The sequence below is a fragment of the Pelophylax lessonae genome (assembly GCF_965119305.1).
Source record: "Pelophylax lessonae genome assembly, chromosome: 3".
Classification (NCBI taxonomy): Eukaryota; Metazoa; Chordata; class Amphibia; order Anura; family Ranidae; genus Pelophylax; species Pelophylax lessonae.
The window spans coordinates 138,805,849-139,094,206 of NC_138770.1; positions in this window are offsets into that span (position 1 = coordinate 138,805,849).

Below are 288,358 nucleotides of genomic sequence, written 5' to 3' on the forward strand. Positions count from 1 at the left end.
TTGGGATCATATTTTCTATTCCGCTATTTAATCAAAAACCTTTGGGGATCAGTTAAATTGGGGGATAGTCTGTGTTGGTACGTGTGAGAGAGATCCACCTTTCCAAGTTGTTGAGGTTCATCTCATACTTCTGAAGGTTTGAGGGTGCTGCCTGTTCCATACTCCCCCTACTCCTAGCCTTTTAGGGGTACAAACAATAGTAATTGGGGCCTAGTGTGGTTGTGTACGTGTGATATACATACACTTTTTTGGGATCATATTTTCTATTCCGCTATTTAATCAAAAACCTTTGGGGATCAGTTAAATTGGGGGATAGTCTGTGTTGGTACGTGTGAGAGAGATCCACCTTTCCAAGTTGTTGGGGTTCATCTCATACTTCTGAAGGTTTGAGGGTGCTGCCTGTTCCATACTCCCCCTACTCCTAGCCTTTTAGGGGTACAAACAATAGTAATTGGGGCCTAGTGTGGTTGTGTACGTGTGATATACATACACTTTTTTGGGATCATATTTTCTATTCCGCTATTTAATCAAAAACCTTTGGGGATCAGTTTAATTGGGGGATAGTCTGTGTTGGTACGTGTGAGAGAGATCCACCTTTCCAAGTTGTTGGGGTTCATCTCATACTTCTGAAGGTTTGAGGGTGCTGCCTGTTCCATACTCCCCCTACTCCTAGCCTTTTAGGGGTACAAACAATAGTAATTGGGGCCTAGTGTGGTTGTGTACGTGTGATATACATACACTTTTTTGGGATCATATTTTCTATTCCGCTATTTAATCAAAAACCTTTGGGGATCAGTTAAATTGGGGGATAGTCTGTGTTGGTACGTGTGAGAGAGATCCACCTTTCCAAGTTGTTGGGGTTCATCTCATACTTCTGAAGGTTTGAGGGTGCTGCCTGTTCCATACCCCCCCTACTCCTAGCCTTTTAGGGGTACAAACAATAGTAATTGGGGCCTAGTGTGGTTGTGTACGTGTGATATACATACACTTTTTTGGGATCATATTTTCTATTCCGCTATTTAATCAAAAACCTTTGGGGATCAGTTAAATTGGGGGATAGTCTGTGTTGGTACGTGTGAGAGAGATCCACCTTTCCAAGTTGTTGGGGTTCATCTCATACTTCTGAAGGTTTGAGGGTGCTGCCTGTTCCATACTCCCCCTACTCCTAGCCTTTTAGGGGTACAAACAATAGTAATTGGGGCCTAGTGTGGTTGTGTACGTGTGATATACATACACTTTTTTGGGATCATATTTTCTATTCCGCTATTTAATCAAAAACCTTTGGGGATCAGTTAAATTGGGGGATAGTCTGTGTTGGTACGTGTGAGAGAGATCCACCTTTCCAAGTTGTTGAGGTTCATCTCATACTTCTGAAGGTTTGAGGGTGCTGCCTGTTCCATACTCCCCCTACTCCTAGCCTTTTAGGGGTACAAACAATAGTAATTGGGGCCTAGTGTGGTTGTGTACGTGTGATATACATACACTTTTTTGGGATCATATTTTCTATTCCGCTATTTAATCAAAAACCTTTGGGGATCAGTTAAATTGGGGGATAGTCTGTGTTGGTACGTGTGAGAGAGATCCACCTTTCCAAGTTGTTGGGGTTCATCTCATACTTCTGAAGGTTTGAGGGTGCTGCCTGTTCCATACTCCCCCTACTCCTAGCCTTTTAGGGGTACAAACAATAGTAATTGGGGCCTAGTGTGGTTGTGTACGTGTGATATACATACACTTTTTTGGGATCATATTTTCTATTCCGCTATTTAATCAAAAACCTTTGGGGATCAGTTAAATTGGGGGATAGTCTGTGTTGGTACGTGTGAGAGAGATCCACCTTTCCAAGTTGTTGGGGTTCATCTCATACTTCTGAAGGTTTGAGGGTGCTGCCTGTTCCATACCCCCCCTACTCCTAGCCTTTTAGGGGTACAAACAATAGTAATTGGGGCCTAGTGTGGTTGTGTACGTGTGATATACATACACTTTTTTGGGATCATATTTTCTATTCCGCTATTTAATCAAAAACCTTTGGGGATCAGTTAAATTGGGGGATAGTCTGTGTTGGTACGTGTGAGAGAGATCCACCTTTCCAAGTTGTTGGGGTTCATCTCATACTTCTGAAGGTTTGAGGGTGCTGCCTGTTCCATACCCCCCCTACTCCTCATCTAGCCTTTTAGGGGTACAAACAATAGTAATTGGGGCCTAGTGTGGTTGTGTACGTGCGAGATACATACACTTTTTTTGATCATATTTCCTATTCCGCTATTCAATAAAAACCTTTGAGGATCAATTGAATTGCGGGATAGTCTGTGTCGGTACGTGTGAGAGAGATCCACCTTTCCAAGTTGTTGGGGTTCATCTCATACTTCTGAAGGTTTGAGGGTGCTGCCTGTTCCATACCCCCCCTACTCCTCATCTAGCCTTTTAGGGGTACAAACAATAGTAATTGGGGCCTAGTGTGGTTGTGTACGTGCGAGATACATACACTTTTTTTGATCATATTTCCTATTCCGCTATTCAATAAAAACCTTTGAGGATCAATTGAATTGCGGGATAGTCTGTGTCGGTACGTGTGAGAGAGATCCACCTTTCCAAGTTGTTGGGGTTCATCTCATACTTCTGAAGGTTTGAGGGTGCTGCCTGTTCCATACCCCCCCTACTCCTCATCTAGCCTTTTAGGGGTACAAACAATAGTAATTGGGGCCTAGTGTGGTTGTGTACGTGTGATATACATACACTTTTTTTGGATCATATTTTCTATTCCGCTATTCAATAAAAACCTTTCTAGGGCAAGATCTTAAATTACAGAAATATGAGGAGACCGTCAAATAAGGGCCGTGGCCTGGGTCGTGGTGCTGCTGGTAGAGCTCCTGTTGCAAGGAGAGGACATGGTCGATCTGTGCCAGCTACACGCACAAGTGAAACACCTTCCTCAAGTGTGAGTAGGCGACAGAACCTGCATCAGTATTTGGTAGGGCATCAAACGCCCCTAGAAGTGATGAGGCCAGAACAAGTTGAGGCGATAGTAGATTGGTTTGCTGCTGACAGTGCCTCCAGTTCCTTCACATTGTCTCCCACCCAGTCTACTGCAGAAAGGTCAGAGTTGGCACCTGCAGCCAATGTCCAACCGTCTTTCACCTCACCCCCTTGCAAATCAGGCCAGCAGTCTGAGCCCCAAGCCATACAGCAGTCTCTTATTCTTTTTGAGGACTCTGTCAGCAGGGTTTCCCAGGGCCATCCACCTAGCCCTGCCCCAGAAGTGGAAGAGATTGAGTGCAGCGATGCCCAACCACTTATTTCTCAAGATGAGTACATGCAAGGATCATCGCAGCACGTCTCCGATGATGACGAAACGCAGGTGCCAACTGCTGCGGCGTTCAGCATTGTGGAGACCGACAAGGAGGGCAGGGGTGAAGACTGGGTGGAAGATGATGTGGAGGACGATGAGGTCCTCGACCCCACATGGAATGAACGTCATGCAGGTGAACTGAGTAGTTTGGAGGAAGAGGCGGTGGTCGCACAGAGCCACCAGCACAGCAGAAGAGGGAGCAGGGTGCAGAAGCGGAGCGGCCGTGCCCTAGACACTACGCCCGCTACTGCCCAACGCAGCAAGGGAACGAGCGCACCAAAGTCAGCTCAAAGGAGTTCTCTAGCGTGGAAGTTCTTTAGAAAATGTGCTGATGACAGGACACGAGTGGTTTGCACCCTGTGCAATCAGAGCTTGAAGCGAGGCATGAACCTTCTCAACCTGAGCACAACCTGCATGATCAGGCATCTAAGTGCAAAGCACGAGCTGCAGTGGAGTACACACCTTCAAAACCAAGAAACGTCTCTGGCTCATCCTGCTTCCTCTTCTGCTGCAGTCTCGGCCGCTCCAGCCACATCTGTAGTGATACCGGCACCTGCCACCCCGCAAACAGACGATCTGTCAGCAACACCACCACCTGGGTCACCAACAACCATCTCCACAATGTCCCGTGGAAGCGTTCAGCTTTCCATCTCCCAAACACTTGAGAGGAAGAGGAAGTACCCCCCTACCCACCCGCGATCCCTGGCCCTGAATGCCAGCATTTCAAAATTATTGGCCTTTGAAATGCTGTCATTCCGTCTGGTGGAGACGCACAGTTTTAAAAACCTTATGTCGGTGGCTGTCCCACAGTACGTCGTGCCCAGCCGCCACTACTTTTCCAGGCAAGCCATCCCTTCCCTGCACAACCAAGTGGGGGAAAAAATCAGGTGTGCACTGCGCAACGCCATCTGTGCCAAGGTCCACCTAACTACGGATACGTGGACCAGTAAGCACGGTCAGGGGCGTTATATCTCCCTAACGGCACACTGGGTAAATGCAGTGGCGGATGGGCCTGAGGCGGATAGCAATTTGGCGCATGTCCTTCCACCACCGAGGATTGCAGGGCGCTTCAGTTTGCCTCCTGTTCCTAACTCCTCCTACTCCGCTTCCTCATCCTCTACCGCCTCCTCATCCGGACAGCGTAACACCTTCACCACCAACTTCAGCACGGCCAGGGGTAAACGACAGCAGGCAGTTTTACAACTTGCCTGTTTGGGGGACAAACCACACACCGCGCAGGAGTTGTGGAGGAGCATGGAACAGCAGACAAATGAGTGGTTGCTGCCAGCGAGCCTCAAGCCCGGCCTGGTGGTGTGCGATAACGGGCGAAATCTCATAGCAGCTCTGGGCCTAGCCGGTTTGACGCACATCCCTTGCCTGGCGCATGTGCTGAATTTGGTGGTGCAGAGGTTCCTTAAAAACTACCCCGATATGTCAGAGCTGCTGCAGAAAGTGCGGGCCGTTTGTGCGCACTTTCGGCGTTCTCACCCTGCTGCTGCTCGCCTGGCAGCGCTGCAGCGTAACTTCGGCCTTCCCGCTCACCGCCTCATATGTGACGTGCCCACAAGGTGGAACTCCACCTTGCACATGCTGGAAAGACTGTGCGAGCAGCAGCAGGCCATAGTGGAGTTTCAGCTGCAGCACGCACGCGTGAGTCGCTCTGCGGAACAGCACCACTTCACCACCAATAACTGGGCCTCCATGCGAGACCTGTGTGCCTTGTTGCGCTGTTTTGAGTACTCCACCAACATGGCCAGTGGCAATGACGCCGTTCTCAGCTTAACTATCCCACTTCTATGCCTCCTTGAAAAAACAATTCGGGCGATGATGGAAGAGGATGTGGCACAGGATGAGGAGGAGGAGGAGGATGAAGAGGTAACATTTCCAAGGCTTTCAGGGCAGTCATTCGCAAGGGGCTCCGAGGGTGGGTTCCTGCACACGCAAACGCCAGGGACGCAATTGTCCAGCAGGGGCACAGTTCTGGAGGATGAGGAGGATGAGGAGGAGGAGGAGCTGGAGGAGGAGATGGAACCATGTTCACAGCAGGGTGGCACCCAGGCCAGCTCATGGCCATCACTGGTGCGTGGCTGGGGGGATACAGAGGACACGGACCATACACCTCCCACAGAGGACAGCCTTTCGTTACCTCTGGGCAGCCTGGCACACATGAGCGATTACATGCTGCAGTGTCTCCACAACGACCGCCGAGTTGCCCACATTCTAACTTGTGCTGATTACTGGGTGGCCACGCTGCTGGATCCCCGTTACAAGGACAACGTACCGTCCTTAATTCACTCACTGGAGCGCGATCGCAAGATGCGCGAGTACAAGCGCACGCTGGTAGACGCCATGCTGCTGGCATTCCCATCTGACAGCGGGGCCACAGTGGAAGCACAAGGCAGAGGAGGAGGAGGAGGAGGTCGCCAACGCAACCAGGGCACCGCCAGCACCTCAGAAGGCAGGGTTAGCATGGCCGAAATGTGGAAAAGCTTTGTCAGCACGCCACAACAAACAGCAGCACCAGCAGCTCAGATGGAACGTCTTAGCAGGAGGCAGCATTTTACCAACATGGTGGAGCAGTATGTGTGCACACGCCTACATGTAGTGAATGACGGGTCTGCCCCCTTCAACTTCTGGGTCTCCAAATTGGGCACATGGCCTGAGCTTGCCCTTTACGCCTTGGAGGTGCTGGCGTGCCCTGCAGCCAGTGTATTATCTGAACGGGTATTTAGCACGGCTGGGGGCGTTATAACAGACAAGCGCAGCCGCCTGTCCAGAGACAATGTGGACAAGCTCACGTTCATTAAAATGAACCAGGCATGGATCCCACGGGACTTTTCCGTACCTTATGCAGAATAGCAATGGATACCGACCTTACCCACCCATTGTTCCATTTTTGCTCTTTCTCACTCTTTTGGGGTGTACCCTCATTTAAAATTTTTGAAAAGAAGCAGTGTTGGCTACCTCGTCCTCCTCCTCAGGGCCAGATTAATGTAGGGGCTATTGGAGCTGCAGCTCCAGGCCCCTACCTTTTATATAGGCCCCGGGTTGGCCATATTCACTGTTACCGCTCTTCTGTCACTTGTAAACACAGAAGTCTGGCTTCTATGCTCGCTTCCCCAGGCAGCACCCTCAGAACCTCCCCACACAGCGTGAAGGCCGGACAAGGAGGGACAGTTGGCGATGCATGGATGTGTTTATGGGCTTCAGAGACAGCATCCCATGTTGAATTAGGCATGCATGGCTGCACCCTTCCTCCTCTGGGTGCATGGCAAGGCACGGCCCTAAGGCCCTTCAAAATCCTCAGCACCAAGCCCATGATGCTGTTAATCCGGCCCTGGTCCTCCTCCACCGCCGCTTCCACCTACACCGCCCATAGGTGTGCGCAGCCTATTGCATTAAGGTGTGCACCCCAAAGTTGAAATACACATGCATGTGTTTGCCAGCAGGGAGAGTAATGTATCGGGGCCATGTACCTGTAGGCAAGGAGAAATAGAGCAGAGCAGGTCCCAGGGAGATCTTTCCCATCTCCTCACTGGCAATGCTATGTGCCCTAGGTGATTAGGGTGTGCCCAGGCACACCCAGCACACCCTGTGCACACGCCTATGTCACCGCCACATCCACCACCACCTCAACCTCCCTCCTACTCCATATGGGCCTCGTCCTTCAGAGATGAAGAAGAACATTGTTTTATTTTTCTGTTTTTTTTTGTTGTTTTAAGTTATTTCCCTATCCACATTTGTTTGCAGAGCACTTGCCATGCTCTTAATTACGTTTTGCTGCCATTTGCAGCACTCTAGCCCTTTCCTTTGGTGTTTTAGAGCCATTTTAGTGCCTTAAAGTTCGGGTCCCCATTGACTTCAATGGGGTTCGGTGTCCGGGAAAAGTTCGGTAAAAGTCCGGGACACGGACCCGGACTTTTTTTTAAAGTTCGGCCGAACCCGTCGAACACGGACATCTAGGTGTCCGCTCAACCCTAGTGAGAGAATATGGTGCAAAATATCTCCAAACTAAAGATAAGTGCAGTGATATAGATAGCCCAGCTCTGCCCACCTCGTGGCCGGTTGAGAGTAGATAAACTCTTATCAGATGAAATTAGGACTAAGGTATATGAATAACCTCTGGATATCTTTCAGCTCCAATAATAATGACCGTTCCCCCAAGCTTGTGGCTTCCTGTTGTCCCTTGGAAGTAAAACTTCGTCCCGGTATTCACAGGTGATATCCTGTGTAACCTAAGGGGTTAATCCTCTGCATTGTATATAAAGGCTGTTTGTTAATGTCTCTCTGATACTCCGCTTTCTAGCAACACACACCAAACTGAGCAGCCCGTCCCTTCTCTCTGTAAATATCAGGTTATATTGTGGAGATGGTGAAAGAAGAGGAGTATCAGAGAGACATTAACAAACAGCCTTTATATACAATGTAGGCAGGGAACACAGAGTGGGAGCCGAGAATAAAGACCATGGAGGCGGGAGCACAGAGTGGGAGTCGAGAAAAAAGACCATGGAGGCAAAGGCACAGAGTGGGAGCTGAGAATGAAGACCGTGGAGGTAGGGAGCACAGAGTGGGAGTCGGGGATGGAGACCATAGAGGCAGGGAGCACAGAGTGGGAGATTTATGGGGAAACTGTATATTTTATATGCCCTTATTATTAAAGTGGCTCACTAATGCATTCTGGGCCTCTAAATCCTGGTCAAGGAGCTATATAAGGACATAAGCATAGTTATATCGTATAATAAAGGATTTTAATTGCAAACTGGTCAAGTCCTTGAGAGGTCATATTGCAAAAGGAGTTGGTTTGGGGTGGTCTATTCCTTATACACAAGTCTAAAAATCCTTGCCCAAACTGCCAAGAGCTTTGTCTCTCCCATGAGGCAAGTGTCTGGTCCAAATTACCTGTGCCATGTTCTGTAAAAGGAAATGGGACGTCATGGTGGGAAACAAGCATCTTTAGTTATGTATTCTTGTTATATTTTCTACTATTATCTGTATATGTCATCATCTTTAATAAATGTTATACTTTTAAGTCTTTGTGTGATCTCTCTTTGCACATATTGAACACAACCCAAAAACGTGACAAAACAGAGACGAGAAAATAAATATGGGAGGTAGGGAGCACAGAGTGGGAGCAGAGAATGAAGACTGTGGAGGTGGGGAGCACAGAGTGGAAGCCCAGAATGAAGACCATGGAGGCAGGGAGCAAAGAATGGGAGCTGAGAATGAAGCCTGTGGAGGTGGGGAGCACAGATTGGGAGCCAGGAATGAAGACCATGGACGCGAGGAACACAGAGTGGGAGCCGAGAATGAAGACTGTGAAGGAGGGGAGCACAGAGTGGGAGCCGTGAAGGGAGCCATGAATGAGGACTATGGAGGTGGTTAACATAAAGTGGAAGCAAGTGGCTGGATCAGAAGGTGAGATCCTGTCTGAATGGTAGCAGTAATGCAGACTGTGCAGGTAAAAGGAGCACATGGCTGGATTGGAGAGAGAGATCTTGTGTACAGAAGGGGTAAATGCAGTCTGCGGAGGGTGGGGGGCAGAGAATAGGAGGTAACATCCTGAGTATAGCAGCACTGAATGCAGACTGCAGAGAGCAGGAGTCAGTTGGAGCAGGCTCAGTGTAGCAGAGGGTGAGATTTTAATAGCTTTATGTTATGCCATAATTGTACATTATGCTATTATGATCTCACTTCCAGCCTGATCCGGCTGTGTACCCCCACTTTCTACCCCCTCCCTCTTCAGTCCAGATTCAGCCGCTACAATACACATGATCTCGTCTCCTGCAACATTCTGCCATGGGTTCTCACTCTTAGCACTCTTCCTGCTAAGTTCAAAGGAGCTGGAACTATAGAGGTGGCACCAGGTATCAATGCACATTGATAGTACTCGCTGTCAGTGTGCATTGGGAAAACAACATTGGTATCATGTGCGTATTTTTTCTGCACAGAAATGTGCAACATATATGCATTTTTTCTGCAGGGAAAAATACTCAAATGACACCAACATTGTGGGGTGATCAGGGCACATAGAAATCAGTTGTTTTCTTTATGTCCTTGTAGAGACCTACATTAGAAAATGCATGTCTCTGCACATGGTGTAAGCATGACCAAAGTATTCTATGCAGATCAAATCTGCAGCAGATTTGATCAGTTGCTCGCTGATTAGATCCAATGTTACGTGAGCTGTAGATCTAAACAAACTTTTTAAAAGTTCCCCGAGATCTGAAACTTTTTTCCAAGGATTCCTCCACAGTAAAAAGGTTAAAAAACACTGCTCTATATCCTAATTTAAAGTAGAGTACACCCCTCACATTTTTTGTAAATATTTTATTATAACTTTTCATGTGACAACACTGAAGAAATTACACTTTGCTACATTTTATAGTAGTGAGTGTACTGCTTGTATAACAGTGTAAATTTGCTGTCCTTTCAAAATAACTCAACACACAGCCATTATTGGCTAAACCCCTGGCAACAAAAGTGAGTACATCCCTAAGTGAAAATTTCCAAATTGGACACAATTAGCCATTTTCCCTCCCCGGTGTCATGTGACACATTAGTGTTACAAGGTCTCAGATGTGAATGGGGAGCAGGTGTGTTAAATTTGATGTTATCGCTCTGACTCTTTCATACTGGTCACTGGAAGTTCAACATGACACCTCATGGCTGCAGCACGGTGGTCAAGACCATACAGCGGTTTAACAGGACAGGTTCCCCTCAGAACAGGCCTTGCCATGGTCAACCAAAGAAATTAAGTGCACGTGCTCAGCGTCATATCCAGAGGTTTTCTTTGGGAAATAGACATGAGTGCTGCCAGCATTGCTGCAGAGATTGAAGGGGTAGGGGTCAGCCTGTCAGTGCGCAGACCATACGCCGCACACTGAATCAAATTGGTCTGCATGGCTGTTGTCCCAGAAGGAAGCCTCTTCTAAAGATGATGCACAAGAAAGCCCGCAGACAGTTTGCTAAAGACAAGCAGACTAAGGACATGTATTACTGAAACCATGTTCTGTGGTCTGATGAGGCCAAGATAAACTTATTTGGTTCAGATGATGTCAAGCGTGTGTGGCGGCAACCAGATGAGGAGTACAAAGACAAGTGTTTCTTGCCTACAGTCAAGCATGGTGGTGAGAGTGTCATGGTCTGGGGCTGCATGAGTGCTGTCAGCACTAGGGAGCTACAGTTCATTAAGGGAACCATGAATTCCAACATGTACTGTGACATACTGAAGCAGAGCATGATCCCCTCCCTTCGGAGACTAGGCCACAGGGCAATATTCCAACATGATAACGACCCCAAACACACCTCCAAGACGACAACTGCCTTGCTAAAGAAGCTGAGGGTAAAGGTGTTGGACTGGCCAAGCATGTCTCCAGACCAAAACCCTATTGAGCATCTGTGGGGCAACCTGTGAAGCTCTGGTGAACTCCATGCCCAAGAGGGTTAAGGCAATGCTGGGAAATTATGATGGCCACACAAAATATTGACACTTTGGGCCCAATTTGGACATTTTTACTTAGGGGTGTACTCACTTTTGTTGCTAGCGGTTTAGACATTAATGGCTGTGTGTTGAGTTATTTTGAGGGGACAGCAAATTTACACTATTATACAAACTGTACACTCACTACTCTACATTGTAGCAAAGTGTCATTTCTTCAGTGTTGTCACATGAAAAGATATAATAAAATATTTACAAAAACGTGAGGGGTGTATTCACTTTTGTGAGATACTGTAGGTGTAAACAAAATCATTAAACTCTCAAATAAGCGTTAACATGTTGATGTAATTTCAAAAGTCACTTTCTTTTTTTTTTAGTACAACAAGATGGTTGTGTAAATTAAGATTAACTACAACCTAAACTACAGAAATGACCAGAAGAAGGGAAAACAAATGGGTACACATTTAAAAACTTGCCTCCACCTACATCCACAGCTGGGTATATGACGTCCAGACCGGCGCAACCCCAGCGATCCCTCAACTATGGTCCTGGAGGGTGCGCCAGGCCAGACGAAGCCGTATGACGCTCGGAGACTCTAGGTCAAAATCTTTGAAACATATGACAATTATCAAAGAGTAAAAGAGAAAGAATAAGCGATTAAACACAGAATCCTATGAGCATTTCCAAAGACAATAACCAGCGGCATATAATATTTTACAGGTAATCAACTCTCAACACAGTCAACTAAAATAGTCCATTAGCTAGTGCAAGGTGCCATTGGGACAAATTGGTATTGTACATGAAGACATTACCTTCCTTAAATGCCAAAATCTTTTCGTATTCATCTATCAATTTTATATGGGATATAACTCCTGTCATGGAAAGGGGGTCATTGGTCTTCCATTTGCGCATAATAGGTGATCTAGCTGCAAATAGGATATGCATGGCGATGGATCTGGAATTTTTCAGGTAGGAGGTGACATTCATTCCAAGTATAGCTAGTTCCACTGTGGGAGTGATATGAGTACCAGTGATCGTGTTAATCAGGTTGAAGACGGCCCCCCAGAAATCCTGCAGGCGAGGGCAGGCCCACACCATGTGTATTAGTGTGCCAACCTGACCACATTCCCACCAACACCGATTAGATTGACTGTTGGAGAATTTAGCTGTTATATAAGGGGTACAATGCCACCTGATAAGGAACTTGTGAGACAGTTCCCAGTAGTTGGAGCACTGAGAGTATTTATAAGTGGTGGATATTGCTGTTGACCATTGTCGATCTGTAAAAGATTTGCCCAGGTCAACTTCCCATTTTTTATGTGCGGTTGATTTAGAAAATATACGTTTAGAGTTTAGCATGTTGTAGATTAAAGCAATGCCTTTGGTTTTAGCTGTATTGGCATGCCAGAATTTCCAGAGATCTTCAGGTATGGAAACATGTGTACTATTTAATGTATTGCAAAAGGTGGAGATTTGATTGTACTTAAAGATATCCGTGGATAGGAGGCCGTATTTTGTTTTAAGATCCATAAAGGGGGTCAGTTTATTTTTATCGTAAAGTTGTGCTAGGGTTGTAATGCCTTTCCTTTCCCAAACTGTCAAAGATATGTCAGGAATAACCTACTGGAGTGAAGATAATGGGATTGGGACATTGATAGAATGCGATAAGTCATTTAAAGGAATTAAGAAAGTAAGAACACCCCTGCATAGTAGCTTGTATAGTTGGGTGTGGTATCTTTTTGAGTAAGGCTGGGGCATGTGGGGCAAGGAGTAAAGAGGTAAAGGAATGTATTACCCATCCACTCCGATTCCAGTAGACACCAGGGTTTCATATGGGCAGACTGAAACCAATCTCTGACTTGATCCAGGATTGCCGCAGTGTGGTAGTCTCTTAGTAAAGGCATGCCGCATCCGCCCACTAACTTATGTTTCATCTGGAGCCGCATGGCCGTACGAGACCTCTTGCCATCACAGACGAATTAGGATAATTGTTTTTGTAGAGCGGAAAAGAAGGAAGGTGGTGCTGGTATCGGGAGCGTCCTAAATATATAAAGAATTTTGAGTAAAATAAGCATCTTGTATGCTGCTAAACGCCCTGACCAAGAAATGTAAAAATGACGTATCTTAGATAGGTCTTGTGCTTTTGAGGCTATCAATTGGGCATAGTTAGTTTTGTAAAAAGCTGCGAGAGGGTGTGTACGTTTGATGCCTAGATAGGTTAAAGGGCCCGTGGTCCATAGGTAAGGCAACTCATTTTTTAGGAATTTTGTGGATACGGTGTCAACATTTATGCCAAGGATGTTGGATTTGGTAGCATTAACCTTATAATATGAAACTTCTCCAAGTTGAAGCAGGGTCTGGTGGGCAGAAGGCAGAGATTTCCTAGGGTCCAAAAGTGTTAAAATGACATTGTCTGCAAGTAATTAAATTTTTTGTTGAATAGAATGGGAGTCAATGCCTCTAATACACGCGTCAGATCTTATTTTTTCTGCCAGTGGTTCCATGACTAGGGCGAAGATCAAGGGGGATAACAGGCAACCTTGTCTGGTGCCGTTAGATATTTTAAATTTTTTTGAAAACATCCCCTCTGCATATACGAAGGCCGATGGAGAGGAGTATAAGGCCATGATCGCATTCAAAACAGGAACCACAAAACCAAATTTGTGTAATACCCGCTTCAAATAACTCCAATGGACTCTATCGAAAGCCTTCTCTGCATCCAAAGTGAGGAGCAGAGAATGCTTCCCTGACTGTTCCATCGTGTGAATAAGGTTTATCATCCATCTAGTAGCATCTGTGGCTTGTCTACCAAGTACAAAGCCTACTTGATCGCAATGGATCAGGCTCTGTAAAAATCCAGCTAGTCGGTTTGCCAGTAGTTTCGCGTACAACTTCACATCGACGTTCAGCAATGAGATTGGATGGAAATTTGGGGGAGAAGTGGGGTCCTTGCCAGATTTTGGTAAGGTAATCTCCGTTGCCGTCAACATCTCTGGGGGGAAAGCGGGGTTGGCTTTAGCTGACTCAAATACTTGTTGCAAAAAAGGAGAAAGTGTGTTAGAGAACAGCTGATAGTACTCAGGAGAGTACTCATCAGGGACAGGTGATTTATTATGCTGCAATTTTGTGATAGCTTGTTCTATTTCAGTGGTCGTAAAGGGTAAGTTTAGTTGGGACAGAGCAGATTGGGAAAGGGATGGCAATGAAATTGAAAATAAAAACTCTGAGATAGCCAAGTCAGTCGGCTGGGGTGTAGAGGGATCCTTCTCCAAATTGAATAAAGATTCATAATAATCGCTGACGGAGTCAGCAATTTCTTTTGGGTTATATACTTTTTTACCAGAGCTGGGATTGTATAAAAGGGAATTCTTTGAGTAGAAGATTTCTGCTTAATAACTTCCCTGCCTTATTGTCATATCGGTAAGATTTTGCCTTCAAGGTTCGGAATGAGTTATTATATTGTTTAATTAGCAGGGACCGTAAGAATTGTCTGGCCTTGAAAAGTTGTTCATGAGTTGCCGGGGATGTATTTTTCTTATTACCACTTTCTAAAGCCTGTATAGTGGAGATTGCGTCATCCCCCTGTTTAGATAGCTTTTTTTTGTGCCTGGAGCTCATTTGAATCAACAGACCCCGTATGTAAACTTTGTGGGCGTTCCATAGAGTGAAGGGATCGGCAACCGTATTGATGGCAAAATATTCGGTGAGGTACGAATTTAGCTTGTTGATATTCTCAGGTTGAGACATTACGTAAACATCATTACGCCATCTATTCGCCCGTGCCTCGGAAGCCCATTTCCTCAACACTGATGGAAATGGGGGCGTGATCTGACCATGTTATATAATGAATAAAAGACCTGGTAACCTTTTGAAGCAGAAATCTATCAACCAAAAAAGCATCAATACGTGAATCGGAATGGTGCACATTTGAATAAAAGGTATAGTCACATCCTGATGAATGCTGGCAGCGCCATACATCAAAAAGTTCAGAGGATAGGAAGTGTGACAAATTTACTTTACTAATGGGTTTACTAGAGACAGTGGTGAAGTCTAAGTCTTTGACTGGTGTAGTGTTGAAATCACCATAGACGAGGACATGATCCTGTTTCACTGCAGTTACCTTCCTCCAAATCTTATTCAGGTAAGAGAGCTGTTTTGTGTTAGGTAGGTACACTGAGACCAACGTGAGCCTTGTGTTGTTAATGTCACAGATTAATATAACATAGTGACCAGAAGGGTCCAAATGCGTTGCCACTTGTTGAAACGGTACAGTATTCTTAACAGCGATAGCAACCCCGCATTTTTTGGATGGGCCATTGGCTGAAAACATTCAAAGATTATATATCACTGCGCTATGGATGTGTAGACAAAACCCAAGGTGCTGCTGTTCAAAAAACTCTAATGTTTTAAATAACAAAAATAATAATATTCAGCACAAAATGGGTGTAAAGTGACAATTGTGCAATTAAATCTATTACCTCTTCACCAAAAAAGTACATATGCATCAAAGTGCCTATAATCTGTGCAAATCACATAGTAGTGCAAATGTGCATTAATCATATGTAATCACATATGAATGTGCAAATATACATAATCACATGTGCATATACCAACAATATGAAAATAAATAAATAAATAAAAAATAATGAAAAAATGAAAAAATATCAAAGTCCCAAACAGTTCAAAATTGTAAGCAAGTGGCCAGTGAAAGTGCCCAAAAGTGCTTAGGTGTTTCTTAGTATGCAGATCAGTGCAATCCATGCCACAATAAGGTGCAATCTTGTGAAGATCCATTCCCTAAGGATGTTCCACTTACCAGACTGTCAGGACCCCCTAGCAGTACTACATGTGGGTCAAACACGTTAAGTCCAATGTGGAATGAGCTCTGTGTCCTTTAGGCTAGTTGAAAAGCGATCTCCCCCAGATATGCCAGTAGGATAAAAACCATAGGGAAGGAAACAATAGCGTAATCCCGTTTGGATAATTTATTGTGTATAGCAAATGAGATAACACTCACATGTTTGTGGATAAAAACAGGCCATATATCAAATTCAATCAGACTGAGGCAGACTTCCTGCGAGCACTTCAGTGCTCGCTCGGGGCTCGCTGGTCCTGGCTTGCATTCCACCACAACCGGAAGTGACGTATCGGCAGGCGTAAGACCGGAAATTGTGTTAACGCGTTTCGCCCTCCTCTAGGGCGTTATCACAGACGTATTTCCGGCTACAACGAGGAAGGTATCTTATATACCTCCTCCCACCGATTAATCAAAATACTGCTTCCTGTTCCTGTTGGGTGTACTTGGCTTCAACTACACCCAACAGGAAACAGCACATCGCCCCACATATTCTTAAAAAAATATATATATATACAGTGTGTACAACGATTTTAAGAATTATGCCTATGGCTACAATTAAAAAAGCTTGATTCATATAAGACTGTGTATGAATATAAATTAATATGAAAAAAATGGACTGTCTGTCGATGCTAGTTCCCATCCAACAAGGACAGAAATTTGTTACCACCATGGTAATACCATTATCATTAAAATAATATTGAACCTGTTCTAGATCTTTCAACATAAGGTATTGCTTCCGCAAATATATGAGTTATAGCTACTAGGATAAGTATATAGGTGTATAATATAAGTATAAGAGTTATAGGAGTTACGGTATATATGCATTTTTTGGATGGGCCATTGGCTGAAAACACATGATGAAAATTACGGTGTGAAAAACAGGCGGTTTCTGGCACGTAAAATTAGTTTTCTGGAAACACATAACATCACATTTTAACTTGATTGTTTCCTTCCAGGCCAGCTGCCTCTTATAGGGACTATTCAGACCCTTCACATTGAGGGAGGATATGGTAAAAGGCATCGCAGTAGAAGCTAGTGGAATGCAGTGATGTTGTGCGGATAAAGTAGAGTGAGGGTGAGGAGATTGTATTTAGCACAGTCACCTGTAACAACCGGTGGCACAATGAGATATACCTGGACGTTAGTGGTTCGGGGTGTGGAGATGTCTGGTGGAAAGGTACTCCGATGATAGTAGATCACGAGGCAGTGGTCCGCGTTGAGAGTTCTCAGTGGCTGATGGATCAGTGGTAAGATCTGTAATAAGTGCTGATAATACTGCTAAGAGAACAAAAATGCACTAAAGGAACAAAAAAGAAATAAAGGAAGAAAAGTCAAGATGAACATAAAAACAACACAAGAAATCGATTTGTGAGCAAATCTGTGCAATATAATTATCCCTAAGGCACTGGGGAAATAGTGGAAAGCAACAATGAGGCCATACTCCTCGGCCTAGTGCAGCAATAATGCAGTAGTTTTAGTGAGCTCCTTGTAGTCAGTCTTCACCCGAATCTGAAGAGCGAGTAGCAGAGACAGACTTGTGGGGCACACTGGGCTGGGACTGATCTGGGCCCAATATGCCCCAGTCACGTAGCAAGCGGATACCCTCTTTGACAGAGATGACAACATGGGTAGTACCATTTTTGGCGATTAGTAGTTTTGCAGGATAGAGCCGGCGGTATGTGATGTCGTGGTTGTTCAAAGGCTTAGTGATAGTAGCCAGTTGTTGTCTTTGTTGCAATGTAAAGGCAGAAAGGTAAGCAAAGAATGATAGGTCTTGCAGTGCAGAAGACTGGGTCTCGCGGCAAGCATAAATCGCTATTTGATATGATAGAAATGAATGCGGACAATGGTGTCTCGTGGCAGATGGGATGGAATGTGTTGAGGTTTTGGCAGCCTGTGGATGCGGTCTCTAACAAAGTCCTCAAGAGGGGAATCAGGCAACACCTCTTTTAAGGATGTCAATGAAGTAAGTTTTAATGTCCTGAGGTTTGACAGATTCTGGGGTACCCCCCCCCCCGAATTTTAACGTTGTTTCTTCTGCTCCTATCTTCTAAATCAGCCAATTTACGCTGCATTTGAAGCATTTCGGAATCCCTTTCATTGTGAGCATCCACCATATCATTGAAAGTAGTAGTAATTTCCCCCATCTTACTTTCTATATGAGTAACTCTATCAGAAACAGCAGTGACATCCGATTTAAATTGGATGGCCAGGGACATGATATCAGCGTAGATAGTGCATCTTAGGGATATCATCATATCTTTAAGTAAAGTGTCCATCACCGGCTGCCCCCTGGAAGGGAATTCAGAAAGAGAGTCCTGTAATTCCCTGGTGGTGTCCAATGAATGGGAGATGGGGCTTACCTCCAAGCTGAGGTTAGGGTCATCATTAGAGTTGAGCGGACACCTGGATGTCCGTCTTCGGCAGGTTCGGCCGAACTTGAAAAAAAAGTCCGGGTCCGTGTCCCGGACTTTTTTCGAACTTTACCCAGACACCGAACCCCATTGAAGTCAATGGGGACCCGAACTTTCAGGCACTAAAATGGCTATAAAAAACAAATGGAAAAGGCTAGAGTGCTGCAAATGGCAGCAAAATATAGTTAAGAGCATGGCAAGTGCTCTTAAAAAAAATTCCCCTTTAAATTTGTAATTTTTAAATAGCAGATTAGAACAGCACTCTGTAGTAAAATATAGCTGAACGCTGCACACAACAGACTGATAAAATATATTTTTTTCTCCCTCCTCCTCCTCCTCCTCAGTGGGCTCAAGTGAGGGCAAAAAGATTGTTCACTGCACCACCCCCCCACACAGCAAAATCGATGTAGATCACTAACAGACGATTGTTCTGTCCTGTGTCTCCTCATCTCTCCCTGCCTAATCTCTCCAGCCTGTCCCTAAAATGCTCAAATATCTTTCCCTGCCTACACTCCGACCTAGCCCTGCATTCTTTTCAGCACAATGTTGTTTTACCCTGTCTGTCCCTAATCAGCAGCAGCCAGCACCGTTCTGTGTGCTCTCTCCCTACACTACAGCAGACTGACGCACCGCGCTGTGTCTCTCGAGCTTATAAAGACCTGGGTCACATGCTTCAGCTGGCCAATCACAGCTACTAATACATTAGTAGGCATGGCTGTGATGGCGCACACCAGTTAAACGCTTGTTGATTGGCTGTTGAAAGCCCGCCATTAAAAGCGCGCCATTACATACAAAGCAGGAAATAAAATTACCGAACACGGATTTTAAACCCGAACATACAGTAAAGTTTTCGGGTCCGGGTAACAAAAATCCAATTATCCGGTACGGACCAGAATAATACAGTCCGTGTTCGCTCAACACTAGTCATCATGTCTCCTTGGTTTACTCTTAACTGGGCTGGATGAGGACGAAGGTGGAGGAGCTGCAAGAGGCGTCCCCATTATGGGATCCTGCCAGGGGAGGCATGGATGGAGAACCCAGTGCCCTGCCCGCGGGTCCGCCAGTGTCGACGCGGCCAGATGTGCAGTGCTGGTGGGGGAAGAAGTCATGCATCTTGCCCGGCCTTGGTGCCCCCTTACATTTCCCTGCTGGCATTTGTGAAAGTCTAGGTGTTATACAGTTCATATAGGCAGATGAATTGGAGCTGCTTGGTGCTGGGATGCTATGCTGCAGCCGTCAGGATGGTGAGTAGTTTAGCACATAATGTTATTCAAAGCAAGCCTAGGCCTGCTGTGTGGACCTATACCTAGACATATAACACAGGCAGCACTGTAGAGGTTGTCACAGTGCAGACATCCATTCCTGGGCCTGGGGATGGGCTTTATGGGGGCAATCGCAAGAGCAGAGTGGAACAGTCAGTGTTGAAATGGGAGTCTTTACGGCCAGAGGGCACAGGAGACAGGGTGCCAGGTTCAAAGATGGCGGCCGTAACTCTTCCAGGTCTTGAAAGGCTGCTGCTGCCCCTATCTGGGTCTTCTCCCCTCCCTCCTGATGCACAAATTGGGCTTAGAAGAATATAGTCCCGGCAGAGTATTCAGGGTGGCTTACCCAGGGTCCGGAGGTGAGCATGGTTGCCTGCGGATGCCGGAAGCTAGGAGAGCGGGGTGGTGCGAGGCGTCCCAGTAGGCCGCACACCGAGCGGCAGGCTTGTGCTGCGTTCCGGTCCAAATTACAGGTACCGTCGGATTCTGGGCACTGTTCTCTGGCCGGGTAAGCTATGATGGGCACAGTAAAGGGTGACTGGGCTGCGATGTTAGCTCTGAGACATCCGATCCGGTCGACTTCCGGTCAAAAGTCACTTTCAATCATTTTAAATTTTCATCAAAATAATACCTTCTGATCCTGCTAGGGCACCCCTTGTTTGGGCACTTCCTGTTATAGAGTGCCAATGCTCTGTCCTTCTTTCCTAATTGGACACCTACATTGTCACATCACCATAAAGGAGGCTACAATTGGCTTTTTTTTTTTTTTTTTTTTATTCTGCATATATCTTTATTGAAATAGTGTTTCTTGCTACATTATCTCTTTTTAGGTCAATATTTCAGTAGATAAAATATTTATTTTCTTTTTTAATGCCATAAGAAACACTTTTTTAAATAGAGTAGTCCCATCAGTCAATAAAATATCTTTAAAAGCACCTTTTTGTTTTTAGTGACGTGACTGTAGTGGGTTTAGCATTAGGTTTACTGGTTATAGGAAGAAGATTACTGGTTGTCTAGAATACTGAAGTGTTTTTTTTTTTTTTTCACCTTCTCAAATTGCCCATGCTATGAAAAAAGCAGTGGAATTTGCCTAAATAGTGGGTCAGTAGTTCTGTTGTGGTGGCACATTCTCTTCAAGTTATGATACAGGTGTGTTTACAGTGGTCATCTTTTTCCTTTCAAATATTTTTATTGAATTTTCAAACATACAGGGAAAGAAATCAAAAACAGTCAGGGTAAAATAAAGTAACTTGCAGGTATTTCACTTAAGTAACTTTTCAGATGATCTTAATACAGGATAGTCATATCAATTACCGTAACAACCATCAACAAAATAGCAGTTCGTGACCATGAACTATAATTATTGCGATCCCACCTATGTCTATATATCACATTATAGAACTAGTAGTGCAATCTGTCTGAACTATTCTATATATAGTGTTCATTTTGTGCCCTCACTTCCGTATATGGGTATCGTACCACTGAGTCCACGGATACCATTCTTGTACCTCTCTTTGATACCTGCCCACAGTGGGTGCCATGAGCAGTTCAAAGGTTTTATGCGTTTGGACCGTAGCTATCACTTCTGATAGAACAGGTATGCACACCTCCTTCCATTTCCTAGTGATACAAATCTTGGTAGCGAGTAATACGTTAATTACAAGTTTGCGAGCCTTTGGGGGGATTAATGCTATCGGAACATGGAGCAAAGCCATGTTAGGGGATGGGGTCATTTGGTGCCCTATAACATCAGAGATCATTTTAAACACACTCTTCCACAACGTCATAACTGGTGGACACTCCCACAGAATATGCATTAGCGTACCGTGCTTGCCACAGTTCCTCCAACACATGGACGATGCTGTAGGCGCAAAGCGCGCAATCACTGTAGGGGTCATGTACCATCTCAGGGATACTTTGAGGTACAGTTCCCTTAGGGATGCACTCAGAGTTGCTTTATTGCTCATCACTATGGCTTTTGTCCATTGGGATGTGGAATAGGTAGCCCCTAGGTCTTGTTCCCATTTTAACAAGGGGGGAGTTTTAGTAAAAACCCCTTTTTCATCTAGTGCAGAGTATATCAGGGATATGCCTTTAGCGGGTTGTAAAGGTTGGGACAGGTATTGCCATATTCTGGCAGGAACCTTGGACTGAAGTTGTGGGTTATGATGTATGCAAGAGACAATTTGGTTGTATCTGATCCATTCGCCACTACCCAAGTGCCATTTGGCTGCCATCGTCCGAAATGGTTGCACGGTTTCCGCTTGGTATAGATCTTGTATACGGATAGGGGGAGATTGCCGCCAGGCCGTGAGGTCCATGTCGGGTACTATCTGGGTCAGACCCGACACTGGAAATGGGATCGTTACTACAGGTGTGTTCTTCCATTTGGTGTGTGTAAGGTGCAGCCATGCCGTCACCGACGCTCGGATCGTTGGTGACACATAACGTGGGAGGTGAACCCCTCGTCTCCTACTGCATACCCAGGTGAACAGATCATGTTCCGGGGTCACTGCCCGTTCCATCATGCCCCAGAGAGTATCTGGGACCTGCTGGAACCATGCTCGCATTTGCGATATAATTGTGGCTATGTAGTAGTCCATCAGGTTCGGCATAGATGCACCCCCCACTGCTTTAGATTTCATAAGGATACTCTTCGCACATCTAGGGCGTTTGCCCTGCCACAGGTAAGTGGATACCATGCCTTGGAGGGATTGTATAAATGATTTGGGAACCGGGATCGGTAGCGATCTAAACACGTATAAGATCTTGGGTAGAGTGCACATTTTGAAGGCTGCTAATCTCCCTGACCACGTAAGTTCAAATTTGGCTAGGGATCGAAGTTCTGTAGCTAGTTGGGATTTTAGCGGGATGTAATTAGCTTGGAATAGGCTGCTGGCGGTGTTAGTAAGTTTAATTCCCAGGTAGGTTATGCCCGAGTCTGACCACTTATATGGAAAGGATCGGGTGAGAAGATTTCTCGTAGTGCCATCGACCCCCAGATCTAGGATGCAGGATTTGGCGTCGTTGACTTTATAAAGGGATATAGACCCGAAATCGGTCAAGATTTGTCTGATACGTGGTAGCGACGTTGCGGGATTCGAGACCATGAGAATAACATCGTCCGCGAATAGGCTAATTCGATGCTCCATTGAATTCACGTCGATTCCGGTAATGTTAGGATCAGTCCTAATTTTCTGAGCTAGGGGTTCTATTGCCATATTAAAGACTAGAGGGGACAATGGGCAGCCCTGCCTCGTCCCATTCGTAATCACAAACGGAGACGAGAGAGTGCCGTCCACTAACACCTGTGCTGAAGGGCCGGCATATAAAGCCATTATTGCAGAGTGCATTCTGCCCACAATGCCAAAGCGCCTGAGGACCTCACGCAGATATCCCCAATGCACTCTATCAAACGCCTTCTCTGCGTCCAAAGAGAGGAGCAGAGAAGGCGTTCTGTCAGTGCGAGCCGCATGAATGATATTGATAAGACGTCTGGTTGCGTCCGCTGATTGCCTACCCTTGGTAAAGCCTGCCTGGTCCCTATGAATGAGTAGGGGAAGATATTTCATGAGTCTAGTGGCTACTGTCTTGGCATAGATTTTCACGTCCGTATTCAGTAACGAAATCGGCCGAAAGTTTTGTGGCGTGTCGGGTTCCTTGCCTGGTTTTGGCAGAGTGATTATGGTTGCCTTAAGCATTTCGGAGGGAAACAAGGACGAGGACGCCGCTTCGTTGAAAACCCAGCAAAGGTGTGGTGCAATTACGTCTTTTAGTTGAAGGTAATATTCATTGATCATGCCATCCGGGCCAGGAGATTTCCCCGATGGCAATGAGGAAATGGCAGACATCACCTCTTCAACTGTGAATGGTTGATTCAGTAATTCTGTCTGTTGTGGGCTCAGTGAGGGAAGCGCGATGGAGTCTAGGAAACCATTAATAAGCTCCGGGGTTGGAGAGGACTTTTGCGTCTCTTGGAGATTGTACAGTGAGTGGTAGTAGCTACTGAAGGCGTCTGCTATTTCTTTGGGGTCATGTACCTTATTACCTGTGGCAGGGTGTTTAATAGAGTGTATTTTATGTTGTACCCTCTGGCCTTTCAGCCTGGCGGCTAGCATTCTACCTGCTTTGTTACTCGTGGCGTAAAGCTTAGCTTTTGATTTTTGGAGGTTACGCTCATACGAATCAAGAAGGTGCGATCTAAGTTCTTGCCTTAGTACAGTTAATTTCTGCTTAAAGGCCGTGGAGGGAGCTGATTGGTTTTGGGCATCCACTGACGCAATTTCTCTCGTCAGCTCATCTATAGCCTTGGAACGCTGCTTGTTCGTTTTATGTTGCAATTGTATTAACACCCCTCTACTAAAAGCCTTGTGGGCATTCCAGAGGACCGCAGACCCCGATACCGACCCCGCATTGTTCTGGAAAAACTCTGTTACTTCTTGTTTGAGGATAGCAGCATTTGCCGGGTGCTTGAGCATTTCTGCTCGCGCTCGCCAGGGTTTATCCGAGCGGGCCTTAGGGGATACCGCAAATGTGACGCTTACAGGGGCATGATCAGACCAGGTTATCGGGGCTATCTCGGAGTCTACGGACCTCTGGAGGATCGCTTTATCAGACAATATAATATCAATACGAGCATATGAATTGTGGACCGCAGAATGATGCGAATACATCCTATCAGTGGGGTGGTGGCACCTCCATATGTCATACAAGTCATTTTTGTTCATAAAGCCCTGTAGTGATGGCTGGAGCCTATTAGAGGTAGTTGAAGAGTCCAAAGATCTGTCCGGGGGTAAATTGTAGTCTCCGCATAGGAGTAGGGGGCCTTTTTGGACTTTCCTGATGGTGCAGAGTGTACGCTTCAAAAATCTCAACTGATGAACGTTAGGGGCATACACTGAGGCTATGGTTATGGGCATGCCGTCTATGGTGCAATTCAGTATAAGGTAGCGACCATTGGGATCAGCTTTGGAGGAGCACAGTGTAAAGTCCAGAGTTCTGTGGACGGCTATCAGTACTCCTTTCCTTTTTCTGGGACAAGAGGCTGTGTATATCAAGGGGTAATCCCTGTGATGGCAAGTGGGTGCGTGGGAGTCCAAAAAGTGTGTTTCCTGAACACATACTATTTGCGCATGATGCTTGAGAGCAGTACGCCAAAGTGAGGCTCGCTTGGCCGGGTGATTCAGACCGTTAGCGTTCAGTGACAGGATCTTAACTGTCATTGGAAACTAAAAGGCCGCATGTGGTGTAGCTACTCACTGTTCGGATGTGACTAAGCAAGAGTAGATGGCAGCCATGTGCTCCGGATACTGTTTGGAGATGACAGCTGTAGTAGATTTCCTGGAGACTCTGCTTAACATGAGCAGTCTTGATGAGTTGGTACCTTGCGGTGTATGGTGAAAACCTTTCATCTTGGCAGACGGGTAAGAACCTGCATAGAGGGAGAGGACAAAACAAAAACGAAAACAGCAAAAAAAGAAAAATGCAGAAGATAAACATGACCAAACTGCTGGGGCAAGTAAAGAGGATGGAGATTCGCGGCAACGTAGCCATCTCCCAAGGAGGGTAAACAGTTATTAGCCAATCGGGCTAAGGGGCTCCAGGCATTCCGCCTATGAAGCCTGCATCCACAAAAAAGCATAACGTAACAGGTGATGCAGTTGGCATAGTGCTCGTTTAGAACTTCAATCGTCGTGGGCGCCGCCCTGTTGCACTGTGTGCCATTGCTGGGGAATGCGACTTGGGGATTTCTTTGCTCCAGCCGGAGGAGCAGGTTCTGGGATAATGCCCCAAGATTGCAGTAATGAGATACCTCTCTCCAGAGTTGTGATGCTGAATGAGGAGCCATTTTTCTCTACCACAATTTTTGAGGGATGCTTCCATTTCCATTTGATTTCTGTAGGAGAGCTTCTTTGATGTGATAAAAGTGTACACGCAGTAAGGTATCACGAGGAATATGTTGAGGCAGAAAGGGAGGTTTTGGAACCCTGTGAATGCGATCTATGGTTAGATCCAAAGGGGACGCTTCAGGCAGGAGGGCTGTGAAAACTGCCAGGGCAAATTTGTGTAGCTCAGTCGGTGTCACTGATTCAGGGATGCCCCGGATCTTTAAATTGTTTCTTCTGGAGCGATCCTCCAGATCAGCTATTTTAGCTTTAACCCACTGGCGTTCCGATAAGTTTTCCTCGTGAGCATCTACAAGTTCATTTACTGTGGCCACCATGTCAGACATAGATGATTCAACATTGTGCACTCTTTCTCCTAGGGAGTGGACCTCTGCTGTAAATCTATTTGCCAAAGCCATGATATCAGATTGCAGGGACGTGTGAAAAGTGAACATCATGTCCTTTAAAGCAGTGTCCAGGATCGGCTTTCCCACTGTGGGGAAGTCTGCTATAGGAGATGCCCCTAATTGCATAGAAAGCAGAGAGGGTGCAGTGCGGCCTAGCAGCGAGGCCTGGGCCTGGGAGTCAAGTCTAATCTTGGATTTGGCCGGGCTGGAGCATTGCGGGCTAGAGGGTTCAGGGGTGCAGGGGGACACAGTACCTGGTCGCTGTATGTCACCGGACTGCTGTTCGTCCGGCAGATCGGAGTAATGTACCCGCTGCCCCGCCGGAGCGGCAAGGCCCGAGCCGCCGGCGCCATCTTGTCGACCGCTCCGGGATGGCAGGGGGAAGAAGGCTGTAAGTTTCTGCGGCCCCTTCACTCCCTTTCGCTTCCCCGTCATGTCGATCGGTGCAGGAGCGTTCCCGGGATGCAGCGGTGTGAAGATCGAGGGTGGATGCCTAGCGTAGCTGGGTAGATGTCGCTGGATTGCGGATGCTGGAGCCGGAGCGAGGGATCAGACGTCCATCACGGTCCCGTGCTGGCCACGCCCCTCTACAATTGGCTTTTTAAACACACATTACTCAGCCATGCATTTCTGGACAAGATCACCCAGTGCCCAGGGTGAAGATGGGACACCCCACACCACCTTCCTTGGCACCCCCCAAGTCCTGAGATTGCTGCCCAACCCTCCTTTCCCTTACTACAAAACTCTCTTACCCCTTAGTACAGAGCTCTTCCACCCACTCATCCCCCAGCTACTTACCCAGACAAGAAAGTGGCTGCCAAGAGGCTAGGCTCATAAATAATAAAATTCAACACAGAAATAAATCAAGAGTATTTCTACAGAACTTTAGTAGCGCAAGGATGGTGGAACCCTCCTATTGTAAAATGCATACAGTGCTGAAATGTCCTTTGATTGGAAATAACATTTCAAAAAAGTCTTTAGTACACCACAATCTGAAGAGGATCTTTGTTCGTGCTGATAAAAGGACCACCCCAAAGTATCACCACCACCAGTGCTGGGAATATGGCCAAAAAACGCACTCACCAGAAAGCCATGCCTAACCACTCTCATGGAATAGGCAAAAAGAGCATGGATGAAATCACCTTCCTTCCGGTAATCTCGGCCACTGCAAACACTCCTGCTCTTTTTGCCTATTCCATGAGAGTGGTTAGGCATGGCTTTCTGGTGAGTGCGTTTTTTGGCCATATTCCCAGCATAGGTGGTGGTGATACTGTGTTTGCTTCGGATCATATTCCTCTATCTTAATACCCTGATATTAAAATCATACATAAATACACAAAACAATTAAGGTGGAAATCTCCCATGCAGTCCCAACCAGATGGGTCAAATCCTCTTCAGCTAGCTTTTCTCATACTTTTTTGGTGTATTTTGACAAATTGTGAAGAGTCTTATCCTGGAGGCTTAGAGATTAAAATGAACTCTTACGGTGAATCTAAAGAAAAGCTAACTGAAGAGGATTTGAATATTTGCCTGACAGCTTGAGGGCATACCAGTATAGATCTGAACCTGAGACTAGGAGTGCAGGCACCCAGGGGCAGCCCTTCCCACATCAGAGCACCTGCACCGCTATCGCAGGGAGACTGGAGTGTCCACTCACCCTCCGCTTCCCACAGCTGATCACGGGAGTCTTCTGGGGAGAGACCGAGGGGGCCCCCCTTCTACAGTGAGAGGTTACTGCAACATTCCAGGAATAATACAAGGTCAATTTGCCCATTGCTGATACTACTACAGTGAGGGAAAAAAGCATTTGATCCCCTGCTGATTTTGTACGTTTTCCCACTGACAAAGAAATGATCAGTCTTTCATGTTAAAAGTAGGTTTATTTTAACAGTGAAAGACAGAATAACAACAAAAATATCCAGAAAAATGTAATTGAAAAACGTTATAAACTGAGATTTGCATTTTAATGAGTGAAATAAGTATTTGATCCCCTATCATTCAGCAAGATTTCTGGTTCCCAGGTGTCTTCTATACAGATAATGAGCGGAGATGATAAACAGCGGAGACATGTCCGCTGACATCCCACCCGATCCGATCCGTCAAATCTGGACGAATGGAAACCCTATTTTCCATCCGTCCAGCGGATCGGATCGGATGGGATCGGGTGAGAACGGACTGACGGTCCGTTGACATCCGATTTCCCCCATAGAGATGCATGGGGAACTGTCAGCTGTGTCTCCGGTGATGGAGAGAGAGAGAGAGAGGTTGCTGGACGATTTGGTCTCCAAAATCGCTAAATTAGAGGCGCAACATAAGTTCTCTGCGGCCAGTTCCATCCTGGAGGAGTCCAGGAAAAATTTGAGAGACTTACTTAATAATAAAACTAAAAGATCAATCTACCTCAGCAAAGCTATCTATTACGAACATGGTGATAAAGGCAGTAAATTTCTTGCTAGAGCCCTTAAGGACCTACAATCGGCTTCACATATCCCGTTTATGAGGAATAGGAAAAACATCAAAATACACGATCCCAGATTCATCGCAGAATCGTTCCGTTCATATTACGAAACCTTGTACAATCTTCCCCAACAGACATGCCCAGCTAATCTTTTAGGCCCTAGAGAACAACTAATCTCCCAATACATTGACGATAGTGGGCTCCCGTGTCTTTCGGAAGCAGATGTTACCCTTCTAGAAAAGGACATCTCTCGAGAGGAGGTTCAGCAAGCGATTGATTCTTTGAAATCTGGTAAGAGCCCGGGACCGGATGGCCTAACTTCCCAATATTATAAAATATTGCATCCTTTATTGGTGGACCCTCTTACCAAGGCTCTGAACGTCCTCTCCAAATTGTCACGTCCCTCACCTGATTTTCTGACCGCTCACATAACGGTTATTCCCAAGAAAGACAAGGACCCGACTCTCTGCCCTAGTTACAGACCGATTTCGTTACTCAATTTGGACGTTAAACTTCTGGCGAAAATTCTCGCAAATAGACTTAGGCCCCTACTACACAACATCGTAGGTCCAGAACAGGTTGGCTTTATGCCGGGACGCGAGGCTCGCGATAATATTATCAAATCCCTTAATCTACTCCATGCGGCTAAGACCCGGGGATTGCAGGGTCTGATGTTGTCCACCGACGCCGAGAAAGCTTTCGACAGGGTGGCGTGGGATTACCTCCTTGCCACCTGTCGACATCTCGGGTTGGGGGACAACATGATGGGATGGATAGGTTCACTCTATACTAATCCAATGGCTAGGGTTAAGGTCAATAATGTTTTTTCTACGCCCTTACACTTAAAAAATGGAACGAGACAGGGCTGCCCCTTGTCACCCATTCTATTCATCTTAGCGTTGGAACCGCTAATTAGACATATCAAAGCAGATAATGCTATTCATGGTTTTAGGGTGGGGGACAGAGAATTCAAGGTTGCGGCTTATGCCGATGATCTATTGTTTTATATTACCCAACCGCATATATCTATCCCCAGCCTTAACTTACACTTTCAAAAATTCAGGTTTTTATCAAACTTTAAGGTGAATCACTCAAAGTCTGAGGCCCTGGACATCTCATTATCTGAAAATACTAAATCTTTAACCCATGCCAATTGTCCCTATAGATGGGTGCCTAGATCTTTGAAGTATTTGGGTATCCATTTAACTCCCAGAACTGACATGATTTATGACGCAAATTTCACTCCTCTGTTAGCGGACATTAGCAGAGATCTTAAGAGCTGGAACACAAAGAAATTTTCTTGGTTCGGGAGGGCGGCTATTTTGAAGATGGTAATCCTTCCACGCCTACTATATCTTTTCCATGCTCTGCCGATTAGGGTTGAGCGGACACCTAGATGTCCGTGTTCGACGGGTTCGGCCGAACTTTAAAAAAAAGTCCGGGTCCGTGTCCCGGACTTTTACCGAACTTTTCCCGGACACCGAACCCCATTGAAGTCAATGGGGACCCGAACTTTAAGGCACTAAAATGGCTCTAAAACACCAAAGGAAAGGGCTAGAGTGCTGCAAATGGCAGCAAAACGTAATTAAGAGCATGGCAAGTGCTCTGCAAACAAATGTGGATAGGGAAATAACTTAAAACAACAAAAAAAAACAGAAAAATAAAACAATGTTCTTCTTCATCTCTGAAGGACGAGGCCCATATGGAGTAGGAGGGAGGTTGAGGTGGTGGTGGATGTGGCGGTGACATAGGCGTGCGCACAGGGTGTGCTGGGTGTGCCTGGGCACACCCTAATCACCTAGGGCACATAGCATTGCCAGTGAGGAGATGGGAAAGATCTCCCTGGGACCTGCTCTGCTCTATTTCTCCTTGCCTACAGGTACATGGCCCCGATACATTACTCTCCCTGCTGGCAAACACATGCATGTGTATTTCAACTTTGGGGTGCACACCTTAATGCAATAGGCTGCGCACACCTATGGGCGGTGTAGGTGGAAGCGGCGGTGGAGGAGGACCAGGGCCGGATTAACAGCATCATGGGCTTGGTGCTGAGGATTTTGAAGGGCCTTAGGGCCGTGCCTTGCCATGCACCCAGAGGAGGAAGGGTGCAGCCATGCATGCCTAATTCAACATGGGATGCTGTCTCTGAAGCCCATAAACACATCCATGCATCGCCAACTGTCCCTCCTTGTCCGGCCTTCACGCTGTGTGGGGAGGTTCTGAGGGTGCTGCCTGGGGAAGCGAGCATAGAAGCCAGACTTCTGTGTTTACAAGTGACAGAAGAGCGGTAACAGTGAATATGGCCAACCCGGGGCCTATATAAAAGGTAGGGGCCTGGAGCTGCAGCTCCAATAGCCCCTACATTAATCTGGCCCTGAGGAGGAGGACGAGGTAGCCAACACTGCTTCTTTTCACAAATTTTAAATGAGGGTACACCCCAAAAGAGTGAGAAAGAGCAAAAATGGAACAATGGGTGGGTAAGGTCGGTATCCATTGCTATTCTGCATAAGGTACGGAAAAGTCCCGTGGGATCCATGCCTGGTTCATTTTAATGAACGTGAGCTTGTCCACATTGTCTCTGGACAGGCGGCTGCGCTTGTCTGTTATAACGCCCCCAGCCGTGCTAAATACCCGTTCAGATAATACACTGGCTGCAGGGCACGCCAGCACCTCCAAGGCGTAAAGGGCAAGCTCAGGCCATGTGCCCAATTTGGAGACCCAGAAGTTGAAGGGGGCAGACCCGTCATTCACTACATGTAGGCGTGTGCACACATACTGCTCCACCATGTTGGTAAAATGCTGCCTCCTGCTAAGACGTTCCATCTGAGCTGCTGGTGCTGCTGTTTGTTGTGGCGTGCTGACAAAGCTTTTCCACATTTCGGCCATGCTAACCCTGCCTTCTGAGGTGCTGGCGGTGCCCTGGTTGCGTTGGCGACCTCCTCCTCCTCCTCCTCCTCTGCCTTGTGCTTCCACTGTGGCCCCGCTGTCAGATGGGAATGCCAGCAGCATGGCGTCTACCAGCGTGCGCTTGTACTCGCGCATCTTGCGATCGCGCTCCAGTGAGTGAATTAAGGATGGTACGTTGTCCTTGTAACGGGGATCCAGCAGCGTGGCCACCCAGTAATCAGCACAAGTTAGAATGTGGGCAACTCGGCGGTCGTTGTGGAGACACTGCAGCATGTAATCGCTCATGTGTGCCAGGCTGCCCAGAGGCAACGAAAGGCTGTCCTCTGTGGGAGGTGTATGGTCCGTGTCCTCTGTATCCCCCCAGCCACGCACCAGTGATGGCCATGAGCTGGCCTGGGTGCCACCCTGCTGTGAACATGGTTCCATCTCCTCCTCCAGCTCCTCCTCCTCCTCATCCTCCTCATCCTCCAGAACTGTGCCCCTGCTGGACAATTGCGTCCCTGGCGTTTGCGTGTGCAGGAACCCACCCTCGGAGCCCCTTGCGAATGACTGCCCTGAAAGCCTTGGAAATGTTACCTCTTCATCCTCCTCCTCCTCCTCATCCTGTGCCACATCCTCTTCCATCATCGCCCGAATTGTTTTTTCAAGGAGGCATAGAAGTGGGATAGTTAAGCTGAGAACGGCGTCATTGCCACTGGCCATGTTGGTGGAGTACTCAAAACAGCGCAACAAGGCACACAGGTCTCGCATGGAGGCCCAGTTATTGGTGGTGAAGTGGTGCTGTTCCGCAGAGCGACTCACGCGTGCGTGCTGCAGCTGAAACTCCACTATGGCCTGCTGCTGCTCGCACAGTCTTTCCAGCATGTGCAAGGTGGAGTTCCACCTTGTGGGCACGTCACATATGAGGCGGTGAGCGGGAAGGCCGAAGTTACGCTGCAGCGCTGCCAGGCGAGCAGCAGCAGGGTGAGAACGCCGAAAGTGCGCACAAACGGCCCGCACTTTCTGCAGCAGCTCTGACATATCGGGGTAGTTTTTAAGGAACCTCTGCACCACCAAATTCAGCACATGCGCCAGGCAAGGGATGTGCGTCAAACCGGCTAGGCCCAGAGCTGCTATGAGATTTCGCCCGTTATCGCACACCACCAGGCCGGGCTTGAGGCTCGCTGGCAGCAACCACTCATTTGTCTGCTGTTCCATGCTCCTCCACAACTCCTGCGCGGTGTGTGGTTTGTCCCCCAAACAGGCAAGTTGTAAAACTGCCTGCTGTCGTTTACCCCTGGCCGTGCTGAAGTTGGTGGTGAAGGTGTTACGCTGTCCGGATGAGGAGGCGGTAGAGGATGAGGAAGCGGAGTAGGAGGAGTTAGGAACAGGAGGCAAACTGAAGCGCCCTGCAATCCTCGGTGGTGGAAGGACATGCGCCAAATTGCTATCCGCCTCAGGCCCATCCGCCACTGCATTTACCCAGTGTGCCGTTAGGGAGATATAACGCCCCTGACCGTGCTTACTGGTCCACGTATCCGTAGTTAGGTGGACCTTGGCACAGATGGCGTTGCGCAGTGCACACCTGATTTTTTCCCCCACTTGGTTGTGCAGGGAAGGGATGGCTTGCCTGGAAAAGTAGTGGCGGCTGGGCACGACGTACTGTGGGACAGCCACCGACATAAGGTTTTTAAAACTGTGCGTCTCCACCAGACGGAATGACAGCATTTCAAAGGCCAATAATTTTGAAATGCTGGCATTCAGGGCCAGGGATCGCGGGTGGGTAGGGGGGTACTTCCTCTTCCTCTCAAGTGTTTGGGAGATGGAAAGCTGAACGCTTCCACGGGACATTGTGGAGATGGTTGTTGGTGACCCAGGTGGTGGTGTTGCTGACAGATCGTCTGTTTGCGGGGTGGCAGGTGCCGGTATCACTACAGATGTGGCTGGAGCGGCCGAGACTGCAGCAGAAGAGGAAGCAGGATGAGCCAGAGACGTTTCTTGGTTTTGAAGGTGTGTACTCCACTGCAGCTCGTGCTTTGCACTTAGATGCCTGATCATGCAGGTTGTGCTCAGGTTGAGAAGGTTCATGCCTCGCTTCAAGCTCTGATTGCACAGGGTGCAAACCACTCGTGTCCTGTCATCAGCACATTTTCTAAAGAACTTCCACGCTAGAGAACTCCTTTGAGCTGACTTTGGTGCGCTCGTTCCCTTGCTGCGTTGGGCAGTAGCGGGCGTAGTGTCTAGGGCACGGCCGCTCCGCTTCTGCACCCTGCTCCCTCTTCTGCTGTGCTGGTGGCTCTGTGCGACCACCGCCTCTTCCTCCAAACTACTCAGTTCACCTGCATGACGTTCATTCCATGTGGGGTCGAGGACCTCATCGTCCTCCACATCATCTTCCACCCAGTCTTCACCCCTGCCCTCCTTGTCGGTCTCCACAATGCTGAACGCCGCAGCAGTTGGCACCTGCGTTTCGTCATCATCGGAGACGTGCTGCGATGATCCTTGCATGTACTCATCTTGAGAAATAAGTGGTTGGGCATCGCTGCACTCAATCTCTTCCACTTCTGGGGCAGGGCTAGGTGGATGGCCCTGGGAAACCCTGCTGACAGAGTCCTCAAAAAGAATAAGAGACTGCTGTATGGCTTGGGGCTCAGACTGCTGGCCTGATTTGCAAGGGGGTGAGGTGAAAGACGGTTGGACATTGGCTGCAGGTGCCAACTCTGACCTTTCTGCAGTAGACTGGGTGGGAGACAATGTGAAGGAACTGGAGGCACTGTCAGCAGCAAACCAATCTACTATCGCCTCAACTTGTTCTGGCCTCATCACTTCTAGGGGCGTTTGATGCCCTACCAAATACTGATGCAGGTTCTGTCGCCTACTCACACTTGAGGAAGGTGTTTCACTTGTGCGTGTAGCTGACACAGATCGACCATGTCCTCTCCTTGCAACAGGAGCTCTACCAGCAGCACCACGACCCAGGCCACGGCCCTTATTTGACGGTCTCCTCATATTTCTGTAATTTAAGATCTTGCCCTAGAAAGGTTTTTATTGAATAGCGGAATAGAAAATATGATCCAAAAAAAGTGTATGTATATCACACGTACACAACCACACTAGGCCCCAATTACTATTGTTTGTACCCCTAAAAGGCTAGATGAGGAGTAGGGGGAGTATGGAACAGGCAGCACCCTCAAACCTTCAGAAGTATGAGATGAACCCCAACAACTTGGAAAGGTGGATCTCTCTCACACGTACCGACACAGACTATCCCGCAATTCAATTGATCCTCAAAGGTTTTTATTGAATAGCGGAATAGGAAATATGATCAAAAAAAGTGTATGTATCTCGCACGTACACAACCACACTAGGCCCCAATTACTATTGTTTGTACCCCTAAAAGGCTAGATGAGGAGTAGGGGGGGTATGGAACAGGCAGCACCCTCAAACCTTCAGAAGTATGAGATGAACCCCAACAACTTGGAAAGGTGGATCTCTCTCACACGTACCGACACAGACTATCCCGCAATTCAATTGATCCTCAAAGGTTTTTATTGAATAGCGGAATAGGAAATATGATCAAAAAAAGTGTATGTATCTCGCACGTACACAACCACACTAGGCCCCAATTACTATTGTTTGTACCCCTAAAAGGCTAGATGAGGAGTAGGGGGGGTATGGAACAGGCAGCACCCTCAAACCTTCAGAAGTATGAGATGAACCCCAACAACTTGGAAAGGTGGATCTCTCTCACACGTACCAACACAGACTATCCCCCAATTTAACTGATCCCCAAAGGTTTTTGATTAAATAGCGGAATAGAAAATATGATCCCAAAAAAGTGTATGTATATCACACGTACACAACCACACTAGGCCCCAATTACTATTGTTTGTACCCCTAAAAGGCTAGGAGTAGGGGGAGTATGGAACAGGCAGCACCCTCAAACCTTCAGAAGTATGAGATGAACCCCAACAACTTGGAAAGGTGGATCTCTCTCACACGTACCAACACAGACTATCCCCCAATTTAACTGATCCCCAAAGGTTTTTGATTAAATAGCGGAATAGAAAATATGATCCCAAAAAAGTGTATGTATATCACACGTACACAACCACACTAGGCCCCAATTACTATTGTTTGTACCCCTAAAAGGCTAGGAGTAGGGGGAGTATGGAACAGGCAGCACCCTCAAACCTTCAGAAGTATGAGATGAACCCCAACAACTTGGAAAGGTGGATCTCTCTCACACGTACCAACACAGACTATCCCCCAATTTAACTGATCCCCAAAGGTTTTTGATTAAATAGCGGAATAGAAAATATGATCCCAAAAAAGTGTATGTATATCACACGTACACAACCACACTAGGCCCCAATTACTATTGTTTGTACCCCTAAAAGGCTAGGAGTAGGGGGAGTATGGAACAGGCAGCACCCTCAAACCTTCAGAAGTATGAGATGAACCTCAACAACTTGGAAAGGTGGATCTCTCTCACACGTACCAACACAGACTATCCCCCAATTTAACTGATCCCCAAAGGTTTTTGATTAAATAGCGGAATAGAAAATATGATCCCAAAAAAGTGTATGTATATCACACGTACACAACCACACTAGGCCCCAATTACTATTGTTTGTACCCCTAAAAGGCTAGGAGTAGGGGGAGTATGGAACAGGCAGCACCCTCAAACCTTCAGAAGTATGAGATGAACCCCAACAACTTGGAAAGGTGGATCTCTCTCACACGTACCAACACAGACTATCCCCCAATTTAACTGATCCCCAAAGGTTTTTGATTAAATAGCGGAATAGAAAATATGATCCCAAAAAAGTGTATGTATATCACACGTACACAACCACACTAGGCCCCAATTACTATTGTTTGTACCCCTAAAAGGCTAGGAGTAGGGGGAGTATGGAACAGGCAGCACCCTCAAACCTTCAGAAGTATGAGATGAACCCCAACAACTTGGAAAGGTGGATCTCTCTCACACGTACCAACACAGACTATCCCCCAATTTAACTGATCCCCAAAGGTTTTTGATTAAATAGCGGAATAGAAAATATGATCCCAAAAAAGTGTATGTATATCACACGTACACAACCACACTAGGCCCCAATTACTATTGTTTGTACCCCTAAAAGGCTAGGAGTAGGGGGAGTATGGAACAGGCAGCACCCTCAAACCTTCAGAAGTATGAGATGAACCCCAACAACTTGGAAAGGTGGATCTCTCTCACACGTACCAACACAGACTATCCCCCAATTTAACTGATCCCCAAAGGTTTTTGATTAAATAGCGGAATAGAAAATATGATCCCAAAAAAGTGTATGTATATCACACGTACACAACCACACTAGGCCCCAATTACTATTGTTTGTACCCCTAAAAGGCTAGGAGTAGGGGGAGTATGGAACAGGCAGCACCCTCAAACCTTCAGAAGTATGAGATGAACCCCAACAACTTGGAAAGGTGGATCTCTCTCACACGTACCAACACAGACTATCCCCCAATTTAACTGATCCCCAAAGGTTTTTGATTAAATAGCGGAATAGAAAATATGATCCCAAAAAAGTGTATGTATATCACACGTACACAACCACACTAGGCCCCAATTACTATTGTTTGTACCCCTAAAAGGCTAGGAGTAGGGGGAGTATGGAACAGGCAGCACCCTCAAACCTTCAGAAGTATGAGATGAACCTCAACAACTTGGAAAGGTGGATCTCTCTCACACGTACCAACACAGACTATCCCCCAATTTAACTGATCCCCAAAGGTTTTTGATTAAATAGCGGAATAGAAAATATGATCCCAAAAAAGTGTATGTATATCACACGTACACAACCACACTAGGCCCCAATTACTATTGTTTGTACCCCTAAAAGGCTAGGAGTAGGGGGAGTATGGAACAGGCAGCACCCTCAAACCTTCAGAAGTATGAGATGAACCCCAACAACTTGGAAAGGTGGATCTCTCTCACACGTACCAACACAGACTATCCCCCAATTTAACTGATCCCCAAAGGTTTTTGATTAAATAGCGGAATAGAAAATATGATCCCAAAAAAGTGTATGTATATCACACGTACACAACCACACTAGGCCCCAATTACTATTGTTTGTACCCCTAAAAGGCTAGGAGTAGGGGGAGTATGGAACAGGCAGCACCCTCAAACCTTCAGAAGTATGAGATGAACCCCAACAACTTGGAAAGGTGGATCTCTCTCACACGTACCAACACAGACTATCCCCCAATTTAACTGATCCCCAAAGGTTTTTGATTAAATAGCGGAATAGAAAATATGATCCCAAAAAAGTGTATGTATATCACACGTACACAACCACACTAGGCCCCAATTACTATTGTTTGTACCCCTAAAAGGCTAGGAGTAGGGGGAGTATGGAACAGGCAGCACCCTCAAACCTTCAGAAGTATGAGATGAACCTCAACAACTTGGAAAGGTGGATCTCTCTCACACGTACCAACACAGACTATCCCCCAATTTAACTGATCCCCAAAGGTTTTTGATTAAATAGCGGAATAGAAAATATGATCCCAAAAAAGTGTATGTATATCACACGTACACAACCACACTAGGCCCCAATTACTATTGTTTGTACCCCTAAAAGGCTAGGAGTAGGGGGAGTATGGAACAGGCAGCACCCTCAAACCTTCAGAAGTATGAGATGAACCCCAACAACTTGGAAAGGTGGATCTCTCTCACACGTACCAACACAGACTATCCCCCAATTTAACTGATCCCCAAAGGTTTTTGATTAAATAGCGGAATAGAAAATATGATCCCAAAAAAGTGTATGTATATCACACGTACACAACCACACTAGGCCCCAATTACTATTGTTTGTACCCCTAAAAGGCTAGGAGTAGGGGGAGTATGGAACAGGCAGCACCCTCAAACCTTCAGAAGTATGAGATGAACCTCAACAACTTGGAAAGGTGGATCTCTCTCACACGTACCAACACAGACTATCCCCCAATTTAACTGATCCCCAAAGGTTTTTGATTAAATAGCGGAATAGAAAATATGATCCCAAAAAAGTGTATGTATATCACACGTACACAACCACACTAGGCCCCAATTACTATTGTTTGTACCCCTAAAAGGCTAGGAGTAGGGGGAGTATGGAACAGGCAGCACCCTCAAACCTTCAGAAGTATGAGATGAACCCCAACAACTTGGAAAGGTGGATCTCTCTCACACGTACCAACACAGACTATCCCCCAATTTAACTGATCCCCAAAGGTTTTTGATTAAATAGCGGAATAGAAAATATGATCCCAAAAAAGTGTATGTATATCACACGTACACAACCACACTAGGCCCCAATTACTATTGTTTGTACCCCTAAAAGGCTAGGAGTAGGGGGAGTATGGAACAGGCAGCACCCTCAAACCTTCAGAAGTATGAGATGAACCCCAACAACTTGGAAAGGTGGATCTCTCTCACACGTACCAACACAGACTATCCCCCAATTTAACTGATCCCCAAAGGTTTTTGATTAAATAGCGGAATAGAAAATATGATCCCAAAAAAGTGTATGTATATCACACGTACACAACCACACTAGGCCCCAATTACTATTGTTTGTACCCCTAAAAGGCTAGGAGTAGGGGGAGTATGGAACAGGCAGCACCCTCAAACCTTCAGAAGTATGAGATGAACCCCAACAACTTGGAAAGGTGGATCTCTCTCACACGTACCAACACAGACTATCCCCCAATTTAACTGATCCCCAAAGGTTTTTGATTAAATAGCGGAATAGAAAATATGATCCCAAAAAAGTGTATGTATATCACACGTACACAACCACACTAGGCCCCAATTACTATTGTTTGTACCCCTAAAAGGCTAGGAGTAGGGGGAGTATGGAACAGGCAGCACCCTCAAACCTTCAGAAGTATGAGATGAACCCCAACAACTTGGAAAGGTGGATCTCTCTCACACGTACCAACACAGACTATCCCCCAATTTAACTGATCCCCAAAGGTTTTTGATTAAATAGCGGAATAGAAAATATGATCCCAAAAAAGTGTATGTATATCACACGTACACAACCACACTAGGCCCCAATTACTATTGTTTGTACCCCTAAAAGGCTAGGAGTAGGGGGAGTATGGAACAGGCAGCACCCTCAAACCTTCAGAAGTATGAGATGAACCTCAACAACTTGGAAAGGTGGATCTCTCTCACACATACCAACACAGACTATCCCCCAATTTAACTGATCCCCAAAGGTTTTTGATTAAATAGCGGAATAGAAAATATGATCCCAAAAAAGTGTATGTATATCACACGTACACAACCACACTAGGCCCCAATTACTATTGTTTGTACCCCTAAAAGGCTAGGAGTAGGGGGAGTATGGAACAGGCAGCACCCTCAAACCTTCAGAAGTATGAGATGAACCCCAACAACTTGGAAAGGTGGATCTCTCTCACACGTACCAACACAGACTATCCCCCAATTTAACTGATCCCCAAAGGTTTTTGATTAAATAGCGGAATAGAAAATATGATCCCAAAAAAGTGTATGTATATCACACGTACACAACCACACTAGGCCCCAATTACTATTGTTTGTACCCCTAAAAGGCTAGGAGTAGGGGGAGTATGGAACAGGCAGCACCCTCAAACCTTCAGAAGTATGAGATGAACCTCAACAACTTGGAAAGGTGGATCTCTCTCACACGTACCAACACAGACTATCCCCCAATTTAACTGATCCCCAAAGGTTTTTGATTAAATAGCGGAATAGAAAATATGATCCCAAAAAAGTGTATGTATATCACACGTACACAACCACACTAGGCCCCAATTACTATTGTTTGTACCCCTAAAAGGCTAGGAGTAGGGGGAGTATGGAACAGGCAGCACCCTCAAACCTTCAGAAGTATGAGATGAACCCCAACAACTTGGAAAGGTGGATCTCTCTCACACGTACCAACACAGACTATCCCCCAATTTAACTGATCCCCAAAGGTTTTTGATTAAATAGCGGAATAGAAAATATGATCCCAAAAAAGTGTATGTATATCACACGTACACAACCACACTAGGCCCCAATTACTATTGTTTGTACCCCTAAAAGGCTAGGAGTAGGGGGAGTATGGAACAGGCAGCACCCTCAAACCTTCAGAAGTATGAGATGAACCCCAACAACTTGGAAAGGTGGATCTCTCTCACACGTACCAACACAGACTATCCCCCAATTTAACTGATCCCCAAAGGTTTTTGATTAAATAGCGGAATAGAAAATATGATCCCAAAAAAGTGTATGTATATCACACGTACACAACCACACTAGGCCCCAATTACTATTGTTTGTACCCCTAAAAGGCTAGGAGTAGGGGGAGTATGGAACAGGCAGCACCCTCAAACCTTCAGAAGTATGAGATGAACCCCAACAACTTGGAAAGGTGGATCTCTCTCACACGTACCAACACAGACTATCCCCCAATTTAACTGATCCCCAAAGGTTTTTGATTAAATAGCGGAATAGAAAATATGATCCCAAAAAAGTGTATGTATATCACACGTACACAACCACACTAGGCCCCAATTACTATTGTTTGTACCCCTAAAAGGCTAGGAGTAGGGGGAGTATGGAACAGGCAGCACCCTCAAACCTTCAGAAGTATGAGATGAACCCCAACAACTTGGAAAGGTGGATCTCTCTCACACGTACCAACACAGACTATCCCCCAATTTAACTGATCCCCAAAGGTTTTTGATTAAATAGCGGAATAGAAAATATGATCCCAAAAAAGTGTATGTATATCACACGTACACAACCACACTAGGCCCCAATTACTATTGTTTGTACCCCTAAAAGGCTAGGAGTAGGGGGAGTATGGAACAGGCAGCACCCTCAAACCTTCAGAAGTATGAGATGAACCTCAACAACTTGGAAAGGTGGATCTCTCTCACACGTACCAACACAGACTATCCCCCAATTTAACTGATCCCCAAAGGTTTTTGATTAAATAGCGGAATAGAAAATATGATCCCAAAAAAGTGTATGTATATCACACGTACACAACCACACTAGGCCCCAATTACTATTGTTTGTACCCCTAAAAGGCTAGGAGTAGGGGGAGTATGGAACAGGCAGCACCCTCAAACCTTCAGAAGTATGAGATGAACCCCAACAACTTGGAAAGGTGGATCTCTCTCACACGTACCAACACAGACTATCCCCCAATTTAACTGATCCCCAAAGGTTTTTGATTAAATAGCGGAATAGAAAATATGATCCCAAAAAAGTGTATGTATATCACACGTACACAACCACACTAGGCCCCAATTACTATTGTTTGTACCCCTAAAAGGCTAGGAGTAGGGGGAGTATGGAACAGGCAGCACCCTCAAACCTTCAGAAGTATGAGATGAACCTCAACAACTTGGAAAGGTGGATCTCTCTCACACGTACCAACACAGACTATCCCCCAATTTAACTGATCCCCAAAGGTTTTTGATTAAATAGCGGAATAGAAAATATGATCCCAAAAAAGTGTATGTATATCACACGTACACAACCACACTAGGCCCCAATTACTATTGTTTGTACCCCTAAAAGGCTAGGAGTAGGGGGAGTATGGAACAGGCAGCACCCTCAAACCTTCAGAAGTATGAGATGAACCCCAACAACTTGGAAAGGTGGATCTCTCTCACACGTACCAACACAGACTATCCCCCAATTTAACTGATCCCCAAAGGTTTTTGATTAAATAGCGGAATAGAAAATATGATCCCAAAAAAGTGTATGTATATCACACGTACACAACCACACTAGGCCCCAATTACTATTGTTTGTACCCCTAAAAGGCTAGGAGTAGGGGGGAGTATGGAACAGGCAGCACCCTCAAACCTTCAGAAGTATGAGATGAACCCCAACAACTTGGAAAGGTGGATCTCTCTCACACGTACCAACACAGACTATCCCCCAATTTAACTGATCCCCAAAGGTTTTTGATTAAATAGCGGAATAGAAAATATGATCCCAAAAAAGTGTATGTATATCACACGTACACAACCACACTAGGCCCCAATTACTATTGTTTGTACCCCTAAAAGGCTAGGAGTAGGGGGAGTATGGAACAGGCAGCACCCTCAAACCTTCAGAAGTATGAGATGAACCCCAACAACTTGGAAAGGTGGATCTCTCTCACACGTACCAACACAGACTATCCCCCAATTTAACTGATCCCCAAAGGTTTTTGATTAAATAGCGGAATAGAAAATATGATCCCAAAAAAGTGTATGTATATCACACGTACACAACCACACTAGGCCCCAATTACTATTGTTTGTACCCCTAAAAGGCTAGGAGTAGGGGGAGTATGGAACAGGCAGCACCCTCAAACCTTCAGAAGTATGAGATGAACCCCAACAACTTGGAAAGGTGGATCTCTCTCACACGTACCAACACAGACTATCCCCCAATTTAACTGATCCCCAAAGGTTTTTGATTAAATAGCGGAATAGAAAATATGATCCCAAAAAAGTGTATGTATATCACACGTACACAACCACACTAGGCCCCAATTACTATTGTTTGTACCCCTAAAAGGCTAGATGAGGAGTAGGGGGAGTATGGAACAGGCAGCACCCTCAAACCTTCAGTATGAGATTGTGTTCACTGTACCCCACAAAGATTGAGTTCACTGCACCCCACAATGATTGTGTTCACTGCACCCCACAAAGATTGTGTTCACTGCACCTCACAAAGATTGTGTTCACTGTACCCCCCAAAGATTGTGTTCACTGCACCCCACAAAGATTCTGTTCACTGTACCCCACAAAGATTGTGTTCACTGCACCCCAAAAAGATTGTGTTCACTGCACCCCAAAAAGGATGTTGTTCACTGCACCCCAAAAAGGATGTTGTTCACTCCACCCCAAAAAGATTGTGTTCACTGCACCCCACAAAGATTGTGTTCACTGCACCCCAAAAAGATTGTGTTCACTGCACCCCAAAAATGATTTTGTTCACTGCACCCCAAAAAGGATGTTGTTCACTCCACCCCAAAAAGATTGTGTTCACTGCACCCCAAAAAGATTGTGTTCACTGCACCCCACAAAGGATTTTGTTCACTGCACCCCAAAAAGATTGTGTTCACTGCACCCCAAAAAGGATGTTGTTCACTGCACCCCAAAAAGGATTTTGTTCACTGCACCCCAAAAAGATTGTGTTCACTGCACCCCACAAAGGATTTTGTTCACTGCACCCCACAAAGATTGTGTTCACTGCACACCAAAAAGGATTGTGTTCACTGCACCCCAAAAAGATTTTGTTCACTGCACCCCAAAAAGATTGTGTTCACTGCAGCCCAAAAAGATTGTGTTCACTGCAGCCCAAAAAGATTGTGTTCACTGCAGCCCAAAAAGATTGTGTTCACTGCAGCCCAAAAAGATTGTGTTCACTGCAGCCCAAAAAGATTGTGTTCACTGCAGCTCACACACAGAAAAATGGATGTGGATCACTGACACCTGCCTATCTCCAATCCCACACCACACAGCAATATCGATTGTAGTTTGTAGAACACAGTTTCCCTAAAATTCAGCAGACTCTGTCCCTAACAGGATTGAGAAGAGATCGTAGATCAGGATTGAGTGCAGACCCCACCCCCCACACAGCAATATCGATTGTAGTTTGTAGAAGACACTGACCCTATATAATTCAGCAGACTCTATCCCTAAAATGCCTACAACTCGCCCTGCCTAAACACTCCGACCTGTCCCTCAATTCTATCCGGACACAAATGGTTTTTTCCTGCCTATCTTTCCCTAATCAGCAGCCAGCACGTTGATGTGTGCTCTGTCCCTGAATCTAAGCAGCATAATGACGCCGCTGCGGCTGCCTCGAACTTATAAAGACTTGGTCACATGCTTCAGACGGCCAATCACAGCTACTGAGACATTTGCAGGCATGGCTGGGATGGCTTAAGGCACACCAGTTAAACGATTGTTGATTGGCTGTTGAAAGCCCGCCATGAAAAGAGCGCCAAAGCATGCAAAACCCGGAAATAAAACGACCGAACACGGATTTTTACCCGAACATACAGTAAAGTGTCCGTGTCCGTGTTCGGGTACAAAAAATCCAATTATTCGGTACGAACACGAATAATACAGTCCGTGTTCGCTCAACACTACTGCCGATCAAGATCCCGCCATGCTTTTTCCGTAAACTTAATACCATTCAGAGACAATTTTTATGGGCACATAAGAGACCGAGAATTAACCTTCAGATTTTACAACGTTCTAAGCACAGTGGAGGTATAGGTCTGCCAAACTTTGCTAAATATCATCAAGCCACTCACATCACGAGAGTTGTGGACTGGCACTGCCATGTTTCACAAAAAGATTGGGTTGCCCTAGAAAGAGACTGTACTAATTTCCTTACACAAAATCTCCTTTGGTCAAGCCCCGAAAATTACCCTTTAGAAATTAAACAGCATCCTTTAATATCCACTACCCTGGACATCATCAACCGTGTCACAACCAAACATTATCTGATTACCAAATTCGGGTTGATGGCCTCAGTTTCAAACAACCCGGATTTTACCCCAGGCCTTGATTTTAAGTCTGAATCAGGCGAGGGAGACCGCCACAGGGAGCAGTTGCGAGTTGCTGACTGCATTTCTGGCAGCAGGTTGCTCTCTCTCGAAGAATTTAATAATAGTAAACCCAAGGATTTTCATCTTTCCTTTTGGAACTACGTGCAGCTTCATAACTTTTTTCGAAACGCAAAATCCAAATTGCAATTGAACACCCCTCTAACGGCTCTGGAGGAGATCTGCCTTGGACAGACACCGCGCACCAAAACTACCTCACAGGCATATCAATGGTTATCCCTGTCTTGTGGAGTCTTGTCTGACAAAAACAAATCGCTATGGGAGAAAGATTTAAATTGTACAATTACAGACAAGCAATGGGAAAAAGCGTGTGTCTTCACACATAAATGCTCTTTAAGCACAAAAGTGCAAGAGACTTCCTATAAAATTTTGACACATTGGTACATCACCCCAGTGCAACTTAAGGTGTGGTCTGCGCAGATCTCGGACAGATGTTGGAGGTGTCTAAAGGAGAGAGGGACCTTCTTGCATCTGTGGTGGGAGTGCTCCATCATACAGGAATTCTGGAGAGAGGTTATACACCTTATAAAGCTCATTACTAACACTAAATTATCGCTAGATGCTGCTTGCTGTCTTTTACATGTGCATAACGAATCCTATAGGAAATATAAGCGATCCCTTACTAGACACTTGCTCAATGCTGCAAAGGCAGTCATCCCTCTACATTGGAATGCCCAGTCTGGGCCTTCTATAAAGGAATGGATTGATAGAATCAAAACTTTTTATGAAATGGAGGAGATAATTGCCATAAAGAAAGAAACCGATTCTTCATTCCACAGAGTCTGGCGACCCTGGTTGGAATTTACATTCTCTGACACCTTCAAAAGATTTGTTACCCATTAAGCCTGAACCTTACTTTTACTGATAACTTAAATTGAGTGATATGATTCGTGACTCGGAGGACGATTAATGAATCCCCCCGCATATAATCATCATGATATTGCACACTCCCCTTTTTCCCTATCCTGACCCCCTTCTTGCTCCTTGCTTTGCTCCTTCTCTTTCTTCCCCCATCTTTTTCCTTTACGGCTTCCTTGCCGTGGCCGCGGATTTGCGGCCTTTATCTTATTGGATTGTCTATATATTTTTATGGTCTGGTCATTGCAGTTCTGTTATTTTCTTCTGTATTGTTATGTATTGCACCTATCTGACCTATACCGTATACATGTATATGATATCTCCATGTTCCAAGATGCTCTGACTTGCATTGTTCAATTATTATCTTTTATGATACTGAAGATATTGTTTGTTTCTTGATAACTTATGCAATAAAGCTTTTTATTGGAAAAAAAAAAAAAAAACAAGAGATGGAAAGAACAAGGAAGTCAAAACCAAAATATAAGAAAAAAATAAGTTTAAAAAATCAACAAAAGTTCGAGATCGTTTATTGGAGCTAAATTGAAGACAAGATGAATACAATTTTGTGCAAAAATATATGTTTATTAAATAAAAATCAGTGCAGAATAATGTCAAAATATAACTGGTAATAAACACAAAAAGTGGAATAAAATTCAATAATATGTATCACGCAGGTACTGTGTGAAATGTAATCAAAGGATATTATTACAGAATATTAATGTAACCAAAACCCATAACTTCTGGAATGTGATTAATAGCTTCTCATTATCTCACAAAGTATGGAAACAAAATTGTACAGATTTTAACACGTGAGCTCACTCAGCCAACAGATGTTCGCAACTCCATGTTTAAAAATGCATGGACAAAAATTGTTACACCATGCACCCAGACTAGCTATAAGCCAAGATTGTATTTGAAATGAAAATAACTTACACTAAGTTAATTTATTTTAAGAATACATCACAACTGCACCATTTACTATAAACTGATATTAGTCTCAAGGGGATTTATACATATGTGTATAATCTCCCAAAATTGGAAAATAGACCAGTCATACTGCAGTTAGAATGATCTAAATTCAAAACTTGATGCTATAAAGCTAATCTAATGGTTCAGTCAGATGTATATGGCAAGCAAATTGCCTATAGGAAATAGAAAGTTATACTTTACCCAAAACTTCTATGTCTGTTGTCTGAGATGTCACTTTTGAATAGCCTGCCTCAGCTTCAAATGTCTCCCATCAGTGTCAGAACCTCCTCAGAGTACTCTTACTTCCTTCCTCTCTCTCGATCCCCGTCTTAACTAACATTACATTTTATCCTATGGGAATGTAGGTGTGGATTTTGTTTTCCACGTGATAACATGTCAGATGGGGCATAATTTTACTAAACACCCCTATCTCACAATTAAATAAAAAAATAAAAAAGGGGGCACTGTTGTCCTGTATAAAAGTTTGGGGAAATTAGTTTAGTTCAACTATTTTCTCAAAGATACAATGATCGGCACTATAGCGTGAAGACTCTATAACCTTCACAAAGACCAAAAAATTTATACTTTTTTTGGGTTATTTTTACTAAAGATATGTAGCAGTATACATTTTGGCCAAAAGGTATGAAGAAAAATTAATAAATTTGCAAAATGTTAAAACTGAAACGAAGAAAAATGCATTTTTTTTTACTAAATTTTCGGTCTTTTGTTTATTTATAGCAAAAAAAAAAAAAAACCCAATGATGATTAAATACCACCAAAAGAAAACCCTGTTTGTGTGAGAAAAGGACAAATATTTCATATCGGTACAGTGTTGCATGACTGAGTAATTGTCATTCAAAATGTGAGAGCACTGAAAGCTGAATATTGGTCTGGTTAGGAAGGGGGTTTAACCACTTAAGCCCCGGAAGATTTTATCCCCTTCCTGACCAGGCCCTATTTTGTGATTCCTTTTTTTCCCACAAACAAAGCTTTCTTTTTTTTTCAAAACAGTGAGGTTTATTGAAATTTTTGGTACAATACAAAAATAAACCGTGCATTGAAACTGCAATCAGGTTCATAACACATTGGGGTACAAAAATACAAATATACAAAATGATCAGCACCGAGAGACAGAACAGACATAGTAAAAAACAAAACAGTAGTCAGTGGCTCTCCGTCGATCCAACCCTCGAACAGAAAATATTGATTTACCAGGGGCGGTCAACATAAAATAGTTACCCACTGCATTACCGAGCCGTATCAGGGCACTGCACCCATTTGTCCCAAATCTTGTTGAACTTCTGAGGGCACCCCCTATGTTTATATAAAAGTTTATGAAATGGGATGACACTATTAACCTCCTTAATCCACAAACCTAGAGTAGGAGGAGTAGGTCTCATCCACCTCCTGGCTATCAGTTTACGTACTATAAACAAAGTTTCCTGAAGAAATATAACAGTGGATTTGGGCATCTCTCCATCTGGGTAAACCCCCAGGAGACACTCCTTAGGGGAGAGTTGCAGAGGAGACCCCATCTTGTCATGGAGGAATGTGACTACTTGTTGCCATAGAGTCTGTAATTGGGGACAGCTCCACAAGAGATGAAAGAAGGAGGCGTCAGGGTCTCCACACATAGGACAAGAAGGGACCAAGTCAGGGTGATATTTGGACAGTCTAAGTGGGGTGAGATAAGCCTGGTGTATTATAAAGGTCTGAGTTAGGCGATTCGACAGTTTTGTCGACACTCTGCGGCACGTCTCCAGGGCATCCTCCCATTCCTCATCCTCCATGGCCCCCACACTGCGCTCCCAGCGGGTCTTAAGTGCAAAAGCCAAGGTGGTCGAGGAAGGTGTGTGAAGTTCAGAGTAGAACATGGAAATAAGGTGACTGGGTGCTGTACTTTTAACAATCTCAAGGGTGGTAACCGATTCTAGCTCAGGAGGGCCATCAGGGAATTGAGATCTATAGGCATGGGAGAGCTGTAAGTATCTGTAGTGCATGGGGCCCTGGATCGCAAACTGATCCTGCAAGGCCTCGTAAGACCGCAGACCTGTGGTCGTGGAGATATGGCTAAGGAGAAGAATACCCCTCCCGCTCCATATCGACAGGTCAGGGATGGAAAGGAACTCGCGTAATGCGCTGTTATGCCACAGAGGGGTGAACGTGTGAAATGGAGGGCACCGAAGCCTGGACGCTACCACCTCCCAGATCCGACAATAGTGGTATAGAAGAGATCTGGGGCACAAGGGCTCCGGCGAGCCCCTGACACCCCTAAGGATAACTAGGAGGGGGTCCCCGAGGGGATGAGCCCACCCAGGGCAGAGCAGGGTCAAAAAACGTTCTCTATCTGTTTTATCTATGTGAAAGAACTGGGACAACTGAGCTGCCAGATAGTACAGATTAAAATCCGGCAGGGCCAATCCCCCTAGGTTTGTAGGATTCTTGAGTTTGCGCCAGGAGATCTTGTGCCGGTTAGCACCCCAAACAAAGGTCTTGAGGAGTGATTCCATCTGCTTAAACAGCTTGAGTGGCAGGTAAATAGGAGAGTGCCATACAACATAAAGTATTTTGGGAAGGAGAATCATTTTAATTAAATTGACTCTACCCATCACTCCCAGAGGTAATTTGGACCATACTTGAATTTTAGCCTTAAGCAGAGGGAACAGGGGTTGAACGTTATCCGGGACATAATCTGCTGAGTTAGCTGTCACTTGAATCCCTAAGTATTTAATGCGGGATACACATTGTAGGGCTGGGCTTGCGGGGGTGATTGCCTGTGGGCTCTCGTCAAGCGGGAGAATTTGTGACTTATCCCAGTTTATCTGAAAACCGGAGAATCGTCCATACCGTTCAATTAAAGAAAGGGCCGTGAGTAGGGATTCCCGAGAGTCTTCCAAATATAACAAAGTGTCATCTGCATACATGCTGATCTTCTCCTCCAACGGTCCCTTACGTAGGCCTCGAATCCCGGGATGTGCTCTAATGGCCATCGCCAGAGGTTCCGCGGCCAGGGCATACAGCAGGGGGGAGAGGGGGCACCCCTGTCGAGTGCCACGGGATAAAGGGAAGGCGGTCGACTGCCAGCCATTTGCCAGGACCCTAGCTACCGGGGCGCTATATAGAAGTTTGACCCACTTAATAAAATTAGGTCCAAAGCCGTACCGGTCCAGACAGGTCCACAGAAACGGCCACTCTACCGAGTCAAATGCTTTAGCCGTGTCCAATGAGACCACCACCCTGCCACCCATTCCGTCGTGCCGTGCCTGGAGATTCATAAATAACCGGCGAAGGTTAAATGAGGTGTTCCTCCCAGGCATGAACCCGGCCTGGTCCGAGTGTACGAGTGAAAGGATCACCTTGTTAAGGCGGAGGGATAAAATTTTCGCAAGGATTTTAGTGTCTACTGGGAGCAAAGAGATGGGACGGTAAGACTCTGGGGCGTGTACATCCTTGCCCGGCTTGGGAATGAGCACAATTAGCGCCTCCCGCATAGAAGGGGGTAGGGTTGCATCTTTGAATAGAGATTGAAACAAAGCCAATAATTTAGGAGAAAGGAGTTCCGAATATTGGGAGAAAAATTCAATCGGGAGGCCGTCCAGGCCGGGGGCCTTAGACCCAGGGAACTTGGACACGGCTGCTGCAATCTCTTCCACAGAGATGGGTGCCTCGAGGGTCGCCAACTGGTCGGGTGTCAAAGTGGGAAAGTCAATAGAGTCCAAAAAGTCATGCATGTCAGTGCAGTCAGCGGGAGCCCTAGAGGTGTAAAGAGTACTAAAAAATGAGCGGAAGCACTGTGTCACCGCAGCAGGATCAGCGATCTCATTACCCAGGTCATCCTTCAAAGTAATAACTACCGGGGGCCTATCCTCACAATGAACTAAGTATGCGAGGAGTTTCCCCGCCCGCTCACCATGTGCAAACAGATTCTGCTTCTGAAAAAACATCTTAGATTTTGCCCTCTCGTAGTCAAGTTGGGAAAGGACTTTAGAGGTCAATTTATACTGAGATTCATGTGCCGGAGTGGGGTCCCCCATAAAGGCCTGTTCAGCTTCAATTAGATTTGTCGTCGCCCTGGAGATCTCCTCGGCAGCCCGCGCTCTAACAGCCTTGATTTTGGAAATCATAGTGGATCTGGCGAGCCGGGGAGGCAGTGCCCTCATTGTCAGAAAAGAATTGTGTCCAGGTCCCCTCAATGTCGTTCCCATCCGACACCAAGGGGAGCCAGGCAGGATTCAGGCGCCAGGCCGGGGGAGGTCTATTGCAGGGCAAGGACAACAGTATCCAATAAGGGCAGTGATCAGACAGAGTCCGTGGGGCGAAGCCTGCCGTCAGTAACCTGGGGAGCAGGGTTCGAGACAGCAATATCAGATCAATGCGTGACATAGAGTGGTGTGCAGCCGAAAAACAGGAGTACGCGCGCTGCGCGGGGTATTTGCTGCGCCAAGAGTCGGCCAAACCAAAGCTCTCCAACAGTCGGGAGAACCTGGTCGGGGACGACCCCGGCGGCACCTGGGAGGCGCCACCGGACCTATCCAGACCCGAATCCATCACATTGTTAAAGTCACCCAGCCAGATCACCGGGGCCCCTGGGCTCTGTGCCATAAACGCCAGTCCCTCCATAATAATCACAGCAGAGTAAGGGGGGGGGCACATAGAAAGCCATCAGTAGCATCAATTCCCCATAGACTGACGTTTTGAGAAAAACATATCTACCCATTGGGTCGACCTGAGATCCTAGGAGCTGGAAATGTACCGATTTGGCCACCAGTAGCGCCACACCCCTGGAGTGTGAGCTATAAGCAGAGTGCTGCACCCAACCAACCCAGGGACGTTTGAGGGACTGTTGCACACGGCCCTCCAAATGTGTCTCCACCAGAACTATAATATCAGCCCGTACACGGCGTAGGACATTAAAGACAGCCGTTCGTTTAATCTTATCACGCATACCCCTGACATTCCACGTCAACAATTTCAATGCGGCCATGGCAGGGGTAGTACAGAGCGCGGAGCGGAGGCTCCCAGGATCTCAGGCAGTAAGGCCACGGAACCAACTAGTCCACGGTCACACACCAGCGGCGATAAACGGCAGCAAAAGAGCAAATAATTATTACTTGAGGTCAATGTGCATAAAACAGAAACAGTATAGAGATTGTACCAAATATAAACCATAAACAATGGTAACACCCCAATCCCCCCTCCCTGCCCTGCACCAACCCCAACTTGTGCGGGCATGTTCCCAAACAAGTGCCTCAACCAGAACAGGCCCACATGCGACTGGGAAAGAGCAAGATCAGGAGGCCAGGGACCCCCAAGGTATGCAGCAAAAATACAGCAAAATACAAATAGAATAAACAAGGGGGCCCGGGGGCCCAGGTCCAGCAGAAGTCGCAGGGGGCAACAGGGGAGTTGGGCACAAACACACGCCTTAGCGGGTGTAGGGGGCGAAAACCAACAGGTGTATCGCTGGGTAGCAAAGCCTATGGGCAGGTGGAAGTCCATAGGAAGAGAACAGAGAAATCAGTTCCATCTGTGGAGCTAGGGCGCTCCGCCGGTCAAACACAGGAGCAATAGTGCAGGAAAATGAGGGGGGAGGGGGGGGGGGGAAGGGGGATGCAAAGTCTTGAGTTCCACAGGATCTATAAAACCCCTCCTCCACCCTTGCAGCAGCTTAAGGTATAGGCCATCAGGGAGAAAGTATCATGAAGTCGCCAGGGCAAGGTGGTCAGGCTCTAGCTTCCAGTCCTTCTAGCCAGGAGATGGCGGCTTCCGGATCCTCAAAGAAGTGGGCTCGGTCCTCGCCCTCCACTCTAAGACGGGCCGGATACAACATGGAGCATTTGATATTCTTGATACGCAGTCTGCGTTTGACCTCCAAAAAGCTCTTGCGGCGCCTCTGGACCTCAGCAGAGAAGTCGGGGAAAATCGCTATTTTGTGATTTCCAAATGGAATGTTCCCCTTAACCCTGGCCAGGCGCAATATGGCATCTCGGTCCCGATAGTTCAGGAATTTAGCGATGAACGTGCGGGGGGGTGCACCCTGAGGGGGGGGGCGCCCTGAGAGGCGATGTGCACGTTCCACAACAAAAGTGGGTGAAAAGGATTCTCTGCCATAAGTCTGAGTGAGCAATTGTTCCAAATATGATGAGGGGTCAGCACCTTCAGAGCCCTCCGGGAGGCCAATGAACCGCAGGTTACAGCGGCGCAGCCTATTCTCCATGTCATCTTGTTTTTGGAGGATAAGGTGTACTTGTTGCTGCAGCCTGTCTGAGGAGCTTTGCAATGGGGGGAGGGAGTCTTCCACCTCACTAATTCTGTGTTCAGCCTCACCAACTCTGTCCCTCAGCTTCTGCATATCCTGACGCATCAAAGATATATCTACCTTCACCTCCTCGATTTTAGTTGTCAGCATGGTCTGGCAAGTAGCAATCGCTTCCAAAACCTTGGATGTAGCAGGGCTCTCAGGCTCCTCCACCACGAGCGACGGGCCGGCGCCATCTTGGATCGGGGCCTCCTTCTCCAGCCTCCGGAATGCAGCCAGTTTTGCCGCAGCTTCAGAGCCTTTCTTCGGCGGAGACATGCGGAGGTCGGTGCCGCGGGTGTGCGGGAGGTGAAGGAAGGATTATCGTGCCCGAAGGGCTGCAGGATTAGCGGTGAAGGATATCGGTCCGGCGGAGCTCCTCTCACACACGTCCTCTCACATGCTGCGCCAGGCCACGCCCACAAACAAAGCTTTCTTTTGGTGGTATTTGATCACCTGTATGATTTTTTGATCATGCGCTATAAACAAAAAAAGAGCGACAATCTTGCAAAAATAACAATATTTTTCACATTTTTTTATATGAAATTCCCCCCAAAAAAATGTAAAAATCAAAATTTTTTAACATTTTTGGCCAATTTGTTTTCTGCTACATATGTTTGGTAAAAAAAATTGCAGGGGTTAATGCGTTGGACATGGCGGTGTGAGGACGCTTTCTCTTGGTGCTCCCGCTCTCCAGCCTCCCTTCTCGGCCTTTAACTACTATCTATCGCTATTATGAGCGTCCACAAGAGGAGGAAAACTAAGCCTGCTTCTTCCACATCCTCACGGACTGTATCGGCTACCCCCATCCGTGCTTTCTTCCCGGACTCTGCTAGTCCTCCGCCGAGGGCCCTACAGCTAACGCTGCGTGGCGACCTGGGACCGCAGGCCGCTTCCTCCCCGGGACAGGCCACCTCGCCTCTGCCCCCACCCAGCACTATGGCGGCCTCTACCTCAGTGCCTGCTCCCCAGTCCCCGCAGGTGGTTCAGATTGGAGATAACGCAGAGCTGTGGACTCTTCTCCGGGCCCTTCCCACCAGAACGGACATGGAGTCCATCGTGGCCCAGGTGGCGGAACAGCACCGGCGGGATTTCCAGCAACTGGGTGGTGAGGTGGCCCTGCTGGATGGTCGTCTGACGGCGGGCGAATCGGCGGTCAGTGATCTTCAGTCCAGGGTAGCGGCCCTGGAGCAGACCCAGACATCCCACGGAGAGGCCCTTGCTGCTCACCAACTTCGCATGGAGGACTTGGAGAACCGGAGCCGCCGTAATAACTTGCGGCTCCGGGGGATCCCAGAGGCGACGGGTACCAAGGACCTAGAGGAGACAGCGAGGGCTATACTTTCCCGTATCCTGCCGCCTGAACCGCCGGTGACCCTCGAGTTCGACCGGATCCACCGTGCCTTGGGTGCCTGCTCGAATGATCCTGCCAGACCTAGAGACGTGATATGCCGTTTCCACCGGTATACCACTAAGGAGTTGATCCTGCGGGAGGCTTGGTCGAAGGGTCCGGTGGAGTTTGATGGCGCCTCTATTCACATTTTCCCTGATGTGGCCCGTGGAACTTTGCAGCGCAGGGCTATGTTGAAGCCCCTTCTGGAGCGGCTCCGAGCCCCGGAGGTCACCTACCGCTGGGGGTTTCCCCTGCAGCTTACGGTGCATAGACACGGATCCTCCTTTACCCTACGAAGACACTCCGACTTGCCGGCCGCGTTCGAGTTCCTGGACCTGACCCCAATCGCCCTCCCGGATTGGATGGCGTTGCTCCCTGACCGTGATCCTCGTCAGGGACCCGGGGGCTCCGTCCGTACATTGCCTCGCAGACAGCGCCAACGCCACCGGAGCAGGAGACCACAGCAGGACTTTCGTGGCCCGGACGTAGCGGCTCCTGAGACCTGAGCCTGTGGTCCGTGAGTATAGCTCCATCCATCCCTCCTGCCTTTGCCCTCCCTCTCCCTCTCCCTCCTCCGCTGCCTCCCGCTGACTCCTTCTCATGGCTGTCGCTAACGGATCCCGAGCCCCGACTCTGCTGCCTGCCCTGCAATGCCCCCCCTGCTCTGTCCATCCTCCTGGGAACCGGTGTGTTTATCCTGCTGTTGACCGTTAGTGGACTGCCCTGCTAGACTGCCCGCTCCTGCCTCCTGCCTGCGGGTGCCCCTGCCTGCATGTGTCTCGCACCCTTCATGCCGACCCCCCCCTTGGTGACTTAGCCCCCAGCCCTTGGATCTGTATCTATATTTCCCCTGCTGATTGCTCGTCCAGGTAACGGTAGCTGCTTTCCTCATTGCATGTTGCTATGGCTTTGACCTTGTGGTTGCCCTGCGAGGATTGTCCCGATCATCATCGGTGGTCTGCATGTGCGGATCGACCTCCTCACGGACTTCCTACCATGGAGCTGTTCTGAAGGACCGCAGGCCACGAGCCTGAGGATGGAGAGACACTGCTGTGGGGGCCCGTCTTCTGTGCTCACCTGGCGGGGGTGGGGGGTTGCTCCGCTATGGGCCCTGTGCCTCTGCCCTTGCATGGTTTTTAAGCTTCCCAATGCCTGTTTCGGCCTCTCCCCGCCTCCTTCACCCAGCTCCTGTGTCTGGGATCTTGCTGGATTTCTCTCAGGACTGGCGTGTGGAGGAGGGAACGGGCCGTTCCCCACCTGGCGGGGCCCCCCTGCTTCTATAGCCGGTCCCTGGTGGGGGGGGGTGGTGCTATGACCTTATCTGGGTAATCGGGGGGCGCCCGCCCCGGGAGATACCGGTGGGGGCAGCCCGGTTGCCCGGGATGTGTTGCGTGGATTCCGTTGGGGTGACTGGTCCTGCTTCCGGTGCATGGGTGCAGTGATGTGCCTAGGCCCTCCATTCCATTTCAGTTCTCATTTTGGAGGTACCCCTCGTAGGGCCGGGGGCTCTGCTCCCCCATGCATCGCGCGGCAGCGGAACCTATAACTGTTGGGTCGCCTGCGACATTTATTGCCTGTACTACATTTTGCAGAGTCTCTGTTTCCCTTTACCCTTTCCTCCCCTCCCTCCCGTCCCCCCCTCTCCCCCCCCCTTCTCCCCCCCTCTCCCCCCCCCTCTCCCCCCCTCTCCCCTCCTCCCTCTCCCCCCCTCCCTCTCCCCCTCCTCCCTCTCCCCCCTTCCATTTTCCTATCCCCCTCCCTTCTCCTCCCCCCCTCCCTCCTCTTCCCTCCCCTCCTCCCTTATCTTCCCTCCCCTCCTTCCTTCTCTTCCCTCCCCTCCTTCCTTCTCTTCTCTTCCCCCTTCCTCTTCTTCCCCTCCCTCTCCCCCCCTCCCATTCCCCCTATCTCTCCTTCACGGGCCGAGGCTAGCTTGTTCCCTTCCCCCTCTTTGGTATTTAGTGATTATGCTTGTTTATAGACGCTCATTATATATCACATGCTTTGTTCTCTATGGGCCGTGTTGGGGTAGGTGGGGAGCGGTCACCCTCCTCTACCTGTGGTGACCTTCCCCATACCCCACGTAGGGTTTGTTTTCCGCAGGGTTCCTTTCACCCCTCCCTGATCCGGGGTGGTGGGTCTGGAACTCTGGGCGAACATTGATTAGTTCTCCTGTGCACTTCTCGCACGGTTGCTCTCCCCCCTCTCTTTCTGTTCACACGAACTTCGTGTCTTCCAGCTCTCTTTCCTCTATCTACTTTCTCTGCTCCTGTTCTTCCTCCCGGACTCCGTCCGGTCTATTCCTTGCCCTTACTCTTCCGCTCTACACGGGCGGTTTCCCCATCTAGCTGCCTTTTACTCCCTGATCTCGGTTTCTTCTTCTTGTAGTCCCCGCCACTCTTCCTTCTCCCCCCCCCCTTTTTTTTTTTTTTTTTTTGTCTGTCTGTTTGTTCGGGATCCTTGTGGGGAGATGGCCATCCCTCGGGCTGACCCCATCCGCCTGGTCACGCTGAACGCCAAGGGGCTAAATACCCCCGAAAAATGCTCCATCATATTGACCGAGCTCTACCGCCTTCGGGCCCACGTTGGCTTCCTTCAGGAAACCCATTTCAAATCTACCAATATTCCTAAACTGGGCAACAGACGATTTCCCACGGTCTACCATGGCTGCTTCTCTGAATCGAAATCTAGAGGCGTTAGTATCCTGATCGCTGGCCGGACTCCGTGGTCTTTTTTGGATTCATGGACCGATGACTCGGGTCGAGCTCTCTTTGTCAAAGGCCGTCTTGGCTCGGTGCTCGTCACCCTGGCAAACTTATACTTACCCAACTCTGACCAGGTGTCGTTCCTTGAACAGATATCCTCTAAATTGCATGATTTCATGGAAGGACAGGTCCTGCTGGGCGGCGATTTTAATCTGGCCTTAGATCCAGAACTAGATGCCTCCCGAGGTACCTCCCACAACTCCTATGCGGCGTTACGGCGCGTTAAGAAGACCTTTCAAGCTTTTCAGCTTGTGGATGTATGGCGAGCTATGCATCCGACGGACAGAGATTACACTTTCTACTCGCCTCCACATGACTCCTACTCGCGCATCGATTATTTTATGTTGCCCCAGGCCCTGCTGAGCAGGACGATGTCGGCTTCAATAGGCAACATCACGGTCTCGGACCACGCTCCGGTGGTCCTTGAGCTAGATTTGAGGACCCCAGAGCGACGCCAATGGCAATGGCGGCTCAATGACAGTCTCTTGCAGGACCCTTCCATCCTATCTGAGCTACGCTTAGAACTGGGTGGGTTCTTTGCTTCTAATGCCCTCCCGGACAGTCCCCCCTTGATGGTGTGGGAGGCCCACAAAAGCTACATGCGGGGAATTCTGATTAAAATCGGATCGCGTCGCAAGAGAGAAAGGATCCGCCAAATGCAGGATCTTATCTCGCGCATCAGTAGGCTGGAAGCTGCTCATAAGAGGTCTTTAGCACTGGCTACCTTGCAGGAGCTGACGGTCCTCCGTGAGCAACTGCGATCTCTGACCCTCTTTAAAGCGAAGGCCTCTCTATCCAAATGCAAACGTATCTTCTACGAGCATGGGGACAAATGTGGTAAGATCTTGGCACATGCTCTTCGCCAACAGAGGGCGCAGGCATTTATCCCTGCTGTGCTTTCCCCCTCCCAACAAAAGGTCCAGGCTACGGAGCGTATAGCAGAGGTGTTTCGCCGCTATTATGCCTCCTTGTACAATCTATCCTCGGACTCTACGGCTTCTGCCCAGGATGCTCTTCGGACACGTATTCAGGAATATATTCGCGCATCGGGCCTCCCTTGTCTCCCGACGACAGCCTTGGAGCAGTTGGACGAACCGCTTCGGCCGACCGAACTTTCCTGCGCGATGGCGGGGTCTCAAAGGGGCAAGGCCCCGGGGCCTGACGGCTATTCGCTCTCATACTATAAGTGCTTTGCGGATGTACTCTCCCCTCACTTCCTGGCTGCTTATAATGCGGCGGGTCTGGGTGCAGATTTTCCATTGGACTCCCTCCGAGCTCACATCACGGTAATAGCAAAGGAGGGCAAGGACCCCCTTCTCTGCCAGAATTATCGTCCTATCTCGCTCCTCAATATCGATCTGAAGCTTTTTACGAAAATCTTAGCATCACGTCTAGCCCCCTTCCTCCCACAGTTGATACATGACGATCAGGTAGGCTTCATACCCTCTCGGGAGGCTCGTGATAATACCACGAAAGCGATTGATATCCTTCACCTGGCCTGTTCCCGGGGGACCCCAATGCTGCTTCTCTCGACGGACGCCGAAAAGGCGTTCGATCGAGTGAATTGGCTCTTCCTCCTGGAAACCTTGGAGCATGTGGGGTTGGGACAGCGTATGATGGCCTGGATCGGGGCGATATATTCGCGCCCGTCTGCTTGTGTTAAGGTTAATGGCTTCCTCTCTGATCCGTTAGAGATCAGGAACGGTACGAGACAGGGGTGCCCTCTTTCCCCCCTGATTTTTGTGTTGACTCTCGAGCCCTTCCTGCGCTCCATCAGAGCGAGCTCCGATGTCACGGGCCTGCCACTCTCGGCGTCGTTCGCCCCTAAGGTGGCGGCCTATGCGGATGATCTCCTCTTCTTCCTTACTAGGCCGCTGATCTCTTTACCGAATCTTATGCGGGAGTTTAAGGCGTTTGAAACTCTGTCCTCGTACAAAATCAATTTCCAGAAATCGGAGGCCCTCCCGGTTGCGATGCCACCCGCTATGTCGCAGCTTCTCAAAGGCGATTTTCCATTCAAGTGGAGCTCCTCCCACATCACATACCTGGGCATATCCCTCCCTAACTGCCCCAAACGCATCTTCGAATGCAACTTTCCTCCTCTTCTTGCCCGCATCCGGAAAGATCTGGACGGCTGGCAGAAAGGCATGTTTTCGTGGTTTGGGCGCTGTAACATTATTAAAATGACTGTCATGCCCCGTTTGCTTTATGTGCTTCAGGCCCTTCCGATACTTGTTCCATTGCCCTTCCTCCGTGCGGTGAATGGGGCATTTCGTAAATTCCTGTGGACTCGAGGCCCCCCCCGGTTGGCATTGAAACTTCTTCGCATGCCCAAGCTCAGCGGCGGTATGGCTTTCCCGGACGCCATCATGTACTCTGCTGCATGCCATCTGGCCAGGACTCTGGACTGGCATCTGCATGGCCCCTTGAAACAGTGGGTGAGGATTGAACAGCTTTGCGGGGGACCTCCCCCGGAGTCTCTACTGTGGGGAACATCCCCCCTATCAAGGGAGGTATTGGATCACCCAACTGTTGGAGCCACGTTGCAACTGGGCCGTAAGCTCTGTAAGGAGGGCCTCGTTGCGTCTTTGCCGTCCCCCTTGCTCCCGATCGTGGGAAACCCGGATTTCTCCCCGGGCCTCCATGACCCGGCATTCCGCAGGATGCAGGCCAACGGGGTCTACCAGGCCAGACATTTTCTTAGCGGGGACTGTTGGATGTCTCGCCAGACGCTACTATCGAGGGACGTGTTTGCCGCCCTGTCGTTCTGGCAGAAGGTACAACTTGCCCATTTTCTCCGATCGCTGCCGCCGGCGATCTCTTTTGCCAGACGCCTCACACCGTTTGAAGAACTATGTGCGTCGGATGCTCCGGTGCGCCATGCTATTTCCCTGCTGTATCGTATCGTGACATCCCCTGGACAGTCTTCCAGGCCCCCCTATATTTCTCGATGGGAGCGTGATTTGGACATTTCCCTTTCGGATTATCAGGTGGAACGTATCCTTTTCTTCACCTTCAAAACCTCCACATGCTCTAAATACCAGGAGATGGGTTATAAGCTCTTGACCAGGTGGTACTATACCCCGGTTAAACTTCGCAAGATGTTCCCCTCCTGTTCGGATCTTTGTTGGCGATGTGGTATGGAGGTAGGCTCTCTCCTCCACATCTTTTGGTCTTGCAAAAAATTGCAATCTTTTTGGTCAGAGGTCCTCCGTATTATCCAAAAATTCACAGATCATACCCTTACTCTGCAACCAGCCCTATTCCTTCTTCACCATCACAGCTTCCCAAGGGCGTCTTATCGGAAGTCGATCTTGCCGATACTGCTGACAGCAGCAAAGAGCTGTATTCCTCTCCTGTGGAAGAAAACAAGCCCTCCTACCGTGGCGATGTGGTTGCGTAAAGTTGCGTTTATTAATGAGATGGAAGACCTGGTGGCGGCCGAACGGGGCACTAGGGAGGGGTTCCTCAAGCGTTGGTTTTATTGGCATGAGTTCAGCTCGTCCACAGAATACCGGGACCTTGTCGCTTAGCTGATCCGCTCACACTGGATGGCCTTCTCCCCTAATCGCCCCCCTGCCCCCCCTTTTTTTTTTGTCCTCTCTTCATGTGTTTGTCCTGTCTTCCCTCTCCCCCTCCCCTCCTCCCGTCTTCCCCCCCTTCTGCAGTAGCTCTTCCTGCTCTTTGCTCTGTACTTCCTTCACCTGTTCTCTTTTTTCTTTCATGTTTTTCTCTCTTTTTTCTTTTTGGAAAATTCCCCCGTTCTTGTAAGGCATGCATGACACTACGACCTCTTGTGGTTTCTCGGATTGGTGACCCCGTCGGATGCTCCCCGCACTCCGGTGTGCCGGCCATGTGACAGATGCCGGAGGGAGTGTGGGTTGGTCTGGGAACCTACCGTCCTGAGACATACCTTAATGCATTGTATGTTATCGTTTCTCATATACGGCTATGTTTATATGCTTTACGCCTCATGTTACGCTGTTCTCTTGTTACTTGGCTGTATCTCACTTCACTGCCATAGATGACTTGTATGCCTTTATCTCCTCAATAAACATTGAATTTGAAAAAAAATTGCAATAAGCGTATTTTGATTGGTTTGCGCAAAAGTTATTGCGTTTACTAACTAAGGGAAAGCGTTTTGTCATTTTGTTGTTTTTTTTTTAACGAGTAATGGCGGCGATTTGCAATTTTTTTTTGCGGAACTGCGACATTATGGCGGACAGATCGGACCCTTGACTGACATTTTTGACACTTTTGGGGGTACCAGTGACATTACTACAGTAATCAGTGCTATACATATGCACTGTTACTGTAAAAATGACACTGGCAGGGAAGGGGTTAACTTTATTGGAGAAGGAGGGGTTAAGTGTGTCCCTTAGGGGTGTGTTTCTAACTGTTTAGGGATGTGGCTTTTCATGTAACAGCAGAGATCTACGATCCTACATAGCAGGACCATATGATCTCTGCTGTTACACAAGGTTAATCACTTTGTATGTTAAATTGTGTCATTACCATTGTTAATCCATTTTATGCTTGCCTAGTTACCAACCAAATTGAGTGAGAATATATATTACGTTTGCATTTACTACCTAGGTTGGTGCCTGTTTTCTTTTGTTTTGATAAAGCACTGCTATTGGGTATTAAGTATTACTTTCAGTGATTTCCTGTGATATTGTATGTTTGTACACTCAAGCTGGTTTGTCAGAGGTGGTGAGGTTCTTGAGAAGGTTGAGGCAAAGAGCAGATGACCTATCCTATCTGGTGGCTCCTACTAGGTTAGCGCTACAATTATACTAATAAAGCTTTTTGCTATATCTGATTGGTAATTTAAAAAAAAAAAATACCAGTTGATTTTGCTAGAAATCTTGGGAGCTGATAACTTTGTGTGCTCAGGAAATAATTGTTTACTACACTCACACTGGAACACAGCCTAGGGCTGCGCTGCAACATGCTGCAATAAAATGCAGACATGCTGCACTTTATCGCAGCAAACTGTGCCAAATTGCAAGGCAATGTACAGCAATGCATCACATGCCACTGTTGTACATTGCCATCAATAAAGTGGATGTTTTGTACACTTCAAAAAGAGTTTGTACAAAACAAGAAAACAAAAAAAAAGGGAATTTTGTGATGTGCTGAATCGCGCACCACACTGCCGCCTAATGCAACCGGCAATGGAGATCTGCTAGAGCGGTGAATTTCTCCATCAGCAGTTCATTGATGTGTCAATGCAGCCTTACATTGTTCTCAATTATCTCTGGGACAGACAGTTCTATCTTGTTCCTGTTATCCTGGCATATAAGGGTGAGAGCATGTTGTCATCCTAGGATTGAAAGTGTGTTACTGGCAAAATCACAAGGTAAAAAAAAAAAAAAAACGAATGCAGCCACCAGATTTCAGGACTGGTAAAATGCAATATATAAAATTTTTGTTTTGGGTTTAGAAATTCCTCAAGTATACCAAAAATGCCAATAGTAGTGAGACAGGACACCTGGGTTGGCAATCAGTGAAAGATATTGTTATAATGGTTAGCAAACGCTGGAAGGAAATTCAAGTTGTCAGTTTTACCATTTTGAATGACGTAGAAGCAAGGTCACACTACAATTCCAGTAAAAGAGCAGACTTTCTGAACTTTGTCATCTCTTCATTTCACCTATATATAAAGAAAATTGTATCCTGTGCTCTCCGTCACACTGTATTTGCTCTCAAATGGTTTAATATCACCCAAGCTGGCAATTCACTGAAAATGTGATTTTTTTTTTTTTTCAGACACAGTTTTGTTTTTGGCTGCCATTGAAGGTAATATTACAATCTATATTAATAAAGAACACTCATCCTTACCAATAAATTGATGAAGACAGTGATGTTTGGAATTTCCTTTTTTTGTACATATTAGCAAAGTAGATTAAAAAAAAAAAACTAAAATCTATATGTAACTTTAAAATAGACAAAAACTGGATTTATTAAATGATTGCATTCTTCCTGCTATAAGGTTAGGTTTTTAAATTTAATTAAAAAATAAATAATTGCTGTCTTTAACCACTTTACCACCGGAGGATTTTGCTGTCTTCCGTCCAGGCCACTTTTTGCGATTCGGCGCTGTGCGACTTCAACTGACAATTGCGCGGTCGTGCGACGCCGTACCCAAACGAAATTTACGTCCTTTTTTTCCCACAAACAGAGCTTTCTTTTGGTGGTATTTGATCACCTGTGCGATTTTTACTTTTTGCGCTATAAACAAAAAAAGAGCGTTTATTTTGAAAAAATAACAATATTTTTAACATTTTTTTTTATATGAAATTCCCCCCAAAAAAAGATGTAAAAACCAATTTTTTTAAAAATTTTTGGCCAATTTGTTTTATGCTACATATGTTTGGTAAAAAAAATCACAATAAGCATATTTTGATTGGTTTGCGCAAAAGTTATTGCGTTTACTATCAAAGGGAAAGATTTCTGTCATTTTTGGTGTTTTTTTTTTTAACGCGTAATGGCGGCGATCTGCGATTTTTTTTGCGGGACTGCGACATTGCGGCGGACAGATCGGACCCTTGACTGACATTTTAGACACTTTTGGGGGTACCAGTGACATTACTGCAGTAATCAGTGCTATATATATGCACTGTTACTGTAAAAATGACACTGGCAGGGAAGGGGTTAATTTTATTGGAGAGGGAGGGGTTAATGTATGCCTGGTGCTTACTGACGTGTGGGGGGGGGGATGTGACTGTGTGAGTCATGGACAGATCGGATGTCCAGCTATGCTGAACAGTCCGATCTGTCACTCCCTGTCACTATGGAGATCCGCCCGCTGTGTTTACATCCCCGACGATCGGGTAAGAGCAGCGGCGATCGCCGCTGCTCCTCCCCTGGCCCGACTCCCGCTGTGAATGAAAACAGCGGGAGCGAGCCTCCGGCGGCGCGCAAGCGCCGCCCAGAAGGGGGAGTGTCTGACGACGTTAATACTACGTCGTCAGACGATAACGAGCCACTCTGCCGCAGTAGTATTACTGTGAGCGGTTCTAAAGTGGTTAAACAAGCCAAAAAAAAAAAATTAAACCTCTCTCAAAAAAGTAGTTCAACAATAAAAAATTTAGAAAACCTCAAATAACAATCGCGTAGGCATTTCCTTGTATTAAAATGCATATAGGCATTTAGTTACTGTATATTAAAATGCATTTATTCAACAATTACTGACAGAGAACTAGCCAACTTGGCAACACTCCCATCTTGTTATAGTATATTCATGCTTTTGAGTTTTCAAAGATATTGCCTAATAAGCACATTTTTAGCTTAGCTGAATTACTGTACAACAATTTATTTGTAAGCAAATTGGTTACTCTATAACCCCAATTATTTAATAAAAAAAATTGACAATCTGTGTAACCCAAAATTTTCATAATTCGTACCTTGTATGCCATGCACATGCTGTTTTAGGTTTGGTTCACACTAGCATGTGGGTTTCCCTGCATGACAGGAGATTGTGACCGACTCTCAATGGAGCTGGTTCACACATCTCCATGGCTGCTGCAGAGCAGATTGCACCAGGTTCCTATGCGTCTTTGGCTGAAACAGGTATTAAAATGATTTTAAAAGATGATCCCAAACTAACCTTCTCAATATTCAAAAGAACCCTTCATTACCTTTGCTTACTTTCCCTCCTCTTCTCTGTCAACCCTGGAAAGATCCTATACAAACATCAACTATACCTTGTGGTTGGTGTTTGCTCTCTGTTAATCTGACCATATATGGAGGGATTTTCTTTTCTGCAACCATGGGTTCACCCCATCAACACCCTCCCGCGGAGACATTGGCTTCTCCTAGCGGGGAGGCGGGGGAGGCATCCCCGCCCAGAGAACTCAATGATTACTGCTAGCAACTATAATAGCTGCTGACAATAATCGCATGTATAATCCGACAGGCTGATTGTACTCAAGTTGATTGACTAATCAACTTGGGTACATTCAGCCTGCCAATACATGGTTCGAATCACGGCCGGTCTCTGCTGAACCGACCAAAATTTGAACCGTCTATGGCCACCTTAAGGCATGTCCGCTCTCATTTGAAAGTACTCAGGTCTGGTAATTGGTCACTCAGGAACCAAGCATTGCATTATGGGATTGCAGAGAGACGTACCTTTTACAGAAACTCATGCATACAAGTGGACCCAGTAATTTTAAATGCACTGTGTGCTTTGTTAACATATACAGGTAGATGCCATACCAGTATGCTGTTTCTGTCCACCATGCCGCCTGGTCCAAATACTTCCTTTTTGACATCCTTTCATTCAATTTCATGTTAATTGGAGGATACACCAGCCTTTGCCACTTGCTTGTAGCACCTCAGGGTCATGAGCATTTCCTTTTTCAAAAACCCCATTGAGTTTAGCCACGGCTGGGATAGGCAGCGAGAGAGAGAGCTCACTGAGCATACGCTCAAAGTCACATTTAAATTTCAGTGCATTTAAAACTACGGGGGCCCCTTGTCTCTTTAGACCTGTTTCTGTAACAGGTGAAATTTAAAGCTGGGGTCTGGACAGATAATAAGGAAACATCATTTAATGCAGTTATGAATTCATTAAAATAATAATTTAATGGATTTCAAAAGCAGCTACTTGGTTCACAATACTGCATTGCTTTGATATGCTTTATATTTGGGACTTTTTTTTTTCCTTCCTTTGAATCAGCTGTGAGTATAGTATTATGTATATGGTGCAGTGGCGGAACTACCAGGGTCACACTTGCAACCAGGCCCTGGAGTTCCGCCACTGTGGGGGGGAGAAACTCATGAAATTTAGCTCCAGGGTTGCTGGCTGCAGTTGAGCAGAGAGTGTCTATTACACTCTCTCTTACTGCTCAGACCCAACACTGACAGACCACCCCCCCTCCTCACACTGATGGGAGAGAAGAGAGAGAAAGCACAAGATCTGCTCCTCCCCCTATCGCCCCTCTCCTCCTGTGTGCGCCTGTGGCCCCACCCACATTCCAATCCCATTCCAAGTGCTGTGCCTAACAAAGGGGATGTGTGGGCAAGAAAACCCAAAAGCCAACTACTAGATAGTGGCGGAAATGAGCAGCCAGCCCGAGCCTCTATCTATGATGAATGAAGTGCCCCCCTCCCTACCTTCTCCTGCCAGCCTCTGTAAGTGGAGGCTTTGGTGAGCAGAGACCCCCTTACATCAGAGCTCCCCCTCAGGGGGCTTTTACATGAGTGCACTCTGCCAAGTGGAACCGTCTGCTCAACTGGGGTTCTGTCTGCTGATCTCCACTGAGCAGGCAGATGACAGGTCCATGTCCGCTCGGCTTGTGCAGAGCAGACACAGACACAGCCTGCTGTTCTCTATGGGCCAGTCAGATGTAAACAGACTGCTTGTCTGTTTACATTGGACTGTCATCCTATCCACTAGATAAATGGTGAAGGGATCCCCATCTGTCTGTTTTCATAGGATTGGATACGGACACGTCTGTTTATATCTGCCTCCTCATAGAGAACAATGGGTGGTCCAATTGGTCCACCCCTGTAAAAGAGCCCTTACAGTGCATGTGGAAATTCTGAAGATTTTGAGGTAACAGGGGCTCTGGGAACCCTAAATAAAGGGGAATGCTGGGAAGGTTGATGTAAGTGGAGGCTCCGGGTACCAGAGACCCCCTTATATCAGAGTTACCCTTTACACTAGAGTCTACAATGTTTCCCCTACATCAGAGTTCTCACTCTTCTTCTTTAAATCAAAGTCCCCAGAGTTCTCCCTTATATCAGAGTCTGCAGAGTCCTCCTTTAAAGTGTAAGGGAAAACTCTGCAAGTTCAGATGTAAAGGGAAACTCTGTGGATTTAGATGTAAAGGGAACCTCTGCAAGTTCAGATGTAAAGGGAAGCTTTTGAGATGTAAAAAGAAAAACTGTGCACCACTAAAGTCTTCGGGTTTGGCTTGAAAAAAGGGTGGCGACCCTACCAAAGAGGGCAGGAAAGGGTCCCACTGCAGGACCATAAAAAAGGGCCCTGTGGTGGGAGAAAATGACCCCAGGATTAGTGGGAAATGCCCCCTGGGACCAGAGGTCTGGGGAGCCTTCATGGTTTCTTGCACCGGGGCCCTGAAGGTTCTAGTTACACCTGTGATATGGAGGTTTTTTTATTTATTTTTTCTGTGTATTTATTTTTTTTTTTTTCTATTGGTTGAACTAGATGGACTTGTATCTTTTTTCAACCTAACAATGTAACTGTGTGAAAACTATTATTTTTCTTGAGAATGACAGTTCTAAGATCTGCCCCAGTGAGTGATATTTGTTGAAAAGAAAATGTATGCTTTTGAGACACAAGTATGCAACAGACAAAAAAAGTGGTACAACTGAATGACAATAAATCATATACTGTGATTTGCATAAAATTAAAAACCATGCAAATGCAAAAGCTTGCAAGACAGCATTATCTACAGGTTTTAAAAATTAAAGTAACCAAAACTTTCTTTTTTAGCTATGAATAGAGTTTAGAAGGGTAAAACCTCTGCCAGTTTTTTTTTTAATAGAAAAAAAAGGTATGGGGTGTTTAATCTCGTAATGCAAATGTTCTCGGTCAAGTCTGACTTCACCCAGCTATGAAAGCCTAAGTATAGTAAGTAAGTTGGCAGCTGAAAGTACTGTAGCTGCTGACTTTTAAGAAGCAAATATTTGACATGCCATGCAATCCAGCATTGTCTTTTAGGAACCTGATTCTTCCCAGGGCTTGTGATTTTTCTGTGTCACCATATTGCCTTTGGTTGCTAGCTGTCACTTCCTGACCAATTACGGGTAACCCTATTTCTGGGGTTCAAAGGGTTTTGGTGATAACCTTTAGTCGCTTATTTGCAGTATGTACACAATTTTTAAGTAATATTTTAATCTAATTACGGTTACTTCTTTAAATTTGATCTACATGATACTTGTCTATTTAATGTTATTTTTTACTTTATTTATTTTATTTTTTATCTATATCTTTATAGCATCATACCATGTTTCCTATCCGTACTTGACCTCCTAATTTTGTATATCCTTACGTATGCAGGCTCAATCTCCTATACCACTTACTGTATACCCCAGTTAATACTGTAAATGGTTTTAAATCTTCAATGTGTTATTTGTAGTCCTGGTGAAGGAGGACCCTTTGAACCTCCAAAACATATTGTCTTTTTATTATATAAGAGTCTGAATAAAAGGAAATCTGAATTGTATAAGTTCTGCTTTTGGAACTTTCCTCCTTGTACACCCAGGTTTTTATTACTTTCTGTGATTCACCCTATCAATTTATTCTAATGACCATTGTCACCTTGGCAGAAAGTAATGAAAATTCTAAATTTACAGGTGTCCCTGGAACAGGAACAGAGAGAAAACCCTTTTCTATGACAGCTGTCTAAAATTGGATTGTCCCTCACTTTGAAAAGGTTTTGCTTTAAATACATGTTAAAGGTATATCCAGAGAAGATAATTCTGATAAACAACTATGATAAACAATTCAGTTTTGGATGCTGTTTTATACAAAAATGCAAATTATATAACATATATCATAGGGGACCTCGGTTCTAAAGAAGTATTTACTGAACACAATGACACTAGAATAGAAGTTTAAGTAAGTACATTTAATATTACTATTAGAGTTGAAAAAATGTCCTCCATGAAAGCTACTCTCAATAGGTTCTCTGCAACATAAAAAGAGACATTACAAAAATCCTGCCCAACTTTAAAAGGTTTTATAACAAGGCACAAGGGGAAACTTGAAGAAGAAGCTCAGATATAATTATAAGCAGTGATAATAATGATAATAACAACAACAATAACAACAAATCTGAATGTACCATTCAGTAAATATTAATTGTAAAATTACTGAAATGCATTGGCATTTTAGTAGTTGTCAAAGTTGGACCCATGTTGTTGTTTATTTCTTTTAGTTGCTTATTTTATGTAGGTATTGTGCTTAGGACAACTACGATTTTGGAACCTATTAAAAAGAGAGAAAACCAATTCCAAGAGCCAACATGCTCCTCCTTATGTTTTTTAATCCTATGCGCAGTAAATATTCAAAATGGGCATCCAGAAGATCCCACAAGTGTGAAAATGTTTTTTCTGTGTTGCACCTGTACCTTGATACAAGAGTTTTCCTTGGTAAGTACAAATATGACAACCTTTGCATTGCCTCATAATAGTACCATAATGACTGTTGCCTGCAAGCAAGGGTAGAGAGTCACCTATAAAAGTAGCAGTGCTGTGCAGTAGAATCTGTAGAATTCATAGAATCCATAGTGGATCTTGGTGGACCTTGGTGAGGAGGAGAACATAGGGCCAACACCCTAATCACTCTGTGTGTTGCAGATTCCCCCTGTTTAGAGCTCTAATATTTTATCAAAGGTCCCTAATGGGGCTCCGAAAAACATTGTAAAAAATAAATAAATAAAATTGTAAAAAAATAATAAAAAATAAAAACTACTGACACCAATCTCTGCTTTACTGACACTGTCAGTATATGTACACACACACGCATAAGTATTCAAGTTTTGGGGTGCACACCCTAATGCAATAGGCTGTGCACACCTATGATTCCTAGTTATACACCTCCACAGTTTGGGGGGCCCTTTTGTACAGTGCAGGGATCTCCAGTTTATTGCATGGCCGCTACTATAAACTAACTGGTTGTTGCAGAACATACACCTGGATTGATTGATGTCAAAGGTGCTCTATGCAGTTCCGGATTTGTTTAAACTTGTGTTTGAGACTCTGCTGCAGATTTGGTATTAAATATTTCATTTTTTTAATAACTGTAGCAAGTTCTGTACATTTTAAAGCTCATTTAATTATTTTTGTCAATTGTCAGCCAATAAATTCGCAGAACTAGGAAAATACATTTTTTAATTTTACTTTACAGAATGAGTGATAGATTTATAAATGCTGGGTTGAATGGTGTCAGGCATATTGCCACTAAGGTGAAAAAGACAACTGATATGATTTTGATGTGAAAAATATAATGCTTTACTTTAGTTAGCATTTAGGGAAAACATTTAGCTATATTACTGTATGAAAATCCATCGATCTAACATCAATTATGATGACTTGCTTACCAAGACAACCCCTGCCTCATCACACTACCTATGCTAACTGACATATCTCCATCTGCCTTGGGATTTAAACAAACCAGTGGGAATCCTGGGTGACATATATGACCAAATATGGTCATAGCCATGTTTGGTCAATGACGTCCCCCAGGATCCATAACCAGATTGTATACAAACACCAGCTAGCTAGGGATCCATCATTTTGTGGCAGTTGCACTTTTTTATACCACTTTTCAATGGTTAAATCGTACTTTACTGTAACTTCACTTGCAGTTTTAGGGCATCCATTAATCATGTTGTTTAAAGGATTGTTCTATTTTTAAAGTTACCTTTTATGCCACATTAAAAGACCCTCTCCCTGCTGAACAGTATTTTTGGAAAATTGTTTTTGCACTGGTACATGTCCACCATGCCAGTTCCCAAAAAAGCATGCCTCTTGCAAATTAGCTTTGAAAAAGGTCGAAAAAATCAGCTACCATAAACTAAGTAAGTATAAGTAATAAATATATAGAATTTATATAGCGACAACAGTTTCCACATTGTTATAGAGAGTAAAGTTAGTAAAGGGAGGCAGCAGAATTACAATGCAATTCAATACTACAGCATTAGGAGATCCTACAATCCACAGTAGAGGGACAAATGATTCAAAAGGTAATACATGTGAGGGAGAAAGTAGCAGTTCCGTTTTTAGGTGGATAGGCTTCCCTGAAGAGATGACCACTAGTGATGTCGCGAACCTAAAATTCGCGGTTCGCGAACGGCGAACGCGAACATCGGCAAATGTTCGCGAACCGGCGAACCGGGCGAACCGCCATAGACTTCAATAGGCAGGCGAATTTTAAAACACACAGGGACTCTTTCTGGCCACAATAGTGATGGAAAAGTTGTTTCAAGGGGACTAACACCTGGACTGTGGCATGCCGGAGAGGGATCACGCAAAAAAAAGTTCTTAAAAATTATAATTTTTTGATAGAGAGCCAATTATTGGAAAAATTAAAAAAAAATAAAAATAAAAAATTTCTTTGGATTTAGCATCTGGGGGGTCTAAAAAGTGTACCTGTGAAGTTTCAGCTCTGTAGCATGTCCAGAACCCCTAAAAAACAGCATTTTTCTTATATTTTCAGGAATATGGCTTCTCTGCGGCTGGCTTTTTCTCTTGCAGGCATTTATCGGGCATTTTTTTAGGCAGGCATGTCATTTTTTGTATTTAGTGTCTGGGGGGTCACAAAAGTGTACCTGTCAAGTTTCAGCTCTGTAGCATGTCCAGAACCCCTAAAAAACAGCATTTTTCTTATATTTTCAGGAATACGGCTTCTCTGCGGCTGGCTTTTTCTCTTGCAGGCATTTATCGGGCATTTTTTTAGGCAGGCATGTCATTTTTTGTATTTAGTGTCTGGGGGGTCACAAAAGTGTACCTGTCAAGTTTCAGCTCTGTAGCATGTCCAGAACCCCTAAAAAACAGCATTTTTCTTATATTTTCAGGAATACGGCTTCTCTGCGGCTGGCTTTTTCTCTTGCAGGCATTTATCGGGCATTTTTTTAGGCAGGCATGTCATTTTTTGTATTTAGTGTCTGGGGGGTCACAAAAGTGTACCTGTCAAGTTTCAGCTCTGTAGCATGTCCAGAACCCCTAAAAAACAGCATTTTTCTTATATTTTCAGGAATACGGCTTCTCTGCGGCTGGCTTTTTCTCTTGCAGGCATTTATCGGGCATTTTTTTAGGCAGGCATGTCATTTTTTGTATTTAGTGTCTGGGGGGTCTAAAAAGTGTACCTGTCAAGTTTCAGCTCTGTAGCATGTCCAGAACCCCTAAAAAACAGCATTTTTCTTATATTTTCAGGAATACGGCTTCTCTGCGGCTGGCTTTTTCTCTTGCAGGCATTTATCGGGCATTTTTTTAGGCAGGCATGTCATTTTTTGTATTTAGTGTCTGGGGGGTCACAAAAGTGTACCTGTCAAGTTTCAGCTCTGTAGCATGTCCAGAACCCCTAAAAAACAGCATTTTTCTTATATTTTCAGGAATACGGCTTCTCTGCGGCTGGCTTTTTCTCTTGCAGGCATTTATCGGGCATTTTTTTAGGCAGGCATGTCATTTTTTGTATTTAGTGTCTGGGGGGTCACAAAAGTGTACCTGTCAAGTTTCAGCTCTGTAGCATGTCCAGAACCCCTAAAAAACAGCATTTTTCTTATATTTTCAGGAATACGGCTTCTCTGCGGCTGTCTTTTTCTCTTGCAGGCATTTATCGGGCATTTTTTTAGGCAGGCATGTCATTTTTTGTATTTAGTGTCTGGGGGGTCACAAAAGTGTACCTGTCAAGTTTCAGATCTGTAGCATGTCCAGAACCCCTAAAAAACAGCATTTTTCTTATATTTTCAGGAATACGGCTTCTCTGCGGCTGTCTTTTTCTCTTGCAGGCATTTATCGGGCATTTTTTTAGGCAGGCATGTCATTTTTTGTATTTAGTGTCTGGGGGGTCACAAAAGTGTACCTGTCAAGTTTCAGATCTGTAGCATGTCCAGAACCCCTAAAAAACAGCATTTTTCTTATATTTTCAGGAATACGGCTTCTCTGCGGCTGTCTTTTTCTCTTGCAGGCATTTATCGGGCATTTTTTTAGGCAGGCATGTCATTTTTTGTATTTAGTGTCTGGGGGGTCACAAAAGTGTACCTGTCAAGTTTCAGCTCTGTAGCATGTCCAGAACCCCTAAAAAACAGCATTTTTCTTATATTTTCAGGAATACGGCTTCTCTGCGGCTGTCTTTTTCTCTTGCAGGCATTTATCGGGCATTTTTTTAGGCAGGCATGTCATTTTTTGTATTTAGTGTCTGGGGGGTCACAAAAGTGTACCTGTCAAGTTTCAGATCTGTAGCATGTCCAGAACCCCTAAAAAACAGCATTTTTCTTATATTTTCAGGAATACGGCTTCTCTGCGGCTGTCTTTTTCTCTTGCAGGCATTTATCGGGCATTTTTTTAGGCAGGCATGTCATTTTTTGTATTTAGTGTCTGGGGGGTCACAAAAGTGTACCTGTCAAGTTTCAGATCTGTAGCATGTCCAGAACCCCTAAAAAACAGCATTTTTCTTATATTTTCAGGAATACGGCTTCTCTGCGGCTGTCTTTTTCTCTTGCAGGCATTTATCGGGCATTTTTTTAGGCAGGCATGTCATTTTTTGTATTTAGTGTCTGGGGGGTCTAAAAAGTGTACCTGTCAAGTTTCAGCTCTGTAGTATGTCCACAACCCAAAAAAAAACAGCATTTTTCTTATGATTTTTAGTAGAAAACTAATGCAGTGTCTTTCCAGCTGTCTTTTTTTCTTTCTGGCAAGCTGAAATATGATATGCCAAGGCAAACATGCCTATCAGTTGAGCTATGACACAGACAACACTGCACACATGGGGAAATATGTAAAACAAAAAACAGGAAAAGGAAATTAGGTGACGGTAACAAAACATGATATTGTGATTGGCCAAATAAAAAGTCACCTCGCGATGAGGTCGCGCCAAAGTCGCGCTAAGTCGCGCCAAAGTCGCACTGGAAGCGACGCTACTTTAGTGGTAGCGGCAGTGTAAACCAGCACTAAAACATCCAGTGTGTGAATACGATCAGGTATGATGTTTTATCGGTCAAGTAGTGTAAGGGTTACGCCCGTTGCCCGCTTCACAGTGACAGACCAAACTCTGACAGACCAAACTCCCCGTTTAACAGTCAGTCAGTCCATTTGCACAACCGCAAACTCCCAATTTGCACAAGGTTGGATACCAAGCTAGCCATGTCCCGTTCCTTGTCCTCACTGACATCATTGAAGGTCTCTTCCTCCACCCAGCCACATACAACACCAAGGGTCCCCGAAAGGTGAGAACAAGCCCCCTGGGACGCCTGCTGTGGCTGGTATTCCACCTCCTCAAAGCCACCTTCCTCCTCTGACTTCTCTTCTTCAGACTCCTCTCTCTGCGTTGCCACAGGTCCAGCAATTGACAACGACAAGGCTGCTTCTGGTGGTGATGAGGACCACAACTCTTCCTCTTCATGCTCATCTACAGCCTGATCCAGTACTCTTCGCAGGGCACGCTCCAGAAAAAACGCATATGGGATGAGGTCGATGATGTTGCCTTGGGTTCGACTGACCACCAGGGTTGTCATCTCCGCAAAAGGACGCATGAGCCTACAGCCATTGTTCATGAGCATTCAGTAACGCGGCCAAAAAATACCCAGCTCCGCAGAAAGAATGAAAGAAAATGAATGTTTTTTTTTATGAAAAATTATCCTGCGGATCGCTTTTGGTCTGTACACAATGAAGCAACGACCTTATCATCTGGGGTGTGCCAACACAATCCTAGAGGTGATCGCTTCATTGTGATACGCAAGCCCCTTCACCACGACAAGGTAACGATCACGAAGGGGAATTGACACATGTATGTGCCTTTTTTTTTGTTTTTTGTTTTTTTGCAGCCACAGTGTAGCACCAGAGGCCAGAAAAATTAGGCATGTACACATGCATGAAAAAGTAGGTATTGTTGCAGCCGCTGCTGTAGCAGCGGCCTGAAAAATTGAGGTTTTAAGGCAGAAAGTGCACTAAAACATTGCTGCTTGAACCGTAGTTGGTGGCGGAGACGTCACGTAAGTCATCCGGCATGCAGAGAATGATTATATACAGCAGCGTGTGGACCATTTTTAGGCCAAGGCATCTCAGTCATCACCAGGCCTTTTTTAGTCAAATGCATCCCCCACTGTCAGTCCCTTCGGGATCCATGCCTCATTCATCTTAATAAACGTGAGGTAATCAAGACTTTTTTGACCTAGGCGACTTCTCTTCTCAGTGACAATACCTCCTGCTGCGCTGAAGGTCCTTTCTGACAGCACACTTGAAGCGGGGCAGGCCAGAAGTTCAATGGCAAACTGGGATAGCTCAGGCCACAGGTCAAGCCTGCACACCCAGTAGTCAAGGGGTTCATCGCTCCTCAGAGTGTCGATATCTGCAGTTAAGGCAAGGTAGTCTGCTACCTGTCGGTCGAGTCGTTCTCTGAGGGTGGACCCCGAAGGGCTGTGGCGATGCATAGGACTAAAAAAGCTCCGCATGTCCTCCATCAACAAGACGTCTGTAAAGCGTCCTGTCCTTGCCGGCGTGGTTGTGGTGGTAGGAGGAGGATTACTTTCACCTCTTCCCCTGTTGGATTCCCGTTGTGCTGTGACATCACCCTTATACGCTGTGTAGAGCATAGTTTTTAACTTATTTTGTAGCTGCTGCATCCTTTGCGACTGCCGGTAATTGGGTAACATGTCACAGACTTTCTGCTTATACCGGGGGTCTAGTAGCGTGGCCACCCAGTACAGGTCGTTCTCCTTCAGCCTTTTTATACGAGGGTCTCTCAACAGGCATGACAGCATGAAAGACCCCATTTGGACAAGGTTGGATGCCGAGCTACTCATGTCCAATTCCTCGTCCTCACTGATGTCATTGAAGGTGTGTTCTTCCCCCCAGCCACGTACAACACCACGGGTACCAGATAGGTGACAACGAGCACCCTGGGATGCCTGCTGTGGTTGGTGTTCCTCCTCCTCAAAGCCACATTCCTCCTCTGACTCCTCTTCCTCACACTCCTCTTCCAGTGTTGCCGCAGGTCCAGCAATCGATGGTAAGGCTGTTTCTGGTGGTGGTGATGGTGACCACAACTCTTCCTCTTCCTCTTCACGCTCATCTACGGCCTGATCCAGCACTCTTCGCAGGGCACGCTCCAGGAAAAAAACATATGGGATGATGTCGCTGATGGTGCCTTCAGTGCGACTCACTAGGTTTGTCACCTCCTCAAAAGGACGCATGAGCCTACAGGCATTGCGCATGAGCGTCCAGTAGCGTGGCAAAAAAATACCCAGCTCCGCAGAGGCTGTCCTAGCACCCCGGTCATACAAATACTCGTTGACCGCTTTTTCTTGTTGGAGCAGGCGGTCGAACATTAGCAGTGTTGAATTCCAACGTGTCGGGCTGTCGCAAATCAAGCGCCTCACTGGCATGTTGTTTCGCCGCTGAATATCTGCAAAGTGCGCCATGGCCGTGTAGGAACGCCTGAAATGGCCACACACCTTCCTGGCCTGCTTGAGGACGTCCTGTAAGCCTGGGTACTTCTGCACAAAACGTTGCACAATCAGATTCAACACATGTGCCATGCACGGCACATGTGTCAACTTGCCCAAATTCAATGCCGCCAACAAATTGCTCCCGTTGTCACACACCACTTTGCCGATCTCCAGTTGGTGCGGGGTCAGCCACTGATCCACCTGTGCATTCAGGGCGGACAGTAGTGCTGGTCTGGTGTGACTCTCTGCTTTCAGGCAAGTCAACCCCAAGACAGCGTGACACTGTCGTATCCGGCATGTGGAATAGCCCCTGGGGAGCTGGGGGGGTGCAGTTGGTGTGGAGCAAGACGCAACAGCAGAAGAGGACTCAGCCGAGGAGGTTAGCATAGAGGATGGAGTAGGAGGAGTAGAGGAGGTGGCAGCAGGCCTGCCTGCAAGTCGTGGCGGTGTCACCAACTCCTCTGCAGCAGAGCCACGCATTCCATGCTTGGCAGCCGCCAGCAGGTTTACCCAATGCGCAGTGTACGTTATATACCTGCCCTGACCGTGCTTTGCAGACCAGCTATCAGTGGTCAGATGGACCCTTGCCCCAACACTGTGTGCCAGACGTGACATGATTTCTTTTTCCACAATAGAGTACAGGTTGGGGATTGCCTTTTGTGAAAAATAATTTCGGCCGGGTACCTTCCACTGCGGTGTCCCAATAGCGACAAATTTTTTGAAGGCCTCAGACTCCACCAGCTTGTATGGTAAAAGCTGGCGGGCTAAGAGTTCCGACAAGCCAGCTGTCAGACGCCGGGCAAGGGGGTGACTCTGCGAGATTGGCTTTTTGCGCTCAAACATTTCCTTCACAGACACCTGACTGTGGGCAGGTGACGAGCAGGAACTGCTGAAGGTGAGAGGCGGAGGGGCGGGTTGTTGATAGGGGGCATGGAGGACAGCAGTGGTTGACGTGGCTGAAGATGCTGGACCAGGAGGAGGATGGTGGCTTTCAGTTTGTGTGCTGCTTTTACTCATGTGTTGATCCCATAGGCGTTTGTGATGTGAGATCATGTGCCTTCGCAAAGCAGTTGTACCTAGGTGGGTGTTGGACTTCCCACGACTCAGTTTCTTTTGGCACAGGTTACAAATGGCATCGCTGATATCAGAGGCAGACACACAAAAAAAATGCCACACTGCTGAGCTTTGCAAGGACGGCATTCTGGTGGTGGCAACACCTTGCGTTGATTGGCGTGCTGTCTGGCTGACCCCGGGTGCCGAATCTACATGCTGTCTGACTGCGCCACTAGCTCCTTGCGATGACCTCCTCCCCCTGCTTCCAACTCGTCTCCTCCTCCTCTCTGTCTCCCCATCTGAACTTTCCCCCTCTTCTTCTGCTCTTCGAGCAGGCACCCAGGTGACATCCACAGACACATCGTCATCATCAGCCGCTTCACTTGACAACTCAGCAAAGGCAGCAGCAGCAGGTACAACATCATCATCATCACAATGTACGTCCATGTGTATAATGCTGCCTGACTGAGACATATCCCCGTTATCTACATCCTCTGGCACTAATAGTTGCGCATCACTTATTTCTTCAAACTGATGTGAAAATAACTCCTCTGACGGATCAAGTGAAGCGGCTGTGGTGCTAGTGTTGGTGGTGGTGCCGGCGGGCTGGCGAGTGGTAAATTGAGAGGTGCCCAAAGCTGAGCTGGAGGAGGATGGTGCATTAAGGTTCCGAGCGGAAGCTGTAGACGATTGGGTGTCCTGTGTAAGCCAGTCAACTATGGCCTCAGAATTTTTTGAGTTCAGGGGCTGTGGTGGCCTCTGAACACTGGGCATTATTCTAGAGCCTAAGGAAATCACAGCACCACGACCACGACGGCCCTTGCGGGGTGGCCTGCCTCTGCCTGTCATTTTTTTTTTAATGTGTTGTTACTGTTGTACTATGAGTGCAAGCTGCTGTGCCACCTTATATATCAGTGGTGGGTGGGCAGTGGCACAGTACACTCTCTGTGGACCTGACAGCAGTCACTGGCACCCAGACAACTGCAATTTAAAAAATATATATATATTTTTTTACTTTGCAAGCTGCTGTGCCACCTTATATATCAGTGGTGGGTGGGCAGTGGCACAGTACACTCTCTGTGGACCTGACAGCAGTCACTGGCACCCAGGCAACTGCAATTTAAAAAAATATATATATATTTTTTACTTTGCAAGCTGCTGTGCCACCTTATATATCAGTGGTGGGTGGGTGGGCAGTGGCACAGTACACTCTCTGTGGACCTGACAGCAGTCACTGGCACCCAGGCAACTGCAATTTAAAAAAATATATATTTTTTTTTTACTTTGCAAGCTGCTGTGCCACCTTATATATCAGTGGTGGGTGGGCAGTGGCACAGTACACTCTCTGTGGACCTGACAGCAGTCACTGGCACCCAGGCAACTGCAATTTAAAAAAATATATATTTTTTTTTTACTTTGCAAGCTGCTGTGCCACCTTATATATCAGTGGTGGGTGGGCACACAGTGGCACTGCAGTGGGCACAGTACACTCTGTGGACCTGACAGTCACTGGCAGCCCAGGCAACTGCAATAATAAAAAATATTTTTTTTTTCAATTTATTGCAACAAGATGCTGTGCCAACGTATATATATCAGTGGTGGGCAGTGCACTGCAGTGGGTACAGTGCACTCTGTGGACCTGACACAGCACTCACTGCAATTATGACAGAGAAAAAAAAAATATTTTTTAAAATGCCAGGTACTGTGCCTGTGCCACCCGAAATGAGTGTGGTGTGCACACAGTACAGTCTGTGGTAGGTCTGTGGCCTCTCACACACAGCGGGCAGGCAACTGCAGTGTACAATAGATATATATATATATATATATATAAAGAAAAAAATCTATTACCTTACCAGCCCTTGAAAGGGCTTTTGGGGACACTATATATATATATATATGTATATATATAAAAATAAAAAAATCCTCAATTACCAGCCCTTAAAAGGGCTTTTGGGGACACTAGATAGATATAGATATATATATATATGAAGAAACAACTCAATTACCAGCCCTTAAAAGGGCTTTTGGGGACGCTAGGTATATATATATATATATATATAAAAAAAAAAAAAACACAAATACCAGCCCTTAGAAGGGCTTTTTGGGGTGCTGATATTACAGCAGTAGTGGACCAAGAACACTGCAAGACCAGGAACACTGACTAACTGTCCCTAGCTTAACAGCAGCAGCAGCAGCAGCAGCTCTCTCCCTATTCTCACTACACACACTGCTTCAGAATGATCTAAGATGGATGCTGCCCTTGCTTATTTATAGGAGGTGGGAGGGTGTGGGAGGGAGGTACGCTGATTGGCTGGAAATGTGTCTGCTGACTGTAAAGTTCAGGGTCAAAGTTTGCCTCAATGATGTCTTATGGGGGGCGGACCGAACATCGCATATGTTCGCCGGCAGCGGCGAACGCGAACATGCTAAGTTCGCCGGGAACTGTTCGCCGGCGAACAGTTCTATACATCTCTAATGACCACTTGGTACACTGGAGTCTGGCTGAGGCAATCATGATAGAATAAAGGGCAAATAGCCTGTCCAAAAGTAGGCCAAGGAGAAAGGAGTGGCAATAGTCATGATGGGAGATAACAAGAGAATAAAATTAGTAGCTTTGTGGTGCCATTTGTTAAGGAATGAACTTTGATAAAGTACACAGTTTAAAGAGACAAGATTTGGACAGTGATTGGATGTGGGGTCTATAGGAGAGGTCAGAGTCAGGATTATACCTAGTACCCTGGAATGTGTAGAGGCAATGATAGTTGTGCTATCTCAATGGAAAAGTTGAGGGAGGGGACATAGGGAGTAGGGCTGAGGAGTAGAGATATAGTTTGGGTGGTGAGATGGTATTGGAAGCAATGGGAGGTTATCAACTGACCCAGGGAGGAGTTGTAGATGGAGAATAATAAGGGTTCAAGAACATCTTGGAGAATCCTACAGAAAGTGGAGAGGAGAAGATAGAGTTGTAGGTGACACTAAGAGTTGCCAACCATCAGTAAATTTACGGACAGTTTGTAAAAACCAATGGTTATAATGTTTACAACTGTCTGTAAATATCAGGGTCTGATAATTTGTCCTGCTGTGTTGGCTTTTTAAGTGTAAACCAGGCAAAATAATTGTTATGGGTATTGTTAGTGTTTCTATATTTTGTTTATACTGTTTAAATATCAGTTGTCTTAGTTTTTAAAAGTAGGAGATCTGTCATTTTTCAGGTTGTCAGTAAAAACTGACAGTAAATCTTCCTTGTTTTGCCAGTAAAAAATGCTGCGGGAAGCTGGCAACACTGTCACTGAAGGTGAACTGAGCTAGGTAGGAGGAGAACCAGGAAAGAGCAGAGTCTTGAAGCTGTATACCGTCTTATGTCTCAGTCTAAATAATCTATCCTGCTTATTTATTTTTTTAACATTTCATTCTTATTTTGAACGTATGAGCATGTCGTGTAGATGAAAATTACAGTAAAGGTAAGTTGCTATGTCAAACTGTGTATGCTGTTTTATGGTATTATAAAGCACCAAACCTATTCCACATGTAAAGTATTTAATAATTTAACACTAAATACAACTACATTTTATGAAAGCACAGTAGTTGTGTATTAATAAGCTGATAACAAATGTAAAATTCATTGTTAGTTCTGGGATCTCCTAAAGGCAGACAGGGTTGAAGATAGCATATTGGTTGGGGTAAGGAGTCCCAGGTGATGGGAGAGGCTATGTAGAAGTCCTGAAGGTGAGTATAGAACCAGGGGACCAGGGAGCTAGAGAGTAGGAGGTCTTGGGAGGAGTGGACAGTTTGGTTGATATTTTGAGATGAGGTTGGCGATGTAGTTAGGGGTTGGGGGGTTGTGAACGGCCTTGAATTTTTTTCTGTTTCTTTGTTTACCTTTTTATTTTGCTAGTGTAGCTCGTGTTAACAATAAAAATACTGCATGCAGCATTTCCTAGGGTATTTTACAACACAATTCTGTTGATTTGTGAATAGAGATCAGTGAAGTTTATATTTTACCAAAACTTCAGCCAAAATCAGATTTTACCATTTTTGCAACATGCTTTGAGTCACTGGAGAAGGTGAAATTAACCACTTAAGGACCGCCCTATATACAGGTGCATGTCATAAAAATAGATAGCCTGGGGTGACAATTCTGCCCAGTCCCGACCAAGTATTAAGTGCATTCTCTACTGTACATGGACATACTTTTCAGTAAGTCAACATTTCTGTATTAAAAATCTTTTTTTTTTTTTTTTATGTAATATTGTAATTTTCTGAGATACTGAATTTTGGGTTTTCACTAGCTGTAAGACATAATCATCAGAATTTAAAAAAAATGCCTGAAATATATCACCCAGTGTGTAATGCATCTACAGTGCCTTGCGAAAGTATTCGGCCCCCTTGAACTTTGCGACCTTTTGCCAAATTTCAGGCTTCAAACATAAAGATATAAAACTGTAATTTTTTGTGAAGAATCAACAACAAGTGGGACACAATCACGAAGTGGAACGAAATTTATTGGATATTTCAAACTTTTTTAACAAATAAAAAACTGAAAAATTGGGCGTGCAAAATTATTCAGCCCCTTTACTTTCAGTGCAGCAAACTCTCTCCAGAAGTTCAGTGAGGATCTCTGAATGATTCAATGTTGACCTAAATGACTAATGATGATAAATAGAATCCACCTGTGTGTAATCAAGTCTCCGTATAAATGCACCTGCACTGTGATAGTCTCAGAGGTCCGTTTAAAGCGCAGAGAGCATCATGAAGAACAAGGAACACACCAGGCAGGTCCGAGATACTGTTGTGGAGAAGTTTAAAGCCGGATTTGGATACAAAAAGATTTTCCAAGCTTTCAAAATCCCAAGGAGCACTGTGCATGCGATAATATTGAAATGGAAGGAGTATCAGACCACTGCAAATCTACGAAGACCTGGCCGTCCCTCTAAACTTTCAGCTCATGCAAGGAGAAGACTGATCAGAGATGCAGCCAAGAGGCCCATGATCACTCTGGATGAACTGCAGAGATCTACAGCTGAGGTGGGAGACTCTGTCCATAGGACAACAATCAGTCGTATACTGCACAAATCTGGCCTTTATGGAAGAGTGGCAAGAAGAAAGCCATTTCTTAAAGATATCCGTAAAAAGTGTAGTTTAAAGTTTGCCACAAGCCACCTGGGAGACACACTAAACATGTGGAAGAAGGTGCTCTGGTTAGATGAAACCAAAATCGAACTTTTTGGCAACAATGCAAAACGTTATGTTTGGCGTAAAAGCAACACAGCTCATCACCCTGAACACACCATCCCCACTTTTAAACATGGTGGTGGCAGCATCATGGTTTGGGCCTGCTTTTCTTCAGCAGGGACAGGGAAGATGGTTAAAATTGATGGGAAGATGGATGGAGCCAAATACAGGACCATTCTGGAAGAAAACCTGATGGAGTCTGCAAAAGACCTGAGACTGGGACAGAGATTTGTCTTCCAACAAGACAATGATCCAAAACATAAAGCAAAATCTACAATGGAATGGTTCACAAATAAACATATCCAGGTGTTAGAATGGCCAAGTCAAAGCCCAGACCTGAATCCAATCGAGAATCCGTGGAAAGAACTGAAAACTGCTGTTCACAAACGCTGTCCATCCAACCTCACTGAGCTTGAGCTGTTTTGCAAGGAGGAATGGGCAAAAATTTCAGTCTCTCAATGTGCAAAACTGATAGAGACATACCCCAAGCGACTTACAGCTGTAATCGCAGCAAAAGGTGGCGCTACAACGTATTAACTTAAGGGGGCTGAATAATTTTGCACGCCCAATTTTTCAGTTTTTTATTTGTTAAAAAAGTTTGAAATATCCAATACACTTCATGATTGTGTCCCACTTGTTGTTGATTCTTCACAAAAAATTACAGTTTTATATCTTGATGTTTGAAGCCTTAAATGTGGCAAAAGTTCGAAAAGTTCAAGGGGGCCGAATACTTTCGCAAGGCACTGTATATAAAATATATTAGTTTCACTTTTTGAATTGAATTACTGAAATAAATTAACTTTATGATGATATTCTAATTTTATGAGATGAACCTGTATGTGATCTGGCTCATTTGGGTAGCGGGCACTAAGGCGTGCCGCCACCGGCTCGCTCCCCCTGTGATTTTACACAGCCAGAGCTGAGTGGCTGGTACCGGGACAGAACAGCGATCTGCCTATGTAAACAAGGCAGATAGCCATTCTGTCAGTAGGCAAATTGCAAAGCAGGGACAAGGATCCATGTCTTCCCCAAGTGAAATCACCTCCCCCGCTACACAGAAACACAGGCTAAGCACACAGTTAATCCTTTGATCGCCCCCTAGATGTTTAATCCATATTCAGCCAGTGCTATTAGTACAGTGACAGTGCATATTTTTAGTACTGATCACTGTATTAGTATCACTGATCCCCAAAAAAGTGTCAGCTAGTGTCAGAATGTCCCCCGTAATATCACAGTCTTGCTATAAGTTGCTGGTCGCCGCCATTAATAGTAAAAAAAGAAATAAATACAAATAATTAAAAATATCCCCTAGTTTGTCGATGCTATCACTTTTGTGCAAACCTATCAATATACACTTATAATTTTACCAAAAATATGTAGCAGAATTCATATTGGCCTACATTTATGAAATTAGGATTTTTTTTATATTTTTTTAATTGGATATGCTTTATAGCAGAAAGTAAAAAATTGTGTAGTTATAAAAAAAAAAAAAAAAAAAAAATTATCCGTTTTTTTTTGTATATAGCTCAAAAAATTAAAAATTCAAAAGTGATCACATATCACTAAAGTGTACATTTAGTAAACTGAGATAAGTCGAGATCTGGATGATCACGGCTTGTCTCGGAGCATTGCCGGTTTAAATTACTGAGAAGAGTAGTGGAGAACATATTCTTCTCTTCTCATCTCAGTACACAAACGGCTTGCATTCACTTCAACAGAAACGGCCAGTTTAGTAACACATGATGTCACCTTATCACTGTGCTTCTCTTTGAAGATCTCCTCTTCCTGCTTCTCCAGCTCAGAGGTGGAGAATCAGGGGGAGAAGCTGTGGGATTATAGGAAGAAGACTTCTTTCTTCCTATATATCAGCACCAGTGGGTTCAAAATGAATGTATATATTGTATGTATGTATGTATGTGTATGTATATATATATATATATATATATATATATATATATATATATATATATATATATATATATATAGTTTGTATGTATATATATATATATATATATAAATATATATATATATATATATATATATATATATATAGTGTGTACTGGTGTGTGTATATATATAAATATATATATATATATATACGTACTGTATGTACTGGTGTGTGTGTGTGTATATATATATATATATATATATATATATATATATATATATATATATATATATATATATATACTGTATGTACTGGTGTATATATACAGTATATATATATATATATATATATATATATATATATATATATATATATATATATATATATATATATATATATATATATATATTTATACTGTATGTATATATGTATATATCCTGTACATGTGTGTGTGTATAGATATGTTTTCATGTGTCAGAACATGTCATTACGAGTTATTTTAAACTTAAAGAAAGATCTATTTGTTGAAAAAAAAAATGACATCAATTTTATTTTTGTACAGTGTTGCATGACCGTGCAATTGTCAGTTAAATTAATGCAGTGCTGTATTGGAAAAAATGGCCTGGTCATGAAGGGGGTCAATCTGCCAGAGGTGAAGTGGTTAATGTGAATCTATGCCTAAAAACCACAGATTTATATATTGCAGCTTATCCATCCCTAGAAGTGGTGACTGCATTAGATCATTTTTCAGAATAATCATTATTTTTTTTTTTCTTTTACCAGGTATACTGACAGGAATATATACTTCCTGCCTTTGGGTGAAAACATGTATTCATTGTGCTTTGTCTATGAATAAGCAGAACTGTCACCCTAGGCTGTTATTCCTGCTAATTTAGACTATGGAACAACCCCCCTCTTCTTGCCTTCATAACATAAGGAGAGATGTTCTGTAGTCCACAAGGAGAACTCAAGCAGTGTTTTTTTTTTTTTTTTTTTACTGTTTCAAAGATTTTATTGGAGTTAACAAATGTAGTACAACGTTTAACATGCACTGGAGAATTACAGAGAAACAACTAATAACCCATAGGGTACAGAGAGCAAACAGTAAAGTAACAAACAGTCGTAACCTCAGGAAAACCTCAGTAAGTGACAACAAAGGCTATGAACCAATGGGGGATCTCGGGATGGAGAAGGGTAAAAGGAACCCATCCCCTAGGCACCCCGTAAAGGGAACAAGCTGTGCCCAGGAGGAGAGGCGCGGCCAACAAGCACTCACCAAGTTATGAGGCAACTGCAAGAGGGTAATCAGATCCCGGAGGAGGGAAGCGTGGGACAAATAGGGCTGTCCTGGGCAGGGACCAAGACAGCTGGAGCATGAGGTTACGAGTAGCAAACAGGGGGAAACATAGCTCTCCGTTACCACATGACCAGTGGTTGAACAATAGTAGTTGAACCAGACAAATACGTTGTCAAAAAAGAAAACGAAAAAGAGAAAAGAAAAAGAAGAGGGGTCAATAGATAGCAGTAATGGAAAAAAGAGAGGGGGGGAGGAGGGGAACAGAACAGGGAAGTAAAGAGGAGGGTGAGAGAGGGGTGGGAGAGAGAGAGAGGGAGGGGTGGGGGGGGGTAAGACAGGTCGCCGGGGGGGACACCAGAAATAAGCGGTGTGAGCTATGCAAAGCTTGAAAGCCGATTAAGGAAGCAGCAAGGCTTCGTCAAAGTTGGGGGGCAGATAATGGGTCACCCAGGGGTGCCAAAGTTTATCAAACTTCTCCACCTTGTCAGTTATGATCGCTTCTATTTTTGCATGGATCATCGCGTTGGTGACTCTATGTTTGAGTTCTGGCAAAGGCAAATGGGACGTCTTCCAAGCTTTCGCTATAGTTTGTTTGGCCGCTGTGGTGACCTGCAGGAATAACTTATGTCGAAATTTAGAAACATTGTCTGGTTTCAGGTTCAACAGGGCCAGCGAAGGATCCGGGGAGATGGGTACTTCCATGAGGGTGGAGAGGATTCGAAAGACCGCTTGCCAAAACTTTTGAACTGTAGGGCAAGTCCACCAGATGTGCATGTGCGTGCCTACAGCTGAGCAACCCCGGAAACATACGGAGGGGTACGTGGGTAAGAACTTAGCAATGCGCGCTGGCACAAGGTACCAGCGCATTAGAACCTTGTAATTCGTCTCGGATGCCACTACATTTTGCGAGGCAGCCTTCGTCGTCTGCCAAATTTGTGACCAGTCTGCGGGGTCAAGCGTAAGCCCCAAATCATGTTCCCATTTAGCAGTGTACGGGGGGGAGGTTCGACTCGGGGGGTCTGAGAGCCTGGAATAGAGCATGGAAATCAGGCCACGGGTATGTGGGTCGTGAAGGCAAACGTGTTCGAAGGAGGTCAGGGTGGGCAAGGAAGTGTCGGTTTGAATGCATGGAGTTAGGAAGTGTTTAATCTGTAGATAGTGGAAGATTTCAGAGCTTGGGAGCCTATGTGCGTCTTTTAGTGTTTGGAAAGTCTTGAAGGCATTAAACAAGATTAAGGAGTGTGCCCTAACGAGGCCAGCAGAAGCCCATCTGTGGAACGAAGACGGAGAGTCCCAAGCTGGGGGAAAAGAAGGGTTATGTAAAAATGACAATAGAGGGTTGTGAGGTGACTGGAGTTTGTATTTGAATTTCAGTGTGTTCCAGAGACGAAGGGAATGGCACAAGATCGGGTTAGTTAGTGAACGACGGTCTGAGGGTGCCAGCCACAACAGATTAGCTACAGAAAGGGGATCACATTCCACTGCTTCAAGGGACACCCAAAGGGGGATTTCTTGGGTGGCGTGCCACTTGGGCAGCTGTGCCAACTGAGCCGCCTGGTAATATTTGGCAAATTGGGGAACACCCAAACCTCCCTGTAGCTTGTGAAGGTAGAGGACCCTACGGGGGATCCTGGGCCTGGATTTGCCCCAGATGAAAGAGAAGGTTCGGCACTGGAGTTGCCGAAGGTAATAAGAGGGGACAGGTACAGGCAAAACCCGGAACATGTACAGTATTTTAGGCAACAAGGCCATTTTAGCTACGGTGATCCGGCCTAACCAGGCTACAGGTAAAGGAGCCCAAGTTTTCATGAGTTTAGTGAGGTGACGCAACATGGGAGGGTAGTTGGCCGTGAAAAGTTCCGATGGATCCGCCGTGAGCTTAATTCCCAGGTAGGGAATGTGATGAGTAGCCCAGGTAAAGGGGAGTACAGACTGCAGTTGCTGAAGGAGTGGGGGGGGCAAGGAGATGTTAAGAGCCTTCGACTTTCGGGGGTTGACGACTAGTCCAGAAAATGCAGCAAATCGTTGTAGGAGAACAAGGAGATTGGGGGTGGAGGTTAGCGGGGATGTGAGAAACAGGAGGATATCATCTGCAAATAAGCACAATTTGTGGTGATGTCCTCCTATTTCCAAGCCTTTAATATCAGGACTAGCACGAATTTTCTGGGCCAGAGGTTCGATAGCGAGGGCGAAGAGGAGAGGGGAAAGAGGACACCCTTGTCTGGTGCCGCAGCCTATAGGGAATGTGGGAGATCTAAATCCCGCATATCGAACAAAGGCTGATGGCGAAGAATAAAGTGAGGAGATCCAGGCTAAGAAGTGGGGCCCGAAACCCCACGTGCGGAGCACAGTGTGCAGGTACGACCAAGATAGGGTGTCGAAAGCTTTTCTAATGTCAAGGGAGACAAAGCACGTAGGGACTTTACGTTGGCGGGCCAGGTAAGCTAGGTGTATCGCTCTACGCACATTGTCACCAGCCTGACGGCAGGGGATAAAACCTGTTTGGTCCCTGTGCACTAAAGATCCCACTATCGGGTTTAGGTGGGCCGCTAGGATTTTGGCCATGATCTTAATGTCAATATTAAGGAGGGATATCGGGCGGTAATTAGCCCAGGAAGTGTCATCAGTCTGTGGTTTAGGGATCATCGAGATGGCAGCGGTGAGGGAATCAGGACCAAAGGAATGGCCCCTGAGTACGGAATTGTAAGCCTTGGTCAGCATAGGAGTCAGGAGGTCAGAGAAATGTTTGTAGTAAGAGGCTGTAAACCCATCTGGACCCGGTCGCTTATTGAGTTTAAGAGTTTTGATTGCATTACGAATTTCGAGGTCCGAGATGGGTGAGTCTAGAGCTTCACGTTGCGAAACTGATAAGGCGGGCAAGTCGAGGTCTGAGAGGAAGTCAGAAGTCTGCGCGTCGGGGGAGGGTTGAGGAGGAGAGTAGAGCTTGGACAGGTGGTGACGAAATGTCTCTAAGATCTTGACCGGATTGCTAGTGTGGGTTGTGGGGGAGGTTTTAAGGCGTATAGGTTTTCGGACGACATTGGCATTACGAAGGGACAGAGCTAAAAATGTATCAGGTTTATTGGCTTTAATGTAAAACCTGTGATGAGACCGTCGCAGTTGCTTTTCGGCCGAATCAGTGAGGAAGAGATCCAGCTCCAACGCGGCCTTGTCCAGGGCAAGTTTGCTGTCCGGGGTGGGTTGTGTTTGGTACTGGAGGTGGGCACTGGTGTAGGCTGAGTCTAGGGTGTGGTAGAGGTGTCGGCGTTCCTTTTTGCGACGAGAGGCCAGACTAATGAGGGCACCGCGGATGACTGACTTGTGCGCTTCCCAGAGCGTAAATGGCGTGACCTCAGTTGTGTCATTGTGGGCAATATAGTCTTTAAGCGCTCCGGCTATCTCCAGTCTGTGGGAAGGGTGGGTTAGGAGGGTGTCGTTCAACGACCAGGTGAAAGAACGCTGCTTGGGTATCAGGGAGTCGAAGGTGGAAACTACTGCGTCATGATCCGACCATGGGATTGGAAGGATCGAGGAAGCCAAGAGTGAGGGTGAAGTAGCTATGGAGGTGAGAATATGATCAATACGTGAGGATGTCTTGTGCGGGTTGGAATAAAAAGTATACTGCCGTTTCGACGGGTTATGTTCGCGCCACGTGTCGATTAGAGAGTGAGCGTGGAGTAGCTGCTGGAAGGTGAGTCTACTTGTGGACTGCAAAGGAGCGGCTGGGGATTTGTCCAGAAAAGGATATAAGACCTGATTGGAATCTCCACAGAGGATAACTGTGCCTTTTTTGTGTTCTTCAGTGATTCGGAGAAAGTGGGAGAGAAAGGCCTGGGGGTTTGCGTTAGGTGCATAGTAGGAAGCCAAGGTTACCTTCGTGTCTAATAAGGTGCCAATGAGTATAAGGTACCTACCTTCAGGGTCTGCAATGGATGAATGAAGTGTGAACGGTGCCGTTCTGTGGAAAGCTATCAAAACCCCCCTCTTCTTAACTGAGGCCGACGCTGTAAAAAATTGAGGGTAAGAGGAAGTTAAATATTTGGGCGTATGTGAGGCCGAAAAGTGCGTCTCCTGGAGGCAAGCTACATGCACATCAAGGGAGGCCAATGAGCGAAAGGCCTTGCGCCGCTTTTGTGGAGAATTGAGACCCTGCACATTGAGGGTCAACACATTTAAAGAGGCCATCGCGCAGGTGTGGGCTGGGAGCCTAGATTAAGGAACCAAGTTATAACAACCGGAGCCCCCCGGCGAGGAGGAGGGGAAAGGGGAGGGAGAGAAGGAGAGGCAGAGAGAAGGCTCAGACTAGGAAGATAAGAGGAGGAAAGGAGAGACACTGGGAGCAGCAGACATATCAGCTCAGGCAAAAGTATGAAAAACAAAAAACAAAAAACCAAGAACATCCTCCGTCAACGCAGTGGGAGAACACCTACGCTGAGGGAGGAGAGCCACCACCGGAAGTCTCCCGAGGGAGGGTTTCAGAGGTGGGTGGAGGCAGCAGTGTCAGCCGACGGGTGACAGACCCGCCCGTGGGCGAGATATGGTGATAAAGTCCATGTTGGTGACCAGGAGAGACAATAGGTTACAAAAGGAGGAGTAACCGTGTCAGGGTGTAGCATAACCAGTAGGTACAAGCACAATGTTAAAGAACATTAAAAAAAAAAAAAAAAAAAAAAAAAAATGGGGGGAAGGGAGATAGGGTCCATCAATGTCCCCAGCGGGGGGGGGATTCTTTGGGTAGAAGAGGAAAAGAAGTTCCCGGCAGGATTAGAGTTACCGTGAGTACAGTCCAGACTGTGCAGTCGTTGCTAGGATGGTCAAGCGTGGAGATGAGATGGTGATTCGTGATGCATAGCTACCTGACGAGAGATCCAGGGTCCGCCGAAGGAAGCCCGTGGGGTTGGCCTAGTGAACAAACTCAGTCTAGGGGACAACAAAAAACAAAAAAAAAACAAAAAAAAGGGGTGGGGGAGAGAAAAAAAAACAAAAACAACAAAAAACTTCAAAGTTAGCATATGAAGAACATTGTGGCGGGAGTCGCTCAAAAGCAGGTGGTACGAAATAAGCAAGGACTTGTGTAGATGGGGCTCTCAGTCCATCGAGTCCATAAATGCAGGCAAGGGGGAGATGTGCCGGCTCCGCTTAGGGGTAGTGGGTGTAGTGGCTGCAGGTTTCAGGGGGGAGCGTGAGGCAGAGCGCCTGCGCTGTTGTTGAGCTGTGGGTGTCACAGGGGCTGTAGTCAGGTGCAAGTCCTGGAGGAGCTGCTGGAGGTCATCAGTGGTTTTGCAAGTGTGCTTGCGGCCCTGGTAGGTGAAGCGCAGAGAAAAGGGGAAGCCCCAGGAGTAAATGATATGGTGTTGTTGGAGAACTTGTAAAAGAGGTTTGAATGCCCTACGCTTGGTAATGGTAGCCTTGCAGAGATCAGTAAAGAGCTGGTACGTGTAGCCCTGGAAATGTAGGGTATCTTTTTGCCTTGCAGCTTGAAGGAGTTGTTCCTTAGTTTTGTAAAAATGGAGCTTGGCTATGATATCCCTGGGAGGTCCCTCAGATTTACGGGGAGCTAAAGCCCTGTGTATGCGGTCCATTTCCAGGCGCTCAATAGGGATGGATGGGGAGAGTTCCTGGAAGAGAGCTGTTACCGTGGATTGCAAGTCCACCACAGTTTCAGGGATCCCCCTTATCCTGATATTAGAGCGTCTAGCTCTGTTCTCCTGGTCCTCTAAGTGGTCCTGTAAGAGCTGGTTTTCCTCCCTGAGGGCCTCTAGCTCGACTGAATGGTGAGAGACACTGATTTCAAGCTCGTCAGCCCTGAGTTCTAGGTCAGCAGTACGTTGGCCCAGTTCTCTAATTTCCTTAGTAAGCTTGTCAGTAATTTGGTCTGAGGTGGTTTTTAGGGCCTTATGGAGGATACGCTCAAAATTCTGCAGCATCTCAGTAGGTGAGGAGCCGTAAGCTGCAGTAGCCCTCTGGGTGAGTGGATAGTCGGAGTCAGACTCACCTTCATCGGGGTGAGGTAAAATGTTCCTGGGGGTCCTGGGTGTGCTGGGGCCGGCGCGGGAGACAAGCGGCGGCGCCATCTTGGAAGATGCCCTGACCAGGACATCGCGGATATTGCGGCTCTTGATCTTCGCTTTGGCGCCTCCCGAGACCATGGCGGGGCGGAGGAGGGTTGCAGGAGTCAGCGGGGTATGATCGGTATGCTCGGAATGCGGCTGGTCACCGTGGAGAGTGGCGGGCTGTCACCAATCGGAGCGGAGCTCAGTCAGACATGTCTGACTCGGCGAGTTCCGCGCATGCGCCTCGGCACAGATTGTTCTATTGGGAAGGGGGTCAGATGGCCGTGCAGGGGTGCCACACCTTCATGTGCGCCGCTGAGTAAGGCAGTATGGGAGATGAAGAGAAAGGTGTAGTCTTACTGGTGTCCGGATGCCGCTATTCAGGCAAGACCGCGGCTTTTGGGCCTACCTAGGCCTCGATGTGTACGTTTCTCCCGGAGCTCTATTTCAGCAAATGACGGGTAGAAATGGTCCCCCACGGCTTCAGGAAGCCGATCCTGGTGTGGATTGTCCGTTAAATTGTAGGATGGAGGAGGATTGAGACGGATTTAGTTTCCGTTCGACGGAGCTTCTCACTCGTCCGTCCGCTGTCTTATTCTCAAAATAAGGCACTGGGAGGGTACTCCATGGTCCAAGAAGGCTGATTAGTGGACGGATGGTATGTTAGGAGTTGTAATTTGGGCGGATTGCTGTGGATTAATCTTGTAAATGGCAGAGCTCTTCACACAGCAATCCACCTCGGTCCGCCTGAGAAATCCTCTTTTCTTTCAGCTTCGCCCTGCAAAATATAGGCATCCACCGAAGCCCAAGCTTCTGCAGGGTAGCTGGGGAGAATGATGTGGTTCCGGATGGTACCCTGCACTCAGATTGTGCCGGATTGAGGTTAGGCCGCAATGGCGCCGGGCTCTGTAGTAGGCCGCGATCCCGCCGCTCCGGTCCGCGGAGCTCTGGGGATAAACTGCGGGTAGCGGCCGATACCTCGTCCTCCGCTGAGGTGGGGGAGATAGTTTTTGGGGTGATCAGCGGTGTTAATAGGCTAGATGGGGGATCTTTTAGTTCACTGAATGCGGAGCTCTGTATCCCTGCGTCCTGCTCCGTCCGCTTCCGGCCTCAAGCAGTGGTTTTTAATCCACTAAATAATTGCTGCACTCCTATGCTGCCAATATTTTGTGCATTGTTGAGAGCTAGTTGCCTCTTCTTGTTTCTTGCATCTGGCCCCCTAATGACATGATGCAAGGAGTTGTGCATGTGCAGATGGAGACCTGGAGCCATGATATACAGGTTACATGTAGTGAGATCTTGTATTATTTGCATGGTGCCAGATCTTGTGTGATTTCCCTGCCTAATGGAATTTCAGCTTCCTGGCAAGTGCTGCATTACTATCCCAGGAGGCTATAGGACTGGGCTTTTACTAAATGTACTTATTGAAAAAGGAGGAGGGTCAACAAAAAAAAAACAACTACTTTTTAGGCATTGTGGAGGGGGAAGGAAGTAAATAGGATTTTATATTATGTTTGGTAGATGGTCTGCTTAAAGGTTTTTTTTTTGTTTGTTTTAAATGGCTCTTGAGGGTTACAGAAGCTGCTTTCAACTATCCTAAACCCATTCTTGTTCCACAAAAAGCCCTATTATTTGACTTTTTGTTTCAAAGAAAGAAAGAAATTGGCAGTGAAAAAACCCAAAAATGATAAAATAGCTTGCACATAATTAGATGTTACAGCCACGCTGCAAGTTTGACACTGAACCTGGCTATACGGGAATTAAAATGTGTCTGGTTCAGCAGGAATCAGCTGAATTGTGATCCATGTATGGGCAGGGAGGTTGTACAGAAGTCGATCTACTTCCATACAACTACCCTGGTGGATATCCCCCACTCACCCTGCTGGCTTTAGCCTGCAACTCTAATCAGTGCATTCTGATGTAAGTCCTTGCTGAACTGACCAAATTTTAATCCATGTATGGGCAGGGAGGTTGTACAGAAATCAATCCATCTATAGACTTATGCCTCGTACACACGCATCGATAGTTGGCAGTGGATTTTCGGCCAACGTCCGATCGGCCAATATTCGGCTTGTTAGTATGATGCTTTCGACAACCGACTCCGACTTTTCGGCCGAAAAAAATCTGGTGTGCAGGCTATATAATTTTTGTTGGCCGTCAACATAATGGGCGATTTTCCGTCAGTCAGTACAGATTTCGGCAGACAAAAATCTGATGAGCAAGACTGGGCATGCTCAGAGAAGAAAAAACACACGGAAAGTAAACCAGCACATGACATCACTTCTGAAGTTGGTTTTTGTTGGCCGAGAAAATTTGTGCGCTGTCTAGGCACATTTCAACCAACACAACAACACTGGACAAAAGACGGCTGATCAGTCGGCGGATAATCGTTGCGTGTGTGCGAGGCATTATGTACAACTGCCCTGTCAGATTTTCCCTGCTTAATCAGTCTTGCTGGCTATAGCTTGCATCTGTGATTATTGTATTTGGATGGTGGGAAAGTATCCCTGCTGTCAGAATACAATAGTTCAGTGGGCAGTATTATCCCATCCACCTCAAGTATGTGGATGGAGGAATCAAGTCAGTTTTGTTTTTTTCCACCCCTTGGTTGAACTGAAAAAAAAATGGTGGAGGTATTGGTAGCGCTGCCTAAGGCTGGCCATACACTATACAATTTTCTTGTTCAACTTTCCTTTAGATTTACCAAAACCATGTAATATAGGGTCAAACCTAAACACTTTCAATTTGTATGCAGTCAGGCAGGCCCTTGCACTACATAGTTTAAGGTAAATCTAAATGAAATGGAATAAGAAAATTGTATAGTGTATGGCCAGCCTAAGCAAGAACTACAGATATATCAAAGCAAATTAGTGAGGCCCTCAAATATGTGCTAAACAAATGTTGGTGTAGCAAATAATATTCTAATAAATACCTATATGTGTCTAGGGTATAGACTCAGTAATGAAGGAAAATGAAATACACAGTAATTCATGGTTCAAAATCCAAACATAATATACTATAAAATGCTCCAGGTGCAAAAAATGTGCAAACTAGGTATACCAATGATGGTGAACAGAAAATCAATGCACACTAATTCATAAATCAAAAACATAATACTAAAGAGTGCTAAAAGTGCAATAAGTGTGCAAAATATGCAAAGCAAATGTAATGAACCCAAAAATCCAAATAAAGTGACTAAGTGCAATAAATAATAAAAATATAAATATATAAAATATAAACTATAATGTTAATAAATCCGTAGTGTAGTCTACAACTCAAAAACAGTTTGCAAATCCATAAAAAGTGACAACGTGTCAAGATCTGTGCAAGTGAATTACTGATGATTAACTGTGTAGGTGAGTTCAATCAAGCTCTCCCTCTCTCTGATGTCTGCACTCACCAGAATGTAGAACCCCTACAGGGGTCACTGGCATCAATCAAATGCAGTGTTTATATCCTTTCACCTTTATATACCGGATCATGGGGAGGACAGAAGATAAGCACCTCTTCACAGGGGTCACTAAAGCCACCTACACAGTGATCTCACGGTGTACTCGATCCCAGGGAAATAAACAAAAGGGATGAAGTAGCTGGTACACTATGTAATCTTCTAAGAGCCCTAGTTCCCGGAACGCGATGCGTACCACGGACCGGAAGTGACGCAATGACGCTACATATTGGCCTAAATTGATGACGAAATTGGAAAGTGGAAAAGAAAGAAATTGGGACTTTATTGGCACCGGTATTAAAAAAAAGTATATATTTTATTGAGAGAATCACAGAGAAGTATATTTGAAAAAAGACATAACAGAAATATACAAAAATTCACATATATTTTACATACAATAAAATTAGGCGGCAAAACCTCAAAAACATGTGCAAATGAGATCACACAGCCTACTAGGTAGATAGGGTTGTAACAACAATTGCATATATCACAGAGTAACCTGTATTCATAAGACGGCCATAGAGAGGGATGGTTGCCATCTCCAAAGGTCGTCTATACAGTATGAGTGATCAGATGTTGAGTTAAATCCCAGTTGCCCTACATGTTTCGCTTAACATAGTAAGCTTCTTCTGGAGCACGTGGTATAAGCAAACATCTGAAAGAAAATTCAGGTTGTGGAATTTTGTAGTAAACTGAGCCAGGTAGGCTATAGAAAGTAACGAGGGGGTCAGTACGCTGTGGTTGGAGCAATTACATAAGTCCTAATAGGATTCAGGCCACCTTGTAATGGACACCAGTAACACCTTCCATTTGAGGATGCCCCACAGGTGCTTAACCTCCCTGGCGGTATGATTCTTTTGGATTTTAGGTGCTGAAAGCGGTACCATTATTTTGCATGTAATTCTTGTGAATGAGCAGTCCAAACCAACTGTATACATTTATTATATATATATTATATATATATATATATATATATATATATATATATATATATATATATGTGTATACATATATTATATATATATATATATATATATATATATATAATGTATACAGTTGGTTTGGGCTGCTCATTCACAAGAATTACGTGTATATATATATATGTGTGTGTGTGTGTGTGTGTGTGTGTGTGTGTATATATATATATATATATATATGTATATATATATATACATATATTTACATAAAAAGTACAGTAAAACTGCAGGAAAGGGCACTGGGGGGCAATGTAATGTGATTTTATTTTATTTTGAACGGTATCAGTGTGTTTGGTGCATTTTACATTTGAATTTGCCGCCGGTTCCACCCCCCGGCGGACGTCACGTCGCCGGAGACGGAAGCCGGGGCTCGCAGACGATCGGGAGAGAGCTCCACCGCTGCATACCGCTCGCAGTCTTTGCTGGATCCCAGAGAAAAGGTAAGTAAAACCTCCTCCAGCATCCAGCGATCTTCTTAGCGCTACCCCGAGTGTGACTCGGGGTTACCGCTTTTGGCACTAAAATCTTACCCCGAGTCACACTCGGGAATACCGCTAGGAAGGTTAATAGGGTTTAGGTCTGGAGACATGCTTGGCCAGTCCATCACCTTTACCCTAAGCTTCTTTAGCAAGGCAGTGGTCATCGTGGAGGTTTGTTTGGGGTCATTCTCATGTTGAAATACTGCCCTGCTGCCCAGTCTCCAAAGGGAGGGGATCATGCTCTGCTTCAGTATGTCACAGTACATGTTGGCATTCATGGTTCCCTCAATGAAATGTAGCTCCCCAGTTCCAGCAGCACTTATGCAGCCCCAGACCAGGACACTCCCACCATCATGCTTGACTATAGGCAAGACACACTTGTGTTTGTACTCCTCACCTGGTTGCCGCCACACACGCTTGACACCATCTGAACCAAATAAGCTTATCTTGGTCTTATCAGACCACAGGACATGGTTCCAGTAATCCATGTCTTTAGTCTTCTTGCCTTCAGCAAACTGTTTGCAGGCTTTCTTGTGCATCATATTTAGAAGAGGCTTCCTTCTGGGGCAAAAGCCATGCAGACCAATTTGATGCAGTGTGCAGCGTATGGTCTGAGCACTGACAGGCTGACCCCCACCCCTTCAACCTCTGCAGCAATGCTGGCAGCACTCATACATCTATTTCCCAAAGACTACCTCTGCATATGATGCTGTGCACGTGCACTCAACGTCTTTGGTCGGCCTGTTCTGAGTGGAGCCTGTCTTGTTAAACCACTGTATGGCCTTGGCCACAGTGCTGCAGCTCAGTTTCAGGGTATTGGCAATCTTCTTATTTATAAACACTTTATTGAAAACTTTTATAAACATACAAGTAAGGTTACAAAGAGTGTATAAAAACCAAGATAATGTGTAAAAAACATAGGTAGTTGGAACAATAACAAGTACCAAATGACATGTAACTCATAGCGAGTAAACCAGTGATGTTCAATTGGGGAAAGGTAGGTGCATGTGGTTAACTGGTTTCTCCTAATACCCTGGTACTACAGTACTACAGGAGGTGGGGGAAAGGTAGAAGGGTAGGACATAGGGGTTGGGGCGACGAGACAGGGACACAATGATGGGAGACAAGGAAAAAGAAAAGAGAGAAAGAGAAGAGGTAAAAAAAAAAAAAGGGGGGGGTGAAGAGTCGGGAGAGCCCGTCACTTCTGTGACTAAAAGGAAAGGACGCAGCCGGTTAGCCTGATGCTCCCATTAATTCACTGTATTCGGAGGTGAGGGAAAAGTGGAGCCAAGTGGCCCAAGTGGTGTAACATTTGTCAGGGGAATCGTGGGCTTGGTGGGTCAGGTCTTCCATCTCCGCCACCCTCCCCACTCTATGGAGCCAGTCCGCAACGGTGGGAGGGGAGGGAGAGAGACAACAACAGGGAATGCACATTCTCGCTGCATTAATGAGGTGGAGGGTCAACGATTGTTTGTAAGCTTTTTGTGGTATGGACGTGTGGTGGAGAAAGTATTGAGCCGGGGAGAAGACTGGGGAGTAGGTAGTGATGTGCCTGATAAGAGAATGGACCTCCTGCCAGAAGAGTTTTATAAGAGGGCAGTCCCACCAAATGTGGAGCAGGGTACCGGTGTGACTGTTACACCTCCAACACATGGGGGAGGCATCTGACGAAAACTTGTGTAGAGTATCTGGGGTCCTATACCATTTAGAAAAGATTTTAAAACCACTTTCTTGCACATACACGTTCCTGGAGCCCTTGTGCATGTGGGTGAAAATCCTATCCCAGTCCTCACCACTAAGTGAGATGGCGAGGTCCTCTTCCCAATGATCACAGAGACGTGCGATCCTAGGGGGAAGTCTCGGCAAGAGGAGGGAGTAAAAGCCGGAGATTAAGTGGCATTGGGGTGTCGTACGAGCGCAGAGGTCCTCAAAGGGGGTATTGTCCCTATGCCAGGCATTGAGGTCATCGGTATGTAGTAGGAAGTTTCTAATTTGCAGGTAATTGAAGAATGGAATTTTGCACTTGGGGAATCTCCGTGATAGGTCTGAGTATGTGAGAAGGGAACCACCCTGGAAGAAATGAGCCGCCCTATGCGGGATGTCCGACAAGGGTACAAGCGGGTCAAGGCGAACCACGCCTGGAGTGAAGTCCGGGTTGTGGCATAGGGGGACCATAGGGATTGGCAATCTTCTTATAACCTAGGCAATCTTCATGTAGAGCAATAATTCTTTTTTTCAGATCCTCAGAGATTTCTTTGCCTTGAGGTGCCATGTTGAACTTCCAGTGACCAGTATGAGAGAATGAGAGCAATAACACCAAAATATAACACACCTGCTCCCCATTCACACCTGAGACCTTGTAACACTGAAGAATCACATGGCACCAGGGAGGGAAAATGGCTAATTGGACCCAATTTGGACATTTTCACTTAGGGGTATACTCACTTTTATTGCCAGTGGTTTAGACATTAATGGCTGTGTGTTGAGTTCTTCTGAGGGGGCAGTAAATTTACACTGTTATACAAGCTGGACACTCACTACTTTGTAGCAAAGTGTCATTTCTTCAGTGTTGTCACATGAAAAGATATAATAAAATATATATAAAAAACTTATGGGGGTGTACTCATTTTTGTGAGATACTGTATATATATTTTAACTAGATCTTTAGTTCTTTCCTAGAGTTCATCATTACAATATTCTGAGTAGCTTTTTCCATTCCTGCCAATGCACCCGTCATCACCATATTTCAGAAGGTGCTCTGACCCCGGTATAATTCTCCAAAACCCAATAAAACTTTGTGAGCACAACTATGTATGTGATAAAATCGGATATGTTTTTTAGTAGGCAGATACAATACTATGAAGAAGGCTATAGTAGGACTATCCTATCATAAAGCTGTAGAGGGAGAAATATGGAATGTTAAGGTTTATTGACTTGTGATGTGATTTTGTCTTTAAAATGCATTTTAACTGCAAGGGAACATTCCAAAGCATTCAAGGTCAAATGAATCATATTTCCAGAATGAGCAAAGTACCAAAATGAATATGAGAGAGATGTAGCAATAGCATTTCCTGTCTTTTGCTGGATCATCAATAAAGTCACACAAATTGCCACACTGGGATCCGTGCATTTATATGGAAAACAGCTTCTAAAGGAAGATTACAAGAAAAGCCAAAATAGAGGTTTTCTATTCAAATATGTGACACAAAGCAATAATGGTCCACAGTGATATCATTTATTGTTCCAACCAGAGTTTTATGTGGAAATTACTTTATATGTGTCTTAAAGTATGGGCTTACGGCTACACTGATTGCACATTTTACAAGCACAGAACAAGCATTACCATTCACAGTCTACGCTGTGTCAGTAGAAAAGTTTTACGCTGAAAACTTTTTTCATTTTATGTTGTATATCAGTAAAATTCATAATTAAAATGACAATATCTACAAAAATACAGCAGCAGACTGGTAGCTGATGTCACCGAGTAATTTATAGGTGGGACCATAGCAGTCATCAGAAACTGTAATTATTCTAAGCACACTAAACAGAGGAGGTGCCGTGAGAAAAAGTGTTCCCTTCCCCATAAGAAGATCCAGTACTCAACTATACAGGTAACTATATGATAGGAGTGATGGGTCATGTTGTCTGGGTTACTGGGAGTCTTGTGACCCCGCTGATGCCTTCACCCTTACCCCCTTCACCCTACAGTTTTGCAAGACTTATCCACAAATGTCCAGAGGTGACTATATCAGAGAAAAAAATAATAAAGGGAATTAAATCACGATCCCTGTTTTCTTTTAATGTGTTTATTGAATTTTTTCAAGGTTTACCCACTTCCGGACTGCCCATTGTATATATAAGCCATTAGTTTGATGTTAAATACCGCAGATATTGCAGCAGCTAACTGCCGTAACTCTATTTTCTTTTTTGTATACAGTGGGCGAGTCTCTGTAAGATAAAAGTGATCCTGGCAGTGGATTTGTCACGGGATCTCTTTTAGAGCGTGAGAGGTGCACCCCCCTCCTGCCGCTTGCCGGTCGTCTCTGGGCTTACCCGACCGTTTGGATAACCCGGGGCTGATCAGAACCCCTCTGTGGCTGAGCAGAAAGCCGAGTGAAAGCAAGATAGCCCCTACTTGGATCTATGGCCTTAGAGACGTCTCATGTCACTTTCCTATTCCGGCCTTAAAGGGTTAAAGGGATGATTTTTTTTTTCAACTCTTAAGGGCGAATTGACTTTAGTGAATTTGTTTTTTTTTTTTTTTGCTTTTAAGTGTAATTGTGAGATGTGTACGTTCCTTGTAATAGAAAAAAAAAAGTGAAAATTATTTTTATTTAAAAGGAAAGTGTAAAATAAAAAATAAAGTAAAATAAATAAGAAAAAAATAAATTTAAAGCTCCCCGTCCCTCCGAGCTCACACACAGAAGAGAATGCATACCTGAGTTGTGCCCACATATGTAAACGGTGAGGTATGGCTGTGTTCGTTAGAGCAAGAGCAACATTTTTAGCACTAAACCATCTCTGTAACTCTAAACAGGCAACCTGTAAAAAATTTTAAAGCATCGCCTATGAAAAATTTTTAAGTGCAGCAGTTTGTTGTTACCATTCCACAAGCGTGAGCAATTTTAAAGCATGACATGTTAGGTATCTCTTCACTTTATGTAACATCATCTTTCCTATCATACAAAAAAATTGAGCTAACTTTACTGCTTTGTTTTTTTTTATTAAAAAAATGTTATTTTTTCCAAAATAATTGAGCTTGTAAGACCGCTGCGGAAATACGGTGTGACAATAAATATTGCAACAATCTCCATTTTATTTTCTAGGGCAGTATTTCTCAACCTTTTTTCAGTCAAGGCACCCTTTAAAATTATATATAATCTCAAGGCACCCTTTAAAATTATAGATAATCTCGAGGCACCCTATACTAAAATGTAAAAACTATTCTAATAGCTTTACACAATGCAGCAACATCCACACGTAGGACACCCAATGTTAGAGGTGATTTATTCTTCCAAAGCACATACACTTTTGCACACTGGTACTGACTAGTATTCCAATGTTTCTATTCTCCCTCATTTTCACTCCAACAGTCAGCTAATGTCACCTCGGTGCTAAGAAAGAGGGGTACAGGAGGGTCAAACAAGGATGCTGTGGAGGCAACAGGCATCCTCCTTATTACTGATGAGGTCATTGGTTGTTAGGAGGTCAGTGTCTATAAATTCATAATGGTGCACAATGAAAATCGGTTGCTTTGTGTAACTAAAAAAGAAGGCTTGATCTACCCACTGGCTTGTATACAGGGAGGGAGGACCAGTCAAAGTTAAGGCATATATGCGACCAGTAGACGGAGCCAGAAATGGTTAGGAGAAATTATTAAAAAAGGAGAAATTCATTAAGAAAAATATTTTTTTTCTTTGCACAGGCAGCACTAGTGTCATCAGCTTAACCACTTTAGCCCCGGAGGATTTGGCTGCTCAATGACCAGGCCCTATTCTGTAATTTGGCACTGTGTGAATTTAACGGACAATTGCGCAGTCGCGCGACACTGTACCCAAATGAAATTGACGTCCTTTTTTTCCTACAAACAGAGCTTTCTTTTGGTGGTATTTTATCACCTCTGCAATTTTTATTTTTTGCGCTATAAACAAAAAAAAAGAGCGACAATTTTGAAAAACAATATTTTTCAAATTTTTTTATATGAAATTCTCAAAAAAAATGTAAAAATCAAAATTTTTAACATTTTAGGCCAATTTGTTTTCTGCTACATATTTTTGGTAAATAAAATCTCAATAAGCGTATTTTGAGTGGTTTGCGCAAAAGTTATTGCGTTTACTAACTACGGGAAAGATTTATGTCATTTTTATTGTTTTTTTTTAACTAGTAATGGCGGCGATCTGCGATTGTTTTTTTGCGGGACTGCGACACTGTGGCAGACAGATCGGACCCCTAACTGATATTTTTTAAACTTTTGGGGGTACCAGTGACATTACTACAGTAATCAGTGCTATAAATATGCACTGTTACTGTAAAAATGACACTGGCAGGGAAGGGGTTAACTTTATTGGTGATCAAGGGGTTAAGTGTGTCCCTAGGGGCGTGATTCTGTCAGGGGGCATGGCTAGTGAAGTAGCCACAGAGACATGTGATCCTATACAGCAGGATCACATAGCCTCTGTGCTCACTTCTGTGCTTATTTCAGGAAGAATGACAGACGTGTTTACATTAGCCGTCTGTCTTTCTCCCTCTCCTGCGGGAGATCGCAAGTGGCCGGCGGCCATCGTGGGCGAGCCATGTACCCCTACGTCGCTTTGCCTGTAATTGGCAGAGTGCCACAGTAAATCTACGTTAGGCGGGGCTAAAGTGGTTAAATCCCAATCACACCACTACCTGCATGGAGTTTGCATGTTCTTCCTGTGCCTGCGTGGGTTTCCTCCCACACTCCAAAGACATGCTGGTAGGTTAATTTACTCTTGTCTAAATTGGCTCTAGTATGTGTACAGTATTTATGAATGTGGGATAGGGACCTTAGATTGTAAGCTCCGTGAGTGCAGGGACTGATATAAATGTACAATATGGAAATTGTAGGTGCTATCTAAAATATTAAACACAATTTTGATTCAGCTTAGTGAATGAGCTGTTGGTGTGCTGACTTAAATCATTAATTCAAATGCAAGCAAAAATCAGGGTTTTTTATACATTTTCCTTGCATGTAATTGGGTATCATTTGCAAAGTAAATGTTCAATTTGTTTAATAAATTAAAAAAATTAATAAAAATTAATTTTAAAAGTGACATGCTCTACTCCTTCAGTAAATCAGGATCAATGCTTAAGTTCTAAGTACTTGGTTATCCCATTCATGGCCAAAAATCTTTGAAGCCTAGATGCTCAGGCCAGATTTTGCAGCATCAGTATTCGTTGGTTTACTTGTATGTCTAAAATGTTTTTAATACTTTATTTAGCACATATATGAATTTTACCTTTTTTAAAAGCTAAATTTTATTATTCTCATTTGACAATTTGACAATTACAGTATTAAACAGAGGTATCTCGTGGTATCTACAGACTTGCTCCCAGGTACTGGAGGCAGAGCACCTATCCTACTTTTGAGGATTGGCAGAGGGAGGTGGGGGAGAATAATGGAGGCAGAGAGATGGGTTTATAGAAGCCAGAATAAGGAACAACAATTTTTAGAGAAATGGTCTGGGTGGATGTATTACTCCTTGGAAACAGCTGGGTCTACTGGATTCCAATCATCCTAAATGCATGAGATTACCATACTCACACATGCAGAGTATACAATCTGAGGGGGGTGCCACAGGACTTAACCGGTGGTCACGCTATGCGCTATCCTGAGATTCTTAGTAGAGGTTGCATGCCTCCACTTCCAATTTATGGTTGGGAGGTTACCTCCCAGGTGCTATTGAGACCAGTTGTAGTTTTGGTTAAACTTTGCCCATTCTTTCTCTTATCTCTGGGTCTGGTTGGTCAGAGGACTGGCCTCCTAACTCATATCAGGGGATCTTCATTCCAGTCTGCTAGGATGCTGTAGTGTCAGTGACCAGTGTCCTGCAATGTATTACTCATGTAATTGCAGCCTTTATTGGGAAGGTTCTGCCAGAACCATCTTCTGATGGTGGCTGCATATGGGTAAAAACTCTGTTATCTCCTCATATAACTATACTACCTGCGTAAAGTTTAGAGTTGTATAAACTGTTTGTCCTTTGCGGACAGGTCCTGTTCTTTCCTCCTAATGTTTCTTCTCTTAAAGAGGAAGTAAACCCTCCCCAAAAAAATGAAAAAATAAAAAAAAAACCCTGTAAGACAAAGGCATAATGAGCTAGTATGCATTGCACACTAGCTCCTTATGAAGTACTTACCTTAGAACGAAGCCCCTCAGTGCCACCCGCTCAGCGACAGGATGGCTGACATGTTCGGCCATCCTGCTTCCTGGTTCTCGTCCTCCGGCCATCTGATTGGCCGGAGGCGCGATTACACCACTCCAGTGCATGTGCGTGGGAGCCGCCGTTCATGGCACAAGGCTCTGAAGGAATGGAACAGGTGGCCGTTCCTTCAGAGCACATGTGCCGATGACGTAATCGGCTGCATTAAAAGTAAATATCTCCTAAACGGTGCAAGTTTAGGAGATATTTGCAGTACCTATAGGCAAGCCTTATTAAAGGCTTATCTATAGGTATATGTTCCAAGAGAGGGGTTACAACCTCTTTAATGTCTTAATTTTTCCTTCTCATGCTACTGTATGATTATTTGTTTTCTTTTTCTGTATTATATTTGGTTGTCTGAAAACTCAATACATTTTGATGACACAAAAAGAAAATGGACTGTAGTGTGTTCCTGCAAAACTGAAAACGCACTAAAAAAATGCATAGGTGTGAACCAGGTCTTATATCGCACCATACTTTGTATTTTTGTTTGTGTGAAACATGCAATGGGCACTACTATAGTGCCTGTCGCAGATTATCCACTGCATAGAAAAATCATTCCAGGTATGCCCCCTATCTCTGCCACCTTATCTGCGATTCTGTCGCTGTGTTAAGTGCCTTGAACGTATTCCTAAACAAAACACACACCACTGACTATAATAAACCCATTAATCTTGAATCTTGTTCTTAATAACCAACACATCGGATAAGGTTGAATAAACAGGTTTGGGGGTTTAGAGTGACAATTTTAAGCTTCCTTTCATCTTTCCATTCTAACTTTTCAGAGGTCAGAGAAAGAAAAGCTCAGCACTAAAGAACAGGTTTACTGTTGTGCTGGCAGCAGAAAGAATATGAGAAAGTGCAGTGACATTTATAAATCCTTTGATTGCTTGTGAAGATTACTTGCCCTGTTTTGTCAAAGGCATTTCTCTTTGGCCTCGATGTGCCTATCTAGCGATCTGACTGTCTCAGGTTTAGTATTAAGTGAAATATCTTTATTTTTTTTCAAACACAAAAGGCCCGCCATGAAACATGCAGTGCTTTGATTTTAAAGTGAAGCTGGCGTGCTGAAACTGGTTTAAAGGGGAAGTTCACGAAGATTCTCTGTATTCATGGGGAGAAGGTGAGAGTAGAGCTGTAAGCCATATTCCCTGAGTTCTTCTTTAACCTCCCTGGCGGTATGATTATTTCAGATTTTAGGTGCTGAAAGCGGTACAATTATTTTGCATGTAATTCTTAAGGACGAGCAGCCCAAACCAGCTATTTACATATGATTTTTTTTTAATGTGCGTTCTTCTTTAATCTACATGTACACTGGACGTTTGCAAACCTGGGACGTATCAGCTATGTAAACGACATTTAAAACGTCCGTTGTGTCGTGTTTGCATGCCGCGTTTAGCGGCATTTGCGCTCAGATCCGTTTTTAGAGGTAAAAAAATCCTTCCCCCTTTAAACAGTAAGAACGCAAGCGTTAAACATGGGTAGCCGAGTTTTGCCGCGTTTAGCTGCGTTTAGCCGCATTTGGCATTTGAAACGACAGTTAACACACGTTCTGAACATCCTAAACGCAAATAATTGCTTTCCAAAAAACGACACTGAACTCAACTGCCTCTAAATGACTGTAAACGACTCAGTGTACATGGACAGATAAGATAACATAGAGGAGAGTTCAGGGGCTTCTGAAAAAAACGTCAAACTGCTCCTAAACGTATGTTTACAAGTAGCAGTGTACATGAGGAAGTTATAACATCTCAGGTATGATAAAGTTTGAAACACAAAATCAAAAATTATAATATAATAAATAACTGTAAATAATAACAAATAATAATATAATAATAATAATACTTTTTATTCAATAACTTGTAGTAAATAACATAATCAAAAACACTGACATTTCTTTTGGCAAAACAAGAATATTAGTGGTCATATTGCTTCAGTAAACGTCCCGGGTATGGAAAATTTTAAAACATGGTACAGCACAAAGTCCAACGTCACAATCAGGACAATAGTACCGCGTTTCTTTATGGATTTTCGTCCGGTGTCGTCACGTTTAGAGCAGCAAACCACACACATCCTTGTGGGTGCAGGCTTCTTTTCCGTTGGTGGAACGTGGAAAGTGATGACCAGTCAGGCGTTCGGGGTTCACAACACCAGCAGCACGACGTCCGGATCTATTTACAGCCGTTGGTGTTTGGTGCCTGAGAAATATACGTTCGGCAATTTTCCATCAAAGTCCGCATGAACCACAGGCCTGTCACTCTTTTTTTTTTAGCAGAATGAATGCGTTCCACAAACATTGTTCAAGAAGATGCCTGAAGATTTTTTGTAATATTTTTTTTTGTTGTTTTCTCATTGCCGGATAAAATGTCATGACCTGGTCAGCTCTGTCCACACCTCCCATGGTGTTATTATAATCCATCACCAGTTGTGGTTTCATTACGTCTTTTCCACCTTTTGTGTGTACAATGAGAGTAGAGGTGTTGTGAATGGTGCTCATTAGGCACACATCTTTTTTGTCGCGCCATTTCAGGGCCATCCTTTTGCCTTTCTGCAAGGCAACTATTTCTCCTGCCTTGAGCTTTTTATTAGCAAAGGTTGGCGGCATGTCACACCGGTTAGCTCTAACGGTCCCATACGCATCGGCCTTGTTGTGTAGAAGGAACTCATAGAGTTCTAGAGAAGCGTAAAAATTGTCTGTGGTTACACAGTACCCCTGATTCAGCAATGGCTCAATCAAAGTAAGAACCAAAGCGGTTGCCATTCCATAACTGCTGAATCGTACGTTGAATTTTGTTCCTTTCCTGGTGTATAGGACTGAATTCCATATGTATCCAGAGCTGGATTCACATAGCATGAATGACTTTATGCCACTTTCGTCTATACAAATGTCTCTATCTGGTACATAGGTCTGCTGGAAATTTTTGAGAATGATTTCATAAACCTCCCAAATCTTTTTGAGTTTTGGAGCTGGATGAGAATTCTCATCAAATGTTTCATTATTTGCAAAGTGCAAATATTTCATAATGAGCGAAAAATTGTATTCTGACATGACCGTGCCAAAAAAAGGAGTGGCTAATAATTTGTTGGTGGTCCAATACCACTTCTGCAGGGGTTTTCCCACCACTCCCTGCAGAATAATTAGGCACAGAAACTTCCAGATGTCCTCTTTGGTCACAGGTTCCCACATCCTGCTCCTTGAAAACCTCTGATGTGCAGCAGCTTGTTGCTCCTGGTACCGATTTGTTTCCATAACAATCTTTTCAGTAACATCATCGGTCAAAAAGAGTTGGAGGTATGCCAAGGGGTTGTCATCCTCAACATCCACTTTGATACCAGGTGCTCCAGTAAACGGGAATCTTGGGGGCGCTATGTGCTCCGTACCGCAATGAATCGAGCACCAAGTCCGCACATCGCTGGGCACAGTCGCGGGATCATCGCTGAAATTGCTTTCCGTGTCCGATGACAAACTTCCCCACAAATCACTATCACTCAATTCTGCAAGCTATTCTGTATCGCTATTGCTGTTTTCCAGCAGGTCATATACCACTTTTGAGGTGGCGGCACGCTTTTTTGATGCCATGGTCGTTTTGTAGTTTCCAGACACAAAGTACAGGAAAAATGCATGAAGGGCAATGGAGAAAGCACTGGGGGGACACTAAGGTCAATTTATTTTATTTTAGTAATGTAATTCAATAGGATTACAATATTTCAGTGTGTTTGTGTTTTTCATTTTTTGAATTTGCCGCCGGTTCCACCCCCCTGCGATGCAATGCTCGCATGAGACTGAAGCCGTGGCTCACAGCATCAGGCAGAAGATCTGGCCACCGTATGCTGCTGGAATACATTGTGGGATCCCGGGGGCAAGGTGAGTAACCTCTCTTCCAGGATCCAGCGATGCTCCCTGGCGGTACCCCGAGTGTGGCTTGGGGTTACCGCTAATGGAACTGAAATCCCACCCTGAGCCACACTCGGGAATACTGCCAGGGAGGTTAAAGGGTAACTCCACTTTCGTGGGGGGGGGGGGAAATTAGCAAATAAAGAAAAAATAATATAGCGTATACAATTGCGGCACAATTCATATTGTAATTGAATGTTATTAAAAATGACCTTTCCTTTTCAATCTGCAGCTCTGTAATTTTCTGAAAATGCAATACAATATGGCTACCTGGAGGTTTTATGTACACATAATGTGTACTGACCACACCCCAGAAACATAATTTCCTGCTTGTGTGATTGGCTCACTCATATTCCCAGAAGTCTACTCTAAGATACAAGTTAGATTTCTGGCATCCGTTGCAACAAAAATGTAATTTTTGGTCAGAGACTCCCTATAGGAACAGGTCTAAAGGGATGCAAGCCCAGCAATATTCCTCATTAGTGTTCTGCAGGTGCACAGCTGATTGATAATTATGAAACCACTCCCATTAGATTCATCTTGCCACATGGGCACAGACAAACACCCAGGGATTTCCTCAGAATAACAAAAGGTAGAAATCTGCAACAAAGGTTGTTATAATCCTTGCAATGTACAGAGATCACCCAGAAGGGCAATGTTTTTTTCTCAAAAAAAGTGGAGTTATGCTTTGAAAGAGATGTATGTTTTTGTTTTTTTAAACATCTGTTTGCTCTGCCCCCCTGTGCTTGCTGGAGTGCTGGGCTGTGGAGGGGGTGGGAGAAGCAGCCTAAGACTCTCGGGGGCTCGCTGATAGACTGAGGTGAGTGCTGGGTCCAGGCATGTGGGCGGATCCCGACTCCAGTGTCACGATTATGCCCGAGCCTGGACTGGCATCAGCTGACAGCAGCCTTCAGCCTGTAGTCTCCTGAAAATGGAACTACACTCCTGTGATCCACAGGAGAAGTACAGTCAAGTTCCTTTACCACTTAGTGACTGCACAATGTACATTTACTGCGGCAGGGTGGCCACTCTGCTCAGAATTCAGTACCTGTATGTCTTTCTGCATTTCTGGGTCTGGGGCATGCCTGCATGCCACCAGGCAGCCCTCTCCCACTGTGATTGGACACACCAATCGTTCAGGGCACAGGCAGAACAAGGCAGATTGCCGTTCTGTGAGAAGGGAAGGCTGTGATCTTGTGTTCCTACAAAGCAGGAACACAGATCTCTCCCTTCCCATAGTACAAGTAACCCCCGCACAGTTAGCAAGCGCTCCCTAGGAACACATTTAACCCTTTAAACACTCCTGATGTTAACCCCTTTCCTGCCAGTGTCATTAGTACAGTGACAGTGCATATTTTTAGCACTGATCACTGTATTAGTGTCACTGGTCCTCAAAAAATTTCACTATAGGGTTAATTTACTAAAGACAAATAGACTGTGCACTTTGCAAAGTGCAGTTGCACTCTGGAAGAGCAGTTGCTCCAGAGCTTAATAAATGAGCAGAACTCTGCTGACTTCCATCATCCAATCACGTGCAAGCAAAAATTCTATTTATTTTTATTTCCCTTGCATGTGATTGTGTATTCTTTGCAAAGGGAAGCTTTACCTCATATACTTAGCTCTGGAGCAACTGCACTTGCAGAGGGCAACTGCAAAGTGCACAGTCTATTTGCCTTTAGTAAATCAACACCTTAGTGTCCGATTTGTCCATTGCAATGTCGAAGTCCCGCTATAAGTCACTGATTGCCACTATTACTGGTAAAAAAATAAAAATAAAAAAAAAATTCCATAAATCTATCCCATATTTTGTAGATGCAAACCAATCAATACATACGCTTACTGGGAATACTTTTACCACAAATATGTAGCAGAATACATATTGGCCTAAATTAATGAAGACATTTGATTTTTTTTTTTACATTTTATTTTATTAGATATGTTTTTTAGCAGAAAGTAAGAAATATTATTATCATTATTATTTTTTTTTTAAACGTTGGTCTTTTTTTGTTTATAGCGCAAACAATAAAACAAATGCAGAGGTGATCAAATACCACCAAAAGAAAGCTCTATTTGTGGGGAAAAAAGGACACACATTTTATTTGGGTACAGTGTCGCACAACTGCGCAATTGTCATTTAAATAAACTTAGTGCAGTATCACAAAAAATGGCCTGGTCATGAAGGGGGGTAAACCTTCCGGAGCTGAAGTGGCCAAAGCGGTAGTAAACACCGCTGGTACACTTGTACCTACAGGTAAGCTTATAATAAAGCTGACCTGTACAGTAGGTACAAGGAATATCTTGAAAAATGCAGCCTTTAGGTGATATTCTCTGTTTCTCTGAAGGGATGGCATACTCACGTTATCATGGCTCGCCCATTCAAGCTACCACAGCCCGAAAGGAAGACCGGGTAAAGATGGAAGCCCTGTCAGCAGTGACCATTGGAGGGGCTTCGTTCTAAGGTAAGTTTTTCAAAATGTGTGCGATGCATACTAGCACATTATTAAATTTCCTTGCAGGGGAAACTTTTTTTTTTTTTAATGTTATGCAGGGTTGAATTCTAAATTACCACATATACTCGAGTCTAAGCCAACCCAAATATAAGCCAAAGCACCTAATTTTACCACAAAAAAAGTGGTAAAACATATTGACTCAAGTATAAGCCTAGGGTGGGAAATGCAGCAGCTACTGGACCCAACTGGACCACCACGAGACACAAAACAGGGGCTGCGGGCATGGTGCAGGGGCTGCGGGCATGGTAATGGAGATGGTACAGGAGATGGCACAAGCATGGCACAGGAGATGGTACAGGCACGGCACAGGAGATGGTTCGGGCATGGCACAGGTGATGGTATGGGCATGGCACAGGTGATGGTACAGGCATGTTACAGGAGAGGGTACAGGCATGGCACAGGTAATGGTACAGGCATGGCACAGGAGATATCACAGGCATGGCACAAGAGATAGTACAGGCATGGCACAGGTGATGGTAGAGGAGATAGTACAGGCATGGCACAGGAGATGGTAGAGGCATGGCACAGGTGATGGTACAGGCATGGCACAGATGGTTCAGGCATGGTACAGGAGATGCAGTGCTGCGGGCATGGTACAGGAGAATGTCCTGTACCATGCCCGCAGGGCTGCGGGCATGGTGCAGGGGCTGCGGGCATGGTACAGGAGATGCAGGGCTGTGGGCATGGTACAGGAGATGGTACAGGCATGGTAATGGAGATGGTACAGGAGATGGCACAAGCATGGCACAGGAGATGGTACAGGCATGGCACAGGAGATGGTTCGGGCATGGCACAGGTGATGGTATGGGCATGGCACAGGTGATGGTACAGGCATGTTACAGGAGAGGGTACAGGCATGGCACAGGTAATGGTACAGGCATGGCACAGGAGATATCACAGGCATGGCACAAGAGATAGTACAGGCATGGCACAGGTGATGGTAGAGGAGATAGTACAGGCATGGCACAGGAGATGGTAGAGGCATGGCACAGGTGATGTACAGGCATGGCACAGATGGTTCAGGCATGGTACAGGAGATGCAGTGCTGCGGGCATGGTACAGGAGAATGTCCTGTACCATGCCCGCAGTACTGCATGAGGAAATGCAGGGGCTGCGGAGGAGTCTCACTTACCTGTCGGTGAGGCGCCTTACATTTAAAAATGGTGCCGCCCGGTGCCAACACGTCACTGCGCTTGCGCCGCCGATGCTCGGGAAAGCCCGTACACGTTCGGCTATTCCTGGGCAGATGGCGCATCCGCGGTGATGTGTTGGCGCTGGGCGGCGCCATTTTTAAAAGGTAAGTGAGACCGTGACTCGAGTATAAGCTGAGAGGGGCATAAAAAAAACATGCTGAAAAAGTCAGCTTATGCTCGAGTATATACGGTAATATTCTTTAGAAAATCAGAAATTTCTTGCCCTTTGTAGTCAGATGGTGCCACCATTGATTTTGTAATTCAACCAACCAAGCCTTCAATTTCACCTCCTTTTGCTACAGAAAAGAATTTTCTTGGCCGGGAATCTTCTTCTCTTTCCAGGAATTTTCTCTTCTTGCGCTTATGAGCATTTCTTTTTTATTTTATTTCTCACATGAATCTCCCATCATTGATTGGAAAATTATTAATTTTTCAAAACATTTCCAACATGCCCGATCACTCAAATTCGATGGCCACATGAAAATCGTCCGTTCCTGCGGCCCACTAATGGTGCAAAATTAAAATGGAAATTCTTAGATAAGATTTTTGAAAGAAAATTTGAAATTTTTCCCATGTAAGGCCAGCCTTAGCAGTTTACTACAGCTAAAGCGATATGCTCCTGTGATGCTGGGGGTGAACATCAAACAGCTGGATCACCCCAAAAACTAGATGGATGGGAATGTCAACAAACATTGGAGTTGTTGAGCTACCTTTTATTACTGCTTAAAAGGTATGGCACTTCAAGAAATCAGTACTATTTATAGTGGTATTAAACCCGCAACCAAAAATGTAATATAATGCAGCTTACCAAGCATTAGGTGTGATAGCTGCATTTTTTTGTTTATTTTAGGCTTTTTCTTTTTTGTTGATCTGGCCGGTAACACACCTCCTGTATTAAAGTGCCCCCACTCTGGATGAATTAACACAGGGGGCAGATTTAGTTAGCAGCATTGTCAGTCTGGGGGAAGGGAGTGTTAGATGGACTAGCAGATTTAAATACACTAAAAAACTGAAGCCGTACTTCATAGGCAGTTACAGCAAAATATGTTTTTTTTTTCTTTTGGGATACAAGTTTTACATACATAAATACTTAGTGAATCATTGTAAACACCTCTACCAGTGGTAAATGGTTTTTCCCATCCCTCTGACTGCTACTTCTGCAAGAGAGCATGTTCTTTTGAATAACAACAGACTTCCTGGCCTTTCACCAGGTGAAAAGGGAAAGAAAGCCTAAAAAAGAAAATTATAACAGCCATCACATTTAAGAACTGGTAAGCTGTAATTAATACATGTTTGCTTTTGGGTTTAATACTGCTTTAAGGCTCCTTTCACAAGTGGTCAGTCTGTGGTGGTGCATTACGGTGCACGCACGTTTGTGCAGCTTTCAAGTGCCTCTTGAAAACATCAGGACGAGGAAACGCCATTTGGGGCGGGGCAGGAAGTGACATCATCCCACACAGCACACCCAGAAGTGATGTATTGTATACCCAGTGGGGAAGTAGGAAGGGACTGCTCGAGGTAACAACATATGGAGCAGGTATCCCTGTACTCCTCATCTAATCAAAACAAGTGAATGGTAGTGCAAGGCATAGCACTTTTTATTTATTTATTTTTTTCCATAATTATTTTTTATTTAGGTTAAAGAGTAACATACAAATAACTTAAACAGAAGTAGTACTTTGAAAATCAATGAAATAAAGTAACGGTACAGATGAAGACCGATTGACCGTGCATAGGTTTTAGTCCCATTTTATGTGGTAGGGTAAATGAACCGTAGGTATAGAGCAACATGCAAGCTGAACAAGAGAATTAGTTTAGGATTTGGAAGAGAGATTCAGTTCTGAAGACTTCTATTGGTTTTTTGTTGACAAAGAAAGAGAAAAAAAAATTGGTCTAGCGTTGTTATGATGTTAAGATTAGGAACCATTGAAGATTTTACGCTTCTAGCTGTATGAGTAAAGGCTGTAGTTTATGGTTCTCAGGAAGTGTATCAGTGTATGGGGTTGATATAAGGAACGGGAGGAATCCAGCAATGGGAACTGACTTGCAATAGATTTGGTGAGTGTGAGATATAGTATGATGGTCAGATGTGGTATAGGCACAGTGGGCTCTTGAAGATGGCAAGGGGGGGAGAATGGGAAAGAAGAGAAAGGGTGATGATTTGGGAGAGAAGAGAGGAAAAAAAAAAGGGGGTGGGAAAAGGGTGACCATCTCTTACTTCCCTCCCTAGTGACAGACTAGATATGTGCAACTCTGTCAAGGGTTCAGTTGAGTAGTGGGAGGGGAAGGCCCTCAGGGGATTGGGGTCTACAGGTTAAGAGCTATGTGTTAAGAAGGTATTCCAGATTTTGGGAATTAAGCTGTAGAATGGGGTGTTCCTGTCATTATGTGTGTAGGCAATGTGGAAGTGTTTTGATGGTAAACTAAATGTTTTTAAGGTTAAACATTTTGGCGGTCTTCCTCTAGTTTGTCTCTTATTCTGCATGAGTTTTTATGACATAAAGAAGATAGAGAAGTGGCTGGTCCTGATGGAAATTGGATGGTGTTAACCCCTGTATACCAAGTGCTTTGTGACTTACCTGTAGTGGGTGATCATATAAATTTGGTGAGTTCTCTGTGTTGGTGGTGGAGGATCACTGGAGTACTGCATGAAAGGCATAGTCACTGTATTTATTTGAGGATGATACATGAAAACACTTTTATGGAACTTATTGCATGCATGGACACTGTATTAAGAGCATAGAGCCTGAATCTGTTGGAAACACTTGCAAGTACACTTTTGTGGAATTTTGACATATAAACACTTTAGTTATGCACTTTATTGTATAATATATTGATTTTAGTTTAATGCATGTTATATGCATGTAATATATAGAGCAATAGCGCTTTACAGACTTTATTTGCATATGCATGTTAACATGCTTTGCTCGGTTCCTATCTTGGTGACCACACAGGAAGTGAGGAAAGTGACATTTTAAAACTTCCAAGGCCAATCATCCAAAAATATGCCTACAGTTTCAGATAAAGGATGGTGTGATCAGAGGAAAGCTCATAGGCATCGCATCCCTTTAGTAATTAACAGGACACAAAAAAAATGGTTCCAATTAGGAGCTGGGATTTTTAGGGTTAACGTTAAAATTCATATATTTTATTTGAGTTAATATTAAAAACGATTAATCAGGAACAAATAATATATACAGTAAATGGACAAAAAAAAAAATCAAAACTTTAAAATTCCTGATCAATTCATTTGGATTTTACAAACATGGTCAGTAGTTAATAATAAATCCGGGGTGATAATCCAAACATGTTTCGCCAAATGTTAGGCTTCTTCAGGGTAAACAAATTATCACACCTAAATGAATTGAAATGTAATCATGAGTAGATAAAATAGTAAATCCATATCATCGACATAACATTGTCAAAACAATAATATTGTGACATCAAATTACTCCGTAAGGAGCGAATATTAGTAAACCACATAAAATATACATAAACATACAATCAAATAGGACGTTTAAGATATGGTGGAGGGCATCTTACCAATAGGATATGTTTGCATGTTTGGTCATCCAAAAATTAGTTTTGATACCAGTTTCAACAATGCAGGGAAAACCTACAGTTTCATGAAAATGCAGACAAGTTAAACCGAATTAATGTATCAGCCAGGTATGATGTTTATTTATATCACCTCTGTATTTGATTCACAACACAAGTGAAAATGTATAGGCTGCCTGATAAATAGAGGGAAGTGATTTCTATATCACACAGCTCTCTTCAGTTTCATTCCAGCCTACTTGAGTGTTGTCACACAGAACAGTTACATGCTACAATATCAGCAGTAAACTGTCATTTATAAAAAGCTGCATGCTCAAATTAGATTGCATTGTCCTTGTGGAGCACTTTGGAAATGTTATGGCAAAGAGTACAAAACACGGGTAAGCCATTTATGACTTTATCTGTAAAACCCTTCTTTACTCTATCCAAAACACAAAATGTAACCACTTGACCTCTGAAAGGTTTTTCGCCCCCTTCATGACCAGACTATATTTTGCGATTCGGCACTGCGTTACTTTAACTGACAATTGCGCGGTTGTGGAACACTGTACCCAAATTAAATGTGTGTCCTTTTTTTCTGCACAAATAGAGCTTTCTTTTGGTGGTATTTCATCACCTCTGCATTTTTTTTCCTTGCACTATGAACAAAAAAAGGCAGATAATTTAAAAAAAAAAAAAATATATACATATTTTTTTACTTTCTGCTATAAAACACATCCAATAAATTAAAAAAAAAAAATGTAAAAAAAAAATAAAAAATTCTAATTTCTTCATTAATTTAGGATAAAATGTATTCTGCTACATATTTTTGGTAAAAAAAAATACCAATAAAAGTACATTGATTACTTTGCGCAAACGTTATAGCGTCCAAAAAGCTATGGGATATATTTATGGAATTTTTATTTATTCATTTTTAATTTATAACGGGACTGCGATATTGTGGCGGACTAATTTGACACCTGACACTTTTTTGGGAACCAGTGAGACACCAATACAGTGATCAGCGTGAAACATATGCACTGTCACTGTACTAATGCCACTGGGAAGGGGTTAACATTGAGGGCATTCAAGGGGTTAAATGTGTGGCCAACATGTTTAACTGTGTGTGCTGTGTTTACTAAGCAATGTGCTGCTGTCAGAGAGGAGCCCTGTGTTTGTTTATCTAGACAGGGCGCTCTTTGGTAATGTCTGGAGTAGATGGTCGGATGCCGTGACCAATCAGTGGGTTCGTGCTGCACCCAATTGCAGCACAGCCAGGGCAGTACTGCCCTACCCAGGCACATGGATCATGCACTAGGTATGTGATCCTTCAAAGGAGAGCCACCTTGCCACTGCATATGTACTGTATATGGTTGGCAAGCGGTTAAATGTATAGTATTAGGAAAATTATTCAGAATCAAATTTATCATAGATTTTATTTGAAACTATGATGATTATTTTGTGACTACTGGTAGTAATGGATGGGGTATCTTTTACAGGCCTATCATATAAAAAGTGGCATTACCTAGAAATCATTCCACTCTTAGACAACTGCCACTGGAACAGGTGTCTCAACTCCTCAGTGGTTTCCCTTACCTCTTGTTCTGGGGATATCTCTAAAATGTTGGATTTTCCACCATTTTCTTTTTCAGTGACAATGGTCATCAGTACAAAAAGAGGGGTGAATCTCCCCTATACACAACTAAAATATACATAAATGAGTTGTTTTATCTGCCAAAGGTTTTATAATTGTGGTTAGCCAGGCTCATCCAAACATCTCTGCCATACAACATTACAAGGACAAGGAACTTTCCAGGATAAACTGAAATCTACTGCTTCCAACAGTTCCTGGGTGAAAAATGGAATGTGCTGCAGCATGTGTAACGGAACACTAAATATAGTATTTTGGCTCCTGCTGGGAAAAAAACACACATTAATGCATGTGTTTTATGGCATGTCAACCCACACTGGCTCAAAAACATTAACCTTGCATCAATGTGTGCTAAACATAGTGCAAGTGGTGTTATCCAGGCTTAGGGTTCCACTTGAAGACCAGGCCTCTTTCTGACACGTTTTTGTTTTTTGCTAGAAAATTACTGCGCACGTTTGCAGAGTAGAAAAAATGATGTCACCATAGGCGACACTTTAAAAGCTTTTACAGGTTTCTAGTTTACAGTTACAGAGGAGGTCTGGTTCTATAATTATTGCTTTCTTAATTATGTGTGTTGCAATCGCCATTTGCATATGCGTGGAGGACCAACGTGTGCGTTCTCCTTTGCGTACGAGCACAGGGACACTTTAAAGCGGAGTTCCGGCCACAAAAACCACTTTGGGCTATCCACTTGCTCTAGGTCACCTGAAAAAGAAATGGATAGTCCCGATTTTTTTTTTTGTTTACTTACCTTGTTATTGAAGAAAATATACTTACCTTTCTTCCACTTCCTCCCCCTGCGGCCACGGCACGTGCCGTCTCTTCCTGCTTGCATTGACTCCTTGGAGCGGAACGTCATCGCTCCCAGGAGTCAATGCACCTGCACAGGCCCCGCTTGTCAGTTCCAGTGCAGGCACGTTATTCCCTGTGCAGGGATGATGCGCCTGCCCCGGAAGTGACGAGCGGGGCCGGCGCAGGGCATTCTGAGACCGAAGAGGACACCGAAGAGGTTGCTCCGGGTTCAGTTGCCCACACCTGAGATGGCAGCACTGGACAAGAAATTTTCAAGGTAAGTATTTCTTCTAAAAGGTAAGTACGACCTGGGACAGTTCAGAGGCTATCCATTATGAAATGCACTAGCCCTGACTGTCCCGGGGGTATTTTTATCTAAAAAACGTTTCCAAGGCCGGAACTCCGCTTTAACATTTTTTTCTTAGCTTGTTTTATTTTAGCACTGTTTCTTTATTTATTTACTTCTGTCACAAGGAATGTAAAAATCCCTTGTGAAGGCAATAGGCAGTGACAGGTAATCTTACTGGAGAGATCTGGAGTATTTTAGACCCCAGATGTCTCCTCTGCCCATAAAAGCATCTGATAACACCAAGATGAGTGAGTACAGAAGCTTTCCAACTTTAAAAAAAGCGCTGTTTACGTCCAGGAAACCGAAAATGACGAAAATGCTCATCGCTTCCTGTTTCCTATACCTAAAAGAGCCGCGGAAGGTGGCAGGATGGATGTCCCTTTTGGCTGCTTGTAAAGTCGCTGCTAATTAGTCGCTAGGATTGCTTTTACAAAAAAGCTGACCGCTGGCTAAAAAAACAATATCTGGATGATGCCTGTAGCTGCACATGAAATCACGGCAATGGTGTAAACTAGGCTCATTGGAACACATTTTTTTTTTTTTTACATATGCTTTTGAAAAAGTATTTATGGTGCATTTAGAAAGGCACCTGACTGCATCTGTTGTAAACCAGCCCTTAAAATGTTAGTTCCCTTTTTCAGAAAATGTAAAAAGGGGAACTAACACCCAACCCCCTCTCCACCATCGCAGTCTCTGCTGTACTTACCTCCACTGGTGATGAGCTTCCAGTGCCCACACAGACAGTGTAACAGTCCAGGGATTTGTAATCCCCATTTTTCTTCCCCTATCTGACTTTAGGGCATGTGGGACAGATCAGAGGGATTCTGATTGGTCAGCATCGGCACAGAGAATCACTCTGATCCATCCCGGAAGCCCTGCAGAAAAAAAAGGTAGAAGAGCAGGAATTTCAAATCTGATAACAGTACATATTGCGGTGTTAACTCCTATTCTATGTAAAAATGCATTGCATGATTTTTCTTATGAAGGTATTCTTGGAATAAATAGTGTTGCTAGATCTGCAGAGTCATTAATCTAAGTCACCATTATCCTTTTGAGCATTTGAGGCTAGACCTCTGGGTGTAGGCTAAACATGTAGTAATTGTTATAGTCCTGAAATGAAATGAATGATCCTACTCTTTCTAAAATCACAATAAAATCCTTGAAAAAGAAATTAATAATCCTCCTAGTACTGCACAGGTTTGACACCATGTTGTTTAAGTAACCTGAAGCACAGTTCATCATGGCAGCATATTGGAAATGAAATATGCCTATTATTATATTTCTTCCAATTAATCACAAATAATAAGTCTAACTCATTCATTGATTTTAGATTTGTAGCATCTAGTACATAAGAATTTGTTTATTAATGCATTCTATATAAATACCAGAATCTTTCTTATTTGACAATGCCATGTTTTCTTAAAGGGAACATAGTGACTTGATGGAAAGCATCCTGCCGGGTGCCACCAGGCCCCGTACCTTCATCTTATGTCTCTGTCCTCCTCATGCTTGTTTGCACTTTTTCTGTTGCTCTGGTTCCTCAAAAACTTTCTGATGGGTAATTGACTTCCACCAAGCTGTTTGCCAGTGTACAACAGCGATAACAGACTGTAAGGTAGTTATTTACTAAAGCTGGAGAGTGAAAAATCTGGTGCAACTTTACATAGAAACCAATCAGCTTTCAGGTTTTATTGCCAAAGCCTATTTGAACAAGCTGAAGTTAGAAACAAATTGCTTACCGTGCACAGTTGCACCAGATTCTGAGTGGAGCTTTAGTAAATCTCCCCCTAAGTCTCATCATGGCTAGGAAAAGCCTAACTCTACCTAAACGTTTTTTTAATTTAGCACAAAGTGGGGAAGGGTTAGAACATTTGGATAAATAAACACCCTAACTCAAAATCGAATTTCATTGTGAAACCGCTGTGGTGTTTATTTAAGGGTGGTTACTTGAAACACGAGGTAACATACGAAAACCATGCATAAAAAAAGCCGAATATCCTAGACATTAAAGCTCAGAACAATGAAAAAATAATGTATATAAAAACAAAGTTAAGATAGTACATTTTCCTCCATCACTACACTGGATGACCACCCACACTATCAAACACCCCAACATAAAATTCTCTGGAAAGGTTGGGACATTTATTGCTGGTCTTCTTATGAATACCTCAGAATCTGGTGCGTGCATAAAGTGACCTTATCATCGCAGTGTCACTTTACCAAAATGGTAATGAGTAATAGAAGCATTTACACAGTATATTAACCTTTATTTAGGCCAGTGTTTTGAAATGTTGTTGCAATCATTTAATCGTCAGATGGGTTAAATACTTGCTTTATTTGCTGTGGTCAATGGTCATCCCATCAACTCGAATTCCCTATAGTCCTGTAGCAGCCAGAGGTGTTACAAGTATACTACACGCTCAAAAGTTTAGAAAACATGCAGTGGCTGGGGAGTGGAGATGCAGCGGCCTTTCAAAACATGGCCCGCTGGAAAAGTAAGTATAAAAATGCATCTTTTATAGGTGATCTAATTTGTAAAAGTGACCTTGTGAAAAAAGGGACACATTAAAGCCCAAGTTTAGTCAAAACATTTAAAAAAATCAACACAAGCAGCACAATAGGAAAACAGGTCAAGTCAGAGCATGTACAAAGAGTGAGTGACTGGATACAAAGAGAAGGCAAATGTATTAAATACCTTCTTCAGCTCTGTGTATACAAAGGAGCATGGGGGAGCTCAGGACCATAATGAGGACAGTATTGACACAGCCCCAAATGTTCCACAATGGCTCAAAATTGATATGGTTCAGAAATATTTAGACAGAATAAAGGTGGATAAAGAACCTGGACCAGATGGCATCCACCCACAGATTATAAAAGAATTGAGCTCTGTCATTTCAAAGCCATTGCTTCTGGACTCTTTAATGACTGGCATAGTTTAACTGGATTGGCATTAGGCCAATGTGGTGCCTATATTAAAAAAGGAATCAAAATATTTTCCAAGTAACTATATTCCTGTTAGTTTAACATCTATAGTTTGGAAGATACTGAAGAGTTTAATAAAAGACCACATAGATGAGGTCTTAGTTTAAGCAACAGACAGCATGGATTCATGAAAGACAAATCTGATTTCTTTTTATGAGGAGGTAAGTAAAACCTTGGACAGAGGGGTGGCTGTGGCTGTGGACGTAGTATACTTGGATTTTGCCAAAGCATTTGACACAGTTCCCCACACACGGCTAATGTGTAAGGTCTACAGGCTTGGGAAGATTAGTTTGTAATGTGATAGCAAACTTGCTAAAGGACCGTTTTCAGAGAGTGGTGTTAATGATTCTTACTCTGAATGGTTTAAGGTTATCAGTGGTTTACCCTAGGGCTTAGTGTTAGCCTTACTTTTTAATATATGTATAAATTGTATAGGGTTTGGGATTAAAAGTACAATTTCCGTCTTTGCAGATGACACCAAGCTATGCAGTGGAATAATGTCCTTACAGGATGTCTCCAACTTACAAGCCAACATCAATGCTCTGTTTAATTGGGCAACTATGTGGCAAATGAGGTTTCTTGTATCAAGAGAGGTGTGGACTCCAAAGAGAGAGATATCATTTTACCCCTGTACAAATCATTAGTAAGACCTCATCTGGAATTTGCAATTCAGTTTTGGGCACCTGTTCATAAAAAGGATATCAAAGAACTGGAGAAAGTGCAGAGAAATGCAACCAAACTGATAAGAGGCATGGAGGAGCTCAGCTATAATGAAAGGTTAGGGGATTAGAAGATAATTTATTTTCTCTTGAGAAGAGGAGAGGATATGATCAACATGTATAATTACATAAGTGGTTCATTTAGTGAACTCATTTAGTGAACTTGGTTTCAAACTATTTGCTTTAAGGTCATAACAGAGGACAAGGAGGCACTCTTTATGTCTGAAGGAAAGGAGATTTAATCTCCAAATATGAAAAGGCTTTTTTTCTTTTTCTTCTTCTGTGACAATGTGGAATAGACTCCCTGAAGAGCTGGTTCTGTCCAGCTCAGTAGATTGTTTAAAAAAAGGCTTGGATTATTTGCTAGATACACATAATATAACTGGATACTAATATTTATTGGTAACATTGATCAAGGGAATATCCAATTAACTCTTGGGGGATCAGGAAGGAGTTTTTTTTCCCCTGCTGGAGCAGATTGGATCATGCTTAATTGGGTTTATTTTATCTTCCCCTGGATCAACAGGGACATTGGGACATAGGAGATTGGGCAAGCACCCCCATTATGTACCTCTCAGCGCCACGCCTCACGCCAGATGCATAGCATCAAATTTTGCACCATCACGCTTGTGCATCTTTATAACATCAGCTGCTGTTCTATGAGGGAAGCTTTTTGGCACAAATTGTTGGGAGGCTACTGTCGCTCAGGCGATGATGCTTCCCCTCATCAGCCACGCCAGCGTGATGCTGGGAGAGACCCAGGGAGGGGCATTTGGTATATACAGGGCTTTGTTTCAGATGGAACTTGGTGGAACTCAGTTCCGCCACCTCTGGCCCTGGCCCTCTGCTCCCTGGTCACCACTATCACTTGTAAACACAGAAGTCCAGCTTCTGGCGGTATGATTATTTCGGATTTTAGGTGCTGAAAGCTTAAGGATGAGCAGCCCAAACCAACTATTTATATATGATTTTTTTTTTTACTGTGCGTTCTTCTTTATAACATCCCGGGTATGATTAAGTTTGAAACACAAAATCCTAACTTATAATATAATAAATAACTATAAAATAATAACAAATAATAATATAATAATAAAAACACTTTTTATTCAATAAGAAGCATTGGGGAAGGGGGGAAAAATGTAAAGGGGGGTATACTAGGCAATAGATATAAATTGTAACATATGGTCAACTAAATGAAGTGTGGACATTCCACAACATAATCATAATAAGGTAACATAATACAAAGAGCTAGTTGCCTAACATCCCAGAAGGCTGGGAAACATGGGATAAATGAAGGGGGGAGCAGGTGGGACTTTAAATGAAGTGCATACAAGGGGTTGGGATGCAAAGGACTGATATAGGTATAAAGGTGGGTCCACAATAAAATAATGATATAAGCAATTTAATGTGTGTCATCAATCATACAGATATACAATATTGGCATAGGTACATACATGTGATGGTATACAATAATACAGTTAAAACAACATGATTAGAAAATCACATATGGCTGGCAAGGCCTAAAATGGTTGAGGCATTGGCTGTAAAACGGGCATATGCGAAACCCTGAAATAGATACATAAGTAACCGTATAAGTATACAAAAGGGATTGCATCATAATAAGCTCAACGCGTTTCGTGGAGTAGATTCCACTTCTTCAGGAGCGGATGCATCCCATGTCACTGCAAAGAGTAAAAAATTCCCCTTATAATATAAAATTATTAGAGATAACAGGGATGGATATGTAATCCCAGTCCAAGCCAACTCCACCCAATGTACTCACAGCCATGAAAATCATGTAAGTATAGAATGTTGTAGGCAGCGGTCCAACGGGGAATAACGTCTAACCGGGAGCTGAGGAAGACCAATAAGCGGCCCGGCGGGAAACCATGAAAGGGCATTCCGGAAGAAGCAGGTGTGTCTCAATAAGAGGAATAATTGTGATGAATATCAATAGAGGTCTCCTGAGGGGATGCCATATGCAAATAATCTATGTAAAAATAATATAATTGTGGGTTATAATGGTGAGATAGCAAAATTAATATACCATATAGAAAACCGCATACCCAGACAAAGGATCTCCGTTATATAAGATGTAAGTAGGTGGTGATAATAGGGACAACACGTGTGCAAGAATTGTAAAATATTGACCAGTGTAATACGGGTGAAGGACAAAAGCACCAGTGGTTGGGGAGGGATAGAACCAGGAACCCCATAGTATTGTATAGGCCTAGAGTGGTAGAAAACACCAAGTGAAAGAAGGATGCCAAGAAGAAAGTGAAAGAGAGGCTGGAGGAATGTCCTGAGATGGTGCCCACCTGTGGCCACGAATGGCTCCCAACGTCACGGAGCACTACTGAGAGGGGGAAGAGGACGCCGCACCACCTGTGGCTGAAGCCGAACAGGACTGCGGCGCCGAGGAATCCCCTAGTTATAGTGCGCTGACGGAACACACACCTGACGTCGTAATGGCGCATTGACGTCACACGTACGGCAGGGGATCCGTGACGTCGATGCACAATGGGTATGACCCGCCCATATCCCCGCGTCAGAGCCGAGGGGAAGAGGGGAGGGCCCCCGGAGTGCATCGCAGCTCCCGGTAACTGACGGAACCCAGCGGGTCCGTAGGTCCACGGAAACGGGGTATGTAAACCCCATATGTAACCCGTTTGCCAGAGTAACAGATAGATAATGATACTATTGTCAACCATTCAAATTGGATGTGGAGCCACCTATAATAAATGCAATAGTCAGACTAATTTGGTAGTCATATCACCAACCCTGTACGCACTTCCATCCCTAGATCAATAATAAAAATAGAAAAACGTTTTGGGACTTTATATGAGGCATAGCCACCTTCGGGCTATATGCCTCCATCCCTGGATCATAAAGAAGCATTGAGGAAGGGGGGAAAAATGTAAAGGGGGGTATACTAGGCAATAGATATAAATTGTAACATATGGTCAACTAAATGAAGTGTGGACATTCCACAACATAATCATAATAAGGTAACATAATACAAAGAGCTAGTTGCCTAACATCCCAGAAGGCTGGGAAACATGGGATAAATGAAGGGGGGAGCAGGTGGGACTTTAAATGAAGTGCATACAAGGGGTTGGGATGCAAAGGACTGATATAGGTATAAAGGTGGGTCCACAATAAAATAATGATATAAGCAATTTAATGTGTGTCATCAATCATACAGATATACAATATTGGCATAGGTACATACATGTGATGGTATACAATAATACAGTTAAAACAACATGATTAGAAAATCACATATGGCTGGCAAGGCCTAAAATGGTTGAGGCATTGGCTGTAAAACGGGCATATGCGAAACCCTGAAATAGATACATAAGTAACCGTATAAGTATACAAAAGGGATTGCATCATAATAAGCTCAACGCGTTTCGTGGAGTAGATTCCACTTCTTCAGGAGCGGATGCATCCCATGTCACTGCAAAGAGTAAAAAATTCCCCTTATAATATAAAATTATTAGAGATAACAGGGATGGATATGTAATCCCAGTCCAAGCCAACTCCACCCAATGTACTCACAGCCATGAAAATCATGTAAGTATAGAATGTTGTAGGCAGCGGTCCAACGGGGAATAACGTCTAACCGGGAGCTGAGGAAGACCAATAAGCGGCCCGGCGGGAAACCATGAAAGGGCATTCCGGAAGAAGCAGGTGTGTCTCAATAAGAGGAATAATTGTGATGAATATCAATAGAGGTCTCCTGAGGGGATGCCATATGCAAATAATCTATGTAAAAATAATATAATTGTGGGTTATAATGGTGAGATAGCAAAATTAATATACCATATAGAAAACCGCATACCCAGACAAAGGATCTCCGTTATATAAGATGTAAGTAGGTGGTGATAATAGGGACAACACGTGTGCAAGAATTGTAAAATATTGACCAGTGTAATACGGGTGAAGGACAAAAGCACCAGTGGTTGGGGAGGGATAGAACCAGGAACCCCATAGTATTGTATAGGCCTAGAGTGGTAGAAAACACCAAGTGAAAGAAGGATGCCAAGAAGAAAGTGAAAGAGAGGCTGGAGGAATGTCCTGAGATGGTGCCCACCTGTGGCCACGAATGGCTCCCAACGTCACGGAGCACTACTGAGAGGGGGAAGAGGACGCCGCACCACCTGTGGCTGAAGCCGAACAGGACTGCGGCGCCGAGGAATCCCCTAGTTATAGTGCGCTGACGGAACACACACCTGACGTCGTAATGGCGCATTGACGTCACACGTACGGCAGGGGATCCGTGACGTCGATGCACAATGGGTATGACCCGCCCATATCCCCGCGTCAGAGCCGAGGGGAAGAGGGGAGGGCCCCCGGAGTGCATCGCAGCTCCCGGTAACTGACGGAACCCAGCGGGTCCGTAGGTCCACGGAAACGGGGTATGTAAACCCCATATGTAACCCGTTTGCCAGAGTAACAGATAGATAATGATACTATTGTCAACCATTCAAATTGGATGTGGAGCCACCTATAATAAATGCAATAGTCAGACTAATTTGGTAGTCATATCACCAACCCTGTACGCACTTCCATCCCTAGATCAATAATAAAAATAGAAAAACGTTTTGGGACTTTATATGAGGCATAGCCACCTTCGGGCTATATGCCTCCATCCCTGGATCATAAAGAAGCATTGAGGAAGGGGGGAAAAATGTAAAGGGGGGTATACTAGGCAATAGATATAAATTGTAACATATGGTCAACTAAATGAAGTGTGGACATTCCACAACATAATCATAATAAGGTAACATAATACAAAGAGCTAGTTGCCTAACATCCCAGAAGGCTGGGAAACATGGGATAAATGAAGGGGGGAGCAGGTGGGACTTTAAATGAAGTGCATACAAGGGGTTGGGATGCAAAGGACTGATATAGGTATAAAGGTGGGTCCACAATAAAATAATGATATAAGCAATTTAATGTGTGTCATCAATCATACAGATATACAATATTGGCATAGGTACATACATGTGATGGTATACAATAATACAGTTAAAACAACATGATTAGAAAATCACATATGGCTGGCAAGGCCTAAAATGGTTGAGGCATTGGCTGTAAAACGGGCATATGCGAAACCCTGAAATAGATACATAAGTAACCGTATAAGTATACAAAAGGGATTGCATCATAATAAGCTCAACGCGTTTCGTGGAGTAGATTCCACTTCTTCAGGAGCGGATGCATCCCATGTCACTGCAAAGAGTAAAAAATTCCCCTTATAATATAAAATTATTAGAGATAACAGGGATGGATATGTAATCCCAGTCCAAGCCAACTCCACCCAATGTACTCACAGCCATGAAAATCATGTAAGTATAGAATGTTGTAGGCAGCGGTCCAACGGGGAATAACGTCTAACCGGGAGCTGAGGAAGACCAATAAGCGGCCCGGCGGGAAACCATGAAAGGGCATTCCGGAAGAAGCAGGTGTGTCTCAATAAGAGGAATAATTGTGATGAATATCAATAGAGGTCTCCTGAGGGGATGCCATATGCAAATAATCTATGTAAAAATAATATAATTGTGGGTTATAATGGTGAGATAGCAAAATTAATATACCATATAGAAAACCGCATACCCAGACAAAGGATCTCCGTTATATAAGATGTAAGTAGGTGGTGATAATAGGGACAACACGTGTGCAAGAATTGTAAAATATTGACCAGTGTAATACGGGTGAAGGACAAAAGCACCAGTGGTTGGGGAGGGATAGAACCAGGAACCCCATAGTATTGTATAGGCCTAGAGTGGTAGAAAACACCAAGTGAAAGAAGGATGCCAAGAAGAAAGTGAAAGAGAGGCTGGAGGAATGTCCTGAGATGGTGCCCACCTGTGGCCACGAATGGCTCCCAACGTCACGGAGCACTACTGAGAGGGGGAAGAGGACGCCGCACCACCTGTGGCTGAAGCCGAACAGGACTGCGGCGCCGAGGAATCCCCTAGTTATAGTGCGCTGACGGAACACACACCTGACGTCGTAATGGCGCATTGACGTCACACGTACGGCAGGGGATCCGTGACGTCGATGCACAATGGGTATGACCCGCCCATATCCCCGCGTCAGAGGCGAGGGGAAGAGGGGAGGGCCCCCGGAGTGCATCGCAGCTCCCGGTAACTGACGGAACCCAGCGGGTCCGTAGGTCCACGGAAACGGGGTATGTAAACCCCATATGTAACCCGTTTGCCAGAGTAACAGATAGATAATGATACTATTGTCAACCATTCAAATTGGATGTGGAGCCACCTATAATAAATGCAATAGTCAGACTAATTTGGTAGTCATATCACCAACCCTGTACGCACTTCCATCCCTAGATCAATAATAAAAATAGAAAAACGTTTTGGGACTTTATATGAGGCATAGCCACCTTCGGGCTATATGCCTCCATCCCTGGATCATAAAGAAGCATTGAGGAAGGGGGGAAAAATGTAAAGGGGGGTATACTAGGCAATAGATATAAATTGTAACATATGGTCAACTAAATGAAGTGTGGACATTCCACAACATAATCATAATAAGGTAACATAATACAAAGAGCTAGTTGCCTAACATCCCAGAAGGCTGGGAAACATGGGATAAATGAAGGGGGGAGCAGGTGGGACTTTAAATGAAGTGCATACAAGGGGTTGGGATGCAAAGGACTGATATAGGTATAAAGGTGGGTCCACAATAAAATAATGATATAAGTAGTGTTGAGCGAACACGGACTGTATTATTCGTGTTCGTACCGAATAATTGGATTTTTTTTACCCGAACACGGACACGGACACTTTACTGTATGTTCGGGTAAAAATCCGTGTTCGGTCGTTTTATTTCCGGGTTTTGCATGCTTTGGCGCTCTTTTCATGGCGGGCTTTCAACAGCCAATCAACAATCGTTTAACTGGTGTGCCTTAAGCCATCCCAGCCATGCCTGCAAATGTCTTAGTAGCTGTGATTGGCCGTCTGAAGCATGTGACCAAGTCTTTATAAGTTCGAGGCAGCCGCCGCAGCAGCGTCATTCTGCTGCTTAGCTAAGGGACAGAGCACACATCAATGTGCTGGCTGCTGATTAGGGAAAGATAGGCAGGAAAAAAACATTTGTGTCCGGATAGAATTGAGGGACAGGTCGGAGTGTTTAGGCAGGGCGAGTTGTAGGCATTTTAGGGATAGAGTCTGCTGAATTATAGGGTCAGTGTCTTCTACAAACTACAATCGATATTGCTGTGTGGGGGGTGGGGTAAATCTGCACTCAATCCTGATCTACGATCTCTTCTCAATCCTGTTAGGGACAGAGTCTGCTGAATTTTAGGGAAACTGTGTTCTACAAACTACAATCGATATTGCTGTGTGGTGTGGGATTGGAGATAGGCAGGTGTCAGTGATCCACATCCATTTTTCTGTGTGTGAGCTGCAGTGAACACAATCTTTTTGGGCTGCAGTGAACACAATCTTTTTGGGCTGCAGTGAACACAATCTTTTTGGGCTGCAGTGAACACAATCTTTTTGGGGTGCAGTGAACAAAATCTTTTTGGGGTGCAGTGAACACAATCCTTTTTGGTGTGCAGTGAACACAATCTTTGTGGGGTGCAGTGAACAAAATCCTTTGTGGGGTGCAGTGAACACAATCTTTTTGGGGTGCAGTGAACAAAATCCTTTTTGGGGTGCAGTGAACAACATCCTTTTTGGGGTGCAGTGAACACAATCTTTTTGGGGTGCAGTGAACAAAATCCTTTGTGGGGTGCAGTGAACACAATCTTTTTGGGGTGCAGTGAACACAATCTTTTTGGGGTGGAGTGAACAACATCCTTTTTGGGGTGCAGTGAACAAAATCCTTTTTGGGGTGCAGTGAACACAATCTTTTTGGGGTGCAGTGAACACAATCTTTGTGGGGTGCAGTGAACACAATCTTTTTGGGGTGGAGTGAACAACATCCTTTTTGGGGTGCAGTGAACAACATCCTTTTTGGGGTGCAGTGAACACAATCTTTTTGGGGTGCAGTGAACACAATCTTTGTGGGGTACAGTGAACAGAATCTTTGTGGGGTGCAGTGAACACAATCTTTGGGGGGTACAGTGAACACAATCTTTTTGGGGTGCAGTGAACACAATCTTTGTGGGGTGCAGTGAACACAATCTTTTTGGGGTGGAGTGAACAAAATCATTTTTGGGGTGCAGTGAACAACATCCTTTTTGGGGTGCAGTGATCAAAATCCTTTTTGGGGTGCAGTGAACACAATCTTTTTGGGGTGCAGTGAACAAAATCCTTTGTGGGGTGCAGTGAACAGAATCTTTGTGGGGTGCAGTGAACACAATCTTTGGGGGGGTACAGTGAACACAATCTTTTTGGGGTGCAGTGAACACAATCTTTGTGGGGTACAGTGAACAGAATCTTTGTGGGGTGCAGTGAACACAATCTTTGGGGGGTACAGTGAACACAATCTTTTTGGGGTGCAGTGAACACAATCTTTGGGGGGTACAGTGAACACAATCTTTTTGGGGTGCAGTGAACACAATCTTTGTGGGGTGCAGTGAACACAATCTTTGGGGGGTACAGTGAACACAATCTTTTTGGGGTGCAGTGAACAACATCCTTTTAGGGTGCAGTGAACACAATCTTTGTGGGGTGCAGTGAACAACATCCTTTTAGGGTGCAGTGAACACAATCTTTGTGGGGTACAGTGAACAGAATCTTTGTGGGGTGCAGTGAACACAATCTTTGGGGGGTACAGTGAACACAATCTTTGTGAGGTGCAGTGAACACAATCTTTGTGGGGTGCAGTGAACACAATCATTGTGGGGTGCAGTGAACTCAATCTTTGTGGGGTACAGTGAACACAATCTCATACTTCTGAAGATTTGAGGGTGCTGCCTGTTCCATACTCCCCCTATTCCTCATCTAGCCTTTTAGGGGTACAAACAATAGTAATTGGGGCCTAGTGTGGTTGTGTACGTGTGATATACATACACTTTTTTTGGATCATATTTTCTATTCCGCTATTTAATCAAAAACCTTTGGGGATCAGTTAAATTGGGGGATAGTCTGTGTTGGTACGTGTGAGAGAGATCCACCTTTCCAAGTTGTTGGGGTTCATCTCATACTTCTGAAGGTTTGAGGGTGCTGCCTGTTCCATACTCCCCCTACTCCTAGCCTTTTAGGGGTACAAACAATAGTAATTGGGGCCTAGTGTGGTTGTGTACGTGTGATATACATACACTTTTTTTGGATCATATTTTCTATTCCGCTATTTAATCAAAAACCTTTGGGGATCAGTTAAATTGGGGGATAGTCTGTGTTGGTACGTGTGAGAGAGATCCACCTTTCCAAGTTGTTGGGGTTCATCTCATACTTCTGAAGGTTTGAGGGTGCTGCCTGTTCCATACCCCCCCTACTCCTCATCTAGCCTTTTAGGGGTACAAACAATAGTAATTGGGGCCTAGTGTGGTTGTGTACGTGTGATATACATACACTTTTTTTGGATCATATTTTCTATTCCGCTATTTAATCAAAAACCTTTGGGGATCAGTTAAATTGGGGGATAGTCTGTGTTGGTACGTGTGAGAGAGATCCACCTTTCCAAGTTGTTGGGGTTCATCTCATACTTCTGAAGGTTTGAGGGTGCTGCCTGTTCCATACTCCCCCTACTCCTCATCTAGCCTTTTAGGGGTACAAACAATAGTAATTGGGGCCCAGTGTGGTTGTGTACGTGTGATATACATACACTTTTTTTGGATCATATTTTCTATTCCGCTATTTAATCAAAAACCTTTGGGGATCAGTTAAATTGGGGGATAGTCTGTGTTGGTACGTGTGAGAGAGATCCACCTTTCCAAGTTGTTGGGGTTCATCTCATACTTCTGAAGGTTTGAGGGTGCTGCCTGTTCCATACCCCCCCTACTCCTCATCTAGCCTTTTAGGGGTACAAACAATAGTAATTGGGGCCTAGTGTGGTTGTGTACGTGTGATATACATACACTTTTTTTGGATCATATTTTCTATTCCGCTATTTAATCAAAAACCTTTGGGGATCAGTTAAATTGGGGGATAGTCTGTGTTGGTACGTGTGAGAGAGATCCACCTTTCCAAGTTGTTGGGGTTCATCTCATACTTCTGAAGGTTTGAGGGTGCTGCCTGTTCCATACTCCCCCTACTCCTCATCTAGCCTTTTAGGGGTACAAACAATAGTAATTGGGGCCCAGTGTGGTTGTGTACGTGTGATATACATACACTTTTTTTGGATCATATTTTCTATTCCGCTATTTAATCAAAAACCTTTGGGGATCAGTTAAATTGGGGGATAGTCTATGTTGGTACGTGTGAGAGAGATCCACCTTTCCAAGTTGTTGGGGTTCATCTCATACTTCTGAAGGTTTGAGGGTGCTGCCTGTTCCATACTCCCCCTACTCCTCATCTAGCCTTTTAGGGGTACAAACAATAGTAATTGGGGCCCAGTGTGGTTGTGTACGTGTGATATACATACACTTTTTTTGGATCATATTTTCTATTCCGCTATTTAATCAAAAACCTTTGGGGATCAGTTAAATTGGGGGATAGTCTGTGTTGGTACGTGTGAGAGAGATCCACCTTTCCAAGTTGTTGGGGTTCATCTCATACTTCTGAAGGTTTGAGGGTGCTGCCTGTTCCATACTCCCCCTACTCCTAGCCTTTTAGGGGTACAAACAATAGTAATTGGGGCCTAGTGTGGTTGTGTACGTGTGATATACATACACTTTTTTTGGATCATATTTTCTATTCCGCTATTTAATCAAAAACCTTTGGGGATCAGTTAAATTGGGGGATAGTCTGTGTTGGTACGTGTGAGAGAGATCCACCTTTCCAAGTTGTTGGGGTTCATCTCATACTTCTGAAGGTTTGAGGGTGCTGCCTGTTCCATACCCCCCCTACTCCTCATCTAGCCTTTTAGGGGTACAAACAATAGTAATTGGGGCCTAGTGTGGTTGTGTACGTGTGATATACATACACTTTTTTTGGATCATATTTTCTATTCCGCTATTTAATCAAAAACCTTTGGGGATCAGTTAAATTGGGGGATAGTCTGTGTTGGTACGTGTGAGAGAGATCCACCTTTCCAAGTTGTTGGGGTTCATCTCATACTTCTGAAGGTTTGAGGGTGCTGCCTGTTCCATACTCCCCCTACTCCTCATCTAGCCTTTTAGGGGTACAAATAATAGTAATTGGGGCCCAGTGTGGTTGTGTACGTGTGATATACATACACTTTTTTTGGATCATATTTTCTATTCCGCTATTTAATCAAAAACCTTTGGGGATCAGTTAAATTGGGGGATAGTCTGTGTTGGTACGTGTGAGAGAGATCCACCTTTCCAAGTTGTTGGGGTTCATCTCATACTTCTGAAGGTTTGAGGGTGCTGCCTGTTCCATACCCCCCCTACTCCTCATCTAGCCTTTTAGGGGTACAAACAATAGTAATTGGGGCCTAGTGTGGTTGTGTACGTGTGATATACATACACTTTTTTTGGATCATATTTTCTATTCCGCTATTTAATCAAAAACCTTTGGGGATCAGTTAAATTGGGGGATAGTCTGTGTTGGTACGTGTGAGAGAGATCCACCTTTCCAAGTTGTTGGGGTTCATCTCATACTTCTGAAGGTTTGAGGGTGCTGCCTGTTCCATACTCCCCCTACTCCTCATCTAGCCTTTTAGGGGTACAAACAATAGTAATTGGGGCCCAGTGTGGTTGTGTACGTGTGATATACATACACTTTTTTTGGATCATATTTTCTATTCCGCTATTTAATCAAAAACCTTTGGGGATCAGTTAAATTGGGGGATAGTCTGTGTTGGTACGTGTGAGAGAGATCCACCTTTCCAAGTTGTTGGGGTTCATCTCATACTTCTGAAGGTTTGAGGGTGCTGCCTGTTCCATACCCCCCCTACTCCTCATCTAGCCTTTTAGGGGTACAAACAATAGTAATTGGGGCCTAGTGTGGTTGTGTACGTGTGATATACATACACTTTTTTTGGATCATATTTTCTATTCCGCTATTTAATCAAAAACCTTTGGGGATCAGTTAAATTGGGGGATAGTCTGTGTTGGTACGTGTGAGAGAGATCCACCTTTCCAAGTTGTTGGGGTTCATCTCATACTTCTGAAGGTTTGAGGGTGCTGCCTGTTCCATACCCCCCCTACTCCTCATCTAGCCTTTTAGGGGTACAAACAATAGTAATTGGGGCCTAGTGTGGTTGTGTACGTGTGATATACATACACTTTTTTTGGATCATATTTTCTATTCCGCTATTTAATCAAAAACCTTTGGGGATCAGTTAAATTGGGGGATAGTCTGTGTTGGTACGTGTGAGAGAGATCCACCTTTCCAAGTTTTTGGGGTTCATCTCATACTTCTGAAGATTTGAGGGTGCTGCATGTTCCATACTCCTCTTCCTCATCCTCCCTTTAGGGTAGGAAAAAATTTAATCGGGCCTAGTCTGTGTTTGTACGTGTGAGATACACAGTTTTTTATCCTATTCCGCTATTCAATACACACCCTTTTGGTGTAAAAAACATTAAATTGCGGCATAGTTTGCATATTTGACATTTGCATATATTGTGCCTTGTTGCGCTGTTTTGGGTACTCCACCAACATGGCCAGTGGCAATGACGCCATTCTCAGCTTAACTATCCCACTTCTATGCCTCCTTGAAAAAACAATTTGGGCGATGATGGAAGAGGATGTGGCACAGGATGAGGAGGAGGAGGAGGAGGATGAAGAGGTAACATTTCAAAGGCTTTCAGGGCAGTCATTCGCAAGGGGCTCCGAGGGTGGGTTCCTGCACACACAAACGCCAGGGACACAATTGTCCAGCAGGGGCACAGTTCTGGAGGATGAGGAGGATGAGGAGGAGGAGGAGCTGGAGGAGGAGATGGAACCATGTTCACAGCAGGGTGGCACCCAGGCCAGCTCATGGCCATCACTGGTGCGTGGCTGGGGGGATACAGAGGACACGGACGATACACCTCCCACAGAGGACAGCCTTTCGTCGCCTCTGGGCAGCCTGGCACACATGAGCGATTACATGCTGCAGTGTCTCCACAACGACCGCCGAGTTGCCCACATTCTAACTTGTGCTGATTACTGGGTGGCCACGCTGCTGGATCCCCGTTACAAGGACAACGTACCGTCCTTAATTCACTCACTGGAGCGCGATCGCAAGATGCGCGAGTACAAGCGCACGCTGGTAGACGCCATGCTGCTGGCATTCCCATCTGACAGCGGGGCCACAGTGGAAGCACAAGGCAGAGGAGGAGGAGGAGGAGGTCGCCAACGCAACCAGGGCACCGCCAGCACCTCAGAAGGCAGGGTTAGCATGGCCGAAATGTGGAAAAGCTTTGTCAGCACGCCACAACAAACAGCAGCACCAGCAGCTCAGATGGAACGTCTTAGCAGGAGGCAGCATTTTACCAACATGGTGGAGCAGTATGTGTGCACACGCCTACATGTAGTGAATGACGGGTCTGCCCCCTTCAACTTCTGGGTCTCCAAATTGGGCACATGGCCTGAGCTTGCCCTTTACGCCTTGGAGGTGCTGGCGTGCCCTGCAGCCAGTGTATTATCTGAACGGGTATTTAGCACGGCTGGGGGCGTTATAACAGACAAGCGCAGCCGCCTGTCCAGAGACAATGTGGACAAGCTCACGTTCATTAAAATGAACCAGGCATGGATCCCACGGGACTTTTCCGTACCTTATGCAGAATAGCAATGGATACCGACCTTACCCACCCATTGTTCCATTTTTGCTCTTTCTCACTCTTTTGGGGTGTACCCTCATTTAAAATTTTTGAAAAGAAGCAGTGTTGGCTACCTCGTCCTCCTCCTCAGGGCCAGATTAATGTAGGGGCTATTGGAGCTGCAGCTCCAGGCCCCTACCTTTTATATAGGCCCCGGGTTGGCCATATTCACTGTTACCGCTCTTCTGTCACTTGTAAACACAGAAGTCTGGCTTCTATGCTCGCTTCCCCAGGCAGCACCCTCAGAACCTCCCCACACAGCGTGAAGGCCGGACAAGGAGGGACAGTTGGCGATGCATGGATGTGTTTATGGGCTTCAGAGACAGCATCCCATGTTGAATTAGGCATGCATGGCTGCACCCTTCCTCCTCTGGGTGCATGGCAAGGCACGGCCCTTAAGGCCCTTCAAAATCCTCAGCACCAAGCCCATGATGCTGTTAATCCGGCCCTGGTCCTCCTCCACCGCCGCTTCCACCTACACCGCCCATAGGTGTGCGCAGCCTATTGCATTAAGGTGTGCACCCCAAAGTTGAAATACACATGCATGTGTTTGCCAGCAGGGAGAGTAATGTATCGGGGCCATGTACCTGTAGGCAAGGAGAAATAGAGCAGAGCAGGTCCCAGGGAGATCTTTCCCATCTCCTCACTGGCAATGCTATGTGCCCTAGGTGATTAGGGTGTGCCCAGGCACACCCAGCACACCCTGTGCGCACGCCTATGTCACCGCCACATCCACCACCACCTCAACCTCCCTCCTACTCCATATGGGCCTCGTCCTTCAGAGATGAAGAAGAACATTGTTTTATTTTTCTGTTTTTTTTTGTTGTTTTAAGTTATTTCCCTATCCACATTTGTTTGCAGAGCACTTGCCATGCTCTTAATTACGTTTTGCTGCCATTTGCAGCACTCTAGCCCTTTCGTTTGGTGTTTTAGAGCCATTTTAGTGCCTTAAAGTTCGGGTCCCCATTGACTTCAATGGGGTTCGGTGTCCGGGAAAAGTTCGGTAAAAGTCCGGGACACGGACCCGGACTTTTTTTTAAAGTTCGGCCGAACCCGTCGAACACGGACATCTAGGTGTCCGCTCAACCCTAGATATAAGCAATTTAATGTGTGTCATCAATCATACAGATATACAATATTGGCATAGGTACATACATGTGATGGTATACAATAATACAGTTAAAACAACATGATTAGAAAATCACATATGGCTGGCAAGGCCTAAAATGGTTGAGGCATTGGCTGTAAAACGGGCATATGCGAAACCCTGAAATAGATACATAAGTAACCGTATAAGTATACAAAAGGGATTGCATCATAATAAGCTCAACGCGTTTCGTGGAGTAGATTCCACTTCTTCAGGAGCGGATGCATCCCATGTCACTGCAAAGAGTAAAAAATTCCCCTTATAATATAAAATTATTAGAGATAACAGGGATGGATATGTAATCCCAGTCCAAGCCAACTCCACCCAATGTACTCACAGCCATGAAAATCATGTAAGTATAGAATGTTGTGGGCAGCGGTCCAACGGGGAATAACGTCTAACCGGGAGCTGAGGAAGACCAATAAGCGGCCCGGCGGGAAACCATGAAAGGGCATTCCGGAAGAAGCAGGTGTGTCTCAATAAGAGGAATAATTGTGATGAATATCAATAGAGGTCTCCTGAGGGGATGCCATATGCAAATAATCTATGTAAAAATAATATAATTGTGGGTTATAATGGTGAGATAGCAAAATTAATATACCATATAGAAAACCGCATACCCAGACAAAGGATCTCCGTTATATAAGATGTAAGTAGGTGGTGATAATAGGGACAACACGTGTGCAAGAATTGTAAAATATTGACCAGTGTAATACAGGTGAAGGACAAAAGCACCAGTGGTTGGGGAGGGATAGAACCAGGAACCCCATAGTATTGTATAGGCCTAGAGTGGTAGAAAACACCAAGTGAAAGAAGGATGCCAAGAAGAAAGTGAAAGAGAGGCTGGAGGAATGTCCTGAGATGGTGCCCACCTGTGGCCACGAATGGCTCCCAACGTCACGGAGCACTACTGAGAGGGGGAAGAGGACGCCGCACCACCTGTGGCTGAAGCCGAACAGGACTGCGGCGCCGAGGAATCCCCTAGTTATAGTGCGCTGACGGAACACACACCTGCCGTCGTAATGGTGCATTGACGTCACACGTACGGCAGGGGATCCGTGATGTCGATGCACAATGGGTATGACCCGCCCATATCCCCGCGTCAGAGGCGAGGGGAAGAGGGGAGGGCCCCCGGAGTGCATCGCAGCTCCCGGTAACTGACGGAACCCAGTGGGTCCGTAGGTCCACGGAAACGGGGTATGTAAACCCCATATGTAACCCGTTTGCCAGAGTAACAGATAGATAATGATACTATTGTCAACCATTCAAATTGGATGTGGAGCCACCTATAATAAATGCAATAGTCAGACTAATTTGGTAGTCATATCACCAGCCCTGTACGCACTTCCATCCCTAGATCAATAATAAAAATAGAAAAACGTTTTGGGACTTTATATGAGGCATAGCCACCTTCGGGCTATATGCCTCCATCCCTGGATCATAAAGAAGCATTGGGGAAGGGGGGAAAAATGTAAAGGGGGGTATACTAGGCAATAGATATAAATTGTAACATATGGTCAACTAAATGAAGTGTGGACATTCCACAACATAATCATAATAAGGTAACATAATACAAAGAGCTAGTTGCCTAACATCCCAGAAGGCTGGGAAACATGGGATAAATGAAGGGGGGAGCAGGTGGGACTTTAAATGAAGTGCATACAAGGGGTTGGGATGCAAAGGACTGATATAGGTATAAAGGTGGGTCCACAATAAAATAATGATATAAGCAATTTAATGTGTGTCATCAATCATACAGATATACAATATTGGCATAGGTACATACATGTGATGGTATACAATAATACAGTTAAAACAACATGATTAGAAAATCACATATGGCTGGCAAGGCCTAAAATGGTTGAGGCATTGGCTGTAAAACGGGCATATGCGAAACCCTGAAATAGATACATAAGTAACCGTATAAGTATACAAAAGGGATTGCATCATAATAAGCTCAACGCGTTTCGTGGAGTAGATTCCACTTCTTCAGGAGCGGATGCATCCCATGTCACTGCAAAGAGTAAAAAATTCCCCTTATAATATAAAATTATTAGAGATAACAGGGATGGATATGTAATCCCAGTCCAAGCCAACTCCACCCAATGTACTCACAGCCATGAAAATCATGTAAGTATAGAATGTTGTGGGCAGCGGTCCAACGGGGAATAACGTCTAACCGGGAGCTGAGGAAGACCAATAAGCGGCCCGGCGGGAAACCATGAAAGGGCATTCCGGAAGAAGCAGGTGTGTCTCAATAAGAGGAATAATTGTGATGAATATCAATAGAGGTCTCCTGAGGGGATGCCATATGCAAATAATCTATGTAAAAATAATATAATTGTGGGTTATAATGGTGAGATAGCAAAATTAATATACCATATAGAAAACCGCATACCCAGACAAAGGATCTCCGTTATATAAGATGTAAGTAGGTGGTGATAATAGGGACAACACGTGTGCAAGAATTGTAAAATATTGACCAGTGTAATACAGGTGAAGGACAAAAGCACCAGTGGTTGGGGAGGGATAGAACCATGAACCCCATAGTATTGTATAGGCCTAGAGTGGTAGAAAACACCAAGTGAAAGAAGGATGCCAAGAAGAAAGTGAAAGAGAGGCTGGAGGAATGTCCTGAGATGGTGCCCACCTGTGGCCACGAATGGCTCCCAACGTCACGGAGCACTACTGAGAGGGGGAAGAGGACGCCGCACCACCTGTGGCTGAAGCCGAACAGGACTGCGGCGCCGAGGAATCCCCTAGTTATAGTGCGCTGACGGAACACACACCTGCCGTCGTAATGGCGCATTGACGTCACACGTACGGCAGGGGATCCGTGACGTCGATGCACAATGGGTATGACCCGCCCATATCCCCGCGTCAGAGGCGAGGGGAAGAGGGGAGGGCCCCCGGAGTGCATCGCAGCTCCCGGTAACTGATGGAACCCAGCGGGTCCTTAGGTCCACGGAAACGGGGTATGTAAACCCCATATGTAACCCGTTTGCCAGAGTAACAGATAGATAATGATACTATTGTCAACCATTCAAATTGGATGTGGAGCCACCTATAATAAATGCAATAGTCAGACTAATTTGGTAGTCATATCACCAGCCCTGTACGCACTTCCATCCCTAGATCAATAATAAAAATAGAAAAACGTTTTGGGACTTTATATGAGGCATAGCCACCTTCGGGCTATATGCCTCCATCCCTGGATCATAAAGAAGCATTGGGGAAGGGGGGAAAAATGTAAAGGGGGGTATACTAGGCAATAGATATAAATTGTAACATATGGTCAACTAAATGAAGTGTGGACATTCCACAACATAATCATAATAAGGTAACATAATACAAAGAGCTAGTTGCCTAACATCCCAGAAGGCTGGGAAACATGGGATAAATGAAGGGGGGAGCAGGTGGGACTTTAAATGAAGTGCATACAAGGGGTTGGGATGCAAAGGACTGATATAGGTATAAAGGTGGGTCCACAATAAAATAATGATATAAGCAATTTAATGTGTGTCATCAATCATACAGATATACAATATTGGCATAGGTACATACATGTGATGGTATACAATAATACAGTTAAAACAACATGATTAGAAAATCACATATGGCTGGCAAGGCCTAAAATGGTTGAGGCATTGGCTGTAAAACGGGCATATGCGAAACCCTGAAATAGATACATAAGTAACCGTATAAGTATACAAAAGGGATTGCATCATAATAAGCTCAACGCATTTCGTGGAGTATATTCCACTTCTTCAGGAGCGGATGCATCCCATGTCACTGCAAAGAGTAAAAAATTCCCCTTATAATATAAAATTATTAGAGATAACAGGGATGGATATGTAATCCCAGTCCAAGCCAACTCCACCCAATGTACTCACAGCCATGAAAATCATGTAAGTATAGAATGTTGTGGGCAGCGGTCCAACGGGGAATAACGTCTAACCGGGAGCTGAGGAAGACCAATAAGCGGCCCGGCCGGAAACCATGAAAGGGCATTCCGGAAGAAGCAGGTGTGTCTCAATAAGAGGAATAATTGTGATGAATATCAATAGAGGTCTCCTGAGGGGATGCCATATGCAAATAATCTATGTAAAAATAATATAATTGTGGGTTATAATGGTGAGATAGCAAAATTAATATACCATATAGAAAACCGCATACCCAGACAAAGGATCTCCGTTATATAAGATGTAAGTAGGTGGTGATAATAGGGACAACACGTGTGCAAGAATTGTAAAATATTGACCAGTGTAATACAGGTGAAGGACAAAAGCACCAGTGGTTGGGGAGGGATAGAACCAGGAACCCCATAGTATTGTATAGGCCTAGAGTGGTAGAAAACACCAAGTGAAAGAAGGATGCCAAGAAGAAAGTGAAAGAGAGGCTGGAGGAATGTCCTGAGATGGTGCCCACCTGTGGCCACGAATGGCTCCCAATGTCACGGAGCACTACTGAGAGGGGGAAGAGGACGCCGCACCACCTGTGGCTGAAGCCGAACAGGACTGCGGCGCCGAGGAATCCCCTAGTTATAGTGCGCTGACGGAACACACACCTGCCGTCGTAATGGCGCATTGACGTCACACGTACGGCAGGGGATCCGTGACGTCGATGCACAATGGGTATGACCCGCCCATATCCCCGCGTCAGAGGCGAGGGGAAGAGGGGAGGGCCCCCGGAGTGCATCGCAGCTCCCGGTAACTGACGGAACCCAGCGGGTCCGTAGGTCCACGGAAACGGGGTATGTAAACCCCATATGTAACCCGTTTGCCAGAGTAACAGATAGATAATGATACTATTGTCAACCATTCAAATTGGATGTGGAGCCACCTATAATAAATGCAATAGTCAGACTAATTTGGTAGTCATATCACCAGCCCTGTACGCACTTCCATCCCTAGATCAATAATAAAAATAGAAAAACGTTTTGGGACTTTATATGAGGCATAGCCACCTTCGGGCTATATGCCTCCATCCCTGGATCATAAAGAAGCATTGGGGAAGGGGGGAAAAATGTAAAGGGGGGTATACTAGGCAATAGATATAAATTGTAACATATGGTCAACTAAATGAAGTGTGGACATTCCACAACATAATCATAATAAGGTAACATAATACAAAGAGCTAGTTGCCTAACATCCCAGAAGGCTGGGAAACATGGGATAAATGAAGGGGGGAGCAGGTGGGACTTAAAATGAAGTGCATACAAGGGGTTGGGATGCAAAGGACTGATATAGGTATAAAGGTGGGTCCACAATAAAATAATGATATAAGCAATTTAATGTGTGTCATCAATCATACAGATATACAATATTGGCATAGGTACATACATGTGATGGTATACAATAATACAGTTAAAACAACATGATTAGAAAATCACATATGGCTGGCAAGGCCTAAAATGGTTGAGGCATTGGCTGTAAAACGGGCATATGCGAAACCCTGAAATAGATACATAAGTAACCGTATAAGTATACAAAAGGGATTGCATCATAATAAGCTCAACGCGTTTCGTGGAGTAGATTCCACTTCTTCAGGAGCGGATGCATCCCATGTCACTGCAAAGAGTAAAAAATTCCCCTTATAATATAAAATTATTAGAGATAACAGGGATGGATATGTAATCCCAGTCCAAGCCAACTCCACCCAATGTACTCACAGCCATGAAAATCATGTAAGTATAGAATGTTGTGGGCAGCGGTCCAATGGGGAATAACGTCTAACCGGGAGCTGAGGAAGACCAATAAGCGGCCCGGCGGGAAACCATGAAAGGGCATTCCGGAAGAAGCAGGTGTGTCTCAATAAGAGGAATAATTGTGATGAATATCAATAGAGGTCTCCTGAGGGGATGCCATATGCAAATAATCTATGTAAAAATAATATAATTGTGGGTTATAATGGTGAGATAGCAAAATTAATATACCATATAGAAAACCACATACCCAGACAAAGGATCTCCGTTATATAAGATCTCCGTCTTCCCCTCACCTCTGACGCGGGGATATGGGCGGGTCATACCCATTGTGCATCGACGTCACGGATCCCCTGCCGTACGTGTGACGTCAATGCGCCATTACGACGGCAGGTTTGTGTTCCGTCAGCGCACTATAACTAGGGGATTCCTCGGCGCCGCAGTCCTGTTCGGCTTCAGCCACAGGTGGTGCGGCGTCCTCTTCCCCCTCTCAGTAGTGCTCCGTGACGTTGGGAGCCATTCGTGGCCACAGGTGGGCACCATCTCAGGACATTCCTCCAGCCTCTCTTTCACTTTCTTCTTGGCATCCTTCTTTCACTTGGTGTTTTCTACCACTCTAGGCCTATACAATACTATGGGGTTCCTGGTTCTATCCCTCCCCAACCACTGGTGCTTTTGTCCTTCACCTGTATTACACTGGTCAATATTTTACAATTCTTGCACACGTGTTGTCCCTATTATCACCACCTACTTACATCTTATATAACGGAGATCCTTTGTCTGGGTATGCGGTTTTCTATATGGTATATTAATTTTGCTATCTCACCATTATAACCCACAATTATATTATTTTTACATAGATTATTTGCATATGGCATCCCCTCAGGAGACCTCTATTGATATTCATCACAATTATTCCTCTTATTGAGACACACCTGCTTCTTCCGGAATGCCCTTTCATGGTTTCCCGCCGGGCCGCTTATTGGTCTTCCTCAGCTCCCGGTTAGACGTTATTCCCCGTTGGACCGCTGCCCACAACATTCTATACTTACATGATTTTCATGGCTGTGAGTACATTGGGTGGAGTTGGCTTGGACTGGGATTACATATCCATCCCTGTTATCTCTAATAATTTTATATTATAAGGGGAATTTTTTACTCTTTGCAGTGACATGGGATGCATCCGCTCCTGAAGAAGTGGAATCTACTCCACGAAACGCGTTGAGCTTATTATGATGCAATCCCTTTTGTATACTTATACGGTTACTTATGTATCTATTTCAGGGTTTCGCATAGGCCCGTTTTACAGCCAATGCCTCAACCATTTTAGGCCTTGCCAGCCATATGTGATTTTCTAATCATGTTGTTTTAACTGTATTATTGTATACCATCACATGTATGTACCTATGCCAATATTGTATATCTGTATGATTGATGACACACATTAAATTGCTTATATCATTATTTTATTGTGGACCCACCTTTATACCTATATCAGTACTTTGCATCCCAACCCCTTGTATGCACTTCATTTAAAGTCCCACCTGCTCCCCCCTTCATTTATCCCATGTTTCCCAGCCTTCTGGGATGTTAGGCAACTAGCTCTTTGTATTATGTTACCTTATTATGATTATGTTGTGGAATGTCCACACTTCATTTAGTTGACCATATGTTACAATTTATATCTATTGCCTAGTATACCCCCCTTTACATTTTTCCCCCCTTCCCCAATGCTTCTTTATGATCCAGGGATGGAGGCATATAGCCCGAAGGTGGCTATGCCTCATATAAAGTCCCAAAACGTTTTTCTACTTTTTATTCAATAAATTATAGTAAATAATGTAATCAAAAACACTGACATTTTTTTTGGTCAAACAAGGATGCAATATTAGTGGTCATATTGCTTCAGTAAACGTCCCGGTGTGGAACATTTTAAAACAGGGTACAGCGCAAAGTCCAACGTCACAGTCAGGATAGTAGTACCGCGTTTCTTTTCGGATTTTCCGTCCAGTGTCGTCACGTTTGGAACAGCAAACCGCACACATCCTGTGGGTGCAGATTTCTTTTCCGTTGGTGGAATGTGGTCCATAAAGTGACGACCGGTCAGGCGTTCGGGGTTCACAACACCAGCAGCACGGTGTCCGGATCTACTTACAGCCGTTGGTGTTTGGTGCCTGAGAAATATCAGTTCGGCAATTTTCCACACAAAGTCCGCATGAACCACAGGCCTGTCACTCTTCTTTTTTAGGAGAATAAATGCGTTCCACAAACATTGTTCCAGAAGATGCCTGAATATTTTTTTATAATATTTTTGTTGTTGTTTCCGCATTGCTGGATAAAAAGTCATGGCCAAGTCAAGTTGTTGTAATCCATCACCAGTTGGGGTTTCATCACATCTTTTCCACCTTTTGTGTGTACCATGACAGTAGGGGTGTTGTGAATGGTACTCATCAGGCACACATCTTTTTTATCGCGCCATCTCAGTGCCATCATTTTTCCTTTCTGCCAGGCAACTATTCCTCCGGGCTTGAGCTTTCTGTTGGCAAAGGTTGGGGGCATGTCACGCCGGTTAGCTTTAACGGTCCCATACGCATCCATCTTGTTGTGTAGAAGGAACTCTTACAGTTCTGGGGATGTATAAAAATTGTCTGTGGTGACACAGTACCCCTGATTCCGCAATGGCTCAATCAGCGTCAGAACTGAAGTGGTTGCCATTCCATAGCTGCTGAACCTTTCGTTGAACTTGGTTCCTTTCCCGGTGTATAGGACCGAATTCCAAATATATCCAGAGCTGGATTCACATAGCATAAATTACTTTATGCCAAAGCGTGCTCTCTTGGACGCAATATACTGTATCCAGCTGAGTCTTCCTTTATAGGCCATTAGACTTTCGTCTATACAAATGTCTCTTTCTGGCACATAGGACAGCTGGAAATTTTTCAAAATGATTTGATAAATGTCCCAAATCTATGTGAGCTTTGGAGTTGGATGAGAAGTCTCGTCAAATTCGTCATTATTTGTAGAGTGCAAATACTTCATAATGAGTGAAAAATTGTATTCGGACATAAAAAGGAGTGGCCAGTAATTTGTTGGTGGTCCAATACCACTTCTGCAGGGGTTTCCCCACCACTCCCTGCAGAATAATTAGGCCCAGAAATTTCCAGATGTCCGCTTTGGTCTCGGGTTCCCACATCCTGCTACTTGAAAACCACCGATGCGCTGCAGCTTGTTGCTCCTGGTACCGATTGGTTTCCACAACAATCTTTTCAATAACCTCATCGGTCAAAAAGAGTTGCAGGTATGCCAAGGGGTTGTCATCCTCAACATCCACTTTGATACAGGTGCTCCGGTAAATGGGGAACCTTGGGGGCGCTACGTGCACCGTACCGCAGTCGATCGAGCACAAAGTCCGCACATCGCTGGGCACAGTCGCAGGCTCATCGCTGAAATCGCTTTCTGCGTCCGATGACGAACTTCCCCACGAATCGCTATCACTCCATTCTGCAATCGATTCTGTGTCGCTGTCGCTGTTCTCCAGCAGGTCATTTACCGCTTTTGAGGTTGCGGCGCGTTTTTTTGATGCCATGGTTGCTCTGCAGTATCCAGACACAAGGTACAGGAAAAATGCAGGAAGGGCAATGGAGAAAGCACTGGGGGGCAATCAAAGGTCAATTTATTTTATTTTAGTAATGTAATCCAAAAGGATTACAGTATATCAGTGTGTTTGTGCTTTTTACTTTTTGAATTTGCCGCCGCTTCCACCCCCCTGCGAACGTCACGTTGCAGCAGATGAAAGCCGGGGCTCAAAGAGCATCTGGAGGAAGATCCACTGCCGCACACTGCCCGCATACATTGCTGGATCCCGGGGAAAAGGTAAGTAACCCCTCTACCAGGATCCAGCGATCTTCCTAGCGGTACCCTGAGTGTGGCTCGGGGTTACCGCTTTTGGCACTGAAATTTAACCCCGAGCCACACTCGGGAATACCGCTAGGAAGCTTAAAGCATGTTATACAGCACAGTGCTTTGCTGTGTAATTTGGCCCCTTCTATCACCTAAAATACATTTCTGATCCTGCCTGGCTATGTCCTCTCCTCTGTAAACTGACCATGGTATACCATGGCTGCTGAACCCTGACACTGTGGTCAGCTTTTGTGCCTCTGTCATCCGCAGCTCTCCTGTCCTCCTCTGTCCTCTCTCCCCCCTCTCTCCCTTCCTGTCTACTCCTGGATCAGTGCCCCCCTCCCCTCCTGCTGCTGTAGCTTCATTAAAAGCATATCCTGTCTACAGTCTGTTTAAGAATCCTGTATGCCCCTGTGTATGTGTGTTATAAAAATAAGCCATTCTTTACAATTTTTTAGAGCGCCACTTGCTGCTCACGTTACCAGCTGCCTCTCTCCTCCTCCTCTCCCTACTGATGTCAGTGAGGAATCCTGGGCCCTGCCTTCTGCAGGCAGCTGTCAGGTGGGGAGAAGAGAGAGCCGACGGGTCACGTGAGTGGTGCTCGGCCCACTGAAAACTGGTAAAGAACAGTTTATTTTCTTAAAACACATACACAGACACACAGGCAGGATTATTAAACAGACCAGACAAGATGGTATAAAGTGGCTTAACAACCACTTGAAAGGAGAAGTAGAGATTCCAAGGGGGGACATTCCCCCCCCCCCCCTGCCCCTACCTGCGGACGCCCATGATGTCACCCCCAGTTGGATTAAACAGTCTCTTTTTTTTCTTTCTCCTGAGGACATTGCAAACCACACTCAGATTATGTTGCTAACATGTGGGATCACCAGGTAATAAGTGTGGGAGATTCTCTTCTTTTATATGGGTTCCTTTAGTGTTGTGTCTTTCTTTACACTATCATTCCCCTGCTGGAGACATTTTATGGTGGGTTAAATGCAATGCTCATATAATTAATATACACTTTGGTTGCGGTTCACTTCCACTTATTTTCCCCACATGCTCCCACTTTTTTTTCTTTTCATTCTAATAATAGTCATAGGTTTTGTTATTTAAGCACACAGCACCACCCACTATATTCATTCACAATTCAATATTCTTCACACATATTTACTGGAGCTGTCACCTGCGTTTATAACTACTATGACACGGAAACCCATATCCCTCTGAGGGTTTGCACATACGTGCCTTTGGTTCCCACGGGTCAATGACACAGCTCCCGGGACAGACACATCCCTGGTAGCTCTCAATTTGCAACACAGCATGCTGAATTTGGAGCTAACTTGTAAGTAACTCAGGGATGGGTACTTTTTCTTCTCCCTTTTTCTCTTTTGAGTTAACCATCAAACTACATTGGTATCTATATATTTTATATAGATACACACCTTGAACCCGCTCCTGAAGAAGTGGGGTGAATTCCACGAAACCCTCGTGTCAAGCTTTTTTAAATGCATTATAATCATGCGTTTACAGCTTAGACTATTATGAACTTTCTGCAATCATTAATGATTTTAATATATATTCTATAATATGGATTACAAGCCAGCTCACAATAGTTTTACTTTATACTGCAATGTGTTATTCATGACATTGTGTATCTGTATGAATTATAATGTTAATATGCCATCATGACATCTGTATATATACACCACTTTACCAGCTGTGTCAGGTGCTTCATTTTAAGTCGCAAACCTTTTCCTTTTGAATTTCAGATTCAGGGATGGAGGCGTATGATTATAGTATGTCATGGGCCTCATTTAGAGTCCCAAAACCCCCCATATACCCACTCGGAATCAACTGTGGCTAAAGGATTGTGTATCTAGGATTGTACAATTTTTTTTCCTTTTGATGGTTAAACTGGAAGGACTTGTGTCTTTTTTCAACCAGACTAACAAAGTAACTATGTAACTGCGTAAATATGTACTTACAGTCAGTGTGATGTAATCCTTGTGCTGCTGGCTGGTGCTTTAGTTAAAATATTTTGTCCTCCAAATCCCCTCTACCCTTGTCTTCCAGTGCATCATGGGTTAAAAGAGCTGAAAGACCTGTCATATGCACACATCAATAGGGATGATCGAACTTTTGAAAAGTTCGGTTCAACCAGAACACCCGAACCTCCCAAAAGTTCGGCCCGGATTTCAGAACCCCATTGAAATCAATGGGACCCGAACTTCGGTAATCAAAAACACCATTTTGAAGCCCTAAAACCCAATAAATGCCCCTAAAAAGTGCCTAGAGTTCTGGGTCATACCCCAGGGACTATTAATCACACAAAAAAAAAAAGTTCTTAAAAATTGTCATTTTTGATAGAGAGCCAATTATTGAAAAAAAAAAATTAAAAAAAAAAAAAAATTCTTTGGATTTAGTATCTGGGGGGGGGTCTAAAATGTGTACCTGTAAAGTTTCAGCTCTGTAGCATGTCCAGAACCATAAAAAAAAGATTGTTTGCATTTTGTCACTTATAGAACAGGTTAGTGGGTTCTCTCTTTTCACACCTTGCCGGTTTAGTAGCAAGCTTTTTTTGGGCATTTTTTGGGGTCTTTTCAGGCAGGCAAAACATCTGAACTTGTGTATATGGGTATATATACACACATACTTATATGTATATATACACCTAGACATATATAGGTGTGATAGTAGCAGAAATATATGCTTGCGCTAATAAAATCATTTACACCAATATAGTTACGCTCCTATCACACCTATATATGTCTAAGTGTAAAATACACATAAGTATGTGTGTATATATACCACTATACACAAGTTCAGATGTTTTGCCTGCCTCCAAAGAACCCAAAAAAAATGCCCAAAAAAATGCTAGCGCCAAAAAAAAAAAAACGCCCAGGTGTGTTGTTGCAGGCATTTTTTGGGGGTTTTTGGAGGCAGGCAAAACATCTGAACTTGTGTATAGTGGTATATATACACACATACTTATATGTATTTTACACTTAGACATATATAGGTGTGATAGGAGCGTAACTATATTGGTGTTAATTATTTCATTAGCGCAAGCATATATTTCTGCTACTATCACACCTATATATGTCTAGGTGTATATATACATATAAGTATGTGTGTATATATACCCGTATACACAAGTTCAGATGTTTTGCCTGCCTCCAAAAACCCCAAAAAAATGCCTGCAACAACACACCTGGTCGTTTTTGTTTGGCGCTAGCGTTTTTTTGGGGTTTTTTTTGGGTCCTGTCCCATTGCATTTTGGTCGGTTCTGGTTGCCGAATTCCGAACTTTTTGGGCAAAAAGTTCTAAATTCGGCCGAACCTCGAACAGCCAATGTTCGGGTCAAACCGATGGTCGACCCGAACCGTTCGATCATCCCTACTCATCAACAGTGTTGACTATGCCTGCCCTTTCCACCCAGATAATTTCCTTATTGTAATGCTATCTATAAATGGGGGTGGGCAGATGAATGAAAGATCTGCCTCCTTCATTCATAAATTGTTTTTCGTTCATTGAGTGAGGATTGGCTAAAATACACTACAGAAAGAATATAATTAGGTGCTTTACTGCAAGAATTAAGAGCCCACAGATGACAGAAAGTAAAATTGGCTAGCAGCAAGATGATTTTAATTGTAAGGCTAAACCCAAATCAACTAGAGACAAAGAGCACAGTTTTGTTCTTTATTACAATAGTCAGGATACTGTAGAGCAGGGGTTGCATTGCTGACCGAATTAGCATTATGGTTACCTTCAAAGGGCCAGTTGTATCTGTAAAACAGTATAATTTATCTAGGACTTTTTTCTCAGAGAATAGGTCCAGGAACTCAACCCCCCCCCCGACCAAACCGCATAAAACAGAAGGTGTGGCCAAATTGCACACCCAATAGTGGGAAGATATTAAAGGGGCAATGAATACCAGGAGGGCGTTATATGTGGGGTTCAGGGGTATGCTATGTACAGAGTGCAGAGTTCAATAGTGTGCTATATACAGAGTGCAGGGATCAGGGGTGCCATAGGCACAGAGTTCAGAGTTCATGGGTACACTGTGTACAGAGTGCAGAGTTGAGGAGTGTGTTACATATGGAGTGCAGAAGGGAGTACACCCCTCACATTTTATGTAAATATTTTATTGTATCTTTTCATGTGACAACACTGAAAAAATTACACTTTCACACTACAATGTAAAGTAGTAAGTGTACAGCTTGTATAACAGTGTAAATTTGCTGTCCCCTCAAAATAACCTAGCAAACAGTCCCTAGTGTCTAAACCGCTGGCAACAAAAGAGAGTATACCCCTAAGTTAAAATGTCCAAATTGGGCCCAATTAGCCATTTTCCCTTCCTGGTGTCATGTGACCTGTTAGTGTTACAAGGTCTAAAGTGTGAATGGGGAGCAGGTGTGTTACATTTGGTGTTATCACTCTCACTCTCTCATACTGGTCACTGGAAGTTCAACATGACACATCATGACAAATAACTCTCTGAGGATCTGAAAAAAAGAATTTTTGCTCTACATAAAGATGGTCTAGGCTATAGAAAGATTGCCAACGCCAAGACCCTGAAACTGAGTTGCAGCACGATGACCAAGAACATACAGCGGTTTAACAGGACAGATTCCACTCAGAGCAAGCCTTGCCATGGTTGACCAAAGAAGTTGAGTGCACGTGCTCAGCATCATATCCATAGGTTTTCTTTGGGAAATAGATGTGTGAGTGCTGCCAGCAATGTTGCAAAGGTTGAAGGGGTGAGGGGTCAGCCTGTCAGTGCTCAGACCATATGCTGCACACTGCATCCAATTGGTCTGCATGGCTGTCGTCCCAGAAGGAATCCTCTTCTAAAGATGATGCCCAAGAAAGCCAGCAAACAGTTTGCTGAAGAAAAGCAGACTAAAGCCATGGATTACTGGAACCATGTCCTGTGGTCTAATGAGACCAAGATAAACTTATTTGGTTCAGATGGTATCAAGCGTGTGTGGCGCCAACCAGGTGAGGAGTACAAAGTGTGTCTTGACTACAGTCAAGCATGATGGTGGGAGTGTCACTAAAGCAGAGCATAATCCCTTCCCTTTGGAGACTGGGCAACAGGGCAGTATTCCAACATGATAACGACCCCAAACACACCTCCAAGAGGACCACTGCCTTGCTAAAGAAGCTGTGGGTGAAGGTGATGGACTGGCCAAGCATGTCTCCAGACCTAAACCCTATTGAGCATCTGTGGGGCATCCTCAAATGGAAGTTGGAGGAGCACAAGTTCTCTAACATCCACCAGCTCCGTGATGTCGCCATGGAGAAGTGGAAGAGGACTCCAGTGGCAACCTGTGAAGTTCTGGTGAACTCCATGCCCAAGAGGGTTTAGGCAGTGCCGGAAAATAATGGTGGCCACACAAAATATTGACACTTTGGGCCCAATTTGGACATTTCCACTTAGGGGTGTACTCACTTTTGTTGCCAGAGGTTTAGACATTAATGAGTGGGTGTTGAGTTATTTTGAGGGGGACAGAAAATGTACACTGTTATACAAACTGTACACTCACTACTTTACACTGTAGCAAAGTGTCATTTCTTTAGTGTTGTCACATGAAAAGATATAATAAAATATTTACATAAATGTGAGGGGTGTACTCACTTTTGTAAAAAAACTATAGCAGTATAAAATTGACCACCAGCAGGATAGTTGTAATTAGAAATAATAGACTCATTTGTTGCATGAATAACTTTTATTTTATCTTATCATTTATTTTGTTTTTAAATGTGAAGTGGTTTATGTTCTCACTGTTTTTGTACTTAGTTTTTTTTTTCCTTTCAAACAATGCAGTCAGTATGCTGTAAGCAGAAGGAAGATTGAAAACCAAATAGACAGTAACAAGTGAATGCTTGGAAACACCCCAAACTTAAAAAAAGGAAAATCAAGATAAAATAAATAGCAAAAACAAAACAAAAAAACAGCAAAAGTGGCAATAACCCAAAATGCCACCTTTAAAAAAAAAAAAACAATGGTAGACTTGCAGGGCAAAAAAAATGTTGGTCGACCTAAAAGAAAGCCAATATACCCCAAAAGTAAGAGTAAACCCCAAAAAATGACCCTTTGAAAGAAAAGATCATTTTTTTAAAAGGGAAGTCCTGCAGCACTTAAAGGAACGTTTACTATGGATGGGACAGCATCTAATGTTGACTGCTGACCTCACATTAATCACAAAATAAAATGAAAGACAAAAAAAAGCCCCCAATAATATGAACAAATAAAGGCAACACATGGCTTGTTTGCCTAAAGAGCTAGGAATCAGAATTCAAGTTCAGTGTCCTAACTGATCCCAATCTCTCCTATGCAGTTTATCAGTTTTCACTATGTATTTATTACAACAGCTTCCAATTCAAACAATGGCTGCTCTGTGCCCCTCCCGCTTTGTAGTGAGAGGGCTGGCTCATTCAAAAGCTCCCTCATTGACTCTTTTAAGCCTGTTGGCCTTAGTTTAAAGACTATGCAGTACATTAAGGTTTTAAAAAAGTTCTCTAGGCAATGTAAAAATACTTTTGTGTTCATTTCAAATGGATTCAAATACAATAAATATATATTTGACTTGGAGCTATGCTACACTTTCCTTTAAAGCTAGGCCCTGCCCCTGCCATTTAAGAGTTCCACATGGCTGTCGATGATCCCTAAGGCTTCAGAATCAAAATATTGAACGGTTGGAGGGATTTAGGTCTGAAAAGACTATAAATGGCGTGCCGTTGGCTTCAAGGTATTTTATTTGTACATTAATATAAGGGGATGTACAAGACCTCAAAGTGGCTTCACTTTAGGAGTATATTTTGGAAATAACCTTACCTTCTGTCTGCCTATCCCTGACCTTGAGATATTTGTGGAAATCAAAATGTTTTCAGCTTTTATTTTATCAAAAGAGATCCTGCAGTGCAGTCTAAGACAGCATCACAGCCATGGTAGGGGAGGAGGACCAGGGCATACCTGTTACATCCAATTACTTCATTGAAGTGTTTTGGGTCTGGTACGTCCAAGGCCTAGAATTGGTTGATATGTCATTGCAGGGGAATATATATCTGTTTACCGAATGCCCGCTGCAGATGTACTGCGGCAGGCAGCCGTTCCCAGGCAAATCGCCGTACATGTACGGCGCTCGCTCTGGGAAGTCTAGGGGGCGAGCGCGCGCCCGCTCGTCAGCAGGGAAGCCGATGCCTGTGTCAGGCGGCTCCGATTGCCGCCTGACACCCACGATCGTTCCCCGCTGAGAGAGTAGGACGGTCGGCTGTTGTAAACACAGCCGTCCGTTCTTCTCCCTGGGATGATCATAGAGATCATGTGATCTTGCTGTATAGGATCACATGTCTCTATGGTCATCTCAGAAGCCACATCCCCCACAGTTAGAATCACTCCCCTAGGTTCACATTTAACCCCTTGATCACCAACAGGGTTAAACCCCTTTCCTGCCAATGGCATTATTACAGTAAAAGTGCATATTTTTTGCACTGATTACTGTAGTAATGTCACTGGTACCCCCAAAAGTGTCAAAAATGTCAGTTAGGGGTCCGATCTGTCCGCCACAATGTTGCAGTCCTGCAAAAAATCGCAGATCGCCGCCATTACTATTTTTAAAACAAACAATAAAGATGACATAAATCCTGGGCGGGTGCATGGCAGCGGAGCATTCACAGGGGATCGCCGTACGGGAGCTGCGGAGGGAGGCAGATGGAGAGCTGGTAGGCAGAGGGAGGGAGGAGGAGCGGAGTAATCAGAGGGGAGTGCCGATCCAATCCCACACCAAGACAGGAAGACCGGACAATCGTCCTGTCATGAGCAGTGTTGCCAACCGCGCCACCCACTGATGATGTTCATGCTGTACGGGTGCCGACCTAAAAAATGCCAGGAGGCGCCAAGCCGCGGCGGGCGGATGGGAGGAGACTTGACTTGTTGTGGTGTAACAGTGCAGGGGGGAGCCGAATGACTGTGGCAGCACCAGCAAGAAAGACAGACAGCGCGGACCTGACCACCCCGAATGGATTGGACACACAAAGCCCTGACCAGTGCCACTAGCCGACACTGAGCACAGTCTGCCCTGGCTGCAGCCCCCTGGTAAGTGAGTGAGTGGAGTCAGGACTCGGAGTGTAAGCATGCATGCCAGTTTTAACTTAGAATGAGTCCCACCACCTGGCCTGCAACATGCATCCATTGCTTGGCTGGCTGCTATCGATGTGATGTCCATTGGCAGGCACAGGCAGCAGTTATCATACAAGAATGGCAGTGGTGAGATTGTAGAGAATCACAGATATTCACAATCTTTGTCTTGCTATCTCCTGTATCCTGCCCCCATCCTCTGATCGCCACCTATATCCTGTCCGCATGCTCGGTCTGCCACCTGTATCCTGTCCGCATGCTCTGTCTGCCACCTGTATCATGTCTGCATGCTCTGACTGCCACCTGTATCCTGTCCGCATGCTCTGTCTGCCACCTGTATCCTGTCCGCATGCTCTGTCTGCCACCTGTATCCTGTCCGCATGCTCTGTCTGCCACCTGTATCCTGTTTGCATGCTCTGTCTGCCACCTGTATCCTGTCTGCATGCTCTGACCGCCACCTGTATCCTGTCCGCATGCTCTGTCTGCCACCTGTATCCTGTCCGCATGCACTGACTGCCACCTGTATCCTGTCCGCATGCTCTGTCTGCCACCTGTATCCTGTCCGCATGCTCTGTCTGCCACCTGTATCCTGTTCGCATGCTCTGTCTGCCACCTGTATCCTGTCTGCATGCTCTGTCTGCCACATGTATCCTTTCCACATGCTCTGTCTGCCACCTGTATCCTGTCCGCATGCTCTGTCTGCCACCTGTATTCTGTCTGCATGCTCTGACTGCCACCTGTATCCTGTCCGCATGCTCTGTCTGCCACCTGTATCCTGTCCGCATGCTCTGTCTGCCACCTGTATCCTGTCTGCATGCTCTGACCGCCACCTGTACCCTGTCTGCATGCTATGACCGCCACCTGTATCCTGTCCGCATGCTCTGACCGCCACCTGTATCCTGTCTGCATGCTCTGACCGCCACCTGTATCCTGTCCGCATGCTCTGAGCGTCACCTGTACCCTGTCTGCATGCTCTGACCGCCACCTGTAAGGCTAATATGTATTCTGCCACATATTTTTTGTAAAAAATCCTAAGTGTATTTTGATTTGTTTGCAAAAAAGTTATTACATCTACAAACTATGGAACTTTTTATTTTTTAATTGTTTTTACTAGTAATGGCAGCGATCAGCGATTATTAGAGGGACTGCGACATTGCGGTGGACAAATCTGACACTAAATGACACTTTGTATATTGACCCCCCAAAATAATACCTTGCCACCCCTTTGTCACCCCTGTTTTAAAAGTCTAGCTCGGCCACTGGCTGAAGTGGATATATATTTATATATATATATATATATATATATATATATATATATATATATTTATTTATTTATTTACATACAGTGTATATACACACACAAACTATTTTAAGCTGAATGGGTTGCTTTACAAGATAAAAGTTCACATATACTTTAAGTAATTTTCTGACCTAAAATGTTTTTAATATGTGTGTGAGAAATTCAAAAGCAACACTGTCAGCAAGAGGGATTAAAGCTATTTTAAATATGATTTTTTTTTTCCCAACCTATTTCAAATCATAGATGTGCTTGTGTATTTGTGTGTTTATATTAAACTGTCAAGGATATCTGTAGTACCATTAAATTAAAGTGTTGCATGCATAATTATTGTGATGCCGCTCATGGGAAGAGGCAGTGACTAATGTACTGTTAAGCACACTCATTGCTAATGGCAGCTCGATAGCTTAGCTACTGTCAAGAACAGGACAGGATTTTCAAAGCACAAGACGCAAGAACTTTTTAAGACTGCAAAGCAGCTAAAACTTTACAGTGCATAGAATATGTACAGAACCTTTAGTGACCTTGCACTTATTTCTAATTTGCTTTTGTTCACACTGCGTGGACGTATTTTACAGGCAAACTGGAAATTACTAATATAGAGGGTGTAATTATCATTTCAGGTGGCTAAATCATCTCTGTGGAAACCTTTAAAATCATTTTATCATATGAATAAATAGAAAGATGATATATACAGTATATCACTGAAGCAAAAACAAATGCTTGCTAAAAGAACAGTGTACCTAAAATGAATATTTAAATTCTAATAGATGCTGCTGGATTGACCTGCTGGTTTGTCTCTTGGCAACTCCAGCGGCAAAACTGACTCATGTGATTTTACAGCTCTGACATGGCCCTATAGAGTTTCACTCCTTTTGTCATAAAAATTGCTGCTGCAAAAAAAAGAAAAAAAAGAATCCATGTACGTACATGTGCTTGCTAAATAGAACCTTTAGAAGTTTATACATTTATATGACAATATTCTGGCAGTTTTACCATAATAACGAGTTCATTTTGAGACTTGTGTTGCTTTATGCTCAGTGAACATGACACTGGCTAAAATATAATTAGTATATGTCACGGCAAAAAAAAAATCAGCATGTCTCTGCAGTACATGCAGATTTCCTTATGTTTTTTCCCTTTTAAGATTCCAAAATGCCCTTGCCTGCAGACCCCCTCTGGGCCAGGGTTGTGTGAAAGAGGCCCTTGACCTTATCAACACGTGGACAAGATGCTTTGTCTTTTAATGATCCTTTTTAAGCATTTAAAACTCACTGCTCCTGGATGAATTTACTAGATTTTTTTTTTTTTGCATTGGTATTCCTTATGTCAGTGCTTAACACCCCCCCCCCCACACACACACACACACACACACTCACACTATATTAATTTATTTATTTTTGACACCCTCTCTCCTATTAGCCAAGAAGATTGGCGTATTTTTATGTTTTGGCTCCTAATGAATTCAGTGGGGTTCGGGTGGTTCGGCATGTGAACCTCACTGAACCTTACTTGAACCAAAACCAAGGCAGTTTGGCTCCTCCCTACTTGGTGACCATTTTACATTTTAAAAGTGATTGTCCTGTCTTAAAAGACCATGTGCTATCCAGAAAGTATTTTCCTTGCACCCCTTGAAAACTAGTCCTGTGTATTTTGCTAATCACAGTCCACAAGGTCAATCCCTTGCTCGGCCTCTCCTGCCACCTCTACCTAACTACTGGTTAGTAAGACCACCTTTAACTTTTAACAGTGAAGCAAGCAGAAGGGGGTATATTAGACCTCACCATTCATTATTGTGGTTGTTGATTGCATACTTGTCCCAAGCTTTTGGGCTGCTCTAGCAGCGTTGGTGCTACATGTAGGCTACATGTATGGCAGCTTACTACCTAAAAGTGGTATTTTTGATATGTTTGAGTGGGCTCGGTCAGCCCCTGACTACTTAGTGGTCTTAGGTACCCCAATGGTGTCAAAACTTTTGAATCTGTGCCTGTCCAACTTGGAGCTTTGGATGTTCCCCCAACTTACCAACTTAGACTGAAACAGCTCTTACTGTTGCATTTTTAATTATATAGAATTAATAAAATAATATTAATACCCCCCCCCCACCATAATGGCTACGGCACAATTATATAGAATTAATAAAATAATATTAATAATCCCCCCCCCACCATAATGGCTACGGAACATATGCAGACCCAGGAACTTAAGTGCAGAGATCTCACCAAGAAACAGTAGAAATTGGTTGAGTGGTTTAAATCTCTATCATCTACCAAAAACTGAAATCCCAGTTTTGGGTGCACTGATCCCTTAAGTTTTCCTTTTAACTGAAAACAACAGCACTAATAAAAAGATATTTAAGAAGATATTTATATAAAGGAATAAAATATTTTCATTAACTTTAAACTGTATTGTAAATTTCCCTTTGGTAAGGATGTTTGGAGGGCAATAAAAGCGGATATTTGTGTAATCCAAACACAGATTGCTCCTTAGTTAGATCGTTTAGTAAAAAAAAAACAAAAGAAAGGCCTTACAGTTTGCTGAAAAGCAGGAGAGATAAGTTCCTGTTTTGTTTACTCATAGTCTGTAAATTGCTATTTTTATGTTCTTAATTATTGGAAATGTAATAAAGAATGATGTTTCTTCATCAACATTTACACCCTGCTTTGCCATTTATTTATGTTTATGGGTTGATAAGAATTTTTTTTATGTATCTTCTTGTCAGGTTTACTACGATGCGCTTGTATGCTGACATAATGCCTATTAACCAGTATATGATGCAGGGGCATATATTATTCTGAAGAGTGCAATCATTATTGGAGAATTAGAGCTTATACCATGTTGTTTTAAAATTACCATCTATTGTTCAGCAAATTAAAGCGCTATTAAATCCAAAACCAAAACTGTAATATATTGTAAGCTACCAATCATTAGGTGTGTTGGCTTCATTCGTCTTCTTTTTTAAAGCTTTTCCCCCTCTATTATTACCTGGTAATCTGGCCAGTAACACACCTCCTGTATCAGAGTGCCCCCACTCTGAAGGAATGAGTGCAGGGGGCAACTGTGGACCATAGCATTATTAATCTGGGGGGAGGGGAGTGTTAGATGGACTAGCAGATTTTGATACACTAACAAATTCAAGCCAAACTTCATCTAACACATGGGTGTCCAACCTTTTGTCCTCTCTGGGCCACATTGAGTGTAGAGAAATTTTCTCGGGCCGCATATAAAATATATACTATAGTTAAGGCATGTAATAAAATGCCACCTCGCCCCCTGCACTAATTTAACACAACTAGAGGATGATCAAATTAAATAGAATCAGTATACAGAGGTTTACTTCTTCTGAGAGACAATAAAGGAACACTCTAACCACCATGACCACTTTAGTGATTTGAAGTGGTCATGGTGGTAGGAGTCAGAAACACTGCACATGCTCGCCCCCCCCTCCCTCCCCTCAGCTTCTGCCTACCGTTAGTTGGAAGCTGCTGTGGCTGTGCCCCCGACCCGACTTCCTTCCTCCCCAGCAAAAAAAAAATTGTCAGGGGGCAGTGGGCCGCATTGCCTGCAGTTCTGGGCCGCATGTGGCCCTCGGGCCGCAGGTTGGACATGCCTGATCTAACACTTTCTCCAAACATTTTTTTCTTCCCTTTTGAGACAAAGTATTTACATAAATAAATAAAATGTCATTGTAAGCACTAAACACTGCTAGCTAAATTGCTACACTTGCAGAAGAGCTGGTGCTGTTAAAAAAACAGACTTACTGGCTGGTTCACCAGATGAAAATATAATAACGAAAGCCTTTAAAAAATAAAACTAATGCAGCAATCACATCTAAAAATTAGTAAGCTGCAAAAAATTTTTGCTTTTGGGTTTAATACCGCTTTGAATATTATGTAAAGGCAAAACATTTTTTTGCTCTGGTCTTTCAAGTTTTTAGTGCTCTCCGTGTCCCTGCTACATACATAGACATATAGGGGGAGATTTACTAAAACTGGAGCACTCAGAATCTGGTGCAGCTGTGCATGGCAGCCAATCAGCTTCTAACTTCCGCTATCCAGTTTTAGTAAATACCCCCCCTCATAGTTACGTAGTTTGTCTGGTTGAAAAAATACACAAGTCCATCTAGTTCAAGTCTAGATTAAGTCCTTCCTCTTTTCATTCAACTGTCAATTCAATAAGGTAAGTAGGGCTTAGTGCTGGGAGGGGACAAGAATTAAAGTTATGTTATCTATACTCTCCCCCTTCACATACCCCTATGCCCTCCTTGAGGTTCTTCCCTTTTTTTTTTTTTTGTTAATGCCTTCTGGTCTGTCTATTGGGTCATCTTTCTTCTTCTCTTGTGACCAGTGGCCCTAGAGGATGCAGAGACTTGAGCTGACTGATATGATGACACCAGTTCTGCACTCTTTATTAAAAACCTGCCAGTGCAGGATGCAGTGCTGAGTGGGTACTGTGGGGACAGCTTAGGATTGACAAAGAGTATTGTAGTCTAAGGTGTTGTTTTTTTTTTTTAACGCCTAGGATAAAAAAGGGGGAAAAAAACCATTAGCTCAGATTGAGGCATTATGCTCAATTTTGAGAGAAGTTAAAACAGAGGTATCAAATTGAAGAGTGGCAGAGATATCTCCAGACACATTGAGAGGTTAATTTGCTAAAGGCAAATCGACTGTGCACCTTTCAAATGCCATTGCTCCATGAGTAAATGAGGGGAAACTCTGCTGACTTCCATCATCCAATAATATGTAAGCAAAAATTACTTTTTTTTTCTTTTCCTTGAATGTGATTGGGTATTCTTTGTAAAGTGGAGCTTCATCTCATTTACTAAGCTCTGGAGCAACTGCACTTGCAGAGAGTGACTGCACTTGGAAAGTGTACAGTCTATTTGCCTTTAAGGAATCAATCCCCATGTATCTTACTTTTATGCTTGTTAACCACTTACCGCAAAGTGACGTATATATGTGGGTAAATTTGCGGGGGTATACCGGGATGATGCCTCTAGCTAGAGGCATCATCCCGGTACCATGGTTTAGTGCCAACGGTCGGCTTTCCGTTGGTGACGACCGATGCGGCTCGGGAGCCGCTCGATTGTTACCTGGGTGAGCGGGAGGGGACGTCCCCCCACTCCCGCCGCCTTCCGTGACTTTTACCGGGGCTCCCATCCCACCGGGAGCCCCGAGCACCTAGCCGGAACGTCCGCCGGCTGTATGGAGTTCTGATCAAAGCCGGAAACGGCTTCGATTGGGTCTCCAATGACGTAACCCGGAGGCGGCGTCCATGATGTCACTTCCGGGTTAGTGTGCTGCAAAAGGCGGCAAATTTAAAAAACGGCTGTATGCAAAAACGCCGTTTTCGGCGTTTTGCATACATGGAAGTGTAGTGGAGGCCGGTCTAGTGTCTTTTAGACCCTCAATCCCTCCATAAAGAGTACCTGCCACTGCATATTGGTGTCACAAGGGATGTTTACATTGCTTGTGACAGCAATAAAAGTGATCAGATTTTTTTTTTTTTAAACTGTAATAAAGTTAAAAAATAAAATAAATAGGAAAAAAAATAAAAATTTTAGCCACCGCCGTCACCGTTAGCTCGCGCACAAAAAAAAAACGTATACGGAAGTCGAGCCGCAAATGAAATCGCTGTTCAAACCACACATGTGAGGTATCGCCGTGATCGCCAGAGCGTGAGCAATAATTAAAGAAAAAGAGCTACACTCTAACTCTAAACTGGTAACCGTTAAAAAAAATTAAATTGTCGCCTATTGAGATTTCTATTGACCGTAGTTTGTCGCCATCCCACGGGGGGGCACAATTTTAAACCGTAACATGTTGTGTATCTATTTACTTGGCGTGACATCATCTTTCACGATCTACAAAAAAAATGGGTTAACTTTACTGTTTAGTATTTTTTAAATGCAGTGAAATGTGATTTTTCAAAAATTTTCCAAAGAAATGGCGTTTTAAAGACCGCTGCGCAAATACCGCGTGACAAAAAATATTGCAATGACCGCCATTTGATTCTCCAGAGTCTTTGCTAAAATAATATATATATATATATATATATATATATATATATATATATATATATATATAATGTCTGGGGGTTCTAAGTAGTTTTCTAGGAAAAACGACTGATTTTAACTTGTAAACAAAAAGTGTCCGAAATAGGGCTGGGGCTTAAGTGGTTAAAACGGGTAAAGCCTTTTTTTGATGTCCTTTAATATTTGAACCTATTATCTTTATTATTTCATATACTTAAGTATAAGTAATGTAATATTAACAATATTATTTCTAAGTTAATCCTTTTACCATGTATATTCTTCATATACATTGTACATTGGGAGAATCCATATGTCTGTTACCTATCCAAATTATGTCCTGGATCAATTAATTGATGTTTCTTCCTTCTGACCCCTTCTGACTCATTTTTCCCAATTTCCTTTTTTCTTACAAGGCTGTATAGGGATTCCAGTAAAACCTTGATTCAGGCTACGGCAGATATACAGTCAATAGGAAATTGATCAATGATTTGTGTTCTGGCTTTACAGACAGGTAACGCTATTGTTATAGCTATAACTTTTTTGCCAGTACAGCAAAGACATTTTACAGTTTTGTGATTGGAAATTTTTGTGACAATGTAATAATACAGTAATTTTATACAATAGTTCTTTTATTTTCATGGCCCTGTACTTTTTTAAATATATGCTGTACTTTAACTATTTTATTTTGGATTTAGCTAAACACTCATAATATTCATCATTAATCAAATGATTAATTGTTCTATCATTGCATATGGGACAGATGGACAGAACTCTAGGGTCTAACAGACTATTTAAAAACAACAGATGGTGGCAAGGTTGTACTTAAGTTTTATAGATGTTTTCCAGGCCTATAATTAATTATAATAAAGTTAATAAAATATTGTAATGAGCTAAAACAAACAGTTCTATTAACAGAGGGATTTTCTGTCTCTGTAATTCATAGAGGTACATTTTATATATCAGATATTCAGAAATTATGATTTACAGTTCTACATATCTAGAAGTTAACCCAATCATCATGTAACAGAGGCAGAGCATGACATTTTAGTTCAGGGTCTTTTGCATTCAAAAACAACTGAGTGTAACAGACAACCTGACACTTAACCTTCCCCTTATCTGAGCTCCAAAGGGCTCGTTTACATATGCGGTAACCCCCTGAAGCCCCCAGTGGAAAAACTGCACCTCCCTCGAATGGGACATGTTTGGCAGGTGGTACTGCTCTAAGAACTGACGTTTCCTATGTAGAAGTTTCATATTCCACAATCTGTAGGTCTCACAGTCTAGTCGGTGCAGGTGAGGGCAAAACAGTAAGTAGATCTGACACTGACACAAGCAGGTAGAATATTCATAGGCACATAGGGTGCTTATTAAGGCAACTTTTTTTATTATTATTACATTAGCACTCCCACATTTGTGATGTGGCACAGAGGGGATGGTGAGACATATGGTGGATGCTATGTGACCCAGAACAGGAAGTTGTCCTGTCCCCTTGAAGCAATAACTGGACATAGGGGAATGGATCATCCATGACACTACGAACTGCAGCCACAATATGAGAGCCCATAATTACAAGGTTAGGCAGAGAAACAACAAAAGGACTATTGCTATACTAATACATTTTTAAAAAAATTAACACATTTGAAAGTGTACATTACCTTTATCAAGTCCTAACCATTAAAACAAGCCTCATTTAGCTGTGTATAGCAAGTTAGTTCTGGAGAAAGCAGCACTTGAATGAGGGATATCATTACTGTGGTGATTAACTGGGTCTAGCAAACAGTTAACGAGTCTAGTGGGAGTGGTTAACCTTGCAGAAGGGGATGTTGGACAAGGTATGGCTTTTTCCAGAGAGTTCTGAAGACCTGAAAAGTTGTTCTGCCTGCCCCTTTTTGTTTTGGGTCATTCCGGCCTGTTCAATTAGTAAAGAGGGGACAACTGATTATATGATGCCCTCTGGTGTTGGTCTTTGTCAAGACCCCTTGGAGCTTGGCTTCCAAAGAACTAAAGTGCTGTAGTAAGAAGCCCTCAAGCCAGTGTGGTGCTGGGACAGGGTTTGGGTACAATTCAAAACATACTGTATTAGGATCACAAACCCCTCCATGTGAATTTGGTATGTAAGTTAAATTTTTATTATTGTATAATATTTAAAGTTCAAAGCCCTACTACAGCCTACTGCCTGCTTTACACATTTCCATACCCCCACTCTCCCCAACTAATTACTTCCATTAAAAAAACAAAACAAAAAAAAAACACCCAAATGCTCTTTTACTTATCTAAATCTGTGGTCATGTGACATTCCAGTGCTGTGTCCTTTTGTGGGTGTCCCTTATTCCTGGCTGTGTAATGTGGACAATTCTGATTAGCTTTCCAAAGGCGGGGTTCTCTCAGGATCCAGTAGAGGAATCTCAACAGTGACGTCAGCACAAATTGACCACTGGCAAATCAGCCAATGTTTAACCTACTGAATGCAATTCAATGTTTATTGTGTAGAGCAGCAGTTCTCAACCTGTGGGTCGTGACCCCTTTGGGGGTCTAACGACCCTTTCACAGGGGTCGCCTATGACCATCGGAAAACACATATTTATGATGGTCTTAGGCAGGGAACTCACTGCGGCACCGGCACCTGAAAAAAAAAGTGGCCGCAGCTGCCCGAGAGGTACACTGCGCATGCACCGCCGCTGCTCAGGAAAGCCTGTACACACTCGGCTATTCTCGTGCAGATGGCGCATGTGCGTTGACATGTTGGCACAGGGGGGCGCCATTTTTAAATGCAAGGCGTCTCACCAAATGGTAAGTGAGACCCCTCCACAGCCCCTGCATCTCCTTTGGGCATGGTACAGAAGATTCTCTAGGAGAATCTCCTGTACTATGCCCGCAGCACTGCTTCTCCTGTACTATGCCCGCAGCACTGCCTCTCCTGTACCATGCCCACAGCTCTGCATGTACCATGCCAACAGCCCTGCATCCCCTACACCATGCCCGCAACCCCTGCATCTCCTGCACCATGCCCGTGGCCCCTGCTTCTCCTGCACCATGCCCGCAGCCTCTGCATCTCCTGCACCATGCTCGCAGCCCGGCATCTCATGTACCATGCCCGCAGCCCCTGCATCAATTTGTAACAATAAAAATACATTCTGCATATCAGATATTTACATTACAATTCATAACAGTAGCAAAATTACCGTTGTGAAGTAGCAACGAAAATAATTTTATGGATGGGGCTCACCACAACATGAGGAACTGTATTAAAGGGTCGTGACTTTAGGAAGGTTGAGAACCACTGTTGTGGAGGTTTATGACCCATTTCTAGAGTTGAGCGGACACCTGGATGTCCGTGTTCGGCGGGTTCGGCCGAACTTGAAAAAAAAGTCCGGGTCCGTGTCCCGGACTTTTTCCAAACTTTACCCGGACACCGAACCCCATTGAAGTCAATGGGGACCCGAACTTTCAGGCACTAAAATGTCTCTAAAACACCAATGGAAAGGGCTAGAGTGCTGCAAATAGCAGCAAAATGTAGTTAAGAGCATGGCAAGTGCTCTGCAAACAAATGTGGATAGGGAAATAACTTAAAACAACAAAAAAAAACAGAAAAATAAAAAATTTTCTTAATCTGTGAAGGACGAGGCCCATATGGAGTAGGAGGGAGGTTGAGGTGGCGGTGGATGTGACGGTGTAGGTGGAAGCGGCGGTGGAGGGGGACGAGGTAGCCAACACTGCTTTTTTTCAGTCATTTTAAATTAGGGTACACCCCAAAAGAGTGAGAAAGATCAAAAATATAACAATGGCTGGGTAAGGTCGGTATCCATCTCTATTCTGCACAAGGTACGGAAAAGTCCTGTGGGATCCATGCCTGGTTCATTTTAATGAACGTGAGCTTGTCCACATTGTCTCTGGACAGGCGGCTGCGCTTGTATGTGATAACGCCCCCAGCCGTGCTAAATACACGTTCAGATAATACACTGGCTGCTGGGCACGCCAGCACCTACAAGGCGTAAAGGGCAAGCTCAGGCCATGTGCCCAATTTGGAGACCCAGAAGTTGAAGGGGCAGACCCGTCATTCACTACATGTAGGCGTGTGCACACATACTGCTCCACCATGTTGGTGAAATGCTGCCTCCTGCTAAGACGTTCCATATGAGCTGCTGGTGCTGCTGTTTGTTGTGGCGTGCTGACAAAGCTTTTCCACATTTCGGCCATGCTAACCCTGCCTTCTGAGGTGCTGGCGATGCCCTGGTTGCGTTGGCGACCTCTTCCTCCTCCTCCTCTGCCTTGGCCTTGTGCTTCCACTGTGGCCCCGCTGTCAGGTGGGAATGCCAGCAGCATCGCGTCTACCAGCGTGCGCTTGTACTCGCGCATCTTGCGATCGCGCTCCAGTGAGTGAATTAAGGACGGTACGTTGTCCTTGTAACGGGGATCCAGCAGCGTGGCCACCCAGTAATCAGCACAAGTTAGAATGTGGTCAACTTGGCGGTCGTTGTGGAGACACTGCAGCATGTAATCGCTCATGTGTGCCAGGCAGCCAAGAGGCAACGAAAGGCTGTCCTCTGTGGGTGGTGTATCGTCTGTGTCCTCTGTATCCCCCAGCCACGCACCAGTGATGGCCATGAGCTGGCCTGGGTGCCACCCTGCTGTGAACATGGTTCCATCTCCTCCTCCATCTCCTCCTCCTCATCCTCCTCATCCTCCAGAACTGTGCCCCTGCTGGACAATTGTGTACCTGGCGTTTGTGTGTGACGGAAACCCACCCTCGGAGCCACTTGCGAATGACTGCCCTGAAAGCCTTGGAAATGTTACCTCTTCATCCTCCTCCTCCTCCTCCTCATACTGTGCCACATCCTCTTCCATCATCGCCCAAATCGTTTTTTGAAGGAGGCATAGAAGTGGGATAGTTAAGCTGACAACAGCGTCATCTGCACTGGCCATGTTGGCGGAGTACTCAGGTCTCGCATGGAGGCTCAGTTATTGGTGGTGAAGTGGTGCTGTTCCGCAGAGCGACTCACGCGTGCGTGCTGCAGCTGATACTCCACTATGGCCTGCTGCTGCTCGCACAGTCTTTGCAGCATGTGCAAGGTGGAGTTCCACCTTGTGGGCACGTCATATATGAGGCGGTGAGCGGGAAGGCCGAAGTTACGCTGCAGCGCTGACAGGCGAGCAGCAGCAGGGTAAGAACACCGAAAGTGCGCACAGACGGCTCGCACTTTCTGCAGCAGCTCTGACATATCGGGGTAATTTTTAAGGAACCTCTGCACCACCAAATTCAGCACATGCGCCAGGCAAGGGATGTGCGTCAAACCGGCTAGGCCCAGAGCTGCTATGAGATTTCGCCCTTTATCGCACACCACCAGACCGGGCTTGAGGCTCGCTGGCAGCAACCACTCATTTGTCTGCTATTCCATGCTCCTCCACAACTCCTGCGTGGTGTGTGGTTTTTCCCCCAAACAGGCAAGTTTTAAAACTGCCTACTGTTGTTTACCCCTGGCTGTGCTGAAGTTGGTGGTGAAGGTGTTACGCTGACCGGATAAGGAGGCGGTAGAGGATGAGGAAGCGGAGTAGGAGGAGTTAGGAACAGGAGGAAAACTGAAGCGCCCTGCAATCCTCGGTGGTGGAAGGACATGCGCCAAATTGCTATCCGCCTCAGGCCCATCCGCCACTGCATTTACCCAGTGTGCCGTTAGGGAGATATAACGCCCCTGACCGTGCTTACTGGTCCACGTATCGGTAGTTAGGTGGACCTTGGCACAGATGACGTTGCGCAGTGCACACCTGATTTTTTCCCCCACTTGGTTGTGCAGGGAAGGGATGGCTTGCCTGGAAAAGTAGTGGCGGCTGGGCACGACGTACTGTGGGACAGCCACCGACATAAGGCTTTTAAAACTGTGCGTCTCCACCAGACGGAATGACAGCATTTCAAAGGCCAAGAATTTTGAAATGCTGTCATTCAGGGCCAGGGATCGCGGGTGGGTAGGGGGGTACTTCCTCTTCCTCTCAAGTGTTTGGGAGATGGAAAGCTGAACACTTCCACGGGACATTGTGGAGATGGTTGGTGACCCAGGTGGTGGTGTTGCTGACAGATCGTCTGTTTGCGGGGTGGCAGGTGCCGGTATCACTACAGAGGTGGATGAAGAGGCCGAGACTGCAGCAGAAGAGGAAGCAGGAGGAGCCAGAGACCTTTCTTGGTTTTGAAGGTGTCTACTCCACTGCAGCTCGTGCTTTGCACTTAGATGCCTGATAATGCAGGTTGTGCTCAGGTTGAGAAGGTTTATGCCTCGCTTCAGGCTCTGATTGCACAGGGTGCAAACCACTCGTGTTCTGTCATCAGCACATTTTCTGAAGAACTTCCACGCTAGAGAACTCCTTTGAGCTGGCTTTGGTGCGCTCGGTCCCTTGCTGCGTTGGGCAGTAGCAGGCGTAGTGTCTAGGGCACGGCTGCTCCGCTTCTGCACCCTGCTCCCTCTTCTGCTGTGCTGGTGGCTCTGTGCGACCACCGCCTCTTCCTCCAAACTACTCAGGTCACCTGCATGACCTTCATTCCATGTGGGGTTGAGGACCTCATCGTCCTCCACATCATCTTCCACCCAGTCTTCACCCCTGCCCTCCTTGTCGGTCTCCACAATTCTGAGTGCCGCAGCAGTTGGCACCTGCGTTTCGTCATCATCGGATACGTGCTGCGATGGTCCTTCCATGTACTCATCTTGAGAAATAAGTGGTTGGGCATCGCTGCACTCAATATCTTCCACTTCTGGGGCAGAGCTAGGTGGATGGCCCTGGGAAACCCTGCTGACAGAGTCATCAAAAAGAAGAAGAGACTGCTGCATGACTTGGGGCTCAGACTGCTTGCCTGATTTGCAAGGGGGTGAGGTGAAAGACGGTTGGACATCGGCTGCAGGTGCCAACTCTGACCTTTCTTCGGTAGACTGGGTGGGAGACAATGTGAAGGAACTGGAGGCACTGTCAGCAGCAAACCAATCTACTATCGCCTCTACTTGTTCTGGCCTCAACACTTGTAGAGGCGCATGATGCCCTACCAAATACTGCTGCAGGTTCTCTCGCCTACTCACACTTGAGGAAGGTGTTTCACTTGTGCGTGTAGCTGGCACAGATCGACCACGTCCTCTCCTTGCAACAGGAGCTCTACCAGCAGCACCACGACCCAGGCCACGGCCCCTATTTGACGGTCTCCTCATATTTCTGTAATTTATGATCTTGCCCTAGAAAGGTGTTTATTGAATAGCGGAACAAAACAACAACAGTATCGCACGGGTGTATCTCACAGTCAAATATGCGAACTATGCCGCAATTACATTTTTTTTACCCCAAAAGGGTGTTTATTTAATAGTGGAATAGAAAAACAGTATACAAATACAACGGGTGTATCTCACAGTCAAATATGCAAAGTATGCCACAATTTAATTTTTTTCACCCCAAAAGGATGTATATTAATTAGCGGAATAGAAAAAAGGTTATAAAACTGTGTATCTCACACGTACAAACACAGACTAGGCCCCGATTACAATTTTTTGTACCCTAAAGGGAGGATGAGGAAGAGGAGTAGGAGGAGTTCGGAACAGGAGGCAAACGGAAGCGCCCTGCAATCCTTGGCAGTGGAAGGAGATGCGCCAAACAAATTTAAAAGGTGCATCTCACACGTACCGATACAGACTATGGCGTAATTAAATTTTTTTCACCCCAAAAGGGTGTATATTGAATAGCGGAATAGAAAAAAATTTATAAAACGGAGTATCTCACACGTACAAACACAGACTAGGCCCCGATTACAATTTTTTGTACCCTAAAGGGAGGATGAGGATGAGGAAGAGGAGTAGGAGGAGTTCGGAACAGGAGGCAAACTGAAGCGCCCTGCAATCCTCGGCGGTGGAAGGAGATGCGCCAAACAAATTTAAAAAGGTGTATCTCACATGTACCGATACAGACTATGCCGTAATTTAATTTTTTTACACTCCAAAAGGGTGTATATTGAATAGCGGAATAGAACATTTTTTATAAAACAGTGTATCTCACACGTACAAACACAGACTAGGCCCCGATTACAATTTTTTGTACCCTAAAGGCAGGATGAGGATGAGGAGTAGGAGGAGTTCGGAACAGGAGGCAAACTGAAGCACCCTGCAATCCTCAGCGGTGGAAGATGCGCCCCAAAAATTTGGAAGGTGTATCTCACACGTACCGATACAGATTATGCCACAATTTAATTCTTTTTACCCCAAAGGGTGTAGATTGAGTAGCGGAATAGAAAATATGATATAAAAAGGTGTATCTCACACGTACAAACCCAGACTAGGCCCCGATTACAATTTTTTGTACCCTAAAGGCAGGATGAGGATGAGGAGTAGGAGGAGTTCGGAACAGGAGGCAAACTGAAGCACCCTGCAATCCTCAGCGGTGGAAGATGCGCCCCAAAAATTTGGAAGGTGTATCTCACACGTACCGATACAGATTATGCCGCAATTTAATTCTTTTTACCCCAAAGGGTGTAGATTGAGTAGCGGAATAGAAAATATGATATAAAAAGGTGTATCTCACACGTACAGACCCAGACTAGGCCCCGATTACAAGTTTTTGTACCCTAAAGGCAAGGATGAGTAGTAGGAGGAGTACGGAACAGGAGGCAAACTGAAGCACCCAGCAATCCTCGGTGGTGGAATATGCGCCCCAAAAATTTGGAAGGTGTATCTCACAAGTTGTAAGATTCTGTTACCTTCAGTACCCTTATAGGTAATTTCCTTCTTCATATTGCGTCCCACCTTTTCAGCTAGGTGGAACGCATATACCTTTAAGCCGCATGACGTCATCACTAAGCGCCGCTCTGAGCGGCTATTTCAATCGCCGGCTTCTCTCTCACAAATTTTTCGTTCAAACCGCATGGTATACAGCCTTGTCTTACGCTGCCGGAGCCTCCAGCTATTGCCATACCTGGATAGACCGGAACCTCGCTATTGATCCCGTATCTCGCTACCCGATCATTCACTCATTACCGGACCCTTCAGCTTACTAATCTAACTAGTGATAAGTACCCCACAGGGGATTCCTTCCTATCAAACTTACACTATCTACTTCTGCATACTAAGGACTGTTACTATCTATGCATTACTATTTCTATCATCTGCACTGTTACATAGATTGCTAGCTCTTGAGTCTACTACCATCTATATCCTTGCACTAAGTTAGCCTCTCTTGTACACTCCATCTGCTGTCCCCTACCACCTGTTATTGCACATGATTGCTAACCTATCTACCATCATCTACTACTCTCCTGAACATTACTATTGAGTACTCATCATTGCTATCACAACTCACGCCTGTCCTTTCAGCACATCACCTCTATACTATCATATACAACCTATCACTCCAGGAACATCTTATTGAGTGTTTGTATATTGTATGCTGAAGCAGGCTGGCCACAATGATGAGTCTGGAGAGTTGGACATGGTGATTCAACACATCTCTGCATGACTACTGAGTGGAGATTCTGCAGCTGCAAATCCAACTCTCTAAACAAACGCTAGAGCGTTACACACGTACCAATACAGACTATGCCGCAATTTAATTATTTTTACCCCAAAGGGTGTAGATTGAATAGCGGAATAGAAAATATATCAAAAGGTGTATCTCACACGTACAGACCCAGACTAGGCCCTGATTACAATTTTTTGTACCCTAAAGGCAGGATGAGAAGTAGGAGGAGTTTGGAACAGGAGGCAAACTGAAGCACCCTGCAATCCTCGGCGGTAGAAGATGCGCCCCAAAAATTTGGAAGGTGTATCTCACACGTACCGATACAGACTATGCCGCAATTTAATTCTTTTTACCCCAAAGGGTGTAGATTGAATAGCGGAATAGAAAATATGATATAAAAAGGTGTATCTCACACGTACAAACCCAGACTAGGCCCCGATTACAATTTTGTGTACCCTAAAGGCAGGATGAGGATGAGGAGTAGGAGGAGTTCGGAACAGGCAGGAGGCAAACTGAAGCACCCTGCAATCCTTAGCGGTGTAAGATGCACCCAAAAAATTGGAAAGGTGTATCTCACACGTACCGATACAGACTATGCCGCAATTTAATTCTTTTTACCCCAAAGGGTGTAGATTGAATAGCGGAATAGAAAATATGATATAAAAAGGTGTATCTCACACGTACAGACCCAGACTAGGCCCCGATTACAAGTTTTTGTACCCTAAAGGCAAGGATGAGTAGTAGGAGGAGTACGGAACAGGAGGCAAACTGAAGCTCCCAGCAATCCTCGGCGGTGGAAGATGCGCCCCAAAATTTGGAAGGTGTATCTCACACGTACCGATACAGACTATGCCGCAATTTAATTATTTTTACCCCAAAGGGTGTAGATTGAATAGCGGAATAGAAAATATGATATAAAATTGATGATTTTTCAATAGCACATGTGAACACAGCATTGTCTTATGTTTTATGTCACGGTCAGCTCTGCAGCAGGCTATGAAGGGAAAAAAAAATTTCCCCTTTAACTTTGTAATTTTTAAATAGCAGATTAGTACAGACTATGCCACAATTTAATTTTTTTTTAACCCAAAAGGGTGTATATTGAATAGTGGAATAGAAAAAAGTATATAAAATTGAAAATCACTCAATAGCACATGTGAACACAGCAGTGTCTTATGTCACGGTCAGCTCAGCAGCAAGCAGGCTATGAAGGGGGAAAAAAAAAAAAATTCCCCTTTAACTTAATTTTTAAATAGCAGATTAGAACAGCAATCTGTAGTAAAATATAGCTGAACGCTGCACACAACAGACTGATAAAAATATATTTTTTTCTCCCTCCTCCTCCTCCTCAGTGGGCTCAAGTGAGGGCAAAAAGATCGTTCACTGCACCACCCCCCACACAGCAAAATCGATGTAGACTGTCCCTGCCTAATCTCTCCAGCCTGTCCCTAAAATGCTAAAAAAAATCGTTCACTGCACCACCCCCCACACAGCAAAATCGATGTAGACTGTCCCTGCCTAATCTCTCCAGCCTGTCACTAAAATGCTCAAAAAGATCGTTCACTGCACCACCCCCCACACAGCAAAATCGATGTAGACTGTCCCTGCCTAATCTCTCCAGCCTGTCCCTAAAATGCTCAAAAAGATCGTTCACTGCACCACCCCCCACACAGCAAAATCGATGTAGACTGTCCCTGCCTAATCTCTCCAGCCTGTCCCTAAAATGCTCAAATAACTTTTCCTGCCTACACTCCGACCTGTCCCTGCATTCTTATCAGGCACAATTTTTCACTGTCTGTCCCTAATCAGCAGCCAGCTCGTATGATGTGTGCTCTCTCCCTAAACTACAGCAGAATGACGCACCGCGCTGGGTCTCTCGAACTTATAAACACATGAGTCACATACTTCAGATGGCCAATCACAGCTACTAATACATTAGTAGGCATGGCTGGGATGGCTTAAGGCACACCAGTTAAACGCTTGTTGATTGGCTGTTGAAAGCCCGCCATTAAAAGCGCGCCATTACATACAAAACAGGAAATAAAATTACCGAACACGGATTTTAAACCCAAACATACAGTAAAGTTTTCGGGTCCATGTCCGGGTAGCAAAAATCCAATTATTCGGTACGAACCCGAATAATACAGTCCGTGTTCGCTCAACACTACCCATTTCCCCTTTACCTGAGAGGACATGCAAATAGTTTAAAAAGCACAACATTTTACAATGTAATTAAATGTCAAATGATGTCCAGGGGTGGAAAGGGTGCAAAGGTGCATAAAGCAATCTTTTGTCGCCTTCTATACAAGTTGTCAAACTTCATGACTTGGTTGGACAGATATGGGTTAGAGAGATCATTGGACAGATCATTAAGTACATTCTCTAATTGTATTTCCAAAGGGGAACCCTTTTTACAACCACACCCTGTTATCCATCCTTTAGCCAACTGCATATCCACTGAACCACCCAAGGGTTAAGTACTAGCTTGTAAAAATTTTGTAATAGATCATTATGTGGAATTGCATCAAATGCCTTGCTGAAATCAAGATATGCTATGTCCACAGCACCTCCTTGGTCCAAAATATTGGTAATATAGTCAAAAAGTGCAGTACAATTAGCCTGACATGATCTGCCCTTAGTAAAACCATGCTGCTTTTGGTCCAGCAAGTTGAGCATTTTTAAGTGTTCAATGATCCTTCTTTTCAGGAGTGATTCCATTAACTTGACTACAACTGATGGTAAACTCAAATTAAGCTTGAGCCGAGCGAGTTCCTCTGCTACCTCTGTCTTCAGAAATCCTAAAAATGAACCGTCATTAGCAGAATCAATATCGTTCCCCAACTTGCTATTGTTAGTGCAATTTATTTCTGAGAAGGCTAAACAGAAGTAATTGTTTAAGTGGTTTGCTACATCCAGGTCTCCCTCAAAATATGGATATGGGTATATTACCATTATTATCATTTTTGCTTTTGATATGTATGTGCATGTATGTATATATATATATATATGTATGTATATGGATTTTTTAATAATATTTTTAATATTTTTTATATTTACAATAAGTATTGCTTTGACCCAAAAATGTCTCTAGATGTTTACAATGCATATGATTTCTACATGGCCCATTGACGAGGTGGGCGGGCGTTTTTTGTACACGCCCCACAGGAGGAGGGTCTGACCCCAATATGTGTCTTTGTTTCAAATGTCATTGTATAGTATTTAAGCAAGGGCTTAGACATGCTTTTCTAGGCTCTGAGGAAGAGGCTAAGCCTCGAAACGCGTTAGCCAATACGAATTCAAGGGACAACATACCCTCGGATCACACAACTGAGGACTGCGCTCCTTATGTGATATGCTTTTAACCAAGAACTCGTTTGTGAGTATTTTTAATCTTTTTTCTTTTAATAAACCAACCAAAGGATAATGCACTAGGCCCGTGCGCCCCTGTGTTTGTTTGTTGTTTGCAGTATTTCCAGACTTCCCTGGTCGTATAAAGGGCAGCAAGGTCGCAGCATTCATCCTGGGTTGTCGAGTCCACAGCTCTAGAAACAGTGGAAAGACCCTAATAAGGAGGACTAGCAACTACACCTCTCTGAGCGCAGGGAACTGGTGCCTTGCGCCAAAAAACTTTTAGCCTCAAAATATGTGTTGTGACCAGTTTTCATTTTAGTGATCCCTTTGTATTTTTTACTTTTATCACTAATGTATAGAGTTAGGCAAACGGTTCTGCCCGAGCATGAGTTCGGCCTATACATTGGCAGTTCGCCCATTTGACGAACACTCAAATTATCGGGGCATTCGACTGTTTGTTCAGCCCACCGAACAACTACAATGCACTGCACCGCTGCACAGCGCATTGGAAGCCCTGATTGGCAGAAGCAATGGAAGCTTTGCCCAGTCAGGGCACAGAGCACTATCAGAGCCATGATTGGAGAAAGTAAGAGTGACTCTATCCAATCATGGCTCATTGCTTTTAGTCCAGCCCACGCTATAAAAAATATTCTCCCAATAGTGGAGAATATCAGTTTAGTGTGAATCTAGTGATAGTGCAGTGTGAGTATAGTTTGACCATTCATTTTTACTTTATTGTCACTTTAGTGTGAATCTAGTAATAGTGCAGTGTGAGTGTAGTGTGACTATTCATTTTTACTTTAGTGTCAGTTTATTTTGTTAGGGCAGGTTTCCTGCAGTATATTTCAGTGCATTACTGCATGTTTAATGCAGCATACTTCACTGTGTTAGTGCACGTTTAACGCAGTATATTTCAGTGAGTTAGTGTGCGTTTACCACAGTATGTTTCAGTGTGTTACTGCATGTTTAAGTTTAAGTCAGTGCAGGATTACCGCAGTATATTGCAGTGCGTTAGTGCATGTTTACCGTAGTATATTTTAGTGAGGTGGTGCACATTTACCGCAGTATATTGCAGTGTGTTAGTGCCCGTTTAACGCAGTTTATTTCAGTGCAGTATATTTCAGTGCGTTAGTGCACATTTACCACAATATATTGCAGTGCGTCAGTGCGGTTTTGCTGCAGTATATTGTAGTGTGTCAATGGAGTTTTCTCTCAAGTTAAAGTGCACCAAAACCACTTTCCAGTGCATCCACGTACACATTTACACATCTTTCTTACATTTTGTTAATAAGCACCCCCCCACATCATGTCTGAGAGGCCAACAAGGAGAGACGACAGACATTCCCATGGCACTGTAAAGGGGGCCAGAAGTGTATGTGTCCACAAGCAAAGGTGGGCATGGGCAAGCAAAGAGAGAAGATCTGCCACAAAACTATATCCAGTAAGATGTCTAGCAGTCTCCATCCCTGGTTATGTATGGTAAAAAGGGGGAGGGAAATGTGGGACTTTGAGTGAGTACGGCTAGACATGTATGCATGATGCATTGTGTAATAAACATGTCCTGTTAGGACTGCCTAAAGGACTCATATTATATACAGTGGGTACGGAAAGTATTCAGACCCCCTTAAATTTTTCACTCTTTGTTATATTGCAGCCATTTGCTAAAATCATTTAAGTTCATTCTTCTTCCTCATGAATGTACACATAGCACCCCATACTGACAGAAAAACACAGAATTGTTGACATTGTTGCAGATTTATTAAAAAAGAAAAACTGAAATATCACATGGTCCTAAGTATTCAGACCCTTTACTGTGACACTCATATATTTAACTCAGGTGCTTTCCATTTCTTCTGATCATCCTTGAGATAGTTCTACACCTTCATTTGAGTCCAGCTGTGTTTGATTATACTGATTGGACTTGATTAGGAAAGCCACACACCTGTCTATATAAGACCTTCCAGATCACAATGCATGTCAGAGCAAATGAGAATCATGAGGTCAAAGGAACTGCCTGAAGAGCTCAGAGACAGAATTGTGGCAAGGCACAGATCTGGCCAAGGTTACAAAAAGATTTCTGCTGCACTTAAAGCGGAGTTCCGGGCACAGATGTCATTTTTTAATAAACATACCCCCGGGACAGTCAGGGCTAGCACATTCCACAATGGCTAGCCTCTGATCTGTCCCGGTTCGCACTTACCTTTTAGAAGAAATACTTACTTATAAAATTTCTTCCACAGCGTTTCCATCTCTCTTGTGGGCAGCTGAAGCCGGCGCGGTCCTCTTCTTTGTCTTCTTCCGCGTCTTCTTGTCCCAGAATGCGCCTGCACCGGCCCCTCTCGTCACTTCCGGTGCGGCGCCGCATTCCTAAACAGCTTCTGGGCATGCCCAGAAGCTGTTTAGCAGGGGAATGCGGCGTCGCCTGGAAGTGACGAGCGGGGCCGGTGCCGTTGCATTGATTCCTGGGAGCGATGACGTTCAGCTCCCAGGAATCATAGCGAGACAGGAAGTGACGGGGTGAGCCGCGGCTCCGGGGGAGGAAGTACTCTGAGGTGAGTATTTACGATCTTCAATTAAAAGGTGAGTAAACAAAAAAAAAAAAATAACTATCCAATTCCTTTTCAGGTGATCTCGAACTAGCGGACGGGCACAAAAAAAATATCGTTTTTGTGCCCGGAACTCCGCTTTAAGGTTCCTAAGAGCACAGTGGCCTCCATAATCCTCAAATGGAAGACGTTTGGGACGACCAGAACCCTTCCTAGAGCTGGCCGTCTGGCCAAACTGAGCTATCGGGGGAGAAGAGCCTTGGTGAGAGAGGTAAAGAAGAACCCAAAGATCACTGTGGCTGAGCTCCAGAGATGCAGTCAGGAGATGGGAGAAAGTTGTAGAAAGTCAACCATCACTGCAGCCCTCCACCAGTCGGGGCTTTATGGCAGAGTGGCCCGACGGAAGCCTCTCCTCAGTGTAAGATGCATGAAAGCCCACATGGAGTTTGCTAAAAAACACCTGAAGGACTTCAAGATGGTGAGAAATAAGATTCTCTGGTCTGATGAGACCAAAATAGAACTTTTTGGCCTTAATTCTAAGCGGTATGTGTGGAGAAAACCAGGCACTGCTCATCACCTGTCCAATACAGTCCCAACAGTGAAGCATGGTGGTGGCAGCATCATGCTGTGGGGGTGTTTTTCAGCTGCAGGGACAGGACGACTGGTTGAAATCGAGGGAAAGATGAATGCGGCCAAGTACAGGGATATCCTGGACAAAAACCTTCTCCAGAGTGCTCTGGACCTCAGACTGGGCCGAAGGTTTACCTTCCAACATGACAATGACCCTAAGCACACAGCTAAAATAACGAAGGAGTGGCTTCACAACAACTCCGTGACTGTTCTTGAATGGCCCAGCCAGAGCCCTGACTTAAACCCAATTGAGGATCTCTGGAGAGACCTAAAAATGGCTGTCCACCAACGTTTACCATCCAACCTGACAGAACTGGAGAGGATCTGCAAGGAGGAATGGCAGAGGATCCCCAAATCCAGGTGTGAAAGACTTGTTGCATCTTTCCCAAAAAGACTCCTGGCTGTATTAGATCAAAAGGGGGCTTCTACTAAATACTGAGCAAAGGGTCTGAATACTTAGGACCATGTGATATTTCAGTTTTTCTTTTTTAATAAATCTGCAACAATGTCAACTATTCTGTGTTTTTCTGTCAGTATGGGGTGCTATGTGTACATTCATGAGGAAGAAGAATGAACTTAAATGATTTTAGCAAATGGCTGCAATATAACAAAGAGTGAAAAATTTAAGGGGGTCTGAATACTTTCCGTACCCACTGTATATGATTAATGCTTGATAATCTGGCATATATAAATATAGATCATAGATCATCTATCCAGTAAAAATGAATATAAATGCAAAAAATATATCATATTCAAAATCATTAATAATAAATAACAGATTTATTGTGAGAGCCAATTCTCTATAGGTACACAACTTTAAAATATAGAAAACTTTAATATAACCCAGAAAATGGGGACCTATAGAGGGCTGACACATAATCAAATACCTGATTTATCCTTTCTGACATAATATATCTGGATAATTGTAAAAAATATATACATATACAGGTCATATACATGAGAGTACATACATTAGGCTGCATTCACATGTCAGCTTATAATCGCGGGCAGAACCGCCGCGGTTCCGCCCGCGATTCGGAGATTTATTGCAAATCGCGGGACGCCTAGCGTTGCCCGTTGATTTGCAATAGCCCCCCAAACGCCCGGCGATGTTGCCGCGATTTACGCCCGCCGAATCGCGGCAACATCGCGCAAACAAAATCGCGGGACGCAATACGCTCCAAAGAAGCTCTTGTACTTTTTTGGAGCGTATTGCGTCCCGCGATTTTGTTTGCGCGATGTTGCCGCGATTCGGCGGGCGTAAATCGCGGCAACATCGCTCGGCGTTTGGGGGGCTATTGCAAATCAACGGGCAATGCTAGGCGTCCAGCGATTTGCAATAAATCTCCGAATCTCGGGCGGAACCGCGGCGGTTCTGCCCGCGATTATAAGCTGACATGTGAATGCAGCCTTAATAACATAGACAAAGTCATTCATTATGGAACAAATACCAACTTGAATATGAGACTGTTATTCTCTAGAAGTACATCATCTTTAAATTAAAAGGGGCTTGGATAAAATTGTCTGAGTGATTGTCGGTTCATTATAAGAGGTGTGGATAAAATTGTCTGAGTGATTGTCGGCTCGACGCGTTTCATGGATACTCCATCCACTCATCAGGAGCATTAAAATAATTATCCTAAACGGAGGGTATGGGTTAAATAATTGTAATAGTGTAAAATATGGGCTAAAATGAGGAATGTGATGGAATGGACACTACCTTAAGCAGTGTCATCCATCCAAAAGCGGTCCAGTCATGATGTAGAAAAACACAAGCTGATCCAGGAGATGCCTGACCCGGGGCTGAGGCATGGATCATAGCCTATATATATAGGGGCAATGGGGAGGAGAGGGCCCAAGAATGAAATCATAATGAATGAGCGAATAAGAAGGTTCTAGAGATATTGCTCCAAGAGGTATTGGTCAAGGTACATTGAAACCAAAGGCAGCCTGAAAGTATAAATATAGTTTGAATAAATATCTGGAATAAATATACTGAAGAGAAAATAATCTCAAAAATATCTATAATTTATAAAGCATATAGGGTCAGAATAGTAGAGCCCAGAAGATCTGCCTGCGATTAACCGACCACAAAACGAAATATACCAAGGAAGACAGTATAGAATGTAAATAGTCAGAGCAGTGACTAAAGAAGGAGTGTTGAATGAGTAAAACGTCCAAAATAATATGTATAGATATTATAATTATAATTGAGTGTATGTTGGAGATGAATGTCAAAACAAGCATATCCTGCAGGGATGCATGCAATAAGAACCAATAGAACAGAGATGGTGTGTTAGATAGTGAGTCACCAAAATGAATAGTGCATAAAATGAGAGAGTGATTGGGTGACAAATAGAGAATACATATGAGACCCAGTGAGGGTCAAAAAAGAATGTGGACCGGGGGAAAAGAAATAATAAAAATAGGGAGACATAATTACTAGAAGGAGAAGGTGCCGAAAAAGAAGTAATGTGGGCATATTAAAGATCAATGCACAAAAGGGTGACAAAAGTGGGAAAAAATACTAAATTATATTAAGTATAACATATACTCAAGAATCGAGTAAAGTCATATAGTAAAATGAAGTCTTAGCCAATATACCAGAGAATGAGAAAACCAGTTGAGATGAAGGGTCCAATCACACCATATGTCCAAAGTAAATGGGAATAGAAACCATGCTAATGCCATGCTGAGCATCAGTATATGTAGGCGGCTTATGTGGGCATGGACCTTCCCCAGGCAGGGCATCATTTCCTCTGTTTAGTGATGTTACCCATGCTATCCAGCCACAGCATGCAGAGGAAGTGGTGGACTTGCTTACTAAACCACACTGATCCTCCTCATCATCCCCCTCCCAAGCAGAGACTAGTGAGCAGTCCATCACAGCTGCCAGAGAGGTTTAGTGCGCAGTCCACCACAGCTGCCAGAGAGGTTTATTCTTCCTCCTTGTCCACAACTTCTCCGGCCATAGCCCCAGCATCAAGCATGGAGGAGTCAGCTGAGTTATTTGAACACAGCATCAGCCACTTGCTCCTTGATGATGTCCAGGCATTACCTGATTCAGATGATGGTTCTGAGGTCAAGGAAACTAGGAACATGAGCCCACAGAGAGGGGAGAACACTGGTAAACAACAAATTGGAAGTCATGTTCCCCCAGCCGCAATGCTTTGCCAAGTTGTCTCCAGTGATAATAAGGATGGAGGAGATGATGATAATGAGGTCAATGATGCAATTTGGGTGCCAGATAGAGCAAAGGAGGAAAGTGAGGCACAACCCCAAAGAGGCAGCCATCAGGGAAGAGTAGAGAGCACCCTATTCCACAAGACTGTGGAGCAGTTATCTTCCGGCCCACTTTCCACAGTTCAGCTGTTTGGGCCTTTTTTAGCACATGTGCAGCTGATTGCACTGTTGCAATTTGCAAACTTTGCCTCAAGCACATCAAGCATGGCAAAAACGCCAGCCATTTAGGTACCACATGCTTGACAAGGCATTTATCTCCCATCACTCATTGGCAAGAGCACCTGAAAGCCATACAAGAAGGATGCAATTATTATCTTCCTCAGTCATCAGCATTAATGTCTCCCCCCCCCGCTATACCTCATGAGTGTTCAGCAGCCTCCACTGACGGGGATGATGGTATAGCGCAGGGTGTCCTAGGTCCTTGCAGCATGTCTGCCAGTAGCACACTACCAGCTGTAAACTATAGCAGGCAAATTTCTCTGACCCATCTGCTGCATGAAAAAAATAAATAAAAATACAGTTACTGACAGCCACATTCCCAGCACCCAAATTCAAGCTTGTCAAAGCTGCTGGCTTTACAACTTCTGCCTTTCTAACTGGTGGATTCTGCCCCCTTCTGTGAATTTGCAGATGTTCTGTACCACAATGGCATGTTCCCAGTGGCTATTTCTTTACACATAAGGCCATACCAGATCTGTGCCATCATGTGGAAAGCAATGTTGTGGCATTGTTGGGCAAGGCAGTAAGCAGCAAGGTCCACGTTACTGCTGACACATGGTCCAGCAAGCTTGGTCAGGAAAGATATATTTAGTTCACAGCACACTGGGTAACTCTGCTTGCAACTCAGAAAGGACAGGACAGAGATTAGTGCTGCAGCTTGTTGTGCCACCATGTCTCCATACAGCTAGTGGTGATGGCGCAAGATTTTTCAGCTTCACCCCCTCCTCCTTCTCTGCTGACTCGTCCTATGGACCACAAATACTCCCCAAGCCTACAAGGGGCTATTCAGTAAGTCAGGCTAATAGGTGCCATGCAGTGCTTCAGCTGGTTTGTCTAGGGGACAGGAGCCACACTAGAGCAGAGATTCTTGCAGCTCTGCAGGGTCAGGCCCAGAAGTGGTTCACACCATGCCAGCAAGGGCCAGGAATAGTGGTGTGTGATAATGGCACTGACCTGTTCAACTGACATGTCCTCAATTTGGGGGTACAGGGTTGGAAGATCTGCTAAAGCAGGCCAGAAGAGTCTGTAGCCATTTCAGGTGGTCATACACAGCCAGTGCTCGGTTGGCTGAAATTCAGAGGGAATTCTACCTGCCTGTAAACCGCCTAATTTGTGACATGCCCACCAGGTGGAACTCAACTTTGGCAATGTTGCAGTGGCTGCACATGCAGCAGGGGGCTGTCAACGAGTACCTGGGTGAGTATGGCACAATGACAGGCTGAGGCTGGCTCGGCTTTTTTTCCCCACGCCAATGACTGTTGATAAAGGATGCATGCACTGTACTGTCACCATTTGAGGAGGCCACAAGGATGGTTAAGTTGACAATGCATGTATCAGTGACACAATCCCTGTTGTATTCCTGCTGAAGCAGACTTCCTTTCCTCTCAAGGCCCGCTTTATACAGACATCATTCTTGCCACGCCACAAAACACACAAGAGGAGAGAGAGGAGGAGGATTCTGGCAGTTTTGGAGGCATTGAAGCAGAGCAAGACATACATCAACCCTTAACAGATGGTTTTCTATCACCAGAACCCTTGGGAGTAGTATGTGGCTGGGAGGAGGCAGTTCCAGATACTGTAATCCTCGATGACCCAAGGAGTCTGCTTCTCATGCCTCCACAAACTTCAAAGCCTGTGAAAAGATCCGAGAATATGTGGCATCAAGGAGAAGGATCACAAATGGTTGGCAACCCTCCTTGACCAATGTTACATGGGGAAAGTCTCTGAACTCCTTCCGTCCCCACAGAGGGAGCAGAAGATGAAATCTCTTGAGGACACCTTAAAGAAGAGTTTATGTAAGGCCTTTACCGACTCTGGCAGGTTACATTCTGGTGGAAAACGTTTGAGGCTTCTGTTCATCAAGAGAGGAGCAGTGGAGAAGAGGGCCATCCCAGAGATGCATTTCAAATTTGTTTTAGTCCTCAGCGCCCAGGACTCTTAGCTTCCATATCCCATTGGCAGCATCTGCATCATATGGTGGGAGATTTTCTAGGGACGAAAACACACATGGAGAGCTTTCCAGTTGACGATCCACTGGAATCCTGGGTCATGAGAATAGACCACTGGCCAGAACTTGCCCAGTATGCAATTGAGCTGCTGGGCTGCCCTGCATCCAGCATGCTTTCTGAATAGGCATTCAGAGCTCCAGGAGGTTTTGTGATAGATAAGAGAGTGCGTCTGTCTACAGACTCTGTGGACCGGCTGACATTTATCAATATTAATTAGTCCTGAATTAGCAGCAGCTATCAAGCCCCTGATGCCGATTTTGCTGATTAAGTGCTTTCTTGTTCTTGAATCTCTGAAAGTCTGTCTTGGCTGTGGGTGTTGATTTCATCTGGAAGAAGTTTTTTGGTGTAGGTTTCATGGGTACAATTAACACCCAAGGACCAATTTTCTGCACCTGTTCCACAGGCGCATATCATTTAAATTTTTGACAGTAAGGCCAATTCTTGCTTTTATCAAGAGTACCTCTATAGGGTTACTATGTGAAGGCACCACTGACACCCAAAGACCAATTTTTTCTGCACCTGTTTGACAGGTGCATAATATTTCAATTTTTGACAGCAAGGCCAGTTCTTGCTTTAATCAAGTGTACCTGTATAGGGTTACAGTGTGAAGGCACCACCGACACCCAAAGACCAATTTTTTGCACCTGTTTGACAGATGCATATCATTTACATTTTTAACAGCAAGGCCAATTCTTGCTTTCATCAAGACTTATATAGGGTTATAGTGTGAAGGCACCAACACCCAAAGCCTAATTTTCCCACACCTGTTACTTCTATCCAAAGTTTGCGAAAGAGACACCAGAATTTATCCAAAAACGTCTAATCTTGTTCCGAGTGCACAAAACTGTGGCCTCATCATACAGACTGGCTCCCCCAAACCGTTGTTTATAAAGTAAAGAAAGCTTGAATAGAAAATATCATTTTTTGGGCTTTATAAATATCATTATTGCTGCAGCAGGTTCTATGCACAGTACAGATGTGCCACATTACAACCAAACAAAGGGGACCCCCAGGCACTATATTTAAAGGACTTCATTTTTATTGTTAGTTCTCATTTTTATGGTTTCACTTTAAGCATCAGAAAATCACTGCTCATTTAAAAATTATGTTTTTTTACAAACTATTTTTTTATTGATACATGTTCCCCCGGGCAGTACCCGGACCTCCATAACCATTGTTTGCCCAATTACTTGCATATAAGCCTTCAAAATGGGCAATTTTTATTATTTCCAGTTTGGGTCCCATAGACTTTAATGGGGTTCGATATTCAGGTCAGAATGTTTGCGATGTTCGAAAGTTCTGCAGTGAACCGAACAGGGGGTCTTTCGGCCCATCTCTACTAATGTACCTAAAAAAAGGTTTTATCTCCTTTCTTATTTGATTTAGCAATTTCTTCATCTTTCTGTGCTTTGGCCTCCTGTCTATTTTTAGACTCTTCTCTGTCAGCTACAACTCCTGTTTCCTTCTGTATGCTGATTTTTTTTTCCTTTTACTATCCTGCTTACCTCTTTAGTGAACCATATTGTTTTTTTCTTCCATTTATTCTTGCTTTTAATGGTAGATTTTAATAGTGTCCACTGATTGCTTACTCTTTTTTAGAAATTTTTCAATTTTAGAAAAACGTGTCCTTTTGCAATCTAAAACTTTTGTTTTTGTATATGATTTTTTAGTTCTTGTTTTAAAATCAAACCAAAGAAATTGGTGATTACTAGAACCCAAATTCTCTCCTGCCTCAACATCAGACAGTCGATCCCCATTTGTCAGTGCTAGGCCTAGAATATGGTCACCTCAGGTTGGGTTTTTTACTAATTGTTTTAGAGAAACCCCATTCGGTGCTTCCATTACATCCCTGCTCCTGCTTGTAATAGCAATTTGAGAATTCCAGTTAATGTCAGGCATGTTGAAGTCACCCATAATCAAAACCTCTCCCTTTATTGATATTTGAGTTATCTTGTCAACCAACAAGTTATCATAATCTGTCCTGGGGTCTGTATATTACACCAATTCTAAGAGAGGATCCCTCTCTGGTTGGAAGGCAGACCCTAAGGGTTTTGGGTATTTCCTTTTTTTTTTTTTTAAATAATGTTAGCGTTATGCTATTTTTGACATATAGGGCAACCCCACCTCCCCTCTTCCCTACTCTGTCATTTCTGTATAGTGTATACCCTGGTATAATTATTTTTAAGTCATTTGAATCCTTGAATCACGTCTCTGTAATTGCAACTAGGTCCAAGTTGCCTCTAGACATAAAAGCTGTTAGCTCACAAATCCTGCTGCCTAAACTACAAGCATTAGTGCACATGACAAGACAAACACTGTTATACACTGCTTTTTTCTTACCACCAGAAACTTCAGCTGAAGTGCCAGATATTACTGGATGGACTGGAACTGCTCTTAAAGAGACCTAGAAATACTGGTCATTCCTTATTACCTGCAGTCAAGGCTGTTAGAAGAGGATTTTGCAATACGTTTGTCTTTCAGTTGAATTCGGCTATCATTTTGGAGTATCCTGAACCCTCCCGAGGGCATACTCACTCCTGTTCTACCATGACAGGAGTGAGTATGCCCTATTGTTTTGAGAAGTGGGATTATCTTTTCTATGAATAGTGTAGGACCCACTGAAAATGGGGTACTTTGACGTAGTGGTGGGCTTAAGCACAGTATGGCCATATGGTGTGACCAAATCCCCATATTTACTTTATAAGAGCAGGTGTTTTTAAATAGCCTTGCAAGGTATGAAAACAAGCTTTTTCTGTGTATGTGTGTGCGCTATTATATTGTTCAAGATGAGTGCAGTGGGCAGTAATGCATTTCAGAGCATGCGCTGCTCCTTCATCAGACCTACGCCCATATTCACTAGGTGAGCTTATATGGGGTGAGTGGGAGGAGAAAGGGGAGGAGTAAATGCCCATTAAATAATTGACTGTGGAGTGGAGATTGTGTTGCCAGGGACACGCTAGGAGTGCAGTCTGTTGTAGTCACACACACGTAGATCATGTTGTGCAGATTTAATGGTGAGAAAAAAAATATTAAGAAAAAAAATTAAGAGAAAAAAATATTGATTATAATAAAATAAAGTGGAATAAAAATAATAGTAACAAGGGAACGTGCATTATACAATGACCTGAGGTTGGAAATAAGGGAATTTTAGAATGATAGACAGTTATTGGAGAGAATAATTTTCTTAAAGGGCCATCTCAAGAGTTATAGGTTAGAGCCAGTAATGGCCGAGTATGGTTGGTGCTATGCTCTTGAGGTCCGTGTGAACGTCATAATGGAAAAAGGGGTCCATAAATTGAGATAATAGTGATGGCATGTCCCAGAAGCATGTTTTATGCTCTATAGGGTAATGGATAGAAGGAAGTTGAAAATATTAATACTGTGCATACAAAAAAGACTTGTTCTGTTAGGACTACTGTAGGAACATTTGAGAGTCCAGTTCTGTTTACTGGTAGACATGATTGGGTGTATGCAATGCCACTGGCAACTGTGTGCATTCTATCTTATAGGTAAGTCGTTTTGCGGCACAGAGCTGACCTGCCGCAGTAAAACTACAGCGGCAGGTTGGCAAGCGGCTAAGAAGCTATCATCTATATTTAAAGAGAAAAAAGCCATTTAATGTTTTTGAATATGATACGAGGGGACCACATTTAGGTTTTGCACCAGGGTCTTATGGCTTTTAGTTATGGGCTTCCTTTAAATCTGCAATGCATGCTTCACTATGCAAACCATATGCCCAGACAAAAGTTGAATTTCTGTCCGCAATAGGTTTTTTTTTTTTATAAGCTCAGATATTAGAAAGGAAATAAAATGGTTTAACGGCTGAACTACTTTGCAAAATAGAATTAAATTAATGACTAGCAGAAAAGTTTATTTAAAGCCCCTGTGGTGTTTTTCATCCAATTGTAGTATCTCTCTAAGTTTCATTTGCCAGACCAGCATTGCCAGGTAATGTGTTTTATTGATCATTCATTGCTCCAGAGATTTCTAGTACTCTGGTTTAACAGAAAATACTTTCAACTTTAAAGCCCCTAGAAGATTATATCCTGGAAGGCTGTATATTTCCTCCTGAAGAGGTATTCTGTAACAAGATAGATCTATGTTTTCACAGAAACTTACATTACTTGCTGCTTAACCAACAATGAAGCTGTTTGCTGAATAGATAGCATTCTGTCACACTGATGTTAAAAGAATGGTCTCTTTAAAATAGAAGACTTAACCACTTAAGCCCCGGAAGATTTTACCCCCATTCCGACCAGGGGGTATTTTGCGATTCGGCACTGCGTGAATTTAACGCACAATTGCGCGGTCGTGCGACGCTGTACCTAAACGAATTTGACGTCCTTTTTTTCCCACAAACAGAGCTTTCTTTTGGTGGTATTTGATCACCTGTGCGATTTTTTGATCACGCGCTATAAACAAAAAAAAAGCGTCAATTTTGCAAAAATAGCAATATTTTTCACATTTTTTTATATGAAATTCCCCCAAAAAAAAATGTAAAAATCAAAATTTTTAAAAATTTTCGGCCAATTTGTTTTATGCTACCTATGTTTGGTAAAAAAAATCGCAAAAAGCGTATTTTGATTGGTTTGCGCAAAAGTTATCGCGTTTACTAACAAAGGGAAAGATTTTTGTCATTTTTGTTGTTTTTTTTTTTAACGCGTAATGGCGGCGATCTGCGATTTTTTTTGCGGTACTGCGACATTGCGGCGGACAGATCGGACCCTTGACTGACATTTTTGACACTTTTGGGGTTACCAGTGACATTTCTACAGTAATCAGTGCTATACATATGCACTGTTACTGTAAAAATACACTGGTAGTGAAGGGGTTAACTTTATTTGGAAGGGAGGGGCTGTGTGTATCCCTAGGGGCGTGCTTTCTACTGTGATTGGCTGTGGCTTCAGCTGTAAGGACACTGATCAACGGATCTACATACCAGATCCGTTTTATCAGTGTCTTTGCAGCGAGGAGAATGACAGGCAGTTTGTTTACACAAGCTGCCTGACATTCTCCCTCTCCCCCGCCGATCGCCGAGTGGCCGGCGGACATCGGGTCCGCTGGTCACACGCGCGGGGGGGTCCGTGACCACGCGGGAGCGGGAGCGCGCCTCCGGGGGCGCGCGCTCGCTCCCTAGACCCCCACAAGCAAGCAACGTAGCCCTACGTTAGTTTGCCTGTGAGGGGCTGACCGCCGACGTAGATAGTCGTGCGGCGGTCGGCAAGTGGTTAAAGTACATTTAAATCCAATCACTAAATCTCATGTAAGCTTTAACATGTTAAAGTACTTTTTAAAGTTTTTTTCAATCTCTTTAAACTTGTAGCTTTCAAAAAAAGAATTCCTGGTGATCTGGCCAAAAAAGGTCCTTGCTAGAGCACCTCCTGTTATGGGGTGAGAACTGTCCTCTAGTTGTGCTTCTGCATTGCCACCCTGTCACATGCATGCCTGGTGAAAACTGCAAGCGGTGTGCCAACACAAATGGCACAGACACATGTTCAACCAATGCTAATATCAGTAACTTGGTCCAGAGTTATGCTAATATAATCATTGCTTTAGCAAACCAAACACCATCCAGTTAGTGTTTAGTAGGGATGATCGAACTTTTCAAAAGTTCGGTTCGACCAGAACACCCGAACTTCCCAAAAGTTTTGCCCGGATTTCAGAACCCCATTGAAATCAATGGGACCCGAACTTCGGTAATCAAAAAACACAATTTTGAAGCCCCTAAAAAAGTGCCTAGAGTTCTGGGTCATACCCCAGGGACTATTAATCGCACAAAAAAAAGTTCTTAAAAATTGTCGTTTTTGATAGAGAGCCAATTATTGAAAAAAAAAATGAGATTTTTTGGATTTAGTGTCTGGGGGGTCTAAAAAGTGTACCTGTGAAGTTTCAGCTCTGTAGCATGTCCAGAACCAGAAAAAAAAGATTGTTTGTATTAGAATCAATATAGAACAGGGATATGGCTCCGCTATTTTCACACCTTCCTGGTTTTGTAGCAAGCGTTTTTTTGGGCATTTTTTGGGGGACTTTGGAGGCAGGCATAACATCAGAACTTCTGTTTAGGGGTATATATACATACACCCATGTCTGTATATATATACACATACACATATAGAGGTGTGAAAGTAGCAGGACACTATGCTTGCACTAATGAAATAATTAACACCAATATGTCTCCGCTCCTATCACACCTATATGTGTGTATGTGTATAAATACATATAAGTGTGTGTGTATATTTAAAATAAAATCAAACAAGTCGCGCTAAGTGACAGTGAACTAATGGTAAAAAAGTCCAAGGAGAGACTAATATTGTAAACACTGTGTAAATTGAGTAAATCAATGTCCCAACATCAGTCCCAATAATGAAATGAACAGTCCAAAATGTGATATAAGACTGTTGGCACACAAGGAATCCCATCCCTTTGGTAATGCGCTTACCAGATGTGGACTAAATACGTGCAGAGTGATAATATCCAAGGCCAACTTGATTGGTGAACCCAAAATCAGCTCGCAGGATATGGTGATATATATCAGAAAAAAAGAAAAAACGCAATAGCATAATATCCTCAATACAGGTATGCTAAGCACCCAAGTGCATAAAATTAAGAAAAAAAGTGTATATCCGCCACCAGTTGTGAGGCTGCTTATCAGATATCAACATGCATAGAGCCAAACAACACTTAAATTAGGCAACAGGGCAAAGAGTGCCCTTCGTGGATAGATTGAACCACCACCGATATAAGAGCCCCTTACCGGACAGATGTGGGATAAATATGTGCAGGATAAATGTCCAAGAGACAACTGGATTGCAGAAAAACTCCAGATTGGACTCCCGGGATGAATTGAGTCATAAAAAGAAAAAACGCAATATCATATTATCCTTGCGACAATAGGTGTATTGCACACCCTATGAATGCACCAAATGATTAGTATATCCGTGGATAAGCCGCCACCAATATAAAAGCCCCTTACCAGACTACAGCAAATATATGCAAATACAGGGATATGAAACGCCACTCTGGTGCTTGAGCCCCTTACCAGATCCGGATAAATAAACGCCCAAGATGTTGGTAATCAAAGCAGAGACGTTCCATCAAATGCAGCAAAGGCAACCAGCATTCAGTATTCTTATATTCCAGGAAGCTAGATGTTAATCTCAGCAGATAAGAGCCAAACAGCCAACCCAGATATAGGGAAAAAAAGGGGGCGCCAATAGTGTAAAACTGTATAATGATTTATTAATAAAAAGAAGAACTGCACTCACATAAAACAGCTTGAAAACCACATGTAAAGCCGCCGGCCGGACAGCAATACCATCCGCTCACTTCAACGTTTCCAGGGATGACGTCAGCACGCCGTGACCTACCGACGTTTCGTTCTAGAAGACGTTTTTTAAAAAAAAAATATATAACCCTATACAGAAGTTCAGATGTTTTGCCTGCCTCCAAAGACCCCCAAAAAATGCCCAAAAAAACGCCAGCTGCAAAAACACACCTGGGCGTTTTTGTAGCTGGCGTTTTTTTGGGCATTTTTTGGGCATCTTTGGAGGCAGGCATAACATCTGAACTTCTGTGTAGGGGTATATACACATACACCCATGTCTGTATATATACACATACACATATATAGGTGTTAAAGTAGCAGAACACTATGCTTGCGCTAATGAAATAATTAACACCAATATGTCTCCGCTCCTATCACACCTATATGTGTGTATGTGTATAAATACATATAAGTGTGTGTGTATATATACCCCTATACAGAATTTCAGATGTTTTGCCTGCCTCCAAAGCCCCACAAAAAATGCCCAAAAAATGCATGTGCCAAAAAAAAATGCCCAGGTGTGTTGTTGCAGGCGTTTTTTTGGGCATTTTTTGTGGGTCTTTGGAGGCAAGCAAAACATCTGAACTTCTGTATAGGGTATATATACACACACACATATGTATTTATACACATACACACATATAGGTGTGATAGGAGCGGAGACATATTGGTGTTAATTATTTTATTAGCGCAAGCATAGTGTTCTGCTACTTTCACACCTATATATGTGTATGTGTATATATACAGACATGTGTTGGCTGCTTTTCGCATATTGAATTTTACTACTATATATTTTAGCGCAGCAATATCATGTTTTTTAGTCTTGAATAAGGAATTTTATTTGGTGCTGCAGCTTTTATATTTTCACTTAACTGTGAAGCTTTTTATTATACCAACATTATGGATATCTTCGAGTTTCGGTCTAAACATGTTATTAATGCTGAAGGGGTGTTTACCCCTATAGATGATACCCTAGATGATATTGGGGGATTATTTTTGCGACTGAAAAACCTCATGACTGCTGAGCTCCATGCAAATTGGGACATTGCCTTCTTTGAGAGGTATGTTGCTGACGGCATGGTGCCCAGGAGCCTGAGGTGGGAGGTATTTCCACAAAGTGATTGTACAGACACTAATGATTGGCTTTTATTTTTTAACAATGCTGGGATCAGTTTGTTAAATTTTATGTTGTCTAACAAAAGACAAAAGTTGAAAAAATTGGATGAGGATATCAATCTAATTAAAGAAAAATTGGTGGCCTTTAAGGAGAAGGACGAATATAAAAATAAATCTGAAGCCCTTAAAAAACACCTAGAAAAAGAGGAAAGTGAACAGAGAAATAAAAAGAGGAAAAAATTTGCTAGGGACCTTGGTGACTATAAATCAGGGAATGTGTTTAAATGGCAGGCGACTAAGTTAAGGGAATCAGCCAAAGAGGACTCCTCGGCACCTATGGAGGTTACTCCGGTGGAAACCGCAGATACTCCAATACCTGGAGCATCTAATATCACACGAACCTTCTCGCCCTACCCCCAGCCTGCCCAATGGAATGGGCGGGGTCGGGGAAGAGGACGTGGAAGAGGGAGAGGTAGAGGACGTCCATCCCAGGCGATTGTCCGAGGGAATGCATTACCTGTTTCTAACAGATTTGCTCCTTTGACTTACAATCCTCCTGAACCAGAAAGGTATATAACTAATCACCCTTATGAGAGGGAGATGGTTCAGTCACGGCCAAATAACCAAATGACCAATTTCCGCCAAAATGGTCAACAGGCACCCCTCCCCCATTCAGGGAATAATGCCCATGGGAATGGGTATCCCTCAGATCAATATAATCAGGGACCCCAGCAACGTTTTTTTCAGGGGGCCACACCAAAAAACAAAAGACAAAAAAATGTAAAAGGGGGTCAAGAGGGGGGAGGAGGCTTCAATTAAAAAAAAAGGCGGCTTTGAAAGATGATGGGCTCTTTAATTTGAGTTCTGCTGTCATCTCCTCTGATGAAAGACATGTGCTCAACCGGGGGTTGAAGTTTGCTCCTCCCAAACCAATTAGCAGATATGATACTTTTATCGATCTTCAAAAATATGTAAGAAAGTTGAGCATTAAGAGGCATTTCACGAACAATCCTATTCCGCCCAAACAGGAGTATGTCATGGGAGTAAGGAATACCCAATTTTCCAATGCTTCTACCTTTAACCCCCCAGGACCCCTGGCACCATCGCTGACGGTGTTTAGAGACCTTGTGGCGAGAGATCTAGACCAGCTGCAGATTAAAAAGTGCGGGACTGATCTGGCTTTCAATAGAGGCCTCAAGACACTCAAGGAGCGTAAAGATATTGTGGTCAGACCCGCTGACAAAGGTGGGGGGATCGTGATCCTTGATACTGAAGCCTATGATCAGGAAATGATGAGGCTCTTATCGGATCGTGAGACCTATATCCCTCTGAGGGGAGACCCTACTAGGAATTATAAAATGTCATTGGAAGATTTGGTGATAGAAGGGTTCGATAGAAAACTTCTCACCAAAAAAGAAAAGGACTTTTTAGTACCCAAGACTCCTAGGATTCCAGTCATCTATTTTTTACCCAAGGTGCACAAGGATCCTGTTTGCCCACCCGGGAGGCCTATTATTAGCGGTATTGACTCCTCCCGGGTAGGTAAATATATTGAACATTTCTTGCAGCCCTTGGTTTCAAAAATGCCATCCTATTTACGTGACTCAATGCACGTCATGAATGAACTCAAAGGGATCCAATGGAAAGAGGAATACATCTTAGCGACAGCGGACGTGTCGTCCCTGTATACTATTATTTCGCATAATCACGGCCTTGAAGCTGTTTCCTATTATTTAGGACAAGATATCCCTCTAAGTTTCCAAAAGGATTATTTGATTTCTTTGTTGAGTTTCGCTATGAGCCATAATTACTTCTGGTTCAAGGGGGATTTTTATCTCCAAAACAGGGGTGTGGCCATCGGAGCAAAGTTTGCTCCCAGTATGGCCAACCTGTTTATGGCTAAATGGGAGGAGGATGTCGTCATGGGTGTGCCTAGGCCAGAGCTTGTGCTCTGGCGTAGGTACATTGATGACATCCTCCTCCTGTGGGATGGCTCCCCTGATTCCCTTAAAGAATTTATGGTTACCCTCAATCAGAATGACAGAGGTATTCAATTACAGTACGAATCTAGCACCTCTGAGATTCACTTCTTAGACTTGAAGATAATGGTGCGGGAGGGTCAAATTTTGACATCTACATTTTTTAAGGCCACTGACAGGAACGGATTCATTGATACTACCAGCTGTCATCATGCTGCTTTGTTAGAATCCGTTCCTGTCAGTCAGTTCCTGCGCCTTAAGCGGAATTGTTCACTGAGAAGTGATTTTCTCAGAGAGGCCTCCATTCTGAAAGAGAGGTTTCTTGAAAAGGGTTACAAGGAACAACTTTTGGACGAAGCCATAGCGAAGGCCGATGTGCGAAATAGGGACGATGTGTTACAACCAAGAACCAGGAATAAAAACGAGTCTTTTGGGTTTGCCTTTTTGTCATCTTATTCCACACAGCATTTTTCTGTCAAGAAAATTCTCCGCCGACATTGGCACGTCCTAAAAAGTGATGGGGTACTAGACCCTCTCCTTCCTGATCAACCCCAGGTGGTTTTCAGAGGGGTTCCACCATTGAGACTCCAAGTGGCCCCCAATGTGAGAGATCCTCCTAAGATCATTTCCTTTTTCCAGACCATGGGTGGCTTCTTCCCTTGTAGGAAATGTGCCATTTGTCAGTTGAACCACAATAGAAACAGGCAAATCTGTTCATTCACCTCCGGCTCTACAGGCCAAGATTTTAACATCAAGCCCTTTATATCTTGCACTACCAGATACGTAGTATATTTTCTGAGGTGTCCCTGTGGTCTTGACTATGTTGGCCGCACTATAAGGGAGCTCCATGTAAGACTTAAGGAGCATGTGGCCAACATAGTCAAGGGGTTTCCGAAACATAGTGTTTCGAGACACTATGACCAGTGCCATCAGAGGGACCCAAAGGGAACTATTTTTCTTGGGATTGATAGATTCACAAAAAACTGGAGAGGTAGCAACATGACCAGGGGGGTCTCCAAGTTGGAGACCAGTTGGATTTATAGGCTTAAATCCTATACCCTATTGGGTCTAAACATTGAATGGGATATTAATGCATTCATTAATAACTCTTGAGGCTATCCCATTAACATATATCTCCGGTTCTATCTATTGTGATTTGATCTGTTTTGGATGCGTATCTTAAGGCTTTACAAGATTTTGATCTAGAGTGCCAACAATAAGTATTGAATCCATTGTCCAATTTCTTTTTTACCTGGTTATTTTTAAATTTGATTCATGTATTATAATGTTTTATATTTGTTTTGTACCGCTATGTGAAGAGAGTGTGGCATTTTCCTTCCTTCTATGGTTCACAGTGTGACCACCAGGGGGCGCTGTGATCTCTGAATAGTGGCGTGTTAACTTTCATTGACAGTAATGTTATGAATTGTTCAATACCCAAAAGGTTTTTTTTTTTTTTTCTCTTCTTTTTGCCTTATTCGGTCCCATGTTGTGTGGTGATCGTTTCGATGGGGCTGCTATGCCCCTGTGTTTACCTTTTTATTCCCAATATCCGGGCGGTGGAGCGCAAGCAGGCCATTTCCGGTTAGCGGTGAATTAGATTACTTCCGCCTGTCTCAACACTATATATATGGCGTTGATGCCGTAGGACCACACCCTTTGACGACGTCAACTCTGACGAAACGCGTCGGGTGGAGCCTACGGTGACGCACGCCACACGAGGAAGAAACACTGTGGCCATTTTTCTGGTGGGATGCGCGAGCACCCGACCATACGAAGGTGGAAATAAGAAACGCTCTCTATTAGCGGCATTCGAGTAAGTTTAATTTTATCCTTTGGGGCTAATAAAACTTTAAAGCAGTGTACACTATGTGTTGGTATTCTGTTTCCTCCTATGGGGACCCCGCAAGGATTTATTGACTGCCTGCTTTGTGGATATGACTTAATGAGGAGGAGTGAAGGATCCCGGCTTTCCAGGGCTTGTGTAACTAGCGCTTTTGACCTTTGTGATGAGGGTCATGGAGATCTGGTAAGGATCAGTGTGTGCTGGTGCCTGGTGGTGGTTTTCCCTTGCTGAGGATCTTCACATCTCTCTTTTTAGAAGATTTTTACTCATATCCATGTGGAAGAAATTTGAACTGTTGCATGTTGTCCACTACTGACAAAGACGTTCTTTGCAAACATAACAAGATTAGCGCCACATTTTTACATCTATTGCCATTGATCTTTCCGTTTCCAAAGATTTGTGTTGGCTGCTTTTCGCATATTGAATTTTACTACTATATATTTTAGCGCAGCAATATCATGTTTTTTATAGGTGTATGTATATATACCCCTACACAGAAGTTCAGATGTCATGCCTGACTCCAAACATGTCCTCAAAAAAGCCTTATAAACGCCTGCGGCAAAAAGCTGGGAGACAGGCGAGAAGCCATATCGCTGTTCTGTAAATGACCTAAGAGAAACGATCTTTTCTCTATAGCGGTCACCCTGACATGGAAGGGTTTTGTCACCCTGCCATAGCAGTCAGAGTCAGTTAACCCTACACTACACTACGGTCCCCTTACACTTAACACTTTCCCTACAGAAACTAGATTATTAAAACTAACTATAGTGGAAAATAGCACCCTAACTACACTAGATATCCCTTTCCTCACACTAAAAATTGCTAAATGACACTTTGTAGCAGAAGTAACAGAACTGCTTCCACTCTCTTCCATGTCCCTGTATTACAATGCTAGGAATTTGGCGGGGGCTATCTTATATATTGGGGGACGTATTCGCTAATGATTGGCCTATGGACCTCCTAGTCACTTCAATCACATTCCTAGCATTCTCCTGCCCCCTCAATTGGCTTTTACTGATGGTTCTGGTCCAATCACGGGCTTTTAAAGCCCATTTCCTGTACCATTGCATTTTGGTCGGTTCTGGTTGCCGAATTCCGAAATTTTTCCGCAACAAGTTCGGAATTCGGCCGAACCTCGAACAGCCAATGTTCGGGTCGAACCGATGGTCGACCCGAACCGTTCGATCATTCCTAGTGTTTAGATCTACTTTAAAGTGTGAGACCAACAACTTGAATTGGAATATATCACTAAATTCTAAACTTTTATGGGGGGTTTTTGTGACAATCTTTGTTATCTGAATACTAAACTGAAAATCCAATCACTAAAGTTTCATGTAAGCTTTAACAAGTTTACCTCTTGGGCTTTATTGCTTACACATCCATGGACAGCAGAGGTTTCTGTTCTGAGAACGCCCTCATGCACACTCTCAGCACAGTGACCAAGTTGTCAAAGACAGTCCTCAGTCTCTTCTAATGATTGGGAGCTGGTGAGACTCTTGAACATGTGGCCACTGTGACAGCCAATCACAATGGTCATGTGATTGGCTAGTTTTTTCCACCTCCTGGGGAGTTAAAATCCTGTTAAACGGATGTTGGGGCTAGGCGAGAAGGGGTTCATGTGTTTTTAAAAGCCATTCTCAATATTTTAAATTTGCAGGCTTCACTAAAACAATACCTGGTGATCCTGCCATGAAGGTCCTTTGAACTTCCTGTTAAATTGTGCAAAGCCTTGTCCCTAACTTCTAACTGTGCCCCTGTGTTGTCACTCTATCAATCCAGCGTCTGATGGAGACCAGAAGTGGCTGTTTACGGAAGCTTAGTCTTTTGTTTTCACCAACCACTGACCCCAAAAAAAAACACAATGCAGTCATTGCTTGAGTGTGTGCTGCAGGATAAAAGCATTGTTGGATGCAGGAATGAGAAAATGTGAACACAGGATTTTATTTTAAAAAAAACTGTTTATGATGCACAGTGTTCAGTAAAATAAATGTCATTTAGTTAGGGTTATATTTATTCATAAAATTATATTTGCATCTATCTGTCTGTCCTTTGTTAGACAGAGGAATCATCATAGGGGAAAAGGTAGGTGGGTGGTAAGCTCCTTAATGGAGGTTGTAAGAACAGAATCAGCTTATACAAGGCTGCTGTTAGAAATCATGGGTCCCCGTAGTCTACCTGACTCCCCCCCCATACAAAAAATAATAAAATAATATTTTCGCTAAAAATATCCTAAAATCACTATTAGGGGATACAAATACAACATAACAAAATTCCTGCTAAATTAAAAAAAAATAAAACTATATTGGGTTAATAAAAAGATGTGTGTTTGAATTGGGGCTCATTCACATGGGTGCTGTGGCCTTTACATTGGGAATTACCTTTTTTTTATGTGGCTGGAGATGTGTGCAGGCAGCCTTTATTATGCTTTGAGGACGCAGAGGCTGTATGAACACAGTTGCAGTTCCTAATTTGACAGGTGTGGGGGTGCAGGTGTATGACCCCGAACACAGACAGTGTGTATTCAGCGCCCCTCACCCACATTTGCACGCTTGTCAAATTAGAACCTGCGGCTGTGTTTGTACAGTTGCTGCGTCCCCATAGAGTTACACTAAAAATACTAGATAAACCCTTTGCACACTGCTATTCCCTTTCAAGCTAACTTTGCAATAAAAAAATAGAGATATTTAGTTCACACATATTGCAATACATGATTAGCTGGACAACTGGGTCAAAATAATCCCTCTGTAGCCAGTTCTACTCTGCTTTTCCACTGCAAATGCTCCTGAGGACACAATGCCAAACTGGGGCAATAAGACCCAAAATGGGGGAGAGCTACATGGTTTAGGTCTGGCCACTGACCTGCAATGCAATAGAAACAAGATATACTTGTGCTGTTGGAAACTGAGCACAGGTATATCTTGTTTCCATAGAGTTACAGGCGATTCCAGCCACACAAAAAAACTGCTTATTCACACTATATCGGCCAGAGAACCGTGTGAATTAGGCCTTAAGTGTTTGAATTAATATTTTTTTTCATAATACTGTTGTGGGGGGGGGGGGGGTAAGGGGGCTTTGGTGAAATTATAAAAGTGTAAACAGACTCCTGATGTTTCCCTTTTGAGACAGAAAAGAGGACTGAGGACGCAGCCCTCAATCTCTTTCTCTGCAGCCTCAGCTGCCCTACAGATTAATTAATAGGAAGAGCTCTGCTCAGAGTCTCTCTGATCATTCATAAATTGAAGTATAGTAAAAACAGTATATTGGGTTCCATTCACAAAGCAGTATCTATTGCTGTAAGAAATGTGGTAAAATACAGCAAAACATTTTTTAATACGTTTTTGGCCATTCACAAAAAAAAAAAAACGCTTCTAAAATACCGCATGCAGTACTTTTCTGAAATATATGGTATGTACTCTCATAAAACCATCTGGTATTTTATCTCATGCGATATCCATTGGAATGGATACAGTGGAGAAGGATTCAAACCCCTGTCAGTTTTTATTGCTAATAAAGAGGGAAAATGGTTTAAACAGTAAAAAAAAAAAATACGCCAACTCACTAAGTCAGTGTGGTCACAGCAGCATATTTTTTAATACAAAAGAAAAAAGGTGACTGGAATACCAATCAAATTAAAATAAAATAGTCATTTAGTAAGGTGGAAATCCCAACTCCTCCCAAAAGGCCATGTGGACTTTCAAGGATGTGGAGCTACCAATTGAGATGAGGACAAGACAACGTCATAAACAAATTGTTAATTATACAAAATAAGTTCTAAAAGTAAAAACATATACAGACTCAATAGTATGATGGCTCATTGCATATACAGCATATATCTTCCAATTGTTAGTTGATGAGGAGAATTAACTGGAATACCAGTCAAATGGAAATTGCTTTCACAGGACACAACTCAAAACTCAGAACTCAAAACTCAACTCAAAAACAACTAAGTTAAATTAAATAAATACAAAATATCTTTATAAATGTAAAATATTGAATGAAAATAGTCTCAAAATTCACACACATATATAAATACCGTTTTTCTACAATGTTGCCTTTTTTATTGGTGGAAGAAGGGTATTTATACATGTGTGTGATTTTTAATACTATTTTCATTCAATATGTGACATAAAGGCCTCATGCACGCTGGATGTTTTTACAGCTGCTGTTTTTGGCATCAGACAATCCTTTCTACAGCCCGTAAACACCCCAGCATGTTATCCTATGTGTCCATGCACACATAGGCTTTTATCAGCCGTTTTTGGCAGGGGTGTTTTCTTGCTGAAAAAAACCCAGAACTAGTGGGTTTTGAGAGGAGATTTTTAGCTGTAAAAATGCTCTAACTGATAAAAGCTGAAAAACGCTTAAAAACTACAAAAACCCTAAAAAATGTGGCTATTTGGCATTTATCAACGTTTTTAAACCATTAGCTTTTGTAGGAGTATAGTTTTGCTAAAAAAAAAGCTAAAAAATGCTACAGCTTAAAAAAGCTAAAAAACGCTACTGCAAAAAAGCTGAAAAACTTCTTCTACAGCTACAGCTTTCTACTGCTGTTTTGATAATGTTCAGTGTGCATGAGGTAAATATATTGGTGTTACTTAAAGTGATTGCAATGTCTCTTTTTTTAGTTAAAAACAAACATGTTATACTTACCTCCTCTGTGCAGTGGGTTTGCACAGAGGAGCCCGAATCCTCCTCTTCTCGGGTCATTCTTCCCTCTCCTAGCCCCTCCCTCCTGTTGAGTGACCCCACAGCAAGAAGCATACTATAGGGGCACCTGAGCTGAGCCCTAGCTCCCTGTGTCCATTCAGACACAGATCGGCGGCCTGGCCCATCCCTTTCTCTCCTCGTTGGCTGACTGACTTTAATTGACAGCCGTGAGAGCCAATGGCGCCATGCTGCTGTCTCAGCCAATAAGGAGGAGAGTCTCAGGCTGCCGAGACACTCCTACAACAACCCTGGATCTAAAATGGGCTCAGGTAAGTATTAGGGGGGCTGAGGGGGCTGCTGCACACAGAAGGTTTTTTTTTTTTATCTTAATGCATAGAATGCATTTAGATAAAAAAAAAAAAACCTTCTGCCTTTAAAACCCCTTTAAAGTATAACTAAAGGAAAAACTTTTTTTTTTAACTGTGGATAGGGTGGAGAGGGATTGAGACACTTATAGGGTTTTTATTGCTGTCTCTGTCCCCATTAAGGAGATTCACCCTCTCAATTTGGGCTGTTTACTATTATCATTGAAAGTGAAATTAAAAGAAAATCACACATTTTTGTTTGTCCCTAGAAATGTATGAGAGGGGAAATCTTCCATTAGTGACAGTGAAAGGGTTGATTTAGCTCAATACATTTCAGGTGCATCAAAACAGAAAGTTGTTCAAAGTATTTTAAAGTGTCTTCTTTAACCACTTAAGCCCCGGAAGATTTTACCCCCTTCCTGACCAGGGGTTTTTTTTTTGCTATTTTTTACTGCGTGACTTTAACGGACAATTGCGTGGTCGTGCGATGCTGTACCTAAACAAATTTGACGTCCTTTTTTTCCCACAAACAGAGCTTTCTTTTGGTGGTATTTGATTACCCGTGCGATTTTTTGATCATGCTCTATAAACAAAAAAAGAGCATAAATTTTGCAAAAATAACAATATTTTTCACATTTTTTTATATGAAATTCTCAAAAAAAAATGTAAAAATCAAAATTTGTTAACATTTTCGGCCAATTTGTTTTATGCTACATATGTTTGGTAAAAAAAATCGCAAAAAGCGCAAAAGTTATCGCGTTTACTAACAAAGGGAATGATTTTTGTCATTTTTGGTGTTTTTTTTTTAACGAGTAATGGCAGCGATCTGCAATTTTTTTTGTGGGACTGTGACATTGCGGCGGACAGATCGGGCGTGCTTCTAACTGTGATTGGCTGTGGCTACTACTGTAAAAACAGAGATCAACGATCCTACATAGTAGAACCGTCTGATCTCCATTTTTAGGGGAGAATGACAGGCGGCTTGTTTACATTAGCCGCCTGCCTTTCTCCCTCTCTACCGACGATCGCAGTGTGACCGGCGGACATCGGGTCCGCCGGTCACATGCACGGACTCCTTAGTGAACAAGCCGGGGCGGGCGCGCGACTCATCGGGCGTGCGCTCGCCCGCTATTGGCTCACAAGCCAGTGACAGGCTAGTGACGTATATATAGAAAAAGAAATTCCCCTGTTGGTGGGACTTTTTAGGCACTCACGTGTACACAAAAATTGTAAAAATATTATAATTTTATTAAAGAAAATTATTACATGTAGTGTAATAATTTTCTTTAATAAAATTATAATATTTTTACAATTTTTGTGTACACGTGAGTGCCTAAAAAGTCCCACCAACAGGGGAATTTCTTTTTCTAGATTCAAATTGGGATGTGGCACCATTATTAGTACCCAACACAGGCAACCTTCTTTGAGTGACGTATATATACGTCACTTTGCCTGGCCGGGGCTGACCGCCGCAGTATATGTACTTGCGGCGGTCAGCAATCGGTTAAAATGTAACTATAGCTTGAGTAGAAAAAGCCATGCTCTCCAATCAACAGAGGACATGAGCTTTGCTGATTGGAAAGCTCTAACTAACAAGGGGTGTGTTATATCTCTACAGAGAGGCCACTGCTTCCACACAGTAAGCAAGGATCCTTCTCTACAGCATGGCTGCTTTCTAAAGAAAAGAATTGTAAGGCTGGCTTAACACCTGTCCTGGTTTCTTCCAGACATGATGCTTGCCATTTAGGGCAATAAATACAATCTTTGTTTCATAAGACCAGAGAATTTTGTTTCTCATGGTTGGAGAGTCCTTCAGGTGCCTTTTGGCACACTCCAGGCAGGCTGTCTTGTGCTTTTTACTGAGGAGTGGCTTCAGTCTGGCCACTCTACCATACAGGCCTGATTGGTGGAGCTCTGCAGAGATGGTTGTTCTTCTGAAAGGTTCTTCTCTCTCCACATAGAGATGCTGTAGCTCTGTCAGCTCCCCAACTAAGGCCCTTCTGCCCAATCGCTCAGTTTGACAGCCTGCTCTAGGAAGAGTCCTGGTGGTACAAACGTCTTCCACTTACGGATGATAGAGGCCACTGTGTTCATTGGGACCTTTAATGCTGCAGAATTTTTTCTGTACCCATCCCCAGATCTGTGCCTTGATACAATCCTGTCTCAGAGGTCTAAAGACAATTCCTTGGACTTCGTGGCTTGGTTTGTGCTCTGACATGAACATGCAACTGTGGAACCTTATATAGACAGGTGTATGCCTTTCAGGTGGACTCCAATGAAGTTGTGGAAACATCTCAAGGATGATCAGTGGAAATAGGATACCCTGATCCAAATTTTGAGTGTCATGGCAAAGGCTGTGAATACCTATGTGCATGTGATTTTTTTTTGTTTTTATTTTTTTGTTATAAATACATTTACATTGACATACATTTACAAAATACATAAATTACATTGATTATGGGTTATTGTTTGTAGAATTTTGAGGAACATAATGAATTTAATCCATTTTGGAAAAAGGCTGTAACATAACAAAACGTGGAAAAAGTGAAGCTCTATGACTACTTTCTGGATGCACTCTACAGGCATCATCCCAGTATGAAAATTTGCAGCCAATGATTCCCTTAGTAGCCGAAGTGATTTGAGTGGCTAAATAGCTACTCTATCACTTCTGTGGGTGGCGGAAGGGAGTCCCACCCTTCTCCTGCTATAAGTGTAGGTAGACAGATTCGAGGTATTGTGTTACCGTAACCCCGTTAAGGTTGTAAAGGAAAAACCCCCGTAGGTGGGTGGGACTTTAAAGGTAACTATAAAGATCTCTCAGGAAGAAAGAATTGAATTTAAATAAAACGTGAAATTTATTAGAAGGAAATGAGTGTTTAGGCAAAAGTATCACAACAAGAGTCGCATGTATTCAAACATAGCATATCAATTGTCATCGTAATACAATACATTCACAGGTAATTGGCAGAGTCCAACGCGTTTCAAATGCTGTTTAATACAGAAATCTTCTTCAGGGAATCTGCATATATTCCTGAAAAGCATAACCACATGCAAAATATAAGTCCCTAAAAGAAGGAACACACAAATACATATTCCTACATTTGTCATTTACATAAATCACTTTGCAGCTGCGACCTAATATTGCCCCAGATTTCCATGGAAATCTCTGCTGGTTGGTCCAGATTGTTGCCGGAACAGCCTGGAAAGTGCCACCCCATGGGAAAAATACAGCCCCCCCAGAAATGGGAACCAAAGCTAGAGAAGAAAAAATGAAAGAAAATGAAGGAAAGAAGGGAAGAAGAAAAGAAAAGAAAAAAGGGAAGACTAAGAACTTGGGAAGACTAAGCAAGAAATGGGCAAACGCATCAGCAAGCATATGCAGAGCCTAAATATCGGAGATCTATATTTGCCACTTGGCCGACATATGGCTATCACTCACAAGTACAGGACCCCTAAGGTTACTTTTTGTGCCCTGGAGAGGGTACATATTCCGGCCAGGGGGGGTGATTGGAACAAGCAGCTACTCCAGCGCGAAATGCGCTGGATTGCTAGGCTTGGGTCAACCACCCCCCCTGGCCTGAAGGAAATGGAGAGTTATAGATCATTTTTGGAGGGATTCTCTTCGGGGAAAACGGACTGAGAGGTCCCCCAAGGTCTCTCCATTATGGAGCTAGTGCTGTCCTTTTCTTTTTTTTTCTCCCTTTTTTTTCTCTTTTTTTGTATGCTTTTGATACCTCCGGTATATCATCTAGGGCTCCACTTTTAGACAATTCCCTTCTTTTATCCCCCTCCTCTCCTCCCTGATCATGAGGGAATATGGCATTACATACTTTACTTTTTAGGAGATATACTGTCTCTGAGTGGGTTTAATAAGAATAATTTTGGAATATTGTACTGTTATATTTGTATAATTGCTGATAAACCATGTGATTGCACTTTGCGACTAATATCCCCCACTGATACAGGGAAATCATGAGTAGATTTTCTATCCACTCCATGGTCAGATCCTTCCATCCGCTTCTGCTGGAATTGAGTGGCTCCTCATCACTTTTCTGTTTTTGGTTCTTTTTCTTTTTCTTCCACTGTGTAGGCCTGCCAGCAGAATGGTAACTCCAACCATGTAACAAGCTTTACATGGTTTTATATTTTGTTCCCCATGGGGGGGTCCCCCGCAAGCCGAGAGCCCGGCACGGGTAAGACTTCTCCAATGGGGACCACTAATTCCATTATGGCCCCCTCACATCCGGAGAATTAAGCGTTCTTCGTTTTGGCAATACCTGGGTAGCATTCCCCATGTATGCCATTTCTGTACCCCTGGGCACTCCCAAGGGGCATACGCTCTACCCGTGCCTGGGGCGTCATCTGATAATGATTTCTCCTATTTCCAAATTGGCCCCCTCGGATATAATGGATGGACATTTCATATTTATTGGCATGAAATCATGTTTCACTTTAATGTATTACACAGCTCTATTTTGTACATTTATTGCCAAGTCCAACCTAAAGACAAGTTTTGCTAACCACCTTTTCCTGACTAAGATCAATATCGCATGTTTTTGCTGTATTATGTACCGCCGCATCAAGGGCGGACATACAGCTATGCCCGCCTGCAAGTAAGGGCGGAAGTAACGCTCTACGGCTACTCCCCGTAGCATACGTAGTAGCGGATATGACGTCACCGCGAAAACCCGCGGGATTTCCCGCAGGATGAATAGACGGAAATGACGTCATGAGAAGGCGACCTAAACATACCACATGATCTCGCAATATTTTCCGCGAGATCACGGGCCAACTAGCGGAATATAAGAGAACGCCGAGAGCCAGTACGGTGAGTTACCTCTCCGAGTCACTATAGGACCGTGTCCTTCCATGCCTCACCTGTACGAATAGTAAGTACCCCGCAGGCGACCTTAATTGATACACTTATGTTTGACTGACATCTAAGGAGGCTTCTTTCTCCTCCTTTATCATTAGGACCGGTATTGTGGACTCTACGGAGGCCACACTATATAACCTTAGGACTATATGCAGCCACCTTTGGTGAATACCGGGACCCTACAAATGTCGGCTGCTGTACCTTGAACGGTACCTTTTTACTTATCTTGGTGACCTTTTCACTTTAGATATATATATATATCCATGCATCCAACTGTTTAGATATATATATGGTCTTTATATTTATTCTAGGCAAGTAGTGATATCTACATCAGAAATTTTGAACACTATCATATTTGTCTGTGGACACTTTACCCACTGAGGTCGATAGGACACTATGGACTGCCCACTAGAACAGTGAGGTAAGACACGTTTTCAAAATCCATCACTCTCCATCTTTTATAAGGGGTAGAAAATACATTTATGGTTCCTATTCCCTTCTCCTAATAGGACCAACATCTCAGCAAATCTTGGAGACAAATATACTGGAGGATAACTATCTGGAATTCTTAAGGAATTTCTGTCCCCCTTTTTTTACCATATGGAAATTGTCCGTTCATAGAATTTTATATATGGCAAATCATCACAACAGGTGAATTGATCTGAACATCCTTTCTTTTTATTGCATGCCAAATCATATATACACCCTTTCAGGTTCCCTGACGGACATTAATTGCTACTTTCAGGTGAAGACTGATACTATATACACCTGACTCTAGCTCTCGTCCTGTGGGAGAATCACTATATCCCCTGGAGGACAATTTTATGGGGCTCCATCTCTGTACAGGTAGGCGACTTCCACACAGTGGTACCTCTTTTCTCTTCTTTTCTCCCCTTTTCCTTCTTCCTTCCCTTTTTTCTTTTCTTTTCTTCTTCCCTTCTTTCCTTCATTTTCTTTCATTTTTTCTTCTCTAGCTTTGGTTCCCATTTCTGGGGGGGGGCTGTATTTTTCCCATGGGGTGGCACTTTCCAGGCTATTCCGGCAACAATCTGGACCAACCAGCAGAGATTTCCATGGAAATCTGGGGCAATATTAGGTCGCAGCTGCAAAGTGATTTATGTAAATGACAAATGTATGAATATGTATTTGTGTGTTCCTTCTTTTAGGGACTTATATTTTGCATGTGGTTATGCTTTTTAGGAATATATGCAGATTCCCTGAGGAAGATTTCTGTATTAAACAGCATTTGAAACGCATTGGACTCTGCCAATTACCTGTGAATGTATTGTATTACGATGACAATTGATATGCTATGTTTGAATACATGCGACTCTTGTTGTGATACTTTTGCCTAAACACTCATTTCCTTCAAATAAATTTCACGTTTTATTTAAATTCAATTCTTTCTCCTGAGAGATCTTTATAGTTACCTTTAAAGTCCCACCCACCTACGGGGGTTTTTCCTTTACCACCCTTCTCCTGCAGCTACCGCTACTGAGCTCTACCATCTGATTGCAGAGTCCAAGAGCGATGGACCGCTCTCTATCTGTGACCCCAGTTCCGCCTCCTTGTTTACCTGGACATTAGCGGCCATGAAAGCAGCTGATTAGACCAATCAGTGTTTGATCGGCTGCATTGGAGGCCAGTGGAGAGATTTGGGGTCCAACAGACTAGATATCTCTCCATAAAGAGGACCTGTCACAGCCAATGTTGTCACAAGGGATGTTGTTCATCCCCTGTGATAGCAATAAAGTTAATCCACAAAAAGAGTGTAAAAAATAAAGTTTGTTAGAATATAAATAATAGTAAAAAAAAAATGTAAGCACCCCTGTCCTACTGTGCTTACACGGAAATGTTAATGCATACTTTACTCCCACACGTATATGTAAACTGTGATTGCACAACACATGACAGGTATTGTTGCGAACGTCAGAGCGAAAGCAAAAATTCTACCACCACCAGACCTCCTGTGTAAATCTAAACTGGTAACCTGTAAAGTGACGCCTATGGAGAATTTTAAGCACCGTAGTTTGCTGCCTTTCCATGAGCAGACGCAATTTTAAAGTGTGACATGTTAGGTGTCTATTTACTTGACATCATCTTTCACATTTTACAAAAAAAGTGGGGTACATATTGTGTTTTGTTTTAATTTATTTATTTATTTTCCCCAAAAAATTGTGTTTAAAAAACCACTGCACAAATATCGTGTGACATAAAAAATTGCAACACCCATCATTGTATTCTATAGGGCCCCTGCTAAAAACATATGTATAACGTTTGGGGGTTCTAAATAATTTTTTAGCAAAAAAAGTTTTTACATGTACGTAGGAGCGAAGTGTCAGAATTAGCCCGGATACAAAGTGATTAAGCCCTGGTTCATACCAATGGGGCTTCAGCACTACTTCAGCACATTTTCAAAGCTGCAGATCAGTGCGACTTGCCCTCTTATTTCATTGCGGCTTGTGACTCCATTTAACAGAAGTCTATGTGAGTCGCAATGAAATCCCAAAAAAGTAGTATACAGGAACCTTTTTCAAAGTCGCTGTGACTTGAGTCGCAACAATTTGAAGTATTACGTTGCCAGCAATGAGTTGTGACTTGTCATGCAATATTGAACTGTCAAATCACTTGACAAATGCACCGGTGTGAACTAGGGCTAAGACTTATATATGTACAATTAATGTAGCGCTGCAATCACCATAATTTGACTAAACGCAATTCAGGTAATTGAAACAAAAATACCAGTGCTATAAATAATAAAAAAAAAAAAACACATACAATAAAAATATAATAGTGAAAATCATATACATATAAAATACATAAAAAATACATAATCTATGACCTTTATTGCGTTTAGTCTAATTTTGGTGTTTGCTGCGCTACACTATTTGTACATATATAATTCTAATGCATTGACTTTGTGTTTTAGGATCCATTATCTCAAGCACTGAAATTCCTTTTCAGCCTTTCTCCCTATTTGTTTTACAACAAATTATACAGGACATTCTGCTTTAACTTGTGATTGTATCTGACAATAGGGAACAATGAAAGAGTATTAGAAGTAAACAGAAGTCCATGTAAAATCTACTCATTTAGTAAATCAGTCATATGTATAGGTATAATATCAGATGTACTGTATATAGGCAGTACCAAAGAGACTCCATAGAAGAAGAAAGGCATTTTTACCCATTGATATACAGTATATGGCATTATTTTTGACTGCACTGTAGGAAAGCCAAAGAAAAATAAAAAAATGTCATGTGATTGCGTGATATCATTACTGTAAACCATATTTAAAAATGTTCTTACACAACATGGTACACTGAATGCAAGTGCAAAAGCAATGTCTATTTTCCTTCAGAGTTTCTCAACAGTGTGCAAAGTACATTCAGAGCATTGCTCCTACCTGGATGGTATCAGTGGTTTTCACAGGTATTTGCTGTGCTGCCATGAGTGCTTCCTATTAGCAATGGAATTAGGTGGAAGAGGAGAGGGTACTGTGCTGCCATATGTCACCTTGGCACCTTGGCTTCTAGTCCATCCCCAGATTTTACATTTAGGGGTAAAAACACTATTTACAATTTAAATAATTAAGGTAGTAGATTGATGGCACTATAAAGTTAGGTAGATTTTACATGAGGTTAGTTTTATCAGACTACACTGATAATGTCCGAGTGAGGCATCTGGGTGAAATTTGGGCTGCTTCCGTGCATAGAGGAACCCCCTAAAGAAACCTCAGGATGTGAATGTAATAATTGGATCAGAAGTGATCTAAATGAAACTTCTAGTGCCGCTCTAAGCTGAGACAGAGATCGCCCCACCAGCATCAGTGAAGGGAGCTGGCATCAGTGCATCATTAAGAGGTGTAAGAGCATTATCATACTTGGTGAGCAACGCCTTTTCTTCTCTATGATAATTGAATCAAAAGATTGAGGTGCCACACTGATATAGTGGAGTCCAAAATATAGTTTTATTCCAAACATGTAAGCCACAAGCTTTTGTGTTCATTACAGGTTTGAAATAAAACCTTATTTTGGACTACAATATTTTGGTGTGGTGCCTCAATCTTCTGATCTAATCATTGAAGAGAAGAAAAGGTGCCACTCACCAACCCAGTGCATTAAAAAATGTTGTGACCAAGCTTTGGTGAGCAGGACGAAACATGTCAGGGGGGCGTGGCTGGAGCAACACTGGCTGAGGCCACATTCATCTATGTACTAATGCACTGGGTTGGTGAGCAGCACCTTTTCTTCTCTTTGATTACTGGATCTGAAGATTGATTTGCCACACCGATATAGTGGAGTCCAAAATATAGTTTTATTCCAAACATGTAAGCCACAGTCTATTGTGTTCATTACATGTTTGGAACAAAACCTTATTTTAGACTCCAATATTTTGGTGTGGTCTTTCAATATTTTTCAATATTCTTCAATGCAGCAGCTTCAGTGTTGTCAGCCCATGAAAAGAAGTTAGGGGCTGCCTTTATTTTTGGTAGGATCACCAGGTATCTTTTACTACTAGAAACAACAAAGAAATAATAGCAGACCATGTGTGTATGTGGGCAAGCTTTATGGCAAGGTTTCTCAACCAGTGTTCTGTGGAACCCTTGGGTTCCTCCAGAGGTTACTATGGGTTCCTTCAGCAATGAGCAATTTCATTGATCTCTTTAGATATCTGCAAGGTGATAATTCTTCCCAATGACCACAAGTGTAAGCAATCTTCCTACTGACCATCACACAGTTCTAGATATGGTAATTTTTAGCAGGGGTTTTCTTGAGAACTGGAATGTAGAAAAGGTTGAGAAAGGCTGCTCTATGGTATCCAGTGTTTTTATTTTTGAATTTCATTTTTTAGTCTCTAATAAAGCAAATTTATAGAAAAATACTACAAATACTCATTAAACTTGCTTTATGTTTTCGAGCTCTCAAAGTGATATTAAGGCAAAGTTCCCCTCTTCCGCTGTTTAAAATTCCCACTGGGAAGCAATGTAATTCAGTCCGCCAAGCATTAAACAACAGTGTGACAATGTATGTTCCCCATTTAGTTAGTGGATTTCCACTTTTTGAATATTCCCTTTAAATTGAAAAAAAAAAAACACGGCTGGACAAATCAGCCTACTACTACATGACAAGCAGTCTTTACAAGCAGCTGGTTTATACACATATTATTTAGCTACAGTGACAGAAGCAATGATTGCTTCATCAGTGTAGCAGTTTGGAATTTGCTTATATCTAAAAGTGTTAGTGATCCATGAAGAGTGGGGCTATGAATGCACAGGCAATAACAACTTAAAATTGCCAATCGTAGAATAATGTGCACTGACCTTCCCGCAAGCCTGCGTTTGCCTGTTTGCAAGCTGACAAGTACATTATCTAGTTGTCATTTCTGGGACTGCTGTTTCAAAGTGCAGACGTGATTCACAAAAGGAAATGTACTTTTAATCCTTTCTTTTGTATTTTACTGTTTTTCCATTATCTTATCCAAACACACTAATACTTTCTTAGATTATTTGATCGATTTGAATTTTCCTTGTACATTTTAACCAATATGTGATTTAAAGAAGCGTATGGTGGCTTATTATTTATGTTCTTACCTTGTTACTGTTGGGGCTCTGAATTCAATGCAGGATGAGCAAAGAGCATGTACAGGAAGCATTTAAAAAACAGCTTTAACAAAGCCATTAGAGCTAGTTTACCCACTTACCCTCTGAAGTTGCATCTGCAATGTCACATCCTCACCACCTGTTTTAACCCTAAAAATTGCACACAAGCGCAACTCAACCCCATGCATTGTATGCAGTTGTGGGGCGGTTGTGACGTGCGCCTATTCGCTTGAGTAGGTTCTGTTGGGTGGGAAGTGTTGCCTACTGAACACAACAGGGGGTTTCATTCTTGCTGTGACCCCAAAGGAAAGCATTGCAGCATGTGTAAAATTGCCCTTAGAGGGAACCTATGGCCAGTCTCTGGATGTTCAAGTGTTGATATATTTGAAACAGGCAGGAAACAGGCTTTAAAGCAAAGCTCCATCCTGTGCCGTAACAAAAGATGCAGCTTCAAGCTATACTGCAAACGTGCTATTTAAAGCATTTATGTATTTTCTGTTGCAGATACAACAGCTTTCAGCTTATCCGAAAAACTGCAGATCACAAATAGGACAGTAGATGTGGCTAATGCTAAGTGATATGCTATGCATTTTCTATGATGTGTATTTCCTGTACACTGCACTGTACTTGTTGGTTACCTCTTCCTGTCTGTTGTTCTTATTACAATGAGGTGACATATTTGCTTTCTGTGTTATGTTCCAATAAAGAAGCCAGTTCCTGTTACTCCACAATGTCTGATCTGAATAGACTCCGCTGCACCCAGTGATCACACTCTGCAACATTTTCACAGGTTGCCCCTTCAGCTACATAAAAAGGTGCTTTCTCTTTAGAGTTTATTTTTTTTTTTAGGTTTATTTTTTTAATATAATTTTATATAATAAATATAATATATATATATATATATATATATATATATATATATATATATATATATATATATATATACAGTGGGTACGGAAAGTATTCAGACCCCCTTAAATTTTTTACTCTTTGTTATATTGCAGCCATTTGCTAAAATCATTTAAGTTCATTCTTCTCCCTCATGAATGTACACATAGCACCCCATACTGACAGAAAAACACAGAATTGTTGACATTGTTGCAGATTTATTAAAAAAGAAAAACTGAAATATCACATGGTCCTAAGTATTCAGACCCTTTGCTCAGTATTTAGTAGAAGCCCCTTTTTGATCTAATACAGCCAGGAGTCTTTTTGGGAAAGATGCAACAAGTCTTTCACACCTGGATTTGGGGATCCTCTGCCATTCCTCCTTGCAGATCCTCTCCAGTTCTGTCAGGTTGGATAGTAAACGTTGGTGGACAGCCATTTTTAGGTCTCTCCAGAGATGCTCAATTGGGTTTAAGTCAGGGCTCTGGCTGGGCCATTCAAGAACAGTCACGGAGTTGTTGTGAAGCCACTCCTTCGTTATTTTAGCTGTGTGCTTAGGGTCATTGTCTTGTTGGAAGGTAAACCTTCAGCCCAGTCTGAGGTCCAGAGCACTCTGGAGAAGGTTTTTGTCCAGGATATCCCTGTACTTGGCCGCATTCATCTTTCCCTCGATTGCAACCAGTCGTCCTGTCCCTGCAGCTGAAAAACACCCCCACAGCATGATGCTGCCACCACCATGCTTCACTGTTGGGACTGTATTGGACAGGTGATGAGCAGTGCCTGGTTTTCTCCACACATACCGCTTAGAATTAAGGCCAAAAAGTTCTATTTTGGTCTCATCAGACCAGAGAATCTTATTTCTCACCATCTTGGAGTCCTTCAGGTGTTTTTTTAGCAAACTCCATGCGGGCTTTCATGTGTCTTACACTGAGGAGAGGCTTTCGTCGGGCCACTCTGCCATAAAGCCCCGACTGGTGGAGGGCTGCAGTGATGGTTGACTTTCTACAACTTTCTCCCATCTCCTGACTGCATCTCTGGAGCTCAGCCACAGTGATCTTTGGGTTCTTCTTTACCTCTCTCACCAAGGCTCTTCTCCCCCGATAGCTCAGTTTGGCCGGACGGCCAGCTCTAGGAAGGGTTCTGGTCATCCCAAACGTCTTCCATTTGAGGATTATGGAGGCCACTGTGCTCTTAGGAACCTTAAGTGCAGAAGAAATCTTTTTGTAACCTTGGCCAGATCTGTGCCTTGCCACAATTCTGTCTCTGAGCTCTTCAGGCAGTTGCTTTGACCTCATGATTCTCATTTGCTCTGACATGCATTGTGATCTGGAAGGTCTTATATAGGCAGGCGTGTGGCTTTCCTAATCAAGTCCAATCAGTATAATCAAACACAGCTGGACTCAAATGAAGGTGTAGAACCATCTCAAGGATGATCAGAAGAAATGGAAAGCACCTGAGTTAAATATATGAGTGTCACAGCAAAGGGTCTGAATACTTAGGACCATGTGATATTTCAGTTTTTCTTTTTTAATAAATCTGCAACAATGTCAACAATTCTGTGTTTTTCTGTCAGTATGGGGTGCTATATGTACATTCATGAGGAAGAAGAATGAACTTAAATGATTTTAGCAAATGGCTGCAATATAACAAAGAGTGAAAAATTTAAGGGGGTCTGAATACTTTCCGTACCCACTGTATATATATATACATATACACACAAATACATATATATATATATATATATATATATATATATATATATATATATACATATATTTAAACTGTATACAACATATATATATATATATATATATATATATATATATATATATATATATATATAGTCAAAAGTATTGGGACGCCTGCCTTTACACACTCATAAACTTTAGTGGTATCCCAGTAAGGTTCAATATTAAGTTGGCCCACCCTTTGCGGCTGCGACAGCCTCAACTCTTCTGGGAAGGCTGTCCACAAGGTTTAGGAGCGTGTGTATGGGAATGTGGCCCTCGAACCTCTCCTGCAGCTGCATTACCCCCCTTAGGCAGCCAAGGAGAAGCTCGTCTCTGCCCTCCTGTTTCAACAGTCTGCAACAGAGAGGAGCACAGAACTCCTCCTACAGATCCTGTGCCTCTCTGTGCAGCTGCAGCCGGGGCTGCTTATGGGGGAGGGGGCAGTCCTCTTGTAGGGGTTTGAGCACACAGGGGGACCCACACAGGGAGGGAGATTAGTGATGAATGACATTCAAAGAAATCTTCCTCCAGCAGCTGAAAGCTGATCTCTCCCCCTTTCCCTGCTGCCAGCTTTTATCTGCTGAGAAAGAGACAGTTGTCCCTCACTAATCCCCCTCCCTGTGTCGGCCCCCCTTCCGGCTTTGCGCTAATGTTGGCTCTGCTCCTGAGTTTATCTCTGTAACTTTGTTTCTCTCCCTGCAGTTCTTCCTATACTCCTTGTCCCAGCCTGTATATTTTTTCATCTCTTTTCCTCTTTGCTCTGTCTTCCTAACACAGTCACAGCTGATCAGCTGCATTCCCACGGGGTGAAGAATTGACTGGTACACCGGTTCTATAGCTGCCTGCTATCTTGTCCCAGTGCAGTTTATTGTGCTTTATGTAGCTGGGCTTCCCACTCCTCTCCTCCAAACTGCTTCCTGACCTATGCAACTTTGCTTCTTCTCACCTACACTGTCAGTTCCCTCTGCAAATCTATGTATCAACTCCTCCTATTTACCCATTTACTAACTGACCTGGCAGTAGTAAACTCTATTTTTTATCTTGTATCTTCAGGTAAGCCTATACAGTAATAGGGATTACACATATGTACAGTCAGTATCTCTTAAACTTAGCAGCCAGTGAAAGCACCAGTGCATGTGCACTACGCTGTCAATGGATGGTATGTGGTCAGAGCTGTGCTGTGACCATGACTCTCGTGCGCATGCTTGTGAGTTACATCATCACAGTTTGGCCAAACGACTAGAGCCCAAGAACCCAGAGAGAAGATCAGAGGAAGATGTAATCCCTCTTAGTATTGACAGCCCACCGCTGGAGAGATCTGTTTTTTAGGTTAGAAAAATATAATTAAAGTCTCATTCCCACAGGTGAAGGAGGGGTTTGGGCTGGAGTGGCCTGTCATTCTATGGGGAGGCAGCACCTGTGCGAACACAGCCGCAGGCCCTAATTTGACAGGAGTGCAAGTGAGCAGTCCCCAAATGCACACTGTCTATGTGCGGGCTGTACATCTGCATCCCCACGCCTGTCAACTTAGGACCTCTCAGTTGTGTTTGTACAGCTCCAGGTGGCTCAAGCCACATAAATGAACCACTAAATTCACACTGTACAGACCACAGCACCCATGTCAATGTGCCCCAAGACCTCCACCGCACACACAGATTTATTTATCAACTCAGTTTCTATATTTTAGATTTTGCAGGAATTCTGTGAGTTATGTTGTATTTGTGTCTGCTAATAATGATTTTATTGTATTTTTTATTGAAATATAGCTTTAATATTTTCTTGGAGGGGGGGGCAGTCAGGTAGTCTGTACAGGGCCCCGCAACTTCTATCAGCAGCCCTGGCCGCAGCACCCCCTTGTCTCTGCCTCCCCTAGTCTCAGCATTTAGCAGACTCTAGCTGTCCTCTTGTCCTCCGCCAGACCCTGGACTTTCTGCTTCCCAGCTCTGTCCCCAGCTTCTACCCAGCAGCAGCACAAGGTAAGAGGGGTGCACTATGATGTATGGGAGGGTCGGGACTCTTGACTTCTGATGGTGGAGGGCTCCTGTCATCTTATGTAAGAAGGGTGGGGTGCTCTGGACATCTAGTCTTACAGATGCAACCATAATGCTGATGTGGCCCACAATGAAATTGAGTTTGACACCCCTGTTCTAAGCAGTTGCCTAGAAAACTGAAACTGAAAATAGTTGACACTCACAAAGCTGGAGAAGGCTATAAGAAGATAGCAAAGCGTTTTCAGATGTCAATATCCTCTGTTTGGAATGTAATTAAGAAATGGCAGTCATCAGGAACAGTGGAAGTTAAAGCAAGATCTGGAAGACCAAGAAAAATATCAGACAGCTCGCAGGATTGTGAGAAAAACAATTCAAAACCCACGTTTGACTGCACGATCCCTCCAGAAAGATCTGGCATGGCAGACATTGGAGTTGTGGTACACTAGTCCACTATAAAAAGATACTTGTACAAATATGGTCTTCATGGAAGAGTCACCAGAAGAAAACCTCTTCTACGTACTCACCATAAAAATCAGCGTTTGAACTTTGCAAATGAACATATAGACAAGCCTGATGCATTTTGGAAACACGTTCTGTGGACCGATGAGGTTACAGTTGAACTTTTTGGCCGGAATGAGCAAAGGTACGTTAGGAGAAGAAGGGGCACAGAATTTAATGAAAAGAACCTCTGTCCAACTGTTAAGCATGGGGGTGGATCAATCATGCTTTGGGGTTGTATTGCAGCCAGTGGCACAGGGAACATCTCACGAGTAGAAGGAAAATGGATTCAATAACATTTCATCAAATTTTGGATGGTAACTTGATGCCATCTGTGAAAAAGCTGAAGTTAAAGAGAGGATGGCTTCTACAAATGGATAATGATCCTAAACACACCTCGAAATCCAGGGGAGGATTACATTAAGAGGCGTAAACTGAAGGTTTTGCCATGGCCTTCACAATCTCCTGACCTCAACATGATTGAAAATCTATGGATAGACCTTAAAAGAGCAGTGCGTGACAGACAGCCCAGAAATCTCAAAGAACTGGAAGACTTTTGTAAGGAAGAATGGGCAAAGATACCTCAAACAAGAATTGAAAGTCTCTTGGCTGGCTACCAAAAGCGTTTACAAGCTGTGATACTTGCCAAAGGGGGCAGTACAAGATATTAACTCTGCAGGGTGCCCAAACTTTTGCAGACACCATTTTTTTGTTTTCTGTTATTTTGAAAGTGTAAATGATGAAAATAAAATCTCACTTTTGTTGACATATTATAAGAATGTCTAATCTGTAATCTGATGCCTTTTGGAGATTTTTCCATCTTTCCTTTGCTTCTTTATGCACATTAATACAAATTTTTACCTGGGGTGCCCAAACTTTCAATCACCACTGTACTTGTTTAGATCCCTCCCCATCATGGTCCCAATGACCTTTTTTAAAACAGCCCAATCTTTACTCAACAAATATCTCCGAAAGGGCAAAAGGGCTAGATGTGCTTTCAGCAAACTTACGACAACAAGAAGAGAGATAAGAGTGGGACATGTAGTAATTAGAGACTACTATCTTGCATATATACACATATATCACGCAAGCCAAAACGTGGTTCTTCCAGCCCTACCAGATCCCTTGGCCACAACTAGAAAGCGCTCAAATCAGAGATGGCAACCTACCCCACTTTTTGCTCGCCAGTCCCTTTTTTAAGAATAACGATGCTGGGATGTCTCCCACTATCAAAGCGACACTGTACGCTTGGCGAACACTAATGCACTCACCTTTGGATGACACACCTAGAACCACCATACGTACGCCGACAATGAGTACACACCACATCATACCTAACATAGTGGTAACACACTGGGACTCCAAGGGGATCAAACACTTAGACAACCTCATGGTAGGCCAAGCTGTTAAAACCTTTAGAGCCCTACAAATAGAATATGGACTATCCCCAAATAATTATTTCACATTTCTACAAAAAGCTAATTTCCTACGTTCAGTCCATGTACTCAACTTTACACTGCCCTGGAAAATAGCACAATTTCTTACTACACCTGCATCTACTTTCAAGGGCATTCCCCTGCTATATATTACCTTTAATAATAAAAATAGTCTTACCAAAACATCACCCATCTTGGCTTGGGAACGAGAAATGGGATCCGCTTACTCTCCTGAGCAGTGGCAAGTCACATTTAGAACTTCCTGCTCGGCTTCTAGAAAGATAAACATGTGGAAATTGACCCAAAAACTGCTGTTGAGATGATATCTAACCCTGTTTAGAATATCTAAATTCTCACCTCAAGTATCACCCTTGTGCTGGTGAAACTGTGGCTGTGTTGGTACCCTTTATCATATCATGTGGTCATGCCCCAAAATAACAAACTTTTGGCGGGCAGTGTTTAAACTAATTACTAAAATTTATGCGCTTAGAACTCCTGCCTCCCCGGACACAGCCCTATAACTCAATATTAGGAATCAAATTATACATGTTCTATTAGCAACCAAACTGTTGTTGGTGAAACATTGGAATAACCCTCACATTCCTTCACAGAGATTATCCAAGTAACTCATACTCATGCAAGTTACGAAATATAATTCACTTATGCCATAGGAAACCCCCAAAAGACCAAATTAGCTTGGGATAAATGGCTCAATTGGTATGATCAAACTCAGAACAGTTAAAAATCTCTTTTCTTTTGGTCCACTTAAGACAGGGGTGTCAAACTCAATTTCATCGTGGGCCACATCAGCATTATGGTTGCCCTCAAAGGGCCGGTTATATCTGTAGGATTAGATGTCCAGAGTACCCCACGCCCCCTTACACCCTTACATGGGATTTCAGGAACCCCCCCCCACCATCAGAAGTCAAAAGTCACCCAACCTTCCTTACATCACAAGGCACCCCCTTACCTTGTGCTGATGCCAGGAAGAAGATGTGAGTGGATTTAGGGAAAAGTGCAGGGCTGGAGTCAACTTCCAATGTCTGCTGAATGCTGAGACCAGGAGAGGAAAAGGTAAGGTGTTGTTGCGGCTGCACAGAGAGGTGCGAGATCTGCAGGAGGAGTTCTGCCCCCCTCTCTGCTGCAGACTGCTGAAAAGGGGGGGGGGGTGGGCATTTCTGCAGCTGCACAGGAGAGTGCAGGATCTGGCAAAGGAGTTCTGTCCTCTCTGCTGCCCCAGGAGAGACAAAGTGGGGGCAGAGACAAGGGGGGTGTCGTAGCTGCAGGAGAGGTGCGAGGGCCACATGAAATGGCCTGGGGGCCACATTTGGCCCGCGGGCCTTGTGTTTGACACCTGTGGCTTAGAAGATCCCATGGTGCTGATTGTTGGGGCAAGGTCAGATGAGTCTGGGCATTTAAAACCTTTGAGATTGACATCACCTGGTCTTCCCAGACGATGATTGAAAACAATCCATGACACTGGCAGGTCTCAGCCTTTCAAAGGGGGCAGTGCATGCTATAAATTCTGCAGGGTGACCAAACTTTTGAAGACGTAATTTTTTTGTTTTCTGTGATTTTGAAAGTGTCAGTGATGAAAATAAAATCTAACTTTTGTTGACATATTATAAGAATGTCTAATCTGTAATTTGATGCCTTTTGGAGATTTTTCCATCTTTTCTTGGCTTCTTTATGCACATTAATACAAATTTTTACCTGGGGTGCCCAAATTTTCGATCACCACTGTATATTATCTGAGGTAGTAACATCATCTTAAAGGCTGTCAACCTTCCGGACCATGATCATTTAGGTTTCGCAAAATGTTGAAGGTTTGTTGAAGGGTGTTTAAAAATGGAGTATAATTTGCCACTATTAGTGTGTCTACTTCTGGAGTTAATGTGATCTCTAGATAATTGATACCTTTTTGTTGCCATAGGTAGGGGAAATGTCGTTGTAATTTTTGTTGGGTTTCTGTGGGTATGTAAATCCCCAACACATGTGATTTAGTAGCATTCACCTTGTAGTAGCATATTTGATTAAATAACATCAAGGACAAGTGTACCGAAGCCAGGGAAGTTTCCACGTTTGTTAACATTGGAATAATATTGTCTGTAAACAGACTGATGACATGATCATAATTGTGGGATCTGAATCCAGTGATCCGTGGATAGGAGCGTATAAACTTAGCTAGTGGTTCCTTTAGGAGAATAAAAATTAATGGCGAAAGGGGGCAACCCTGGCAAGTTCCATTAGATATTGTAAACAGGGTAGAGAGCATCCCTGCCAAGTAAACCTGGGCAGATGGATACTTGTATATTGCCATAATGGCTGTGTGTATCGGGCCCTTGAATCCGAAAGCCTTCAACGTCTGAGCCAGGTACTCCCAATGGATACTGTTGACCGCCTTCTCCGCATGAAAGGCAAGGAGCAGAGAAGGCGCTCGCTGTTTGTTGACCAGGTGAATTATGTTTATCAGTCTACAGGTAGCGTTGGTGGTTTGACGTCCTTTAGTGAACTCAGATTGAACAGGATGTATAAGAGAGGGTAAAATATGTATTAAGCGGTGAGCAATTAATTTAGCGTAAATTTCTAAATCGATATTTAACCTCCCTGGCATTGTTTTGCATGGAAATCTGTTTTATATTTTAGGCCTGTAATTCCTAGGAATAACACACTTAAATCTGTCCAAACAAGAGTCTAGTAGACATCCCGTGTATGATAAAGTTTGAAACACGAAATCATAAAGTTATAATATAATATTAATAAATTGTATTCAATAATATAATCAAACCAAAAACACTGAAATATGTACAAACAAGGGGTGCGATATTACGTCACACGCCACGTCCCACCCGTCTAGCGAACTTAGCCTCAGTCTGTTCCATGACGGCGGAGCACTATATTGGCTGTCGGGACTGAACTTCTGAGTTGTGAATGGGAAGAGGCGGCACAGTGGGAAGTTGTTTGTATCGCTGGAGCGATGTGCACCGGGTCATAGCGGCCTGACCTCGGGACCTTGCCGTGAGCTCTACATGTCTGCTTGAGTGAATACAGGAGATAGAGGGTCGTCAAAAGGTATTGACGGACTATGTACAGCATGAAGAGAGACTGGTAAGACGGTTCCCTTTTTACCTTAGGGGGACGCCACTGCAAATATTGTCTGCAATTTATTATAGAGACATTCACTAAGCTCTCACAAATGAACTGCTGTCATTCTGATACCTGTCTCTCTCCTCTCTTACGATCCCGATTGGTCCCAACGCCATCTCAGTCTATGACCTCCCCAAGCTGCTCCCCTATCCACCCGAGAAACTAGCATACTATGACTGCTAATGCTGGATTATTTCTAATTACCAGTGTTGAACTTGGATCTCCATCTCTTGTCAATAGCCCTTTATATTGCATTACAGAGCCCGTTCCATCTTTTCTACAATTGAATCATGCCCCCGAAACGGTGGCCGAGAGGACCATCCCTCACCTCCTGTTAACTTGCTGTTTGCATTTCTAGGAAGCTAAGGAGAATGGTCCCTACATCTGTCAATGGGTTCTGTAGTGAATGAGCCTAATAGGCCATTAGGATACTATTGCATTTCCGTTTCCCTTCTTGTACAGTACCTTACACCAGGTAGACTGCAGATGTTGATAGATTATTGGCATGCCTGCACACGCCCAATGTGCTGGTAGTAGTGACAACAGTCGATTTTCTGACAAGTCACTCCCGTCCATTGGATGCTGTGCAATTCTGGTTCTGCTGTATGGGTGGGCAATTGGCGTGTGTGTTTGTTTCGAGCGTCTGTTCGTGTTATTTGGACGCTTGCCCGGGTCTTCAAGGGCTGTATCGTATGCCAATGTTGGCCTATGATTTTTGAATGTGTTTACATTTTAAGCTGCTAATAAAATTTGTTCAACTTTCTATAATAACCATAGTGGAGCCTCCATTGTGTGCAACTTTTCTGAGGTGATATTCACCTATCCCCTCCCCCTCCTCCCCTTTATTGCAAATTGTTTTGGTTGCGGGGGCTCCCCGGCAATAATTGGCCGTTTGGTATTATTGGATGTATGGATGATACATCCCACAGTTTACTTATCTGTGAGTGGTCTATCCCCATTACCTTTTATCTTCCCCTTCTTTCCGTGCGATATTACTAGTCACTTTAATAAAGGTTAAGTAAACATCTTGGGTATGAAATATTTTGAAACATGGGACTGCACAAAGTCCGACGTCACAATCAGGACAATAGTATCTGGTTTCTTTTCTTATTTTCCTTCCACTGTCATCTCTTTTTGAGCAACAAACCACGCACATCCTTGTAGGTGCCCACTTTTTCTCAGTTGGTGGGATGTAGTCCATAAAGTGATGACCAGTCAGGCATTCCGGGTTGACAACTCCAACAGCACGAGGTCCAGATATGTTCACAGCCATTGATGGTGTTTAATGGCTGTTTTTATCTTTTTATAGTATTTTTTTTTTTTTGCTGCTTCCTCATAGCTGGGTAGAATGTCATTGCTTGGTCAGCTCTGTCGACACCCCCATGGTGTTATTGTAGTTTTTCACTACTTGTGGCTTCATGACTTCTTTCCCACCTTTCGTGCGTACCATAACAGTGGAGGTGTTAATACTGTACTCATTAGGCACACATCTTTCTTGTCCTGCCATCGCAGTGCCATAATTTTACCCATCTCCTACAACTCCTTGAAACTAGTACAGGGAGCCAGATGTCAACCCACCTTAAATCACCTCTACCCCTCTCCATTCCAACATAGAAGAGACCCCCAAGTCCTCCATATACCTATAGCAATGAGGATACCATTCAACTACATCATGCAATTTGGTAGACTCGCCCCTTTTTATATGGCACTACAGTTCCAGCCCTTGGATCCGTTTGTATCCCAATCTGGGACAATCCTCTCTACCCCTGTCCACAACCTCCCATGACACATGTGTCCTTTTGTTACCCCTGATTATATATAACACTGACTGCTGAAAAATCTAAGTCATATATATAGTCTCATATGTTTGTACTTCAAGTATTATATTACAGTGTAATGCTATATGATCATATATTTGTTTGTAAGCCATCCAATGTATGAAGACACTGTTTTTCCTCCCACATGTCCATCGTGCTCGCACCCGGCACACCCAGCCTCAGTACGTGACAGTCTGAGGCACGTGGAGCACAGGAGTGTCTTTCACACCTTTCCCCCTTAGATTCCTTCAGGGAATCAAGCTCCCCAGTTTGTGTCGGCAGTCTATTGTATGCAGTGCAGTGGTAGCGGCCTCCCTGGATGTGTGCGCAGCTCTCTGTGGCACATGCGCACTAGGGACGCGACCATGTGACGGCCGCTGCACGTAGGATCCCGCGGCGCTGTACTGCGCATGCGCGGACCTCTACAAATAGCCGGGGGAATGAAGCAGAGTGCCAGTTCCCTTCTGGAGAGGGAAGGACGAGCACACTGTGGAAGCGCTGCCTGAGTGACTAAACCTAAAAGTGAGTTTTTCGGATACAAGCCTGTTCACCTCTCTTGACAAGCCTTACCAAAGCTGCTTGACATTGAAATAAATATATTTTCACTCTGCTTAAAATTGTCACCACTCTTATATTTTACAAATATGATAGCCTGAAACACACAGCTTTGACCAGAGCATAGCAAGCTGCAGGAATTATCAAGTATGGCTGCAATACTCTGCAATACCTTATGTGACGGCTCTGACCAGAGCACAGCAAGCTGCAGGAATTATCCAGCACGGCTGCAATGCTCTGCAATACCTTATGTGAGTAACAGACAATACTACACAGCACATACCAGTCTTCTTATCACCATCTAACCACCACCATATTACCTCTAGAAGCAACCCTTTTTGGTTTTTGTTGTGATTTGAGGACCAGAGGAGAAAATCTTCATGCATGGATAAGGCAAAAAAATACTATGTAAGTTATTTTTACAGACACACCCCAATGGGAATTTACCCTTGGTCGAGCAGGTGCATTGAAATAATCGTATGCTGTAATTTCAGATATGGTGATATCCTTGAAAAAGGCACTTTAGCCAAAACGCGTTGGATATTACGGATGCTTTCTCTGTTCAATCCAAGTCTGGTGACCAAGCAAGGAACACAGAGAAAGATATTCTATAGTCACCATATCACTTATGTCACAAAACCTCTAATCTTCAATCACCTCTTCACAACAGAGCCTCTAGCCCTGCACACATACTGTATATATACGCACTGTTTAAAGGATTCTTTTAAAATAAATTGTTTTATATATTTCAAAATTCTAGACTATCCCTACTTTCTTGCATTAAAAGTCCCACCCTTTCTTGGTCTAAGGTTCCAAAAAACCTGTATTCAGTTTACAAGGGATGTTGGCAAAACATATACAAGTCTGGCCATTTAGAAAATCACAAACTTATGCAACAACTTTGTATCAAGTAATTTATTTTATTTACACTTTTGAATTTGGCGCCTGTCCCACCCCCCTGCCTCGCAACGCTCGCAGGGAAGGGAACCGGAAGGCAAGTGCCTGCATCTGCCGAGCACCGAGCCACACTCGGGAATACCGCTAGGGAGGTTAAGAGAGATATGGGTCTGTAATTCTGGGGCAAAGTAGGATCCTTCCCCGAGTTAGACAAAGTGATAATTAGGGCCCTAAGCCTTTCCTGTGGAAAGGGCGAAGAGGCAGCTGCTGCATTGAACATCTGAAGCATGTGCAGTATTAGTACTTATATGTTTTTTAGTATTCCCCAGTAAAACCCTCAGGGCCAGGGGATTTGTTATTTGGTAGGGATTCTATGATTTGTTGAATTTCCAGTGGTGTAAATGGGGAGTTCAGTAAAGATAGCTGATCAGGGGAAAGGTGTGGGAAGAAAAAACTAAAAACCTTACGTAAGAATTCTGCAATCATGTCTGAGTTTGGTACCTGGGTCCTTGTTTACATTATATAGTGAACTATACTACACACTGAAGGCATCGGCTATATTTTGGCGGTGGGTTAATTTGGTATTGGTCGAAGGGTGATTCAAGTACTGAATTTGTGTTTTCTGTCTCCTCCCCTTCAGCTTATATGCCATTAATTTCCCTGCTCTATTCCCATATGCATAATAGGACATTTTCAAGTGCTTATTTGCTTTTTCGAAGTCAGCTAATAAAAGAGAACGTAATGTATTTCGTAGAGTAGATCACTTTTGGGTGACGGCCTGAGTTTGTTTTGGGCAACTACATTTTCAATCTCTTTGGTCAGACTATCAATGTGTTTCTGTCACAGCCTCCTAGCCCTTGCCCCTATTTAATAAATAAGCCCCTTTTGAATGCCTTGTGGGCATTCCAAAGCATAAACTGGTCATTTACAGATAATTAATTTAGTTCATAAAATTCTATAAGGTGTCATTCCAATTCAGCTTTGGTGTCCTCCCATAGTAGGAGTCGAGAATTGAGTCTCCATATAAGAGTAGTGTGGGGCAATAGAGAGTCTTAAATGGTTAACAGGATCGATGCATGGTCTGACCACGTAATGGTATTTTTAAATGTGGTAATAGTTTTCTCCAACAGCCATCGATCGAGTAAGAATACATCAATCCTTGTATAGGAGTGATGAGGATTTGAAAAAAATTAAAATCCCTCTCATCAGCATGGAGGCGTCGCAAAGCATCGTATAGCTCATGTAGGTAGATATGATGTTGGAGTTCTAGAACTTTTCTCCTACATGCGGAAGTAGTGTCCACTGTCAGATCTGGATTGACGTTAAAGTCTCTACATAGGAGTATGTTACCTTGCAGATGTTTGTGTGCTATTCCCAAAACTTTGTTAAAGAAACAAATTTGATTGGTGCTGGGAACATTTACCAACGTGATGGTGGTGGAGTTAATAGTGCATATTAGGATTAGGTATCTGCCTTGAGAGTCCTTAAACTCTTTATGGAGAGTGAAGTTTACCATATCCTTAATAGCTATTAGAACTCCCTTCCTTTTGGTATCACTAGCTGAGAACATGTGAGGAATGTTTCTGTATGTGCATTGGGGTGGGGCTGTGTTGCAGAAGTGTGTTTCCTGCACACACAGAACATTGAATTTGTAACGTAATGCTTCTTGCCACAGAGATTTCCATTTAACTGGGTGGGTAAGGCCACTTGAGTTAATGGAAAGGAAGGTTAATACCATTAGTTATTGTAAGAGGGTTGAGAGTGTGGTTGAGGTATGCATGTACTCACTGTGGCTGTTTGCTGACCTCTTGTGGCCGGATCTCGAAACATTCCACTTCAGTGTTGTCCTGAGGAGCTGATTTAGGAATATAGTTGGTGAAGTCTTGAATCTTCAAAGTAACTTGACCGCACTCAAAGGGAAAAAAAAAACATGAAACAAATAAACAGTCAAATAAACATTTCGAGAATTTTTGTGGTAGAGAATAACTAAGTGCACTTAGCAACAATGGGTGAGGTACCCGTATGCAGCAAGTGATAAGGTGCAAAATTGTTGTTGTCGGCGCTACCACAATACTAAAATGTGAAGATAAAATATGTGTGTGCTGAGCGTTTTTAGTGAGCATAAAACTGTAAAAACGTTAAATGTTTCATTCATAAAATCATAAAAGGTGCATATAGTGCGTTTGATAAAACCATAAAACCATATAGTATCACCACTTGAAATATGCAAAGTGCTTTTGTGCTGTTTGTACAAACATGTGCCAGTGCACCAGGTGCTCAGTTGTATGCTGTTATATAGGAGAACTGCACCATGTATCCCCACTAGGTGCAAATTTTTACCGCACACTTTCTAACAGGTAGCTCGGTTCCCATCAGATACTGCAATACAAAATAGCCTCCATTGCGTAGTATGTAAGTTTAAGCAGGTGCTATATCCACTCACAGTTTGGGAGTTCACTTTCAGCGTGCAGGGTTCGCCAGGCTGTGCCGTTTCCGTGTTCCACCGGTCTGAACCACCGCTACCGGAAGTGACGTACTGACGTATAAGCCACGCCCTACGCGTTTTGTCACTACGACGTCATCTGGAGCGTGCCATCTAGCGCTACTCCCAAGGTTTTTATAGGCTGGGCTGGCGCCATATTAGTACACCATTGGGGGCCAAGTCGGGGGCCATGTTTGTACTCCTTACGGACTGATTTGCCAATGATGTGCAGCCTTAAAAAACTAGTCATCATGTGAACTCCCATAATTGTGTTTGCCGTATAGCTAGGTACATTTATATTTATTAGTAACAACATTAAAACAACATTAAAATTACGGCCAAACATAAGTTATATAAAAGAAGAAGATACCATTGTGAGTGTTTAATAACTTTAATAAAAGTACAGTGCGAAATACAGTGCGCGATAGTTGTGTGCAATGTGCCCACTTTGGGGCCGTGGAATGAAGATATTAGTGCTATTAAGAAAGTGGTATCCAGATGGACACTGAATCTCATTCCTTAGTGAACAGCGATAAGCATTAGTTTGAACTGTCCGAGATCCGTGCAAAAATCGCATGTTGAATTGTTTTGGCTGAAACTGGACTCCAAATATTATATAAGAGAGTTAGGGGGCCTGAGAGGAGGAGCTTGGAAGAAGAAGCTGTTTTGTGGGATTTGTTCCAAAAAACCTTTAGAGGTGAGGATGTTTATACCTCGGGGAGTAAGATAAAAAGCCGTTAGGCCTCAAATAAAGTGCTAGAGTGTGTGTAAGAAGTGTATAAAAAGTGTATAAAAATTTATAATAAATAGGGAAACCCTGGTAAAAGGACTTGATATAAAAAGGACTTGATATAAAAAGGACTTGATATAAAAAGGACTTTGTATATAAAAAAGGACTTTGTATATAAAAAAGGACTTGGTATAAAAATTACTTGATATGAAGAACTAAGATTAAAGATAAAAAATTGAAGATTAAAAATCTGTGATAAAGCAATTCAAGTCAATATCTATATTTAAGCCTTTCGGTTGGAGGGTCTGCATCAGATATATCCACTTGGTTTTATATCTGGAGACGCTTATTCTTTTATTACTGCCCCTCCAATCATTCTTTATCTTATCTGTGACGTAAAAAAACATACCTCTAGGATCCTGGGAGTGGTGTTGTTTAAAATGTCGTGAAAGACTATGTTTGTCAAAACCCTTCCGGATATTTTTCACATGCTCTCTGATAAAGGTCTGGTGGTGCGGCCCACATATCATAACTTACATGGGCATTCGACCACGTAAGTTACGTGGGTGCTTGTGCATGTTATAGTATCTTTGATGTTGAAAGTTTTTCCTGTACTTTGGGCTATGAAGGATGTGGTCTTTCTCTTTTTGTCCCTTGTTGTCCTGCAAGGTAGGCATTTGCCACATCTGAAGAATCCTTTTATACTTGTGGGGAGACGTTTTTTGGAGGATCAATGACATTGTGTACCAACCGATTCCTCAAGTTTGGTGCTTTTCTGTAAATAAAGGTGGGTTTTGCAGGGAGGACATCTTTTAGTGTGGTGTCTGCCTTAAGAATAGGCCAATGTCTCTTTATGATTTTCTCCAATGCTTTATGCTGTGTGTTGTATCCTGTCAAGAAGGCAAATTCTGTGTTTTTATTTTTGTTTGTTCTGTTTGATGAGTCCTCAATCAGGTCTTCTGTCCTCGTTCTTTCTACAGTATTTTTGACATTGTTGAGCTCGCTTCGCTTGTATCCTTTTTCCACAAATCTGTCGATGAGTATCTGGGCTTGTATTTCAAAATCCGCTGGATCACTGCAGTTCCTTTTAATCCTCATCAATTGTCCTTTGGGGATATTCTTTTTTAAACAGTTCTAGATCTAAGAAGGAAATATGTTCAAAGTGGAAGTTACCGGAGAAAGTGATTCCATATATATTTGTATTTATCTCATCGAAGAACTCCTGTAGTGAGTCCGTGCTGCCTTTCCAGATGATAATAATGTCGTCTATGTACCTACGGTAGTATTTTAGGTTATCTCTAGGTACACTGAAGACCTGCTCCTCCTCCCACTTCTGCATGAACACATTAGCCACGCTGGGGGCATACTTAGCCCCCATGGCTACTCCTTTGGTTTGTGCATAGTGGTTGCCTTTGTACCAGAAGTAATTTGATTGCATTGCCATTTTGAGTCCTTCCAATATATAGCGAATTTGTGCCTCTTTCATGTCTGTATGGGTATGTAGAGCCCAGTCTATAGCTTGTAGTCCATCCTGCTGCTGTATGTTCGTATAGAGGGAGTTGACATCAATAGTTTCTAAGATGTCTTCTTCCTCTATATTAAGATCCTTAATTTCTGCTAGCAGCTGCTTGCTGTCCCTCAAATAGGATTTCCCTACAGGGACCAAAGGTGCAAGAACTGGTCGAGATACTCGCCCAGTCTTGAATGTACAGAGTTTATCCTACTTATGATGGGTCGACCGGGTGTTTTTTTCTCGTCCTTATGCATTTTGGGAACATAGTAAATCACTGGAGTTTTGGGTTTTTCCAAACATAAATACTTGGCTTCTTTTCTATTTAGGATGCCCATCTCCTTCCCTTTTTCCACATATGTGTGTAGAGCCTTTTCATACGCCTTCTTTGGGTCTCCCTTAAGCTTAATGTAAGCATCCTGTGCGTTAAGTAGATTCTCCATCTCATGTTCATAGTCTTCCTTATTCAGAATTACCAGACCTCCCCCCCTTGTCGGCTGGTCTGATAACCACTCCTTTTCTTTTTTCCAGTTTTTTGATGGTTTCCCATGTGTCCTTTTCTTTTCTGTTCTGGATTTTCAGGTCCCTTATGTCTGCTTCTACCATGTGTTTAAAGACCTCCAAATTCTCATTTTGAGGATTCTTGGGGTTGAATGTAGACCGGTTCTTCAGGTTTGTTTGTCTATATTCATTTTGTGTGGGTCTCTGTTCCTGTTTTTTTTTTAATGTGAAGAATTTTTTAATGTTCGGTTTCCTGATATATTTGCGGAGGTCTATATATGCTTCAAATTTGTTGAGATTTTTTCCCAGGGCATATTTGAGCCCCAAATCCAGTATTTTTAATTCCTCCTCCTCAAAATTTACTTCACTTAGGTTAAAGATGCCTTTACCTATTGCTCTCTTCTCCTTTTTCTTCCGTATCTTCCCTCCTCGGGTCCCTCGCGATTTGCGTTTCTGTTTGTTTCCTAGTATCTTGTTGTGTCTTCCCTGTTGCCATGTTGTCCTCCTTGCTGCCAGTGGCCTGCCCAGTTGTCTCCTCGAGTGGGGGTTTGGTGCCAATTTTGTTGCCAGTGTCCCCATGGTCTGCGGGGGCCTCCTCTCCCCTGTGGGGGTCGCCCTCTGTTCCCTTGGGGAAAAAAAACCCTCCTTGGTGGGGGTGTTTCTCTGTTATCGTTGTATGGTTCCTCGTAATTTTCCAACGGTGCATATCTGTTGTATGTGTCTACATATCCATGGTTGTTTCTTGGGGTCCTATTGTGTGTGTCTCCATATCCATATCCATATCCATTTCTTGGGGTTCTATTATTGTGATTGTATGTATTAGACCTTGGCGTTCCCCTTGTTGGTCTGGTCTCTGCATGTCTTTGAGTGTTGTCCATTGTTGTATCGTTTTGTGTTCCAACTTCCATCCAGGTGTCATCCTCATCCCGATCTTCAGATGTTTCCCTTGAGGGGGTGCTTATCGGGTCCACCTGTGTTGCTTGTACTCCATATACTTCATCCGCCTGCCATCTATATACTTCTTTGTTCTTATAGTCCAAGACATCCCTTTTGTATTTCTTCTGTTTTTTTCCCTGGATCATTTTATCATACTTTTGTATGCCTTCCTGTAATGTCTTTTCTTTGTCCTTGTATTCTCTTGAGTCCGCAAATGGTGCTAATTGCTCTTTTAGTGAGACAATGACCCCTTCCACTTTTTTAAGTTTGTGCTATCTTCTCTTGATAATCATCAAGAGTAGATCCTTTTCACATTTGTTAAAAAACTTAAACCAATCCTCCATGTAAAGTGGGTCATTTATGTTTTCATTGGGTGCAATGTCCCATCTCAGTCTCCTGGGTGTTATATTCTCTCGTGCATATTTGTCTAAACTGGCTATGTCCCACCAGACCCTTAGCTGCTTTTCCATATTGTGTCTCAACTGTTTAAATGAGCTATCCATGTCCTGTCTATTTATGACCACTTCTTGGTCGAAGATGGCCTCTAGATTCACTGTTCTTGTATTCATGTACTTTAAAATCTCCATTGCTGCCGGAATATGTGGTATGGTGACCACTGGTTCATGTAGGGAGTGAGGTTTATGCCATCGCTAAGGAGTCTTATATAATATTTGGAGTCCAGTTTCAGCCACCTAATATAATCCCCAAGCAAGGCTAACAATAGGGTGGCGTACTAACGATTTTAAAAATTAAATTTTAAAATTAAATTTTATCTTCATTTATTTTCTCACCTTTTTTGAATTCAATGTTGTCCTTACCACTATCCTTGAAACTGACAACACCCTTAGTGACTTTCAGTGATTTTTAAATTTTTGAAAAAAAAAAAAAAGAATTTCCATCGACTTTTATTGCTCTATGTATGGGGCACACAATTCAACATGCGATTTTTGCACGGATCACGGACGGTTCAAACTAATGCTTATCACTGTTCACTAAGGAATGAGATTCAGTGTCCATCTGGATACCACTTTCTTAATAGCACTAATATATTCAATCCACGGCCCCAAAGTGGTTACATTGCACACAACTATCGCGCACTGTATTTTGCACTGTACCTTTATTAAAGTTATTAAACACTCACAACGGTATCTTCTTCTTTTATATAACTTATGTTTGGCCGTAATTTTAATGTTGTTTTAATGTTGTTACTAATAAATATAAATGTACCTAGCTATACGGCAAACACAATTATGGGATTTCACATGATGACTAGTTTTTCAAGGCTGCACATCATTGGCAAATCAGTCCGTAAGGAGTACAAACATGGCCGCCGACTCGGCCCCCAATGGTGTACTAATATGGCGCCAGCCCAGCCTATAAAAACACCGGGAGTAGCGCTATATGGGACACTCCAGATGACGTCGTAATGACGAAAGGCGCAGGGCGTGGCTTATTGCGTCAGTACGTCACTTCCGGTAGAGGTGGTTCAGACCGGTGGAACATGGAAACGGCACAGCCTGGCGGACCCTGCACGCTGAAAGTGAACTCCCAAACTGTGAGTGGATATATATCACCTGCTTTAAACTTACATACTACATACTACGCAATGGAGGCTATTTTGTATTGCAGTATCTGATGGGAACCAAGCTACCTGTTACAAGTGTGCAGTAAATATTTGCACCTAGTGGGGATCCACGGTGCAGTTCTCCTATATAACAGCATACAACTGAGCACCTCGTGCACTGGCACATGTTTGTACAAACAGCACAAAAGCACTTTGCATATTTCAAGTGGTGATACTATATGGTTTTATGAGACACACTATATGGTTTTATCAAACGCACTATATGCACCTTTTATGATTTTATGAATGAAACATTTACCGTTTTTACAGTTTTATGCTCACTAAAAATGCTCAGCACACATCTTTTATCTTCACATTTTAGTATTGTGGTAGCGCCGACACCAACAATTTTGCACCTTATCACTTACACACTGCCTCAGAGGCAGGTTGGCGGCAGCTTACACCACCAATTTATACAGTCCAATAAATGTACTGAAACTCCTTAGCGCTGGCATAAACCTCACCCCCTACCCATATGCAGCAACCGCTGCTCAAGTTGTGTGGGGGGTAAATAGAGCCAAAGTCCCTCCTCCTATGCACAGGGAGAACTTAGAGGAATAGTTGAGTCCTGTGCCCGAGCTATGTGTGCTTTCGGGAATTTTTTTTAGTCACCACCCTCCACCCAAGGTCGACATGAGTGGTATGTTTGACCGAGGGGGGGGGATTCTTCTTGGACACCTTCCAGGATTTCAATAGAGATATTCCTCTCTCTAAGGAATCTATGACATATGACAATCCCTCATTGGTTATCATAATTTTCGTGGGGTACCCCCATTTGTAGCTGATGTCATGAGTTCTTAGAACCTTCGTTATGGTGGTGAGATCTTTCCTCTTCATCAGAGTATATTGGGAGAGATCAGCGTAAAATTGCACCCCTGAATATTGGGAGGGTATGCGATCTCTTTTCCTCATTGCAAACATAAAGTTGTCCTTGATATGGAAAAAATGCATACGTAAGATTACATCTCTGGAGATTTGGTCTGGTAGGTGAGATGGTTTTGGGAAACGGCATATTCTGTCCACTGTAACATCCATGTCCGAAGCCTCAGGGAGTATAGCTTTGAACATTGCAGTGACATAAGGGCCTAGTTCAGCTTGAGTTACTGATTCAGGCATTCCTCTTATTTTCAAGTTATTTCTTCTGGATCTATCTTTAATATCCACTATTTTAGTTTTAACCCACTCCGTCTCTTCATCCTTCCCCTCCAGGGAAATCCACTAGATCGTTGATTGTGGTAGCAAACTCCCCCATTTTATTCTACCCTTTTCAGTTCCCTGCTAAATTTGTGTATGCAAGACATTAGATCAGCTTGAAGTGAGCTTCTTAACATGTCTTTCATTACTGTATCTAAAACAGGTTGGTTACTCAATGGAGTCTGGTAGTTCCCTTGTGTCATTTCCAGAGTCAGCACTATTGCTTACATCAGTATCTTTATACTGTTTATCCGTTTTGAATCTGGATTTCTCTGGACTTCCAGATAAAGGAGTAGAGTTACTTGAGTTAGGTGTGTGCGGTGGTTTGCAGGCTGGAGGATGCCACTGTAAGGGTTGAAATACCCCTCTGGAAGCAGAAGAAGCAGGCCCTGCATCGCCAACTTGTCCTTCGCCATGTTGCTGCTGGTGGAAGAAGGCATTAAGTCTCTGGGGTTTTCGGACCTCCTTTTGTTTCCTAGACATGATGTACAGTATCCCTAGGGATGGATCTCCGTCGGGGAAGAGAGATAAGAGAGTCCTGGCTCGTCGGTCGCTGTGTGCCGCTTTGTGCCGCTTTGTCCCCCTGTGCAGCTGGAGCTTTCTCTTAGATGTCCATTCTGCTCTGTGGCTAGCTCCGCCCCCAATCTTGGCCTATTTAAAATATTAGTGCCACATTGGCTTTTCTCCAATCGGCTGGTACCATTTCAGTCACAAAGATGTCCATAAAAATTAGGAATAACGATCTCGACTATTACCTGGCTAAGTTCTCAAGTGTTAAGCCATCTGTTCCCCGTGATCTATTTACATTTTTTTTTTTTTACACTGGCTTCTGTAAGCTACTAAGGTTCATTCTGTATTATAATACTAATAATACAGTCTTCATTATTATACCCCTCATTTTCCTTTGTAAAAACTGAGCTAAAGTATGCATTTAATACGGTTGCCTTCTCTTTGTCATTTGTAACTAGGGATGACCTTGCGGTTCGCCCGGCGGTTGGTTTGCGGCGAACTTTGCCCGTTTGCAGTCCGCCAATATTGCGAACATGTGGCGATGTTCACGGCGGCCATATTAGTTTACATTGGGGAGAACTTTGACCCGTGACACATCCATCAGGTGGAACAGGACAGCCAATTGAGACATTTCAGAACATGGACATACCCCTACCTTTTTTCAGCGTAGGGAGAGGTTTGCTATGGGGAGCAGGGACAGATTGCCAGTGACACAAATCGCTCTTTTAAAGGTCCACAAAAGTCCTTTTAAGGACTGGTATTTGGTATAGGGTGTACTCTATCTATATTGTCTCTTTTGTCAGTGCAGGGAGAGGTTTTCTGTGGGGAGCAGGGAGAGATTGTCAGTGAGACAGATCGCTCTGTTATAGGACCACAAAAGTCCTTTCAAGGACTGGTATTTGGTATAGGTGTACTATTCTTTGGTGTGCAGTGCACTATATAGGGGTGTAATACACTTATAATATACTTTCTAATATAGAAAGCATATTATAGTGGATTTGTATTGTGCACTGTGCAGCATTGTGACTGGTGTGGTGAGCGTTTCTGCAGCAATGCTACAACTACAAACAGTGACAAAAGCACTTTAAAAAAGTATTATAACTGGTGTGATAGACCAGTGCCCCCCCCCCCCCAATATCACAGATTGAAGTGGTGTGTTATCAAACAGTATACTTTTATAAGAGTGTATTTTTGTCCTGCAAAAATGTTGCCTCTTTTGCTGTGTTAACAGTGCTACATGCAGTGACAACAGTTACTGGCCAATTTTTTGTAGAACTGGTGTGATAGACCAGTGGCCCCCCAATACCACAGATTGAAGCGGGGTGTTATCTAACAGTATACTTTTATAACAGCGTATTTTTGTCCTGCAAAAATGTTGCCTCTTTTGCTGCGTTAACTCTGCTACAGACAGTGCCAAACTTACTGGCCAATTTTTGTATAACTGGTGTGATAAACCAGTGGCCCCCCAATACCACAGATTGAAGCGGGGTGTTATCTAAGAGTATATTTTTATAACAGCGTATTTGTGTCCTGCAAAAATATGGCCTCTTTTGCGCCAAACTTACTGGCCAATTTTTTGTATAACTGGTGTGATAAACCAGTGGCCCCCCAATACCACAGATTGAAATGGGGTGTTATCTAAGAGTATATTTTTATAACAACGTCTTTGTGTCCTGCAAAAATTTTGCCTCTTTTGCTGCGTTAACTCGGCTACACACAGTGCCAAACTTACTGGCCAATTTTTTGTATAACTGGTGTGATAAACCAGTGGCCCCCCAATACCACAGATTGAAGCGGGGTGTTATCTAAGAGTATACTTTTATAAGTGTATTTGTGTCCTGCAAAAATATGGCCTCTTTTGCTGCGTTAACTGTGCTACACACAGTGACAACAGTTACTGGCCAATTGTTTGTAGAACTTGTGTGATAGACCAGTGGCCCCCCAATACCACAGATTGAAGTGGGGTGTTATCTAACAGTATACTTTTATAAGAGTGTATTTTTGTCCTGCAAAAATTTTGCCTCTTTTGCTGCGTTAACTGTGCTACACACAGTGACAACAGTTACTGGCCAATTTTTTGTAGATCTGGTGTGATAGACCAGTGGCCCCCCCAATACCACAGATTGAAGTGGGGTGTTATATACCTTGTTCCACATATACTGCGCTTCTTTAGAGACTTTTGTTACAGGGTCATTTAAAAAATGACAGGCAGAGGAAGAGGCAGGCCCTTACACAGGGGTGGTAGGGGTAGGGATGGAGCAGTAGGCTGGAGCCAAAGTGTGAAGTTTCAGAAGGTGCATTCAAATATGTCAAAGGACGCACCAGACTTGGTTGAGTGGCTCACTCAGCCTTCCTCTTCTGCACCCTCCTCCTCCTCTCTATTTGCACCCTCTTCACTCTCTGCTGTGTGCACCCCCAAAGACACCACCACCAACACCACCATATACCCTCTGCTTGAGTCACTGGAATTATTTTCCGATCCATCACAAGACATTTGCGATGCGCAGCCATTGTTAGAATCTGATCAGGAAGAGGAGGTAGCAACAGCCACCACTTAGCAGTCTGACGACAGTACCCAGATCAGCCCAAGGAGGTTGGTCCCCGCTGTTGCTGCCTACTCCGAGATCTCGAATGTTAGTGGTGGGGAAGATGACGTGGATGATGACGAGTCTATGGACGTCACGTGGGAGTCCACAAGAGAGGAAGAGGAAGGGAGTTCAGAGGGAGAGACGGACAGGCAGATAGAGAGGAGAGGCAGGCAGAACTTGCATTGCACAAGAGGTAGAAAGCAGACTGCAAATGTATCAGGAGCGAGCCATCAACCATGTACAGTCACATCTGGCGCTCCCAGGATGCCGGCACATGGCTCCGCAGTGTGGGCTTTTTTTAATGTGTCCGTTGCTGACAACAGTGTTGCCATCGGCAGCCTTTGCAGTCAACACATAAGTCGCGGTAAGCCCAACACTCACCTAGGGACAACCACCTTAAGAAGGCACCTAAACTCCCATCAACGAGCCCAGTGGGAGCAACGCCGTCAGAACCCACAAAGCCACACACCAGACTCTCACCATCCAGCCTCTTTTCCTTCTACTCTCCTCACAATTGTCCTCCACTCCACCTTCCATCATGCCGTCCTTCTGGAAAAAGGCAGGCTTCCGTGGCCCAAATGTTGGAGCATAAAAAAAATGATGACGCCGGATAACCCTATTTCCCAACAGTTGACTGCTGGCTTGTCGGAACTGATAGCCTACCAACTACTGCCATATCAACTGGTGGACTCGGAGGCCTTTCGGAAATTTGTGGCCATTGGAACACCACAATGGAAGGTCCCAGGAAGGAAATATTTCTCACAGAAGGGCATTCAAGATCTGTATGGCCATGTTCAGCGGCAAATGAATGTATCTCTGGCAAACAGTGTCGGTGCCAAGATACATCTGACCACAGACACATGGTCTAGCAAACACGGGCAGGGAAGGTATATAACTTTTACTGCCCACTCTGTGAACCTTCTGAAGGCTGTCAAGCATGTAACCCATGGCACCCGTGAAGATTTGGTTTTACAGCCACGGATTGCATGCAGGCCTGACTCTTCTTCTCCTCCTTCTACTCCATCCTCCCTCTCCTCCTAGGCTTACTCCTCCTTTTCCGCTGCTACCGTCTCTTCCACTGCGCTGCCCAAGATCCCCAGAACCTATTCCACATGCCAGGTAAGATGTTGTCATGCTGTGCTGCATCTGTTGTGCCTGGAAGCCAAGAGCCACACTGGTCCTGCACTCTTTTCAGCTTTGCGTTCACAGGCAGATCAGTGGCTGACACTGTTCAATTTGACAGTTGGTAAAGTGGTGTGCAACAACGGTGCCAATCTGCTGAGCGCGCTGAAACAGAGCAAAATTACACACGTGCCATGCATGGCACACATCCTGAACTTGGTCGTGCAGCGATTCGTTGCCAAATACCCTGGGGTCCAGGACGTCTTGCGGCAGACCAGGAAAATCTTGGGCCATTTAAGAAGATCTTACACAGCCATGGCTCGCCTTGCTGACATTCAGCGGCGACACAACCTGCCCATCAGGCGTCTTATTTGTGACTGCCCGACGCAATGTAACTCAACGTTGCACATGCTGATAGGCTGCTCCAGCAGAAACATGCAGTTAACGACTACCTGTACGAACTCTGCAGCAGGACAGGTCCCGGGGAGCTTGGGGTTTTTTCACTGCGCCAGTGGCTGCTCATGCGCGACGCTTGCAGACTTCTGCGGCCATTTGATGAGATCACCAAACTGGTCAGTCACGGCCAGGGCGCCATCAGTGACATTATACCTTATGCCTTCTTTCTGGAGCGTGCATTGCATTGTGTCATTGATCAAGCCGTCAAGGAGCAGGAGCAGGAAGATGAGGAAGTTGCAATGTTGGATAAATTCCCAGGGGGTGCTACTTCACCTGAGACAAGTCAACAACAGGAGTCGGAACAGGAGTCAGAGGAGGATGGTGCCGGGGCGGATGAGTAGGAGCAAGAAGAGCATGCTTTAAACCTTTCTGGGATCCCTGGTGTTGTCGGTGGATGGGGGGAGGAGAACGAGGACGACATTATCCTGGATGATGAGCTGGAGCCAGGCCACTACACCTCATCCAGTTTAGTGCGAATGGGGGCAATCGTGCTCCAGTGTTTTAAGGGGGACCCCCGTATAAAAAGCATAAAGGGCAAGGACCAGTACTGGGTGGCAACGTACTTAGACCCCTGGTACAAACAAAAAATGGCAGAAATGGTACCACCATCACAGAGGGCGGTAAGAATGCAGCACTTCCAGGCCTTGCTTCGAGAAATGCTGTATTCTGCTTTTGCGTGCGCTGGCAGAGGAATTTCCACTCACAGAGAAACAGTTGTGGGTAGCAATCCAACAGCGCCTGCAAGAAGAGGGCGTTTTGAAGATGTGTTGGTCACTTCAGATATGAGATCATTCTTTCAGCCTTCCCATTGACAGCTGTACTCCAGATCCGGCATCAGGGAATGCCTAGACCAACAGGTGTCCGACTACATTGGGTCAACGGCCGATGTGGACGCTCTGAGGAGTGATTAACCCCTGGACTTAAAAGGGTGAAATGGGTTTGCTGATAAATAAACGTAAAGCTGCTAGCAAAGGTCCAAATACCTGATTTGGAAAATAATTATAGAATAGTAGTGGTCTGGTGTGCTAAACAAATAATGTGCCAAATAACATATGAGTGATTACAATATTGTAACACTAATGTTATAACAATCGTAAAAAAATATGTGAATAATCAACATGATCAAATACAAAGGTGAAATACCCTTAAAAAGGGTGTGGATTCAACAAATGAAATTCACAGTGTGATGTCCATGCTTTTAAATACAAATAAAAGTCAGTGTAATAACTCCAGTGATAAATCAGTCCAAAAAATGAAGGTCCAATAGGTTGTAAGGTGACACACATAAGGTTCCCACCACCTGCAGGATTGGCTTCTTACCAGCAGATAGGGATTAATTGGCGGAATATATTTTACACCTCACACTGTGAATTTCATTTGTTGATCCCCTGGACTACTGGGTGGGCAGGCTTGACCTCTGGCCAGAGCTTGCACAATTTGCAATGGAAATGTTGGCTTGCCCCCCATCCAGTGTCCTGTCCGAAAGGACATTCAGTGCAGCAGGGGGGATCGTGACTAATAAGTGCACTCTCCTAGCTCATGACAGTGTTGACCACCTCACATTTATAAAAATGAATGAGGCAGGGATCTCAGAGGAATTCAACACATGTGACGAGTAGACCATGTTTGATTAATTCCTCATGAATACCTCATGACAGGCCACAAATATCCGCCAGACTGCCATCCACCCACTACAATTCATGGTCCTTGTCTGCGGTAAATAAAGCGGCATACAAGGCATTTCATGTCCATTGAATGCCTAATTTTTGGGGCCTTTCATGATCGACAATTATTTTTCCTGGGAATGCCTAATGTACCTTCAGCCACAGAATACAACGTTCTTAGCTGTCAGGTGAACACTTGTGGGCTAATTTTTGGGGTCTGTAATGGGCTACACTTACATCTGTATCCTGTGAATGCCTGATGTACCTTCAGCCACAGAATACAACGTTCTTAGCTGTCAGGTAAATGCATGTGGGCTAATTTATAGGGGCCTGGAATGGCCGACACTTACTCATTTATCCTGTGAATGCCTAATGTACCTTCAGCCACAGAATACAATGTTCTTAGCTGTCAGGAAAATGCATGTGGGCTAATTTTTGGGGCCTGTAATGGGCGACACTTCTGTACCTGTAAATTCCTAATGTACCTTCAGCCACAGAATACAACGTTCTTAGCTGTCAGGTAAATGCATTGGGGCTAATTTTTGGGGCCTGTAATGGGCGACACTTACTTCTGTATCCTGTGAATGCCTAATGTACCTTCAGCCACAGAATACAATGTTCTTAGCTGTCAGGTAAACGCATGTGGGCTAATTTTTGGGTCCTGTAATGGGCGACACTTCTGCATCCTGTGAATGCCTAATGAACCTTCAGCCACAGAATACAACATTCTCAGCTGTCAGGAAAACGCATGTGGGCTAATTTTTGGGGCCTGTAATGGGGGACACTTACTTCTGTATCCTGTGAATGCCTAATGTACCTTCAGCCACAAAATACAACGTTCTTAGCTGTCAGGTAAATGCATGTGGGCTAATTTTTTGGGCCTGTAATGGCCGACACTTACTCATTTATCCTGTGAATGCCTAATGTACCTTCAGCCACAGAAAACAACGTTCTTAGCTGTCAAGAAAACGCATGTGGGCTAGTTTTTGGGACCTGTAATGGGCGACCCTTACTTCTGTATCCTGTGAATGCCTAATGTACCTTCAGCCACAGAATACAATGTTCTTAGCTGACAGGTAAACACACATGGGCTAATTTTTGGGGCCTGGAATGGGCCACACTTACTCATTTATCCTGTGAATGCCTAATGTACCTATAGCCACAAAATACAACTTTCTTAGCTGTCAGGGGAACACATGTGGGCTAATTTTTGGGGCCTGTAATGGGCGACACTTACTTCTGTATCCTGTGAATGCCTAATTTACCTTTCAGCCACAGAATACAACATTCTTAGCTGTCAGGAAAACGCAGGTGGGCTAATTTTTGGGGCCTGGAATAGGCAACACTTACTTCTGTATCCTGTGCATGCCTAATATACCTTCAGCCACAGAATACTACATTCTTAGCTGTCAGGTAAACGCATGTGGGCTAATTTTTGGGGCCTGGAATGGCCGACACTTACTTCTTTATCCTGTGAATGCCTAATTTTTCTGAGTGGAATTGAAAATCAATGGGTCTGTAAACGTTCCGCCAAATTGTGGAATGGATGCGGACCCATTTTACAGACGTGTAAATTGACCCTATATGTATTTGACATGTATTTACTGGCTGCTGTCAGTTCTGGTTGATTTAGAAAAAAAAAAATATTTCTGAAAAAAAAAAAAAATTTTTAGGGCAACTTTTCCAATAGCAATACTTCTGTGATGACAGTGTCCATATTCTGGGACTATTTGTGCACAGCTAGTAAGTATTTTGTGGCTGCAAATATGACCTAAAGGTTTTTAAAGTTTGCCTGCCATTAAAGTCAATAGGGCCCGCCCCGAACTTGCGGTTCGTGAACGTTTGGGAAAGTTTGCGGATAACGTTCGCGAACCGCCCCGGCCGATGTTCGTCCATCACTATTTGTAACCAACTTCCCCTGATCATCCTTTATGGGCCCAATGTACTCTGACCTCCCTTTCTTACTATTAATATACTTTTAGAAATGTCATGTTTTTTTACTCTCTTCCATTATGTGTCTCTTGTGGTCTATTTTAGCTGCCCTGATGGTGCACTTATATTTTTTATGGCATTCCTTGTATTGTTGGAATGCCAACAATGACCCCTCGGCCTTATCTTTTTTAAAGACCTTGTACACTAAAGTTTAGCCACCCAGGTTTAATCTTGGCTCTTTTATTTTTGTTGTCCATTGGAATACACTGGCTAATGCCATTATTTAATATGTTCTTAAAGCACTGCCAGTTTTCCTTTGTTTCTAGAATTTGATCCCATTTACTATATTGTGATATGGAGCACAGTTTAGAAAAGTTGGCTCTTTTGAAATTTAGTGCACTACCTCATTATTATTATTATTATACAGGATTTATATAGTGCCAACAGTTTGAACCGCACTTTACAATATGAGGGAAGACAATACAGTTACAATACAATTCAATACAGGAGGAATTAGAGGGCCCTGCACATTAGAGGTTACAATTTAGAAGAGAGGGTCAAGTGAAACAAAAGGCAATAACTGCAGGGGATGAGCTGATTAAGAAAATGGAAGTACAGTTGTTAGTTGTGGGTAGGGTAAGGCTTCCCTGAAGAGAAGGGTTTTCAGGGATTGTCTAAAAGCTAATAGAGTAGGAGATAATCTGACAGATTGTGGTAAGGAGTTCCATAGAATTGGAGAGGCTCTGGAAAAGTCCTGGAGGCGAGTATGGGAGGAGGTGATGAGGGAGCTAGAGAGCAGGAGGTTTTGAGAGGAATGAAGAGAGCGATTAGGTTGGTATTTTGAGACTTGGCTAGTGATGTAGCTGGGGGCTAAACTGTGGATGGCTTTGATGTTTTTAGTATTTTGAATTTAATTTGTTGGGTGAGCAGAAGCCAGGGGAGGGATTGACAGAGAGGAGTAGCGGACACTGAGCGATTGCTAAGGTGGATGAATCTCGCAGCAGCAATCATGACGGATTGAAGGGGAGATAGCCCATGTAGAGGTAAGCCAATCAGAAGGGAATTGCAGTAGTTAAGGCGCGAGATGACCAGGGAGTGAACTAGGAATTTTGTTGTGCCATTGGTTAGAAAGGGGAGTATTTTGGAGATGTTGCGGAGGTTGAGGCGGCAAGATTTGGACAGCGATTGGATGTGGGGCTTGAAAGAGAGTTAAGAGTCCAGGATAACACCTAGTACCTTGGTATGCGGGGATGGGCTGATAGTTGTGCCATCGATTTTGGCAGAGAGATCGGGGGAAGGGGCACGTGGTGGAGGAAAAAGTATAAGTTTGGTTTTGGGTAGATTGAGTTTGAGGAAGTGGTACGAAATCCAGACTGATATATCGGCTAGGAAATTAGTGATATGCGAGGAGACTGAGGAGTGAGCTGAGGGGTGGATAAATAGATTTGGGTATCGGCAGCGTAGATATGGTATTGGAAGCCATGGGAGGCTATCAGCTGACCCAGAGAGGAGGTGTAGATGGAAAATAGGAGAGGTCCAAGAACAGAACCTTGAGGGACCCCAACAGAGAAAGGAAGAGAGGAGGAGGAAGTAGAATTGTAAGTAACACTAAAGGTGTGGTTGGATAAGTAGGAAGAGAACCAGTGAAGGGTACAGTCATGGAGACCAAAGGCGTTGAGTTTTTTCTATGATTTTTTTCTATGATTTACATTGAATCTAATTACTCTGTGATCACTATTTCTAAGTTATCCATTATTTCCACATCTGCAATCAGATCTGTGTTATTTGTATTTAGTAGATCTAGTATTGCGTTATTTCTTGTCGGGGCATCCACCAATTGACACATGACACTGTCCTGCAAGACATTTAAGAAATGATGAGCCTTAAATGATTAAGCAGTTCTGTCTGTTCAGTCGATATCTGGATAATTGAAGTTACCCATTATAACATTGCCCTACCTTGCTGCTTTTCCTAATTGTAACAGGAGATCAGATTCCTCCTCATATTTCAGGTTAGTGAGCCTGTAGCATACGCCCACTATTAATTTCCCATTTGTTTCTTCCCTTTGAAGCTCCAGTCACAGTAATTTCACTTTCTCCCTTGCCCCATCAGCAGTATCATTCCTTGTGTTCAACTGACATCTCGATACACCCCTCCCTCGCTTCTATCTTCCCTGTCCCTCCGATACAAGAAGTACCCCGGGACAGTCACAAGTCAGTCATGTGAGCTGTGAAACCAAGTTTCTGATATTCCCACAATGTCAAAATCTTCCTCATGTATCAGCAGCTTCAGTTCTTCAATTTTTTTCAACTAGATTTCTAGTATTTGTGCACATGCCTTTTAATTTTATAAGGGTGCATATTATTTCCTCCTTGGTTGTTCTGAGGCTGCAATTGGATTCTACCAAACTACTCACCTTGGATTTAGGTATTCTAGTTACACTACCAATATTGCCCCAATAGCACCCTCTGACTTTTGCTCACTGCCGGCTATAGCTTCCTCTTATCCCTCCCAATCACCACCATGCTTTTTGGATGGAGTGATCATTTAAAAAGATGGAATTGTATATATGCAAAAGCTATGGTGTTATGTCCATACATTTTAGTTTCTCTACCTGGCTTCTGGTTTCCTTTCTATTCATTTAGATCTGTAAGAAATATTGAGTATGTTGACAATTAGGGATGATCGAACTTTTGAAAAGTTCGGTTCGACCAGAACACCCGAACTTCACGAAAGTTCGGTTCGGATTTCAGAACCCCATTGAAATCAATGGGACCCGAACTTCTGTAATCAAAAAACACCATTTTTAAGCCCAAAAACCCAATAAATGCCCCTAAAAAGTGCCTAGGGTTCTGGGTCATGCCCCAGGGACTATTAATCACACAAAAAAAAGTTCTTAAAAATTGTCATTTTTGATAAAAAAGCCAATTATTGAAAAATTAAAAAAAAAAAAAAAAGAGATTTTTTTGATTTTTACTTTGGATTTAGTATCTGGGGGGTCTAAAAGGTGTGCATGTGAAGTTTCAGCTCTGTAGCATGTCCAGAACCATGAAAAAAAAAAAGATAATTTTTCAGTAGAACAGGGATGTGGTTCGGGAGCCTCCTTTAACTTTAACACCTATATGATCTTTTTTTCTGGTTCTGGACATGCTACAGAGCTGAAACTTCACAGGTACACCTTTTAGACCCCCCAGACACAAAATCACACAAAAAAAAGTTCTTAAAAATTGTCATTTTTGATAAAAAAGCCAATTATTGAAAAATTAAAAAAAAAAAAAGAGATTTTTTGATTTTTACTTTGGATTTAGTATCTGGGGGGTCTAAAAAGTGTACATGTGAAGTTTCAGGTCTGTAGCATGTCCAGAACCAGAAAAAAAAAAGATCGTTTGTATTAGAAAACTTTAAGCACAGGAATATGGCTTCTCTGCTGTAACACCTTGCCGGTTTAATAGCAGGCATTTTTTTGGGTTCTTTGCAGTCAGGAAAAACATCTGAACTTGTGTATAGTGGTACTGTGCACAAGTTCTGATGTTTTGCCTGCCTCCAAAACCCCCCAAAAAATGCCAGCAAAAACACACCTGGGCATTTTTTTTTTGACGCTAGCGTTTTTTTTGGCATTTTTTGGGGTTCTTTTGAGGCAGGCAAAACATCTGAACTTGTGTATAGTGGTACTGTGCACAAGTTCTGATGTTTTGCCTGCCTCCAAAACCCCCCAAAAAATGCCAGCAAAAACACACCTGGGCATTTTTTTTTTTGACACTAGCGTTTTTTTGGCATTTTTTGGGGTTCTTTTGAGGCAGGCAAAACATCTGAACATGTGTATAGGGGGTATATATAGGCATATATGTCTGAATATATACCCCTAGACATATATAGGTGTGATAGTAGCAGAAATATATTACTGTAAATGATTTCATTAGCGCAAGCATTTATTTCTGCTACTATCACACCTATATATGTCTAGGGGTATATATTCAGACATATATGTCTATATATACCCCCTATACACATATTCAGATGTCATGTCTGACATCAAACATGTCCTCAAAAAAGCACTGGCAGTGGCAGCCCCTGCAGCATTAAAAAATGCTTGCTGGTGAGAAGCCACATTCCTGTCCCGAAGCAGAGAAATGATCATTTCTCTATAGCGGTCACCCTGCTATGGAAGGGTTTTGTCACCCTGCCATAGCAGTCACTGTCAGTTAACCCTACACTACACTACGGTCCCCTGACACTTAACACTTTCCCTACAGAAACTAAATTTTTGAAGCTAACTTAAGTGTAAAGGAGCACTCTAACTACACTAGATATCCCTTTCCTCACACTAAAAATAGCTACATGACACTTTTAAAGTAAAATTAACAGAACTGCTTCCACTCTCTTCCATGTCCAGTATAACAATGCTGGGAATATGGCGGGGCGATCTTATATACTGGGGGGCGTATTCACTAATGATTGGTCTAGGGACCCCCTAGTCACTCCAATCACATTCCTAGCATTCTTCTGCCCCCTCAATTGGCTTTTGCTAATGGTTCTGGTCCAATCACGGGCTTTTAAAGCCCATTTCCTGAAGCATTGCATTTTGGGCGGTTCTGGTTGCCGAATTCCGAACTTTTTGGGCAAAAAGTTCTAAATTCGGCCGAACCTCGAACACCCAATGTTCGGGCCGAACCGATGGTGGACCCGAACCGTTCGATCATCCCTATTGACAATAACCTTTTTAACCTTTTTTCATAGCTCCTTCATCTACAGTAAGGCTTCATGTACATTGGCCTAAATGTACCGCAGCTGTGGGAAAACGCAAAATGCAGCAAACTTGCAGTAAGATTTTGTTGCGGTTTTGCCGCATTTTTGCTGCGTTTCACATTTTCCCACGGCTAGCGGTCAAAACGTTCCTATTCTGAACGCGGTATTTCTGCGTTCAGAGGAGGGAGGTTGAAGCTCACCTAAACGCGGCAGCTGCAGTGTATAGAGAGAAATAGCCGCACTCCAACTTGAAGGTGAAAAATATAAAATCTGTTTTATTTGTATCCAAAAAATAAAATAAATTCAAGGTGTATCCATAATACAGTCAGAGACAAGAGATGGGCGCATAGTAGTTGACGCGTTTCATGGATAAACGCCTGCTTAGTCGTAACGTAATGGTTACGACTAAGCGGACGTTTATCTGTGAAACGCGTCAACTACTATGCGCCCATCTCTTGTCTCTGACTGTATTATGGATACACCTTGAATTGATTTTATTTTTTGGATACAAATAAAACAGATTTTATATTTTTCACCTTCAAGTTGGAGTGCGGCTATTTCTCTCCATACACTACAATTGTCTGGACTGTGGATCCTTGCTGCACCTTATTTTGATGGTTTGGGATTACCTTATCACTGGAGCGGTTCTCTTTGCCCTTTCTGCTAAACGCGGCAGCTCCCAAACTCTGCAAAAGCCAATGTGTACATTGACACATGGAGTTTATGGAGTTGAGTTTAGGAGCTTTGGCAAAAACATCAAAAGCTCCTAAACTCAATTTTAGGAGCTGCCAGTGTAGCCTAGTGAACATGAAGCCTAAGGCTTCATGTACACAGCCTACTTTGACTGGTGGCTGCGGGAAAACCCAAAACTGGGCAAAATCGCTCCAATTGTCTAAGGCCATACAACAGCTAATAAGCTACACTCCAAAACAAACAAATGACTACTCAGTGGAGGACTGTGGGGTACTTTTCATGACATTTGTGTTAGAATAACTGCTCTAGTAGCCCCTAATAGACTAAGATGAACATAAAAACTGATCTTCCACTGACAATTCGAGTTCAGTGTATTATTTTAAATTTGCTGAAATTCTGAAGCTTATCAAAAAATCTCTGACAATCCAAAACATTTATAGAAGATTGGACTACTGTAGAAAAAAACACCAGTATGAAACAATCTTGTACGAGAGTTTCACACAATCATGTTTACAGTACATACCGGGGTAAGTACTGTACCAGGGTAAGTAAAAGCAACTGCAGAAATCTTGAATTCTTGAACTAAGTTTCTGAAGTTTGCTACCGTTTCTAAAGCCCAGTACAATTAGGCACCATATGGTTCAACATTACTCTGTAATTCTTACATTAACGTTTTTCATTTAGCTGCAGTTTTAACATATGCTGCTAAGCTGGAGCACATAGCAATTCATTTCTCTCTCTAGGAGCTAGAATTACAGGTGCATTTTCATTATGGAATTATCAGATGGCTGAAAGACTGAATTGAGAAAGAAAGCAAGGTAGATGACATGTAGTTAATAATGATAAAACAACAACAGAAATACAACAGTATAAAAAACAAACATTTTAATGAGTCCCTGTTATAAATGAAAGAGGAGTTGAGAAGTTGGCTCAGTGTATTTGTAAGAGTTATAGTATATATGAACCCTCATCTTGTAAAACAACTCATTCAGTTTAACCGCTTGCCGACCATATACTGTATATATACGGTGGCAAGACGGCTTTCCTACGTAATCCTGCACTTCTGGTTCTGGGAAATGCGCCGCCGGCGAACCGCTTCCACTGTGATTTGGCGTAGCAGGAGCCAATCATTGGGTCTGGTGGACACAATAACCTCTGAGACCCGTCAATCTTTCGGGACACAGGCAGAACGGTGGTCTGCCTATGTAAACAAGGCAGATCGCCATTCTGTGAGAAGGCAAGTTTGTGATCCTGTGTTCCTACAAAGCAGTGCCTTCCCATAGTACAAGAACCTCACACAGTGTGCACAAGCACTGGCTCGGCACACAGGTAACCCTTTGATCGCCCTGGTTAACCCCTTCCCCTGCCAGTGTCAATAGTACAGTGGCAGTGCATATGTGTAGCACTGATCACTGTATTAGTGTCACTGGTCCCCAAAAAGTGTCAATTCGTGTCAGATTTGTCTGTCACCATGTTGCAGTCCCACTATAGGTCACTGTTTGCCGCCATTACTAGTAAAAAAATAAATAAACAAAAATTCCATAAATCTATCCCATAGTTTGTAGATGCTATAACCTTTGTGCAAACCAATCAATATACAATTATTGGGATTTTTTTTTACCAAAAAGACGTAGCAGAGTACATATTGGCCTAAATTTATGAAGAAATTTGATTTTTTTTCCATTTTAATTGGATATGTTTTATAGCAAAAAGAAATAAATATTGTTTTTTTTTTTTTTAAATTGTCGGTTTTCTTTGTTTATAGTGCATACAATCAAATTCCACCAAAAGAAAGCTCTATTTGTGGGGGGAAAAAAGGACATAAATTATTTGGGTATGGCGTCACAAGACGGCGCAATTGTCAGTTAAATTACCGCAGTGCCGTATTGCAAAAAAAAAGCCCGATCTTGAAGGTGGTAAACCTTCACGAATTAAAGTGGTAAAAATAGAAATGAAAGGCAAATTTTTGTATAAAAAAAAAAAAACATTATAAATGCTCCTGAGGCGCCTTAGATTTAAAAATGGCGCCGCCCGGCGCCAACATGTCACCATGCATGCGCCGCCATCACTCGAGAAAGGCCGTACAGGTTTGGCTATTCCCGGGAATGATTGAACGTATACGAGCCTTCCCGAACGGCGGTGGCGCATGCGCGGTGATGTGTTGCATTTTTAAATCTAATGTGCCTTAGGAACAGGTAAGTTAGACTTCTCCACAGCCACACTACCTGCTATTATGCGGGGCTGCAGGCATACTACAAGAGATGCAGCGCTGCGGGCATGGTACACCTGCACCATGCCCGCAGCACTGCATCTCCTGTAGTATACCCGCAGCCTTGCATTCTCCTGTACCATACCCGCAGTCCTGCATTTTCCTGTACCATGCCCACAGCCCTGCATTCTCCTGTACAATGCCCACAGCCCTGCATTCTCCTGTACCATGTCCGCAACCCTGCATTCTCCTGTACCATGCCCGCAGCACTGCATTCTCCTGTACCATGCCCACAGCCCTGCATTCTCCTGTACCATGCCCACAGCCCTGCATTCTCCTATACCATGCCCACAGCCCTGCATTCTCCTGTACCATGCCCGCAGCCCCTGTTTTGGGTCTCGTGGTGGTCCAGTTGGGTCCAGTAGCTGCTGCATTTCCCACCCTAGGCTAATACTCGAGTCAATCATTTTTCCCATTTTTTTGTGGTAAAATTAGGGGCCTTGGCTTATATTCAAGTCGACTCTTACTCGAGTATATACAGTAAATGCCTGGAATGAAAGTCTGGCTAAATGCAAGTGGCCCTACTGAGAGAGGACAGCATGCTTTCCTGGTCTGTAAGCTGTCAGAATGGAGGTAAACAGGAATAGGAATAAACAGTAAGACCGCTAGGTTAAAGCTAGTCTGTATTTGCAGAGGATGGGTTGATCCTTTGACTCCTCTACTCAGACAGCTCACTGAGTGCTGCAAGATGTATCCTGGCTGGGGCACTAGCTAATTATTTGTGCAGCCATTAGGCTCCTGGTGGTGTCTCTAAGAATGTAAGTATGTGTAAGTGAGTGTATAATGTTGCCTGTTTATATAATGTATAGCCCTACAGGTTAGACATGGAAGTCTGTCGGTATAGAGTTGGGCTTTGCAAAGAGCGGGCAGTCATTCAAGTGCTCTGCTATGTGAAAGTGAGCCCTCTGATCAGTGAGGTTGGGTAGAAAACCTACAACTTGGAATAAGCACAGCTGGCTGAAGCATTCCCTTGCAGATCTTTTATAGCTTGTGGTCTGCAGCAAAAAAATCCGCCCTTGAAAACAGTTCGCTGGGCCAGATTTCCAATTAAAGACAGGAAAAAAACGGTCTTATTTACTTTCTCAATTTAAATGTTGTTTAATTTATTTTAACAGCATCGTATTGCTATTATTTTCAGCTGTCCCAGAGTTAATTTTGTAGAACCTATTTATGTGTAATACTGGGCTAATGTTTAATGTAGCTGAACTGCAAACATTAGTCTCCTAGGGTCACACCATGGTCTGTTCATGAATCTGTGATATTGGACAGTTTGTAGATTAATGTTCCTGGTTGGAGAACACAGCTACATCTCCCCAGTGAAGAGTTTACTGCAAAGCACTTTTCTACTGGAATGGTATAGCTTTGTTTGAACTGAATTATAGAAATTCTTTTCCTGTTAGGACAGAAAAATGTAATCATGAAATACAGAGATACTAAGGAAAAAACAGTCCATAAAAATGCTGATGAGAAGATCCAGCCAGAAACTATTAGAAAACAGAGAACAATTAGATGCTTGGTTAAAACAAAGCTGAAAAGTGTCCAAAAACCAAAACAATAATAATTACAGGGTAACACCGCAGGCAGCTAACAAGCTAATAAAATGGGGACTATCAGGCTGATTCATTGAAGCTAAAGTTCAAGCTTTAGCGTGTGGAAAAAAACATTGATTAACTTTAAATGTATAATTGTGCTGGATTCACAATGGTTTTGCACACATACTAATAAGATGCAAAATGCTGCACTTTCCTCTGCTGATACATTTTTCAGGAGACTATTTTTCAATGCAAATTAAAGTGCAGTAAAGTGATATGAGAGAGGAAGGTATTCTGGAGGGTGATTGCTAGCCTATCATTGCAGCTAAACAAGTGTGAGTAATAGTGATGAGCAAAACAACCAGGGTTTGGATTTGGGGTTATTTTTATTTTCCTTACCTAACAAAAGTTTAGATGCTGATACCGAACCCCAGTTAATGGAACCCGAATGTTAAAAAACAATAATGGCCATGGCCAATAATGCATCTGTACAATGTATATAACCCACTGTAACAAAGATGACATTTAAAAACAAAGTTAAAAATTGTTGGTAAATGACAGCTTCCAGCAATTTCCTTCTGTTTTAAAGAAAGTTTGGTTCAGAAAGAAGGGCACACTTGGAGAAATTCTTTTTTTTACTACTCCCACTCATATGTTGACAATCACCTGTCATCTGGGAATGCCCACTGTCAGGTGATGGGAAAAAAATGTAACAGAAAAAAAAAAAATACTCTATATAATTAACATTTTTCAATTTGACATACAAAAAAGGCAAGGTGTATGTGCTGTATAGTTCACTTTGTTCAGTTTGCCCTACATCAAATATAATGCCCTCGCCAAAAATGTCAGTAAGTTATTAGTTTTATATTTATAAATTCACATATGAAATACATATGGGAGCTGTTTTTCCTGCCAAAGGATTTGTATTTTTGTCCACATAGTCCTGAGTTTTTCACTGCTCTGTCCCATCCCTCCCGCGCAGTCCTGTCTTGCAGGACAGTGGACCTGATTTTTCTGTCTTGCAGTTTCACATACAGGTTACACTGACTCCTTCAGTACTGTGCTATAGCCAAAAGACAGCTACAGCATGGTACTATAGTTCTGGGAAGGTGTCCATGAATGTCCTCCCAGAACCCTGTCCCCTGCCCTCTTTTGGACACAGCTGATCACAGATCGGGGTAAAAGGTCAATCAAAGGGGCCCTTTACCATATGTCCAATCACAGCTGATTGAATCTAAACCGTCTTGCCAGTTATCGGCAGTCCTTTCGTCAAGCACTGTTTCTGTGTGAGGAAAGGAGTACTGATAACTGGCAAGCCTGTCAGCATACTGTAATAATCAGATGACTATTCATCAGTACAGCCCCATCAGTGTCAATCAGTGCCCATCGGTGCTGGCTATCAATGCCTATCAGTGTGGCCTATTAGTGTCCTTCAGTACTGCCTATCAGTGTCCATCAGTACCACCTATCAGTGCCCATCAGTGCCACCTATTAGTGCCACCTCATTGGTGCATCCTCACTAGTACCAAACAGTGTAGCTTATCAGTGCCCATCAGTACTGCCTCTTCAGTGCCCCTCAGTGCGACCTCATTAGTGTGGCCTCATCAGTGCAGTCTCATCAGTACCAATCAGTGCAGCCTCATCAGTGCACATCCATGAAGCCTCATCAGTGCCTATTAGTGCCAGCTCATCAGTGCCCATCAGTGCAGCCTCACCAGTTCCGCCTCATCAGTGCCCATTAGTGCAGCCTATCAGTGCTCATCAGTGCAGCCCCATCAGTGCACATCAGTGAAGAAGAAAATTACTAATTTGAAAAATGTTATAACAAATACTAAGAAAAGCGTTGGTCTTTTTTTGTGTTTGCTTAGCAAAAAATAAAAAACCCAGTAGTGATTAAATATCACCAAAAGAAAAAAAAATGAAAGCTAAACATTGGAAATATTTATAGTTATTCCTTGCTGGGGGGTTTTTCCCAAACTGCAAGGGTTAACTGCTTGTTTTTGTCTAGGGGGAACAGGTAAAGCACTTTTACTTACCTGATCCTTCATTACCACAGGCTCTTCTATGCTGCAAGGCCAGTTTCCGCAGCCTCCAAATCTCTAAGGACCTCTGACATCATCAAGGCATCATTAGGATGTATGGACTCCAAGGGACAGTCCACTGCCAGAGCCAATGCACAGGGGTGCATCATCTGATGGGGAAGTGGAGGATCATATAAGTAAAAGTGCATTTCCCCATTCCCTAGACATTTACTAGCAGTAAACTCTAGAAGTGTAGAAAAGAAAAATGCTGTGCTATCCCCAATAATTTATCTGTGAATAATAGCCAATATCTATAATAAAGTGTTCAATTTGCTTTTAGCAATCATAAAAAAATTATCAACCAATCATAAACAATTAAACAGAAAAAGTCCATACAATGGTGAATATATTAGTCCCATACAGCTTGTGATGTATATAATCCTTATATGTGCCGCGCTCAAAATTTATAAAGTCAGATTCCTCCCACTTATATAACAATTAAAGTGTAACCACTTGAAAAAGTGATGGGTGCATATAGTGTAAACATCAAACGAATTTGATATGTCTCATCGCATAATAGGAAACATAGATCTCCCAATGTATAAAAACATATACTATTCCTGAATCAGAACTCACCCTTTTACATTTAAAGATGACAGGTCAGTAAACAGAATAGAAAAGTGCTTAGTGCATACTGTGCAAAATTAATTAATGTGCAAAGTCATCAAGGAGCTGAGTATCAATGTCCTATCCAATGTGGAGGTCACTGTACCTCTCAATGAGTATTAACCACCTCCACCTCCTGGAGATAGCTCAAACAAAAAAAGTATGAATGTGATATTCCACCAAAACAAAATAAAAACTTACATTAAGGTGCAATTATAAAGTCCACTTAGTGAAACAAAAGTGTTCAAAGAGTGGGAATGTTGATCTCCTAGTGTATGTCCACCAAGTCCACCAAATACACCAAGTGTAATTCCAAGTGAAAGAGCAGGTAAATCTCCTCCACCACAATAGACTCAGGGGCACTTACCCGAACATGTGAACGCTTTATGCCTATGGCACAGAGTCATGCAAGCAAAGGTTAAAGGTTTCGTAGAAAAACGACCTTCACCAATAACCTTCTCCTCTGGTAGACCAATTCACTCAAATATGTGTCCTTTCCCAAGGACCCAGGTACTCAGAAAACCAAAGAAAGCCTCCACATAGTGTAATAACACATGGATAAATATATTTATTAAAAGTAGAAAATTTACAGTGTGAAAGATGAATAACGGCAATGCATAGTGATCACAATCAGTTGGTACAAGCGCAATAGGGTGATAGGTTCACTGTAACCCTTAACCCAATGTACGTTTCATCTCCAAAGACTTCTTCTACCCCAGAAGTGTTCAACAAGTCAGGCTAAATAGGGATTTGTTGATGGGGATAATGGCCTCTTCTCGACAACCCTGAACTGTGGTTGTCAGGGTCTGCGGTTGGGGGGCTTATTGGAATCTGGAAGCCCCCTACAACAAGGGGGCCCCCAGATTCCACCCCCCATGTGAATGAGTATCGGGTACATAGTACCCACACCCATTCACCAAAAAAAGGGTAAAGAAAAAAATGTAAAAACACTGAAACAGTTTTTGACAAATTCTATAATAAAAAATAAAAAATAAAAACTCGATGTAGATCCGTAGTCAGTCATACTGCCTGCCAACCCAAAAAAAAATGCTGAGTCCATGATGTCAGAAGGGGCGGTGCAGAGGACTTCTCATGCCTTCGCAAACTTGCAGTGCATGGGTTCCCTTATTCTTCAAACCTGCGGAAGGACCCGAAAATTTGTGGCACCAAAACGAAGGATCATTATTGATTGGCAACCTTCTTCGATCACCGTTACAAGGGGAAAGTCTCAGGAACTCATCCTGCCCTTGCAGAGGAAGCAGAGGACACCTTAAAGAGGAGATTACATTATGCCATTTTAGCATCTGGTAGGTTACAGTCTCATGGAAAAGCTAGCTTTGAGGCTTCTGTTGGTCAAGAGTGGAGCGGTGGAGATGGGCGCCATCTCAGGGATGCATTACAAATTTTTTTTAATCGGCGGCGCCCAGGGCTGAAAGCTTCGATATCCCATTGGCACCATCTGCATCATATGGTGGATGATTATCTAGTGGCAAAACCAGAGATGGAGAGTAGAAATGGACGAACATCGGCCGAGGCGGTTCGCGAATGTCAGCTGCAAAATTTCTCAAAAGTCCGTGAACCGCAAGTTTGCGGCGGGCCCCATTGACTTTAATGGGAGGCGAACTTTAAAAACCTTTAGGTCATATTTGCAGCCACAAAAGACGTACTAGCTGTGCACAAATAGTCCCAGCACATGGACAATGTCATAACAGAAGTATTGCAATTGGAAAAGTTGCCCTATATTATTATTTTTTTTACAGCAAAAAATTATTATTTTTTTTTTTTTCATAAATCAGCCAGAACTGACAGCAGCCGGTAAATAAATGTCTAATACATATAGGGTCCATTTACACATCTGTAAAATGGGTCCGCATCCATTCCACAATTTGGCAGAGCCTTTACAGACCCATTAATTTTCAATTCCAGTCTGAAAAATTAGGCATTCGCAGGATTAAGAAGTAAGTGTCGGCCATTCCAGGCCCCAAAAATTAGCCCACGTGCGTTTACCTGACAGCTAAGAACGTAGTATTCTGTGGCTGAAGGTACATTAGGCAGTCACAGGATACAGAAGTAAGTGTCGGCCAGTATTGGCCCCAAAAATTAGCCCACATGGGTTTTCCTCACAGCAAAGAACGTAGTATTCTGTGGCTGAAGGTACATTAGGCATTCACAGGATACAGAAGTAAGTGTCGGCCATAAAAGGCCCCAAAAATTAGCCCACATGACTTTACCTGACAGCTAAGAACGTAGTATTTGATGGCTGGAGGTACATTAGGCATTCACAGGATAAAGAAGTAAGTGTCGGCCTGTATAGGCCCCAAAAATTAGCCCACATGGGTTTACCTGACAGCTAAGAACGTGGTATTTGGTGGCTGGAGGTACATTAGGCATTCACAGAAAAAATAATTGTCGGACCTGAAAGGCCCCAAAAATGTGAAATTCAATGGACATGAAATGCCTTTTATGCCGCTGTATGTAGCGAAGCCAAGGACCAGGAATTGCTGTGGGTGGATGGCGGTCTGGCGGATATTTGTGGCCTGGCATGAGGAATTTCAATGAAACATGGTCTACTGGTCACATGTGTTGGATTCCTCAGAGATCCATGCCTCATTCATTTGTATAAATGTGAGGTAGTCTACACTGTCATGAGCTAGGCGAGCACGCTTATCGGTCACGATCCCCCTGCTGCATTGAACGTCCTTTCGGACAGGACACTGGACGGGGGGCAAGCCAACATTTCCATTGCAAATTGTGCAAGCTCTGGCCAGAGGTCAAGCCTGCCCACGCAGTAGTCCAGGGGTTCATCACTCCTCAGAGCGTCCACATCGGCCTTTAACCCGATGTAGTCGGACACATGTCGGTTTAGGCGTTCCTTGTTGCTGGACCCGGAGTACAGCTGTCGATGGTTCGGCTAAAAGAAGGATCTCATATCTGAAGTGACCAAGACATCTTCAAAACGCCCTCTTCTTGGAGGCGCTGTTGGATTGCTACCTGCAACTGTCTCTCTGTGACTGGAAATTCCTCTGCCAGCGCACGCCGCAGCAAGGCCTGGACGCGCTGCATTCTGACCGCCCTCTGTGATTGTGGTAACATTTCCGCCATTTTTTGTTTGTACCGTTGCCACCCAGTACTGGTCCTTGGCCTTTATGCATTTTATACGGGGGTCCCCCTTAAAACACCGGAGCATGAAGGCCCCCATTCACACTAAACTGTAAGCGGTGTAGTGGCCTGCTTCCAGCTCATCATCCGGTCGTCCTCATTTTCCTCCCCCCATCCATGGATAACACCAGGGATCCCAGAAAGTTTCTTGCCCCTTTCTCATCCCCCCAGGTTCATCCTCCTCTGACTCCTCTTTAGACTCCTGCTGTTGATTTGTCTCAGATGGAGTAGCACCCACTGGGAATTCATCCAACATTGCGACTTCCTCATCTTCATGCTCCTGCTCCTCGGCAGCTTGATCAATGACACGACGCAATGCACGCTCCAGAAAGAAGGCGTAAGGTATGATGTCACTTATGGCACCCTGGCCGAGACTGACCAGTTTGGTGATCTCATCGAATGGCCGCAGAAGTCTGCATGCGTCCTGCATGAGCAGCCACTGGCGAGGTGAAAAAAACCCAAGCTCACCGGAAGCTTTCCTGCCGCAGAGTTTGTACGGGTAGTCGTTAACTGCACGTTTCTGCTGGAGCAGCCTATCAAGCATATGCAACGTTGAGTTACATTGCGTCGGGCAGTCACAAATAAGACGCCTGATGGGCAGGTTGTGTTGCCGCTGAATGTCAGCAAGGCGAGCCATGGCTGTGTAAGATCTTCTGAAATGGCCTGAGATTTTCCTGGCCTGCCGCAAGACGTCCTGGACCCCAGGGTATTTTGCAATGAATCGTTGCACCACCAAGTTCAGGACATGTGCCATGCATGGAACTTGTGTTATTTTGCCCTGTTTCAGCGTGCTCAGCAGATTGGCACCGTTGTCGCACACCACTTTACCAACTGTCAAATTGAGCGGTGTCAGACACTGATCTGCCTGTGAACGCAAAACTGAAAGGAGTGCAGGACCAGTGTGGCTCTTGGCTTCCAGGCACAACAGACGCAGCACAGCATGGCAACGTCTCACCTGGCATTGGGAATAGGTTCTGGGGATCTTGGGCGGCGCAGCGGAAGAGACGGTAGCAGCGGAAAAGGAGGAGTCAGCCGAGGAGGAGAGGGAGGATGGAGGAGGAGGAGGAGAAGAAGAGGTAGGCCTGCATGCAATCCGTGGTAGTACAACTAAATCTACACAGGTGCCACGGGTTGCATGCTTAACGGCCGTCAGAAGGTTCACCCAGTGTGCAGTAAAAGTGATATACCTTCCCTGCCCGTGTTTGCTAGACCATGTGTCTGTGGTCAGATGTATCTTGGCACCAACACTGTGTGCCAGAGATATATTCACTTGCCGCTGAACATGGCCATAAAGCTCTGGAATGCCCTTCTGCGATAAAAATTTTTCCTGCCTGGGACCTTCCATTGTGGTGTTCCAATGGCCACAAATTTACGAAAGGCCTCCGAGTCCACCAGTTGATATGGCAGTAGTTGGTGGGCTATCAGTTTCCAACAAGCCAGCAGTCAAACGTTGGGCAGGAGGGTTATATGGCGTCATCATTTTTTTACGCTTCAACATTTGGGCCACAGAAGCCTGCCTTTTTCCAGAACAACGTAACAACGGCATCATGGAAGGTGGAGTGGACAAATGTGAGGAGAGAGGAGAAGGAGAAGGAGAAGAGGCTGGATGGTAAGAGCCTGGAGTGTGTTGCTCCCACTGGGCTCGGTAATGGGAGTTCAGGTGCCTTCTTAAGGCGGTTGTCCCTAGGTGAGTGTTGGGCGTACCGCGACTTATGCGTTGACTGCAAAGGCTGCAGATGGCAACACTGTTGTCAGCAACGGACTCATTAAAAAAAGCCCGCTTTGCAGAGGGATGTTCCCGGTGTCCTGGGAGCGCCAGATGTGACTGTACACGGTTGATGGCTCGCTCCTGATACATTTGCAGTCTGCTTTGTACCTCTTGTGCAATGCAAGTTCTGCCAGCCTCTCCTCCTATCTGCCGGTCCGTCTCTCCCTCTGAACTCCCCTCCTCTTACTCTCTTGTGGGCAACCCCGTGACGTCCATAGACACGTCATCATCCACGTCACCTTCCCCACCACTAACAATCGAGATCTCGGAGTAGGCAGCAACAGCGGGGACCAACCACCTTGGGCTGATCTGGGTACTGTCGTCAGACTGCTGAGTGGCGGCTGTTGCTACCTCCTCTTCCTGATCCGATGCCAACAATGGCTGTGCATCGCAAATGTCTTGTGATGGATCGGAAAATAATTCCAGTGACTCAAGCGGAGGGTATGTGGTGGTGGTGTTTGTGGTGGTGTCTTTGGGGGTGCACACAGCAGAGAGTGAAGAGGGTGCAGATAGAGAGGATGAGGAGGGTGCAGAAGAGGAAGGCTGAGTGAGCCACTCAACCAAGTCTGGTGCGTCCTTTGACATAATTGCACGCAGCTTTTGAAACTTCCCACTTTGGCTCCGGCCAACTGCTCCTGCCCTACCCCTACCACCCCTGCGTAAGTGTCTGCCTCTTCCTCTGCCTGTCATGTTTTTTAATTAGCCTGTGACAAAAGTCTCTAGAGAATTGCAGTATATCTGGAAAAAGGTATATAACACCCCGCTTCAATCTGTGATATTGGGGGGCCACAGGTTTATCACACCAGTTCTACAAATAATTGGCCAGTAACTGTTGTCACTGTGTGTAGCGCAGTTAACACAGCAAAAGAGGCCAAATCTTTGCAGGACTAAAATACAATCTTAGAAAAGTATACTGTTAAATAACACCTCACTTCAATCTGTGGTATTGGGGGGCCACAGTTTTATCACACCAGTTTTACAAATAATTGGCCAGTAACTGTTGTCACTGTGTGTAGCGCAGTTAACACAGCAAAAGAGGCCAAATCTTTGCAGGACTAAAATACAATCTTAGAAAAGTATACTATTAAATAACACCTCACTTCAATCTGTGGTATTGGGGGGCCACAGTTTTATCACACCAGTTCTACAAATAATTGGCCAGTAACTGTTGTCACTGTGTGTAGCACAGTTAACACAGCAAAAGAGGCCACATTTTTGCAGGACTAAAATACAATCTTAGAAAAGTATACTGTTAAATAACACCTCACTTCAATCTGTGGTACTGGGGGGGCACAGGTTTATTACACCAGTTCTACAAATAATTGGCCAGTAACTGTTGTCACTGCGTGTAGCACAGTTAACACAGCAAGAGAGGCCACATTTTTGCAGGACTAAAATACACTCTTAGAAAAGTATATTGTTAACTAACACCCCACTTCAATATTTGGTATTGGGGGGCCACTGGTCTATCACACCAGTTGTTCAAAAAATTGGCCAGGGAGTTTGGCAATGTGTGTATCTGACTTAACTCAGCAAAAGAGGCAATATTTTTTCAGAACACAAATACACTTGTAAAAGTATACTCAGATAACACCCCACTTCAATATGTGGTATTGGGGGGCCACTGGTCTATCACACCAGTTGTTCAAAAAATTGGCCAGGGAGTTTGGCACTGTTTGTAGTATTGCTGCAGCAACGCTCACTCACCACACCTGTCACAATGCTGCACAGTGCACAATAATACTACTAATCCACTATAATATGCTTTCTACAAAGTATATTATACCATGGATTACCCCCCCCCCCCCCATATAGTGCACTGCACAGCAATACCAAAAAAATTGCAGCCCGTTAAAAGACTTTTGTGGACATTAACAGAGCGATTTGTGTCACTGCTGCCGATCTCTAACTGCCCCTAAAGCACAGACTGGATACCTGTCCCTGACCTGAAAAGAGACTGGACCTATACCGAAATACCAGCCCTGAAAAGGACTTTTGTGGACATTAACAGAGCGATTTGTGTCACTGCTGCCGATCTCTAACTGCCCCTAAAGCACCAACTGGATACCTGTCCCTAACCTGAAAAGATACTATAGTAGACCTATACTGAAATACCAGCCCTGAAAATGACTTTTAATAGAGCTATTTGTGTCTGGCAATCTCTCCCTCATGAGCACAGCCAACCTCTCCCTACGCTGACAAAAAGCAGAATGTGAAATGGCCAACAGCTCAGGTCTATTTATAGGGTAGGGGGCATGTCCATGTGCTGAAATGTTTCAATTGGCTGTCCCGTTCCACCTGACGGCTGTGTCATGGGTCAAAGTTCTCCCCAATGTAAACTAATATGGCTGCCGCGAACAACGCCATGTGTTCACAAAATTGGCGGGTAGCGAACAAGCAAAATTCGCCGCAAACCAACCGCCGGGCGAACCTCAAGGCCATCTCTAATGGAGAGCTTTCCAGTAGACGATCCACTTGGTTTTTGGGTCATGAGAATAGACCACTGACCAGAACATTTGGAGGATCTATAAATACCAGGAGTGCGGTATGTGTGGAGCTCAGGGATGCACTACATACAGACTGCAGTATTGAGGAGTGTGCTACAAACAGAGTGCAGGGTTTAGGGGTGTGCTATGCACAGTGTGCGGGAATCAGCTATCTTTCACAGGCTGTTCACATCTCTCTTCCTTCCCCTTCCCCTGGGTGCGAGGGCCACATGAAATGGCCTAGAGGACTGGATTTGGCCCACAGGCCTTGTGTTTGACACATGTGCTCTATAAGGGTATGGGGTAAGGGCACCACCAACACCCAAAGACCAATTTTTTCACAACTGTGTGACGGGGCATCAAATTTAAATTTTTCACAGCAAGGTGAATTTTCCCTTTAATCAAAATTACCTCCAGAAGGTTATAAGCACCACCAACAACCTAAGATCAAATTTTCCACAACTATTTGACAAGGGCATCAAATTAATTTTTTTTACTGCAAGCAATTCTTGCTTTCATCAACAGTACCTCTATAGGGTTATGGTTTGAAGGCACCACCAATACTCAAAGCCCATTTTTTCTGCAACTGTTGGAAAGGGTCATCAAATTTCAAATTTTTGCAGCAAGGCCAATTCTTGCTTTCATCAAGAGTACCTCTATATGCTTACGGTGTCAATGCACCACCAACACCTAAAGTCCAATTTTTCCACATCTGTTACTTCTATTCAAAGTCTGCTAAAAAGACACCAGACTTTATTTATCAAAAAAAAGTGTTAATCTTGGCCTGAGTGTACCATAATTTGGCTTCTTCACATAAGGCTTGCTCACTGTGGTGCAAAACTTTGTTATTTCCATCTAAAGTCAGTCAAAGAGACACCAGAATTTATCCAAAAAATCTTGTTCCGAGTGCACTAAATTGTGGCCTCATCATACTGACTGGCTCCCTAAGCTGTTGTTTACTAAATAAAGAAAGCTTGCACTGAAAATACATTTAAATGTCATTTTTTTTCTTTATAAATGTCAGTTTTGCTACAGCAGGTTCTAAACACGATATGCGCCACTTTGCAGGCAGACTAAGGGGACCCCCAAAGGCACTATAATTAATTTTTAATATTTATTGTTTCACTTTAAGCATCATTAAAATCACTGCTCCTTTAAAAACTCTTTATATATGTCCCTCAGGGTAGTACCCGGGCCCCCATATCCTTTTTATGGCCAATAACTTCCATATAAGCCTTCAAAATCGGGACTTTTGATTTTTCAGATTCAAGTTCCATAGACTTCAATGGGGTTTGCGGTTCAGGTCCGAACCTTTGTGATGTTCAAAAGTTCTGGCGTGAACTGAACTGGCAGTCTAGGGGGACACCCTAGGCACTATATTTAAAGGAATTGTTATTGTTTCACTTTAAGCATTATTAAAACCACTGATCCATTAAAAATTATCCTTTTTAAAAGTTTTGTTTGCGTTGATACCTGTCCCCCAGGCCCCCATACCCATTTTATGACCATTAAATTTCATATAAGTCTTCAAAATTGAGACTTTTGATTATTCAAATTCGGGTCCCATAAACTTTAATGGGGTTCACGGTTTGGGTTTGAACTTTTACAATGTTTGAAAGTTCTGGCGTGAACTGAACCGGGAAGTGTTCGGCCCCTCTCTAAAAATTAACGTTGAAATAGATATAAATATGATAAGTCTTGGATGCCCAGTTTGCCTAGGAGAGGAATTGGACTGATTCTGCTCTCGGTACTCCTAGGGTAATGACGTTTGGGCTCAAAACCCTACAAATTACCTGAGAGAGGTAAATATGTCTTTGTGTCTGGCTGTGTTGGTATTATTTCATGAGTTATGAAATATAATGAAGTTATAGAGTCTTGGCTGTTAACCAGTCTATCAGGAATTTGTATTGAAACAGTATTTGCAATGAGGGGGGAGCTGACAGGTATCTGTTAAACCTCCAGTCATTCAAGCAAGCAAGTCAGACAACTTTATTAGGGTTTCCAGAGTGAAGTGTGCATTTGGTTAATAGGTGTCTGGTTAATAGGCCCAACATTAGATGGTCTGCGTCTGTCCTGATCTGATAAGGAGGTTCTGATAACAGTTGTGTGTTGCACCTGATGCTTCCTTGGGGGGATTAAGAAAAGGGGACTGCTGCTGCTATTCATCAGCTTGTGTTACAAACTGTCATGGCTAAATTCTGAACATGACACCCTTGCCCTTTTCACGCAGCTTTGTGAGGGGTCCAGTACATGTTACCATTACAAGTATAACTTCACTTGCATCCTACATTGTCCTGTCAACAAACTAACTTGACTTACTGTATCTATATCATTTAAATGTTTTTCTTTTTAGTACCTGCTTATAATTTGTCAGTAAACAGAAGTTTAAAAAACTGCTAATAGATACCAAAAATAAAGGGAAACTCCTAAAAAGATTATTGGTTTGTCATGGCTGACGTAAACTCAGACTTTTACTATAATAGTGAGCCCTGTTTCCTATCTCTCTAGCAACAGAGAATAAAAGACACAAATTATGAGTAGTGTTGAGCGAACACGGACTGTATTATTCGTGTTCGTACCGAATAATTGGATTTTTTTTACCCGAACACGGACACGGACACTTTACTGTATGTTCGGGTAAAAATCCGTGTTCGGTCGTTTTATTTCCGGGTTTTGCATGCTTTGGCGCTCTTTTCATGGCGGGCTTTCAACAGCCAATCAACAATCGTTTAACGGGTGTGCCTTAAGCCATCCCAGCCATGCCTGCAAATGTCTTAGTAGCTGTGATTGGCCGTCTGAAGCATGTGACCAAGTCTTTATAAGTTCGAGGCAGCCGCCGCAGCAGCGTCATTCTGCTGCTTAGCTAAGGGACAGAGCACACATCAATGTGCTGGCTGCTGATTAGGGAAAGATAGGCAGGAAAAAACCATTTGTGTCCGGATAGAATTGAGGGACAGGTCGGAGTGTTTAGGCAGGGCGAGTTGTAGGCATTTTAGGGATAGAGTCTGCTGAATTATAGGGTCAGTGTCTTCTACAAACTACAATCGATATTGCTGTGTGGGGGGTGGGGTGAATCTGCACTCAATCCTGATCTACGATCTCTTCTCAATCCTGTTAGGGACAGAGTCTGCTGAATTTTAGGGAAACTGTGTTCTACAAACTACAATCGATATTGCTGTGTGGTGTGGGATTGGAGATAGGCAGGTGTCAGTGATCCACATCCATTTTTCTGTGTGTGAGCTGCAGTGAACACAATCTTTTTGGGCTGCAGTGAACACAATCTTTTTGGGCTGCAGTGAACACAATCTTTTTGGGCTGCAGTGAACACAATCTTTTTGGGCTGCAGTGAACACAATCTTTTTGGGGTGCAGTGAACAAAATCTTTTTGGGGTGCAGTGAACACAATCCTTTTTGGTGTGCAGTGAACACAATCTTTGTGGGGTGCAGTGAACAAAATCCTTTGTGGGGTGCAGTGAACACAATCTTTTTGGGGTGCAGTGAACAAAATCCTTTTTGGGGTGCAGTGAACAACATCCTTTTTGGGGTGCAGTGAACACAATCTTTGTGGGGTGCAGTGAACAAAATCCTTTGTGGGGTGCAGTGAACACAATCTTTTTGGGGTGCAGTGAACACAATCTTTTTGGGGTGGAGTGAACAACATCCTTTTTGGGGTGCAGTGAACAAAATCCTTTTTGGGGTGCAGTGAACAAAATCATTTTTGGGGTGCAGTGAACACAATCTTTTTGGGGTGCAGTGAACACAATCTTTGTGGGGTGCAGTGAACACAATCTTTTTGGGGTGGAGTGAACAACATCCTTTTTGGGGTGCAGTGAACAACATCCTTTTTGGGGTGCAGTGAACACAATCTTTTTGGGGTGCAGTGAACACAATCTTTGTGGGGTACAGTGAACAGAATCTTTGTGGGGTGCAGTGAACACAATCTTTGGGGGGTACAGTGAACACAATCTTTTTGGGGTGCAGTGAACACAATCTTTGTGGGGTGCAGTGAACACAATCTTTTTGGGGTGGAGTGAACAAAATCATTTTTGGGGTGCAGTGAACAACATCCTTTTTGGGGTGCAGTGATCAAAATCCTTTTTGGGGTGCAGTGAACACAATCTTTTTGGGGTGCAGTGAACAAAATCCTTTGTGGGGTGCAGTGAACAGAATCTTTGTGGGGTGCAGTGAACACAATCTTTGGGGGGGTACAGTGAACACAATCTTTTTGGGGTGCAGTGAACACAATCTTTGTGGGGTACAGTGAACAGAATCTTTGTGGGGTGCAGTGAACACAATCTTTGGGGGGTACAGTGAACACAATCTTTTTGGGGTGCAGTGAACACAATCTTTGGGGGGTACAGTGAACACAATCTTTTTGGGGTGCAGTGAACACAATCTTTGTGGGGTGCAGTGAACACAATCTTTGGGGGGGGTACAGTGAACACAATCTTTTTGGGGTGCAGTGAACAACATCCTTTTAGGGTGCAGTGAACACAATCTTTGTGGGGTGCAGTGAACAACATCCTTTTAGGGTGCAGTGAACACAATCTTTGTGGGGTACAGTGAACAGAATCTTTGTGGGGTGCAGTGAACACAATCTTTGGGGGGTACAGTGAACACAATCTTTGTGAGGTGCAGTGAACACAATCTTTGTGGGGTGCAGTGAACACAATCATTGTGGGGTGCAGTGAACTCAATCTTTGTGGGGTACAGTGAACACAATCTCATACTTCTGAAGATTTGAGGGTGCTGCCTGTTCCATACTCCCCCTACTCCTCATCTAGCCTTTTAGGGGTACAAACAATAGTAATTGGGGCCTAGTGTGGTTGTGTACGTGTGATATACATACACTTTTTTTGGATCATATTTTCTATTCCGCTATTTAATCAAAAACCTTTGGGGATCAGTTAAATTGGGGGATAGTCTGTGTTGGTACGTGTGAGAGAGATCCACCTTTCCAAGTTGTTGGGGTTCATCTCATACTTCTGAAGGTTTGAGGGTGCTGCCTGTTCCATACCCCCCCTACTCCTCATCTAGCCTTTTAGGGGTACAAACAATAGTAATTGGGGCCTAGTGTGGTTGTGTACGTGTGATATACATACACTTTTTTTGGATCATATTTTCTATTCCGCTATTTAATCAAAAACCTTTGGGGATCAGTTAAATTGGGGGATAGTCTGTGTTGGTACGTGTGAGAGAGATCCACCTTTCCAAGTTTTTGGGGTTCATCTCATACTTCTGAAGATTTGAGGGTGCTGCCTGTTCCATACCCCCCCTACTCCTCATCTAGCCTTTTAGGGGTACAAACAATAGTAATTGGGGCCTAGTGTGGTTGTGTACGTGTGATATACATACACTTTTTTTGGATCATATTTTCTATTCCGCTATTTAATCAAAAACCTTTGGGGATCAGTTAAATTGGGGGATAGTCTGTGTTGGTACGTGTGAGAGAGATCCACCTTTCCAAGTTGTTGGGGTTCATCTCATACTTCTGAAGGTTTGAGGGTGCTGCCTGTTCCATACCCCCCCTACTCCTCATCTAGCCTTTTAGGGGTACAAACAATAGTAATTGGGGCCTAGTGGGGTTGTGTACGTGTGATATACATACACTTTTTTTGGATCATATTTTCTATTCCGCTATTTAATCAAAAACCTTTGGGGATCAGTTAAATTGGGGGATAGTCTGTGTTGGTACGTGTGAGAGAGATCCACCTTTCCAAGTTTTTGGGGTTCATCTCATACTTCTGAAGATTTGAGGGTGCTGCCTGTTCCATACCCCCCCTACTCCTCATCTAGCCTTTTAGGGGTACAAACAATAGTAATTGGGGCCTAGTGTGGTTGTGTACGTGTGATATACATACACTTTTTTTGGATCATATTTTCTATTCCGCTATTTAATCAAAAACCTTTGGGGATCAGTTAAATTGGGGGATAGTCTGTGTTGGTACGTGTGAGAGAGATCCACCTTTCCAAGTTGTTGGGGTTCATCTCATACTTCTGAAGGTTTGAGGGTGCTGCCTGTTCCATACTCCCCCTACTCCTAGCCTTTTAGGGGTACAAACAATAGTAATTGGGGCCTAGTGTGGTTGTGTACGTGTGATATACATACACTTTTTTTGGATCATATTTTCTATTCCGCTATTTAATCAAAAACCTTTGGGGATCAGTTAAATTGGGGGATAGTCTGTGTTGGTACGTGTGAGAGAGATCCACCTTTCCAAGTTGTTGGGGTTCATCTCATACTTCTGAAGGTTTGAGGGTGCTGCCTGTTCCATACCCCCCCTACTCCTCATCTAGCCTTTTAGGGGTACAAACAATAGTAATTGGGGCCTAGTGTGGTTGTGTACGTGTGATATACATACACTTTTTTTGGATCATATTTTCTATTCCGCTATTTAATCAAAAACCTTTGGGGATCAGTTAAATTGGGGGATAGTCTGTGTTGGTACGTGTGAGAGAGATCCACCTTTCCAAGTTGTTGGGGTTCATCTCATACTTCTGAAGGTTTGAGGGTGCTGCCTGTTCCATACTCCCCCTACTCCTCATCTAGCCTTTTAGGGGTACAAACAATAGTAATTGGGGCCCAGTGTGGTTGTGTACGTGTGATATACATACACTTTTTTTGGATCATATTTTCTATTCCGCTATTTAATTTAACTGGGCCTCCATGCGAGACCTGTGTGCCTTGTTGCGCTGTTTTGAGTACTCCACCAACATGGCCAGTGGCAATGACGCCGTTCTCAGCTTAACTATCCCACTTCTATGCCTCCTTGAAAAAACAATTCGGGCGATGATGGAAGAGGATGTGGCACAGGATGAGGAGGAGGAGGAGGATGAAGAGGTAACATTTCCAAGGCTTTCAGGGCAGTCATTCGCAAGGGGCTCCGAGGGTGGGTTCCTGCACACGCAAACGCCAGGGACGCAATTGTCCAGCAGGGGCACAGTTCTGGAGGATGAGGAGGATGAGGAGGAGGAGGAGCTGGAGGAGGAGATGGAACCATGTTCACAGCAGGGTGGCACCCAGGCCAGCTCATGGCCATCACTGGTGCGTGGCTGGGGGGATACAGAGGACACGGACGATACACCTCCCACAGAGGACAGCCTTTCGTTGCCTCTGGGCAGCCTGGCACACATGAGCGATTACATGCTGCAGTGTCTCCACAACGACCGCCGAGTTGCCCACATTCTAACTTGTGCTGATTACTGGGTGGCCACGCTGCTGGATCCCCGTTACAAGGACAACGTACCGTCCTTAATTCACTCACTGGAGCGCGATCGCAAGATGCGCGAGTACAAGCGCACGCTGGTAGACGCCATGCTGCTGGCATTCCCATCTGACAGCGGGGCCACAGTGGAAGCACAAGGCAGAGGAGGAGGAGGAGGAGGTCGCCAACGCAACCAGGGCACCGCCAGCACCTCAGAAGGCAGGGTTAGCATGGCCGAAATGTGGAAAAGCTTTGTCAGCACGCCACAACAAACAGCAGCACCAGCAGCTCAGATGGAACGTCTTAGCAGGAGGCAGCATTTTACCAACATGGTGGAGCAGTATGTGTGCACACGCCTACATGTAGTGAATGACGGGTCTGCCCCCTTCAACTTCTGGGTCTCCAAATTGGGCACATGGCCTGAGCTTGCCCTTTACGCCTTGGAGGTGCTGGCGTGCCCTGCAGCCAGTGTATTATCTGAACGGGTATTTAGCACGGCTGGGGGCGTTATAACAGACAAGCGCAGCCGCCTGTCCAGAGACAATGTGGACAAGCTCACGTTCATTAAAATGAACCAGGCATGGATCCCACGGGACTTTTCCGTACCTTATGCAGAATAGCAATGGATACCGACCTTACCCACCCATTGTTCCATTTTTGCTCTTTCTCACTCTTTTGGGGTGTACCCTCAATTAAAATTTTTGAAAAGAAGCAGTGTTGGCTACCTCGTCCTCCTCCTCAGGGCCAGATTAATGTAGGGGCTATTGGAGCTGCAGCTCCAGGCCCCTACCTTTTATATAGGCCCCGGGTTGGCCATATTCACTGTTACCGCTCTTCTGTCACTTGTAAACACAGAAGTCTGGCTTCTATGCTCGCTTCCCCAGGCAGCACCCTCAGAACCTCCCCACACAGCGTGAAGGCCGGACAAGGAGGGACAGTTGGCGATGCATGGATGTGTTTATGGGCTTCAGAGACAGCATCCCATGTTGAATTAGGCATGCATGGCTGCACCCTTCCTCCTCTGGGTGCATGGCAAGGCACGGCCCTTAAGGCCCTTCAAAATCCTCAGCACCAAGCCCATGATGCTGTTAATCCGGCCCTGGTCCTCCTCCACCGCCGCTTCCACCTACACCGCCCATAGGTGTGCGCAGCCTATTGCATTAAGGTGTGCACCCCAAAGTTGAAATACACATGCATGTGTTTGCCAGCAGGGAGAGTAATGTATCGGGGCCATGTACCTGTAGGCAAGGAGAAATAGAGCAGAGCAGGTCCCAGGGAGATCTTTCCCATCTCCTCACTGGCAATGCTATGTGCCCTAGGTGATTAGGGTGTGCCCAGGCACACCCAGCACACCCTGTGCGCACGCCTATGTCACCGCCACATCCACCACCACCTCAACCTCCCTCCTACTCCATATGGGCCTCGTCCTTCAGAGATGAAGAAGAACATTGTTTTATTTTTCTGTTTTTTTTTGTTGTTTTAAGTTATTTCCCTATCCACATTTGTTTGCAGAGCACTTGCCATGCTCTTAATTACGTTTTGCTGCCATTTGCAGCACTCTAGCCCTTTCCTTTGGTGTTTTAGAGCCATTTTAGTGCCTTAAAGTTCGGGTCCCCATTGACTTCAATGGGGTTCGGTGTCCGGGAAAAGTTCGGTAAAAGTCCGGGACACGGACCCGGACTTTTTTTTAAAGTTCGGCCGAACCCGTCGAACACGGACATCTAGGTGTCCGCTCAACCCTAATTATGAGCGTAAAAAGATTTAATTTTTTATATATAATGAGCACAGTATTGTAATCAGATTTTCACATCAAGATGACTCAGAATTAATTTCACTGTTGTTAATCTTGTCCAATACGTGTCCATTGAAGACAGTTTGGAATTTATTTGCCACCAGTTTATGTGGTAAATGCTGCATTGATTATCTTACTTTAGCAACTAGAGTTTCAAACTTCTGTGATGATTATAGCAGAGCTGTGGATGATTAATGGGTCTCTTTATAAGTGAACTGTGAAAGGCCAAACATAATGATGGTTTACTTAATCTTTGTCTTTCTGTCTAGATAAGATGTTGAAATTTGTAATTAATTCTCTTGACATTTATAAGACAAATTCACAGCTTGCATGCTGTGAGTTTGTGTACCCTTTAAAATCTGTTTATCGATGTGGAATACAATTCTTGACAAATTTTCATAGATTTTGTCTTGCAATGTCTCAGGAATCCATGCTTAATGAAAAATTATGTTTGCAAAATAAACAGTTATTTTATTTCTTAGATTGTGTTACTACTGATAATTTCTTAGAATGAAAGGTTCAGGAAATAAGAGGTTCGTATTAATGTATGAGAAAAGCCATATACCTGTTTTTCACTATGAAGACTCTATAGAATTGGGTAAACAGTGCATTCTAAACCCTGACTGGGCAAAGCTTTGCCTATTTAGGGCACAGTTAATAGCTGACTGTTAAAGGGTAACTCCACGTTCTTGGGGAAAAAAATAGCAAATAAAGAAAAAAACAATATAGCGTATACAATTGGGACACAAGTCACAAGTCATATATTGTATTCCTTTTCAATCTAGAGCCACTGTAATTTTCTGAAAATGCAATGCAATATGGTTACCTGGAGGTGTTCTGTACACAGAATGTATACTGACCACACACCAGAAACATCATTTGCTGCTGGTGTGATTGGCTCGCCATATTTCCCAGAAGCTTGCCTAAGACACAAGTCAGATTTTAGGCATTCCTTGCAAAAAATGTCATTTTTGGTGAGATACTCCCAGTAGAAACACGTCTAAAGGGATACAGGCCCAGCAGATTTTCTAATTAGAGTTCTGCAGCTGCCACAGCTGATAGATAATTATGAAACCACTCCCATTAGACCCACTTAGCACAGATGATTAAACAGGGATTTCTTCAGAATAACAAAAAGGTAGGAAACTGCAAAAACGGATGTTATCATCCTTGAAATGTACATAGATCACCCAGAGTGAAATTTTTTTTCCCAACAAAACTGGAGTTACGCTTTAAGGAGTGGGCCTGGGAAGTTGGCTGCTGCATCCTTAACAACAGATGAGTCATCAGCTGTCCACGGGCCCCCCCCCTCCCCCCCCCGATTCATACCAGGCACTTTGGGTCTTGTATAAATTTTAAGGAGTACCCCACATCAAAATGTAAAAAAGGAAGAAGGGGGGCCACGAGCGAGTGCCCACCCTCTCCTGAACCATACCATGCCACATGCCCTCCATATGGGGGGGCACCTCATCCCAATGTTGATGGGGACAAGGGCCTCTTCCCAACAACCCTGGGCAATGGTTGTGGGGGTCTGCGGGCAGGGGGCTTATTGGAATCTGTAAGCCTCCTTTAACAAGAGGGCCCCCAGATCACTCCCTCCCCCATGTGAATGAGTATGGGGTACATTTTACCTCTACCCATTCACCAAAAAAAGTGTCAAAAATAAATAAAGACAGGAGGAAGTTTTTGACAATTCCTTTATAAAAAAAATAAAAAAACAATGTCCCCCGATGTCGATCTTTCGTCAGTCACAAGCCTAGCACACCTCTGGACCTGAAACCAGAAAAAAAAGCTTTTGCCTGTGACGAAGGCTAACTGCCAAATGCCTGCTCTGCCCTTTGACAGTTTAATAGGTAGGGGGTGGGGCCACCTGGTGATGTCATCTGGTGGCATGGCCTCCTTGTGATGTCACCGATCCAGCATGCACCAGTTGGCGACATCACAAGGGGGCAGTGCCACCAGGTGACGTCACCAGCTGGCCCTGCCCTTTACCTATTTAGGAATTGTCAAAAGACAGAACAGGCATTCGTCAGTTAGCCTACGTCATGGGTAGAGCCCTTTTTTTTTTGGTCCAGCGGTGGGGTGGTGGGTGTTGTGATAGACAATGGATCTACATCGGGGGACATTGTTTTTTTTTGTTTTTTTTTAAAGTAATAGTCAAAAACTGCCTATTTTTTACACTTTTTTTGGTGAATGGGTAGGGGTACAATTTACCCCATACTCATTCACATAGGGAGGGGTCGGGTATCTAGGGGCCCCCTTGTTAAAGGGGCCTTTTAGATTTGATAAGCTCCCTGCCTGCAGACCCCCACAACCAAAGCACCCCCGCATGTTGAGGGCTTGTGGCCTGGTATGGTTTAGGAGGGGGGACACTTAGATGGAAAACAGTGTCCATATGGTTAGAAGAAAGACTCTAATGAAGTGAGAAACACTGCTCTCCAGCTAGCAGAACCATTTACCAATTAGTGAGTAAATATATGTAGTTATTTGCTAGTATAAGTTATTAGGCGCCCAGGTAAAATTATACAATTCCTTACAAATACCCCAACAGCTGGAAATCTCTGCTTTCCTGAGCAAGTATCATACTTTTGAGTATATATAAACCAGCGCTTATATATCAGTGTCTAAAATGATTCCTATGCATATGTACAATGTGCAATACCATAAAACTTCAAAAAAGTTCCAAACAAAATGAAAGTGCAATCCTTACTTCCTCCTTCTTTGTAAAAATTATAAACTCTCACCAGATATTTTGACCCTTTGTGAGTAATTGGGTCATACAGAGCTTAAAGAAATAACAACCACAATCTCCAAGTGCCTTTAATTCTTCTTCCCAAACAGTGCTTCTCAACTCCTTAGCTCCCTAAAATCCTTCATATATTGGACATCCCAAAAGACAAAAACTATATAGTGTAGTATGCCAAATAGATCAAAAACCTTAAATAAAAATAACTGTGCTCACATAAAATAGTGACCATAAGTGCAAATATAAAGATCCATTCTTCATTGTGCAGATTCTCCACAGTGTTTGTCATACACCTTATGCAGATATACTCTTAACAAAACTTACAGCCCTTCCATCCCAGGGCCAGATAATGCACACACTTAAATGTTCCTCCAAACTCCTCCTCAAGGCTGTATCAGGAAGCTAAAACCGCATCAATAGTATTTCTGAACCCTGGGCCATGCATCTGATGTCACTTCCTTGATGCATTTCTTCACCTGACTTCTTCAAAATAATCTTCAAAAGAAAGTATTGCACAGAAGCTCTTTTGTTTGGGACTTTTATTGAAATATTATGGTATTGCACATTGCACATATGCTTAGGAATAATTTTATGGAAACCAATACATAAAAGCTAGTGTATATATTCATATTTAGTTATTTTTTTATTTAAAAAATTGGACTTATTCCTTTTGCCTTTAAATATTTTTTTTTTTTGCCCAGGGAAATATGAGATGGGATTTCCTGTATATTACCAGACTGCAGTAAGGACATTTTTAAGGTTCCTTATACCAGGTACCTGTCTGAAGTGAGAAACTGGTTATCATAACTGTTCAAAAGACATGCAAGGCCCATTCACACTGTTCCACTGCATTAGTGTGCAGAAGTTATTCTTTGTAATAAATGTATAAATTATCCATGCTGATGAATATTATAAATTGTGAGAAAATTATAATACAAAACTGTGAACCAGATAACTTATGGGCCAGGAGGATGTATATTTTTTTTATAATATAACTAAACTAATACTATAAATAAAAACAAACACAAATTAATTTTTTGGCATAAATAAATGGCCGCGGCACTTTATTGGTTATAAATAAATTAAATAATTATTTATTCAAAATTCCATCAAATAATTTTCAATTCCAACAAAATTATAAAACATAAATCTGTATCGCTCAGTCCCAGAACTCGAGCAAAAATAAACATATTTAAAACCACCAAAGTCCCCCCTTAGATCCAAGGGTGACTCTACCACATAAAGTGCCAGCGACGGGTGGGGGGGAGGGGAGCTCGCCAGGCAGTCACTTCCTAACTGAGGGGCTTACCTCAGAGACCCCTTAATAAAGCCTTGGGTCAGAACATTCTAGAGGGGCGCGCGCTGCTGTGAAGCCCGCCAAAACCATGAGGGGCTACTTATTACATTTAAAGGGGCAGTGTCCTATAAATTAAATAAATTCTGACACAAAATTTTTTTTTTTTTTTTTTAAACATCCCCTGTCCCATGTGCGAGGGCACCTATTACTTGTGCCCTCTTACCATGGGCCAGGAGGATGTATATTTTTTTTATAATATAACTAAACTAATACTATAAATAAAAACAAACACAAATTAATTTTTTGGCATAAATAAATGGCCGCGGCACTTTATTGGTTATAAATAAATTAAATAATTATTTATTCAAAATTCCATCAAATAATTTTCAATTCCAACAAAATTATAAAACATAAATCTGTATCGCTCAGTCCCAGAACTCGAGCGAAAATAAACATATTTAAAACCACCAAAGTCCCCCAAACGCCGGGACTAGTTGCAAACTTGTGCCGGCCCCCCCACCACCGCGGCCATTTCTATGCTATTTTGAAACCCTAAATTGAGTATATCTAGACCTATATCAGATAAATGGATTCCATCCTGCCTGTAAAGGCCAGGGAAACCACCTTCAAGGTCCACGTGTCGGAAAGCAAAACCACCAACCAATGGCATAAATTTTGCCATTGCATGATTTACTCTCCTCCTAGTCCTCTCCAAGGGCTTAAATTCCATTGAAGACAACCATTTCAAACGAGGAACAATTTCCGAAAACACCATTGTACAATTCGGAAAAATTAACTTGAAATTATATAGATCTTTTTTAATCTTGAATAATAAATCTAATGACTTCAAAACTCCCACATCATTCCCTCCCAAGTGGAATATCAATACGGATGGGGCTGGCCAAACTTCCTTTAATCTATAAATCAAGTCACACAAATTAACCCAACTCAGACCTCTCACTCCTTTCCAAAATATATGCAAATGATCAATATCAAAAGACAAATTTTCAGTATAACACCGGTGTGCAGCTCTTTTTCGTGCCCAGTGAACAAACGAGTGTCCAATGATCCATACGGAAACTTTGACACCTATGGAATCAAACAGATAAATTAGGTCTGATATATAGATTAAAACTTTTCGATTCCCACCTTCCCAACTTTTTTATCATAGACTCATCTAAACCCATCCTGGCCGCTTCTGTGGCCGCTCCTATCCTAAACGAATGTGCATTAATTCTAAGCTTGTCCATACCTAAATACTTAAGACATTTTTTTAGAACAGCTGAAAATTGATATTTTGTGACTACTGAACCATCTATATGTATAAAGAAATTATTTGAAAAGGGGGGCCTGACCTCCAAATATCTGCTAAGAACCGCACAAGGACATATATACTGATCACCACAAGCTGCCAGCTCTAACCAATGGCCTTTTCTAAACTGATCAGTTTTTGATTGGCTAATGAAAATATTAACCTTATCCTTACCCACAATGACTTCTTTAGCATTAAGGCCTGATTGGCCCACCCTATTGTCTGAGACCAATTCGGAAACACGAAGCGCAGCGAAAAAACAAAGCACAAAGGCTGCCGAAAAAAGTCTTGCCTCATATTCCGAAAAACAGACAGCAGGGGAGGCCAAGCATAATCTTCTAAGTAAATCAATTGATATAGGTCTGCGTGTGTCAGGGGTGAACATCCTCTTTTTATAACCTTTGAGGGCTTGTCTTATCGAGAAAAAACTCATAAACCCTACAAAATTCTTCAATTTCAGAAAAAATGAAACCCCGGCTAGGATCTTGTTAATGTGGCTATATGATAGCTGCTGTTTCATCAATGTGCATAAAAAAGCTAGCATATCACCCTCCCTAGGTGGCTCAGATGGAATACCCATCTCATTACAGAATAACAACCATCTCTGATAAGCAGAACCATACTCCGACCAAGTGTGAGGTGCCACCGAGCACTTTATCGCATCAAAGACCAGATCTAAATCAAGGTCCACAGGTGATCTGGGCAATGACATCCCACCGGATCGGCATTCGGATGAAGTTCCCTGAAACGAGAGAACTGAAAACGGGATAGGGAATCAGCTATGCAATTTGACACTCCAGGAATATATTTGACCTTTAACCAGATGTTTAATTTCAAACATAAGAAAACAAGATAACGGAGAAGTTTTAGTACCAATGAAGATTTTGATGACAAAGCATTTATTGCATACAAAACTCCTCTGTTATCCGAGTGTACCAAAATTCTACTGTCCCTGAAATTAGCACCCCAAAGTTCAAGGGCAACCAAAATCGGGAATAATTCTAATAAGACTATATTATTAGTAAATTTACTTTCCACCCATGACGTAGGCCAAGATCCGCAACACCAATGGGTGTCCCAGACGGCCCCAAACCCTAAAGACCCTGCTGAATCCGTAAATAACTGGAGGTCAGCAGCAAAAATCCAGTCCTTTTGAAAAAATGAACGACCATTATAGTCGTTTAAAAAACGCGACCAAACGCGCAGATCATCTTTTAACTCCGCCGTTAGCCGGATATGCGCCAAAGGAGACTTAAAGCCAGACATTGCTAGAGCCAAACGCCTCGAAAAAATTCTACCTACTGGCATGATACGCGAGGCGAATGCTAACAGGCCTAGCAGAGACTGAAGCTCTTTTAAGAGAACTTTCTTTCGCCTCAAAAATTCACTTATTGTAGACTGCATCCTAGAGATTTTTTCCCTCGGGAGCTGACACTCGCCGATGGCTGTATTAATAGAGATACCCAGGAATTCAATCAAAGTGTTAGGTAAAACCGTTTTATCCTCAGCCAATGGTATCCCAAAATGTCTACAAATAAGGGAAAATAGCTTTAGCAGCAACAGGCAGATGTCAGAATCAGGGGGTCCCACAAAAAGGAAATCATCCAAGTAATGTAAGACCCCCTGACAACCCGATTCCCGAACCATCACCCACTGAAGAAAAGTCGCAAAGGATTCGAAATAGGCACAGGACAAGGAGCATCCCATCGGCAAGCAGCGGTCGAAAAAGAAATAGCCATCAAAATAGAAACCTAAGGAATTGAAGGCTTCCGGATCAATAGGTAATAATCTGAATGCCGATTGAACATCCGCCTTAGCTAATAATGCACTAGGGCCATATTGCTTAATCATATCAACCGCCTCATCAAACGTAGTATATGAAACTGATGATATAATAGGGTCTATATCGTCATTTAACGAATCACCTCTAGAAAAGACAGGTGATGTATTACTCGGAAGGAGTTAGGCTCCTTTTTAGGGACCAAACCTAGAGGAGATATGCGAAAGTTCTTAAAAGGCGGGTCCAAGAATGGGCCTGCTACTCGCCCAGCCTCAATTTCCTTGCGAATCTTCTCCCTGGCTATATCTATAAATTGATCTGTTGACTTTAAATTTTTTTCAACTTTACAACCCAATCCTTTAAAAGATGGAAGCTTAAAACCTGATTGAAAACCATTAATTAATAATTGGGCCTTCTCCTTGTTTGGATATGCCTGCAGCCACGGGAGCATTTTTTCCAGCCTCACTGAAGTGCAGGCTTTTCTGAAAAATATCCCTGGATGACTGATTCTGCTGACTTGCCCTCTTAAAACATTTTATTGCTGGGTGATTGCCCGTACAAAATGAGCACTCATGTTTAAATTTGCACGCTGCTGCCCACTTACACTGCGTTTCATTATACGCATAACAAATTCCCTTCCTATAGGGGGATGCCATAGGCGCAGCACTTGACTGTTTTGTTGGCGTAAACTTTTGAGGAATAATTAAATTTAACCAAAGGCCTACGTCCTTCATGCCCCATTTCAGGCTGGGATAAACTGATAGCTTCTGCCGGAATGACTCATCATAATAAAACCATCCCAGACCACCAAAGTTCTTATACGCTTCCAGGATATGTTCCACATGCTGGAATAACCCACTACAATATTCTGGAAATTTTTCACCCAAAACCGAAGAATAAATGCAAAAGGCTTGAAGCCAGTTATTGAATGACCTATAAACCGGACGCCTCCTATTTTCTTCTTGCCCGTCATCAGATTTTTTCTCATTCTTGAAAGCAAATTCCTTTGCTGACGGCAACAATGATAGTAAATCGATAAATTCACCCTTCCAAATTTTTTCTTTGATCCCTGCTGTGAGATGATAACCAAGCGGCGACATATCGCATGGCATCACTTCCTTCAGACACGTCTCAGGAACCGTGTGTGCCAAATGACTAACTCTGGTACCACCATCTGACACAGGTGTGACCGGAACACTACTTACCACAGTCGCCGCTTGATTCATATTGCTGACTGGGGACCATACATTACCAGGACCTTGTATGCTGAAACTAGGAACATTAACAGCAGGAACAGGTGTAACATTCAACAAACTCGCAAATTTAGATAAAGATTCTAAAATAACATTTAAATTGTTCAATTGTGCCAACTCACCAACTCCTGTCGGCAGCGTAGCTGATTGGCTAACAGGAGGCACCGTATGCTGTACTTCTGCACTGCTTGTATTCACCTGTGGACGTAAAGCCTGGCTAAGAAAAACCTCTTCAGCTGGTACCTGACTGGAACTATCTTCCCTGGGTTGCCTAGCAACCCTCTCCTCAGATGCTCTCTCAATTCTGCTTCTGTGAGGCCGGGTGTTATCCCGCCTTTCACCACTGGGTGGTGGTGATGGTGAAGCAAACCTTCTCCTCTTCGGGCCTCTTCGGCTTCTTCTCAGCCCTCCCGCAGCTTCTGACAGTCCCACATCTGTGCTGTCTGACTCCTGTCTTGAGGATGCTGGCCGCTCCGGAGGACGGCTCCGCTGACCCTGTCTAGTCCCTGCCTTCCCTGCTACTGGTGCCTGAGGTGAGGGGGATACACTCCTAACGGCCGTCTCCTCTGCCCGCACTGCCGCCGCAGATACAGCCATTCCGCTCACCTCCTCCCTCAACTGTTCAGACTCAGCTCCGCTCACCATGAGACAGTTCCGCAGCCATTCTTCTCCCCCTTCTAAAGCTGCTCTTTCCAATACTTGCCGAACAAGGGACTTCATTATGGAAGAAGAGCCAGCGAATGCAGCAACCGCCGCTGAGGAGAGGAGAGCTCGCCAGGCAGTCACTTCCTAACTGAGGGGCTTACCTCAGAGACCCCTTAATAAAGCCTTGGGTCAGAACATTCTAGAGGGGCGCGCGCTGCTGTGAAGCCCGCCAAAACCATGAGGGGCTACTTATTACATTTAAAGGGGCAGTGTCCTATAAATTAAATAAATTCTGACACAAAATTTTTTTTTTTTAAACATCCCCTGTCCCATGTGCGAGGGCACCTATTACTTGTGCCCTCTTACCATTCTTCTACCAATAGCCAGCTGCTATAAATAAATATAGGTGATATAACAAAAATTATAATTACAGTGCTGATTTAATGGTATAAATTATTCTTTGTGAAAATTCATGCACAATAAATAATTCACTAAATATTGTGATCAAATAAAGTCCAAATAATACATAAAAATATTTTTAACCAAAATTATTTTCCAATGAAATACATTCAAATTAAACAATCTAGCAGTGTAATGACTAAAACGTTCTCATCACCAATATGATTCTTCCAAATGCAGAAATATCTTTGATCCAAAGTGACAACCATCACCAATACAGAAAAACGCACATACTGTATCTCCGTACAAGATTAGGAAAACACAAATTGTATTTATTCCGAAGAACTTCCAAACAGGTACAGTCGACTTTATTGCTTCACCTCCACTGCTGTCCTCTCCCCATTCAGTGGTTAGATTTCATACCCAGCATAAATATAACAAAAAACTGGCTAGTGTAGTATCTTAAACATTTAAAATTATTTGACACAAGTAGTCAAGTTACTCACAAAAGCTATTGAAGCATAAGCGTAGAATCAAGCATATAGATGTGTTGGGAAATATAAACAGAGAAGCCACCAGCCACCAGCCGCCAGCCACTCCGATCCTTTCCAGTTCACAAAAACAGCAAAAATGACAGGACCCAGTTCCTAGGAGCTGGGTCCTGTCATTTTTGAGATTTCTGTTCTACTGAAATCTTCTCAAAGTTGAACACAACATAACATCTTGATAAGGCATTCATTGAACATCAGTACCATTACTTTACTTTTGTTGATGCAGCTTACACTGTAGCAGTCCAACCTCAAAAGCTTCTTTAAGCCTCCAATGCTACTGGGAAACCCTGGAAGAACAGTGTCCATGCCCTGTTTTGTTCTAGGACAGGAAACTCCATCACATGGAAGCCATGGATGTCTTTAGTACATAGAGATTGATCTTACTTTTTGAAAAATGCCTCTGAAGAATGACCTTTATCATCCAGCAACTGACAATTTACTAATTTTATTACTAATTAAAGGAAAATGTCCTCGAAATAAAGAACAGAACCACTATTTACTTACTACTAGGGGATTGATGGAACCACAATATGTACCCCCTTCGAATGGCAAGTAGTGATGAGCTGAACACCCCCCTGTTCGGTTCGCACCAAAACATCTCGAAAAGGGGAAATGTTATAGCGAACATGCGAACTCCATTAAAGTCTATAGGACATGAACGTGAAAAATAAAAAGTCATTTTAAAGGCTTAAATGCAAGGTATTGGCCCAAAAAAGTGTATGGGGACCTGGGTACTGCCCTGGGGGACATGAATCAATGCAAAAATATTTTTCAAAACAATGTTTTTACAGGAGCAGTGATTTTAATAATGCTTAAAGTGAAACAATAAAAATGAAAAATTCATATAAATATCATGCCTGGGGGGCCCCCTTAACCACTTGCTGACTGCCACAAGTACATATACTGCGGCAGTCAGCCCCGGCCAGGCAAAGTGACGTACCGGTACGTCACTAGCCTGTCACTGGCTTGTGAGCCAATAGCGGGCGAGCGTGCGCCCGCTGAGGCGCGCGCTCGCCGCGGCTCGTTCCCTAACAAGTCAGTGCGTGTGACCGGCAGACCCGATGTCCGCCGGTCACTCGCGATCATTTGCCGGGAAGGGAGAAAGGCGGGCGGCTAATGTAAACAAGCCGCCTGTCCTTCTCCCCTGTGTAAAAATGGAGATCAGACGGTTCTACTATGTAGGACCATTGATCTCTGTTTTTACACTAGTAGCCATGTCCCATCACAGTTAGAAACACCCCCCTAGGACACACTTAACCCCTCCCTCTCCAATACAGTTAACCCCTTCCCTGCCAGTGTCATTTTTACAGTAACAGTGCATATTTTTAGCACATCCATCCTTTTAGGGGTACAAACAATAGTAATTGGGGCCTAGTGTGGTGGTGTACGTGTGAGATACATACACTTTCTTTTTTGTTTATATTTTCTATTCCGCTATTCAATTAAAACCTTTGGGGACCAATTAAATTGCGTGATAGTCTGTGTCGGTACGTGTGAGATCCACCTTTCCAAGTTTTTGGGGTTCATCTCATACTTCTGAAGATTTGAGGGTGCTGCCTGTTCCATACTCCTCCTCCTACTGCTCAACAATCCTTTTAGGGGTACAAACAATAGTAATTGGGGCCTAGTGTGGTGGTGTACGTGTGAGATACATACACTTTCTTTTTGATCATATTTTCTATTCCGCTATTCAATTAAAACCTTTGGGGATCAATTAAATTGCGTGATAGTCTGTGTCGGTACGTGTGAGATCCACCTTTCCAAGTTTTTGAGGTTCATCTCATACTTCTGAAGATTTGAGGGTGCTGCCTATTCCATACTCCTCCTACTCCTCCTACTCCTCATCCATCCTTTTAGGGGTACAAACAATAGTAATTGGGGCCTAGTGTGGTGGTGTACGTGTGAGATACATACACTTTCTTTTTTGTTTATATTTTCTATTCCGCTATTCAATTAAAACCTTTGGGGACCAATTAAATTGCGTGATAGTCTGTGTCGGTACGTGTGAGATCCACCTTTCCAAGTTTTTGGGGTTCATCTCATACTTCTGAAGATTTGAGGGTGCTGCCTGTTCCATACTCCTCCTCCTACTGCTCAACAACCCTTTTAGGGGTACAAACAATAGTAATTGGGGCCTAGTGTGGTGGTGTACGTGTGAGATACATACACTTTCTTTTTGATCATATTTTCTATTCCGCTATTCAATTAAAACCTTTGGGGATCAATTAAATTGCGTGATAGTCTGTGTCGGTACGTGTGAGATCCACCTTTCCAAGTTTTTGAGGTTCATCTCATACTTCTGAAGATTTGAGGGTGCTGCCTGTTCCATACTCCTCCTACTTCTCCTACTCCTCATCCATCCTTTTAGGGGTACAAACAATAGTAATTGGGGCCTAGTGTGGTGGTGTACGTGTGAGATACATACACTTTCTTTTTGATCATATTTTCTATTCCGCTATTCAATTAAAACCTTTGGGGATCAATTAAATTGCGTGATAGTCTGTGTCGGTACGTGTGAGATCCACCTTTCCAAGTTTTTGGGGTTCATCTCATACTTCTGAAGATTTGAGGGTGCTGCCTGTTCCATACTCCTCCTCCTACTGCTCAACCATCCTTTTAGGGGTACAAACAATAGTAATTGGGGCCTAGTGTGGTGGTGTACGTGTGAGATACATACACTTTCTTTTTGATCATATTTTCTATTCCGCTATTCAATTAAAACCTTTGGGGATCAATTAAATTGCGTTATAGTCTGTGTCGGTACGTGTGAGATCCACCTTTCCAAGTTTTTGGGGTTCATTTCATACTTCTGAAGATTTGAGGGTGCTGCCTGTTCCATACTCCTCCTCCTACTGCTCAACCATCCTTTTAGGGGTACAAACAATAGTAATTGGGGCCTAGTGTGGTGGTGTACGTGTGAGATACATACACTTTCTTTTTGATCATATTTTCTATTCCGCTATTCAATTAAAACCTTTGGGGATCAATTAAATTGCGTTATAGTCTGTGTCGGTACGTGTGAGATCCACCTTTCCAAGTTTTTGGGGTTCATCTCATACTTCTGAAGATTTGAGGGTGCTGCCTGTTCCATACTCCTCCTCCTACTGCTCAACCATCCTTTTAGGGGTACAAACAATAGTAATTGGGGCCTAGTGTGGTGGTGTACGTGTGAGATACATACACTTTCTTTTTGATCATATTTTCTATTCCTATTCCGCTATTCAATACACACCCTTTTGGTGTAAAAAACATTAAATTGCGGCATAGTTTGCATATTTGACTGTGAGAAACACCCGTGCGATACTGTTGTTCTTTTGTTCCGCTATTCAATAAAGACCTTTCTAGGGCAAGATCTTAAATTTCAGAAATATGAGGAGAGCGTCAAATAGGGGCCGTGGCCTGGGTCGTGGTGGTGCTGCTGCTAGAGCTCCTGTTGCAAGGAGAGGACATGGTCGATCTGTGCCAGCTACACGCACAAGTGAAACACCTTCCTCAAGTGTGAGTAGGCGACAGAACCTGCATCAGTATTTGGTAGGGCATCATACGCCCCTAGAAGTGATGAGGCCAGAACAAGTGGAGGCGATAGTAGATTGGTTTGCTGCTGACAGTGCCTCCAGTTCCTTCACATTGTCTCCCACCCAGTCTACTGCAGAAAGGTCACAGTTGGCACCTGCAGCCGATGTCCAACCGTCTTTCACCTCACCCCCTTGCAAATCAGGCAAGCAGTCTGTGCCCCAAGCCATACAGCAGTCTCTTCTTCTTTTTGATGACTCTGTCAGCAGGGTTTCCCAGGGCCATCCACCTAGCCCTGCCCCAGAAGTGGAAGAGATTGAGTGCAGCGATGCCCAACCACTTATTTCTCAAGATGAGTACATGCAAGGATCATCGCAGCACGTCTCCGATGATGACGAAACGCAGGTGCCAACTGCTGCGGCGTTCAGCATTGTGGAGACCGACAAGGAGGGCAGGGGTGAAGACTGGGTGGAAGATGATGTGGAGGACGATGAGGTCCTCGACCCCACATGGAATGAACGTCATGCAGGTGACCTGAGTAGTTTGGAGGAAGAGGCGGTGGTCGCACAGAGCCACCAGCACAGCAGAAGAGGGAGCAGGGTGCAGAAGCGGAGCGGCCGTGCCCTAGACACTACGCCCGCTACTGCCCAACGCAGCAAGGGAACGAGCGCACCAAAGTCAGCTCAAAGGAGTTCTCTAGCGTGGAAGTTCATTAGAAAATGTGCTGATGACAGGACACGAGTGGTTTGCACCCTGTGCAATCAGAGCTTGAAGCGAGGCATAAACCTTCTCAACCTGAGCACAACCTGCATGATCAGGCATCTAAGTGCAAAGCACGAGCTGCAGTGGAGTACACACCTTCAAAACCAAGAAACGTCTCTGGCTCATCCTGCTTCCTCTTCTGCTGCAGTCTCGGCCGCTCCAGCCACATCTGTAGTGATACCGGCACCTGCCACCCCGCAAACAGATGATCTGTCAGCAACACCACCACCTGGGTCACCAACAACCATCTCTACAATGTCCCGTGGAAGCGTTCAGCTTTCCATCTCCCAAACACTTGAGAGGAGGAGGAAGTACCCCCCTACCCACCCGCGATCTCTGGCCCTGAATGCCAGCATTTCAAAATTATTGGCCTTTGAAATGCTGTCATTCCGTCTGGTGGAGACGCACAGTTTTAAAAACCTTATGTCAGTGGCTGTCCCACAGTACATCGTGCCCAGCCGCCACTACTTTTCCAGGCAAGCCATCCCTTCCCTGCACAACCAAGTGGGGGAAAAAATCAGGTGTGCACTGCGCAACGCCATCTGTGCCAAGGTCCACCTAACTACCGATACGTGGACCAGTAAGCACGGTCAGGGGCGTTATATCTCCCTAACGGCACACTGGGTAAATGCAGTGGCAGATGGGCCTGAGGTGGATAGCAATTTGGCGCATGTCCTTCCACCACCGAGGATTGCAGGGCGCTTCAGTTTGCCTCCTGTTCCTAACTCCTCCTACTCCGCTTCCTCATCCTCTACCGCCTCCTCATCCGGACAGCATAACACCTTCACCACCAACTTCAGCACGGCCAGGGGTAAACGACAGCAGGCAGTTTTACAACTTGCCTGTTTGGGGGACAAACCACACACCGCGCAGGAGTTGTGGAGGAGCATGGAACAGCAGACAAATGAGTGGTTGCTGCCAGCGAGCCTCAAGCCCGGCCTGGGCGAAATCTCATAGCAGCTCTGGGCCTAGCCGGTTTGACGCACATCCCTTGCCTGGCGCATGTGCTGAATTTGGTGGTGCAGAGGTTCCTTAAAAACTACCCCGATATGTCAGAGCTGCTGCAGAAAGTGCGGGCCGTTTGTGCGCACTTTCGGCGTTCTCACCCTGCTGCTGCTCGCCTGGCAGCGCTGCAGCGTAACTTCGGCCTTCCCGCTCACCGCCTCATATGTGATGTGCCCACAAGGTGGAACTCCACCTTGCACATGCTGGAAATCCTGTGCGAGCAGCAGCAGGCCATAGTGGAGTTTCAGCTGCAGCACGCACGCGTGAGTCGTTCTGCGGAACAGCACCACTTCACCACCAATAACTGGGCCTCCATGCGAGACCTGTGTGCCTTGTTGCGCTGTTTTGAGTACTCCACCAACATGGCCAGTGGCAATAACGCCGTTCTCAGCTTAACTATCCCACTTCTATGCCTCCTTGAAAAATCAATTCGGGCGATGATGGAAGAGGATGTGGCACAGGATGAGGAGGAGGAGGAGGATGAAGAGGTAACATTTCCAAGGCTTTCAGGGCAGTCATTCGCAAGGGGCTCCGAGGGTGGGTTCCTGCACACACAAACGCCAGGGACACAATTGTCCAGCAGGGGCACAGTTCTGGAGGATGAGGAGGATGAGGAGGAGGAGGAGCTGGAGGAGGAGATGGAACCATGTTCACAGCAGGGTGGCACCCAGGCCAGCTCATGGCCATCACTGGTGCGTGGCTGGGGGGATACAGAGGACACGGACGATACACCTCCCACAGAGGACAGCCTTTCGTTGCCTCTGGGCAGCCTGGCACACATGAGCGATTACATGCTGCAGTGTCTCCACAACGACCGCCGAGTTGCCCACATTCTAACTTGTGCTGATTACTGGGTGGCCACACTGCTGGATCCCCGTTACAAGGACAACGTACCGTCCTTAATTCACTCACTGGAGCGCGATCGCAAGATGCGCGAGAACAAGCGCACGCTGGTAGATGCCATGCTGCTGGCATTCCCATCTGACAGCGGGGCCGCAGTGGAAGCACAAGGCAGAGGAGGAGGAGGAGGAGGAGGTCGCCAACGCAACCAGGGCACCGCCAGCACCTCAGAAGGCAGGGTTAGCATGGCCGAAATGTGGAAAAGCTTTGTCAGCACGCCACAACAAACAGCAGCACCAGCAGCTCAGATGGAACGTCTTAGCAGGAGGCAGCATTTTACCAACATGGTGGAGCAGTATGTGTGCACATGCCTACATGTAGTGAATGAGGGATCTGCCCCCTTCAACTTCTGGGTCTCCAAATTGGGCACATGGCCTGAGCTTGCCCTTTACGCCTTGGAGGTGCTGGCGTGCCCTGCAGCCAGTGTATTATCTGAACGGGTATTTAGCACGGCTGGGGGCGTTATAACAGACAAGCGCAGCCGCCTGTCCAGAGACAATGTGGACAAGCTCACGTTCATTAAAATGAACCAGGCATGGATCCCACGGGACTTTTCCGTACCTTATGCAGAATAGCAATGGATACCGACCTTACCCACCCATTGTTCCATTTTTGCTCTTTCTCACTCTTTTGGGGTGTACCCTCATTTAAAATTTGTGAAAAGAAGCAGTGTTGGCTACCTCGTCCTCCTCCTCAGGGCCAGATTAACATAGGGGCTATTGGAGCTGCAGCTCCAGGCCCCTACCTTTTATATAGGCCCCGGGTTGGCCATATTCACTGTTACCGCTCTTCTGTCACTTGTAAACACAGAAGTCTGGCTTCTATGCTCGCTTCCCCAGGCAGCACCCTCAGAACCTCCCCACACAGCGTGAAGGCCGGACAAGGAGGGACAGTTGGCGATGCATGGATGTGTTTATGGGCTTCAGAGACAGCATCCCATGTTGAATTAGGCATGCATGGCTGCACCCTTCCTCCTCTGGGTGCATGCCAAGGCACGGCCCCTAAGGCCCTTCAAAATCCTCAGCACCAAGCCCATGATGCTCTTAATCCGGCCCTGGTCCTCCTCCACCGCCGCTTCCACCTACACCGCCCATAGGTGTGCGCAGCCTATTGCATTAAGGTGTGCACCCCAAAGTTGAAATACACATGCATGTGTTTGCCTACAGGTACATGGCCCCGATACATTACTCTCCCTGCTGGCAAAGAGAAATAGAGCAGAGCAGGTCCGAGGGAGATCTTTCCCATCTCCTCACTGGCAATGCTATGTGCCCTAGGTGATTAGGGTGTGCCCAGGCACACCCGGCACACCCTGTGCGCACGCCTATGTCACCGCCACATCCACCACCACCTCAACCTCCCTCCTACTCCATATGGGCCTCGTCCTTCAGAGATGAAGAAGAACATTGTTTTATTTTTCTGTTTTTTTTTTGTTGTTTTAAGTTATTTCCCTATCCACATTTGTTTGCAGAGCCCTTGCCATGCTCTTAATTACGTTTTGCTGCCATTTTCAGCACTCTAGCCCTTTCCTTTGGTGTTTTAGAGCCATTTTAGTGCCTTAAAGTTCGGGTCCCCATTGACTTTAATGGGGTTCGGTGTCCGGGAAAAGTTCGGTAAAAGTCCGGAACACGGACCCGGACTTTTTTTTAAAGTTCGGCCGAACCCTATCCCTAATATGTTCCTTTCTATCTTTCATTTACATTGCAGAAACACTGTGGGGTTGATTTACTAAAACTGGAGAGTGCAAACTCTGGTGCAGCTCTGCATAGAAATCAGTCAGCTTCCAGGTTGATCAGTTAGAAGCTGATTGGCTACCATGCACAGCTGCACCAAAATTTGCAATCTCCAGTTTTAGTAAATCAACCCTACTGCATCTGAGCACCACAAACCAAAAACACTATTCGATTCAATTTTAATATTGAAGGAAAACTCACCCATCCATATCTCCATGCTTTATTTTGCTGATAAGTCACCCCCTAGCATTTCTGTTCATGGCCATCTTGAGTAAGTGCTGGTTCACACGAGATGCAGCGTTTTTATTCTGCATGGCTTTTTCTTCTGCGCTTTGATTCTAATGGCCCTAGTTTACACCAGTGCATTCAACAAAAGTAGAACATGTTGCATTTTTTCATTATGGAACACATCTGAAACACAGCAAAACACATAAAAAATGGACATGTCTTCAATTGTCCCCAATTGAGACGAAGAAAAAAGAACACTGGAACACATCAAAAGCACACAGGAACGCATTAAAAATGCACATTAAATGCTTTAGAAATGTAAAAATTGTGATGGGAATTGGCCCTAAAGGCAAATGATTTATGTGGCATTTACTTTCTTGAATCCATCTGCCCTTAGCTCAGGCATGTAGGCAGGA